A 288,358-nucleotide genomic window follows, 5' to 3' on the forward strand; every position below is an offset into this window, starting at 1 on the left:
TCCAGGAGCGCCAATTTTGACGCTCCAGGACCACTGGCACCCGGCTCTTCCCAGTACCCCTGGTGGCATTGGGTACTTAGCCATTTTATACCGGCTAACACTAGGCCCCAACTTAGTAATGGATTCCGTCTATTAGACGGCTTCCACTACTAAGTCTATAAAGTAAAGAAATAAAGACAAGACACAAGTTAAAAAATTTTTTTATTCAAATAAAAACACCCCCACACCCCTCATTGACCATTTTATTAAAAAATAAATAAAAAAACGCTGGTCATCGACGTAGTCCACGGAATCCGACGTAATCCACAGGATACCGATATCTGAAAAACAAAAAGGGAGAAACACACAAAAAACACACAAACAGGAGCACAACACCCATCATTGTGAGCGGTGTTGTGCTCCTTACAGTATGCAGCATCTTTACAGATCGCAGCTTACAGTCTGGCCCCCAAGAGGTTAAGGGAGGATGTATTGCATCCCCCTTAACCCCTTGGGGGCCAGACTGATGTCAGACTGCACCCATCCCAGCAAGGAAGGGGTTAACTGACCCCCCCTTCCTTGCTGGGAGGGGTGCAGTGCTGGGGAGGGGGTGGGGAGAGCTGTATACTCACCCCGATGTTGTCTCTTCGCTGGTCCGCAGCACAATGAAGTCACTGTGCTGCGGACCCGCTAATTATATGTGCGCTCAGCCGATCAGCCAATCAGCTGAGCGCACATATAATTCTAAATGTTTCTTCTAATAATGCTATTGTGATAACATAATTAGAAGAAACATTTGATGTTTTCATTAAAGTAAAGTGATGATTAGTACAGAATGCTCTATTGCCGGCAATATGAATTAACGGCTTATGGAGCTTCCTGTACTAATTAATATTTAATTAATTAAACACATTTTCGATGAAATAAATTCAGTTTCGTTGTTCAATAATTTAATTCTAACAAATCCATAATTTTGCAATTAAATATACTGTCAAAAAATAAATATATATATAAATATAAATTTATTTATATATCTATTTATTTTAACAGTATATTTAATTGCAAAATGATGGATTAGTTTAAATTTAATTATTGAACAACGAAAGGGACTTTATTACAACGAAAATTATTATTTTAATAGATTAACCATGAGAGACATCGGCATTAGTGCAGAGGATCGCAAACCCCGGTAATAGCAATTCATGTAAACTGTGTTCCCTGCTTTCCCAGATGCATCCAGAGGTGTTTGCATCACTTTCTTAAGATTTTATTTGTTATTTTTAGTTGAACCAGATTTTCAAGTAAATGACCGTATGTTTTCAGCCGCATGTCTATTTTTTCCCACGGCCGTAGTTTCATCCGCACATTTACAGTTGCATAAAAAATACAGCCGCACAGTTACATAGTGTGAACCTAGCCTAAAGGTTAATGAAGTACAGTTGTGGCACTATTGGAAATGACATGGAAATTTTGTACATAAGGGGTTAACATACAAAATGTAAACACAGAGGAAGAGTGAGAAAAGAGTAGTTGATAAGCAGAGTTTAACCCCTTCAGGACCAGGCTAATTTTCGTTTTTGCGTTTTCATTTTTTCCTCCTTGTGCTTAAAAGGCCATGGCACCTGCATTTTTACACCTACAGACCCACATGAGCCCTTATTTTTTGCGTCACTAATTGTACTTTGCAATGACAGGATGGACTTTTGCATATAATATGCTGCGAAACCAGAAAAAAATTATATGCGCAGTGGATTCTCAATTCTTTTTCTTTGGGGGGGTTTGTTTTTACGCCGTGTGTCCTATGGAAAAACTGACATGTTATATATGTTCCTCAAGTCGTTACGATTACAACGATATGTAACATGTATAACTTTTATATTATCTGATGGCCTGTAAAAAATTCAAACCATTGTTATCAAATATTTGTTCCTTAAAACCACTCCATTCCCAGGCTTATACCGCTTATATCCTTTGGTCTATGGGGCTGTGTGAGGTGTAATTTTTTGCGCCATGATGTGTTCTTTCTATCGGTACCTTGATTGCGCATATGCAATCCCCTGGGGGACTTCTAGTATAAGTGCACTGATCACTCATTGATCTATGCTGTATATACTTATACAGCATAAATCGATGAGATAGGCACTCGTTTGCTTTCGGCTGCTGCAGCCGAAAACAAACGAGTGCCGAGCCGGGATCAGCGCCATCTTGGCGGAGACCCCGGCCGGCACCACACACGGAGATAGCTCTCTGGGCAGTTCCTGAGTTTTCCAGGGAGTAAGTACATTACTGGTGTGGCTGACTGCAGCAGAACTGTTAATTGCATACAATTACAAAGTATTGTAACTTTAAATTTACTTTTTAATGGTAATAAATGTTTTTTATCCCAGGTACCCCTTTAAGGATGGAATGGAGAGGAGCAAGGGTGTTAGATAGAAGGCCAGAGAGGAGGATGTTGCAGTAGTCTAAGCAGGAGATGAAGAGGTCGTGTAACAGCAGTTTTGTTAAGTCAGAACTGGGGAAAGACCAGATTCGGAAGACCTCAGAAAAGGTGACCCTAAGACAGTGGATTTCCGGGACAGGGAAGAGAGTGCAGCTATTGACTGTAACTGACAGATTAGGTGGAGGAGGGGAGTGAAGAAAGATGGAGAAAAGATTATGAATTATGTTTTGTTTATGTTGAGTTTTAGAAAGTAGGAGGGAAAAAAGCAAGATATAGCTGATAGATATTCTGGGATCTGGGATGGAGAAGAGTGGTGGCCCTACAACGGAGCCGTGGGGTACTCTAACAGTAAGGGGGCGAGGTAAGGAGGTGGTCCTAAGTGGGGGACACTGAATGTGCAGTTGGAGAGGTATGATAAAATCCAGGAGAGAACCAAGCCTGTGATGCCAATGAAGGAATGAAGACGTTTGTCCGAGTAGGCAATGGTTGACTGTGTCAAAGGCAGAGGATAGGTCAAAGAGAAGGGGTGAGGCCAGGGGCGTAGCTAGGATTCATGGAGCCCCATAGCAAAAAACTGTACGGGGCCCCATAAATCCTGTACGCCCCATTCCCCACCCCCGCCAAACACAGACATTGACGCACATATACACACACACAGAGACACCATTAACATATATACAGATACGCCACTGACATACACACATATATACGCTGTAATGTGATTACACTAGTGTTGATGTATACACCATGAGTAGACTGTACACAGGGAAATCATCTCAGTGTAATAAGAAATACTCAACCAGAAATAACAGAAAATGCTGCAGATATTAATGGTGGGTCCTTTTATTAGAGCCCAGCATTAATAGAAGCTGCTGCAGAACATCTTTGGGAGCAAACACACACATATACACCAGTGCTACAGACATTGCTGACATACACACAGATACACATATACACCAGTGCTACAGACATTGCTGACATACACACATATACACATATACACCAGTGCTACAGACATTGCTGACATACACACACACATATAGCCACAGATACATACACATACTGACATATAAATATATACACAGATACATACACATACTGACATATACATATACCCACAGACACATATATACACTCACTGACACACATACACAGCACTTACAGCTCCCAGGCTTCCCCCTTCTCCTCCTGTAGTCCGGGCTGATCTTCACATAGGTATTGAGGACCTTTGGGTCATGTGACCCAAAGGTCGTTAATCCCTCTCCTGTGCCGTCTGGCAGGTCCTGCTCCTCTGTTCAGCCCACTCACCCGGCACTACAGTGAGGGGGCTGAACAGTGCAGTGGGGGTCCCTCTTCCTCTCTGGACCCCTGGGGGAGCGGGGTACCTACCATGAAGGCAGGGCAGGCTTCCTCGGGTCCCCTTCATGCAGGGGCCCCATAGCAGTCGCCTTCCCTGCCTTCACTGTAGCTACGCCACTGGGTGAGGCTATTGGTGTGAGGCTGTGGCAGTCAACAGATCATTACCCACTTTGGTGAGGGCAGATTCCTTGAATAGTGGGGGTGGAAACCAGATTGGCGGTGGTTACGTTGGATAAAAAATAGGCAGTTGTTTAACCTCTTAAGGACATATGACGTACCCCTACGTCATATGTCCTCACTTGCACTTCAAAGCCGGATCCCGGGTGCCGCGAGTAGCCCGGGACCGCTGCTATTAGCGGGCACGGTCTGATCGCCGTGCCCGCTAATTAGCTAATCGGAGACAGCTGTCAAAGTTGACAGCTGCCTCCGATTACCGGAGGCAACGTTTCCCTGGGGCCTAGTGGGGGAGATCGCTCCTCCGGGACCTTGTCCCGGAGGAGCGATCTCCGTTACTGATGCCGGCCGGGGACGCGTCCAAGATGGCGCCGTCCTCGGCTCGGCACTCGTTCGTTTTCGGCTGCAGCAGCCGAAAGCAAACGAGTGCCGATCTCATGGATCTCTGCAGCATATCTATGCTGCAGAGATCTCAATGAGAGATCACAGTGTATATACTAGAAGTCCCCCATGGGGGCTTCTAGTATATGTGTAAAAAAATAAAATAAAGTGTTGTTAATAGTAAAAAGCCCCCTCCCCTAATAAAAGTCTGAATCACCCCCCTTTTCCCAGGTTTTAGATAAAAGTAAACAAATAAATAAATAAATAAACATGTTTGCTATCGCCGCGTGCCTAATCGCCCAAACTATTAATTAATCACATTCCTGATCTCGTCCGGTAAACGGCGTCAGCGCAAAAAAATCCCAAAGTGCAAAATTGCGCATTTTTGGTCGCATCAAATCCAGAAAAAATTTAATAAAAAGCGATCAAAAAGACGTATATGGGCAATCAAGGTACCGATAGAAAGATCACATCATGGCGCAAAAAATGACACCTCGCACAGCCCCATAGACCAAAGGATAAAAGCGCTATAAGCCTGGGAATGGAGCGATTTTAAGGAACCTATATTGGTTAACAACGGTTTGAATTTTTTACAGGCCATCAGATACAATATAAGTTATACATGTTACATATCGTTTTAATCGTAACAACTTGAGGAACATGCATAACAAGTCAGTTTTACCCCAGGGCGAATGGCGTAAAAACACATTTCCCCAAAATAAAAGAAATGCGTTTTTTTTTTTCAATTTCACCACACTTTGAATTTTTTTCTGGTTTCGCAGTGTACTTTATGCAAAAATTCAGCCTGTCATTGCAAAGTACAATTAGTGACGCAAAAAATAAGGGGTCATGTGGGTTTCTAGGTGGAAAAATGCAAGTGCTATGACCTTTTAAACACAAGGAGGAAAAACCGAAAACGTAAAAACGAAAATGGGCCCCGTCCTTAACCCTTTAAGGACATGGCCCATTTTCGTTTTTACGTTTTCGGTTTTTCCTCCTTGTGTTTAAAAGGTCATAGCACTTGCATTTTTCCACCTAGAAACCCACATGACCCCTTATTTTTTGCGTCACTAATTGTACTTTGCAATTACAGGCTGAATTTTTGCATAAAGTATACTGCGAAACCAGAAAAAAATTCGAAGTGTGGTGAAATTGAAAAAAAAAACGCATTTCTTTTATTTGGGGGAAATGTGTTTTTACGCCATTCGCCCTGGGGTAAAACTGACTTGTTATGCATGTTCCTCAAGTCGTTACGATTAAAACGATATATAACATGTATAACTTATATTGTATCTGATGGCCTGTAAAAAATTCAAACCGTTGTTAACCAATATACGTTCCTTAAAATCGCTCCATTCCCAGGCTTATAGCGCTTTTATCCTTTGGTCTATGGGGCTGTGCGAGGTGTCATTTTTTGCGCCATGATTTGATCTTTCTATCGGTACCTTGATTGCCCATATACGTCTTTTTGATCGCTTTTTATTAAATTTTTTCTGGATTTGATGCGACCAAAAATGCGCAATTTTGCACTTTGGGATTTTTTTGCGCTGACGCCGTTTACCGTACGAGATCAGGAATGTAATTAATTAATAGTTCGGGCGATTACGCACGCGGCGATAGCAAACATGTTTATTTATTTATTTATTTGTTTACTTTTATTTAAAACCTGGGAAAAGGGGGGTGATTCAGACTTTTATTAGGGGAGGGGGCTTTTTACTATTAACAACACTTTTTTTTTTTTTTTTACACATATACTAGAAGCCCCCATGGGGGACTTCTAGTATATACACTGTGATCTCTCATTGAGATCTCTGCAGCATAGATATGCTGCAGAGATCCATGAGATCGGCACTCGTTTGCTTTCGGCTGCTGCAGCCGAAAACGAACGAGTGCCGAGCCGAGGACGGCGCCATCTTGGACGCGTCCCCGGCCGGCATCAGTAACGGAGATCGCTCCTCCGGGACAAGGTCCCGGAGGAGCGATCTCCCCCACTAGACACCAGGGAAACGTTGCCTCCGGTAATCGGAGGCAGCTGTCAACTTTGACAGCTGCCTCCGATTAGCTAATTAGCGGGCACGGCGATCAGACCGTGCCCGCTAATAGCGGCGGTCCCGGGCTACACGCGGCACCAGGGATCGCGGCACTTCAAAGCGGGGCCGCCGCGCGGCCCCGCTTTGAAGTGCAAGTGAGGACATAGGACGTACCGGTACGTCCTATGTCCTTAAGAGGTTAAAGGGTTAAAGAGTCACTGTCGTATTTTTTTTTTTTTTTGCAGAAATCAATAGTCCAGGTGATTTTAAGAAACTTTGTAATTGGGTTTATTAGGCAAATCTGCCATTATCTGCATGTAAAAAGCCTTTTCCCAGGTCCCCCCCCTCCTTCCTCTTTTTCATCCACTCTGAAAAATCTGAAAATTGTGACTTGTTGCAGGAGACGTACCCTGTCTGTTCTAGGGAGAGGGGAGGGGGGAGGAGGAAGGAGGGAGTTAGCCGGCAGCAGAAAGCAGATAACAGAGGATTACAGGCACGGAGCTGGGTGACAGCTGTAATCCGAGCTCAGACAGGTCACTGGTGACTGTCACACGAGATATCCCGTGAGGGATTTGTAGATTAACTCTTTGTTGTCCTGTTTTGGTCTTTTCTTTAGCTTTCTCCATAGGAGAACAATGAAGACAGTGGGGAGAGCTTCAAACTGCTTTTTCATGATAAAAATGCATTTTTCGGATAATAAACCCAATTACAAAGTTTCTTAAAATCGCCTGGACTATTGATTTCTGTAAAAAAAAGTGACAGTGACAGTGACACTTTAAGGAGTTTTGAGGCAAAGGGGAAAAGTGAGGTTGGCATAGAGGTTTGGTCAGGGGATGTTTTTTTTGAGGATGGGTTTGATGGTTGTGTGTTTATACGAAGAAGGAAATATGCCACACAAGCACGATGCACAATAGATCATCCTATTTATATGATATGTAATAGATTTTTTTTAACCTATAGAGCTCTCTGTGTAACACCTGCCATGCATCCCGATACTTACCACTGGCCCTGCCCACGCTGCTCTTCACCTTGGACTTGGACATTTCTGCTCCTCTGCCACACTCCCACTGGTCCTGAGGCTAGGCTGCTAGTGTCCTCTAGCGTCCTCGCTCCTCAAGGTATCTGCTGCTTTCTTCCAGCTGCCGCTGCAATGCTGCCTCTGTTCACTAGGGTGCGTGACTGGCTGCTTGCTGGGAATGAAAGGCCAGCGTGTCTTTATCTCTTCTTCTACCAATCCTGTTCTACCTGCACCTATTTAAGGTTGCTGCGCCTGTTCCTCCTTGCCTGAGCATTGTAGGATCCTTATGTTCTTAAGCAGTGGTGTATAGCTATTCCTTGTATTCTGTATTGTGGCCCAAAGCCAGACTGGTGTAGTAGCACAGCAGGTCCATATCCGCTGCCTATTACACCTGTTCCACTTGGCCGACATCCGTATGTTGGCCCCCTTAAACCAAAGTTTTTTTTTTTTTTTTTTTTTTGGGTGGGGGGATGGGTTGGCTTTTGTCCCCTGGGATGACCCCCTTGAGCCAAAGTTTTCGAAGTTTCCCTGTGATCCTGGATGGGTACATCCCTTTAACATTGTATGACACAACAATCCCCCTAGCTCCTGTTTCAGCTCCTTTCTGAGCCTTCTAGTACCCTCGCTCCTCACTGCTTGTTGCTACTTCCAAGATTAGTCTTCTTAACAGGACCTGCCCACTCACCCAGTCACTGAGTGAGACAGGACACTACTGTAACAGAGCTGGCAGGTCCTGATGTGAAGACCTCAGAAGTAGCAACAAACGGCAGTGATTGTGGGATCGGAAAGCACTGGACTGGGAGCGGCAAAGAAGGTAAGTAAGCATAAAGTTTTTGTTTAAAAGGCCATGAAATGAAAGTACTATCACAAAAATACATAAAAAAGGAAAAATTGGCAGCACCTCTATGCCTCTGTTCACACTGCAGGTTGCACGCTGCATGTGGCTTAAGTACAGACAAAAATGCAAATTCTTACCGTGTATATACTCCCCCCCCGGTGTACACATGACAAAAACCTGCTTTATAGCTATTGTAAAATGAGGATCTTAGCAAACTATTTGATCAGAGTGTACCATGTCACCATGTTAAGGCATCCTCAAGACATGGTACCTATTTTAGCATTTTCACACTAGCATTGGCCTCTCCTGGGCTGAATAAGCCTACAACTTGGCAGAAAGAATCCAAATGATCACTTTTATAGCACCCTTGGGACATGGGTGGAGTGCAGGCCAACAGGAGGTAGCCACCCCCCCCACCACCACCACATTCAGCAGAAAAAAAGAAAAAATTGGCAACATCTCTATGCCTCTGTTCACACTGCAGGTTGCACGCTGCTTGTGGCTTAATTACAGACAAAAATACAGAAAGTGCAGCAACAACCCATCTGCCCAGTTGTAGGCTTGTTCAGCCCAGGAGAAGCCATTGCTAGTGTGAAAGTGTGAAAATGCTAGAGTATGGACTATGTCTCTGAGGACAAAAATACATATGGCCACTCGAGGTCAGCAAACTACATAGAAACAGAGCTTTAAAGCTTAAATAATAGACTGAATTTAAAGGAGCTAGAGATGAAACACTAAATATTGCCAACATCAATAAACCCAGGACTAGCAGCAGCAAACACAACAGCAAATCCGCTGCACGACGGACATGAATGGAGCCTAGTGGTGCGTTTACACAGACAGATTTATCTGACAGATCTTTGAAGCCAAAACCAGGAACAGACTATAAACAGGGATCAGGTCATAAAGGTAAGACTGGGATCTATCCTCTTTACAAATCCATTCCTGGCTTTGGCTTCCAAAATCTGTCAGATAAATCTTTCTGTGTAAACGCACCCTAACATACCCCAATGACACTGACGAGGTCGGTTGGGTTTTCCGCAGTTTTTTCTAAGGCTAGGTTCACATCACGATTTTGCAATCCGTCTCACTGTATCCGTTTTGGAAAGTGTACAGAAAAACTTTTTGTGTATGTTCCAAAATGTTTTTTTTGTTTTTTTTTTAAACTGTAAATTTTTATGTAAATCAGTGGAAAATGGATGGCATACAAAAGCATCCGTTTTTGCACCCTTTTTTTTTTTTTCATTGAACGTATACATTAAAAGGATAGCAAAATTGTCATGTGAACCAGGCCTACAACAGCTATATAATAAAACTAGACAGACCACTGTTGGCGTCCATCACTCGTTTTGCCTCCTACTTTTTCCCTTGCTGAATATTAATACCCTTTAGAGACCCTTTTATATGAAAAGAAACCAAACGGAAACCCAGTACACACCTGAGAAATGATTCCTTTACTATGCAAAGAATACAGTGCCTTACCCATGTCACTCTGTCAGAACTTTCACCCATTCAAAGCATTGAAAAGGTGGGAGGACAGAGGAAGAGGCGCATTCCTTCGTGGTAAATTTAGGAGAACCTGTGCTGGCTGGCCAGTGGACGCAGTAATCTACCATTGTAGTATACCAGAGTGCAATTCCTGTGGCTGGGCTGAGGATGGCACCTGTCCACAAGTGTATTATTGTATTTTCTAGGAGTTAATATGTCTTATATTAAACTGTTATGTGTATTTCTCTCTACCAGTGTAACTAGCAGGCAGAGAATGGGTTACATGCTTTACACTGCACACCACACAAAACAGTGACACCTACTGTCCTTAGTGAGAACTGCTCTAGCTAGTGTTGTAAGCCTAGAAGTTGCTAGAAGGTGGGTGGGGTATGCAAATAGGCTCCCCATAAAAGGTTGGCAGTTGTAGTGTTTAGCAGAGACAAGTGAGTAGCTGTTGAGGGAACAACATCACCTCAGGAGATCACCACAGAGCAAAGCTGCTGAGGGGAACAAGGAAAAAGGTTATTACCAACAGAGCAGCTAAAGAAAACAGCAGGAGGTGAGAAAAATAGAGAGAGACTTTGAGAGACAGTTTGTCAGGTGCACCCTCAGGAAAGGGCCAGCACACATACAGTCAGTGGGAATCCTCAGATCAGGAACCCAAGTGGATGGACTTGGCTGTTAAGGGAGCAGAGTTAACGTAGGCCTCGGCACCCATCTTCCTGAAATTCGGGGGGTAAGATTTATTAGGACCCCTGGATACCCTGGGGACCCGAAAGTTGTGGCCTAAGGGTCCTATTCCACGGGCCGAGGAGGGTCCGATCAACGATGTAAACAAGCGGCGATCTGCTAGATCGCCGCTCGTTTACTGGGCCTATTCCACGGCCCGATGATCGTTGAGCGAGGTCTGCAAGGACATCGTTACCGATGTCCTTGCAGCCCTTGCAGCAGCAGTAATACATTACCTGTCCAGGCTTCTTCTCCGCGCTGTCTTCATCCCAGGGTCCCGCGCGCTTTATCTTCTCAATGGCCGGTCAGCTGACAGGCCACACTCAGCCAATCACAGGCCGCGGCGGTCCCGGCCTGTGATTAGCTAAGCGCTCCGTCAGCTGACCGGCTATTCAGAAGATAGAGCTCGAGGGACCCTGGGATGAAGACAGCGCCGAGAAGCCTGGACAGGTAATGTATGCTGCTGCTGCTGCTGTCAAATCGTCGGTCGCCCGCCGCGCACCGCTATTCAACAGTAGCGATGCGCGGTGGGGGAACGATGATTTTAGGTCTGGCCCTAAATGAACGATCAGCCGATGACACGATCATCGGCTGATCGTTCTCTTTATTTCACCGAACGATTATCGGCCGAATCGGGCCGAATGGGGCCGATCCGGCCGATTTTCGTTACTGTGGAATAGGGCCCTAAGGCCCGGCCCCGTAACTAAAGCAGGAACCTCCCTAGCTGACAGGGAGGGAAAGACAGACTCAAGCACCATTGGGGAAGAGGTCCAAAGGATCACAGTGCCCACCAGCGTCCCACACGTACTGACAGACAAGGATCTGAGGCAGATCATCTCTCCACACACCACCAGACTCTCCACAAGCGCAGTAACCCAGTCAAGGCCGCCAGTGTTAACTGCTGTATGTCACAGGACTGTAAAACACCTGCAAGTCCATCAGTAAAGACGTTATTGTTATACTGCCTCCCTCCTAGTCTCCCTGTTGTCCTGGTTTACCTGCACCACATCACCACCATCAAGGGCCGTACTACGGGACAGCAGTATTTGGGGTTGGCCCCGGGGGAACTACAGGTCCACACCATTGACCACCTTACACACAGGTGCAGCCTCCCTACAGGAACCTCTGCAGTAGTCCACAGAAGAGAGAGAACTCAGGGAAGCGCCAGAGAGTCCCCTTTACCTGCAGAAGCCCTCGAGCCCACCTGTGACCGTAACAAGATCCAGCCATCCTGCAGGTACAGAACACTCTCACCCTGCAGCCCTCACTTAGGAGCTCAGCGCGACACTCAGGAGAAACAGTGAAAGACTACTACCACCATCAGCCTCTCCTCATTCCCCTCACTCTCTTCCATAAGCACCCCGGCTTGCTGCACCATAGTAAATCAGACGCAGGAGGAGGCCACACCTCCTCCTTACCTTGCTGGTCCCACCTGCCCATCAGGTGAGCAGGGGTTACAGCTGGCATATGGCACAGAGAAGGTAATACTGCATTTACACAGAGCGATAATTCGCACCAATCAAATGATTAACGATTTCAAAGTAATGATGTGTTTTTTATAACGATCAGCCTTTAGATGGAACGATCTATCGTTTGGAAAATTCGTTATTGGGATAGTTTAAGATCGCTTAAGCCTATCTCATACATAGGATGAGAAGTGTCCTGCGAATTTTTAGCGAATGACCTACGACGATTTGAGAACATGTTGCTCGTTGCTTGATTGTTCACTGTGTTTACACAAGCCGATTATTGCTTAAATGCGATCATTATCGCTAAAAATCTGCATATTTTCTGTGGCTTACTCCTCTGACACAACACTCATGGTGTTTTCTGTTACATGCAGGACTCCAGGCACTAGTGTCACTTGGTGTCACTTAGCTTAGTTTTTAGTTTTACATGTTATATTCACCTTAAAGAGTCACTGCTGTTAATTTTTTTTTTGCAGAAATCAATAGTCCAGACGATTTTAAGAAACTTTGTAATTGGGTTTATTAGGCAAATATGCCATTATCTGCATTTTAAAAGACTTTCCCCAGGTCTCCCCTCCTCTCGTTTTTGTCATCCACTGCTCAGAATCAGGAAATCTCAACTGTTTTACATCAGTCGGATCCTGTCTGTGCTATGGAGAGGGGAGGAGGGAGATTAGTCGGCAGCAGAGAACCGAGAACAAAGGATTACACAGTGAGAGCTGTGTGAAAGACGGTATTCAGAGGTCAGAGAGGTCAGTGCTGACATCAGAGGAGAGAGCCTGGTGATGTAACGGTAAATTAACTCTTTGTTGTCCTGATTTGGTGCCTCATTTCTCTCCACCCCTCCCCTCTTCATAGAGAACAATGAAGACAGGGGGAGAGCTTCAAACTGCTTTTTCATGATAAAAAATTAATTTTTCGGCTAATAAACCCAATTACAAAGTTTCTTAAAATTTTGTACTATTGATTTCTGCAAAAAAAGTGACATTTTAATGTGTATAGTTTTTTATATGGTATAATATAAGGTAGTGCTTTTTCAATAATATGCAATTTGGATTATGCTCATTTATACTTACCATTTATATATTGGGGTTCACAGCATTCTAGGGGTTACATTCTAACTATTTGTTTTTGCTCCTCTGCTTGCCCACCCCTCTATGAGAATCAGAGCCGGGCAGGCAAGCTGACTGAGTGACATCTTAGTGTGTTTGCACACTCTCTCTCCTCCCTGTGTTTCTATTGGCTGAAAGGTCATTTTAGGATACGCAGTTCTGTCCTTCTAGCATTTCAATAAAGTTTGATTAAAAAAAAAAAATAACTGGAAGGAAAACACAGCAGTGAGGCTGTTCCTGACGTCTCCTATAATCTGAGCTAATATGGCAGCGCTGAGCACAGCAGCTTCGCTGGGGAAGAGGCTGTTGATAAGAAGCAGGGTAACGGAATCTTTACTTTCATGGCTTTACATGTGTGGCTGTGACAGGGGAGGGGCAATGTGCACTTGGCATTGTCACCTGAAGGTGACCTCTTATTCTTCTTAGCCTTTTTATAACTTGCTATGTTTTTAGAATGCAGTAATATATTCTTTCCACAGGTGAAACATATATTGTAAACATATGTTTCCCCTGAAAAAACTGCAGCCAGTAATCACAGTAAAACATTTGCAGTTTTGTCTCATGATGATTGAGGCTGGGTTTACAAGGACTAGCCAATCTTTCAAATGCAGCAGTCCATATTACAACCGCAAAACCTGATCTCTAATTTAAGCACACCTAAATTAAATCAACATAAGGTTCTTTTTGGTTCACTAGTATGAAAGCCATGGTTCTCATTCAGACTGCAGTATTGGATTGTATTTTTCATCAGTATTTGTGGGAGTGGGACATAAACAGAGAAAATGCACCATAACAAGATTGACATTTTTTATCTACTTAATCTTCACTTGATTTAAGAAAAAAAAAAGACTGAAAATACAGAAACTGTACCTGTTATTTTACAGGAGGATCTGTGTGTGTTCATGAGGAGTAGCACTACTTCTGGTCATTGTACAAATTATAAAGTGCATTTTTTCACCAGATTATCCTTAACACCCCCCCCACCAATGCCGGACTCAATAAATGTCCCCCTTAGTCTTTACGATTTGTTACATACACTGCACACACACCCACCCACACACATCCTGCTGCCATATTTCTGTATAGCAAACCCTCAGAGGAAGCATAGAGAATATCTTAGACTTAGAGCAGTGCTGAGTAGTAAGCTGTGAATCCACTACTAGGGTAAAATATATTGTTGTGGTCAACATTATTGGCACCCCTGAAAACTGAGCAGGAGGCATGCATTCTTCTGACCTGTCTTCCAGAAAGGAATTAAGTGGCGTTGCTATGCATGGCCAAAATAAACCAAAAAAGCCATAGCACCCATAAAGGGGGCGAATCCAGGGGGGCAGCAACACCACTGCTGCCAAGCAAAGCTGCAACTTCTGGGTGACATCACAGACACCAAATCACAGCAACAGTGGCTTTTGCACAGCACCTCACCAGTGTGAACAGTCTGATTAGCTCACCTCATGCTCCCTGCCAGCAGACTGAGAGAGCAAGGTACGGACCCTCAGGACTTATTCACACATCCCGCAATACATTGCCATAGAGATTCAAAGAGTTTCCCTGATCCCCGCATAATATTGTTACATGATGGGGGGGGCACATTCCATTACAGGGCTTCCCTGTCCATAGGGCCGGTAATTTACGGGATGTGTGATCAAGCCCTTATACAGACTATTGCTAAAACACCTGGGGGTAGGAGGAGTGCTGAGGACACGTCAACAAAACAGGGCTTAAATGAAGGGACAATATATAAATAATTCTATGAAAAGAAAAATAGACATGGACGCACATTCACACTGATCCACTGCTTCCAGCACAATCAAAACTATTTTTGTGTCCTTATTAAGGCTACAAGTCCCAACCCAGCAGGTGATGACCCAAACTGACCCCACAAAATGCACCTGTATTATGGTTATGTGGAACTGACTTTAGGCAGAGATTTACATGGGTAAATGACACGTTATCCTGGAATTTTTCCCACAAAACAAAACAGCAATATACCCCTTACTGCTGCTCTATGACATGATGCCTGCAGATTGTAATGATTTGTTTTCATGTTGTATGTTTTTTTTTGTGACTCAATAAAAAAAATTCTAAAATGCCCAAGTCACTTGAGTATTAGTCCTTCACTGGTTTTCTCATCCATTTCTACTGTTCAAGATGTGCTACAGTGGATGGTGCTGACAAGCAAGTTACATTTTGCTGTATTTTGTTGTGGCTACTATCTATGCTCTTCTGCAAATATAACTTTTTTTGTAAAAAAAGGATTTAATAGTTTTATTGTATTATCTTCAGCTGCATTGGTAATCACAACAATGCAGAGCCTATTGATCTCAAGCAGTTTAGCCATTGTGTGTCTTATAAACATTGTTCACCTTGGACCACACGGTCTTCATGCTCGGTTGCAGATCAACGAGTGACCACACACTCGATATCCCTGTCTTGCGTTGTTTGGTTATTCCTCTGGACCTGTCTTCTTTTGATTTATATCCAATAAAGTATATTTATTTTATTTTTACATACCACAGTGATATGTTCTTTTTCCACATGTAATGTAATTTTATGAATTGATCAGTCAGTGATACTGGTACAACTATAACCCCTAGACAGCAAGCTCACTACCTTGGGGTATGTTTGACTCTGATATGTCTTTCACTTCCCACATTCAATATCTTTTACATTCTTTCGCCTGCATCTTACAAACGTCTCTAAAATCCACCCCTTCCTTACTGTTGAATCAGCTAAAACTCTTATGGTCTCTGATTCATTCTGAAGTGACAGGCCACTCAGCCAATCACTAGCCACGGAGGTCCCATCCCAGCCACCGATTGGCTGAGTGGCCTGTCACTTCAGAGACCGGCTCTGAAGGTCCACCGGAAGCTGTAGACAGCTGGCAGAAGTGAAAAGAACACTGTGGAGCGTAGAGAGATGAAGTACAGGTTAGTTTTTAAAGCAAGGTCTGCACGGACATCACTAACAATGTCCATGCAGCCCTTGCTGCACAATAATCGTGCAGCATAAGAGGTTCAGTAAATGAGTGTCAAACTAACAGATTAGCAATCATTTGCTATAGTGATTGGGCAATCTAATACAGCCCTAATACCCTAAGCCTCAAACGTGCTTTCAAAATTCATCTTTTTAAGCAGGTCATCCCACCCCCTTATACGCTCCAAGCACTTAGACCTGTACATCACCTGTTGGTGGCTGGTTCACCCACCCTTACCTGCATCAAATAACCACATCAACCACTCCAAGCATCTAGACTTGCACATGACCTGTTGGTGACTGGTTCACCCACATTTACCTGTATTAACCTATTTACTAATATGGAGAGACCATTGTAGCAATGAAGCACTTGAGCCCCTTCTGCCTTCTATTTCCAATCCTTTGCTTATAGATTGTAAGCTTGCGAGCGGGGCCCTCACTCCTCATGTCTCATTTGATATTTACAATTATTATTTTTATTATTATGATTATATTTGCATTTACAGTAGGAGCAAAGAGGATGAAATTGAAAAAATCTTATTCAATCTATTTACATTTTGGATACACTGCGGATTTGCAAAAAATCCTCTGGTCTGTTCTGTTTTTTAGGTTGGAAAATTAACTACAAATTTTTAAATACAATATTTTTGACATTTGTATATTCCACATATGTATGCAGGAATTGAAGATTTAGTGCAGAAATTCTGCACTGTGTTGCCCTACCCTTATGGTACAGCCAAATCCACAATGGAAAATCTGTATCAAATTGTGCTTTCTGCTGTTGATTTTGTGGTACCCACAAGGATGATGAGTGTTGTGCTGCAGGATATTTGGGAGTAGTAATGTTTTATGTCACGTGGCAGGGTGGTGCATCTAACCAAATGGTCCCCTGTTTGAGTGATGCAAAGTGCAGAAACTTCTGGACACTAGAATTCTGTGAAACAACATTAAAAGAAATACCCTGGTCTCAAAATTTTAATTTATAACTTTCTAATATAGTGTAATGACTAGTAGTACTCACTTTAGCGGCTTTTCCATACTTCACCCGTAACAGGAAATGGAAAATAGAAGACCTACAAAATATATCAACCTCAGCTCCTCCCTCTCTAATCACAACGCATCATCCTCCAATTTCACTAGAGATTTTGCAGGATCTTGTCTCCCACCCCTCTTAGTAATTCACCATCTCTGACCAGCCCCTCCAGCCTACAACCGGGCAGACAAGGAGTGAAAGAAGCAGGTGCTGCTACTTCACTGAACCATAGTATGCAGTAAAATTAGATGTTCTACAACAGTTTAAGGAACATAACTGGCAGGAGTGCTGGGAGAGGGGAGTAGGCAGGGTAAGAGGGCTGTGATGGAGGGCTGATGGAAAGCAGTGCATTCTGGAATACAAAACTAAGACCCCAAAAACAAATGGATTTTGGGTAGTTTCAGAACTGGATTAAACAGGTAAGGAATGCTATACGCTTCTGAAGCAGGTTTATTTTTTTTTAACCTTATGTCGGACTATCACTTTAACACTTTATGAAAAGTGTCTATTCGAAAGTGAGGCAATGACTTCTTATATAGTAAAGAATGTAAAGTTACAATTGTTGAAATAGATATATATCATTTATATTTCACATTACAATGGAGCCGCATCATGGAGTGGCAGGGGTTTCCTCCCACTGGGAGTGGGCCGGCCCACATCCAGTGCTTTACCCCCAGCCATGTAACCATGAATAGAACGGCGCCGTACGCGGGAACCTAGCCACGGTTCAAATAAAGGACCGCTGCACTGACTTCCCCTTGCCGGCGCTGTTCGATTCACGTGTCATTTTAAAGAGAGTGTACCTGATGGTACATCTTCTTCAAAGGTGGGCTCACACTGCGTTTTTGCTTTTCGTTTAACAGATGCATTTTTAAATGTTTAGTTTTAACGTTCGAAAAACAAAACAAAAACAGATACATTTCAATCTTTTTTAATTTCCTATAATGTAAGTCTTACCAGCCTTAGGTATTTTCCATTAGAGATTTTTGGCAAACTAAGACTTATATCTTAGGCTAGTTTCACACTGTGTTTTTGCAGTCCGTTTAACTGTAAATGGTTACTTGGTCAACCATGTTTTTGTGTATGCTAAAAAGAAACATAACATGACATAATTGGCAAACCAAAAAGGTACAAAAAAGCCAGGGGAAAAAAAACAATTTTTGCGATGACCAGTACAGTAAAAAAAAAAGAAGCCACACCCTCAGCATGCAGCATTTTGGAACTGGCACATAAAAAAAAACATGTGTAAGGCAAATCATAAACTTCCATTGACTTCCAGCTACCATCTGTCCACTGGCATTTTTTTGGGGGGAAAAATGCCATGGTGTTTTTATTGGCGCTTTTCAGAGATTTGAACGTGTAAAGCCAGCATCATTAGGTTTACTACCTTTAAGATTTTTCTTTCTTATTTTTACACTTCTTGCCTGGAGATTATTGCTCATCTGGTCTACCTCAGGCAGACTCAAAGAGACTCTGTCAGTAGGTTTATTAGTCTTATCTAAGGGTAGCATAAATTAGTGATAGAGAAGCTGCCCAGTAGTCCTCATTATTCACGAGAAGCAGAAAACTCCACCCACCAACTGCTGATTGGCAGTTATTTATCCATGCTGTGTATACAGTCACTTGTCAATCAGCAGCTGGAGGGTGGAATGTGTCAAGAATCCCATTCTCCTGCATATTAGAGGAATCGCTGAACAGAATGATGTAAGTAATACACCCATCTGGTCAGCATTTCTGAAACTAGTCTATGTTGCCCTCATTGAAAACAGCATAAATCTAGTAACAGATTCCCTTTAATCAGCAGTGGCACTATGATTGGTATGGGGGCCTGTAAGGGCCTCTTGCTGTCATAGCGAGTGTGTTGTGCAGCTGTCAAGTGGACCCTAATGTCCTGTCAGTTCAGTAGTTTTTTCTGGTCTCAAAAAAGATCATCCCGGCCAGTACTGCAGTACCGGCTGGATGATCTTTAGCGTCACTGAGTTCTGATGCTGGCACATCAATGCGCACCCGCATCAGAACTCCCCACAGCACACAATGGTGCATGCGACCGGAGGCGCATGCTTCATTGTTCACACTGACATGTCAGTTTTCTACGGCACCAGTAGGGATCCCGGCCAGAGTGTACACTATGTGTATACACTCTGGCTGGGATTCCCCCAGCCTTAAAGGGGTACTCCAGTGGGGGGGCACTTTTGTGCTGGGACCGGTGCCTGGTTCCTGTCCGCTTCCGGGTGTCTGACGCGGGCCCAAGACGTGACTTCTCAGGTTCGCTCAGCCACTCAGTGAAGGAGGCGGGATCTAAGCGGACTTAAAACGGATCCCGCCTCCTTCACTGAGTGGCTAAGCGGACCTGAGACGTCACGTCTGGGGCCCGTGTCAGACACCCGGAAGCGGACGGGAACCAGGTACCGGAGCGCCGCGATGCGGGACCCGCCGCTGGAACCGGGGAGGTGAGTGGACGTCTTTTCCCTCGGTCACCTCCTCGGTCCCAGCACAAAAGTGCCCCCCCCCCCCGGCTGGAGTAACCCTTTAAGTAAGTACCACAGAAATCACAGCTGTTGTGATTCCCCCAGCACTACGTAAGTAGCCGTTGTAACAATGGCCGTGATTTCTGTGGAACTTACATAGTGTGAACATAGCCTTAAGCTGTAACATACAGTTGTTACCCACCACATAGCTGTGCCTTAAAAAGGCACATCAGAAGTCATTGAGGTTAAGCAGTTTTTTGAAGTTTCTTAATAAACTTAATAAAGCACTATATGCACTTTAGTTTTTCTTGTAGTAATGTATGCAGCTTCTGCAGGGGGGGATTAAATTTACCATAGGCCCCGGGCTGTTCACCAGGCCTGGGCCCCCCACCCCACTGTAACTATAGCAGCACTAGCCTGGCGTTCATAGTACAGGACAGATAATGTCATGATGCCCTGATTTGTGCAAAACTGAGGTAAAAAAGCAGCAAACTTTTTTGTAAATCATGGCAGAACTGTAGCCAGGAGACAATACTCCACTAAAAGTATAAGTCTGTTTGGGTGGACTTGGGCCCCCCAGGAGCTCAGGGCCCCGGGCTACCGCCTGAAACTGACCTATTATGATCCGCTACAGAGCTTCAGTATTGCTGGTCGAGATTTATAAACTCAGTCCAGTTAGACTCTTCTGTAGAGGACGCTCACAAACTTGGCAAACTGTGATGTAGTTTACTTGAGATGATTTTACTCATGGTTATGTTGCTGTAGGCAGAGGACCGCGCACACTAAGGGGGACATTTATTAAGTTCGGCCTTTTTTACGCCAGACTTATAAATGCCCCGCATCTCCGGCGCTACAGAGATTTATGTAGAGGCGGACTGCCTCTACATAAATCCTGTGCGCTCCGGTGCGCATAGCCGAAAACCTACGCCAGCTGAGGACTGGAGTAGGTTTTCGGCGTATCCTTTGGCGGAACGGATGGTGAATTGCGCGCCCTCCGTTCTGCCCCCGGCGGAAAGTGCCGATTTGCGAATATTTTATTTTAAAATAATGCGCAAATCGGCACTTTCCGCCGAAAAAAACCCTGTACGCCCGATGATACATGTCCCCCTAAGGGTATAAACACACACACCGTATATGCAGCATATTTACTGCTGCGATACCCAGCAAATATGCAGCAAATACGCAACAAATACGCAGCAGATTAGATCTAAATAACTGAACACAGCACCAAATCTGCACCATCAAATCTGCTGCAGATCTGCTGCGTATTTGCTGCGTATCTGCTGCGTATACGGTGTGTGTGTTTGTACCCTAAAAATATTCTGAAAGGTACGCTGCATTTACTCTGTAAGCTCAGTCTGTAAGTATTTCAAGAGATTCTTGGTTTGGCTTTGCCTCTCTTGTCTTGCCAATTTTTAAATTTCTGGAATGATTACAGCTTTTGGAAAAAGGATTATACTCCAACTTCACATAATGCCTTGATCACTATGTATACAACCCAGATCTGTCTTAGGTGAAAGTAACAACATGAACAAGATGGTGACCTGCATGGAGCAGGTTTAACATAGGTATATTTTCTCACTCCCCATGTCAAGCGAGGACTAAGTAGAAAGTGCAGGTTTGCAATGATCGGCTCTTCCCTGAAAAGGTTCAACCTGTGAGATTCCTCCCTCAGATTAAAGGGGAACTCCAGACAGCCTTGTTTACAAAAACAAAAAAACAACTTCCAAACAATACAAGGTTCTTATCTGTGATCCCCCAACACTCTTCATGTTGTTTTACAGTAGTCCTGCTCCTCAATTTCTGAATGTTACACCCGTCAGTAGGAAGTATACAGGCCTTTGCTTTGCATGACTTCAGCACATCTATGGTCACTGGACATCACTAGGCTCTCACACTGCTCTGCTAGGATTGAGTCTTTCCCCAGATTGTCGCAAAAATAATGTTTCCCATTAGACTCAAATAAATGAAACTTGCTTTCATCACTAAATGGAACTCTGGAGTGCTTCTCCTCTGTCCACTCAACATGCTCCTCAGCAAAGGTGAGTATAGTCTGTAGAGTGGTCCCTGCAGAGTGGACTTTCAGTCCAAATACTAAATGTCGAGACCCTGTATGACCAGAAAGATCCTTACCTTCTTTAGTGCTGAACTAGCAGGCGATTCCAGCTGCAGTGGACTACGCAATGACCTTGACATTTAGGAAATTGTGTGTTCTCTAATTTTGATCGCCTCTGTATAAAGTTTAAGGGGGCAGATCGAGAGACCAGAACCAGAGAGGCTATTGCATTGAAGTACATAGGCAGAATACATTCAAGGCTTAAAGGGAACCTGTCACTAAGGACGCGGGCACAGAGCCCGCCCGACCCCCCGGTGCAGCCCCTGGATACTTACCCTTTCCGAAGAGTCCTGTTCCTGAAGCCTGTCCCGGGACGAACATACCAGCGTCCGAAGCCGTGCGCGTGCGCTGCTGAGATGGGTTCAATGCCCATAGAGAATGACGGCTCCATTCATTCTCTATGGGCGTCGGACTCATCTCAGCGGTGCGTGCGCACAGCTTCGGGCGCTGATATCTTTGTCCCGGGACCGGCTCCAGGAACGGGACTCGTCGGAAAGGGTAAGTATCCGGGGCTGCATCGGGGGGTCGGGCGGGCTCTGTGCCCGCGTCCTTAGTGACAGGTTCCCTTTAATTCCATCAAAGCAAAATACCCATACAAAGGCCTAGACACCCTCACTTCCAGCTGCCCACCATACCAAATGCCTACAAACTATAAAGTACAATCAAATACTGTATATGGATATATAAACATGTGTGCACCTCACCCAAAGCCCATTTTGTGTTTAGCTTTTGAAAAGTGTTAAATATTAATCTAGTAAATAGAAAAGAAAAAACTTCGATACTTGCAAACAGCGCTGTCCCAAAAAATGTCCAAGGCTACACCAATGTAGTAGAAAAAGGATTCATATTTATTGTGAAAGCACAAGGTTTACGCGTTTCAGGAGTTAAATAATCTCCCTTCATCAGAACAGCAAGATGCACTGTTCTGATGAAGGGAGATTATTTAACTCCTGAAACGCGTAAACCTTGTGCTTTCACAATAAATATGAATCCTTTTTCTACTACATTGGTGTAGCCTTGGACATTTTTTGGGACAGCGCTGTTTGCAAGTATCGAAGTTTTTTCTTTTCTATTTACCAAATTATGGGCCCCGGATCTGGGACTACCCCGTTTACGATACACCTGGCTGCAGTCCCTATCTTCCATTGCCACCTTCTCCTCACGGATTTACAGCTACCCCGGTGGGGTGATATGCATACAGCCCAAGAGGCTCATAGGTGAGTGCAATCATTCACTCTCTTTTCACTGGTTCTGCCACAGTAAGACACGAGGCGCCGGTGCCTTTGTTTTTTTCTGTTTCACTTTTAGCTAAATATTAATCTAAGGATGATGGTTAAAGGCTGACATTTTCTTGACATGGGGAAGCTGATCCCTCCATTACCCTTACCCCCTCCCCTCTTCCCACATACCACCCCCCTTCCATCCCTCCCACAAAGAAGACAGAGACCTGGTTCTTTGGAAAGTTTTGGCCACAGCAGCCAAATTTTATTAATAAACGTACAAAACATAAAAACATTATGCAACAATGACCTAGAACGGGAAGGAGGTCCTTGAGGCTAAAACTACAACCGGCCACCCATAACTGTGCCACAAAATATCAGGCTATTACCCCTCATATCCGACCCCCAGCCGGTTCCCCCAGGCTCAGGAGCCCTACCACAAGTCCAAAGGCACTGGCCGATTGTCCACAAACCATTACTCCCCGGGACACCACCCAGTCAGGAGCCCAGCCTCCTCCAAGGCCCCCCCGATAATCCTTAATAAAATGAGGGGGAATGGGGGTGCACCTCACCTCGTGTACCCCCCCTTATACTCCATTTTTCCAACCCCAAGGACCCCCTAACCCGCCAGCCGCTGCTATGACAAAATGACAACCCAACCCCCACCCCGAACTACCCAACGACGACCCGAACAATCCAGCTATCCCCAACTAAGGGAGGGAGGGCGGGACTCTTCACTGCTGCTCCGCATGTGCTGACCAGATCCAGGAAGAGGCAGTAACCTATATACCCTCCCCTGACTCCCATACCCCTCCCCTTAGCAACTCCCGCTCTTCCCAGCCAGATCACAAGTTAACCCTTCCCGTGCCAGCTCCCCTGTCATGCTGGCCTCCCTTAACTCCGTTGCGTCCGGCCTTTTCTTGACATGGGGAAGCTGATCCCTCCATTACCCTTACCCCCTCCCCTCTTCCCACATACCACCCCCCTTCCATCCCTCCCACAAAGAAGACAGAGACCTGGTTCTTTGGAAAGTTTTGGCCACAGCAGCCAAATTTTATTAATAAACGTACAAAACATAAAAACATTATGCAACAATGACCTAGAACGGGAAGGAGGTCCTTGAGGCTAAAACTACAACCGGCCACCCATAACTGTGCCACAAAATATCAGGCTATTACCCCTCATATCCGACCCCCAGCCGGTTCCCCCAGGCTCAGGAGCCCTACCACAAGTCCAAAGGCACTGGCCGATTGTCCACAAACCATTACTCCCCGGGACACCACCCAGTCAGGAGCCCAGCCTCCTCCAAGGCCCCCCCGATAATCCTTAATAAAATGAGGGGGAATGGGGGTGCACCTCACCTCGTGTACCCCCCCTTATACTCCATTTTTCCAACCCCAAGGACCCCCTAACCCGCCACGCGAGCACTTGGGAAAACCTCACACGTGCGAGCTCCCCCACAAACACAGGGCTCTTTCCACACCTTCCTGAATGCCAAGCGCCCACAGATCTGTTCCCACCGCGTTCAGATGAACCCCGTCCCCCAGCCAATAGTTGCAAGAACAATCCTCCAAATCCCTGTGCCGAACCAACACCCCTCCATTACGCGCAACAAACGCGCCTACTGCTCTGTTGACTTTCACCCGAGCCTTATTGAGCTTCACTACCGACCTGGCGACCTTCCAAGTCCTCCTGGGCACAATGTCCGACCAGACCACCCGAACCCCCGGAAAATCCTCCAGAGGCGCAGGAGATCGTACCGGACATCCCTAATCAATTCACGGAATGGGCGGACCCCCAGGTCATTACCTCCAATATGCAACACCAAGATATCCGGGGGCCTGTCCAGCCGTGCAAAACGGTGAAACTCCGGCAGTACTTTGTTCCACACCATACCCCCAACTCCCAGCCACCGCACAATCGCCGCCGCCCTGGACAGACCGAGCTGCCGCCCCTCCGGGCGAATGCCCGCCCGCTGTGCACCCCTCGCGACGTACGAATGCCCCATGATCCAGACCAGAGCCGGGCCGCCACCTGCAACACACAAACAAAGCAGAGAGAAATAAACAGGCCCAAAGCTCGGAACAAACAAAAAACACCAAAGAAAAAACGACCCCTACCACAGATCAACACCCACCCCCGCCACTAAACTTGCACCAGCTGGGGCCGAACATAAGATCTAAACCGACCGGACTCCCATCTCCCTATACGCCGCACCACCTCAGCACTCAAACCCCAACTCGCGGCCTCCGTAGCCGCCCCTATTCGGAAGGAATGAGGGGCAAACAACCTCCCCTCCAACCCCAACTCTTCCAAGCACCTCCTAAAAACGGCCGTAAATTGGTAACGGGATAAGAACGACCCATCCCCATGCCGCAACACCGGCCCGCTCCCCCCACCCCCCAATGCAAACAACTCCTTAACACACTGCACCGGGCACATCCTCGACCCCCCCACCGCCTGCAACACCACGTCGCGCCCCTTACCCCGCTGATCGGTTTTTGACCGCCGTATCCGAAAAACCACCCTGTCCTGTTCCAGCCAAACATCCTCCCTCATCAAACCACCAGCTTTCCTAACTGACGGGGACACAAGCTCCCCCACCCTTAATGCCCCAAAAAATGCCCAAGAGAAAGCCAAACGAAACAGAACCACTTCCGACTCCGAACTACACACCGAACCCAAACACTCACCCAGCCGTTCCAACAGAGCAAAAGACACCGGCCTCCGCCTATCAGGCTGTGACCTCCCCCTCCGAAAACCCCTCAGGGCCTGGCCCACTAGGAAATTCTTTGTGACGTCCCTGAGCCCCCTCACCTTAAGGCCAAAGGCCAGAGCCGCCACAAAACGATTGACCTTAGCCACAGACCAGCCCGCCGCTGCCACAGTACCCAGCCACCCAAGCACAGCCAACACCCGATCCTCATCAGACTGCACACCACCCCATTCATGCTCCCATGCCACCCATTCCTCCCATGCCACCGAATACGCCCTCCAAGTGCTACCAGCCAGCGAACTCCTCACGAGTTCCCCCGCCGTCCTCAGACAAGCAGCCACAGATGCAAGGGGCATGGGATGCCATCTTCTGCCGCCTCCGGCACCAACTCCCGGAACCGCTCCCACTCCTGACGAGACAAAGAGTCAGCCACTGAATTCTCGACACCCGGTACGTGCACTGCCACCACCCACGCATTAAGAGACAAACAACAAAGGACCAGATGACGCAGCAAGCGCACCACCGGGGGCGAAGACGCCGACCCCGAGTTAACCGCCGAGACAACCGCCATATTGTCGCAGTGGAAACGGACCTTCCTGTCCCGGAACTTCTCTCCCCAAATCTCCACCGCAACCACTATGGGGAAAAGTTCCAGGAGGGCAAGGTTCCGCACCAACCCCCCGTCGCTCCATGCGCTGGGCCACCTCTCCGCACACCACTGGCCCTGACAGTATGCCCCAAAGCCGACGCCCCCTGCAGCGTCCGTAAACAGTTCCCAATCAAAACTGTCCACCACCGGAGCTATGAACAGCGACCGACCGTTATACTTGTCCAAGAACGTCGCCCAAACCCCCAAGTCATCCCGCAGCTCCCTAGTCACCCTGATGAAATGATGAGGAGACCGCACCCCCGCCGTCGCCCCCGCCAGCCGTCGACAAAAAACCCTCCCCATGGGCATTATCCGGCAGGCAAAGTTCAACTTGCCAAGCAGGGACTGCAAGTCCCGCAAGGTTACCTTCCGCCAAGCCAGAGCTCGTTGTATGTCTTCCTTCAGAGCCTCCAGCTTGTCGGCGGGCAACCGGCATTCCATCCGCACGGAATCAATGGTGATTCCCAAGAATTCAAGCACTGACGACGGGCCCTCCGTCTTGTCCCGTGCAAGCGGCACCCCAAAACGGCCCGCCACCCACTCCATGGTGCCCAGCAAGTTCCCACAAGTGAGAGACCCGGGGGGACCTATGAACAGGAAGTCATCCAAATAATGAATGACCGACCGCACACCAGCCATATCCCGAATCACCCACTCGAGGAAGGAACTGAACGCCTCAAAATAAGCGCACGAAAGGGAGCAACCCATGGGAAGACACCTATCCACGAAGAAGGCGCCCTCCCAAAAGCAGCCCAGCAGTCGCATGCTTACCGGATGCACGGGGAGAAGACGAAAAGCCGACTCGATGTCGGTCTTCGCCATCAAAGCCCCTGGACCATACTCCCTCACCCACGCCACCGCCGAGTCGAACGAGGTGTAGACCACCGAACACAGTTCGGGATCAATCCCAGCGTTCACCGACCGCCCGCGCGGGTGAGAGAGATGGTGAATTAGCCGAAACTTGTTCGGCTCCTTCTTGGGGACTACACCCAAGGGAGACACTACCAAATCCTCCCACGGGGGAGACTCAAAGGGGCCACCCATCCTCCCCAAGGACACTTCCTTAGCCAATTTCTGGGACACCACGGAGGCGTATTGATAGGCCGACTTCAAGTTTCGCCGTGAAGCGGGGACCGCGTGAGAAGGGGAAGGAATGACAAAGCCGTCAGTAAAACCATCAGTGAGCAGAGCCGCCTTGGCCCTGTCCGGAAATCTGTCGAGGAAGGGGCGCATCACGTCCACCCTCACCGGAGTCACCCCCATGGCCAGCACCCCGCCCTTTACCTTTTCTGTAACACCGGGCGGAGCCATGGGAAGATCCGCCACACGCACCACAGACATGCCTAAACTTACAGGCCGACCCGTATTTGCACTGGCCGTCATTAAACTGCCAGCACAAACCGGCCTTCCCTCCCACGGACTGGGACGACTGCCCCTGCGAACCCCCGGTCCCCCCAAACTGCGAAGATTGGGCGGCAAAGCCGCCCCCCCCAGGAAAGGGCGGCCCCTGACGGGCCGGCCCCATGACCCGCAACCACAGACCAATATCCTTCTGGTCCCATCGTATACTTGGCCGCACCGCTTTCCGCTGACGAAACTGCTCGTCATAACGGAGCCAGGCCTGCCCCCCGTACACCCGATACGCTTCTCCAATTGAATCCAGGTAGCAGAAAAGACCCGAACAATTATCGGGCGCCTTCTCTCCAATCACACTTGCCAGAATGGCAAATGCCTGGAGCCAATTGGAGAACGTCTGAGGGATCAGACGCCACCGGCGTTTTTCCTCCTCCTCTTTCTTCAATTCAAACCGCTTCGTCTTGTCTAAATTAAATTTGTCCAACGGGAGAAGGGAGAAAATCTCCACGTATTCGTCCCGCCAGATTTTTTCCCTAACCTCTAACTTCAAGTGAGCTCCCAGAGGCCCCTCAAAACACACATAGACCTCCCCACGCGCTCTGTCATCCAACCGCACCCAATCCACCTCCTTCTCCTTGTCCGTCTGCACAGATACAGCCACACCCGCAGCGCCAGCCATCACTCCCCCCACACACGCCGGCGCAACCGCAGGGGCCTGAGGCGCACCCACCCACGCTGCAACCGGGACCGCCCCCCCCGCCGGCGCTTGCGCGCAGCTGCTGACACTTAATTCATGCGCAACCCCTGACCCCCCACCGCCCCCGGAGACCAGCCGCCGCAGGCCCGCCAGCAACTCCTGGAACTCTGCCCCCAAATTCACCACAGTACCCCCCACCCCCTGCCCCACTCCCAGCCTGCCAGCCACCCCAGACCCTCCCCCCCCAACAGACATCAGTACTGAACACTCACCAGGCTGCCCGGGTGCTGTGGGCCCGCCAGCCGGGATATCCGGATCCAACTGCCGCTGAGGATCACGCCGGTCCAGACTGGGCAGCAAGGAGTCCTCTCCCGCACCGAAAGGGAAGGCCACCGAGGAGGAGACTGAGGCAGGGGCAGGTGGCCCCCCACCCGCAGGGAGGCCGCTGGGAGGCAGGACCACCAAGGACCGCAAAGGAGCCTGGGGGCGGCCGCCGGCAATGACGTCACACTCACCGCGCCCGGCCGCCGACTGCGACCGGCGCGCTCCGCTACCGGAAGTTCCCCCGCTGGTGGCATTTCTGGCAGGCTCCCTGGCCCGCACCTCACCAGAAGAGCCCGCCGCATCCCCGGGAGACAGCTGCAGACAGGAGGAGGAGAGAGCACCCAGAGGAGGGGGTGGAGACCTCTCCTGCTCCGCAAGGCCCGGCCGCGCTCTCGGATTCCTCGCAGGCCGGGAGGCCCGACCCCGGGAGGTGAGGTGAGTCCCCCGACCTGGAGGGTCCCCGGAGGGGCTCCTGCGTCGGCGCCGGGTCCTGGGGGGAGAATCGGGGCTGAGGCGGGCGGGAGGCCGAGTCCGCCGGGAGCTCCGTTGCCGCGGAGGGGGCGGAGATTCGGCCGGACCGGTCAGGCATAGCGGGGAAGCATCCCAGGGGCTGGAGGAAGGTCCCGCAACAGCGGAGGCCCCCGAGGGGGGACCGGGGGCGGCAAGCGTAGGGGAACTCACCGCCCAGGGAGCCGCAGGAGGGGTCGCCATAATGGCCTGTAGCTGACTGTCCAGCCAGGCCCTGTCGTCCGCTCCGGCCACCGCTTCCTGCAGTTGCCGCAGGATCTCATTCAGGGGGAGAGCCATCAGGTCAGCTCGTCGGAACAGCTCTCCTCACACGCGGTCTGGCCAGCACACAGCACTGCACTCTTCACTGCTGCTCCGCATGTGCTGACCAGATCCAGGAAGAGGCAGTAACCTATATACCCTCCCCTGACTCCCATACCCCTCCCCTTAGCAACTCCCGCTCTTCCCAGCCAGATCACAAGTTAACCCTTCCCGTGCCAGCTCCCCTGTCATGCTGGCCTCCCTTAACTCCGTTGCGTCCGGCCTTTTCTTTATGCCTTACCCATGTATAGCTGTACATGTATGCCATCATATGAGGCACAGAAGCTTTGCCCCCACAAATAGCCACTATAGGACAACTGTGATTCAAAGACACCACATCCTGTTCCTGCCCACAATGCTCACTACCTTGTGCTGGGTTTTGTCTGCCCCACTGCATGCCTCACTGGTCCTGGGGTTCCTGTAGTCCTCCGGCGTCCTCCCTCCTCCTGGTTTCAGCTGCCTGCTTCCAGCTGCCACTAAAATGTCACCTGTGTCCTCTAGGGCAGTGGTCCCAACCTTTTTTCCACCAGGAACCTGTTTCAGGCAAGACCATTTTCCATGGCCTGGCGGTGCAGGCCTTTGGTCATATAGGTGCGGTGTTATGGAGAGGGTTGGAGTTTAGTGCATCATTTACTTATGAGATTTATAATGTAAATGTGGCTCAACCCAGTGTAAATTCAGAATCAGTGGGCACACTAGGCTTCTTTGTCTAAATCAGTGGGAGCACTTGGCTTGTTCCCTTAATCAGTGGGAGCTGATGACAGCCACAGCTGCTACTCATGATAGCTACTGCTGCTATAGATGACAGCTACTATTGCTACTGATGATGGCCACTGCTGCTACTGATGATGGCCACTGCTGCTACTGATGATGATCACTGCTGCTACTGATGATGATCACTGCTGCTACTGATGATGATCACTGCTGCTACTGATGATGATCACTGCTGCTACTGATGATGACCACTGCTGCTACTGATGATGACCACTGCTGCTACTGATGATGACCACTGCTGCTACTGATGATGATCACTGCTGCTACTGATGATGACCACTGCTGCTACTGATGATGATCACTGCTGCTACTGATGATGATCACTGCTGCTACTGATGATGATCACTGCTGCTACTGATGATGACCACTGCTGCTACTGATGATGGCCACTGCTGCTACTGATGATGGCCACTGCTGCTACTGATGATGATCACTGCTGCTACTGATGATGATCACTGCTGCTACTGATGATGATCACTGCTGCTACTGATGATGATCACTGCTGCTACTGATGATGACCACTGCTGCTACTGATGATGATCACTGCTGCTACTGATGATGATCACTGCTGCTACTGATGATGATCACTGCTGCTACTGATGATGACCACTGCTGCTACTGATGATGATCACTGCTGCTACTGATGATGACCACTGCTGCTACTGATGATGGCCACTGCTGCTACTGATGATGACAACTGCTGCTACTGATGATGGCCACTGCTGCTACTGATGATGATCACTGCTGCTACTGATGATGATCACTGCTGCTACTGATGATGACCACTGCTGCTACTGATGATGACCACTGCTGCTACTCAGGGCCAATTGTAGGGTTTCTGCTACCTGAGGTAGAAACCTGAAATGTTTTAAAGTTTCCAATTACATCAGTGTATATGGAATTCCTCAATCTTTATTGCTTCGCCAAGAATAAAAGCACCTGACATATACAAGAGTCAATGCATTATGACTACTCATGTGCTCATACTACCATTACACCTTGTGCTCTATATAAAGGGGTAGTGATGTCTGAAACATATAACAATACCTGCAGAGTGTTTGCAGTCCTGACTTCCTTGCATTCTAGTCTGTGTCCACCTATCATTTGCAGGTCATTGGGCCAATGAAGTCAGTGGTGTGCAGCAGACAGTATAATTTATGGCCACTCCATAAAATCTGCCACCCTTCAGAGATTCGACAATACTGCCGCCCTAAACAATATACTCATTTTATTGCTATTGATGATGATGTGGCTCTGTCATTACAGCGGGGGAACTGCCAGGAGCGGGGAAAATGAATGATTGCGCCACTGTAATGTCAGAGCCACGTGGCTCTATCACTACAGTGCCGCAGAGATTTATACAGTTTCCCCATTCCCAGCTTGATATTAAAGGGGTACTCCCCCCAAAAGCTAAAAAAATGAAATGCTCCCAAACCTAGCTGGCCTTACTCACCATGTCCCCCTGAGTATTTTGAGACGTCTCCCATCTTTCTAGCTGCTGCCGTTCCTGAGTTACAAGTTTTTCTAAAAGCCAATCTATATCCAAGATAGGAAACTACATTTCCCATCATGCAATGCTTCTGCCTGATGATGGTGAAGTAGCAGAGCTGAGACAATGAAGGAGATGATGACGGTGTAGTAGAGATGAGATGGCGGTGTCGGTGTAGCAGAGCTGAGTTGGAAGAGACGTTGTAGCAGAGCTGAGTTGGAAGTAACGTTGTAGCAGAGCTAAGTTGGGGGTGACATTGTAGCAGAGCTGAGTTGGCGGTGACGGCGTAGCAGAGCTGAGTTGGCGGTGACGGCGTAGCAGAGCTGAGTTGGCGGTGACGGCGTAGCAGAGCTGAGTTGGCGGTGACGGCGTAGCAGAGCTGAGTTGGCGGTGACGGCGTAGCAGAGCTGAGTTGGCGGTGACGGCGTAGCAGAGCTGAGTTGGCGGTGACGGCGTAGCAGAGCTGAATTGGGGGGGACGGCGTAGCAGAGCTGAGTTGGGGGGGGGGCGGCGTAGCAGAGCTGAGTTGGGGGGGACGGTGAAGCAGAGCCGCGGACGATTGGGGGGGGGAGCTTGCCGCGGGCGATCGCGGGGGGGGGAGCTTGCCGCGGGCGATCGCGGGAGGCGGAGCTTGCCGTGGGCGATCGCAGGGGGCGGAGCTTGCCGCGGGGGGGGGGGGTGCCGCGGGTGAGTGCTGCGGCTATGCCTCGGGTGAGTGAGGGATGCCACAGGTGATGGGGGGGGGGGGCGGTTGGTTGTGGGGTGGGGGGATGTGTGCGTATTAATGCAAAAATAATTTTGGGGGGAATACCCCTTTAATACATCATGCTGTGAGGGGAACACTCCAGGACGGGGCGAACACGGGACATATGAATGCAGCCTAACTCTTACACTACTCTTCTGCAGCTAATCAAACACAAATATATGGGGAAAAGTAGTGAAAGAATTAAACCTGACTTAATAAATAAAACCTTGCTGTAATAAATAAAAGTCACCAATAAGGAGACAGGAGAAGCCAGGGATGATTATACTATGGGCCCCTAATACAAAAAACATATGTGAGTTTGGCTAGTGCAGTACATAATAGCCATCGTCAATATCCCTCCCCAGAAGACATTTCCCACTCACTTTGATTGCCATAATGTAGTCGGCAAGTGATTGTTCATGCCACTTCCCATTGATATACTCAAATGTAACTGGACCTAATAGTGTGGTATGCTGCGCAATTGTGGCCTGTAAAATTTCAATATACCAGCAGGAAGCAGTCTGAACGTAGTCACCAGCAGAATTAAACTGAATGGGACCTGCTGCTTTAAGCCACAGTATACTTCAGCATATATATATGTTTTTAGTGTTTTTCCCTCTAAACCACACTGCCATGCCAGTTACTTTCGGCGCCGCTAGGGATCCCGTGTATACACTCCAGCTGGGATTCCCTCAGCCCTCAGCACAACGTAAGTTCCGTAGTAATCACGTCCGTTGTTGCGAAACATACGTTGTATGAACATAGCCTTAATCTGTCAGTTGCCTTTTAAGAAGGTTAGAACCAGGTTACTTGTATATGGTCAGTAAAGTCCAGGCCTCAAAGGATTTCATCTGTCGTAAAAGCCTGAGGAGGAGCAACAAAGTAATAATTGGGATATTTTTTCCTTTACTTGATCTATTTGTGCATTTGCTATAAAGTAAAAAGGCACAGAGAACATCCACCAAGCACAGTGATTGCATTTTTTTTTCTTGTTTGACAGTGGGAAGCAGCATAAAAAGGTTTTCTTTCTGGTTCTGTGTCACAGCTTGGAGATAGATGATAACCTGTTGGGGGGTGGGGGGATGAGCTTTTATCACACTCCTTAATGAATGTTGATACCACCCTGCTGCTAAAATATAGAAGCTTTCAATGTCTTATTTTTAATTTCAGGAATGGGCAGCAGTGTCCCCTGCATTAACAAGGACCTTCCACTTTACGGTTCAAGGAAAGAAGTCTGCATCTGCTAAAGTCTCTGATTCGGTAAAATTTCTAGAGACATTCTTTGCATGGGAGAGTAGCCCTGGTCAAAAATCAAAGCTATCGTCCTGAATTCTCATATGCAAAACTTTGCAAAAATCTTTGTCTAGTAAACTTTGTATTTTTTTACCAAGCAGGATTTCTCCAATTCATTACTCCTATACAGCCTGAACACTGCCTTAAGGAGGACCTGTCACCTCCTGTGCCGGGGTGACAGGCTCCCAACCCCCCATTAGATTCCCCTATACTTACCTCATCGCGCCGGGTCCCGCTTCCTGAGCTGATCAGGTGACTGAGATTTCAGCGCCCGAAGCCCGGCGCGCGCTCACAGGAGAGTCAGATGCCCATAGAGAATGAATGAGGAGTCCGATGCGCCGTCATTCTCTATGGGCATCGGACTCTCCTGTGAGCGCGCTCGCCGCGCGATGAGGTAAGTATAGGGGGATATCTAACAGGGGGTCGGGAGCCTGTCACCCCGGCACGGGGGGTGACAGGTTTCCTTTAATTATCTGGCACATATGTAGTGTTTAGCCTGATGATGATTAGAATTTTTTTTTCCTGGGGGCATTCCTAATGGTGAATTGACATGTTATCTAAGTTCCTCACATCAGTACAATTACAACCATATGTAACTTGTATAACTTTTATTTTATTTGATGGATTTAAAAAAAGTAAAACCTTTTATAAAAGCTAAATGTGTTTAAAATAGCTCTAATACCATCCTTATAACACTTTTATTTTTTGGTCTATAGGGCTGTGTGAGATGTCATTTTTTGCACCATGATCTGTACTTTCGATAGATACCTTGGTTGCGTATATGCAACTTTTAGATTACTTTTTATTACAATGTTTCTGGATTTGATGCAACAAAAAAATGCACAATTTTGCACATTGGAATTTTTTGGTGCTTACGCTCTCATAGAGATCAATGCTGTGTATATCCACAGCACAAATCCATTAGATCAGTGATACAATGCTCTGGGCTACGCGGCGCTGAGGCCTGGCCCAGGCAGAAGAACAGATCATGGGGGGGAGATCCAACCCTCTAGACACCAGGGACACCAGGAATTTAAATGCTTATTTAGCCGACACAGCGAGGGGACCGCGCGGCTAATAGATGCGTTCAAAGCGCGACAATGCAACAAAGGCAGATTACATGCCCATCTGGAAAGTGACAAAATGTGGTGGCCAGGGGCACAATAATGACCTTTGCAACCCGTATTCTTATGCCACTGCCTCCACCATTTCCCAGCCATATGCACATGTGCATATTTTTATTAGGGCATTTAGGGAGAGTGAGAAAAGATGAATGATGCTACAGAGCAGATGGAGTGAATGCAGCAGGGCACATTAATGCTACCATAGGACAACTAGGAAAGTATAAATTTGTTTTTGATTTCCTATTCCAGATTTCTACACAATACCCAGTAGTGGACCATGAGTTTGATGCAGTCGTGGTTGGTGCTGGTGGTGCAGGACTGCGAGCAGCATTTGGCTTGTCTGAAGCAGGATTTAATACAGCATGTATCACAAAGCTATTTCCTACAAGATCTCACACAGTAGCAGCACAGGTAATTTATTTTTAAGGAATTCTTCGTCAATATTGTGATTTTCCAAATTTGACTATTTAAAGGGGTTGGCTACCTTATAGTAAAATAGTTCAGTGTACATTATTAGTTAATGTAGTCACAGCACTTACTGACAGCAGCTTCCTGTGTACCCCATAGATCTAATATCAGGCTCCTCTCCTCCAGGTTGTGCTGTCCTGCTCTGTGGTGATTCTGTCCATAAGATGGCCGACATGTGACCATGCCCCACCCTCTGTGTCCTCCATAGGCAAATACAGGGGTATATGATATCAGCGCTGCAAGGCACAAAGGAAGCTGCTGTAAATATATACAGTGCTTACATTTACTAACTGAGCGATTTTACTATAATGTGGTTAAACCCTTTTTATTTGATTAGCGGTGGTGGCTGCTGAAGTTGGATAAAGCCCTAAGGCTATGTGGAAAACATGGATATAGTCATTGGCTGTATCCATGTTTTCCAGACAACCTTAGAGCTTTATCCAAGTTCAGCAGCCCCCGCTAATCAAATACCGAACGTTCGGGTTCGGATCGACTCGAACCCGGTTCGCTCATCTCTAGTTATATGTTACACTTATGCTGGGTTCACACTGCATTTTTATTTATTTTTTTTGTGTTGCCCGCTCACTGTTTTTTTAATCAGAACTTATCTCTCACTTTACCAGAACAATATAGTAACGCTGAGCTGTGGTTGCAAATCAAAGAGTATAGATACATCTGCAACTGTTTTTTCATGTTCAAACACCTAACTATAAAATTGTTCTAGGGTGGTATAAATGCAGCTTTGGGTAACATGGAAGATGATAACTGGAGGTGGCACTTTTATGACACAGTGAAAGGATCTGATTGGTTGGGTGATCAAGATGCCATCCATTACATGACAGAGCATGCACCAGCATCTGTTCTTGAGGTTAGTACTAAAATTACATACTGTTGCTGCATATTATCTAATGATATGAATGTGCTTTTAGCACATTAAACTAATGTATAAACAAAGGACAGTGTGTGGTGGTCTTTTATGCAAACATGCTAAGGCACTTTTCACATGTTTGCGGTGTCCATTTGCCATATGCACTGGGAAAATCGAAATGAGGGGGTTTGTTAAGTGATTTAAAACCAGAACATGTGAACACACCCTAAAGTACAATACAACAAGTTTTTAAAGCGACTCTCTACCCACAATCTGACACCCCCCCCCCCCCAAACCGCTTGTACCTTCAGATAGCTGCTTTTAATCCAAGATCTGTCCTGGGGCCCGTTCAGCAGGTGATGCAGTTATTGTGCTAAAAATGTACTTTTAGGGTAGCTTCACACGTACCGTATCGCTGCGTTTTTGCGTTAAAAACGCTGCGTTATTAACGCAGCGATACGGTATGTGTGAAGCTACCCTAAATCCGGCAGCGCTGTGTCTAACGGCCGGGGCTTACATTTGTATAAGCATTAGGCTGGCACAACCTCTCTGTCCCTCCTCCCCAACCTCCTCATCATTAGGAATGCTTCAGGCAGATTGCTTCCTATTCCCCACCTGTGTGTATAATGAACATGGGCTGGATCGTTAATACACCTGTGCAAAGCTCAAACAGCAGTAAATGTTCCTGGACTATTCCTAATGATGAGGAGGGTGGGGAGGAAGGACGGAGAGGTGGTGCCAGCCTAATGCATATACAAATGTAAGCCCCGGCCGTTAGACACAGCGCTATAGGATTAAAAGTTGTTTTTAGGAGACTAACTGCATCACCTGCCGAAGGGACCCCTGGACTGGTCTTGGATTAAAAGCAGCTATCCGAAGGTACAAGTGGTTTGGGGGGGACAGATTGTGGCTACAGAGTCGCTTTAAATGCCTGGAAAAAAGATGGTTTAAAGTTCTTTAATTCCTTGTTTCTTATACTGTATATTTACATTTACTGGAAAATTTTCTTTTTCTGGTAGCTTGAAAACTACGGAATGCCCTTCAGTAGGACAGAACAAGGGAAAATCTACCAGCGCGCTTTTGGTGGACAAAGCCTGAAGTATGGTAAAGGTGGGCAGGCTCATCGCTGCTGCTGTGTAGCGGATAGGACTGGACATTCATTGCTACACACTTTGTATGGAAGGGTAAGGGGATAAGTAAAAAAAAAAAAACAGTGTCATATATGCAATATTGTAACTACATGACATCCCAACGAAACAAGATGCAGATTGGCAGTAGAACAGACAAAATATCTTAAAAATGGTTTAACTCATAAATGAAACATTTAGGGCCATACATATCATCCTTTTTTGTGCCATTATTTTGGCAAAAAAAGGTGTTTTTGTGCACAGTGTATATTTTTTGCTTGGAGGGTGCATAGTTAGGGTGTGGTTTATTTTAGCTACTTTTTTAGCCAGATTTATTTAAAAAAAAAAGCACAAAAATTGCAGAATATTTATCAAGGCCTATACTACTATTAATTTGTGAGCATGGAGTAATCTCAATCTTTCCTTTATGACCTGTTCTCTTTTTACAGTCTGTTCCTGGCTTTGGCTTAAAAAATCTGTCAGATAAATCTTTCTGTATAAACACACCCTAAGGTTATGTTCACACAATGGACCCACATCTAGAGGACATTTATGTCATGTTCTGTGGATATGCCATAAGTGTCCCGGATGGTTATTCCCTTTTAACCTCTTAAGGACGCATGACGTACCCGTACGTCATGCGCCCGTATCAGGTGTTCAGAGCGGGGCCGCGTGGCGACCCCGCTCTGAACCGCCGCGGTTCCAGGTGCCGCTTGTATTAGCGGGCACGGTCGTATCACCGTGTCCGCTAATACAGTAATCAGAGCGTAGAAACTGAAATTTCTCATCAACTATGAAGATCTTTATTAAAACATAACTTTTATTATAATTATAATGTTAATAATAGAATGTGCGATAAAGTGAAATTAAAAACAAGCGGTGTAACCAAAGCCTTTCTATACTTTTTGTAATAAATATGGATGAAAATTGTGGCTCAGTTTGGCAGCCTGCGATGTCACTGCGATTATCAGATAATATCAGATAGAACAAACCATATGAGTGTCCTGGGAGCAGATCGCTCCTGACTCTTTGCTTTCTGGACACGGTATCGTATGTCTGCTAGTGATGGTTAAACAAATTCAATATGATTCACTGTTATAGCGATAAATGGTAATCTTATCAGTGAGATTTACTTAGTGCCAGATGAAAGACGGGCTAGGTACGACTATACCGGCATTGGGAAACACTTCCCTTGTAAGCCCCAGGTAGCAGCCCAGTCGATTCAAGCACTAACAGTGACAGACAGCCGCATAATTGGTGACCCGTCTATCAGTGTTACAGTATCATCGCTACAAAGTTGCAGTGAACTATTTGATATCGCAGTTTGTACCGCTGTTCAATCTGAAGCTTTCAATAGTAAAAGGCAATCAGAGCGCGGTTCTGCTCTCGCCCGGCAGCGCCGCCGCCACTGCCGAAATACAGGACCAGAACCACCGCTAGTCTATTTGGCTAGGTTACACCATTATTTAAAACCTCTAAACATTAACCCTCCACCACCCTAACGTTTCACCACTATATCGTGGCTTTATCAAGGGGAAACTCAGAACTATAGTGTACATGACAGCTGCATCCGATTACCGGATGCAGCACTTCCCTGGTGTCTAGTGGGGGAGATCGCTCCTCCGGGACAACGTCCCGTTACTGCTGCCGGCCGGGGACCGCTCCAAGATGGCAGCCGAAAGCAAACGAGTGCCGATCTCATTGATCTTTGCTGTATAACTATACAGCAAAGATCTCAATGAGAGATCAAAGTGTATATACTAGAAGTCCCCAAGGGGGGCTTCTAGTATATGTGTAAAAAAAAAAAAAAAGCATTGTTATAAGTAAAAAGCCCCCTCCCCTAATAAAGGTCCGAATCACCCCCCTTTTCCCAGGTTTTAAATAAAAGTAAATAAATAAATAAATAAACATGTTTGCTATCGCCATGTGCGTAATCGCCTGAACTATTAATTAATCACATTCCTGATCTCGCACGGTAAATGGCGTAAGCGCCCAAAAATCCCAAAGTGCAAAATTGCGCATTTTTGGTCGCATCAAATCCAGAAAAAAATTAATAAAAAGCGATAAAATAGTCGTATATGCGCAATCAAGGTACCGATAGAAAGTAAACATCATGGCGCAAAAAATTACACCTCACAGCCCCATAGACCAAAGGATAAAAGCGCTATAAGCATGGGAATAGAGCGATTTTAAGGAACGTATATTTGTTAACAATGGTTTGAATTTTTTACCGGCCATCAGATAAAAGAAAAGTTATACATGTTATATATCATTTTAATCGTAACGACTTGAGGAACATGCATAACAAGTCAGTTTTACCCCAGGGCGAATGGCGTAAAAACACAGTCCCCCCAAATAAAAGAAATGCGTTTTTTTGTTCAATTTCACCACACTTTGAATTTTTTTCTGGTTTCGCAGTATACTTTATGCAAAACTTCAGCCTGTCATTGCAAAGTACAATTAGTGACGCAAAAAATAAGGGCTCATGTGGGTTTCTAGGTGGAAAAATGCAAGTGCTATGGCCTTTTAAGCACAAGGAGGAAAAACCGAAAACGCAAAAACGAAAATTGGCCCCGTCCTTAAAGGGTTAAGGCTTCCTACCACGTATAAAAAACGGCCATTATTTGGCACTAGGGATGAGCGAATTTACAATAGGAACTAAGCGAATTGCATCGTTAGGATTGGCCGTCAGCTTGTCAGGCTGCTGGCTTTGAAGTCTGTGCAGCTCTGTGATGCTTCACTCCAGGTGCTGGGAAAAGCTGGATTCAATCCTGGAAAACTTCTTTCCATTTCCCAGGACTAGATCCAGCTTTTCCCGGCACCCAGGGAGGAGCAACACAGACTTTAAAGCCAGCAGGCTGACAAGCTGACGGCCAATCCTAACGATGCGCTTCGCTTCGTTCCTACTGTAAATTTGCTCATCCCTAGTTTTGAGTATCAAACAACAGCCGTTGTTTTAAATGAAAAATTGCATTGAAGTCTATGGACAGTGGCTGCAAATAAACAACATGAACAATACTTTGATGGCCGTAGCCAAACAACAGCTGTTGTTCAATAAATTATGTGAAACAACGGCCATTGTTTGCATTGACTTCAATTTGGAGTACTCAACAATTTATAGTTGTGTAAAGATGCCAGTACTGTGAGGTAGAAATCTGATGTGTTATTTATTGACAACCCTGTTATTTATTACATCACTGTCAGAAGAAATGCGGACGGGGGTCGACACGAATGTATAATGCACTACACGTCCGGGTCATGTATAAACATGATGACAGTCTCTTAAAACATAGTAGTGGCTGGCGGCCATTATATTACTATTACCTGAGATATAGAAATACTGGAAGGACAAAGATCATGTGACGCCGCTATCACTCCATGACCCATGTGGCAGATATCCTGTTTCTACATATTTTCTTCTTTACAAAGTAATAGAACTTTATTAACCCCTTAACGACATCGGGCGTAAACTTACGCCCTCGCGCCCTGGTACTTGGCGCATCAGGGCGTAAATTTACGCCCGATATTTCCCCGATCGCTGCGTGTTCGCACACAGCGATCGGGGAAGATGGCCTGCTATAAATCATAGCAGGCCATCTTAGCTTCACGGCACGGGGGGTGGTTAACACCCCCCGTGCTTACGATCGCCGCTATAGGCTGATCAATTCAGATCAGCCAACAGCGGCGATCGGAACCTTTCCGGGTCATCGGCGACCCGATGACCCAGAAAAAAATGGCGGTCGGTGCTGTCCGAGGACGGCACCGACCGCCATTACTGTAAAAAGTAATGGTGATCGCCGTGCCACCGGCCCGATCGCCGTGAACGGCCGGCCGGCCGTTCACGGCGATCGGGCCGGTGGCACGGCGATCAGAGTCCCACAAAATAGTAAATACCTGCCCTGGACCCCTCAGCTAGGTAGCCGAGGGGTCCAGAGCAGGTATTTGTACATTACTCACCTGTCCCGGGCTCCTGATCGGCGTCTTCCGGGTTCGCGGCGTCCTTGTCTTCGTTCGGGTCTTCGGCTTCCTCCGTGACGTCACGTTCGGCTTCTCTCGGCTGTTTTCGGCTCCAGCGTCAGCTTTTTCCATGTTTTGCGCTCTGCTGCCCTCTAGCGGCTAATATGTGTAATACACTTATCAGCAGCTACAGGGATGTTCAGAATGTAGAAAGTTTTTTTTTTTTTTTTTTCAATTTTTTTTTTTTTCTATTTTCCGCACCCTATCGCCGCTGAGTGTTGATCAGCATCGCACGAAAGTGCGCTGCTAATCAGCAACTCCTCCTTTTTGGCGTAGGGTGTTTTTTTTCTATATTCTACTGCCACGGTCTGCTGATAAGTGCCGCACATAAGTGCGGCATTTATCAGCAACTCCTTTGTTGGCGTAGGTTTTTTTTTTATACTTACTGTAAAAAAACACGTAAAAAACACTACATTACACCACACTACATTGAATAAAGTTTGACACTACACCACTACATACCCCATATACTAGTCCCCATATAAAGATGGCCCCCAGGGTGTTTTCGGCGTCAGAGGGATACGTTATTATTGCCTCCGACACCGAAACAGCCAGTGAGGATGAATGGGGGGATCCTTCTTTCCTCCATTCATCCTCATCATCCTCATCATCCAGTGACGTGTCTGGGGGTAGCGTAGCGTACGCTGCCCCCAGACACGTCTTTTCCGCCAGTACCGTCCCAATAAGAGATGACGGTATGGTGTGAAATTCTACAAACTCTGTGAGCATACCTCAGGGTACTCTTACAGATTTAGGGTACGTGCACACTGCAGAATGGTGAAGGATAACCCTTTGTGCATTCCGCAGCTGGCACCCACCGGCGGACTGTTGCGGGCGCATGTCTCTACCCGTGTCATAGACTCCATTCTATGCACGGGTGGATTTCGTTGTCCGTCCAAAGAATGAATACGTTGGACAGAGAGCGGAATCCGCCCGTGCATAGAATGGAGTCTATGACACGGATGGAGACGTGCGCCTGCATCAGTCCGCCGGTGGGTGCCAGCTGTGGAATGCACGAAGGGTTATCTGACGCGATTCCGCAGTGTGCACGTACCCTTAGAGTGTATGTAGGAAGGGACACCCGAATCCAGCCCCAGATGCCCCCCCCCCCCCCATCCTCGGAACAAGTGGGAAGATCGTCCGGGAACTGATCTTCCCACTGCTGGATAAAGGTCACCACCTGTACGGGGATAACTTTTATACCAGCGCCCCCTCTTCCAGTCCCTCGCTGCCCTGTAGCTTGCGGCACGATCCGAAAATATCAGAAGTAGTAATAGCGCCCTAATATTTAGCAGCCATGGAGCGGACCCAGCGCTTCTGGATATGAAGGACCCCGGATCGCACCAGGGCAACATTTTCCAGGTGACGTCCCCCACACTGGAAAACAGGAGACCCCAGAAGAAGTGCAGAGTGTGGCGTAACACGGGGATCAGGAAGGACACCATTTACCAGTGTGACACCTGTCCTGATCCCCCCGTCCTCTGCATACTGGATCGCTCCAAGGCGCACCACACGTCATTGGGGTTCTACATTATCTATATTCTGTCCCTTATTCCTATTTCAGGGGTCACGTTGATCCAGGGACTATTCTGATCGCCATTATGGAGTCGGGAAGAATTTTTTCCCAGTGATGAGGCTACTGTCGTCTGCCTCACGAGGGGTTTTTGCCTTCCTCTGAATCAACATAGGTTGAATTTGATGGACACCTGTCATTTTCAACCTTATAAACTAATAATTGGCCCAATACCCCCAAATAAATTAGAATGGTCCCTTTTCCCCAGCTAAGTAGGTATGGCCGCCATTCCCATTAGAGGATGCCATGATGCAATTACAAAGCCTCTGTGCGGCCAGGACAGTAGAAACCCCCCACAAGTGACCCCATTCTGGAAACTACACCCCATAAGGAATCTAACAAGTGGGGCAGCGGGGATATGGCCCCCTGGTGACGGCCACATTTGGGATGTGAAAATGAAAAAAATTGTATTTTTTATTTTCTCGGCACATGTTCTACGTAAGTGCCCGTCACCAGTGGGGTCCATATGCTCACTGCACCCCTTGTTAGATTCCTTATGGGGTGTAGTTTCCAGAATGGGGTCACTTGTCAGGGGTTTCTACTGACCTGGCAGCACAGGAGCTTTGTAATTGCGACATGGCCTCCATCCTCCATTCCAGCCTCTAAATGGCGCTCTGTCCCTTTGGTGGCTTGCCCTGTGCCCATATAGCACATTATGCCCACATGTGGGGTATTTTCGTACTCAGGGGAAACTACCCTACACGTTTTGTGTTCATTTTCTTTTTTAACCCCTTGTGGAAATGGAAAAAAATCAAGGCTAGACCAACATTTAGTGTAATTTTTGTAACATTTTTACTCTAAATCATTAATCTTGTCATGATTTTTTCATTTTCACAAGGGGTTAAAAGATAAAAAAAAAACATTTAATGTGTAGCGCAATTTCCCCTGAGTACGGAAATACCCCACATGTGGACATAAAGCGCCATGCGGGTGCAGGGTAAGCCTCCGAAGGGAAGGAGCGCCATTTGGTTTTTGAAGGCTGGATTTGGATGGAATGGATTTCGAGGGGCCATGTTGCATTCAAAAGGCCCCTGTGTTGCCAAGACAGTTGAAACCCCCCACAAGTGACCCCATTATGGAAACTGCACCCCTCAAGGAATGTAACAAGGGGTGTAGTGAGCATATGGACCCCACTGGTGACGGACACAAATGTGGAACAATGTGGCGTGAAAATGAAATATTAAATTTTTTACACTATAATGTTGGTTTAGCCTTGAATATATCATTTTCACAAGGGGTTAAAAGAGGGAAAAAAACAAAATGTGTAGAGCAATTTCCCCCGAGTCCGTAAATACCCCACATGTGGACATAAAGCGCCATGTGGGCGCAGGGCAAGCCTCCGAAGGGAAGGAGCGCCATTTGGATTTTGGAGGTTGGATTTGGCTAGAATGGATGATGAACGCCATGTCGCATTTACAGAGCCCTCGTGCTGCCAAAACACTGGAAACCCCCCACAAGTGACCCCATTCTGGAAACTGCACCCCTCAGGGAATCTAACAAGGGGTGCAGTGAGGATATGGACCCCTTGATGACGGGCACATTTGTGCCATGAAAGTGAAAAAATGAAATTTTTCCCTTTCACGTCACATTGTTCCACATTTGTGCCCGTCACCAGTGGGGTCCATATGCTCACTGAACCCCTTGTTAGATTCCTTGAGGGGTGTAGTTTCCAGAATGGAGTCACTTGTGGGGGGTTTCCAGTGTCTTGGCAGCACGAGGGTTCTGTAAATGCGACATGGCCCTTGAAATCCTTTTCAGTGAAATTCAGCTTCCAAAAGCCAATTGGCGCTCCTTCCCTTTGGAGGCTCGTCCTGCGCTCCCTTGGCACTTTATCGCCACATGTGGGGTATTTCCGTACTCGGGAGAAACTGCGCTACACATTTTTTGTCTTTTTTTGCCTCTTATCCCTTTAAGAAAATGAAAAATTGAAGGCTAGAACAACATTTTAGTGTAAAAAAAATTTTTTTCTTTTTTCAAGCCATATTGTTCTGAAAATCTGTGAAGCACCTGTGGGGTCCAGATGCTCACCGCACCCCTTGTTACATTCCTTGAGGGGTGTAGTTTTCTAAATGGTGTCCTTTTTAGGGGTGTTTTTTAGGTTTTGGCACCCCAGAGCCTCTGCCAACCTGAAGTGGTACAGTCAGAAATTACCAAATATAACGGAGGCGTTGAAATTCACTAGGCGCTCCCTTATATCTGAGGCTTGTGGTTGCGTCAAATAGCGCAATAGGGTCACATATGGGGTATTTCTATAAACTGCAGAAACGGGACAATAATTATTGGGGTGCATTTCTCTGGTAATAGGTTTATAATTATGAAAAATATTGGATTACAATAAAATCTCTGCACAGAAAATTAAAATTTTCAAATTCCTTACACACTTAGCTTTTATTTCTGTGACTCCCCTAAAGGGTTAAAACACTTTCTGGATATGCTTTTGCAGAGTTTGGGGGGTGCAGTTTCTGAAATGGGGTGCTTTGTGGGGCTTTCTAACATACAGGCCCCTCAAATACACTTTAAACCTGAACAGGTCCCTAAAAATATCTGATTTTGAAATTTTACTGAAAATTTGGAAATTTGCTGCTAATGTTTTAAGCTCCCCATTGTCTAAAAAAAATGAAAGATAGTTTAATAAATGCCGCCAACATAAAGTAGACATGTTGCTAATGCTATTTAATATATAATTTATGTGGTATAACCACTTTCTGTATACGCAAAAAAGTTTCAAAGTTGGAAAAATGCATTTTTTCACATTATTTGGTTTTTTTTCATAAAGATTTGTTATGAGTATCGACTCCAATTTACCAGAAATGTAAAGTACAATATGTCACGAGAAAACAATCTCAGAATCAGCCGGATAGGTAAAAGCATCCCGAAGTTATTAATGAATAAAGTGACACTGGTCATATTCATAAAATTTGTCTCTGTCATTAAGGCCATTTCAGGCTCTGTCCTTAAGGGGTTAAAGCAATGTATTTGAAAAAAATTAGTCCTGGAAGGTAAATAGGGTAAGTAACACATCTAAATTGATAATTTCTTATCTGTATTCAGTCTCTTAGATATGACACCAGCTATTTTGTAGAATACTTTGCTTTGGATCTTTTAATGGAAAATGGAGAATGCCGTGGTGTTATTGCTTTGTGCATGGAAGATGGATCCATACATCGTTTTAAGGCTAAGAACACAGTCATAGCTACAGGGTGAGTTGTTTTAGGGACATATATTTCTACAGTTTAGGAATGTTTCATTGAAGAGTTTTTCTCTGAACTTTGTCCTTTGCATAGGACATCAAAATCAGATCAGTGGGGGTCCGACTGGATGGCATCCCCACTGATCAGCCGATTGAAAGAGTTTTGGCACTCGTGCAAGCACTGTAGCCTCTTTGTTGCAGGGAACAGCTCTGAACATTGAGTAGTGGCTGTACCTGGTACTACCCTTAGTGACAGTCATTTCAGTAATCCCCCGCCTCCATACAGTTATATTGTCCCTCTGCCTCCATTAAGTAATAATGTCCTTCTGTGCCTACATTTAGTAATAATGTCCCACTGTGTATCCATTTAGTGATAATGCCCCCTCTCCCTCCATTTAGTAACAATGTTCCTCTCTGCCTCAATACAGTAATAATGCCCCTGTGCCTCCATTCAGTATTAATGCCCCCTGCACCTTTATATTGTAATAATGCCACCTGTGTCTCCATTTAGAAAAAAACAAAACTAATACTCACCTAGCCCCGGTTCCAAGGAGCACCCCATGTCTTGCAACCTCAGCGAGTGAGGGGATTGCTTCCCAGCAGCTCATAGGCTGCAGGTCTGAAGTGCCTGCAGGCTATGAGTGAATGGTGGAGTGGGTTGTTCACAGCAGCCCCTCCACCTCGCTACTTCACTGCATCTGGAGAGCTTCTGGAGCGTCAGTGCCCCATAAGCCGCAGATGGCAAACTCTGTGTGAATACACCTTTATAGCAAATCCAACAGTTATTGTGTTGGCCTTGCTTCCAGAGACACTTGGTAGTGAGTATAATTCCCGACTTTTTTTTCCCCCTGCATATTCTGCTCAATGTCAGTAAATCCATTTGACTGAGGCAGCTTTAGCAGGGTAGAAATTTAACAGTGACCCGGCAAGTTATAATGTTACGAAGACTTCCCCTGTTACCCCCCCCCCTTTTCCTTTATCAATGGCTGAGTATGTGAAGCAACATATTCAGCTTAAAATTGAATGACAGTGTCCCATGCATTGGCCTTATTCTGCTTGTAACAATTCTCGATGGAACGCTCTGTTAATCTGTACTTTTCTTTACAATGTCTTTAATATAATGCCTGTATTGTTTTACTGAAACCTAAAATAATTAAAATATCTTTAAAAAAATAAAATAAAAATGACACATTCATCCCATTAGCCTGCCCCTCCCATTAGCCTGACCCTCTGCAGTAGGGATGGTCCGAACCCGCCGAGGTTCGGGTTCGGCTGAACCTAAACGCTCGGCATCAGATTACCGATGATTACCTATGGCTATGGCTGTATCCCAGTTTTCCAGGCGTTCCTCCCGCTGGATCCGCCCGCTGCACGGAGCGGGCAGACAGCGGTAATCATTGCGGATGGTTCGGGTTCGTACGAACTCCGTACGAACTCAGTTCAGACCATTCCTACTCTGCAGTGATGTCACTCTGTTGATAATCACTGTAGAGTGCTGGATAAATATTTAAGAGAGAGTGAGTGGGCCAACAGAGTGGATCACTGTACAGAGGGTGGTAGTCCTGCTTCCAGTGCACCAAACCACCTAATTTACATATTATGTAAAGTGAAAATTTACTGAAAATGGCTCTGAGGATGAAGGTAGGAAAACTAACTTCATTATTAGAGTCCCAGGCACTGTGGTTACATAAACATTACATATCTTCTATTAAAAGTTCTGGATTTAAAGCATAACAACATACAGTAATATAATATGTTATAATTGCTAGTGTTTCAATTTACTTATTAGAGGATCATTTTTCTTCCTTTGTCCCAGGGGATATGGTCGAGCCTATTTTAGTTGCACTTCAGCACACACATGCACCGGTGACGGCAATGCCATGGTGACACGAGCTGGGCTACCCTGCCAAGACTTGGAGTTTGTACAGTTTCATCCAACAGGTACAGTAAAAACATCACTGCCTGAAACTAATGGAAGATGCAGTCCTCCTCTCTCAATTCAAGCAGGGTTAACAGGCGCAACTTAATCTTGCTAGAATTGGGAGAGGAGGACTGCATCTTGCTACGGCCCTGGTGTGGGTTTGCAGGAAGGCTGCACACTGGTTCTCTTCTTGAGTATACACATGGAGAGTTGTGCCTCGATCCTGCACAACTTAGCCAAGTGAGAGGGGACCCGGTTTTACTTCGCTACTGGAATTCTATCCATCCTATTGCAAGCGGATTGATACTACTTGGAAACTGGAAAATACGTTCTTTACCTGATTCCCCAGTGGCTAAAATGTAACTTTTATTAGAATTATTAAAAGTATACCAAAGACTATGGTGGAGTGCGAGTTAAAATGTCAATGAGACGGCAATCCCTTTGCCAGACTTATCGTAAAGTAATGCCATCACTTTGAAAAAGTTAGTTTACCTGACGAAACATGTCAGTAGGCATGGCTCTTTTTAATTGTCTCTGAGATCAAGGTAGCGTCGTAGGGAGAGCTATGCAGTAATGGGGAACTAGTGGGATAACGAGCATATACAGTACCAAATCGCTCTGAACCGAGGCTAGTCTAAGCAGCATAGCTTGTAACGTGCTAGGCAAGAAATAGAAAAAATTCCGAGTGCACTCACCGGTGGTGTAGATGAAATATCCTTTTATTCGCGCATATTAGCGCAGTGTAAATTCATGGGGAGAGGGAAAAGGAGGACGCCAACACCTTCCACCAGGGATTACAGCTGTTTCACGCCCACTGATCGGCGCTTCTTCAGATCCCGCCCCTTCGGTCACGTCACTCCATATACTCCCACGGTGTGACGTGTCAGAATGGTAGGCGTTACAATGTGTATTAAAAACAAAATATCTCTGTTATACATACAGAAAGAACTGGATATATACAAGACAAGCGATCATAGAAACATACTAAGGTCAGTACGGTCGTTTAGACCTGTCTGTCCTTGTGCATTGGTAGCGAGTATTAGACGTGACTCACATTGGAGTAACTGCCGGTTGGCGTCTCCATACTTGTTTGGGTATATTCGTTTTAGTCCCAGGAACTTGAGATCTCTCACATCCCCTTTATGTTTCTCATTCATATGGTTTATTAAACGTGGTGCCCCCTGTAGTGTACGTAATGACCTGACATGCTCACTGAACCGTTTGTTCATAGGACGGATGGTTTTTCCTATATAAAAAAACCCACATGTACAAACAAGGGCATATACCACAAATTTTGTTTTGCAGCAAATCATGTCAGGTATATTGCAGGTGTATCCACCTAAATTTAACGTTTTGGATTGCAGCATATTCGGGCACCATTTACAACTACCGCATTTATAATTGCCATATAACATATTACCGAGCCAGTTGTCTTTTTTATTTATTTCTTTACTGGAATATTTACTACGCACTATTATATCTTTAATATTCCTAGTACGTCTAAAGGTAATCATGGGTTTAGTGGCATACAGTTCAGCATAAAGAGGGTCATGCCGGACAATATACCAGTTATCCAGGATAGCCTTTCGTATAGTATCTGCTAATGGGCCATATTTAAAAGAAAAAACAAAACGTGCCTTCTCATCTGTCTTATTTGTGTATTTTTTGTGACGTCTTTTGCGATTGAGTAAGTCTTTTTGTTGTTGCTTAAATGCTCTATCATTAGCTTGTTGTAAGATGTCTAGTGGGTAGCCTCGCCTATTGAGGCGTTCAGTTAATTCATTTGCCTGTAGTTGGTACATCTCATCAGAATTGTTGATCCTCCGTAATCGGAGATACTGTCCGTACGGGACGGCTGTCTTAGTGTGTGGGGGATGGTAGCTGGAGTAGTGGAGGATAGCATTAGAAGCTGTGGGTTTACGGTAGCTAGTGGTATTTATCTGGTTATCTTGTATAGTGACAAGTACATCCAAGAATTCTATTTGTGTGTCATGATGTTTACTGGTGAATGTCATGTTCATATTGTTACTATTTAAGTAGTCAATGAATGAGGAAAATTCTTCAGTAGTTCCCGACCATATAACGAAGACATCGTCCACAAATCTTTTATAACAGTTCAGATGTATTAGATAGGGGTTACTCTTAGAAAATACAATTTCCTTCTCCAGTATGGCGAGGTACAGGTTGGCGAGGGTACAAGCGACGGGCGTACCCATCGCTGTACCCTCGCCCTGTCTGTACCATTCGTCATCAAATTGAAAACAATTATTTTGCAAAATAAAATATAAGGCCTCGCATATAAAGTCCACAAAACCCTTACTTTTTTCAGTTTTTTCTAGTAGTTGGCGCACAGCAGCAACACCCTTGTCGTGGGGTATACGGGTATATAAACTTTCCACATCTATGGTGGCTAGCAATGCCCCCTGTGGCCATTCTATGTCTGCCAAGCTGGTCAAGAACTCATTCGTGTCTTTTACTAGGGATGGCACGCCTATTAATAGCGGTTTCAGTAACCATTCCAAGTACTTAGATAGCGGCTCCGTGGTGGAGCCAATGGCAGCAACTATGGGCCGTCCTGGTGGTGGAATAATCCCTTTGTGTAATTTTGGTACATGGTACCATATGGCATTTTTAGGGTTAACTGGGAGCAATTTTTCAGCTGTTCTTTTGGATATAATGTTTTTTTCCACGTAGGTGCGGAGCAATGTTTGTAATTTATTTAATATTTTGGGGGTGGGGTTTTCTTTTAGTTTGGTATATGTGGTGGTGTCACTTAGTTGTCTTTTACCCTCTGATTCATAGTCTTTTCTCCACATAACTACTAGATTTCCCCCCTTATCAGCTTTTTTGCAGATGATTTCATTATGTTCTTTTAACCATTTAAGTGCGTCTTTTTCTTTAGGTGTAATATTTGCGGGGTCATGTGGATATATGAGTGCCTTTACCTGTTCTAAGACTTTTTGTTGGAACAATTCCAGATTACTATCTGGGCTTATAGGGGGAGAGAATGTACTTTTGAGACCTCCTGTAAAAAAACCAGATTCATCGTTACTACAGTATAATTCATTGCTATCTGACAACTGCAATAAGGTACTTAGTCCCTGTCTGTCCAATTCGTCCTCAGCCCCTGCTAGAAAAAAACCCAGAGAACCCACTTCTACTGGTGTCTCTCCCTCCACTTCTTTTTTGGTACCATGAGAACCCACATTTAAAGAATGTGGATATTTCATCTACACCACCGGTGAGTGCACTCGGAATTTTTTCTATTTCTTGCCTAGCACGTTACAAGTTATTACTGAACTTTGTCCGATTGCTGCACCGCATGATAAGGTGGATGTAAGAGTGAACTTTTGCTATATACGCTGCTGGCGAAGCTATTTGTGTAATAGAAGCCGTAGTAGTGCCGACTTGTTTCTATCTATGAACTGACTTGGATAACTGGACTGTTTTCTGTTTAAGTCTGAGCACACACACAAGGCTCATTTTCAAAACCTCCAACCATGGAACTCAACATGGATACTACTGTGGAGGCTAACCTCCAATTAGCCGTGGACCAGCTGACAGCGTTCACTCTAGATGCGGGGAGACAGGACGCCAACACCTTCTTTATGACATGTGAACATAGAGACATAACACAAACAATGAGTGCCAAAGGACTCGAATATAAAGTATATAATTTAGCTGAGAGAGAATTACGACTTTTTTGGACATTAAGTTCGTTAAGGTCATATCTGGAATGTGAACGAGTCCCAAGAGGACTTAGAGCATATAAAGAACCCTCACAATTCTCAGATGACCAACATTTCGTGCAGGAATGGAAAGAGTTACATCAAATACATTCCATTAACTTAATGAAATTAATAATCAAAAGAAACGAAACAGAATATGAAATGATTACAACAGAACTGCTAAAAACTAAAACCGAGCTACGAACTAGATTACAAGACGATGAATTCTCTGCCTTCCAAAAAAGACTTGATGGGAAGTTAACAAAATTACAAAATGAGATAAAAGAAATCAAAAAGGATAAATTCATCCGAGATAAAGTAGATTATATGACCGGACGTGCTTTTGAAAAAAGGAAATTTCACACTCCATTAAATAAATACAACAAACGTGAACAGAATAATAAAAACAACGGCAACAACAAAAATAAAAAACAACAAAATAGAAAGAAAAAAACAAGCGACTACTGGACTACGGAGTCCGACACCTCTTCTACTGATGAAAAACAGGAGCAAAAAGCACGTAAAAAAGAAGGGAAAAATACAAAAGATAAACCAAAACCAACCACAGCACCAAAAGAGTCTCTCCCTTTAGGAAAAGGAAAATCAGACGAGGAAGAAGAAGAGGAAACAAAGAGGATCGGAACAAAACGAAAACAAGTATCGTGGAAGAACTAAACAATGTGGACAGTGCCCTAAAAAATGAACCGCCTTTAGTTGTCAACCTCACAAATCTGGAATTGAACAAATCAGTACTATCCGTACTCAACAAGGGACTGAATTACTGTCTAACTGAAGAATTCAATATAGTGGACTTTCAGATAGATATGTATAAAAGTATGCGCAAGTTAAATTTAAAAAAGTTTTTTTCTTCTTTAAATGTGGGTTCTCATGGTACCAAAAAAGAAGTGGAGGGAGAGACACCAGTAGAAGTGGGTTCTCTGGGTTTTTTTCTAGCAGGGGCTGAGGACGAATTGGACAGACAGGGACTAAGTACCTTATTGCAGTTGTCAGATAGCAATGAATTATACTGTAGTAACGATGAATCTGGTTTTTTTACAGGAGGTCTCAAAAGTACATTCTCTCCCCCTATAAGCCCAGATAGTAATCTGGAATTGTTCCAACAAAAAGTCTTAGAACAGGTAAAGGCACTCATATATCCACATGACCCCGCAAATATTACACCTAAAGAAAAAGACGCACTTAAATGGTTAAAAGAACATAATGAAATCATCTGCAAAAAAGCTGATAAGGGGGGAAATCTAGTAGTTATGTGGAGAAAAGACTATGAATCAGAGGGTAAAAGACAACTAAGTGACACCACCACATATACCAAACTAAAAGAAAACCCCACCCCCAAAATATTAAATAAATTACAAACATTGCTCCGCACCTACGTGGAAAAAAACATTATATCCAAAAGAACAGCTGAAAAATTGCTCCCAGTTAACCCTAAAAATGCCATATGGTACCATGTACCAAAATTACACAAAGGGATTATTCCACCACCAGGACGGCCCATAGTTGCTGCCATTGGCTCCACCACGGAGCCGCTATCTAAGTACTTGGAATGGTTACTGAAACCGCTATTAATAGGCGTGCCATCCCTAGTAAAAGACACGAATGAGTTCTTGACCAGCTTGGCAGACATAGAATGGCCACAGGGGGCATTGCTAGCCACCATAGATGTGGAAAGTTTATATACCCGTATACCCCACGACAAGGGTGTTGCTGCTGTGCGCCAACTACTAGAAAAAACTGAAAAAAGCAAGGGTTTTGTGGACTTTATATGCGAGGCCTTATATTTTATTTTGCAAAATAATTGTTTTCAATTTGATGACGAATGGTACAGACAGGGCGAGGGTACAGCGATGGGTACGCCCGTCGCTTGTACCCTCGCCAACCTGTACCTCGCCATACTGGAGAAGGAAATTGTATTTTCTAAGAGTAACCCCTATCTAATACATCTGAACTGTTATAAAAGATTTGTGGACGATGTCTTCGTTATATGGTCGGGAACTACTGAAGAATTTTCCTCATTCATTGACTACTTAAATAGTAACAATATGAACATGACATTCACCAGTAAACATCATGACACACAAATAGAATTCTTGGATGTACTTGTCACTATACAAGATAACCAGATAAATACCACTAGCTACCGTAAACCCACAGCTTCTAATGCTATCCTCCACTACTCCAGCTACCATCCCCCACACACTAAGACAGCCGTCCCGTACGGACAGTATCTCCGATTACGGAGGATCAACAATTCTGATGAGATGTACCAACTACAGGCAAATGAATTAACTGAACGCCTCAATAGGCGAGGATACCCACTAGACATCTTACAACAAGCTAATGATAGAGCATTTAAGCAACAACAAAAAGACTTACTCAATCGCAAAAGACGTCACAAAAAATACACAAATAAGACAGATGAGAAGGCACGTTTTGTTTTTTCTTTTAAATATGGCCCATTAGCAGATACTATACGAAAGGCTATCCTGGATAACTGGTATATTGTCCGGCATGACCCTCTTTATGCTGAACTGTATGCCACTAAACCCATGATTACCTTTAGACGTACTAGGAATATTAAAGATATAATAGTGCGTAGTAAATATTCCAGTAAAGAAATAAATAAAAAAGACAACTGGCTCGGTAATATGTTATATGGCAATTATAAATGCGGTAGTTGTAAATGGTGCCCGAATATGCTGCAATCCAAAACGTTAAATTTAGGTGGATACACCTGCAATATACCTGACATGATTTGCTGCAAAACAAAATTTGTGGTATATGCCCTTGTTTGTACATGTGGGTTTTTTTATATAGGAAAAACCATCCGTCCTATGAACAAACGGTTCAGTGAGCATGTCAGGTCATTACGTACACTACAGGGGGCACCACGTTTAATAAACCATATGAATGAGAAACATAAAGGGGATGTGAGAGATCTCAATTTCCTGGGACTAAAACGAATATACCCAAACAAGTATGGAGACGCCAACCGGCAGTTACTCCAATGTGAGTCACGTCTAATACTCGCTACCAATGCACAAGGACAGACAGGTCTAAACGACCGTACTGACCTTAGTATGTTTCTATGATCGCTTGACTTGTATATATCCAGTTCTTTCTGTATGTATAACAGAGATATTTTGTTTTTAATACACATTGTAACGCCTACCATTCTGACACGTCACACCGTGGGAGTATATGGAGTGACGTGACCGAAGGGGCGGGATCTGAAGAAGCGCCGATCAGTGGGCGTGAAACAGCTGTAATCCCTGGTGGAAGGTGTTGGCGTCCTCCTTTTCCCTCTCCCCATGAATTTACACTGCGCTAATATGCGCGAATAAAAGGATATTTCATCTACACCACCGGTGAGTGCACTCGGAATTTTTTCTATTTCTTGCCTAGCACGTTACAAGTTATTACTGAACTTTGTCCGATTGCTGCACCGCATGATAAGGTGGATGTAAGAGTGAACTTTTGCTATATACGCTGCTGGCGAAGCTATTTGTGTAATAGAAGCCGTAGTAGTGCCGACTTGTTTCTATCTATGAACTGACTTGTCTAAGCAGCATAGCTAGACCACAACCCCCATCACTCCGAATGGAACCCTACATCACGCAATATCCTAAAGAGGCACTAATACAGTGAGGCACTCCCAGCTAATTTTATACTGGTTAGTCCAATGACCATCACAATTATATGTTAGCGATCCTCTGCTGTTACCCTCCCCAGGATTTCTGGATGCATCGAACTCTTAATACCCTGCACAAAGTATCAGTGTGACACACAGCATTTACACACGATACGGCTTGCAAAGGGGTTACCCTGCATCCTTGCCGTCTCATTTACATTTTAACTTACACTCCACTATAGTCTTTGGTATACTTTTAATAATTCTAATAAAAGTTACATTCAGCCACTGGTGAATCAGGTATATTATGTAGTTTCTAGAAATTGATCCAAACATATCTATACCTCCCGGCCTGGCAAGGGTTTAATATCATGTATTACACACCTGGTATTATCATTGTTTTATAATTTAAAAAAAAAAATTTCCATACTGTGTTTTACAACAGGTATTTATGGAGCTGGCTGTTTAATAACTGAAGGAAGTCGTGGTGAGGGAGGTATCCTTGTTAACAGTGAAGGTGAAAGATTCATGGAAAGATACGCGCCTGTAGCTAAAGATCTAGCTTCACGGGATGTTGTTTGCCGCTCTATGACCATTGAAATACGTGAAGGAAGGTCTGTTTATTAAAACTGTATCTCTGTTCATAAGGTAATAAAATATAAAAGAGAAGCAGGACTCTATTTCATCATACATTAATCTTTACCTTATTCTTGTCTTCTTTTACAGAGGCTGTGGGCCAGATAAAGACCATGTCTACCTCCAGCTTCACCATCTCCCACCTCAGCAGTTGGCTTCCCGTCTGCCAGGCATCTCAGAGACTGCAATGATTTTTGCAGGGGTTGATGTCACAAAGGAGCCCATTCCTGTCCTGCCCACTGTCCATTATAACATGGGGGGCATACCTACCAATTATAAAGGCCAGGTATTGTTTTAACAAACTCAGTTTTTCTTACACATAATGTATACTCCAACACTCCCATTTTAGAGCCATGCACTTTTTTTGTATTTAAAGTAAATATGTAGATTGTAAAAATGTATTTAATAATCTATCTTGCAATTTAATTGTTTTACCTTACTACACTACAGTACAGAGAATTCAGTTCAATGGACCTTTAGGTTTCCTAAATCAAAGGAATAATCTGGATAGTTTTAGTTTTACATTGTCATGTTAGACTTGTGGTTGGCGCTCAATTCTGCACTGGTTTATTATTGAAATAAGCTCACTGGACAAAAAATTAGCCACCCGAGTGCGCAAGCACAGATGAATCATTAAGCTGGTGCAGATGGGGCAGCGTCACATGCTCAACTGCACGCTCACTGCCGCTACATGATCATAAGGCAGTAGCGATCAATTAGACAGTTTTTTGTTTCAATTGGTAAATGTACGTAAACATGGGTAAATGTAAGGATGTAACATAAGAGGCAATCGTGTTTGGCTGTGCCCATGGCCATACGGTGAGTAAAGTTGCTGGATTTGTTGGTGTTTTGCAGCAAACTGTTCAACGTGTCTACAAACAGTGTTGTAGGCCACGAAAGTCATTGTGGTTGAATAAGGATCGTAACTGAGATGGACCTGAGACGCGTTTCGCAGCTTTTGGATCAAAATTGCTTTCAAACCTGTCAGAAATTGCTGCCGTCAGTGAATGAAGGTCCTTCCCAACCTGTTAGAGAGCGAACATTGCAACCAGTTATCAAGGCCAGAGGCGGAGTTACACAATATTAAATGATGTGACTAATTGTTTGTCCAGTGAGCTTACTCAATGTGTGATTCTTGGCTCATGTGTGCTTAAGTATGGTCCCTTGTTTCTTTATAGACCTTTATTCAGTACAGACATTAAAACTGATTAAAACATATTTATTTTGTTTTAAGGCTATTATCCATGTAAATGGCGAGGACAGAGTGGTCCCTGGCTTATATGCTTGTGGTGAGGCAGCATGTGCTTCTGTGCATGGTGCCAACAGGCTTGGAGCAAACTCCCTCCTAGATTTGGTTGTATTTGGCCGTGCTTGTGCACTTGATATTGCTGAATCCTGCAAACCAGGTAAGTTTTTAAGGGGAAAATGTTTTCTTCTGTATGATTTTTTGATGCCTTGGTTGATTTTGCAACTCGATGAGGATCAGACAATTGAGGATATTAACACACTGACTGAAAGAAATTGGTCACCGTGGTTAAAGTCAAAGCGTTAGCTCTCTCTAAAAAAAGAAAGGAAATCAAGTACATCCATCTTTTTTAGCGTACACAAAAATGCATTTTTGTGTACGCTAAAAACAAACAAAAGTTGTGTTGATCCATTCTTCTATCAGTTTTTTTTTATAATAGAAGTCAATGGAAAAACAAATGAAAATGCATGCAATCAAAGCACCCATTTTTCATCCATTTTTGCATAAAACGGATGTTAAAAAAAAACAAAAAACATTTCAAAACTGCTGTGTGAACCTAGCCTTAGGTATATATTGGTCTCTGGCAAATAAGCTCGGTGGCGGAACCAGTTTGAGCTCAAGCCTGAAGGGACTGGCTGCTAGATAGCCTTCATAGACATTGAATTCATACCAGCCAGTTTGACTCACATGACTCTGCTGGTTAGTTCATACCAAAACTTTTACAATGCTAAAAGCAGAGATGAAGATAAAAGCAGCTCGGAAGCGAAACCATTATTGTTTGATTATTTTGTCATACATTCATATAAATTTGAGTTTACAGCTGTTTATTTGAGTCTGTCTTTTCTAGGTGAGGTATTACCTCCAGTTAAAGATAATGCTGGAGAGGAGTCTGTTGCGAACCTGGACAAACTACGGTTTGCCAATGGAAGTACCAGAACATCAGAGCTGAGGCTTAACTTACAGAAGGTAACTCAATCCAAATATTAGTGACTGTTAGTACATTGGTAAGAAGGACTTATCAGCTGTCCTCTGATATTTCTCTTTGACATCAATGAAGAAAATTCACAACTAGTGGTTACCACTGTCTTTATCAGTAGGGTATGTGCCTACGCAAACTGACACTGTCAGCAGTAACTGGCAAGTTTCATACAGTATATTTGGCATAGCTGGTAATACCAATGTCTAAGGCAGCATTGCCACATTGCGGTCTCATGCAGGAGAAACCACACTCCTATACTGTCACCAATAGCTGTGCAATGTTGTCGGGATTAATCAGCAACATTATGCTGCTATTGTTGACTTATGGGAGTGTGGTTTTGGCTACATGTGGCTGTAATGTGGGAAGACGGCTTTAGGATAAGTTCACCTGGACAAAAATAAGCACCCATGTGAAGTGCTGCGCCATGGCACTAACTGGACTGTGGGCACTGTGGTGAGCCTTGAAACCCTTATTGACTTCAATGGGAGTTTCAGCGCTATAACTCATTGAAAAAAACCAAGAGGAGCAGGGTTTTGAACAGTTAGACTGTGCTTCTTTTGATCATGTCAACATACTCTAAGGGACCTATTACATGGGACGATTATCATGCGAAAAATCTTTTTATCGTTCAAATTTAAATGATAATCGTTCTGTGTAATTGCAAAAAAAATCGTTGGTATGTCGTTGATCATTGATTTAGATCTGAAACTAAAACTATCGTTAATCGTCCACTAATCGTCCGCTGTAATTCCACGTTCGTTCGCTCAAGTTCCGCATTTTTTCACTAATCGTTCAGTGTAATTGCTCATTGATCATTGTTTTGCTGGGATCAGAGGGAATAAATGATAATAGTAACGATCGCAATAACCATCGCAATAACGATTGTAGTAATGATCGTATCTAAAGACCATTGTTCTGTGTAATATGGTGAACGATTTCATGTTAATGATATACAATCTTGTTTGCGATCGTTTATTGTTAGTTGTTAATTGTTAAAAATCGCTCCGTGTAATAGGACCCTAACAAAGCAGCCCAGAGGGGCAAAATAGAGCAGTGTCACTTGGAGAAAATTAGCATTACATATTGGAAACTTTTTTGGGACTAGAACTAAAAAGTTTTTAGGGACTACAGCATTGATATTGATAAAATATTCAAAGAATAGCTTATCACAATTATTGTCCCAAATGTTACCCTGTTCAACCCTATTTTTGTTGCTAAAACATGCTGCCTAAGATGAGTAAATAGAAAAAAAATTCTTTGACTACAGACTATGCAGAATGATGCTGCTGTTTTCAGAACAGGATCTGTACTAAAGGAAGGATGTGAAAAGTTAAGTGCACTGCACTCTGCTATGGACGACCTCCAAACATTTGATAGAGGTATAGTTTTTTTTTTTTTTACAATAATTTAATATGTGTTTATGGTATAGATAATAGATATGTTTTTTAAAGGCTCTTTTACACAGGCTGATTACTGTTGATGAACGTTCCTAGGAACACTAATTCAGCCAATAATCAGCCCGTGTAAAAGAGACAGAGATCAGCCAAGCGAGTAAATGGCCACTTCTCAGCTGATCTGATTTTTTTGTGTGGTGGTAAAATGTATTGTTACTGGCCGCACTTCCATCTTGTTCTGCCAGGTGGTTGATCAATTATGAAAAACATCAAAATTTTTCTTTATATCAAACTTACACTTTTCAGCACAGCACTTTGGCACAGTAGAAACTATCCTTCCAAAAAAAACAAAAAAAAAACCTGTTGGCACATTGCAAAATCCATAGCGTTCTAATATTTCACGTGATGGAGCTGGTTTTAGGCAAATTTTTTGCGGGAACATGTGTACTTTTTATTGATACCAGACTTTTTGATCTTTTTTTCTGATGTTTTGAGACAGATTGACAAAATACAGCAATTCCAGTGCTTTTTTTTTGTTGTTAATTTACAGCATACACCGTGCAATAGAAATAATGGCATAATTTTATAGCTTTGCTTGTTACAGACGTGGCAATACCAAATGTATATTTTTTTGTGTTTTTTTTTCTCCTGTTTCATGTAACAGTTTATTTAGTTTGGGTAGGGGGTAGGAACGGGGCATTTTTCTTTGTTTTATTTTACAGTTTTTTTTTTTTACTTTTACATTAGTGTATACTATTGCACATTAACCAGTGATCTTCTGATCACTGTAATGATACACTGCACTACCACTGTAGTGCATTGGATAGTATATATCAGCATTATGCTGGCAGGCATCCTCCACAGCCATGCCTCTGACATGGATGTGTGGAGGCATATCCAGGGTAGGCCCAGGGATCTTCAGAAGGCCCCAGGGATTGCCATGGATACTGACCAGAAGCCAGACCTCGTTGCTGGACTTCTGATCAGGTGAATATGGCTTGTCAGGGTACCAGAACCCGTTACATGCTGTGGTCATGATTTGACAGCAGAATGCACTGACAACTGATCTCTTGCAATGCCGCTGCAGGAGCACAACATACACTTATTCTGATCCCGTAAAAAGCAGATGGGATCGCAATAAGGCTCATTAGTAACCGCTGTAAAAAGCTGCATTGGTGGTCACTGCAAATGAGCACTGGTCTCGCTGATCAGGCCAAGCGTAGCAGACCATGCTAATAAAAATGTAATGTACACATCAATTTAGAAGAAATAACATGGTTCTGTAAGACAAGAGATGGAAATGTTTTAAGACTTTTACCTTACAGAGGATGTACCACCAGGTACATCCTCTTTAACCTGAAGCCAAGGATTGAACGGCGCTGGCACGGCAAAGCCGGTGCTGCGGTCCGTTTTCCGGACCGAGGACCGGTTCCCGTGCACGGCGCCGTTCTATGCACCGGAACCAGCCGGTACTCAAGCACTGGAGGTAGGGCGGCCTGCCCCCTGTGGTAGGGAATTCCCTCCCCTCCATGACGCGGCTCCCTTAGAATGAATGAAGCCGCGTCAAAGAGGGGAGGGAATTCCCTCCCACTGGAGACGGGCCGGCCTACCTTCAGTGCTTGAGCAACGCCTCAGTCCGGAAAATGGACCTCGGCACCGGCTTCCCCATTCGATCCGTGGCTTCAGGTTAAAGAGGATGTACCTGGTGGTCATCCTCTTTAACATCTGCAGTATGTATGAAAGAACACTTAATAAGAAGTTCCAGAAAATGAGGTCTACGGGTCTGATTGTCAGAAAGCCTGTTGCATAATATGTTATAATATATCTTTGATAATAATACTACCATCCAAGAATTGACACAAAAGGTTTTCTCCACAGCGTGAAACAGTGGTATATAAACTGAGAACTTGTAAACAGAAAGATTAAGATTAATAAACTTCACTGTCCATTATTTTGTAATTTTTAGGAATTGTATGGAACACTGATCTGATAGAGAGTCTTGAATTGCAAAACCTAATGCTGTGTGCTCTGCAGACTGTTTACGCAGCTGAGGCTCGCAAAGAGACTCGAGGTGCTCATGCAAGAGAAGATTATAAGGTATGTTCTACAACTGTCTGCTTCAATCAGTTTACCCACAATCTGAATAGTGTTTTCAGAATTGTCACTATCAGGAAACAAGGTAAGATAGAAGACTCTAACCTGCTGTTATGTTCCCATAAGGTTGGGGAAGCTAAGAATGTAAGGGGTATTCCCATCGCCTAAACTTTTGTTCGGTGATAAGGAACGCAAAAAAAAAAAAAAGTTTTGCATTAGCAAGATATATTTCTTTTGAAGTTTGAGCCCTTTCTCTTCCTATAGTGTTGATTAGAGACAAGCAAACCTCGAGCACACTCAAGTTCGTCTGAGCCTATGGCTGTGTTCATGTTTTCCAGGCAGACTAAGGCTGCATTCCCACGTTCCGTGATCCGTCAGGTGGAATGCATGTACTGGAGCCCCCCCTGCGCCCGGACAGCATCTGTAATTAGATGCTGGGAGCGAGGGAGACTGTATTCATAAGCGCCGCGCTGTAATGAATCAGCCGCGCGGTGCTGTTACTACAGCGCGGCGCTTATGAATACAGTCTCCCCCGCTCCCAGCATCTAATTACAGATGCTGTCCGGGCGCAGGGGGGGCTCCGGTACATGCATTCCACGTCCGTGATCCGTCAGGATCACGGAACGTGGGAATGCAGCCTTAATGCTCAATGTTCACTTATCTCTATTGTTGATAGCTGGTGTTATCTGTCGGATGGTCTGGATCTCAGGAAGCAGAAAGTATAGTTTATTTCCTCTCCCTTGGCTTGTCCCTGGAGACATATGTGACTTAAGTGGGAGACGCAGTGGTCCTGGCACCGCTACCCCTAGCCCCCACCCCCCACCCCATGCTGAACCAGGAAGTGAGTGGGGACACAGTGGTGTCAATCTAAATTTTTGGCAGGTGGGACAACCCCTCTAAGGCAATTTTCTTCCCTTCATCCTTAGCAATGTTTTTGTTTAATCCGGTGTCTTATTAATATGTAAATTAGGGGGTTTGGTGCACTGGGGGTGGAACTCGGTACATTGATCCACGCTGCCTCCTCACAAATATTGGTGAGGGCTGTAGTACCACCCAGAGTGCATCAAACGGCCTAATTTATATATGAAAAATTGAGGTTTTAACAACAACGGTGCTATGGATAAAGGAAAGAAAACTACTCTCATTTTCAGCTTCCCAGGCCCTATAGCAGTGATGGCTAACCTTGACACTCCAGCTGTTACAAAACTACAATTCCCATCATGCCTGAACAACCAAAGATATGGCTTTGGCTGCCCAGGCATGATGGGAGTTGTAGTTTTGCAACAGCTGGAGTGTCAAGGTTAGCCATCACTGCCCTATAGGAACATAACAGCAGGTTAGAGTCTTCTAAACTGCTGTTAGCTTGACTAAAGAATTGCAACCATTTGGCACCCATTCTTTGCATGAGACAGCTTGTGCTTCAACACAGCCTCCTGCAACTGAGGGAAGCAATACAAGCTCAAACACCATCATAAATACAATTCAAGAAATAATAGATTGAAACTCACTATTTAACAATTTTAAAGGGGTTTTTCTAGAATTAGAAAAAGCACAGCTGCTTTGAATTTAAAAAAAACAGACACCCCCGTCCCCAGGTTGGTTGTGTATGGTATTACAATTCAGTTCACTTCGCTTCAATGTAACTAAGCTGCAAAACCACACCCAAACTAAGCAAAATGGACGACTGTTGGCTTACACAATGTATTAAATAGCATCCGCTTTTTTTTAAACGTCCTCTGCACCAAAGTCAATGTACTGCTTATTACAAGACACACCTAAAACGGCCAGCAGTCAGTACTGACTGAAATAATGTTCCTACAGCCGCAGTCAAGACAACGACCATATTGAGTGCCACATATTTGCTGTTGTTAGTACATTGTGTGAACATAGCCTAAGCCTGGATAACACCTTTAACACAATGTTTTGTACTATATTTCCTGTTCACTTTTAATTTACAGATAAATTACTTAACGTAATGTTATGACTTAACATTAATGAACAATTCTTCTTGTGCATAGGTCAGAATTGATGAATATGATTTCTCTAAGCCACTGCAAGGACAGCAGAAGAAACCTTTTGAAGAACACTGGAGAAAACACACACTCTCATTTGTTGATAAGAAGGGCAAGGTACAAAATATTTGTGAACTGACATTATTTATTGCACAAGTGATATAAATATAATAAATGTTAAAAATAGTCCAGTGAAGGTTCTACCTGGAAAGGTAGCTCATAGCTTAATACTGGCAGTGGGGGAGATTTATGACAGATTGGGGAGATTTATGACAGCTGCAGCATGGGCGTACACCAGGGAGAAGGTGCAGATTCTTGCCTTTTCCCTGGTGTATGCCAGCCATAACCTCCGCTCGCCTAATTGGGGGGTGCAGAAAGGTGGGGAGGAGGTGCGGCCTCCTCCTGCGCCTAATCTATCATGATTTACGTCCGCTCGCAGGAGTAAATCCTGTTACAAATCTACACCTGCTCGGGAGCAGGTGTAGATTTGTTGTGCCAGACACAGAAACGGATGGATTTGCTAAGAGGTTTGCGCCTCTAAAGAAATCTGGCTGAGGAAAAGGGGGCGGGGCTTTATTTAAGGCTGGTGTATTAATATACCAGTCTTGATAGATGTCCCCCATTGTGTTCTGTTGTTCTCAAGTCACAATGCACTGTTCTTGCTATTCTGGTACTTCTGACTGTCTGGCAGCTACCAGCTAGACTTAGGATAGCAATGACTAAAATGTTAAATTGTTATATTGGGGTTTAATATCCTTAAAATCTTGTGTCACTGCTTTTAAACCCACTGTTTATATCAAGGAAAAGTTTAAATATTTCTGTTTTCTTGTTAGGTATCCTTGGAATACAGGCCTGTCATTGATACAACTCTGAACGAAGAAGACTGTGCATCAGTTCCTCCTGCAATCCGTTCCTATTAGTTGCATTAGAGTGTATTTCTTTGTGTAACTGTAGTAGTTATCATTCATTAGTTTACTAAAAGTCAAAGGAGGGTTTATAGCACAGGGACCATAAATATCTGAAAATATTCAAGCAGATTCACCACAGATGACTATATATAAAATACAATACAATAAACATTTCATCCCAAAAACATTATGTCAGAAGATAGTTTTATAGGCTGCGTTCACACTATGTATATTTCAGTCAGTATATGTATATTTCAGTCAGTATTGCAACCAAAACCAGGAGTGGATTGAAAACACAGAAAAGCTCTGTTCACACAATGATGAAATTGAGTGGCCGCCATATAACAGTAAATAACTGCCATTATTTCAGTATAACAGCCGTTGTTCTAAAATAACAGCAAATATTTGCCATTAAATGGCAGCCATCCACTCAATTTCAACATTGTGTGAACAGATCCTTTCTGTGTTTTTAATCCACTCCTGGTTGCAATACTGACTGAAATATACTGACTGAAATATACATATACTGACTGAAATATACGTAGTGTGAACGCAGCCTCTAGATGTAATTAAAAAGGAAAAAAATCACAAATTACATTTGACAACCAAAAGATAAATCTGTGCTCATGCTAAACTTTCTAGACAAGGCCTTGATGACTTTTAAAGCAAATGTACCACCAGGTACATGGGCTATGGGCTTTTTACATTAACAGGCTGGGCAGGGATGTCGGTGGGGCGATCCTTGATTTTAATGGAGCTGCGTCACAAAGGGGAGCCAAGATTATCACAACTGGGGGCCGGCAAGCCTGCCCCCATTGCTTCATGCCTGAACGGTGCCCGGGAATAGACCGGCCTGTTAATGTAAAAAGCCTATAGCGATGTACCTGGTGGTACATTCGCTTTAAGTTCGCCACCTTTCATAAGATCTGATTGCTAGTGGTGACTATACTGGATCACCATGCTGTAGCAAACATCTTGGCTGTGTTTTAGATTTTGTAGCAAGTATTGTAGAAAAGCTACCAGCATTTCCACCTTCCACTTATTGCTGTAGAAGATGGCCACCAGTCTCAAGACTTGGTGGGAAAAGTATGAAATAGGTGGCACTTGGCATTTAGGAGAAACAAAGGGTAAACACATTGACAGTTGCTTTTGCTCAAGGATACAGGCATTGTTGGCCAGACTGAATAACAAGATCAATATTCTATAGGTGACTCCCTTGGTACCCTGCAGGTTCTGTAGTTTAGCTCCACTTTACCAATGACATTAACCCTTCCCTTTTTGGGATGTGATTTTTGGCTTGTTTTTTCATAGGCATCATACAGTCTATTGTGTTCATTTATTTAGTTATCATTGCAGTCACAGCCCTGGGCGCACATTACTTTTTGCACAAATCTCTCAAGTAATTGGAACAATTTTACGGATAAAATCAAGTAGTAAAGCCAGCTAACCTGACTACTGCAACTTCCTAGGAAATGCAGACCAGTGTGGAATTGTGCCATAATAATCAAAGTAAAAAGAGATCCATGCAGTGTTGCTGCAGCGCTATTTACTCAAACCATCTTGACAAGACAGTACAAGGCACTATGGATGCATGTCCACGTTGTCTTGCAATTCTTATGACTGTTGCGACTAAAAGTTGCAGGATATCACAAAACATGTTATCAGTGCCTTTGTCCTGTCTTGTAAATAAGGCTTGGTGACATTAAACTATAGCAACCTCTTAAATGCTGGAAAGATCTTGTTTACACTTTAAATTTTATGGATAAGTTCTACTTTCATGGGACACTTTACTCACTAAAACCTTTGGGATACCAAAGATTTAAAATGGTCACTTTATTGCTCCAAATTGTGTATAATACAGAGATGGATAATTTATTGATTTTGCTATTCTTAGGAATAATGTAGAAAAGCTTCTAATAAACAAGGTTTTTGCAGTGGCATTGCTTTTGTCTTCAGTGCTATCAACCATCTATGTTACCATTAAGAATTCAGGACATCTCCTTGAGGAGAGTGTCATAAAGATATGAGGAGACTTGTAGACCTCTTGGTAGACAGAGCTCCAACATTAGACAGAGTGCATGCTGGGAGATGTAAAGTAGTTTCCTGGCAACACACCATGCTTGAGGATCAGTGGTGCAGGAAAATGTTCTAAACAGGTCACCACAGCAGCAACAAGAGTCGCCAATATGCTTTTCAGGACTTTTTTTTTTTACTGAGAATAGTCAGATAGACCCTTATCATTTTTATTTTACACAAAAGAACATGTAATGTGCGTTAGACAAATTGGTGCAAAACAATGCTTTATTTACAATAAGGTTCACAAGAACAACAAAGAATACACCAAAAAGAACACAGAACACAGCTAAAAAAATAAATTCACATTGACGTCATGACAGCATAAAATAAAGTTAATAAGGTTTAGCATATAGAAAATAATTAAAATAGTAACATATTGCCTCTCTGCCTTTTGGCTAAGACCATATATTAAATGGATTTTTAGAACAGGGAGATAGAAAAAGAGCTTGCTCTGTCCTCTCCAGGCAATCAACTAGTAGTTTAGCGCTTCAAAAAAAAAAAAAAAAAAAGAATTGTATGACAGATATTAGCTGTGATGTGACAAGTACAGTGGTCCCTCTAGTTACATGTTCCTGACATGGACAGAGGTGGCAGCAGAGAGAGCTGTGTCAGACTGGAAAAGATACACAACTAGAGATGAGCGAACCGAGTTCGGGTTCGAGACGATCCGAACCCGAACGTTCGGTATTTAATTAGCTGGGGCTGCTGAACTTGGATAAAGCTCTAAGGTTGTCTGGAAAACATGGATACAGCCAATGACTATATCCATGTTTTCCTCACAGCCTTAGGGCTTTATCCAACTTTAGCAGTCACCGCTAATCAAATGCCAAAAGTTCGGGTTCGGATCGACTCGAGCATGCTCCAGGTTCGCTCATCTCTACACACAACTTTTAATTAGAAGTAATTTACAAATCTGTATAACTTTCTGACACCAGTTGATCTGAAATAATTGTTTTTCGCTGGACAACCCCTTTAAAGAGGACCTGTCACCCCCCCCCGCGCCGGGTTGACAGGCTCTAGACCCCCTTATAGTTACCGCATGTCGCCGAGTCCCGCTGCCGGAGCCGGTTCTGGGACGGAGATATCCCGGTGAGAAGCCGGTGCGCGCGCTGTCCATCTCTGCCGCCGGCGCTGGCTTCTCACCGGGATATCTCTGTCCCGGGAGCGGCTCCGGCAGCAGGACTCGGCGACATGCGGTAACTATAAGGGGATCTAGCTGGGGGTCGGGAGCCTGTCACCCCGACGCGGGGGGTGACAGGTCTCCTTTAAGTTTTTTAATACAGGAAAATTAAACATACAGTCAGGCTGGGTTCACACTGCATTTTAGTTAACATATAACAAGAGATGAGCGAACATTCGGTATTTAATTAGCGGTGGCTGCTAAACTTGGATAAAGCTCTAAGGTTGTCTGGAAAACATGGATACAGCCAATGACTATATCCATGATTTCCACATAGCCTTAGGGCTTTATCCAACTTCAGCAGCCCCAGCTAATCAAATACTGAAAGTTCGGGTTCGGATCGACTCGAGCATGCACCTGGTTCGCTCATCTCTACATATAACATATACATTCAAATAGGAAAAAATTATGAGACAATGAAGGCTGGTAAAGTTGGATGCTGCTGTATGCCACACTACACAATCCATTGACCTACATTATTGAATAGTGGAATAAAACTTTTTTTTTTTTACATCTATAACAGTGTGGTTGACAAATGTACTGAAACAGATACAGTAAAACAGAATAATGTAGTGTGGACCCAACCTAACAGAAACCGTATAACGTATATAAAAGCCCAGCATGAACACAGCCAAAAAGCTTTTTTCATTATGCTCCCACAAAAGTTAAATAAACCCTGAAACTGAGCAACTGAAAAGTACAACCCGCAAAAAACAAGCCCTCATATGAACAAGTTGCTGAAAAAAATCCATAAGTGATAGCTCCTAGAAGGCAACAATATGAAAAATGAAGAAAACTTTTGGGGGCAATAAGAGCCATATTGACTTGACCACTAAGGGGTTATACAGTGTAAAAATACATGTCCTGTAAGTTACAGTGGAATAGGAGAACAGCTTGGCCCCATTAGCAGCCATTGGCCAGGGAAGGCCTCGTGAGAAGCTGTTAGAGCCGCTCGTCTCACATGACCCCGTGTAACAGTTTGTTCGTTCGCATAAAGTTTAGTGAAAAGGGGGCGGTGCCTCATACACAGGACGCAAGACTTTCCCTGCTTGACAGGCGCCAGTGTTAGGTGGCAACATGGCAGCACTGAGTGCGGCGGCTTCGCGGCTCCTGGGACGGAGGGTGTTATCAGGTGCAGGCCGTAAGGTGAGTAGCGGCGCTGTGTAATACACCAGGAGCTCAGGACAGTAGGAAACGGCTCCCCTGGGTCCTACGGAGCAGCGGCTGTCTGTTGTGTAACTGAGGCAGCGGAGACTGGGCGGGGCTAAGTCAAGGTCACCTCCTCTCTTACAGCTTGGAGCCGGTGATTGGCTGGCCGGGACACGGTCCTGCTCGCTTCTCTCTTGTGATTGGTGGGACGATGTGATCACCTGGGCCGGCGCTGTGTTGTCACCTTTGTTCTTGCTAAAAAGGGCAAAGGGTGATGCCGGCCGTGTGCTTCCATCTGTGCGACCTATGTGTGGGGTGCCGCAGCCAACCGTATGCCCACAGGCCTCGTCACACTGTAGTCAGTTATGGAGGGAAGATCCACATATATGTGCGACCACTCTAGTCACCAGATCCCCACTACAGCCAATGTGCCCGACCACCCACCGAGTCCTGTTCTCATCATGGCCACCTACCCGCTGGATACAAGGCTGTATCTTGGGAAAACCCATTTTACTAAGCTGCTTATTAATATGTATGTGGTTTGGTGTAATATCATGAGTTTCTTGCCTTGAGGGTCCATTCACATGTACAGGATCTGCTGCAGATATGATGGGACACAGCATTGCCACTGACTACCTGCCTATGCCTGGGACTGGCATTTCCAGACACAATTTATCAGCACTGGCACCAATAATAAAGCTCTGTAACTGCCTGACATAGAATAGCGTTTCAGTTTTTAAACGGATCATAAAAGGGATTTAGGCCCAGAGTTATCAAAGCGGACCTACTCACAGCTCAGCTCTCATTATACCAAAGCCAGTGACAGCTGGTGAGAAATCTTTCCCTTCAGGCCCTATTACCCTGAGCAATAATCAACTGAATTAGCTAATTTGTGGGATTATCGCTCCATGTAATAGAGACAATGATCAGCCAATGATCGTTTTTTTTTAATTCAGACCTAAAATCATCCGCCGACAACTGCATATCACTATGTGTAATAGCGATGTGCGGTGGACAGCTGTTGATTGCCCAAACAGTTAATACTTCACCTGTCCTTGTTTCCGGTCTTCTCCTGTGCTCTGTATGTGTCCTTACAGCTTCAGAGCGGCCTTTCTGAGCTGACAGCCACTCAGACGCTCAGCCAATCACTGGCCAGGACCCCCGAGGCCTGTCAGCTCAGGCAGCTCTGATGCCACACCACGGTGCTGGGACACATACTGAGCACAGGAGAAGACCAGGAACGTGAACAGGTGAAGTATTTACTGTTTGGACAGGGGCTGCACAGACATCGCTAACAATGTCTGTGCAGTTCTTGGTAAACAATTATCGGCCAGTGTAATGCGCCCAGTAAGCGAGCGCTTATCTAGCAGAATCTACAGTATTGATCAGGCCTTCATTGTCGTGTCTAATAGGACACTAAGGGGGGATTTATCAAACATGGTGTAAAGGGAAACTGGCTCAGTTGCCCCTAGCAACCAATCAGATTCCACCTTTCATTTTCCAAAGAATCTGTGAGGACTGAAAAGTGGAATCTGATTGGTTGCTAAGGGCAACTGAGCCAGTCTCACTTCACACCATATTTGATAAATCTCCACCTTAGTCTTTAACCCTTAGGGGACACAGCCAGTTTTCATTTTTGCGTTTTCGTTTTTCCCTCCTCGTGTCTATAAGGCCATAGCGCCTGCATTTTTCCACCTAGAGACCCAAATGAGCCCTTATTTTTTGCGCAACTAATTGTACTTTGCTATGGCAGATGTAATTTTTGCCTAAAATGTGCCGGGAAACCAGAAAAAAATTATATATGTGGTGAAATTGAAAAAAAAAAAAAAGTGTTTTTTTTATTTGGGGGGGGGGGGGGGGGGGTTGTTTTTACTCCGTTCGCCCTGGGGTAAAACTGACTCGTTATATATGTTCCTTAAAGGGGTAGTCCACCAAAAATTTTTTTCTTTCAAATCAACTGCTACCATGAAGTGCCAGAGATTTGTAATTTACTTCTATTAAAAAATCTCAAGCCTTCCAGTACTTATCAACTGCTGTATGCCCAACAGGAAGTTGTATTATTTCCAGTCTGGAGAGCAGGAGAGGTTTTCTATGGGGATTTGCTCCTGCTTTGGACAGTTCCTGACATGGACAGAGGAGGCAACAGAGAGCACTGGGTCAGACAGGAAAGAAAACACCACTTCCTGCTGGACACACAGCAGCTGATAAGTACTGGAAGACTTAAAATTTTTTAATAGAAGTGAATTACAAATCTCTGGCACTTTATGGCACCAGTTGATTTGAAAGAAAAATTTTTTTGGTGGACTACCCCTTTAAGTTGTTACGATTACAACAATATGTAACATGTATAACTTTTATTTGATTTGATGGCCTGTAAAAAATTAAAACCTTTTAAAGAAAATATATGTTCCTTAAAATCGCTCCATTCCCAGGCTTATAGCGCTTTTATCCTTTGGTCTATGGGGCTGTGTGAGGTGTCATTATTTGCGCCATGATGTGATCTTTCTATCGGTACCTTGATTGCGCATATATGACTTTTTGATCGCTTTTTATTACAATTATTCTGGATTTGATGCGACCAAAAATGCGCAATTTTGCACTTTAGGATTTTTTTTTGCGCTGACGCCGTTTACCGTGTGAGATCAGGAATGTGATTAATTAATAGTTCGGGCGATTACGCATGCGGCGATAGCAAACATGTTTGTTTATTTATTTATTTTATTTTTATTTATAAAATGGGGAAAGGGGGGTGATTCAGACTTTTATTAGGGGAGGGGATTTTGTGTTATTAAAAATACATTTTTCTTTTACTTTACACATATACTAGAAGCCCCCCTGGGGGACTTCTAGTATATGCACTCTGATCTCTCATAGAGATCCATGCAGTATAGTTATACTGCATGAATCCATGAGATCGGTGTTCTATTGCTTTTTGGCTGCTGCATTGATCTGACCCATTATGGAGCAATGAGTTTGTGGGACTAGCAGAGACTTCACAGATTGCCGGGGCAATAAAGGGCACCTCTCTGAAGTTCAGAGAAAGTAGAAAGTCTCCCATTAACTAGGGCTGGGCGATGTGGTCAAAACATAAAATCTCAATATTTTAAATTATTTTTTGATAATTCTCGATTTAAATCTCATTTTCTTTTTTTTTTGCTTAGTAAACATTTTTCTCTTTGCAGTGTCAGATACTATTTTAATGATGTCTGAGACAACTGTATTGCTTCCCACTGTACCAGTGTTCCCCCTGTGCCCCCATGTAGTAGACAAGCCCCATATAAGTAGCTTTGCCAAATATGTGCCACTCTGTGCCCCATTTAATATAGGAGATCTTCTTTGTGCCTCCATCTAGGTAGGGTGGTGGTAGTGAAGGTATAGTGGATAAGGGGTGTAGTAGTAGTAGTAGTAGTAGTAGTAGTACAGGAACAGATGAGGGGTGTAGTAGTAGTACAGGTACAGATGAGGGGTGTAGTAGTAGTACAGGTACAGATGAGGGGTGTAGGAGTAGTACTAGTACAGTTACAAATTAGGGGCTTAGTAGTAGTACAGGTATAGATGAGGGGTGTAGCAGTACAAGAACCAGATAAAAGGCAGGGACATAGCTAGGGGCCCCACAAAACCTTGGGGATTGGGGGAGCATGGGGCAGACTGGGGGGGGGGAAGCTTGGGGCAGACCAGAGGGAGCATGGGGCATGGAGCAGACTGGGGGGGGAGCATGGGGCAGGAGGGCACATACCCGGTATACCCTCCTCCCTCTCTGCCCGGTCACACACCACTGGCACATGCGCTCTCCTCCCGGCCGCACATGGAGGTGTATACTGACCCGCCCCTATAGCGGGACAAATAACCCCTCCCGGCAGCACATGGATATCCCGGATCTCTGAAGGAGGCGAAAGGGACTGAAGGTGAGGGTGATAGTGTTGCTGTGGTTACTGGAGCTGTACAGTGGGATCGGGAGTGACAGTGACATTATCACCAGATCTTTCAGTCCCTGCAGCCTCCTCCAGAGACCTGGGATCTCCATGTGCGTCCGGGAGGGGTTATTCGTCCCTCTATAGGTGCGGGTCAGCGGAGTGGACAGAGGATGCTGCTGGGCGCTCTCCCTTCTCAGGCTCTGCTTCAGTAGCTGGAGGCTGCGACCAATGTGCCCCCGCTCACTTGCAATGTTTTTTTTTAATCTATTTTCGATTTAAAAAAAATAATTCGATTAATCACCCAGCCCTATCATCAACACCCACCTTGGCCTTAGGCCTCTGGCAGAGTAACCAAATGAAACATAAGAACTAAGAAATCTTTGGCAGAATTGAGGGGGAAAAAGTGGATCTCACTCTTACCCCCTCCTGCACTATTTGCAAGTTGAGTAATAGGCTACGTAATGTATGCACCATGGATTATTGTCAGACAATAAATTATTATTTATTTGTTCTAGAAATGGGCAGCAGTGTCCCCTGCATTGACCAGGACTTTCCACTTCACTGTGTATGGAAAGAATTCTGCATCTGCTAAAGTCTCTGATTCGGTAAGTTTTGTTTTCTAGAAATATTTTCCTCTAAACTGAGTTAAGTGAAGCTCTAATATACAGAGTGATAATGATTGATTGTGAAATTGCTGTGCCTAATGCTAAGTTTACACGAGGCGATTATTGGCCCGATCGTACGATTAACGATTTCGAAGTAACAATTTTTTTTTTATAACGATCAGCGTTTAGACTGTACGATATATCATCGTACGGAAAAATCGTTTTGCGATCGCGCGCCCGCTCAACCGCAGCCCCCTGCGCCGCCCCAATCTCTCCCCCGCCGCCGCTCCGATCGCAGGTCTTCCGACATCCCCGACTCCCCTCTTCAGCGCATTGATTGGCTGAAGAGATGAGCCGGGAATTTCAAATGGCTCCTCTTCAGCCAATCAGTGCTCCTCTTCAGCACTGATTGGCTGAAGGGGAGCCGTTTGAAATTCCCGGCTCCCCTCTTCAGCCAATCAATGCAAGGCAGCACTGATTGGCTGAAGGGGAGCCGTTTGAAATTCCCGGCTCCCCTCTTCAGCCAATCAATGCAAGGCAGCACTGATTGGCTGAAGGGGAGCCGTTTGAAATTCCCGGCTCATCTCTTCAGCCAATCAATGCGCTGAAGAGGGGAGGCGGGGATGTCGAAAGACCTGCTGCGCGGAGCAGGTAACGTATGCTCTTGGCCGCGGCGGTGGGGGCGATCGGAGCAGCGGCGGCAATCGGAGTGTGTGTGTGGGGGATGATCGGAGCGGCGGCGGGCGGGGGTGGCGATCGGGGTGGCAGGGTTGGCGATCGAGGCGGCGGGGTTGGCGATCGAGCCGGCGCCGGGCGGGGCAGCGAGCGGCCAGACTATCGCGCGACGACTTTACACGGAACGATCAGCGAATTTTTTGCCAACTACGAACGACTATTTATGAACATGTTAAAAAATCAAAATGAACGATTTTTCGATCGTTCGCCGCGTTTACACGTACGATTATCGTTCAAATTCGATTGTTATCGCGAAAAGTCGCCCGATAATCGCTCCGTGTAAACTTAGCATAATGGTGCGTTTACACAGGCAGATTTATCTGACAGATTTTTGAAGCCAAAGCCAGGCACAGACCATAAACAGGGAACGGGTCATAAAGGAAAAACTGAGATTTCTTCTCTTTTCAAATCCATTCCTGGTTTTGGCTGCCAAAATCTGTCAGATAAATCTGTCTGTGTAAACGCACCATTATGGTCAAAAATGAAGGAGGATTTACAACAACCTAATAACCTCTGAGCCTAGCATTTAGGCCCTATTCACACATCCTGTTCCTGTCCGCAATTGCGGATCCGCAGAAAAATAGGACCAATGTATTTCAATGGACCCATACACACATCCGTGTTGTGTACTGGGCTGCAATCCGTTCCGCAAAAAAAAGACAGGCCCTAGTACGGACAGTAACTGACACACCCAATACAGCTCTATGGGGTCCGTATTTTACGGATGCAATACTGATGCAATACGGATGAAAATTTGTGGATTGCTTACCGATCCAAAATTGTGGATTGGAAAATATACTGACATGTGAATAGACCCTTATTAGATTTTTAAGGGCTCATGATTCCCAGGCACTGTACATATGATACACTCTGTAACATACAATGTCATGGTAACATAAAACCAAGCACAAACAACATGAATAGAGTAAATGACAGACTGGTACATATAGGGAGAGAAGACTCTGCCCGCAAGCGCTTACAATCCACTTTCAGACCTCAATAAAGTTTCTGTCTGTCTCACTCTATCTTGTGAAAAGTCATAACAAAGGAAAAACATTGGAATTGTGGCACCCAGAACTATCTAGGTATATACATGTCAGGTTTTTTTTGTCCTCTTTAAGTCGCTGATTTTAAATCAGATTTTTACTGTGTGCTGCATACTGGTGAGTACTGTATCACTCTAAATATTCACATGCGGTACGCTGACAGCTTGCAGGCTTTCAGTGGAGGAATACAAGCAAGTAGAAACATTAGTGTTTTGTAAGCTGCAGTTTGACAAAGCTGAGAAAATGTTTATTCACTGTTGTAATTGTATTTTCCAGTCATGGTGATCGGATACTGTACTCCCTCCCACCCAGGCACACGTGATTGACAGCCTGAATGCAGGAAGAAGCCCTACATTAAGGTTGTCAGTCATGCCTGATTCACAGGAAAGTGCATCCTGTCTGTAACCACTCGCCATGACTGGAAAATATATCATTTAGAGGTGGCATATTGCTAAGAGTATAATATTGCATCTGGTATTAGTCTGACCTCTGGGACCCCCTCCTATCCTGAGAAGGAAGGGATCTCTGCGCTGCTTTCCCTTTCAGAGTTTTACATGCACAGTAGCACTTCTGGCCACCAGCTGTGCAGAGCACTTTGGCATGGCCCTAAATCAGTACTATGTACTCTTCATTCTGTAGTCCTAGTGGCAATATCGCTAATTGTGGCATAGGGGATTAAATGGGGTTATTCCCTATCTACTGGATAGGAGACAGCCAGCTGTAGGGGTCCCAATGCAGGGACCCTAACCAATTACTACAACAGAGGTCAGTTGTCTCCTTGTGAATTGAACGGCAGTGCACATGCTCAGCTGCTGCTCCATTTATTATCTATGGGACCTCCAAACATGGCATAGTTCAGTGGTCAACATTGCTCAGAACTTCCATAGAGAATGAATGGAGGGGTAGTCGAGCTCAGGGGACACTCCACCTACATTCTCAGTGTTAGTGGGTTTCTAACAGTCAGCTAGTTAGCCTCTATCCTGCAGATAACTAATGTTTGATCCTGGAATAACCCATTTAACTAAGACAAAGATACACAAAATTATGGTTTAGGAGAAGAACTAAATGTGATTTTTTTTTTTTTTGGGGGGGGCTGCCGTATGCAAAGTAGATCCTCACACACCGCTCCAGAGATCTCACTAATACACAATGGTATGGAATCTAACATACTTGAATTAAATTTTCTCCCACCTCTTCTTCCTTCTTATAATTTGTGCTTTATATACTTTCAATATGCACTTTTATAAGCCTCTAAAAGAAAAATATCAGTACACATAGATCTGTTCTCTCTGTCGGAAATAAATATTTCTAGGAATATCTGTGCAGTACTAGTGCAGGCTTATAGAAGTGCATTGAAAAAGTATATGATATACATTTGCACACAGAAACAGAATTTTTAATAAGTTGCTGCGGAGTAAATATTTTTATACATATACATGGGACAACCCCTTTAAATAACCACTTTAGTATTTGCTGATATCTTCTGCACAGTTTCTTTACCCATTTTGTTTTCCAGATTTCTACACAATACCCAGTAGTGGACCATGAGTTTGATGCAGTCGTGGTTGGTGCTGGTGGTGCAGGACTGCGAGCAGCATTTGGCTTGTCTGAAGCAGGATTTAATACAGCATGTATCACAAAGCTATTTCCTACAAGATCTCACACAGTGGCAGCACAGGTGGGTATTTTAGAGTGGAATTCCAATACAGCGTCATTATTGTAAACAGATTAACTTTCTTTATTAATGTGAAAGGGCCTTAATGAATCTATCACTTCCTGAGCATCTACTGAGCTGGTGGCACAGCTGAATAGATATCAATATAAATGAGAGAGAGAAAAAGGGAACATTCAGTGCTATTTCTAGAAAGAGTTGGTGTGATAAGATGGTTTTTAATCCCACCATGTGTGAACACAGCCTATTAAAGTGAGAGAAGGGGGTGGGGGGTGTAGCAGAGAGATGGAAAAAGAGCAGGCTATCAGCAGACGGAAGACATGCTCTTTACACAAACTAGCACAAAAAGCTCTATGCTCCTTGTGTTTGCCAAAAGATTGTCCTTGACATACACTGAGCTATTATGTATAGAAGAATATTTACAGCCTATATAGAAAGGGAACACGAGGTCAGCAGGGCCTAAAGGAGTCATAATTAACTACAAAAGATCAGTGCAAAGATATCCATCCATATATGTTTACAACTGTCATTGAAAAACCTTACAGCTCAGATACCAAACATTATAGAAATCCCAGATTTGCCAGTGATTTGCCTTGTGGCTGCCTATTTTGAGCCACAGATGTCAGCCTTTCTGCATAACACTAAAATTATGCAACTACCATGTGCTTGTCTATTCTCGTACAGCCATCCATATATATTTCTATTCATTCATTTCCTCAGGGTGGTATAAATGCAGCTTTGGGTAACATGGAAGATGATGACTGGAGGTGGCACTTCTATGACACAGTGAAAGGATCTGATTGGTTGGGTGATCAAGATGCCATTCATTATATGACAGAGCAAGCCCCAGCTTCTGTTGTTGAGGTAAGTTCTGGTCCTCACAAATCTGGATCAGGAAAGACTCATAGTAAATAGGTGTTCCGGGAAAAAGTCCTACTTAGCCATGTTGCAGGGGACATGACAGTAATGTATACTTGCGTGCCCTGCTTCCCCGCCGCTGCCTACCTTGCGCGCTGTCAGTGGTTTCATAAAATCCAATGATGTACCGCTCCCAAAGGAAATTGCCGATCAGCATGGTGATAGCTAATTATTTTCATTTTCTTCCTGGTAGCTTGAAAACTATGGAATGCCTTTCAGTAGGACAGAACAAGGGAAAATCTACCAGCGCGCTTTTGGTGGACAAAGCCTGAAGTATGGTAAAGGTGGGCAGGCTCATCGCTGCTGCTGTGTAGCGGATAGGACTGGACATTCATTGCTACACACTTTGTATGGAAGGGTAAGGTCCTGATTGTTTTTATACCATCTATCATACCATGTATATCACAGGTGTTAAACAGCAGCCTTCCAACTGTTGCAAAACTACAATCCCCATCATCCCTAAAAATCTAAAGCTTTGCTGTCCAGGCATGATGGGAATTGTAGTTTTGCAACAGCTGGAGGGCGGCTAGTTACCTGGCTAGGCATAGCCTTCTGTCAATAGTTGAATGCATCTGTCTATACTATGAATTTTTTGAACAAAGATGGAGGGTCTGCAGTACAGGAGATTTGTCTGGCACAGATTTCAGAGTGGTGGAAGTCTGCTCACAGTCTAGGTTTCAAGTGTTTCTAATGCTTCTAATAATTTTTTTAGTCAGGTTAGTCAAAGAAAGGCTCATCCACGGTACTGTTATGGGGGTAAAAACTTTAGTTAGTATCTAGCAGCCATAATGACTAGACTATAAGGACTATTTTTTGGTTGTAGAAGTGGTCTAGACAGCAAAAACCTCTACTTTAGAAGGCTGTGGCACATGGTACCAACTCCTACTCGGTGGTTTGGGTGCTGTACCTTATCTGCCTGATATTGCAGTCATACTGTTGGTTTGATGTAGTCCTTAAATTAAAGTGCTGTAGCGGGGCAGCGCACTGATTGGCTGAGCGCTGAGAAACTCTGGAAACCCCCGAAGCTTGCTGGAGTGCGGACCCGGTAATGTATGTACCGGGCCGCAGGGAGGTTAAGGGGGCTGATTTCTTCATACTCGCAGCGCGATATCAATCTGATTGAATCTCATTGAAGTTAAAGGCAAGGCATCTGCAACGGATTTCGCTGCGAACTCGCAGCATGACATTTGCTGCGGATACTGTATGTGTGAGCCCACCCTAAAGGGGTTGTCCAGCGAAAATGTTTTTCTTTCAAATTAACTGGTTTCAGAAGGTTATACAGATTTGTCATTTACTTCTATTTAAAAATCTCAAGTCTTCACATACTAATCAATTGCTGTATGTCCTGCAGGAAAATGGTGTTTTCTTTTTAGTCTATGGAGATTTGCTGCTGCTGTGGACATTTCCAGTCTCAGACAGATGTCAGCAGAGAGCACTGTGTCCGACTGAAAATAAAACTACATTTCCTGCAGGACATGCAGCAGCTGATAAGTATGGGAAGACTTGAGATTTTTAAATAGAAGTAAATTACAAGTCTGTATAATTTTCTGAAACCAGTTGATTTGAAAGAAAAAAATTTTCAGTGGATAACCTCTTTAAAGCATAACGATCCGTAGGTTTGTCCCAATGTACCTGCTGATATCCCCCAGCAGCTGCTTACCTTCCACAATGGTTGTGTTTCTCTGCGTCCCTGTATTGTGGAGATTTTGTATAATAGCAGATATACTAATTGCTGACTTATGAGCATTATGTGCATTGCCCGCCCCGCCCACTATGCATATTCATATATACATAGTAATGCCACCTGTTACCGGGCGTGTGCGGGGAAGGAGACAGGCTGCTTCCGGCGCTGGCGAGGTAACAAGAGGCATTACTATGCACGTATGAATATGGATAGTTGGCGCGGTCGGCCGAGGGAAGGGGCAGTGCCCATTAAATTATTAATTTAAAAAGCACCCTTAATTCCAGAGCGCTGCTAAGATGGCAATTAGTATATCTGCTATTAAACAAAAGCTCCACGATACTGGAACACAGAGAAATAACAAGACCACCACTGTGGACATAAGGTAAGCAGCTGCTGGGGGATATCAGCAGGTACATTGGCCCAAACCTACTGATAGTTCCGCTTTAACAAATATCAAACTTTGGGATGTTAAATCACTGGGCAAAGTAACAAAAAAGTCTCTGGCCACTTAAGAGTCAAGGTGTTAAAATGTGATGTGCTGGAACTGTATAAGGACTGTTTGTGATGTTTGTTCTCATCTTGAATGTACTGTGTGAATCTTTATATTGTAATGTGTTTTTTTTTTTTTTTTTTTCCTTCTTCTTCTTCAGTCTCTCAGATATGACACCAGCTATTTTGTAGAATACTTTGCTTTGGATCTTTTAATGGAAAATGGAGAATGCCGTGGTGTTATTGCTTTGTGCATGGAAGATGGATCCATACATCGTTTTAAAGCTAAGAACACAGTCATAGCTACAGGGTGAGATAATTATTTCTAATGACATTATAGGGTTGTCTTTGGACCACCATAGCCAGAAGCTGGGGGAAGTTCTGGGTGGGCTCTGTCATTAACAATACTCCTAGCTAAATTTTGTGTGTCTTGACATGTCACACAGACATACAATGGTGTATATTAGCTGGTTATCAGCTCCATGCTGGTCTTTCCATGGATCATGTGACCAACACTCATTGTCGCTGAAATTTGCAGTGGGTTATGTGCACACTCTATTCATTTTAACAAGGACATCAATTTAATCTCTATTGGAATGAATAGAAAAAGTGACTTATGTGCATAGTCTGCTGTTATGTTTGCTGGTGGTAGCTATAGGTGTAGCATATCAGATCTTGCCTTCACCATAGATCCTCGAGACATTGCTGAAGTGTTGAGAAAAGAAAGCTTTTAGTTGGAGAACCACATTAATAATGTTTGTCCTTTACTAGAGCTTTCCTCAGCGTTGTATCTTCTGGATTACTTTTCTGCTGTTTTGCTCCCTTTGAAGTCTCATAACTCTATTCTTGATCAAGTCAGGTGATAGTCACTTACAAAGGTTTGCACTTGAGAGGAAACATTATATATTGAAAAAAATGTTATTCAAAATATAAAATTAATCTTTTACCTCCCAGGGGATATGGGCGAACATATTTCAGTTGCACTTCAGCACACACATGCACCGGTGACGGCAATGCCATGGTGACACGAGCTGGGCTACCCTGCCAAGACTTGGAGTTTGTACAGTTTCATCCAACAGGTTAGTTTTTAATGGTTCACGTTAATAGTGTGGGGGTTATACAAAAACATGAATGCTTTTTTTTTTTTTTTTTTTTTCCCCTGTGCAAGGAATTTATGTATTGCTATAAAAATATAGTAAGAAATTAGTAACAATTAATGGTTGTCATATAAGGATGGCTATTCACTGAAAGTATAATAGGCAGGTATAATCTCCAGTATGGTGATTAGTTTAGACATACAGTAGTCCTCAAAAACATAATTTTGAGGTTATGGGTTTGTATAACCCTTAACAGACATTGTATAATGCCCTTTTTTATAGAGCACCACCAGAGTTTGCTGTAACATCATATTTATTATTAAATGTGCTGCCTGGGGCTCTACATTTTCTGCTTCTTACACTGCCTTATGTCCATGCTACGGGGTAGCTTTTCAAAGACAACTGTACGGCATCCAGTGAGTATCATGCACTGATCCATTTTTATTTGAGCACAAAACTCACTGCATCCTGGCCAGTCCACATGGGCTTGTGTCTCTGTGCGGGAGATAACCATATGCAAGCATGTTTTTTTAGGGTCCTCTTACATTATGCAATCTCCGTCTGCAAGCGAGTGCCAGTCCGTGTTTGCAGTGCCTTTGTCAGAAACAAACTGTGCAGCCAGCTTCAGAGCAACCATGCAATATTGCATTAATAGTCTGCTTATGGACCTGTGAAGATATCTTTAAAAGGATTTTCTAGGCTTTAAAAATGAAATTACTGTCTTCAGTGAGTTGTGATAAGACGCTGCAGTAACTTGCACTGTATGGTGATTATGGGTACAAAACACATTTATAAATTGAAGAGGCCATGGCACTCACCCATTAGTATAAAATATTGAGACCTGCAGAGTAGGCTGCAATGTACATTACAACCACTGGGTGGCAACATTTAAAAGCATATACTGTGCGTCTCCCTGATGTAAAAATTATTATTTTTTTTTTTGCAAAGCTGGTTGCCTTGCATTATAAATCTCTATATATGTGTAGCCCACAGGAAAGGTAGTGTTTATAAAATGTGTCTATCTATCGGAAGATTACTGCAGCACACCTTTTGCAAAGAGTTAAAAAGAACAACAACTTTTAATTCAATCTAAACAATGTTTTCAAGATCCAAAATCAATATGCATCTCTATTTTGTGATTTGTAAACATGGTTGTAGGTCTTCATTTTCAATAACTTTAGAAGGGTTATCTTAAGACAAATAATTTCTTTTTCTTTTTTTCTTTTTTAACTTTACCAACTTGTAGGTATTTATGGAGCTGGCTGTTTAATAACTGAAGGATGCCGTGGTGAGGGAGGAATTCTTATCAACAGTGAAGGGGAAAGATTTATGGAAAGATATGCGCCTGTAGCAAAGGATCTCGCTTCTCGTGATGTTGTTTCTCGATCTATGACCATTGAGATTCGCGAGGGAAGGTTAGTTTGAGAAAGAATCTATTGAAAAATACCTCTGAAAGAATACATTTTATAGGCTTACTATATTTATTGCCAAAGCACTGGGTTCCTCCAAAAATAAGACCTACCACAAAAATAAGACCTGGTTCCATTTTGCAGGTTTTTTGGAGTAAGCGTAAAATATAAGCTCTGCTACAAAAATAAGCCCTAGTTACAGTCAGCTGACCAGATCCCTGACACGGGGTGGCTGAGCATAAGCCAATCAGTGCCAGACTTGTTATGCTCCGCCCCCACATGGTCAACACAAGTTGCAGGGGAGGCCCGAGTGGTAATAAGATGTACAGTACATTGTATAAGAGAAGACAGAGGGTAGGTGGGCCATATACAGAGGGGAGAGGGAGGTGTACAGTATGGGGACGGCCTTACTGCAAAGGGGGAAGGTATACTGTATGGGGCAACAACTAAAGGTGGGGGGGGTGCATAGTCTGGAGGCCCAAGTACAGTGGAACTTACAGTATAGGAGCCCATTTTTTTTTTTTTTTTTGTGCAAAAAAATTAAGACTTTTTTTTTTTTTTTTCTGAGAAACGTGGTGCATATGTTATCTGTTTATTGTTTATGGAATTATTGAAAGAAATTGAAACAAAATTAACTAGCATGAAATAGTATTCGAGCTTTAGAGGGAGGCTGATGGCATGTGTTGCCAGCTTCCAGTTACCTACTTAGTGGCCTTCCCTTAGATACCATCATCTTTGCTGTGTGAGGGTATGTGCACACTATGGAATCCGCGGTGGGTGTTCCATCGGGATTCCATAGTGTTCCTTAAAAATTATCTTTAGTTTTTGTTGACAGCGTCACATGGTGTGGGTCTGTGACACTGTCTGAGCCCTGCTCTCTGGCCACTACTACTGCTTCTGCTTCCTTCGGAATGATTGGCTGCTGGCTCACCTTCAGCTGTGCAGGATTTCTACATGAGCTGGCTGTCAATGGACTTTTTATTTTAACTGTTAAGGCCCTATTCCACCAACAGATCTGACGACAGATTATCTGCCAAAGATTTGAAGCCAAACCCAGGAGTGGATTTAAAAAGAGGAGAAATCCAGTCTTTCCTTTATGACCTGTTCTCTTTCTATAGTCTGTTCCTGGGTTTGGCTTCAAATCTTTGGCAGATAATCTGTCGTCAGATCTGTTGGTGGAATAGGGCCTTTAGTTTGTCAGCTCTGTGCGGGCTACTAGCAGGGTTTATCTGTCGGGTATGGAGTGGGCAGTACTCTCAAACCCGCTCAATACACCTGTGGTACGTAATGGTGGCCTAAGGGTCTAAAAAGTAAAATTTTATGTCGGTTTTTTTTTTTAATACATTTTTTTAACCCCCCCCCCCCCCCAACAAAAAATAAAACCACCATTTGTCAGTGGAACAAAGTCTTGAATGTGAGGGATCACTTAACTGTGTATTACTGCAAACAAACATGTTCTTCATTTGCGTTCATTCTGAATGATACATTGAATATTTTTTCCTCTTTAAATATTATCTTTTACAGAGGCTGTGGGCCAGATAAAGACCATGTCTACCTCCAGCTTCACCATCTCCCACCTCAGCAGTTGGCTTCCCGTCTGCCAGGCATCTCAGAGACTGCAATGATTTTTGCAGGGGTTGATGTCACAAAGGAGCCCATTCCTGTCCTGCCCACTGTCCATTATAACATGGGGGGCATACCTACTAACTACAAAGGACAAGTAAGCTTACTATAGGAGGTTTGCATTTCCTTGCATTTCTTTTTAAACTATTATTAAAGGGCAGAATGTCTCCTCCCAGTACTGCTTTTCGAGTTTAAAGGGTATAAAAGAGCACATAATGTAGACTATGCTTATTAGTTTTTATTGCATGGTCAGACATAGCTAAATGTTGCAAAAAGGACTTACGTCTGGAAAATGATTTGTGGTGTTTATTAAATGTATTCTTGTAGGTGATCATCCATGAAAATGGTGAAGACAAAGTGGTTCCCGGTCTGTATGCTTGTGGGGAGGCAGCTTCAGCCTCTGTACATGGTGCTAACCGACTTGGCGCAAACTCCCTCTTAGATTTGGTTGTGTTTGGTCGTGCCTGTGCTCTTAGCATAGCAGAGACCTGCAAGCCAGGTAGGCCTTTGCATATTAAGTAATTTTTTTTATGGTGTATTAAAAAATGTAAGTTATCTGTATATCTAATCTAATTTAATGATCTATGTAAGTGGTAATTTACATTGAAAATAAAATATATTTTTTACTATAGTTATAGGGGGAGATTTATCAAACATGGTGTACAGTAAAACTGGCTCAGTTGCCCCTAGCAACCAATCAGATTCCATCTTTCATTTTCCAAAGAGTCTGAGGAATGAAAGGTGGAATCTGATTGGTTGCCAGGGGCAACTGGGCCAGTTTCACTTTACACCATGTTTGATAAATCTCCCCCATAGTATCTATTTCTTGCACTTTTTGATAATTCATGAATCCCAATTCTCTCTAGGAGAGGCATTGTCTCCTATCAAAGCTAATGCAGGAGAGGAGTCTGTTGCAAATCTGGACAAATTACGGTTTGCTAATGGAAGCACGAGGACTTCAGAGATAAGAATCAACATGCAGAAGGTATTATACTTTTCTAGCACTTTAAGGGTACGTTCACACTTATCGGATCCGCAGCAGATTTCATTTCAATAACTGAACACAGCATCAAATCTGCACCATCAAATCTGCTGCGGATCCTGTAGGTGTGAACGCACTTACTGTATACCATTGTCATGTTATAAACCATCAGTTTGATCAAATATGAAAAAGTCATATCATGAACAAATGGTTTATTCCACATAAGAGTTTTTCCAAAATGTGTCTGACAACTTGGCTTACATCCAGAGAATCCGGTAGAAGCAAGGATTGAAACAACCCATATCTTTTTATGATGTTTTTCCCTCTGTTCCGCTTCTGGTTTTGGCTTATATAAAGCAGTATTTATAACAGCATATCTAAGTGCTTGTCTGTGCATTGGCTAGTTGAAAGTAAAAACTTCAGTAGTACCTTAAAGGGGTTATCCTGTGCTACAAAAACATGGCCACTTTTGCACCTCTCTTGTCTCAAGTTTGGGTGGAGTTTGAAACTCAGTTCTATTGAAGTAAATGGAGCTCAATTGCAAACCACATCTGAACTGGAGACAAGAATGGTGCAAAAGTGGCCATGTTTTTGTAGCGCTGGATAACACCCTTAACTGCAGCTTATGAGATATAAAGTGTTAATGGGATATCAAGTCAGAGACAATCCCTTTTAGGGTATATTCACACGGGCGGGCTCGCAGCGAGATTCTCGCTGCGAGCCCGGCAGGTCCTGTCAGTTCCCATACACTACATACTTGCTGCGGTCTAAACGACCGCAGCGAGTATGTAATTATACCGCGCTTAACCCCTTCTACTCCCGCCGGCTCCCCCGCTGTAAGCAGCATACATTACCTGTCCTTGCTGGACGGGTCCGGCGTCCTGCTCTCCCGTCCGGCCATCAGTGGCTGCGGCTGGGTAACACACTAATTGGCCGGACGGGAGAGCAGGACGCCGGACCCGTGCAGCAAGGACAGGTAATGTATGCTGCTTACAGCCGGCGGGAGTAGAAGGGGTTAAGCGCGGTATAATTACATACTCGCTGCGGTCGTTTAGACCGCAGCAAGTATGTAGTTTATGGGAACTGACAGGAACTGCCGGGATCGCAGCGAGAATCTCGCTGCGAGCCCGCCCGTGTGAATATACCCTTAGTCTGTGGCCAAACTGCCTCTCCTGCCTCACTTGCAGTTCTGTGGCAGTTTGTAGTGAAATGTGGCATGTGTTTTTTGCAAAGCATCAACATCAGCCCAGCCTGTAATGGTTGCATCACCTGAAGTCCAATTACACCAAGCTACATGTTTGATATATCCCAGGGAGAAAAACGTGCTGTCGGCTGACATGTGGCCAAAATGTGTCAGCCAGTTGCCACACCAGTTTGCCGGCAAATTTGCACAGTGATTTGTTGGCACATTTTGCCTACATGCAGCTGCCAGCTTGTGCTTGTGTGTTCACCTTTAATTCTGTTATATTAAATTAGATTAAGTTAAATAAATAACTTAATTAAATTAAATTACATAAATTATTTACATAAGCTTTTCTCCTAAGCAGGTGTAAAATTTGTGCGTAGCAATACAGTCCTGCTCATCATTATTGGTACCCATGAAGGACCAATAATGAAATCTCTTAAAAAAAAAAAAAAAAAAAATTGCGTGAAACAGCTTTTTTTTTGTTTACAAAAATACAAAAGGGCAAATGATAAACGATTTAAAATGGAAAAACAATGGAAACCTAAAGCTAGATGTCATTGGTATTGGCACCCTTTACATTTAAATAGTATGGAAACACATTGTGACTGGCCTTTGTTAAATCACAAATGAGAATCGCTTGTGATTGTTGGTGTCCATGTGACACAAATTAGCCAATGAATGATGACTTAAATATAAAAAAGTTAGGCCCTGTTCCTTATTGGCAAACACAAGACTTCCCAATGGTAAAAGGCCATCTCCAAAGACCTTGGTATCCCAGTCTCAACAGTGTGCAATGTTATTAGAAGTTTGCCAAGCATAGTACTGTCAAGAACCTCCCTGGATGTGGGAGGAAGAGAGAGATTGACAAGAAGTCTTGGAAGGTTGTGAGAATGGTGGAAAAACCATCCAAAGACCTGAAGGCCAACCTGGAACAGTCTGGGGTCATGGGTTTAACAAGTACCATACGCTGCACACTATACCAAGCATAGGATTATGGGTAAAGGCCATGGAAATAAATATTGTTTGTTTGTTTACAGACAGCACAATGAAGCTTATAAGAAAAATATCACCCTACCAACACCTAAGCATGGGGGAGGATCCATAATGTTGTGAGGTTGCTCTGCTGCATCTGGTACTGGATGCCTTCACTAGAATCCTAAAATCAGAGAATTAAGAGATTATAGAGCAGTGCTTCTCAAACTGTGAAGCAGGCCTCACCAGTGAGGCGCCCCCTTGTTGTTGGTAAGGCCCAGCTGGGGAGCCAGTTTTCACAAAAGTAACTATGATCTGCACAGTCCTTTTGCGGTTTGCAAAAATCTCCATTTAAGCAACATTATTAATTTATTTTGTACTTGCTTTATTAGCATATAGTGCTTGGGAGACGGATAAAAGCTAGCCCTAGCATTATTTTCAACTTTTAAATGGACTTTAACCATAGATAGTGAGGCCCAGGCACAATCTGGTCAGTCTGGTGAGGCCCAGGCATTGCCTTGGTCTGTTGGGTGAGGCTCCAGTAGAAAAAGTTTGAGAAGCACTGTTATAGAGCAAAATGTCCTACCATGGGTAAGAAAACTTGGTTTGAGTCGAAGATCATGGGTCCTCCAGCAAGACAATGATCTAAAATTACACAGGAATGGTTGAAAAAGAAAAATTGTGTTTTAAAATGGCCAGCAATCAGGATTAAAGGAGTAGTGCAGCGTTTAACATCTATTCTCTAAATAACACACGTTACAAAGTTATACATCATTGTAAGATGTGTGTTATTAAGTGAATGTCCCCCTTCCCTGTGTTCACCCAATCCCCCCCCCACCCCGAAAGTGTGGTGCAGTATACTTACTCAAGTGCTGTACTGCTGAACTACTCCAGCCGTCCCTCATGCCGTCCCCCCTCTGCCTCGTCATCAGCTGCTCGGCCGTGATTGCCTGAGCATAGTTATGCACCACATTTTCGGGGTGGGGGGAACATGGGGAGGGGGGGGGGCATTCACTTAAATAACACACATTACAAAGTTGTATAACTTTGTAATGTATGTTTAGTGAATAAATGTTAAATGCCGCACTACCCCTTTGAGTCCTGACCTTAATCCCATTGAAAATCTTTGGGTTGAGGTGAAATCTGCCATTGGGAAAAAGAACCCTACAAACATTCAAGTGTTAGAGCAAACTGCAAAGGAAGAACGGGAGAAAATACCATTTAAAAGTGCAAGAATCTAATTGATGGCTACATGAAAAGTTTGGAGGCTGTCATCGATGCCAAAGGGTGTGCAACCAAGTATTCATTAGGGGCGCTTATTTTGCTGCAAATGCTGTTTATCCTGTTTTCTTCTTTGAAATTATAATTAGTGGTTCAATGTAATACAACAAAAAAATACTTACATGTTGTAACATCCCGAGGACATTGGTACATTTACATTTACTTGTACATTCTATGGGAAAAAGAAAGGGGAGCTAATGGTGGCGTGCAGCACTGTAGAAAAGTCTGTGAACAGTCCTAATTATCAGACTGAATGATAAAATAATAAAAGACAGATTTTAAGAAACCTTGTAATTGGGTTTATTAGCCAAAAAATGCTTTTTTTTTTATCATGAAAAAGCATTTTAAAGCCCCCCCCCCTGTCTTTATTGTTCTTTGTGGAGAGGGGAGGGGTGGAGGTAGATGAGGCACCAAAACAGGACAACAAACAGTTAATTTATAGCTACATCACTGACCTCTGAATAGAGGCTTTCACATAGCTCCTGCTGTGTAATCCTTCTCTGCTGCCCACTAATCCCCCTCCTCCCCCCTCCCCTCTCCATAGAACAGACAGGGCCTGACTGATGTAAAAGAGTCAAGATTTCCTGATAATGAGCAGTGAATTAGAGAGAGGAGGGAGGGGGTGGGGTAGATAATGGCATATTTGCCTAATAAACCCAATTACAAAGTTTCTTAAAATCGCCTGGACAGTGACACTTTAAATCTATTATTTGGCTTGGCTTCACAAACTGTATAAAAACCCGAATGTGGAAACCTTCCCTTGCAGTGCTGAGTGTTTCAATGTATTTATTTGGCATAATATGTTGTAGTTGTTCACCTTTTACGTTGCTTTGTGTTGGATACAGACTATGCAGAGTCATGCCGCTGTATTCCGAACTGGCCCTATACTACAGGAGGGTTGTGAAAAGTTAAGTGCAATCAACGCATGCATGGATGACATCAAAACTTTTGATAGAGGTAATGCATTGTGGGGTTGTTTTTCTGGTATTGGGCGTTATTGTTTTAGTTTCTCCTTAGATCATTTCCTTTGAAGATTGCCAGATGTATATAGGATGTCAATCAATGCACATTAGAAGGATCATTTTACACAGTGTAGTTTTGGGAATGGGGGGGAGGCACCGCAATGGCTCCATAAACATTTCTTTTCGCAGCAATTATTGTAAAAATACATCTTTTACATAGACATGTTCCTCCTAAACTATTTTCAGCTGTGCATAAAACGTGATAAGCTTACAAACAAGTGTTTGCTTAGGCTATGTTTACGCATAGCATTTTAATTAGTGTGAATTAGTGCTATTTCTTGAGCCTGTCATTGGGGTTTTGACATTTGTGCCAAATTTGAATTGTGACAAAAATAGATTTTTACTGTGATTTGCACAATTCACTGCAAAATAGTGCTCATTGACACTTATATTATGCATTAAATGCCATGTGTGAACATAGCCTTATTGATCACAGGGCCACTTATAGAATATATTCCTTTGGCAATTGGCTTGGGGGGGGGGGGGGTATCAACGCTGTGGTTTTATCATTTACTTACTGATTACCCACCAGTCAAAGAATATAAGTTATGTGCTTTGAACTGAATTAGTGGGTAATTATACAAACTATTCTAATAATGGATTCAGTATTTCGGCCTGCTCATACTTTAGGCCAGTGGTGGGGATTCTTTTTTCCTGTCAAGGGCCATTTGGGCATTTATAAAATCATTTGAGGTCCATAAACTTCAAGGCCGCTGCACTCGTGTTATACCATGTGCAGCAGTGGCTTGGCAGCCCCTGGGGCAGGGCAAAGTATTGTTGCCCCTGCTAGTGTAGTTAACCCTGTGATGCCCCTGGTAGCTGTACTTAACCCCCGGCGATACCTCTGGTAGCCGTAGTTAACTCCCAGAAAAGTTCCTGGTAGCTGTAGTTAACCCCTCAGTAATGTCCCTCGTAGCTGGTGTTAACCCCCAGTGATGTCCCTGGCAGACTAGTTAACCCCTAGTGATGTTCCAGGTAGCCCTAGTTAACCCCAAGTGATGTCCCTGGTAGCCCTAGTTAAAGGGTATCAGTCAGTACCTGGGCCCTACCTGAGGTGCTGACAGTGTGTTGTAGCTGGCAGTCCCCTTGTGAGCATGGTACCTATTGTTAATTTGTCCGTGCAGTGGATTATTCACAATCTCAGGTCTTCTATTGTAATAAAGAGTCAAAGAGGAGTGAGTTGTGGCTCAGTGTTTGTGCCACACTCTTGCAAGCCTCACCCCTCTCTTCTCCTCCCTCTTCTTTGTGACTAATCAATGCTGCCCGGCCTCCTGCTCACTCACTGTCAGTATCTGCCAACAGAGGCCTTATCTGCAATCGGATATAGTTAAATTTCCTAGCCTGTGTTGGAGCTTTTGTCTAGGGATAAATCGCTTGTCTAGAGACTGATTGTCTAGAGACTCATTTTTAAAAGTGCAAAGAATTCCCAATCAGGTCCAAATTATTATAATTTTTTTTATATACACTGTTAAAATAAAAAATAATTTTATTTACATGTAATGTCTTTGTGTGTTTCCCTTTTAAAAACTAAAATAACCCCATCTAGCGGGTGGCATTTTTCTATGGTTTGTGGACTGCTGTAATGATATCGCTCCATCTAATTTTAGGGATTGTGTGGAATACAGATTTGGTGGAGTCACTTGAATTACAAAACTTAATGCTTAATGCACTTCAGACTATTTATGGAGCTGAGGCTCGTAAAGAAAGTCGTGGTGCTCATGCAAGAGAGGACTATAAGGTGAGAGTATAATGTGTTCTTTTCCATGATGTATATAAGTGTAAGACCTTAACATGACTTCTGGTTTCTTGATAGAGTATGTAACGTTTCTGGTTTAGCAGTGGTTCATGCCATAAATGTCTGGTGGGCTTTAAAGGTTTATTCCCATCTCAACTAACATGGGTAAACTTGTAGTTTTTGTTAGGGTAAATATTTTTGCAAATTCATTCATTTAGCAAACGTGCAGCCCCCTCCTGTTACGCTGTTGTTTACCACCAATTGTTGACAGCTTGTTGTCTAGGTTACAAACCTTGTTTAAAAGGCCATAGTGCATTTCTTTCACCTATAGACCCACATGAGCTTTATTTTTTGTGACACCAATTGTACTTTGCAAAGACAGACTTAATTTTTCCAAAAAAATATGCTGCGAAACTGGGAGAAAATTATTTACACAGTGAAATTTGAAAAACAAAAACAAAAAAAAAACAACCTTTTTTCATTTTGGGGGTTTCGTGGTATGCCATTTACCCTATGGTAAAACTGACATGTTATCTATGTTCCTCAGGTCAGTACGATTACGACGATAGGCAACTTATATAATATTTTATTTGATGGCTTTTAAAAAATGAAAACTTAAAAAAAGAGCTAAATGTTCTTAAAATTGCTCTTTTACCATCCTTATAACGCTTTTATTTTTTGGTCTATGGGGCTATTTGAGGGGTCATTTTTTGTAGCATGATCTGTACCATGCAATCTGTCCACTAGACCACCACACCACAGATGAGGTTTAAAAGGCATTTAAATGCTACTGTCTGTTCTGGCAGCGGCATTAAAACTGTTAATTAGCCGGGTGTGGCGGATGGTGACTGCTGCGGTCTCTACCCGCTGACAGCAGCTGGGAGCTGCGCGGTTCAGGACAGGGTCATGGTGTGACCCCTCTCTGAACCCCCCTATGGGTGCATCATGGGTCCTTAAGAGGTTAATTGTGCAGTGTGTAAATGAGATTTGGAAATTCACATCTGTTTTGCTGGTACTGTAATCTGTTGTGGATTTATCGGTATAAAATTCACAGCAAATTGGTCTAGTGTGCATTTATAATGCCCTAGTATAAAGTCTATACACACCCATTCAGTTTTGATACATATTTTTTCTCCTTTTTGTAGGTTAGAGTTGATGAATATGATTTCTCTAAGCCACTGCAAGGACAGCAGAAGAAACCAATGGAAGAACACTGGAGAAAACACACACTCTCATTTGTTGATAAAAAGGGCAAGGTAATTTGTTTGTACACAAGAGACTTCTGTAAATATTCTGCACTGTCATATATGTTTAAAAAGGACTTCTCGCACCACCTTAGGATGGTGACATTTCCTTTTAAGTCAGGGTTTTACTCAAAGTCAAAAATCTCTCCAAAAAGAAAAAATACCCATCTGCAGACATTTGTTTTGGGGTTCTTGTTTCTCACCAGTACAGAGCGGGATGCTGTCTGGCTATTAAGAGGCCTATTGGCATGGGACTAAAGGGATGATAGTTTTTGCGAAGCGTGTCCTAAATAAACATGGAGACTTATGGCCTTATTATACGGAAAGATTAGTGTATGCAGGCAACGATCATACAACTAATGAAAATTCATTCATATGTCGTTGAACACATTTTTCGAGCTGACCATAAAATCATTGATAACTGTTCGCAATTGTCCACATGCTTCGTTCTGTATTACGATTGTTCCTATGTACTAGAACATATGAACTATCGTAATTATGATTGTAATTGTGATCGTAACTTACAGCTATCATTCTGTGTGTTAATGGTGAACGATTTCAGGTAGTTTGCAAAAGTGCTTGTTTGCAATTGTTTATCGTGAATTGGAGAAAACGAAAAATCACTTTGTCTAATAGCACCCTTAAGGCTAGTCCTGTTCCACAAGGAATTCTGGGGAGAAAGGATATGAAAAATCCCATACCACCTTTAACCCCTAGACGACCCAGGACGTAGAGTTACGTCATGGAAGTCAGTCACCAGACGACCCTGGACGTAACTGTACGTCCTGGGTGGGTCTCCCACTATGAAGCGCGCTCCGGAGCAGAGCGCGCTTCATAGGAGGTGGGGGTCGGCTGCAGTGAGCAGCCGGGACCTCACCGGTAATGACACGCTGCAGTGATCGCGCTGCCGTGTGTCATTAACCCCTTAAACGCCGGCGGCGTTTAAGTGTAAGTGACAGGGGGAGTCCCCTGTCACTTACCGATCGGGACCCCCGCAGTGTGACGGACCGCCGGAGGTCTCTTACCTGCCTCCCTGCGGTCCGATCGGCGATCTGCTACACTGAGCCTGCACAGGCAGGCTCAATGAGCAGAGCGCCGATAACACTGATCAATGCTATGCCTATGGCATAGCAATGATCAGTGTAAAAATCAAAGTAGTGTATGTAAAAGTCCCTCAAAGGGACTTCAAATGTGTAAAAAAAAAAAAAAAAAAAAAAAAAAAAGTTCAAAACACTATTACACTACCCCAAAACCCCTCCCCCAATAAAAGTTTAAATAATCCCCCCTATCACATTATATAAATAAAACATATAAAAATAAATAAATAGATAAACATATAATATACCGTAGCGTGCGTAATTGTCCGATCTATTAAAATATAACAAGCGTTATTGTGATCGGTAAACGGCGTACACGAAAAGAGGGAAAAAAGTGCGCAGATTACCGATTTTATGTTACATTATATATTTAAAAAAATCAATAAAAAGTGATCAAAACGTCCGATCTTCACAAATATGTTATTTATAAAAACTAGAGATCATGGCGGAAAAAATGACACCCCATACAGCCCCATAGGGGAAAAAATAAAACTGTTATAAGTGTCACAATAGGCCCATTTTATTAATATTTAATTGCCAAAAAAAAGGATTTCATAAAAAAATATATATATAACATTAGAGAATCTGTGTAACCTGCATATGGTTGTGTTTGGACTGACCTATAGAGTAATAGTATCATGCCGCTGTTACAATATAGTGTATTACGTAGACACAGGAGCCCCCCAAACGTTACCATATTGCATTCTTTTTTACGACTTCACCTATTTATATCTTCCTAAATAATATATTTGGGATTCCATCATACATGTTATGGTAAAATGAAAGACGCCATTACAAAGTACAACTATCTCCTGTAAAATACAAGCACTTACATGGCTTGTAGATAGAAAACTGAGAGTGCTAGAGCTCTTAGAAGGGGAGGAGGGAAAAACGAAAACACTAAGATCAAAATTTGCGCGGTCCACTGGGTCATTTTGGGACTGGTCCTCAAAGGGTTAAAAGATGGTTTTCCATCAGTGTTTTATTCCAACTACCCTATTTCCCCAAAAATAAGATATCTCCTGAAAAGCCCTAATAGAAGTTTTTCTGAATTGCAAAGATTATTTTTGGAAGCATGCCTGCCGAACAGAATATCAGGGCATGCAGTTGGGATTCTTTTTAGCCCGCCAATGTTGTCTCCTACCTTCATCGTCCGTTGTAGAGCAGCTGCAGATGTAGAGCGGCACAGAGTCTGCCATTATCCCGTCACCTGCCACCATACCATATGCGGTCACTGCTGTGCTGTATGAGTGTGCTGTGATGAGCTCCTCCTGGTGGCTGAAAGCCAACATTCTATATGCTCTGTCCCTGCAGTGCATGTGACATTGTGAATTCTTCATGGAAAAATAAGACATCCCTTGAACATAAGACCTACCATATAGAACACACAGAAAGGGAGTCCTAGCTGCAACGTCTTACTTGTGTTTCTTCAATACCTTTAGATTAATACTTGGCTTGTTGAACCATTTTCTTTTTTTTCCAGGTTACTTTAAAATACAGACCTGTAATTGACTCAACCCTGGATGAACAAGACTGTGCATCAGTCCCTCCTGCCATCCGTTCCTACTGATTTGCACTTCTCTCTTCCTGAGAAGATGAACTGATTTATGTATGATAGAATTCTGACAGTACAGAGCTTATGCACGATACTCAGCTGTTTGACAACTTGCAAAATACATGCTCATCCCTGGCTATTAAAGTTAATTTTATTTCCACCACTTAAATGCCATCATTCCCACACACTGCTCCATTTAGCGTTTCATTCTGTTTATTGGTTTACCATAACAAACTATTTGAACTTGCTGTTAACTTATAAGGCCTTTGACACATATGTTTAAAAATATAATATTTTTTTAAAGCAACATTCGCTACATGTATCTGTCCTTTTTTTTTTTTTTTTTTTTTTCTTTTCTTTTCTTTTAGAAGATGAAAAATGCCACTTGAGGTCTGTGCAATGTTAAAAATATTGGTGTACCTGTATTCTTGAGAGGCTTTCTTTAGTGTTTATTGCTTTTGACAGCCCATATTTTTTTATGGATTCTGCCATTTTGCTAATCCATGTTTTAAATTTTAAAAATTAACACAGGTACTGTACATGCATAAATAGTGAATGTTTTCAGAGTTTTAGTGCCCATCTCTGTGCTAGTGAGTGCAAATTTAAAAAGGCAAATAATAACTTTGCATCTTTTGGTAAAGTTGGATACATTTTCATTGATAAAAAATTTAGAAGGTGTAACCATTGATTCCAGCAAGAATTAAGGTTAAAAATCTGATACTGATAATTTCCACTGAATTGGCAAGTACAAACTGTCTAGACCCAGATCAAGGCTACACTAGGTAAACAGAATAATCAGAACACACAAAGACTTCAAACAAATGCTGGTCTATTCTTCCATGTGAAAATATAGGCAGCGATTCAGGCTGCTGCTTTTTTTAAACAATTTTTATAATTTCAGTGGATATATTTAGATTTCAGAATTCAGTTCTTACCAATAAAGCACATTTACGAAATACAGTGACAGTAATGTAATGTATATTCGCCTGTAGGAGCCAATTGGGGCAGGGCAGAAACAAGCTGCCAAGAAAGGTAAGTCCAGAAACAGAAAACCCTGATCTGTGCCTGTTATCTAATGAACATATATAACAGCATTTATATGTATCCCAGTGGCCCTAGTAGTCACTTCTGTATAGGTGGTCCGACATGCTGATCTTGGGCCAGACACACAGCAAAAGATTGTCCATTCGGTTATGTGTTGATATAGCTTTGCCGTAACTGTATTATCTATAAGTTAAGCATGTATCATGCAACAATAAATAAATCACTTTATGGAATAAACTAGAATGCTGGAACTTTCCCTTTTAAGTAGGGTGAGGAGCATATGGCTTCATAAATGTCAGTACTCGGGTGTAATTTTTACTGGGTGTATCTGTGAATTGACAAATATTTTGTAATGTTAATTTGATGCGTTTTTAACTTTTGTAAGGGTGAGTTCTGTGTTCATAGAGGAATTGGGGTAGTGTATTTCGTTTTTAAGTGGTATTCTACCCACTGCAAATAAATTTAAAGCAAGTTGGAATGCAAAAAAGTTGTGACTGGCAGGGATGGAGGCTGTTCGAACAGTGTTGGGTGGATTACGGCACTTTTTTTTTTTTTTGGGGGGGGGGGGGGGCCTGGAGAAAAGGTGTGTAGCTGCTGTAGCTGCAGTCGGAGCATATGGAGATAAGAAAATCCATATGTATGTTTACTGGGGCCACGACTTGTAACTTACAATAACTTCCAAATTCAGTGGAACAGTCGTAAAGGCGTGCTAGGCCTCAGTGTCACTCTGTTTTCTAATTCCGTGGAAGGCAGCTTGGTTATATATTTGAATAACCTAGGCAGTAAGTAAAGCACTAGCACAATCAAAAAAGAGTTTAGCCAAGTTGCAGCTCATATCACTTTGGGACCCCGCATACCATAGAAGGATTAAGTCAATCTTATAAGCTTTTAATGAGGAGTGTAACTAATGTTAGATACCCAATACTGGGGTCAAGTATATGTCTGGCATAAGTGTATATTGACCGATGCTCATAGGAACGGTGACATCTGATGTTGCCTATAAGAGGGTATGTGGTTAATGACATGCTACCACTAGAAAATTTACTGATCATGTTATGTAAATGATATAAAAGTATATTGATTACCTACCACAAGGTATATAGATCATACTATGCCAACAATTTGCCTCCCTCTGTAACCATAAAGGGAATAACACAAGAGAGTGGAAAAACAGGTGTCTATTACTTGGACTACTACTGTCTGGATGACTCAATCAGCTGTTTTTTGTCGAGGTAATAGTGTTCAATGTATCCAGGATGAAGCACACAGAGAAATATCCAATAACTCCATAGAATAAGGAATCAGTGTTACCTTGTGATGTGCGGAAGTCAGAACCGGCCAGTGGCACCTCACCGCTTTAACAGCCAATCAGCCAGCAATAGTGAAAAGTGTCCATTTTTCTGTGTAACTAATGACGTCACCACCAATGCACGAGATTTATCACTTGCTGAACTTAGAGCAAGTGCAAAAATGCAAGACTCTGCCTTGCTTTTGCTGAAAAGCTTGGGGCATCTGGAACAATGGAGGCAGCATTAGGAAACCATATCAGAGGTGAAAAGGGGATTGAGATGGCAGATAACTCATGCATGCCACATCAACTAAAACAGGAGCCTCTACATTTTCTAGAGCAATGAATATGGTTTGTATCCTGTATATTGTGCCATGAAATAAAGATGATAACTAGATTTGTATTTCCAGGGAAATACATAGTGCTTGAAAAGAGCGCCCCTTCACCAGTGACTTCCTTTTAAGAGAAACTTTAATCCTGGGTGCTGTCCCTTTAAGAGCAACTTGGCTCCAGTCCCTTTAGGAGTGACCTGGGTCGCTTTAAGAGCGTCCTGGGTCCCTTCGCTCTTAAAGGGACATATTTCGCTCTTAAGGGGACCCATTTAGAGCGACTTGGGTACCGTCCCTTTAAGAGCGGCTTGGGTACCGTCCCTGCTACACGCCTGCCTCAGCTCTGCTATTTTACTGACTGAACTCTGCTACTTATAATGGTAAAGATTATTGCTCTGTTACCATGACAATCTTACTCACGTCAGTGAGCCAAAATCGTTAAGGACCTTCCATATATTACATCTTCTATTGGCCAATAGTGGACATGTGACTGTGGATGTTGTGATACATTGCCTGACAAGACCTTAGAGTTCCTATTGGCTGCTATATTTCAGCTATTTGCATATGTGCTGTGATTGGCTGTTAGCGGAGTGTGGCCATTATTTTCTATGGGAAATTAGGAGTCTTTAAACGTAAATTTCTTAAACGAAAAATCCAATCGAAACGAAAAATAGCACACCTCACACCGCCGAGGGCTTCGAAACACAGTTTGAAAGGAGTCTGTGCGCAAAGCGGTTCGGGCTGTATTACGCTCAGAAAAATGGCTGGAAGAAGAAGAAACGGAAGAAGAAGAAGAATGCGGATTACAATATAGTGCTTTTCAAGCACTATAATTAGAACAGGAAGTAAAAGGCCGTGGTAGGACAGTATTCCCAGGTCATAGGAGTTCATGAAGATCAGATCACACATGTAAAGGGTTAAACCATCAGTTTTATGGTTAGGAGTGTTCTTACTGTCACAGATAACAGTGCCTTGGGAAAGTATTTGCCCCCTTGAACTTTTCAACCTTTTGCCACATTTCAGGCTTCAAACATTAAGGTATATATATAAATTTTTATTTTTATTTATTTTTTTATTGTAAAGAATCAACAAGTGGAACGAAATTTATCGGATCTTTTAAACCTTTTTAACAAATAAAGTGGGGTGTGCAATATTATTCTGTTTTGTGTAAACGCACCTTAAATGTCTGATGATGATAAATAGAATCTACCTGTGTGTAATCAAGTCTCTGTATAAATGCATCTGCTCTGTGATAGTCTCAGGGTTCTGTTTAAAGCGCAAAGAGCATCATGAATACCAAAGAACACACCAGGCAGGTCCGAGATGCTGTTGTGGAGGAGTATAAAGCCGAATTTGGATACAAAAAGATTTCCCAAGCTTTAAACATCTCAAGGAGCACTGTACAAGCAATCACATTGAAATGGAAGGAGTATCAGACCACTGCAAATCAACCAAGACCTGGCCATCCCTCTAAACTTTTATGTGGAACAAGACGACTGATCAGAGATGCAGCCAAGAGGCCCCCAATCACTCTGGATGAACTGCAGAGATCTACAGCTGAGGTGGGAGAGTCTGTCCATAAGACAACCATCATTAAGGAAGAGTGGCAAGAAAAAAGCCATTTCTGAAAGATATCCATAAGTCCATTGCCCCCTATTAATTTAAATATGCAAAAGAAGGGTCGTGTTTTGAGACTCATAACTGAGGCTCCACAGACCCTTATTTTGCATATTTAAATTTATAGGGGGCAATGCATCAGTGGAGACTCTTCATTGAGTACTCCATTTGATTTTTTTTTGTCGCTGGTCTCCCTGAGCTTTGTTTTGTTGGTCTATTTTTCATTGCCCCTGTTAGCCAGAATCCTACTCCACACTGACGAGGGGCAACTACCCCGAAACGATTGTGTGTGGATGGAAGCCTGCCTTGGTAAACCCTTGTCATGTTGCAATACTCGCCACAGAGTTAGACTTTGACATTAAAGGGGCCACTCTGGTATTTCCCTATTTATGTTCCAATACTCGCAACCGAGTGGGACTTAAAGGGTGGTTTGGTGCTCTCCCCACTGGGAGTCACCCCCTTGGCAATAGGCTTCCCTCCCCTGGAGAGATATCTGGCTATTCCTGTGTTTTGAGACTCGTAACTGAGGCTCCACGGACCCCTCTTTTGCATCATTTAAAGTTTGCTATAAGCCACCTGGGAGACACGCCAAACGTGGAAGAAGGTGAATCCAAAATCCAACTTTTTGGCCATAATACAAAACAACATGTTTGGGGTAAAAGCAACACAGCTCATCCCCCTGAACACACCATCCCCACTGTCAGACATGGTGGTAGCAGTATCATGGTTTGGGCCTACTTTTCTTCAGCAGGGACACGGAAGATGGTTGAAATTGATGGGAAGATGAATAGAGCCAAATACAGGACCATTCTGGAAGAAAACCTGTTGAAGTCGGCAAAAGACCTGAGACTGGGACTGAGATTTATCTTCCAACAAGACAATGAACATAAAGCAAAATCTACAATGGAATGGTTCACAAATAAACGTATCCAGGTGTTAGAATGGCCAAGTCACAGTCCAGACCTGAATCCAATCGAGGATCCGTCGAAAGAGCTGAAAACTGCTGTTCACAAACACTCCCCATCCAACTTTAGCTGTTTTGCAAGAAAGAATGGGCAAGAATTTCAATCTCTCGATGTGCAAAACTGATAGAGACATACCCCAAGCGACTTGAAGCTGTAATCGCAGCAAAAGGTTGTACTATAAAGTATTAATACAAGGGGGTCGAACATTTTGCACGCTTCACTCTCCAGTTTTTTTATTTGTTAAAGTTAAAAAGACCAAGTAAATTTAGTTCCACTTCACAATTGTGTCACACTTCTTTATTCTTCACAAAAAAATTAACATGTTATATCTTTATACTTTATAAAGCCTGAAATGTGGCAAAAGGTTGAAAAGTTCAAGGGGGGCAAATACTTTCCCAAGACACTGTACATTAAGAGACACAAAGCTTTATTTTAATTTGCTTTATATGAAATGTAAGCAAAACGTGAATAAACAGTGGCCCATGATCACCTTATATATGTGCATAACAACTCATATACAGAAAATAATTCCTTGCACAAAAGGAGATTATTACAGCTGGAAACTTCTAAATAAAATGCCAGGAATCTGCACCCCCTTCTTGACCAATCGCATTCAGGTACATGCTGGTTCATTCTTTTCTTTATCATAGTAGACCCAATGAATCTAGACTAAGGGTAACTTCACACACACCGTATCGCAGTGGATGTTATGCTGTGGATCCACAGCAGATTTGATCTAAATAACTGCTGGGGATCCTGTATGTGTGAACACACCCTCAAAGGAGTTATCCAGTGTTAGAAAAACATGGCCACTTTCTTCCAGAGAACGCAAATCTTGTCTCCAGTTCAGGTGTGGTTTGAAATTAAGCTTTACTTTACTTCAAAGGAACTGAGCTGCAAAATCTGCACCCAAACTGGAGACAAGAGTGGTGCTGTCTCTGGAAGAAAGTGGTCAATGTTTTTCTAACTCTGGATAACACCTTTAAAATCACCTCATCTACTACAACAGCCTGCTTACCCCAGCCATTGCACAATGTTCCTTAGAAATGTTGTGGTGAATAGCTGCTCAAATGTCTGAAGCCTAAACAATGATGCATTGTCTTTTAGAGTCAATTGAGTCAGTCTCTCCATATTTACATCCTTTCCAACAGCAATTGCACTTGTAACAATTCCATTTTCTTTAAGAGAGTTTACGGCCTGGACAAAGTTCTTCTTGCTGTTATTCCCATCAGTTATAAACACAAAGGAGACTTCTGCATTCTTTCTTGCACCTTTATGCCTTCCGGATCGACTTTGGACTATGTTTTTGATTGTATAAAGAATGCCCATGCCAATATGAGAGGACGATTCATAGTATACAGCTTTGGAAGGTAATGTCTGAATGCTAGTTAGGTTAAAACTGAAATCCAAAAGCACGTTTTGTTCATTTTCACCTCCATATTGGATGACTGCAATTCTAGCTCCATGTGAATCATTATCACTTACAGCAAGCTTAAGTTCTTCTGCTATGTCCTTAATAAATCTCAGCACCTGCACAAAATTTTCCTTGCCCATTCGTTCTGAACCATCCACAAAGAAGACAATGTCCACAGGTCGACCTACCAAAGGTCCAAGTATCACTGCTGCAATGCAGAAAAATGTTCTGTTAAAATCTCATTTTAATTTAACAAAAACAATGTTTAACAATCTTTAGAAAATGCAACAAAATATTAACGTCTGAATCCTATGAACAAGATCTTTAATACTTATTACTAAGTACTTGGCCTCATCTTGATATCTCCTGCTAAAAAAGGTTCCTGAATAATAATAAAAAAAAGGAATCAGATTAGAGATGAGCGAAGTGGGTTTGGGTTCGAGTCAAGTGTATTTGGCCCCTGAGTGTTGCACTTAGACCTAGACTGGGGTGGGCAACTTCTATGATGTATATGGCCATAATAATGTAAAGTCTTAGCTAATGTAGCTACTAGGACTATTAGTCTTGATGGCCGCTGTGCATAATGTAAAGTGTCCTATGCTGGGGCATATGATAGTAATATTAGGGCCCTATTACACAGAGTGATAATCTTATCACTTTGTGTAATAAAGACAATAATCATCGGCTGATGGTGTCTTTTTGTTCCTCACCTATAATCATGCCTGCTGACCATGCATTGTTACAGTATGTATAATAGTGATGCGCACCCAATGGCTGATGAGTGTGTAAAGAAAATAACAAAGTATATACAGTAGACACCTGTCTACGCTCCCCCATGCTTCTTCTCTCTCCCCAGTATCTTCCTTGCTTCTGCCCACAAGAACTGCAGAGCCAGCCTCTGAAGTGACAGGCTGCCCAGCCAATCACTGGCCAACAGGTACAGCGCCGCAGCCATTGATTGACTGAGTGCCCTCTCACTTCAGAGACTGGCTGTGAATTTCCCTCGGTGGCTGTGGGGGCCGGGCAGAAGCCAGGAAGTTCTCAGAGAGGTACTGTATGTATAAACTTTATTTTACAATTCAAGCACAGGCTGCACGGAAATCAGTAAAGATGTCCGTGCCGCCCTTGCTGCACAATTGTTGAGCCTTTTGATAGGCTCAATAAACAAGCAACGATCTAGCAGATGGAGGTTCGATTACAGTGGTGATCAGACCATGTAATACGGCCTTAACTCTAAATACTAAATACTCTGAAATACTAAAAGTATTTCAAATGCTATGGAGAAGGCTGAGTTATGTTGCACACGCTCCTCCACGATAACAGGAGGGTGGATCGGGAGAGGTGGAGCTTTGTATTATGGACAGTGGGGACTGAGTCTAATACACCCAGGAGCTGTAAGTGGTTATTATGGCTATATAGGTCATAAAAGTGGCTATTCCCTTTAACTGTAACTGTCCTACCTAATGTGTGTTCATAGTTACGTAAGGCACTCTGATTGACAGAGCAAAGAGTAATTGCCTACTCAGCCTGCCAGTGTGAAGGCTGCTGGCAGCATTATGTTTTTAGGACTTTTCTTTTTATTTTGCACAAAATGTTGTGGACTAATTAGACTAATTGTTCACCTGTTACTTTTAATATACCAGTCTATTACTCATCCTGCAACAATAGACAACACACAATATTATTTCTCCTTTTATGTGTGTGTATATATATATGCATATTAAGTACCACAATGTAGGACACACTGCTAGCTAGTTGCCTGCTATTCTTGACTAGACCCAGAGGGGGCAGTAATCAACTTTATATTTTATTGTAGAAAAATTAGCAAATAGTTGATTTTTGAAAAATGAAGTGAATAAAAGTCATTTACCTGACAGCATACGCTGTGTTTAAATGGATTGCTGTTTCATTTAGTTCCCAGTAGTTATCCTGATATCTTTTCAAAAGCAAACTTTAAAGTAAAGCTGTGAGTTAGGTTAGCCTCACCTGTCCTTATACTCATTTAATACTTTTTATTCCTGACCTTGCTGTCAGATTTGAGTTTGTTTTCACCACATATGCCTCTGAATACTGTTTTACCAGACAGGAAATGTGAACTTTCTGTACAAAGACTAAGGTTTGTTCAAGTTTGAAAACTGATAAGTATTGCACTATTGGAAGTGTTTCTACATTTTACTTTACAGAAGTTTTGTTTTTGTTTTATATAATAAAGCATGAAAACAGAATAGTAATTCTCTCAAAATGTTATATGTAATTGGATTTTACAGACAAGTAGAAAACTAGGAACATATCCAGACCACAGGAAAAGAAAGTTTAAGAAAATATTGAATACCATTTTTTTTTTTGCTTTATAAGACTTACTAAAAAATCCTTGCATCTTATATTCTGCAGACAATGCGGCTCAACACTTTCAGACCACCCTGACTGGCTGGTTCCCTAATGTTCTGATTCAGCACTGTGCCCAACTGCTGAGTATTACTGATAGCTGCACAGTCCTCTCCCTTCTCCTGAATTCTCCTCTAAATTCCTACATGTAGAAGCCCCACCTAATAACTGCAGTGATATCACAGTCCTGTGACTAGTCACATGACTGTGAGGAATGTACAGTCTATGGAGTCACCCAATGATGTTTCAGGGCTCGGGCATACAACTGTTGGTTCACTGTCAAAAGTGGTTTATTAGTAGACAGAAGCAAGATGGGAATAAATCCAATGGGGGTATCTTGTATAATATCCAATGCTCTCATAGTGTTGTCTCTTGCCTTTTAGGCAGTGAGGGGAAGCTTGGACTGTGTGAATCAGGTTTTGTAAATGATGGCTGAGTTTGAAGAAAGTTTTCAGGTCCACATTGAATAAACAGATAAAAGTTGGCATAGTTTGGCACTCACATATTTGGCAAACACTTCTTTGACAATTACAGTGATATGGGCAAATATGGTATTTCTTTGGCATTTTGTAATTGGTCAGGGCATTAAAGGGATGCTAAAAGCCCTAAGAGAGTGTGTAGAACTTGTTTGTACACATGTTTAAAGGAGTTATCCAGATAAAAAATTTTTTTCCAAATCCAACTAGTGTCACAAAGTTATATAGACTTGTAATTTACTTCTATTAAAAAAATCTTAAGTCTTCCCATACTTATTAGCTACTAAATGTCATGCTGGATATGTTTTATTTTCAGTCTGACACTGCTCTCTGCTGACATCTCTGGCCGAGACAGGAACTCTGTCTCAGTTTTCTATGAATCCCCATAGAAAACCTCTCCTGCTCTGGACAGTTCCAGTCTCGACCAGAGATGTCAGCAGAGAGCAGTGTGTCAGACTGAAAATAAAACAATATTTCCTGCAGGACATAAAGCAGCTAAGTAGTACTGGAAGACTTAAGATTTTTTTAATAGACGTAAATTACAAATCTATATAACTTTCTAACACCAGTTGATTTGAAAGAAAAAGATTTTTGCTGGACAGCCCCTTTAATAACTGTCAGCTGAACATTTGTTTAGCCAACAGATATCTCTCCCCACTTCCACATGCATATGAAGGTTAAGCACAGCCAAACATTTATGTATTCCTAGTGGGGAAGGGAGAAATAGGCTGCATTCAGGAAGCTCTGGCGCCGGCTTATACCTCTTACAACAAATGGGTCAGGTGGCAAAAATCCAGCACACTAAACTTCCCTCTACTATTATCCCTCTCACATCATCTGCCATGGGTCTCTATAGGTCACTAGGTTGTTAGGTGCTATCCCTAGCCTCTCCCCTTCTACTCCTTTATCTGCCCTGCCAAGAACTCTCTTCATTTGTCCTTTGAACTTCCCTTCATATTTAGGAGTATTTACAGTTCTACAGTTTGGACATATGTAAGAACCTTGTGCTTTATATTTATTCCTAAAAGCTTTCCTCTATGTATTTTCTGCAGATATTTTTCTATGATTAACCCCGTTATGTGTATGTTAATAACTTGCATGAAAAAACATGAATTACTTACATTGTTTGCAGATCTGATCTGGGCAAAATATTTCTGGTTCTGTAAAACATTAATTAAAAATATTTTTTTAATGCAGTAGATCTGTGAATGCTTGTATCTGGTAAAACAATTCAGCCAAAAATTCGTCATGCCAAGTTGTCATACCTGGACAAAGTACAGCCTCCATTTCTTGCAGGAACTCCTCAGATGCCAGTTCAGCATATATCCTTAGATGTTTTACCCTAGTATTGACATTGCAGGCTATTTTCTCCAATTCTTTTTTTTCTGAACTGCTAGTAAATAAATCCCCTATTCCAATGGCATATACTTCAACTCCTTTACATAGGGACTCCAGCTTGTCTATGTCCTTAGGATCATAACGTCCATCTGTGATTACAAATGCAACAACTTTGCTCACAGCTCTTTGGTTTGGACGTATAAGCTGCTCATAAGTGTACTTCAGAGCTGAAGGAGTCCATGTTCCACCAGCCAACCATTCCATGGATTTTACCTTAGAAATAAAAGAGGCCTTAGAGGTAATACTGGGATCATCCATTCTGATTGCTTGTATTGCTCCTTGATGGCTGTATTGCACCACTCCAAGGCGAGATCCTAAAAAACATGTGATATTATTACTATTTTTATTCTTATTTTATGTATACTTTGTACACTACAAATGTTCAAAGTGATTTCCACAGAGAGCAGTTCTGTCTAGACACGTGACAGCATATCCTCAGATATGGGGGGAGCACTTAGTTGTTGATGTAGCCCCATGGAAAGAAGTTGCAGGGTGTTAGATCTGGCGACCGTTTTTAGGTAAAATTTAGATATGTATGTGTGGTGCACTCCTGTGAGGCTCGACTGGTCACTTCCCAGATGGTACTGTGTAATGCCACTGCTGTGGTGGTTGGTCAAGATATAGCTCAGCCAGATGGTATACTGCCGTGAGGAATAGCTGGTAATAAATCCTCTCTTCTCCCCCACATTTGTAGGATATTCGCTAATTGCCCCTATGCTTATGAGGGGCTTAGGAGCATTTGGGGCCGCACCCTAAGCCCGAAGCACTAGTTAGGCCCGCCCAGACCGCCCCCTTCTGCGGCATATCAGCAGCTTTATTGGGCTGAACCTGCTGATAGTGCCGCTTTAAAACAACATGTATAATATTACTCGTTTGGCATCAAACAATAGTTTTGATTAAACATTTTAACAGCTGTAGAGTAAAAAATAAACTAAACATTTTTAAAAGGAAGTCGAGTTAACCTGAAGATAGCAGAAAATATAAATAATACAAATTAATGCATTATAAAATGGCTGTGGGGTAGTAGAATCTTAGTTTACCTGTAGGGTCTGATCCATTTTTGCCCATTTTATCAATTCTGTTGGCAATGCTAATCACAAAATTTTTGGCAAGGCTGAAATTTGTTTTGCCAACACTTTCAGAACTGTCTATAACAAACACCACGTCAGTTGGCTGGCAGGATTTGTAGCAATCTGTGAAAAGATAAAAGTATGAAAACATGTTTAAGCGTGATCTGTTGTTACTGGGTTACCGTTCTGTAAAGAAAACATAAACCTGGGTCCAAGGTTTTCATACAATATCATCTTGATTTACAAGATAATGTAGTTTGCATCTTTTCTTTATACTAAACAAACTGCAAATAAACTGTTCCTAATATGTAGAAATGAATTATAATTAGAAGCTATGAAATATGTCATTTACATACCACAACATCCACAGATTTCCTCAACATAGCTCATGATTTCACAGTCCTTAAATAGATAAATACAACTGTTAGATGCTAATAATTATATTATGCATTTTCTTTTCTATGTATGGCTATTTTAGCAATTTAGAGTAACTTAGTTGATGTGGTTATAATTCCCTACACAGTACAATTTGTTTATACCAATAATATATTTAGTAATCATTTTATTATATATATACCACACCATATTAACAATCAGATATATTACATAACAATATCACAATATATTACTAATACAATTATTATATTACTAATATAATAATTGTTATACTCTCAAGCCAGCAAAACCCCTTAAGGGTAGCTTCACACGGGCGGGCTCGCAGCGAGATTCTCGCTGCGAGCCCGGCAGGTCCTGTCAGTTTCCATAAACTACATACTTGCTGCGGACCGCAGCGAGTATGTAATTGTACCGCGCTTAACCCCTTCTACTCCCGCCGGCTCCCCCGCTGTAAGCAGCATACATTACCTGTCCTTGCTGCTCGGGTCCGGCGTCCTGCTCTCCCGTCCGGCCAATTAGTGTGTTGCCCAGCCGCAGCCACTGATTGGCCGGGCGGGAGAGCAGGACGCCGGACCCGTGCAGCAAGGACAGGTAATGTATGCTGCTTACAGCGGGGGAGCCGGCGGGAGTAGAAGGGGTTAAGCGCGGTACAATTACATACTCGCTGCGGTCCGCAGCAAGTATGTAGTTTATGGAAACTGACAGGACCTGCCGGGCTCGCAGCGAGAATCTCGCTGCGAGCCCGCCCGTGTGAAGCTACCCTAAGGGTAGCTTAACACACACCGTATCACAGCGGATTCGATGGTGCGGATCCCCAGCAGATCCGCAGGAGATTTAATCTAAATAACTGAACACAGCATCAAATCTGCTGCAGATCTGCTGCCGATTCTATACATTTGAACACACCCTAAGGCTGGGTTCACACACAGTATATTTCAGTCAGTATTTGGTCAGTATTTTGCAACCAAAACCAGGAGTGGATCGAAAACACAGAAAGGCTCTGTTCACACAATGTTGAAATTGAGTGGATGGCCGACATATAATGGTAAACAACAGCCGTTGTTTTTAACTAACAGCAAATATTTGCCGTTAAATGATTGCCATCCATTCAATTTCAACATTGTGTGAACAGAGCCTTTCTGTGTTTTTTTCTAATCCACTCCTGGTTTTGGTTGCAATATGAGGACCAAAATACTGACTGAAATATACTGTGTGTGAACCTAGCCTAAGGGTAAAAACACACACAACGTATCCGCAGCGGATTTCTCGCTGCGAATTGTCATCCCGCTGCAAGGATGTCAAACTCATAGCCATTAACCCACAACAACGCACTGATTGGCTGACTGCCGGGAGATGCCGGGAGGCCCCAAAGCAAGCAGGAGCAGGGACCCAGTACAGTATATTCCCGGGCCGCAGGGGTTAATGGTGCTAGTTTTACATACTTGCAGCGGGATGTCAGCCCATTGAAGTAAATGAGCAAGTGTCCACAACGGGTTTCGCTGTGATTTCTGGCTGTGGATATGTTGTGTGTGTTTGTACCCTAACTCATAATTAAGTAATACCCTAAGTGATAGTACTGTACAATCAGTTTTTAGAGTGCATTTTCTACAGCAATCCAGATACCTGTGTATGTTTTAGGACTTTGGTTAATATAATTAGCTATTGAACCACTAGAGTACTTTGGTGACTTTAGCTTGAACATTCAAATTATATCAATATTACAAGAAATCCTTATTACCGTTATTCCTGGATTTCCACGTTCTCCTGGTGAACCCTAAAAGAACAATATATAATAATTACACATAATTTTTAATCAATGTATGCAGCGTTTCTATCGGCCCCACAACAATTACTCTTGGGTGGGTTAGGGATACCCACTAAATTGCAACATAAATACCAAATACCCACAGGCACTTGGCCTGGGGTATGAAGACCTCTTTATCTGTAACCACACCCAGTTTAAAATATAACTTTTATTAATAGTCCAGTGAAATAAAATAAAATAATGGCAGTGTAATTTAAAATCACAATCCCCAAATGCCTCCAAAGTACATCAATGTCTATGGAGGGATCTCCCTCTCAGTGCATTACCGGTAACATCTGCAGTCTTCTACTAATATTCAGGCATAAGGGATCGCTAATTAAAATATGTATTTGTGCCCCTTCAACATGTTTCATTGTATATCACAACTTCTTTTAATTTTGACTATTAGCAGAATACTGAGTACTATTTGTATTTTATTACCAATATTAGGTTATTAGGATAAAAGAAGTAGAATAGTAAAACTCACAGGAAACCCAGATGTTCCAGTGAGACCACGCTCTCCTGGTTGTCCATTCGGTCCATATTCTCCCTGAACAAATAAAAAGGTGTTTTTGTAATCCAGTGAAGAAGGGTATACAAAGCAGCTCTCTGATGGCAGCTTTTAGAGGTAGTATTCCCTTCAAGACAGTGTGTAATTTCGATAAGAAATATTAGGACATGTTTGGAAATGTAAGCCAAGCCAGAGAAATCTCCAGAAGGGAAGTAATCTGTAGACAGCTAGGGGTTAGTGCTCCTTGTCGGTAAAAAGCAGGGTGCTTGCTGGCTGCAGAGAGGCCTTTTTTGTGGGACCAAAGGGGCAATGTTTCTTCTTGAGGAGAGCATCATAATGACATATAGAGACTTATAGGCATAACCCCGAAACTGATAGGTAAAGCTCTCCCTCCAGACAGTTGTCTAACTTGGCTTGCATTTCCAGTCAAGACTTCTTACTAGGGTTAGACAATAAGCTACCTTCAAAAGGTGTCTTCCCCGAATTCTCAGTAGAGGGTGGGTGGTCTGTAAGTCTCCATGCATCTTTATGACACTCTCCTTAAGGAGAAACATTATCCCTTTGGTACCATTTATAATACAGTATATTTTATAGTATACCATTGGGCATGGCAACAAAGGAAAATAAGATTAGCTCAAAGCGACTCTGTACCCACAATCTGACCCCCCCCCCCCCCCAAACCACTTCGGATAGCTGCTTTTAATCCAAGATCTGTCCTGCGGTCCTAAAAACAACTTTCAAACTGGCAGCCCTGTGCCCAGCGGCCGGGGCTTAGATTGTGTATGCATTAGGCTGGTAAACCCTCTCTGTCCCTTCTCCCCGCCCTCCTTATCATTAGGGCTGGATCGTTATGGCACCTTATTGCACGTTATGTGCAATGTTCAGACAGGAGAAAATGTTCCAGTGGCATTCCTAATGATGAAGAGGGTGGTGAGGAGGGACGGAGGGGTGGTGCAAGGTAAGGGCACAGATACTCCTGTTGGGCACGTTTTTTTTTAGGACAATAACTGCATTACCTGTTGAATGGACACCAGGACAGATCTTGGATTAAAAGCAGCTATCCGAAGGTACAAGCGGTTTGGGGGGGTCAGATTGTGGGTACAATGTCGCTTTAAATGAAACAGGTTATTTTTCTTTCACATGCATTTCAAATAAATGATAGGCTATAAGTATTAACCCCTTAACGACATCGGGCGTACAATTACGGCCCCGTTGCCTGGGCTTTAACGCAAAAGGGCATAAATGTACGTCTGCGGTTTCCCTGACCACCATGGCCACTTTTGCACCACTCTTGTTTCCAGTTCTGGTGTGGTTTGCAGTTAACCCCTTAACGACATCGGGCGTAAACTTACGCCCTTGCGCCCTGGTACTTGGCGCATCAGGGCGTAAATTTACGCCCGATGTTTCCCCGATTGCTGCGTGTTCGCACACAGCGATCGGGGAAGATGGCCTGCTATAAATCATAGCAGGCCATCCTAGCTTCTCGGCACGGGGGGTAGTTAACATCCCCCGTGCTGACGACCGCCGCTATTGGCTGATCAATTCAGATAAGCAGATCAGATAAGTCGGTGACCCGATGACCCGGAAAAAATGGCGGTAAAAAGTAATGGTGGTCACTGTGCCACCGGCCCGATCGCCGTGAACGGCCGGCCGGTAGCGGACGGCCGTTCACTGCGATCGGGCCGGTGGCATGGCGATCAAAGTCCCCAAATGTAATAAATACCTGCTCTGGACCCCTCAGCTAGGTAGCTGAGGGGTCCAGAGAAGGTATACTCACCTGTCCCGGGGTCCTGATCGGCGTCTTCCGGGTTTGCGGAGTCCTCGTCTTCTTGTCGGGTCTTCGGCTTCTTCCATGGGGTCCCGTTTGGCTTTTTTCGGCTCCAGCGTCGTCTTTTTCCGGATTTTGCGCTCTGCTGCCCTCTAGCAGCTAATAAATGGAATACACTTATCAGCAGCTATAGGGATGTTCAGAATGTAGTAAAAGTTGTTTTTTTTTTTTCCAAATTTTTTTTTCCCTGGCGTGTTTTTGGCATCAGACGCATACGCTGTTATTGCCTCCGACACCGAAACAGCCAGTGAGGATGAATGGGGGGATCCTTCTTTCCTGCATTCATCCTCATCCTTATCATCCAGTGACATGTCTGGGGGTAGTGTAGCGTACGCTGCCCCCCAGACACGTCTTTTCCGCCAGTACCGTCCCAATAAGAGATCACGGTATAGTGTGAAATGCTACAAACTCTATGAGAGTACCTCAGGGTACACTTACGGATTTAGGGTACGTGCACACTGCAGAATGGCGAAGGATAACCCTTTGTGCATTCCGCAGCTGGCACCCGCCGGCGGACTGATGCAGGCGTGCGTCTCCACCAGTGTCATAGACTCCATTCTATGCACGGGGATAACTCTAACACCAGCACCCCCCTCTTCCGGTCCCTCACTGCCCGAGCTACTATAGCTTGCGGCACGATCCGAAAATATCAGAAGCAGTAATAGAGCCCTAATATTTAGCAGCCATGGAGCGGACCCAGCGCTTCTGGATATGAAGGACCCCGTATCGTACCAGGACAACATTTTCCAGGTGACGTCCCCCACACTGGAAAACAGGAGACCCCAGAAGAAGTGCAGAGTGTGGCGTAACAGGGGGATCAGGAAGGACACCATTTTCCAGTGTGACACCTGTCCTGATCACCTGATCTGCATACAGGATCGCTTCAAGGCGCACCACACGTCATTGGAGATCTACATTTTCTAAATTCTGTCCCTTATTCCTATTTCAGGGGTCACGTTTATTCGGGGATTATTCTGATTGCCATTATGGAGTCGGGAAGGATTTTTTTCCCTATGATGAGGCTACTGTCGTCTGCCTCACAAGGGTTTTTTGCCTTCCTCTGGATCAACACAGGTTGAATTTGATGGACACCTGTCATTTTCAACCTTATAAACTAATAATTGGCCTAATACCCCCAAATAAATTAGAATTGTCCCTTTTCCCCAGCTAAATAGGTATGGCCGCCATTCCCATTAGAGGATGCCATAATGCAATTACAAAGCCTCTGTGCGGCCAGGACAGTAGAATCCCCCCCCCCAAGTGACCCCATTCTGGAAACTACACCCCATAAGGAATCTAACAAGGGGGGCAGCGAGGATATGGCCCCCTGGTGACGGACACATTTGGACATGAAAATGAAAAAAATGTTATTTTTTATTTTCACACCACATGTTCTACATAAGTGCCCGTCACCAGTGGGGTCCATTTCCTCACTGCACCCCTTGTTAGATTCCTTATGGGGTGTAGTTTCCATAATGGGGTCACTTGTGGGGGGTTTCTAGTGTCCTGGCCGCACAGGAGCTTTGTAATTGCGACATGGCCTCCATCCTCCATTCCAGCCTCTAAATGGCGCTCTGTCCTTTGGTGGCTTGCCCTATGCCCATATGGCACATTATGTCCACATGTGGGGTATTTTCGTACTCAGGGGAAATTACCCTTCACGTTTTGCATTTATTCTCTTTTTTAACCCCTTGTGGAAATGGAAAAAAATCAAGGCTAGACCAACATTTAGTGTAATTTTTTTAAAATTTTTACTCTAAATCATTGATCTTGTCATGATGTTTTCATTTTCACAAGGGGCTAAAAGATAAAAAAAAACACAAAATGTGTAGAGAAATTTCCCCTGAGTACGGAAATACCCCACATGTGGACATAAAGCTCCATGCGGGTGTAGGGTAAGCCTCCAAAGGGAAGGAGCGCCATTTGGCTTTTGGAGGCTGGATTTGGATGGAATGGATTTTGAGGGGCCATGTTGCATTCAAAAGGCCCCTGTGTTAAAACTCCCCACAAGTGACCCCATTATGGAAAGTACACCCCTCAAGAAATGTAACAAGGGGTGTAGTGAGCATATGGACCCCACTGGTGACGGGCAAAAATGTGGAACAATGTGGCGTGAAAATGAAATATTAAATTTTTTACACTATAATGTTGGTCTAGCCTTGAATTTCTCATTTTCACAAGGGGTTAAAAGAGAAAAAAAAAAAAAAATGTGTAGAGCAATTTCCCCCGAGTCCGTAAATACCCCACATGTGGACATAAAGCGCCATGTGGGCGCAGGGCAAGCCTCCGAAGGGAAGGAGCGTCATTTGGATTTTGGAGGTTGGATTTGGCTAGAATGGATGATGAACGCCATGTCGCATTTACAGAGCCCTCATGCTGCCAAAACACTGTAAACCCCCCACAAGTGACCCCATTCTGGAAACTGCACCCCTCAAGGAATCTAACAAGGGGTGCAATGAGGATATGGACCCCTTGATGACGGGCACTTTTGTGCCATGACACTGAAAAAATGAAAATTTTCACTTTCACGTCACATTATTCCACATTTGTGCCCATCACCAGTGGGGTCCATATGCTTACTGCACCCCTTGTTAGATTCGTTGAGGGGTGTAGTTTCCAGAATGGGGTCACTTGTGGGGGGTTTCCAGTGTTTTGGCAGCACAAGGGCTCTGTAAATGCGACATGGCCCTTGAAATCCATTCCAGTGAAATCCAGCTTCCAAAAGCCAGTTGGTGCTCCTTCCCTTTGGAGGCTCGTCCTGCGCCCGCTTGGCACTTTATGTCCACATGTGGGGTATTTCTGTACTCGGGAGAAACTGTGCTACACATTTTGTGTTTTTTTTTCCCTTTTATTCCTTTGTGAAAATGAAAAATTGAAGGCTAGAACAACGTTTTAGTGTAAAAAATAAATTTTTCTTTTTTCACGCCATATTGTTCAGAAAATCTGTGAAGCACCTGTGGGGTCCAGATGCTCACCGCACCCCTTGTTACATTCCTTGAGGGGTTTAGTTTTCTAAATGGTGTCCCTTTAGGGGTGTTTTTTATGTTTTGGCACCCCAGAGCCTCTGCCAACCTGAAGTGGTACAGTCAAAAATGACCAAGTATAACAGAGGCGTTGAAATTCACTAGGCGCTCCTTTGTATCTGAGGCTTGTGGTTGTGTCAAATAGCGCAATAGGGCCACATATGGGGTATTTCTATAAACTGCAGAAATGGGGCAATCAATATTGGGGGTGCATTTCTCTGGTAATAGGTTTATAATTATGAACAATATTGGAATACAATAAAATCTCTGCACAGAAAATTAAAATTTTCAAATTTCTTACACACTTAGCTTTTATTTCTGTGACTCCCCTAAAGGGTTAAAACACTTTCTGGATGTGCTTTTGCAGAGTGTGGGGGGTGCAGTTTCTGAAATGGGGTGCTTTGTGAGGCTTTCTAACATACAGGACCTTCAAATACACTTTAAACCTGAACAGGTCCCTAAAAATATCTGATTTAGAAATTTTACTGAAAATTTGGAAAATTGCTGCTAATGTTTTAAGCTGTCTATTGTCTAAAAAAATGAAAGATAGTTTAATAAATGGCGCCAACATAAAGTAGACATGTTGCTAATGCTATTTAATATATAATTTATGTGGCATAATCATTATCTGTATAAGCAAAAAAGTTTAAAAGTTGGAAAAATGCATTTTTTCACAATTTTTCACGTTATTTTGGGTTTTTTCATAAAGATTTGTTATAAGTATCGACTCCAATTTACCAGAAATGTAAAGTACAATATGTAACGAGAAAACATTCTCAGAATTAGCCAGATAGGTAAAAGCATCCCGAAGTTAATAATAAATAAAGTGACACTGGTCAAATTCATAAAATTTGTCTCTGTCCTTAAGGTCATTTCAGGCTCTATCCTTAAGGGGTTAAAATATTATGTGGAGGGAAATAGGAATTGTTCATATAGAAGCTTACTGGGTCTCCCTTTGCTCCTTTTGGACCTTGTTCTCCTTTCTCCCCAAAGTGTCCTCTTGAACCCTAATGATAAAGAAAGAAATAACATTAAGAAATGTGTTGTTCTTATCTGGTTCCTGGCTTGTGACTTTACAATACATGTTAGGTTGAGATAGCCCAAATGAATGTCTTTCAGTAAAAGTATAGGCAGCTATTTTTTTTATATTCATTGCTGACCTACAATGAGTATTTGAGTTGCACATCCTTTGCTTCGGAAAATCAGGAAAATCATCATGGTTTTGGCGCAGTGTTAATTATTTATTATATATTTACTAACTGGTGTAAACTGCCCACAGCAACGAATCACAGCTCAGCTTTAATTTTACTAGAAGTAAAAGCTAAACTGTGATTGGTTGCTGTGGGCACATTATACCAGTTCCTGTTTTACAGTTTTATAAAGCTAACGCTCTGTCATTTAGGCAAGTGCTTCTCAATTCCAGTCCTCAGGCCTCATCAACAGGTCATGGTTTGAGGATTTCCCATACAAAGATCACCTGTGATAATACCTGATGCACTGAGTATAATTATATCACCTGTGAAATACTAAGAAAATCCTCAAAACATGACCTGTTGGTGAGACCTGAGGACTGGAATTGAGAAGCACTGATTTAGGCCATTGTTCAACATACACATATTTTACTTACAGGGGTTCTACCAGAAACAAATAGCTGGTTTATTTCAGAAACTACACCACACCTGTTTATGGTTACGTCTGGTATTGCAGCTCAGCTACAGAAGTGAATATGACTGAGCTGCAATACCATGTCTTTAGAGAATCTCAAGGGTTTTTTTTTTTAAGTGATAGTGCCCATTAAAGTTTTTTTTTAATAATATATAGTAGTAATAATGACAAAACTAATAATATAAGTTGGATATTGTCACCGGAAAACCTGGAAGCCCAACTTCTCCACGATCACCCTAGAAAAATACAAGTAAAGAAAATATGATTTATAAAAAGATACATGACAACATTTAATAGGTGAACGGCTTTTCCAATATTCTAGTTAAGACTTTTTTTTTTTACATAATGTACAACAAATCAATGGTTTCATTTACATTAATTGTGCATCATGAATTTATACCCCTTGTCATTATTCGTGTCATATATCTTGAGCTACAGCCCCTGCAGTCTCATTCAAGAGTTGTAAAATCTACTTAAAAATGTCTCATATGACAATCTAAAGTAGGATTTCTGCTCATAGTGATCCGTTAAAAAGAGAGTAGTTGCCATCCATTGAGTGAGTAGTTGAAGAACGACAGGTGGGGCGGACAACAGGTCCACTTTAATAGAAAAGTATGCCCAATTTTAAAGCAACATATTTTGTTTGTTTTTTTAAAACCAAAAATAAAACTGATAACTTATATACAGGAGCTTGGCTGTTTTTTTAAGCATATGACCAAGGTGTTTACATGGTTTTGATTCATGTACTGTAGCTTATTGTTTCTCCAGTTCAGTAGCTAACACATAGACCCAGCGACAATGCTCCATAACAATTATATCATTACATTTCAGATATTGTACATGACAACAGTGCTAATACGGTTTTGCCTCAGAAAACATTGTCTATTTTTACAGGGAAAATGTATTGTAATGGGAAGCTTAAAAATAGTTCATTTTAATGAATAGGTCAGGCCCCTGGAGAACGCAGCTTGCCAAAATCAGACTTTGTGTTTGTTCACATGGCTTGTGGAACTTCCACAAGGCAATTACTTGTGTACATGTGATTTAAAGAGGGTCTTTCTCATCCCCCTCCCACAGAACTTATTCCCAAGACAGTAACGTCTCAATAATAATGTCAATGTAAATTAAATATTTTTCTGGGGATGTGTGCTATAAAAATGAAAAGGTAATATAAGAAATCAGTTATCTGCTAAAACAAGAGCTGTCAGGATCAGTTTACCGTGCCTATGCATACAACAAAGTAGTGTAGTGAAAAGTAGGTAAAACACTCTGACCAAAAGGAATGCATCCAGATAGAAATGTTGGATTGCTGCACAACTTGGCATGCACTTACTGTATGTCTAAATGATTACAGATGTGGTTTTATACTCAGAGGGTGTATAAGTGCTATCCCACGTTTCCTTATAAAAAGGCTCACAGAGGTCACTTTTAGGCAGTGTTCCTGTTAGTGAGAAATTGTTGGCTGCTATATATGCCTCAAAGGCACACTTGAGGAAATTTTTCCCAGTTGACTGACAGTTCTGAATTCAGAAGCCTGCAGTTGCTTTCATTAATGCCATTTCAGTTAACCTACAGCAGGGGTCCTCAACTGGCGGACCGCGGTCCGAACCCGGACCGCGGAGGCCAGCTGTCCGGACCCCTGGTCAGACCTCCTAACCGCCCCAGATCCGGTCCGCCCCGCTCCCCACCGCACTGCCTCCCGCCCCATAGGCGTACTGTCCTTAGATGTCAGTACGCCTGTGGGGCTGGGGGCAGTGTCGGTCCGGCCCCCGGCTGATACGCGCTCTGTAGGGATGTCCCGGGGATTCCCCAGCAGAGCACGCACCACAGACCTCAGTGTACGCTGCCGGCCTGTCCTTCCCGGAAGTGCAGGCCGGCGGCGTACGCTGAGGTCACTGATGCGCGCTCTGCTGGGGAATCCCCGGGACATCCCTACAGAGCGCGTATCAGCCGGGGGCCGGACCGACGGGAAGAGACGAAGACAGCCGCAGCGGGGAACGAGGTGCTAGGTGAGTTGTTTTTGTTATTTTTTTTTTCTGTCTGGGGGCATCTACAAGGGGAGAGCGCACAGGTGGACTATATACTACAGGGGGGACCTCACAGGGGGCTATATACTACTGAGGGGGCTATATACTACTGGGGGGAGTGCACAGGGGGCTATATACTACAGGGGGGACCTCACAGGGGGCTATATACTACTGAGGGGGCTATATACTACTGGGGGGAGCGCACAGGGGGTTATATACTACAGGGGGGACCTCACAGGGGCTATATACTACAGGGGGAAAGCACAAGGGGGGCTATATACTACTGGGGGGAGAGCACAGGGGTGCTATATACTACTGGGGGGAGCTCACAGGGGGCTATATACTACAGGGGGACAGCGCATGGGGGGGGCTATATACTACAGGGGGAGCTCACAGGGGGCTATATACTACAGGGGGGAGCTCACATGGGGGCTATATACTACTTGGGGGGAGCTCACGGGGGCTATATACTACTGGGGGGAGCTCACAGGGGGCTATATACTACAGGGGGAGAGCACAGGGGGGCTATATACTACTGGGGGGAGCTCACAGGGGGCTATATACTACTGGGGGACAGCGCACAGGGGGCTATATACTACAGGGGGAGAGCGCACAGGGGGGCTATATACTACTGGGGGGAGCTCACAGGGGGCTATATTCTACAGGGGGAGAGCGCACGGGGAGGCTATATACGACTGGGGGGAGCTCACAGGGGGCTATATACTACAGGGGGAGAGCACAGGGGGGCTATATACTACGGGGGGGAGCTCACAGGGGGCTATATACTACTGGGGGACAGCGCACAGGGGGCTATATACTACAGGGGGAGAGCGCACAGGGGGGCTATATACTACTGGGGGGAGCTCACAGGGGGCTATATTCTACAGGGGGAGAGCGCACGGGGAGGCTATATACTACTGGGGGGAGCTCACAGGGGGCTATATACTACAGGGGGAGAGCGCACAGGGGGGCTATGTACTACTGGGGGAGCAACAGGGGGCTATATACTACTGAAGGAGAGCGCACAGGGGGGGGCTATACACTACTGGGGGAGCAACAGGGGGGCTATATACTACCAGGGCAGTCACCCCCTTTGTACCTAATATCAAAGGCCTGGTGAGAGAGAAAAAAATGCCAATTTTCCCGCTAATAAGCAGCAATTCTGTATATAAATAGTTGAACGTTTGTGACAAAGTAACAAAACACGTTTCCTACTGATGTTCAGCTCGGACCTTCACCTGACAATAGACCCCGGTAAGTGGACCTTCACTAAAAGTTGTTGAGTACCCCTGACCTACAGTATCTTTGTAAGACTAGGTGTTGCTTCCTCATGTGGACAACTCCCATCTAGAAGAGCCCAGACTTTAACAGCAATTCGCTTACAGGACTAAATGCACCCTCATTGATCTTCATTTATGACTTAATGTAGGGTGACAAGTGGGAGGTGGCATGGGTGTGGTGTTAGCCATCTTATTACCTTAACTTACTAGCTAAGGGCTAATGGTTTAAATACTATATACTCTCCTGGAATGTGAGAGGTTTAGGGGAGGCAGATAAACATTATGTAATCTTTATTATAATGTGTCAATATCCGCCTATTATTTGCTGTTTGCAGGAGGCTCACCTTGCTGGAGATACCACACAAGTGCTTCAGAGGTCATGAATAGGTTGGAGCTACCATTCATGCCACATGCAATACTCCAAAGGGGTTAGTGTCCTTATCAACAAAACGATACAGTTTGGATGTTCGAATGTCAATATAGACTCTCAGGGTCAATTTATTTGCCTTTATTGTACTATATATGCAGTAAATATATGTTTTGGGGGTGGTTTATATTCCAACACCATATAATAGTTCTATTCTGAAGATGGTCATAGAGTTTGGTGCCACACATCCGGATGTTCCACTTCTTATACTGCGGGACTTTAACTCAGTTATTGATAATACTCAGGATAAAAGGTCTTCCCTCCGCAGCTCCTTCAACTATCTCTACTGTGCTTAGTGTTCTACTGTCTGAGCTTTCCCTTTTTAATATTTGGAGGGCAAGGCATCAAGGTATGCGTCACTAGTCAGCCACCCATCATAGTTTATCACGCGTTGATATGGCACTGGGTGATGATCTTGTTTTGCCTATGGTGATGGAGATAGAGTTTCTTCCTCGCACTCTTTCTGATCATTCACCGCTTTGGCTGCACATGCATCACCCAGGTGTCTGGAAATCTGGCAAATGTCTGTAGCATCTCAGTCCCCATTGGTTAAAGGGGTTATCCAGCCCTACAAAAACATGGCCACTTTCTTCTAGAGACAGCCCCACTCTTGTCTCCAGCTTGGGCGGGGTTTTGCTGCTCAGTTCTATTGAAGTGAATTGAGTTTAATTGCAAACCGCACCTGAACTGGATACAAGAGTTGTGTTGTCTCTGAAAGAAAGTGGCCATGTTTTTGTAGCACTGGATAATCCTTTTAAATGTGCTAGAAATCCCAGTCATTCAAATGGCAGTAGGGGAATATTACAAGAACAGTGCAAGCTCTGTGTCAGAGGCAGAGGAGAAGCACATCACAGCTAGATCAAAGAGCACGGTTGTTAGATTATGGGAAACCCATAAGTCATTATCAGACTTTGATCTGGAGTCTGCAGCTCACAAGAAAAACTTTGCTAGGCACACTTTCTTTGTGGAGAGGGAGTATGGGAGAGAGTATGGGACGTCCGCTGGGTGTAGAGTCACACAGACACGCCCTGTCCACAAGAGCACAGCAAGGCTGGTAATGCTGCCACCAGCTACTTGTTTAGATATAATATTAATATATCGAGCCAGAAGCCAGCCCTTTAGTGTGTAGCGTTAGGTTGAGAACATGGGCGCGTTGATTTGTGGATTGAGAAAAAATTTCCTAAAAAATTGCCTGAAAGGTGCACTAAACAATACACTTTATACAGGCAGTGGTACAAACAGTGTTAGGAATAGTCCTTTACCATATGATGTGGGTCTTGGCTACTGAGCGAACACATGGGAGGCGTGTGCTTGCTGTGCGGTTTTAGGATCTCTTTCAACATGTGGTCATGATCTCTCTTAGACAAAGAACACTATTTCCTGCCAAGCCCCTCGTACATATACCTTTGCCATACACACATCCCTCCCATGTGTGGGCCGGTCCTAGTTCCTTCCCCTTAGGCTTACAGGCAAAACTCATACAATCCCAAAAGGGGTCATAACTCCATAATGAAGGGTCAAAGGGAGATGGTCCTGGTAACATTGGGTCCGGCTGGGCCCCCAGAACATTTGGAGACCAAACATGGCTTCTCTACCCAGAGAGGAGTGAGAAACAGGAGGACATTTTAGTGGGTCAGGAAATTGTAACCCTTATGGGGCTAGGACGCACAGTAATTCCATAACCTGTTGGAATTGGAATTATGGTGCCTAAACATCTGGACTAATTGTTAGATCCAACTCTGTATAGCTATGTCCCACTAGTGCGGGGTTCTGACAGCAGAGATTGGAGTCTGTAGGGTATGAGAAGTGGGAGATCTAACACCTGGAGGGCTATAGAGAGCTGGCCCTCTGTGGCTTTCATACTGGGCAGATGGCCTGCTCTGTATTAAATACCATAGGGATATCCCATACACTATACATTGATATACCTATTCATATATTAGGAAACCATATTCCATTCTCCTCACAGGTATCAAACTGGACACCTATTGGCTGTTAATAGCAATTCACAAAAGGGGTCCTCCTTTCTCACACATATCCGGCATGCCACAGGGTAGGTGGTCGCTGCTACGCTGGACATTATGGTAATTTTTCAAGCTTATTTTGCAGATTTTTAAAGATCCAGTTAGAGGTTACTGCCAATCAGATGACCCAATATCTCTCCATTATATCCTTTTCTGCCCTTACTAGTGATGGTAGGGAAACCCTTGATTATCTGCTGACATTGGAGGTTAGAGTTGGCAGTGATATGGAGTTGGCATTGGATTCCATGACCAATTGTAGAGCGCCCAGTAGGGATGGCTTACCAGGGGAAACTGTACAGAAAGGTGAGGGAGGTGCAAATTACTTGACATGTGGCAACATTGAGTGGAAACTGAGTGGCGCTGTGTGGTGTTACAGGTAGAGAATAAAGCGTGCTGTGTGGTGTTACAGGTAGAGAATACAGCGTGCTGTGTGGTGTTACACGTAGAGAATACAGCGTGCTGTGTGGTGTTACAGATAGAGAATACAATGTGCTGTGTGGTGTTACAGGTTGAGAATACAGCGCATTGTGTGGTGTTACAGGTAGAGAATACAGCTTGCTGTGTGGTATTACAGATAGAGTATACAGTGTGCTGTGTGGTGTTACAGGTAGAGAATACAGTGCGCTGTGTGGTGTTACAGGTAGAAAATACAGCGTGCCGTGTGGTGTTACAGGTAGAGAATACAGTGTGCTGTGTGGTGTCACAGGTAGAGAATACAGTGTGCTGTGTGGTGTTACAGATAAAGAATACAGTGAGCGGTGTGGTATTACAGGTAGAGAATACAGCGCATTGTGTGGTGTTACAGGTATAGAATACAGTGTGCTGTGTAGTGTTACAGGTAGAGAATACAGTGTGCTGTGTGGTGTTACAGGTAGAGAATACAGCGTGCCGTGTGGTATTACAGGTAGAGAATACAGTGTGCTGTGTGGTGTTACAGGTAGAGAATACAGTGTGCTGTGTGGTGTTACAGGTAGAGAATACAGCGTGCTGTGTGGTGTTACAGGTAGAGAATACAGCGTGCTGTGTGGTGTTACAGGTAGAGAATACAGCGTGCTGTGTGGTGTTACAGGTAGAGAATACAGTGTGCTGTGTGGTGTTACAGGTAGAGAATACAGTGTGCTGTGTGGTGTTACAGGTAGAGAATACAGCGCATTGTGTGGTGTTACAGGTAGAAAATACAGTGTGCTGTGTGGTGTTACAGGTAGATAATACAGCGTGCTGTGTGGTGTTACAGGTAGAGAATACAGCGTGCTGTGTGGTGTTACAGGTAGAGAATACAGCGTGCTGTGTGGTGTTACAGGTAGAGAATACAGTGTGCTGTGTGGTGTTACAGGTAGAGAATACAGTGTGCTGTGTGGTGTTACAGATAGAGAATACAGTGTGCTATATGGTGTTACAGGTAGAGAATACAGTGTACTGTGTGGTTTTACAGGTAGAGAATACAGCGTGCTGTGTGGTGTTACAGGTAGAGAATACAGTGTGCTGTGTGGTGTTACAAGTAGAGAATACAGTGTGCTGTGTGGTGTTACAGGTAGAGAATACAGCGTGCTGTGTGGTGTTACAGGTAGAGAATACAGCGTGTTGTGTGGTGTTACAGGTAGAGAATACAGTGTGCTGTGTGGTGTTACAGGTAGAGAATACAGCATGCTGTGTGGTGTTACAGGTAGAGAATACAGCGTACTGTGTGGGTGGGACAACAATGAAATGATAAAGTAATGCAAATAATTCAGTAACACAATGAAACTGCAATGTATAAACACAGCCTAGATGTTCTGCAAAAGATTTGGGTGGGGAATGTGCAGGGTGGAGGACTGTGATGAACAGCTGAGGGAAAGCATTGCATTCTGAAATCTGTAGTACTGAGTAAATCTGCTCAACAAGGAAGTGCAGAAACACAAAACAGAATAAAACCCCCCAAAAACAAATGGATTTTTGGTAGTTTCAAAGCTGGAATAGATAGGTAAGTAATGCTTTATGCTTCTGCAGAAGTTTCATTTTTTTTTAACCTCTACCTGGAGTTTCCCCTTAATAGTACCTACATGATAGACACAAGACATCCACAAGGTTGCAGTAGAGAGCAGAAATGATGCTGTTGGAGACTAAGGAAGACTTGTATGTAATGTAGATGTGCCAGGATTAGCCTGCAGAGCCGTTTCTGGAGTCTTACTGGCATTTACCACTAGCTGGATCCAGGGGACCATAACATTAAAAAATCTTATCATCATAGTAGTCACTACTGCAGAAGTAAGTGTTGGCTGGTATCATTGTGGAATCTCTGAGTAATTGGGTCTATTAAAACCTCTGTTTAATAGAACTAGAGATGACTGAATTTACAGTAATAATGAAGTGCTTTGGTATCTCTGCAATACACTCATTAGCTTGCTGTCTTCTAACTCACTGCCACACCGTGCCTCTCCTCTCCAGGGGGTGGGAAAAGCTGGATCTAGTCCTGGGAAACTTCTCCCAGTTTCCCAGGACTGGATCCAGCTTTTCCCAGCACCTGGGAAGGAGCTGCAGTCAGTTAAAAGGCAGCAGACTGATAAGCAGATTGCAGAGATACCGAATTGCTGTGCTTCAAAATTACTGTAAATTCTGTCATCTTTATATAGAATCATATATAAGGATTGCAGTCTGATGCTGCCAAGGCTTATTGCTGCTCCCTTGTTCTCTGTTTATACTCTTGTACTGTGCCTAAAGCTGGTTTTACACTATTGCGTTTTGCATCTGTATTAAGACCTAACCTGACGTATACATTCTTATTGTACTTCCTAAGGAGAAAATGAAAAGCCTTCCTTCTTCATGACAATAATAAACCAGTACCGATACATCTTTTTATATGTGTTTTGTTTACTGATACATCTTACCTGTAAGCCTCTTTCACCTGCATAGTTGTTCCCAGGTTTTCCTTGATCACCCTACAAAAAAATTATATTTAAATTAATTTAAACATACTGGGGCAGAATTATTAATGGGTTAATCCAGTGCTACAAAATCATTGCCACTTTCTTCCAGAGACAGCACCACTCTTGCCTCCAGTTCAGGTGTGGTTTACAATTAAGCTCCATCCACTTCAATGTAACCCCACCCAATATGGAGACTAGAGTGGTGCTGTCTCTGGAAGAAAGTGGCCATGTTTTTGTAGCGCTGGATAACACTGCTTTAATGGAGTAAAGGGAGTGGTGTGGATCTGACTGCTGGGGTAATCTTTACTCGGCTGCTTTACATAGTCAATTAAAGAGGACCTGTCACCCCCGGTGACGGGGTGACAGGCTCCTGACCCCCCGTTAGAGCCCCCTATACTCACGTGATTCCGCTGGGTCCCGCTTCTGGAGATGGTCGGGTCACGGAGATATCGGTGCCCGAAGCCCGGCACGCGCGCTCCTCAGATGAGTCCAACACTCATAGAGAATGACAGGAGAGTCCAGCGCTCCGTCATTCTCTATGAGCGTTGGACTCATCTGAGGAACGCGCGCGCCGGGCTGCAGCGGCTGATATCTCCGTGACCCGACCATCTCCAGAAGCGGGACCCGGCGGGATTACGTGAGTATAGGGGGCTCTAACGGGGGGTCGGGAGCCTGTCACCCCGGCACGGGGGGTGACAGGTTCCCTTTAAAGGAGGAGCAGAACACATGCACAACTGCTGCTTTACTTTAGTGGGTGACTTGAGGCCCCATTCTTGAGATTGTGGAAGGTCTTAATGTTCAGAACTCTCCCTGCACCAATTATAAGAAACATATCCCTTATCCTTAGGATGTGGGATGAATGTTATAAGTTGGAATATCCCTATAAATGTAGACATCTTAGAAGAATGGATATGCCAAATTTATTACAGTTGCCATAGAGACCATAGGTACAGCTTCTGGGCATGCTCAGTGACCTTTATAGAGGTTATTTTACAGGAAGGAGGATGCTGAGTTGTGAGCAGCAGCTATTGTGAGTACTGTACTACTGTCTGTGTCAATATGAAAGTCACTGCTAGAAAATGAAGTGTGCAGAACAGGAAATCTCAGCTGAGCCTAGTGGTTAGAATGAAAACTGCAAAATTTCAGGATTATTATAGATAAAATATAGATAGTGTAATTAAAAATTTTAAATAAACATAATTAAAAATTCTTTAAAAAATAGTTTGGCATAAAAACGTGAGTCATTTTCTATTTAGATATTTCCTTTAAGAAAAACTTAAACTGAAAATTATTTACTGGAATTATTGGGATCCAGTACAATATTAATACCCAGCAACAGCATAACATGCTAATAATAATAATAATAATAATAATAATAATAATAATTTAGAATTGTGTACATACAATAGATCCTGGTAGTCCGGTGTCACCTCTTGCACCAACATCACCGGAATCACCAGGACTGCCCTTTAAAGAAAAAGAAACACTCAGCAAGGTAACACAATTGTACAAAAACTATTCCAACCAAAAGTGACAGTGTTCATCTCTTTAATTTTAAAGTAAGCTCTAAGTATATGAAAGTTGGCATCTGGTGGCCGTTATTACTTACTTAACGCAGGTCTCTGCTGGTGTCTTTTGTGGATGCCTTTAATTGTTGTCAATGGGCTAGCTATGTGACAAATGTACATGTGACTGTATGTCAAAAGGGCTTATCTGACACATGTTCATTCTGTAATGAGTACCCTTCTCCCTTTGATAGACAAGCCACTTCTGCCACTTTGATAGACGAGCAGTCTAAATACAGAAATCTATCCTAATCAGCACATTTAACAATGTCAAAGGAAAGTTTGGACATAATCGATACATGTTATTGGATGGACATAGTCTGCCATATCATTTATGTGAGATAGTAAACCCCTTCTACTTAACTGTAGCAATATTTACAACTAAACATTTAATACATTTCTATTGCATTGAAAATTAACTTTCCTCTTCTTTTCACAACTGCTTTACTTTAGATTAGAAGTTTATAAAGTATATAAAGTATAAAGGTCCTTTTACTCTTACCAATTTCTGGGCCATGGCCACCTCAAAACAAGCACCAGTCAGTGACATCAGCATTTGTTTGCAGCACCTTTACATGGCACAAGGAATCAAGCAGCTGGGCCCGAAGAAGAGGATGACGGATCACAGCAGCAGCACACTGGGTAAGTATGTACTGCTGTGTGATCTGCAAACTGACAGCATGGATATACTGTATATAGTGCATATCTGTGCTGTCAGTTTGCCTTTATCATTATCGGGCTCACATACCCTGTTTACACACTGTGGTATATACACTGTGCTGGGCATATTTACCAGAACTATGCGGTAGCAAAGAGGAATATGTGCTGTGCTATGATTGGCCAGAGAAGTAACGGAAAAGAATTCCTGTGGGCGTGGCTTGGCTATGGCGGCGTGAGGCAGCACAAGTGAGGAGCTCCGTCCACAGCGGCATAGAACCACCGCACAGCAGACCCCACCACACTCCCTGGGATGTCCGGACCCTGTAAGAGGCCTCTCCACAGGACCCCTGGACAGTCGGCATGCATAATTTCTCTCCGGAGCGGGCTGGACAGATACTTACGCCCTCCCGGTCCAAGTACAGGCCGCACTCCCCCGCATGTAAAGGCGCCGACACGCCAGGAAGAAGGCGCGCACACTGCCTCTCCTCCTCCTTCACCGCTGCCAATGCAGGGAGAGACACTGTCCTCCGATACCCGGTCCCCAGGTCCTTCTTCCTTACCCTCACCCTCACATGACGGGGACACTTCCCCCCTGCCGGCGGACTCAGAAGGCGCAGCCGCCATGACACGTGGCGGCCTCCGGGACCTCTCACATATCACCCCCTCACAGTCCCTGCAGGGAGAGCTGCACAGTTTAAGGGATCTTATACAAACCCTGCCAACCAAAGATGACATTATTCACATTGTGCAGCGTATTGAATCTGCACAAAAACAGGCTATAGACTCTCTTAAAGGGGACATTACACACTTGGAAACCAGAACAACAGCCACTGAATCTGCTACCACTGCTCTAGAGACTAGAGTGGCTGCACTAGAGCAAGAAACGATTACAGCTCGCCGTCATGTACAGGTGCTGGCCCTACACCTGGATGACCAGGAAAATAGAGGCAGAAGAAATAATGTCCGCATTGAGGGGTTATCTGAGAGGGCCCCATCTGACGACCTCATCACCAGGGTGACTGTCCTCTTCAATATGATCACTAACAGACCGCCAGAGGCCACATTCCAGATTGACAGGGTGCATAGAGTCTCTAGAATGTTCCAGAATGCTAATGCAGCACCAAGGGACGTTCTGTGCCGTCTCCATTACTACACTGACAGAGAAGCGATTCTGCAAGCTGTAAGAGACAGAGCACAAATCAACTTTGAAGGGGGGGACGTACATCTGTACCCCGATGTCTCTGCACGCACCCTATACATGCGCAGACTATTCCAACCATTACTTGCTAAAATCCGCGAAGTCGGAGCCTCTTACCGATGGGGCCACCCTTTCCACGTGATCATCAAGAAGGACTCTTCCACCTTCCTCCTCCGTCAGCCGGATGACCTCCCAGAGTTGTTCCTCTTTTTGAACATACCTGCTATTCCTCTCCTGGATTGGCTTGCTTTGGGCCGTCAGGATCAACCCTCTGCTGTTCCCAGAAGAAGGAGATCTACCTCACGAGCTCGACCAGCGGACATTGACCGTGATGTCCATCCCTTGCCTATTATGGACCTTTCGCAACCTTTCCCAGGGGAAGCCTAGATGTCATAACCGTTTGACACCAGAGTGCTGGGTCCCCTCTCTGGAGCCTTAGAAGTTACTCCAGGACCATTTGCCTCTCTCAAATACCTGACCCGGACCTGTTGCACTATGCTGCCAGTTCTCTTTCTTTTGGTCCGTACGGGCCTACATCACAGGCGCCCTATGTCATACCTCAGTCGCTGACGAGTTGGGGCGTTTGCTTTGATACTGAATATAACTCTCTCAGATATAGGCTCACACATAGGGTAGTTGATATCACCACTTTTCTAGTATATCTAAGGGCGGACTTGTGCATACGCACCCTGTTATATCCCGCACATTGTTTTGACATATTCATATGTTTGCTGGTCGTTCTGTTCCAGGTGCCTAGTGGTTAATGTTACCATCCCCTCCCCCCCTTTTACCCCTGCTCCCCACTCCTAACCCTCCCTGACCGATCTCCGGGCCCCCCCTTTCCCTCCCTGACCTGCTTGGAATGGGGTTTGTTACCAGTTGTTATTATCAATTGTAGTTTCAATGGTTCATGCTGCTGTGGCGGGGATCCTCTCCTCCATGGCCTTCTACCTCTCTCTCTTTTCCTGAGTGGGCGGTTCTGTCCCACACGCACTCAGGTACTCTCTCCTCTTTTCTTCCCTGCCCTCTCTGGGCTGTTTTCTCTTTGACTCTTCCCTGTTTCTTACCTGTATCCCGGTCTGCTCCAGGCCGTACTCCCCCCCCCCCCCTCTATCCTACGCTCTTTCTGTTGCCTTTCTGACTCTCTTTCTGCCTATTTCTCCTCTCATTGTCCAGATCTACCCCCCCCCATCCCACTCTTCTAGTGTGACCCCGTCCCCTTCCCCCCCCCCGGGTTTTTTTTTGTTTGTTTGTTGTTTTTTGGGTCCACCTCGACCCAAAAAGACTTTCTCTTGGGCACTTTAAATGTGAAGGGACTCGGGGATCCCGGTAAGAGGTCTATACTGCTCAATTGTTTGAAAGCTCAACATGTCCAGGTCGCATTTCTCCAGGAGACACACATGAAAGCTAATGCTTTGTATGCTCTCTCCAATAGATGGTTTCCCTTCGCCTACCATAGCTTTACAGATGATTCCAAAGCGAGAGGTGTTAGCATCCTGCTGTCCCGCTCTCTCCCGTGAGAATTCGTGGATTCTCGATGTGATGAAGAAGGTAGGCTCTTAATGGTGAAAGGCAGGATCGCCTCCTCTACTTACACACTGGTGGTAGCGTACTTGCCCAACACAGGACAAGCCGTAACTCTGAGATGCTTTTTGGAGCTGGTAGAGGACTTTGCAGAGGGGGTGGTGGTGCTGGGGGGTGACCTTAATGTAGCCCTAGACCCAAAGGTAGACACTTTCTCAGGCCACTCGCACTTGCCTCCCACATTAGTACGCAGAATTAACACTCTCCTACATGAACACCAATGTATAGATACATGGCGCACGTTACACCCACGTGACAAAGACTTCTCTTTTTACTCCCCTGCTAGGGACATGTACTCTAGACTTGATTATTTCCTCCTCAAACACAGAGATCTCCACCTCCTCACGGCAGCCTGAATAGGCTCCATTACCTTCTCTGACCATGCCATGGTCACTATAACACTCTCTTTGCCCGTCCCTATGCCCCGCCAATGGCAGTGGAGGTTAAATTCCTCATTTCTGAATGACGTGGTGGTACAAGCAGACCTGAAAAGGTCGCTCAATGAAAACTTCGCCATAAACTCCTCAGAAGAGGCGTCTCCGGGGACTCTGTGGGAGGCCCACAAATGTGTGGCTAGAGGTGTGTTAATAAAGCACGGCTCGAGGCTTAAAAAGGAGCATGCTTCTAAGACCTTAAAGCTACTTCACACAGTGGAGCAGTTGGAGGTCCTCCACAAACAGAGTCCCTCAGAAGACAACCGAGTATCGTTGCTACAAGCTCGAGATTTTCTTAGGACGCACCTCGTTAAATCCTCCAAAGCCAAGCTAGCCAAATGTAGACGTCATTTGTATGAGTATGGTAATAAGTGTGGCCGGGCACTAGCTAGGGCCCTCCGTGCACAGCACCAACAATCTTACATTCCCCACATTCAGACAGGCCCCACCAAACGAGGCTACACCTCGCCCGCTATTGCAGACGCGGTCATGAGATTTTACTTGAAGTTGTACTCGGTAGACACAGACAACCCGACCACACTTGACGTCACATTTCGGGACAAAATGTGCTCCTATATATCACACTCGGGAATGCCGTCTTTGTCTGCTAAGGATGCGGAGACTTTAGAGGCACCCATATCGGAGGGGGAGCTCCAGTCTGCGATTAAACACACACAGTCAGGGAAGGCACCTGGGCCTGATGGATTTGGTCTGGCGCATTACAAGATGTTCCAGGAAATTCTCACCCCACACTTTCTGTCTGCTTTCAACTCAATCTCTCAGGGGGCCTCCCTGCCGCCGGATGCCACGCGAGCCTACATAGCGGTGGTGCCCAAGCCGGGTAAAGACAGCGCATATTGTGCAAATTATAGGCCGATCTCCTTATTGAACGTCAACCTCAAACTATTTGCCAAGATCTTAGCTACACGCCTGTTCTCCCTTTTACAATCCATAGTACACCCCGACCAAGCGGGCTTTATGCCTGGTAGGGAGGCGCGGGATAACACAATGAAGGCCATTAACCTGATCCATAAGTTGAACCTGTTGGAATCTCCTCTCATGCTACTTTCCACAGACGCTGAGAAGGCGTTAGATCGGGTTAATTGGACCTTCATGGTGGAAACCCTGACGTTTCTTGGCATCAGCCCGTCCTTCCTGGCTTGGGTTTCTTCGCTCTACTCTTCCCCGAGTGCACAAGTCAGAACTAACGGCATCCTCTCTGAGAGATTCCGAATTCATAATGGCACGCGGCAGGGATGCCCTCTATCCCCCCTCATCTTCATTCTCACCCTGGAGACTTTCTTGTGCTATGTCAGAGCAAACCAGAAGATCTCGTGGGTGCGGGTGCACGGTTCGCACTACATGATAGCGGCTTATGCCGACGACTTGTTGTTTTTCATTTCAAATCCCTTCGTAGTCCTTCCTAACTTAATGGCAGAATTCTGGAAATTTGCCAAACTCTCTAATTTTAAAATTAATTTTTCTAAGTCGGAGGCCTTGAACATTACCTTACCGGATGTGGTGACAACGCAGTTACGCTCTTCCTTTAGCTTCTCGTGGGCTCCCAATACTATTAAATACCTAGGAATTCATCTCGCGGCAGACCTTAATACCCTGTACCAACAAAATTATCTCCCTCTTTTGAACGCCATTAAATCTGATTGCGCTAGATGGACGAAGGGCCTGCACACATGGTTTGGCCGTTGCGCCACACTCAAAATGAATGTACTGCCCAGAATTCTGTTCCTCTTTCAATGCCTTCCCATCCGCATACCAGTTGCGTTTTTTCGGTCTTGGTCGTGTATACAAACTCGTTTCATATGGGGAGACAAACCGGCACGAATACGAAAATCTTTCCTTACACGCACTAAAGAATGGGGGGGGTAGGCCTCCCGGACATCAGAAAATATTACCTAGCCACGCACCTCTCGCACATTGTTGACTGGTGCAGGAACAGCGGCAGGAAACCCTGGGTTACAATAGAACAGTCGTACATAGGCACCCCGCTGAATGGGATTGCATGGCTATCAGGAGATAAACTCAGTGAGGTCAAGTACCACCCTACTATAGGACCAACTTTGGCGGCTTGTTCGGATAAGGTACTAAGACAATACTGTGTCCCGGGCACCTCGAGGATGACACCTATCCTAGGACACCCTGACTTCAGCCCCAGTTTCACCGATAGAGTGTTTAGGGAATGGATAGCGACAGGTACATTTAGAGCACAGCACTTTCTCAGGGATAAAATGTGGTGCTCTACAGACCAACTTCAGACCATGACAGACCCGTGCCCGAGGAATCACCACCCACATTCATGTTAAAATGGGAATCGGACTTGGGGATCACCCTCACGGATGCTCAAAGGAGCAAGATCTTCTCTCTGATGCATAGGTCCTCTATCAGCTCCAAATTCCAAGAAGCCGGCTACAAGATCCTTTCCCGCTGGTATAGAGTCCCTGCTAAATTACATGAACTCATACCCCAGGTAGACCCTGTCTGCTGGAGGTGTGAACAGGAGGAGGGGACATTTCTACATGTGTTCTGGGAGTGTTCGCTACTTCACCACTTCTGGTCAGAGGTAACAAGAGTGATCAAACAGGTTACAGGCCTCACCATTCAGATGGGCCCAGCCCTTTTCCTTCTTCGTCACAGCGAGATTACCCTGGAGGCGTACAGACAATCTCTACTCAGTTTCCTGGTGATAGCGGCAAGGTCATGCATTCCCCTTTGTTGGGAACAACGTCTGCCCTCTACAATCCCGCTGTGGATCACTAAAGTAAATGATCTAATGCATATGGAGGACCTCACTTCTGAACTACATTCCTCTAACAAGAGATTTCACACCACCTGGTATCCCTGGATGACCTTCCAAGAATCAGACATCTACAAAGATCTGCTGAGAGCCGACAATGTCCCTCTCTGAATTCTTTGTCCTTGGTCGATACATAGCCACAGATTGGTGGCGATACAGGTACATGCACCACTCCCCCCCCCTCTTGCCCATCTCCCAACCCCCCCCCCCCTCTGTCCCTATTGTCAGTCCCCTTCCCTTCTCCCCCTCCCTACCTTTTCTTAAATACTCTACACTATTCTGATTCCCTACCTTCTCTACTTCTCTCGGTAAGGTGAAAATGTCGGATGGGTCTTGCACCCCCTCTAGATGGTAAACTCCACAAAATATGACATGCAATGTTTGTTATTGATTCTATGTTTATAGACTTTGTCCACGCATTGTGATGGGTTTCGATTTTATTTCACGCTTGTTTGTATCTCTGACGGGGTATCGCAATGATCTGTCTGACGAATGTTGGAGAAATAAAGAATTAAAAAAAAGAAAAAGAAAAGAATGACTGTATGTGTACTACTGGCAAATAGGTAATCTCTCTTCCTGACCCTTGAAATAGAAAAAATGAGAAATAGTTGTGTACCATGAAAGGGGCTCGTAGGGGCTCAATAACAATAATAGGAGAACTAAAATCAACTTGTCACCATTCTGAAGGGTTATTCTAACAAAACCATGTAGGTTATTACATTTTTTGAAAGTACAGGTACGCTTGAACAGTTCTGAAGGCGGTGTAGTCAGAGGTTGATCTTATTTATTGATATTATGGCCCAGGTTTACTATTGCAAATGCGCTGGAAGAAGAGTTGCACCACATTTATTATGGATTTTAGACAAATTCCCCCCAGGTGATTCCCCCCAGTGATCCTAGTGTTTTAAGTTCGCTGTTGCTCTAAAGTTTTCTTAGGACATTTTCAAACATGATATATTTAAATCATGATAAATTGCTGTATTTGCTGAAATATTTAACTTAATAAACCCTACAAGTTTAGCTGTTAGCTGAGATAGGAGTACCCCTTTAAAGGGAATCTGTCAGCACCTGGGCCCTACCCAAGGTGCTGACAGTGTGCTGTAGCTGGCAGTCCTCTTGTGAGCATGGTACCTTTTGGTAATTTGTCCGTGGAGTGGATTATGCAGGTCTCCTACTGTAATGAAGAGGAGTTGTAGCTCAGCTTTGTGCCTCACTCTAGCTCACCACACCACTGCTTCCTCCTCCCACTTCTCCATGAATAATCATTGCTGCCCAGCCTTCTGCTTTGGCTGTTGAATTTCTGAGCCTAAATGTGTTGGAGCTGTGGCTTAGGGGTAAATCACCTGTCTGGAGACCACCAGCAGGCCTTTCTTTGGTTCGAATCCCCTGATGGAAATGAAATATGTGTCTTTCTGTTTTCTTTTTTTTCTTATTATTGTATCATTTTTAAAAGTGCAATTAATTCCAAATTAGTTTTAAAATTAAAATTTTTTTTAACACAATGAATTGTTTCCCCCCACATCATTGTATAAAAAAACTAAACTAATTTGGACCTGATTGGAAATTCTTTGCACAATGATACAATAATGAAAAAATTTAGGTATATTTTATTTCCATCAGGGGATTCGAACCAAAGAAATACAGGTCTCTAGACAGGTGATTTACCCTAGACCACAGCTTCAATATGGGCTAAGAGATTTATCTATATCTGATTGCAGATCAGTCCTGTGACTGACAGCTGAGGAAGCAGGGCCCAGACAGCATTGATTATTCATGAAGAAGAGGGAGGATTGGAGAGGCATGCCAGAGTGGGGCATAAACAACTCCTGTTTGACTCTTTATTACAGTAGGAGACCTGAGAGCAGAGAGGCAGAGCCCAGGACTGAGAGAAGCCTTGCAGTCAGTTCTGACATTACTTTGCTATTCTCTGCTGCCCATACTACAGCTGTTAATCCTATTCAATTACTCCCCTGACAGAGGGATAGCTACATGATAATGTGTTGGGCGTTTCTCTTTTAGATTAACTATTTTTCTGTATAGATTAGTATATTCAAAAAACATACCTTCTCACCCATTACTCCAGGTTCTCCAGGTGGGCCTCTTGAGCCAGGAAAGCCTGGTGCCCCCTAAAAACACAAAAAAGAAAAACAAAATTGTGTTCCCAGCAATTACACATGTGTAAGGGGGCATGGCATAATCTGTGTACCAGTTTGAACATTTATTGTTATTGCACAGTGGATAGAAAAAGACTACACACCAGTTAAAATGACAGGATTCTGTCATGTGATAAAATCAGAGCAATAAGAATTATTTTAGAACCTTTCCCACCTTTTCCTGTCACCTATAAACTGTTCAATTAAGTTGCAAATAAAGCAAAATCTTTTAGGGTGGAAAAAAATAAAGAACTAAAATATTGAGGATGCATAAATATGCATACCCTTTTTTGCAGAAATCAATAGTATAGGCGATTTTAAGAAACTTTGTAATTGGGATTATTAGCTGATAAATGCATTTTTATCATGAGAAAGCAGTTTGAAGCTCTCCCCCCTGTCTTCATGATTTTCTATGGAGAGGGGAGGGTGGAGGGAGATGAGGCACCGACACAGGACAACAAAGAGTTAATTTACAGCTACATCACTGGCTCTCTCTTCTCTGACAGTCAGCGCTGACCTCTCTGACCTCTGAATAGGGCTTTCATGCAGCTCCCGCTGTGTAATCCTTTGTTCTCTGTTCTCTGCTGCCGACTAATCTCCCTCCTCCCCTCTCCATAGAACAGACAGGGCCCGACTGATGTAAAAGAGTTGAGATTTCCTGATAATGAGCAGTGAATGAGAGAGAAAGGAGAGGGGGGACCTGGGGAAAGTCTTTTTGAATGCAGGTAATGCCATATTTGACTAATAAACCCAATTAAAAAGTTTCTTAAAATCGCCTGTATTATTGATTTCTGCAAAAAAAAAAAAAAAACAAAACAAAAAAAACCACAGTGACACTTTAAACTAATACTTTGTTGAAGTTACCTTTTCATATATGACAGAATTACATTTTTTTTGGTAGATGTATCAGCATAGTACATTTTGACTTTGCACTCTCCAAGGATAGCGATGGCATCTCTAGTGTACAGCACACCTACTAGAGCAGACGAACCTTATATAGGGTTAATCAGAATCACTTTAAAGTGTACCTTTCATTTCATCAAACTTCTGACATGTCATAGCCACATATCAGAAGTTTCTCTGCCCAGCGCATGCTCTGCCCCTAGGTGAACGAAATTATAATGGCATATGCTGCTAAGCGCTTCTGCCCCTTCGTTCTAGCGATCGGTGGTGGCCTCAACACCTGTGGCTATAACATGTCAGAAGTTTGTTAAATGACAGCTACACTTTAAATCATTGCTTCTCAAACTTTTTTTACTGGAGCCTCACCCAACAGACCAAGGCAATGCCTGGGCCTCACCAGACTGACCAAGAGGATGCCTGGGCCTCACCATCTGTGGTAAAAGTCCATTTAAAAGCTTAAAATAATGCTAGGGCTACCTTTCACCCATCTCCCAAGCTCTATATGCTAATAAAGTACAAAAAAAATTAATAATGTTGCTTAAATAGAGATTTTTGCAAACAGCAAAAGGACTGTGTAGATTATAGTTACTGTTGTGAAAACTGGCTCCCCAGCTGGGCCTCACCAACAACTAGGGGGTGCCTCACTGGTGAGGCCCGCCTCACAGTTTGAGAAGCACTGCTTTAAATGATGGCAGCCTTGTACTGACTCCTATTAGTGATTGGCTAATTCTAACTACAATTATATCCCCATTTATAAACGGGTGTTCACACTTTTGCAACCACATTATTTTGGTTCTTTATACAGATAATGGGTAAACTTAAGGCTATGTTCATACGCTATCAAAATGAAAGCTGTTTTTATTGGACAGCTGTCATTTAATGGCAAACAACTGACATTATTTTAAAACAACGGCCATTATTATACTAGTACCGGGCGTTAAATGATGGCTGTCCAATAAAAACGGCTGTAATTTTAGCAGTATGTAGGCTTTTTATATTCACTGTATGCTCCAATGTGTGCAGTGCATCTAATAGAAATACTGGTAATAAAAGGGACAAGCCTATACCATAACACTATGGAAAATATTATATTAATCTGCAAAAGAGACAATATACTTACTGTTCCACCTTTGTGTCCTCTTTCACCTGGTAGTCCTCTCTGACCTTCTTGTCCAGGATCTCCCTTTTAATACATCATATGTATAAGGTTTCTTTGCGTAGTTTTTTAAACAGAACTTACTTTGCTCTTGTAAAACAATGCTTATTGACAATAGACTGAAACTGACTTGTATAACAATGACCGTGAAGCAGTGATCACTAATGGTGACCTGTTTTCAAGTTAAGCCACAAATGTTGAATTGTATTGAGGTCTGAATTCCTTGGACACCTGTGGCTGCTACATTCTTGTTCTTTCTATGACACTATTGCCTAGTCTGTTTGGGGCAGTGTTAGTTGTATAAAAAAGATACCAGGGCAGCCCTGAGAATCACTGTATTTCTAAATAGCTGCCTGTTGATCTTACTCCATATGGCCATTGTGTCCTACTGTTAGATCATAGTAATGTTGGTTTTACATGGCTGTAGTGCTGTTATTCAGGATTCATATCCCACTAAAACAACATCTGCAAGGAGTTTGTACGCTAAGGGGTTGAATAGTTGTGTAATGAATTGTTAGCATTTTAGATAGAAGTCTGATATATAACAAAGGGGTTTAATATACAACCTGCTGTCCTTTAGCACCCAAAGGCCCACGGGGTCCAGGGAGGCCATTATCACCTCGAATTCCCTAGAAAGAAAAAAATAAGACTAGTCAGTATTAGGTAGCTATAATACTCTACACCTGAATATATTGTATGTTCATACATGTGATTGAGACAAGGTTTAGCACCTTAACTATGGCTTTATTAGGATTTCATTAGGGCGTGTGATGGTGCGTTTACACAGATTTATCTGACAGATTTTATAAGCCAAAGCCAGGAATGGATTTGCAAAGAGGAGGAATCTCAGCCTTTCTTTTATGACCCGTTCCCTGTTCATAATCAATTCCTGGCTTTGGCTTCAAAGATCTGTCAGATAAATCTCTCTGTGTAAACACACCATAAGGGTCCATTTACACAGAAAGATTATCTGACAGATTAGCTTCCAAAGATTTGAAGCCAAAGCCAGAAACATACTATAAACAGGGATCAGGTCATAAAGGAAAGCCTGAGATTTCTCCTCTTTTCAAATCCATTTCTGGCTTTGGCTTCAAATCTTTGGCAGATAATCTGTCAGATAAACTTTGGTGTAAATGGACTGTAAAATTGTTAAATAATAATAATTCTGAGTGAATGTAAAACAAAATAGAAATAATAATAACATTAAGATAACTTACTTTAAAGCTAGGTTCCCACACAGTACATTAAAAGAAAAATAGGTTGTAGTTTGAGGTGAAAAATATGGCCTTATTTTTTAAGGGCTTGTCCCACGAGAGCAAAGCATTTTTAAATAGGTGTGGTTGTATAGAAAACAGTAAAAATGCTTACCTCTCCATGCTTCCCCTGGTGTCTTGCTGCCATTTCTTTGGTGTCCCCTGCTCAGCCAATCACTGGCCACGGCGCTTAGTTATTGATTGGCTGAGCAGAAATCTATACCTCCTGAGTTCAGTCAGGTATAGATTTCTGCACCTGCCGTACGGCAGGCACAGGTTAGGCCCTGCGCCTCTATTAACATGCTGCACACCACGCCAGAACACCTTTTTGCTGGGGATCCAATGTATAAGGATATATAAACCATACACCATTTTCCTGATGTGACAGCCAAAGAAGACCTCCAGCATTAAAAGATTTTTTTTAATAAATATTAACTACAGATTTTAATCAATACTTTTTATCATTTATATCTGCTCATTTTGCCTAGGCTGCTTGAAACCTACATTTGTCCCAATAATACATCTTGAACGTCTAAAATATCTCCTCTGTTGTGCATTATTACTCTCTTCAGTTCACTCAGTTCCTGCACAGATTAGGAGGTACAGGCAGAACTGAAAATGACGGATAAGGGTAGTTTATAATTCTCTGTATGTCTGTGCCTTCAAGGCTATGTGGGAACTGAGCTCTGCATAGAGACAGACAGGTACTGCTGGCATTCAGCTGTGTCTGAGTGGGGTCGTCTTTTGCATGATGTTGGAGGCACATATGCACAGTGGAGGGGATTATTTGGGCATGTAATACATCTCTTTCACATTACATAGGTAATTGTGTAGGTATTATCCAGCAGCCTACATTTACACCAATGTACCATCCCAATTAATGACAGGCAGGGCAGGGAGGAGGGCTGATGGCAGTCCCATGCTCTTTCATGACTCAGCCTGCTGTGTCTTAAGATGGGTTGTATCTGTAAAAAAGTAAAAGTGGATTTTTTGAAGAAAGTGTGCATTACCCCTTAGACAAAGCAGGCAGATATGCATGATGAAAAATATTTTGTAAAGTCTTTATTTTTCGCCTAAACTAATGTATTCTGTTTTTTTCCCTCCATCTCCCAGAAAACCCCTTTAGACTTTGTACATAATTGTTATTATTGTGGAGTAATAAAAAGTAGTTTTATAAACATTCTTTTTCAACTCTGGCAGTAAGGAATTTATTGGTTGCCAAAAAGTATTAGTAAGCATAGTTAACACCTGTTCCACGGCTGCCCTCCCATCTTCCCTACACTGTTGCTTGCTGTCAAAGTTTTTATCTAACCACAGCTGCATGTGAGACGTTCAGCCACAATATCCTGGGAAAATACTGTGTCCATTCCCCAAAGTAATCTTTATTATGAGAAAGAGACTGCATGCAACAGCTGACAGTAAGGATGGGCACAACAATTTTCCACCGGATAGGACAAATTATGTTACACTGTAAAAAAAATAAATAGAAAAAGCAATCTGCTCATCAGACAAGGGATGGCAAAGAGCTAATTAGAGATCAAGTTACCGAAATAAATCTTTGTCTATAAATACCAAAGATTTTATGTACAGGATTCTTGTGTAAAGAGACTTTAGAAAGATAAGTGGAAATGAGCTAATGTGGGAAGACAGTGCTAACAGTGCTAAAATAAAATAAGCACATCCACAAGCAAATTCACACAAGTCAGTCTGACATAAATATCAGTTTTATGACAATGTTAGGACTCGGGCTGGGCGTTCGCCTCGGCTTCCATAGCAGCCATATGTTTTTCACTAACTCTGCTCTGCTGTTCTGTGTTGTAGCAGAGGCCAGGGTTTCACTCCCCTGGCTGATCAGCTTAGGTGTTGTGTGTGTTCACTAATTATTGACTGACAGCTGACTCACCAGTTAGATGTCTGTATCTGGGCAGGACCTGGAGCCTAAGCCCCAATCGAGTCTGGGGCTGGGACTCCAGGCTCCATAAGTATCAGCCCTGAGCTCTCATTCCTCGCCTGCGATAGTACCTGGTTCACCCTAGAGTTACTTGACCTAGCCTTTAGTCTGTATTTGATTCCTGGTTACCTGACTTCTGCTATTAACCCTTTGACTACCCCTTTGGACACGATTTTGTACTGTGCTGCCCGTTTGGTATTTGACTTGGACTTCTGACTTCTCCTTATTGTGTTTTGTCTGTCTTGTATTGTTCTGTGTTTCACTCAGCCAGCCTAGGGACTGCCGTCTAGTTGTCCGTTTGCTATTTTAGAGCATCTGAGGCAAGAAGGTAGGGACAGCGGGTGGGTGCCAGCTTCAGGGCTCACCTGTCCTTGTGTCTCCCTGTCCCAATCCTAACAGACAGACTCTCCTTAAGGAGAACTAATATCCCTTTGTCACACATTGATAGGCCTTTCACTAGCCAGCCAACACCCTGCTCTGCACTGAAGAGGGGCAACAACCCTGAAACAGCTGCCTGCAGTTGGGAAATCTTTCCTTTTGAGAGATTGTTTGGTTTGATTTGTTCTAAGACGCCTAAATGGGGTGAACACTGACTTGAAAGGACACCACTTTGTGATGTGCATATCCTTCTTTCCCAGAATCAAATCCAATGGAGCAGTAATGTCATACATCTTTATGGCGGACCTTAACCCCTAGACAACCCTGGGCATACCCGTATGTCCATCGGTCGCTAGGGGAGTTTAGAACCGCTGCGATCCCCGCTGCTGCTTGTAGCCCGGGACTGTGGCCATTAGTGGGCAGGGTCCGATTGCCGTGCCCGCTAATTAAAGGGGTAAAGCGGCGCTAATCATTTATTTACAAAATAACACACATTGCAAAGTTATACAACTTTGTAATGTGTGTTATGTATGTAAATGGCCCCCTTCCCCGTGTTACCCCCCACCCACGCTAGACCCGGAAGTGTTGGTGCATTATACTTACCGCATTCGTGGGACAATGACGTCATCTTCGGGAGGCTGGCCGAACCGCTCCATCCGTCCCTCATGCCGGCCCCCCTATGCCGCGTCACCAGCTGCTCAGCTGAAATTGGCTGAGCACAGTTATGCTCAGTTATACTCCATCCGTCCCTCATGCTGGCCCCCCCTATGCCTCGTCACCAGCTGCTCAGCCGCGATTGGCTGAGCACAGTTATGTTCAGCCAATTGTGTCTGAGCAGCTGATGACGCGGCATAGGGGGGTTGGCATGAGGGACGAATGGATCGGTTTGGGCAGCCTCCCGAAGACGACGTCATTGTCCCAAGATGGCGGACGGGGGTCGACACAAATGCGGTAAGTATAATGCACCAACACTTCCGGGTCTAGCGTGGGTGGTAACACGTGGAAGGGAGCCATTCACATACATAACACACATTACAAAGTTGTATAACTTTGTAATGTGTGTTATTTTGTGAATAAATGATTAGTGCTGCACTACCCCTTTAAGTATCCAGATGCAGCTGTCAAAGTTGACAGCTGCATCTGAATACTAGATTTCCTCAATCCCTGGTGTCTACTGGGGGGCATCTCCCCCCCCGCAGCGACGCTATCGGGGAGGAGCAATCCCCGTGTCCGGCACTTGCCGGGGTCTGCGCCGTAATGGAGCTGATTCCGGCTCGGCACTCTATTGCTTTCGGCTGCAGCAGCCAAAAGCAATAGAGTGCCTATCCAATGATCTATGCAGTATTACTATACTGCATAGATCTCAATGAGAGATCAGTGTACTTACACTAGAAGTCCCCCAGGGGGACTCCTAGTATGAGTGTAAAAAAAGTGTTATTAATAAAAAAAAAACCTCCCGTAATAAAAGTTTGAATCACCCCCCCCTTCTCCCATGTTATAAATAAATAAGCATCTATTATATCGCCGCGTGCGTAATCACCCAAACTGATAATTTATTTCATTCCTGATCTCGCACGGTAATCCCAAAGTCCAAAATTGCGCATTTTTGGTCGCATCAAATCCAGAAAAATTGTAATAAAAAGCGATCAAAAAGTTGCATATGCGCAATCAAGGTACCGATAGAAAGTACACTTCATGGTGCAAAAAATTACATCTCACACAGCCCCATAGACCAAAGGATAAAAGCGCTATAAGCATGGTAATAGAGCGAATTTAAGGAACATATATTTGTTAACAATGGTTTAAATTTTTTAAAAGCCATCAAATAAAGTAAAAGTTATTCATGTTACATATCGTTGTAATCGTAACGACTTGAGGAACATATATAACAAGACAGTTTTACCCCAGGATGATTGGCATGAAAAAAAAAAATAAAAAATAAAACAAATGTTTTTTTTTTTAATTTCACCACACATTGAATTATTTTCTGCTTTTGCAGTGTACTTTATGAAAAAATTCAGCCTGTCATTGCAAAGTACAATTAATGGCGCAAAAAATAAGGGTTATGTGGGTTTCTAGGTGAAAAAATGCAACTGCTATGGCTTTTTAAGCACAAGGAGGAAAAAATGAAAATGCAATAATTTAAATTGGCCCGGTCCTCTGAGGCCCCCTTCACACGTCCGGAAAATCTGTCCGGATTTCCTATCAGGAAATCCGGACGGATTTCCGGACTCATAGGCTAACATTGGACACGGACACCCTTCCGGATTTTTCCGGAAGGGTGTCCGTTCCGGAAAATAGGACCGGATTTTTTAGATCCTGTCCTATTTTCGTCCGGAAATCCGGCACGGACGCCCCCATAGAAGTCTATGGGAGCGCCGGAATCACGGGCATTTTCCTGATGTATATCAGGAAAGTGCCCGTGATTCCGGAATGGTAGAGAGCCAGGACCTCACCACGGGGCCGACCACCCGCCCGCTCCGATCGCCCACCCGCCCGCTCCGATCGCCCACCCGCCCGCCCGCTCCGATCGCCAGCCTGCCCGCCCGCTCCCATCGCCCGCTCCGATCACCCACCCGCCCGCTCCGCTCGCCAGCCCGTCCGCCCGCTCCGATTGCCCGCCCGCTCCGATCGCCCGCACCCCCCCTCCCGGAAACTCACCACCGGCCCGCCGCATGCTCCGGACCTCCGACCGCTGCCGCCGCCCGGATCTCTGCACTGCACTCTGCCCGGACCTCAACCTCGCTGCCCGGACAGAGCAGGATCCAGGACAGGTGAGATTACCCCTTTAGGACTACTACTCCCACCATGCTCTGATGGAGTTGCCAGGCCATGATGGGAGTTGTAGTTCTGCAGCCTGTGGCCATCCAGGTTGCAGAAGTACAACTCCCATCATGGCTCTGCTGACAGGCCATGATGGGAGTTGTAGTTCTGCAGCCTGTGGCCATCCAGGTTGCAGAAGTACAACTCCCATCATGGCTCTGCTGACAGGCCATGATGGGAGTTGTAGTTCTGCAGCCTGTGGCCATCCAGGTTGCAGAAGTACAACTCCCATCATGGCTCTGCTGGCAGGCCATGATGGGAGTTGTAGTTCTGCAGCCTGTGGCCATCCAGGTTGCAGAAGTACAACTCCCATCATGGCTCTGCTGGCAGGCCATAATGGGAGTTGTAGTTCTGCAGACTGTGGCCATCCAGGTTGCAGAAGTACAACTCCCATCATGGCTCTGCTGGCAGGCCATGATGGGAGTTGTAGTTCTGCAGCCTGTGGCCATCCAGGTACACTAGGGCTGTGTGGGTACCTGTAATTTATGTTGGCATACTAGACCATCTCATCAGGAAATCCTGAAGGTTTTTCCTGATGGTTTCCTGATGGTAAAAACGGATTACTGTCAGGAAATCCTGATACTATCCTGATGACATTTGAGGTCTCCTGATCAGGATTTCCTGACAGTAAAAACTGACACGGACGTGTGAATGGGGCCTAAGGGTTAAAGTGTACCTGTTATTTCATGTTAAAAAAAAAAGCTCATATACAGTTATGGCTACCTCTCTTGCTGCTGTCTGGCAAATTTCCCCACATTCCGCAGAATTGGTGCCCAGATATTTCCCCCTTATTACCTATTTGACATTCAGGAATGTACTCATCATATGATGCAGCCTGTCAGCGGAAACTGAACAGGCTACATCTCTCACTCGCCCCTACACATGCTTTTTTAGTGCAGAGAGGACAACAATACAGCTTGGGATTCGATAATAATGGTAACCCACCCTGCGGCCAGTAAGCCCTGCCCCCACCAGTACACCCTGTCCCCACCAGTAAGCCACACCCCCATAGTACATCTTGCCACTTACTGGTAAGCCTCACCCCTGTCGCTACACCTCACCACCTGCCGGTATGCCCTGCTTGCCAGTACAAGTGTCCCCCCCCCCCCCACACACACATACTGACCTGTTTATTCTGGTCTGTGAAAGTGCTTCTGCTCTGGCACCTACAGTTCAAACATGTACTGTAGGTGCATTCTTTCAGCGATTTCACCATGCTGTGAGAGGCTTAAACGATGGCATAGCGAATTTTTACGTACGATGTATCGTTCCGTCTAAACGCTGATCGTTATAAAAAAAACATCGTTCATTCAAAATCGTTAATTGTGCGATCAGGCGAATTATCGCTCCGTGTAAAAGTACCATTAGGGAATAATAGGCTCCACCTCTTTGACACCATTTACAGCCCAAATAAAGTTTTTCCAATGAAAATAAAAGCACACACTTAGGCTACAAAGGTATGTTCTGAATGTTTTCCTTGATAGCTATGCAGCAGTGCCACCAGCTTGGTAAGTGTATCCTGCCGTTCAAAATTGCAGATTTTGGTCATATTACATATAGAAAAAAAAGACCAAAAAGTTGCAAGTGAGGTACTGATAAAAAGTATAAATATAGTCTGAAAACATGAACCCTCAAATACTTTAGAAGTTCAATAAATACCAGTTATACAAATTTCCTATCATTGTGATCATACCGACTTGAGTAACATAGATAACATGTCCGTTCACCACACAGCGAACGGCATTAAAATATTTTTAAAAAAGTAGCTTTTTTCAATTTTGTTGCATAAATAATTTTTTTTTTTTGGGGGGGGCAGGGGTTTGAAGCATAATTAATCAAAAAATTAAGTGTGTCGCTGTAAAGTACAACTGGTGTCTCAAAAAATAAAACTCGGTTGGGTCGGTTGGTGATAGAAATGTAGGTTAAAGCGGCACTATCAGCAGGTTCTGCCCAGAGAACCTGCTGATATGCCCTAGAAGCTGCTTACCTTAGTAGTAGAGATAAGCGCACTGTTCGGACTTTTGGTCCGACAGCATCGGCGCTCTCTCATTATGCCTGAGATCCCGGCCGCATAGTTGCGCTCCCGGGAATATGCGGCCAGGATATTACAGGGAATCCATGGTGAATTCCCTGGAATATCCTGGCTGCATATTTGCGGGATCGCAACTATGGGGCTGGGATCTCGGGCCTAATGAGAGAGCGCCGATGCTGTCGGACCAAAAGTCTGGCGGTCAGCTCATCTCTACTTAGCAGCAGATTGCCGTTCATAACATCATCCTCCTCCCCCGCATTCCTCTGAAATACACTAATTGCCCCTATGCAAATAAGGTGCTTAGGAGGATTTGGGGCGTCTCCCCCCTGCTCCGAGCACCACTGTGTGCCGCCCAGCCCGACCCCTAATGTGCTGCCCAGCCCGCCCCCCCGTACCGCCCACTATGCATATTCATATATGCATAGTGGACTCGTGAGAGTGCAAGTGCCGGGAAGATGTCCCGTCGGAGACATCTTCCTGCGCATGCGCGAATCGGCCAGCTGTCTGACGCTAGAAGAATCCTCCTCCTCTGCCACCAAGCTCTTTTCATCGCTGAAGTCACTGACATCAGTAAGTCTACATTTATGTTTGTCTTGTCGGTGTGTCCCTGTTGAGAGATTGTTTATGCTGTGGATGATGAGAGTGTGCATACATGCAGTGGATGATGGGATTGTGGATGATCGGAGTGGATGAGGGCAGTGTGGATGATGGGAGTGTGAATAAATTAAGTGGATGACACTCCCATCATCCTCACTCCCATCATCCACACCATAAACAATCTCTCAACAGGGACCCACTCACAAGACGAACATAAACGTAGACTTACTGATGTCAGTGACCTCGGCGATGAAAAGAGCTTGGCCGCAGAGGAGGATTCTTCTAGCGTCAGATTGACGGCATATTCGCGCATGAGCAGGAAGATGCCCGTCTCCGACAAGACATCTTCCCGGCACTTGCGCTCTCACGAGTCTACTATGCATATATGAATATGCACAGTGGGCGGTACGGGGTGGGCTGGGCGGCACATTAGGGGTTGGTCTGGGCGGCACACAGTGGTGCTCAGGGCAGGAGGGAGAAGCCCCAAATGCTCTTAAGCACCTTATTTGCATAGGGGCGATTAGTGTATTTTGGAGGAATGCGGGGGAGGAGGACGACGTTATGAACGGCAACCTGCTGCTAAGGTAAGCAGCTTCTAGGGCAAATCAGCAGGTTCTCTGGGCTGATAGTGCCGCCTTAAATATGAGGAGAAAATAACACAACCCCTGGTCATCAAGGGGCTAAAGGGTTTATCCAGAAATTCAAAAAACACAGCTATTTTCTTGCAGAAACAGTACCCCCACCTGCCTCTGTGTTGTGTATGGTACTACAATTCAGCTCCATTCACCTTAATGGAATTGAACTGAAAAATCACACCCAAGAGTTGTGTTGTTTCTGAAAGAATGCGGCATGTTTTTCTAAGCCTGGATAACCCCTTTAATTAATCAAGGTCATTTTAATAGCAGCACTTTTCTTCTACTTACTCTTTTACCTCCTATGGAAGCAGTGAAGTAGTATTTAGTTTTTCACACATTGGTCCTGCGCTCTGCTTTATCTTTTGCTAAAATGTATTTTTTGTTTATCTGAGGTTGTATAAACCTAATTTTAAGGCATTATAAGGATCAGATTTCTATTATATGCTAAAACACAAAACAAAACAATTCAAAGATGGTGCACTATCTTTTCTTTTCTTCCCATGACTGTAATCTCAGTGGTGTACAGTATTACACTATGGGTCCATTTACACAGAAAGATTATCTGACAGGTAATCTGCCAAAGATTTGAAGCCAAAGCCAGAAACAGACTATAAACAGGGAACAGGTCATAAAGGAAAGCCTTAGATTTCTCCTCTTTTCAAATCCATTCCTGGCTTTGGCTTCAAATCTTTGGCAGATAATCTGTCAGATAATCTTTCTGTGTAAATCGACCCTATATCACAAAAGTGTTGGATGAAAGTGGTTCCACAGATATTGTGTAAGTTCTTCAGCCTCTTTAATATTTGCTGCTGCTTATCCTGCAATATCCATACTTCTAGTAGCAGCAGTGAGAGGAACTTCAGTGCTGCCCCATTTAAGTGTAAATTAGAATGACTGCAGGATAAACAGCGGTAAACATTGAAGAGGCTGTGGTGCTTCCACAAATGTTGTATCCCCTTCAAAGAGCTGACCATCAGAGGGTGCCATGCCAATCTGATATTGGTGGCCTGTAAAAGTAGTAAATCCTATACATGTTTGGTATTACCATAATCTGGTGATTTTGAATGCAAAAATTTAACTATAATAACTATAATTTACCAATTCCCACCAGAAAGCCTTACAGAAACTTGGCTATTTTGAAAATCTTGGCGACCTCGAGATGCCTTTCATTAAGCCCATAAATGACATAATCAGTGTAAACTTCTTGTTGCATATACTAGACAGGATATACTATTCAGTTCATACCTGGTCACCAGTAACTCCAGCACGCCCAACTTTTCCCTTAAGAAAACAAAATGCATTATTAGTATAGTAATGGCAACATTTTAATAACTCAGATTTCAGAGAAAATTACAATAATTCAGCAGGAAAGATTAAACATTGAAACAACTGATAAATGTTAATGCGGTTTATCAATATGAAACACACTCTGTGGGCGAGTTCACACATTCAGGGTTTTTTTTTATTAGTGGAACCACCAAGACATTTTCAGTGGAAAAACGTCTGAAACGTCTTAATTAAAAACAGATGTGTTTTTTTTTTACCTATTTTACAGCCATTTTTTGTTTTCAATATGCTACAGAAGAAATCAATAGTTCAGGCGATTTTAAGAAACTTTGTAATTGGGTTTATTAGACAAATATGCCATAACCTGCATGTAAAAAGCCTTTTCCCAGGTCCCCCCCTCCTCTCCTTTCTGTCATCCACTGCTCAGAATCAGGAAATCTCGACTTTTTTTTTTTTATCAGTCGGATCTGTCTGTTCTATGAAGAGGGGAGGGGGAGGGGGAAGGAGGGAGATTAGTAGGCAGCTGAGAGCTGAGAACAAAGGATTGCTCAGCAGAGGAGCTATTCAGAGCCCTATTCAGAGGTCAGAGAGGTCAGTAGTGACTGCAGAGGAGAGAGCCCATGATGTGAATGTAAATTAACTCTTTGTTGTCCTGTTTTGCTGCTTCTACTTTCTCTCCATAGGAAAACCATGAAGACAGGGGGAGAGCTTCAAACTGCTTTTTCATGATAAAAATTCATTTTAATAAATAAACCCAATTACAAAGTTTCCTAAAATTGCCTGTACTATTGATTTCTGCAATAAAAATTTTAATGACAGTGACACTTTAAAGGCAAATGTGCCTCCCCATGGCACCTTCTCCTTGTCTGAGCCCTGCTGCCTCTTATTGCTTTGTTGTAGTACTGAAACAGAATCAGGCTAGGTTCAAACTATATTTTGTGAACGTTTCTACTTCAACGTGTTTTTTTTTTGGTCAAGGTTTTGCCTGGCACATTTATAGCTTTTTAGATGTAGAAATCAAAATCTATATTTTTAATACACCTAGGTCAGAAAAAAAGATTTGATTTTCAGAGCCATCACATGCAACTGGAAACTGGAGTTAATTACAGGATCAGAATTCTGTAAAAAGTATTAAGAGCTATCTCACACCCTTTTATTATTCAACTTCTATGTAACGGATGGACCAGACACAAGGAGCAGAACCCCTGGATCACTGAGGAGTGCTGATGTATTTTCTCTAAGGAGCAGAACCCCTGGTTTTCACCAGAGCCTACCGTAAAGCAGGATGGGCTTCGCTGTGGGAAACTCCCAGATCACTGCCCTTAGAGAAGGGCCCTGGTTGACCACCAACTTAAGAAATGAAGGAGTACTGGAGCCTGGCACCAGATGCTCTTCTTCTGTGGTCAAACTCCAAAATGCAATATGAAGACGTTATTTAGACTGGAGCTGAGCAGGGAACTAAGAATGGAAAGAGATCCAAATGGCTAGAAGGTCACTAGGAAGCCAGGAAGTGGCAGACAGCCAGGGAGCACAGACACAGTTTGCTGACTGAAGTACACCAACAAATAAGCACAGAGGTCCGAAGGTGATGGCTATAAATACCTTCAGGTGATCGACCTAGAGGGAGCCAAATCCCCCAGGAAGCCTGCCCAGCACAGGTGAGAAGATGCTAGAAGACAAGCACACTAAGAAGGAGCTGGAGAGTGAACAGACGGAAGTGCGCCCTGCAGGAGGTTGGGGATAACGGACATGACTGTGTGCCATTAAGATTATTTTTCACCTTCACCAATTGTTTTTCTCCAAATATTACATAAAGGCTATGTTCCCACTTCAGGAAAGGAAAGGCGGCCATCTCGTAATATTGACAGCTGCAAATAATGATCATGATCATTATTTGTGGGTGTCAATTTTACAAAACAGCTGCCTTACTCTGCCATGTTCCTGGAGTGGGAGCATAGCTAGAGATGAGCAAACCGAACCTGCCGAACCAAGATTCATTTCGAACTTTGCAAAAAATGTGGTTTATTACCAAACTTTCTGAAAAGTTTGGAGGGGTTTGGCAAGATGGCAAGGCTCATTCTCACCTGTCTGCAGTCCCCTGGTGATGGGGCAGCATCTTTACTCAGGAGTGGCAGCCTGTTCAGCCAATCACAGGCTGATGAGGACGGTAGAGCACTATGGCCTGTGATTGATTGACTGAGCGGGCTGTCACTCTTGTCTCAGGAGTGACACCCCTCACAGCCCGCAGTGCTCTCCCACTTTAATCAGCCTGTGCTTGCCTGAGCGTTGGGATGGGACTGGGGAAGAAGGAACCTGAGGGAGCACGGACATGTAAGTATCAGGAGCGGCCTTTAGAAACTGCATTAAAGAGGCTAAAAACCTGCAGTAGTTTAGCTGTTTTAATTTGGTACGTTAAAGTTCGGTTTGGCACAAACCCAAACTTTACATTAAAGTTCGGCAAACCTGCTAAATCGAACTTTTGAAAAGTTCGCTCATCTTTGAACATAGCCATAGAGACCTACTTTCAATTCATCCAGTTACTGATGATCATCTTTTCAGTATAGACTGTAATGAAAAAAAAATTGTGTTCACTCACTTTTATTCCTTTAATTCCAGGAAGACCTGTATTTCCTCTGTAGCCAGGAGGACCCTAAGATAACGGTAAATTGATACGTAAGTTAAAGTAATGCTGGCTTATCAAATGAATAATTAAAATATATTACCTTAAAGGGGTAGTCCACCCAAAAATTTTTTCTTTCAAATCAACTGGTGCCATAAAGTGCCAGAGATTTGTAATTCACTTCTATTAAAAAATCTTAAGTCTTCCAGTACTTATTAGCTGCTGTATGTCCAGCAGGAAGTGGTGTTTTCTTTCCTGTCTGACCCAGTGCTCTCTGTTGCCTCCTCTGTCCATGTCAGGAACTGTCCAAAGCAGGAGCAAATCCCCATAGAAAACCCCTCCTGCTCTCCAGACTGGAAATAATACAACTTCCTGTTGGGCATACAGCAGCTAATAAGTACTGGAAGGCTTGAGATTTTTTAATAGAAGTAAATTACAAATCTCTGTCACTTCATGGCAGCAGTTGATTTGAAAGAAAAATTTTTTGGGTGGACTACCCCTTTAAGGACCCATTTAGGTGGGGTTTACATTATCAGGCTATGTTCCCACTCAGTGTTTTAGTTTGTATTTTTATTTTGGATGAGGTTATGTTCTCACACTGCTATTTCATCCATTTTTGTTATTGGTCTGTGTTTTTTTTTTTTCCAAGCAGTTTACAGCTAAAAAGCTGTTCAAAATACTGTGTGTGAACAAAGCCATGGGCTAGATTTACACAGTATTTTTAGCATCATTTTGGTCAGGAATTGAACCAACACAGAGGGAAACTATAATGAAGATTTGCATCTCTTTTTTTTGTGTAGTACCCACTCCTAGTTTTTATGGACCATGCATGGAACATGGGAATAAGGCCTAAACTAACGCCAAAAATACTGACCCAGATATAGGGTGCATTCACACTAAATGAAAAGAGGCGGAAATTTCAAAGAGAATCAACGCTGTGGACTCTCCTCAGAATTCTGCCTGTCTAGGGCGCCTCCACTCTCCACTGAAAGAATTGACATGTCAATTCTTTGAATGTAAAAGCCGCAGAGAGCGGAGATGCCCTATACCTAACATTGAGACAGAATGGCAGACGCATTTCTGAGCAGAGTCCGCTCAGAATTTCTGCCTCTTTTCCACACTGTGAACACACTCTTATTGATCTGTGTGAGAGAAAAATCTGACAGATTGTTGTTTCAGACAAATGGCAACCAATTAAAGCCCATTAAAAGAAACAAAAGCTGAACTGTGATTGGTTGTCAAAAGATGTATTGATTTTGCAACAATAGCTGTTACTTGCCATTATTTTTACATAGTGGGAACATAGCCTAAGGCTAGATTCACACATACAATATCCGCAGTGGATTTTACACTGCAAGATTGTCATCCCGCTGCGAGTATGTAAATGCCAGCCCCCTTAACCCCCTGCCGCCAGGAACATACTTTACCTGATCCACGCTCCAGCTGCATGTGAGGCTTCCGTGGGTCCTGCTCAGCCAGTCAGTGCATGGCCCTGTCGCAGTCACTAATTGGCTAGGCGGGACCTACAGGAGCTGGGAGCCTTAGATGCAGCCGGAGCATGGACCAGGTAAAGTATGTTCCTGGCAGCAGGGGGTTAAGGGGGCCGGCATTGACATACTGGCAGTGGGATAACAATGCATCCGTGTGCGCTTGCATCCCAATTCACCATAGCCAACAATGGAGAGTGCGGCCGGAGCTGCACTCTCCATTGTGTGACCTGTCAGGCTTGTTCAGCTGCTATTCAATGAATAGCGGCTGCACAAAAGTGACATGTTAGTTTTCCGTGCGACAGCTAGGGATCCCGGTCAGAGTGTATACTATGTGTATACACTCCAGCCAGGATTCCCTCTGAATGCAGTGCATGCAAGTTTTATATTAATCACGGCCGTTGTTACAAATCAGCAACAAAGACTGTGATTAATACAAAACTTACGTTGTGTGAACATGACCTTAGAGTGCATTATATTGTAAACACATCCGATTAAATAGTTAACCTTTTCACCGGCTTCTCCTTTAGCACCAGATGGACCTGACTGACCATGTTTTCCAGAAAAGCCCTGTAATAAAACACACAAACATGAGTAATATACAATTTTGCTAATCATTTGATTAGTTTGATACATTTATTTTTTTTGCATGGGCGGTGCCATTCACTGACATGGGACTGACAGAATCATGCTCGACTACCATTTTCAGTCCCATAGCAGTAAATATAGTAATGCCCATGCAAGTATACTTCTGCTCCATTTACAGAAGACAATTGGGGCCCATCTTGCAATGGTAAAGGTTCTGTCAGTCAGACCCCAGCAATCAAAAATTTATCACCTACATTGTGGTATTAAACAGTGGGAAAAACCTTTTAGATGTTGTGCTCACAGAATAATTCAAGTAGGTGTCAAGGAGAGAACAGATGACCTATTTTTGAAGTAGAAAAGGGTAAGTGTGCACAAAGCTCTGTGTTTTCTCAGATATGAGAGATTTTGGGGTGGAATTCTGAGTTAATTCAGGCACACTGGTAGATGTATGATTGTCTCTTTTCTGTCATTCACATTGTACTGTAGATTTTCTTTTTATTGAATGGATGCTTATATTGCTGAAAATCCAGCTATGCATTAGGTATATAAATAAATGACTCCTTAAAGAAACTTGTCAGTAATTTATACTGACAGGGAAATAGTGACAGAGAAGCTAAACAGAATGGTCAATCACTTACGTTGGTCTGTGCAGCTGATTTGGAGATATCCTCCTAAATAACAGCGACTCCGAGCACTGCACGCTAGTCATCTCCATTATGTGCATGAGCTCAGCAGTCCTCGAGTTTCATGAGCATTAGCTTCCTCTGTCCACTGTCTCCCTATACTGCGTATATATATTGTGTAAAGGCAGAAAAGTGTTGATCAGCAGCTGGGGGGTGGAGAGAGTGTTGTGGCACAAAGACCATTCTCTTGCATATCAGGAGAACAGTTGAACAGAATGATGTAAGTAAAACACCTTTCTGTTCAGCACTTCTGTCACTAGATTCTCATTAAGACTCATTAACATTTTAAAAATATGGATTTCAATAATAAACATTTGTACAATAACAACCCTCAAACATCATACTACCACTACTGGGCTTAGCTGTTGGTACACCATCATTTCCTGTCCTTACTCTGAAACTCTATTTTTTTGACTTAAGACCTTATAAATCCACTGTTGTCTATGTCAGTTCCATATGAATCTAAAGGATATCCTATAAAACGAAACATTTTTCCAACTCAAAGAATTTTCTTTATGCATTGCATAGAGTTCCTTGTGGTGACTTTCATCCTCATGATAAAATTCAGTATGTATTAAGTAAATAATTATCTACTGCATGTGGTCATTTGGTTGAGTGTGTCAGAACTCTGTTACCTAGTGAGCTTCCAGCCTACATGGAGCATTGCTCTGCAGTTCTGAATTCTACAGGGGGAGGTTCTGCTAGAGGTTTCTGGAGTGACAGGTGTTCACCCATTCTGGGCAGGGGGTGTGTCACTCAAGGACCAGGAGGGCTGCGTTCGGGCACTCCATTTAAACCTCCTGAGATCTGTTAGTTCTGGCCATGATAGTTCTTGGCTTGCCATACTTCACCATCGCTTTCTCTGTATTGCTTATTGTGTACCTAAACTTTGGCTTTGTTTCCCTTACCTCGCCTTGTCTCTTAATTTGTACTTTGCTACAGACTGTGTTTCTGACATCGGCTTGTTTACTGTATACCCCTTGTTTCTGATATGGTACTGCACTGTCTTGGCTTTGACCCCTGGTTATTTTACTGACTTTGTCTCTGGATTCTGATTTGTTGCATATATGTATCTGTTTGTTTCTGACCCAGACTGTCTGACCATTCACACCTTCTGACGTGCCCTGCGCGTAATAGTGTAGGGAGCAGTGCTAGGTTGTCGATTGTGGCCTAGCGCGATATCAGCAAGCAAGCAGGGACAGAGGTTGTAGGCGAGATTAAGGCTCATGCTTTTCCCTGACATGACAGTGTCTGAGGAGGTGGTTACTATTACAAAATGTCTTGCCTAGGTTCTGTGTTTTTTTTAATGTCTTATGTTCCTGAATGTTTAATTACATATTTGTGAACTTGTGTGAGTCAGAAACAATCACTTAAAAGGCTTATTCTTTGGCAGCTTAGATTGTATTATAAGCTTGGATTGACCTTTTCACCTGGGTATCCGGGTATCCCTCTACGTCCAACACTACCACGAAGACCATCATCACCCTAAAAATATATGAACAATCATTTTCATAATCATATCATCACAGAATATCACAATCACATCACAGAAACTGTAAAATATATTTTCAGATGTCCTTCATAAATAACATGGATTTAAGTTAGGATTGGTATATTAGCTATAGACTATATACAATGGTGCCTTGGATTACGAGCATAATGCGTTCCGGGACCGTGCTTGTAATCCAAATCCACTCTTAAACCAAAGCAAATTTCATGTAAAAGCAAAGAAATCATGTAAATGCAGACAATTGGTTCCACACCCCAAAAATAATGATTTTATATTCTGAATAACATGAAGAACAGATGAAACAAACAATTATAAATAGCTGAATATGTGATATTATAAGTTACTGTACAGTATAGCAATCAACATGTGGAGTATAATGCATAGTAACTGCATAACCCTGATAACACAGCAGAAGTTTGTAGATACAAGATGGAACTGCAGATCCCCATAATGCAGTAGCGTAGTACAACAGGCTAGAATAGAGAAGCAGTGCTGCTGTCAGAGGTCTGTGTGGTCACATGACAGCAATGGGGAAGGGGGTGGGTTCAGCATGGACCAATCAGGACTGACAAACTGCAGGGAGCATGAAGAAATGAGCAAGACATATGTGGGCACATACATGCAGCGCTCTCTGTTCGGGGAGAGAGGGGTTACAGCTATGGGGAGATTACCCCCACAGTCCTGTCCCCTGATGCAAGCCCCAGCCTGAAGTGGATCTGTCATGATTTGGAAGGTAAGGGAGACTTCCTGGGTCAGAGTACAGTGCTGTAGACCCAGCTATACAGACTATGCCCCTCCCCAACTCACCCTCCCACCCAGTACAGGGAGCTCTTAAACCAAAGCAATGTTCTTAAACCAAGTCACAATTTTGAAAAACTGTGAGCTCTTAAACCAAAATGCTCTTAAACCAAGTTACTCTTAAACCAAGGCACCACTGTATTTCATTTAAGAATATTGAATTGCAAGTTCCCCAGCAGTAGAGGCCAGTGTCAGTAAAAATATTTTGCTATCTCACTGTGGAACATATTGGAACCTCTGTATATGGCTATTATTTCTATTAATTTTATTTTATGCTTTAACCCTTTCCCTGGCATACATTCCATGTTGCTTCCCTAGTGGTATACCCTTTGTATTTTTCCATCGACATAACTCAAGTATATGTTTTGCTGGACAAGTTGTACTTTTTATTGGCACCTTTTTGGAATACATTTTTTTTCACCGTTTTTGGGAGGCTAATTGACAAAAATACAGCAATCCTAGCAATTTTTTTACTGTGTTCAATGTGCAGGATAAATAATAAAATACTTTTATTGTTCAGGTCATAACGAAAGAGGCTATACCTAATATGTGTATTTTTTTTTTCACTGTTTCACTGTTGTATTTTTTTTCCTTTTTCTGAAATCAATAGTACAGGCGATTTAAAAAAAATTGGGTAATTGTAATTAGGTTTATTAGGCAAATATGCCATAATCTGCATTCGAAAAGACTTTCCCCAGGTCCTCCCCTCCTCCCTCCTTTCTCTCATTCATTGCTCATTATCAGGAAATCTCTACCGTTTTACATCAGTCAAGCCCTGTGAGAGGGGAGGGGGGAGAAGGGAGATTAATCGCCAGCAGAGAACAAAGGATTACACACCTTTGGGATCTGTGTAAGGCTGGGTTCACACTGCGTTTTTAGCATACGTTTAACGGATCCGTTTTTTAATGGACAAAAAAAAGCAATGTGTCAGCAACATTTTTGTGTCCGTCAAAAAAAACTGATCCGTTTTTTTTTATAATGGAAATAAATGGAAAAACGGATCAAAACGGATGCACACAAATGCATCCGTTTTTGCAATCCGTTTTTCATCTTTTTTTTTTTTTTTTTTTTTTTTTTTAAACGGATGAAAAAAACGGATTGCAAAAACGCAGTGTGAACCCAGCCTAACAGCTGGTTTTCAGAGATCAGAAAGGTCAGTGCTGACTTCAGAGGAGATAGCCCGGTGATGTAGCTGTAAATTAACTCTTTGTTGTCCTGTTTTGGTGCCTCATCTCCCTCCCCCCCTCCCCTCTTTGTAAGAGAACCATGAAGACAGGGAGGGGAGCTTCAAACTGCTTTTTTATGATAAAAATGAATTTTTCGGCTAATAAACCCAAATACAAAGTTTCTTAAAATCGCCTGTACTATTGATTTCTGCAAAACAAATTAAACGACAGTGACACTTTAAAGTTTATGAAGAAGAAAAGAAGAGAAAGTGTATTGTTCATTTTAAGGGGGGGGAGGTTACTTTTATTACATTTTATTTTATATAATTCAGTGTATTTCAGCCTGTCAGTGTTATGCTGACAGGCAATATGCTCAGCCTTGCAGCAGACATGGCCTGGTACTCAGGCATCCATGGCAGCCCTGGGGGCCTTCACAAGGCCCTCTGGTTGCCATGGAAATGCAAGAACACAGGATCCTCACACCCAGAGTATCCAGTACTATATATTCATTACATGTCATGGTCACGTTCTGACCATGCCATGTAAAGGGTTAATCTACCAGGAACTGAGGTTTTTCCATTCCTCGTAGGTACAGTAGGGGCTCAGCCGTCATACTGTAAAAAGGCGACAACCTAGGATAAGGACCCTTAACTGCCGCTGTAAAAAGGCGCACTGACATTCATTAAGATGTTAAAGGGGTAGTCCACCAAAAAATTTTTTCTTTCAAATCAACTGCTACCATGAAGTGCCAGAGATTTGTAATTTACTTCTATTAAAAAATCTCAAGCCTTCCAGTACTTATCAGCTGCTGTATGCCCAACAGGAAGTTGTATTATTTCCAGTCTGGAGAGCAGGAGAGGTTTTCTATGGGGATTTGCTCCTGCTTCGGACAGTTCCTGACATAGACAGAGGAGGCAACAGAGAGCACTGGGTCAGACAGGAAAGAAAACACCACTTCCTGCTGGACACACAGCAGCTGATAAGTACTGGAAGACTTAAAATTTTTTAATAGAAGTGAATTACAAATCTCTGGCACTTTATGGCACCAGTTGATTTTAAAGAAAATTTTTTTTGGTGGACTACCCCTTTAATGTAACAATGTAACATTGTTAATATGTGTTACTACATTAATTTGACTACAATATTTATAATGTATACATATATATATATATATATATATATATATATATATATATATATATAGACAGTCAATAGCAAGATTTCAAAACACAATAATGTTTGTACCTGAAGTCCAGCTCTTCCTTTACATCCTGTTGATCCCATTCTACCAGGTTTCCCCTATAGATAAAAATGGCAATATATTACCTAGAGGTGTAATAATCTATACTATTAGCCATCCATCTATACACCAGATCAAAGTAGCAATGTTATAAGAACATAAAGAAACACTCAGACATATACCTTTGAGAATTAGGGTCATAGTAGACAACAAGTGTAATAATCGCAAACAAGTGCTTTTACAAAGGACGTGAAATCGTTCACGATAATACACAGAATAATAATAATAATAATAATAATAATAATATTTATTTGTATAGCGCCAATAGATTCCGCAGCGCTTATATAAATATATAAATACATTACAGGTTATATATTAAGTTATACAATGAATAAATTAAAATACCAAATTAGAGACCTGCTCTCAAGAGCGTACAGACTAAGATGACTGGGAGTAACACGAGAGGCAACAAGTGCTTTATTTGTCAATGTTCCAGTCATTGTACATGGAATCTCTAAGTGCCTATAGGTGACTGGGCAAGCCAGTCACAAGCCATTTTCTAAGCTCAGATAACAAGGACAGTGTAACTAGCACCGAAGAAGTTATAGAGAGGATGGAGAGGGGATAGCAAAGGGAGACGAGATTACGAAATGTTATAAGCACGCCTGAAGAGATGGGTCTTCACGGCACGCTTAAAACTGGGGATGTTGGAAATAAGTCTGAGGTCTTTGGGTAGGGAGTTCCAGAGAACTGGTGCAGCACGAGAGAAGTCTTGGAGGCGGGAATAGAAGAGGTTAGTGTAAGGTCATTAGCAGAACGCAGAGCACGGGAAGGATGGTAGGTGGAGATGAGGGAGGAGATATATGGAGGGGCAGAGTTGTGGAGAGCTTTATGGGTGAGGGTGAGGAGTTTGAACTGTGTTCTATATTTAATGGGTAACCAGTGCAGTGACTGGCACAGAAGGGAGACATTGGTATAGCAGCTGGAGAGGAAGATTAGCCTGGCTGCTGCGTTCAGGATAGACTGGAGAGGGGAGAGCTTAGAGAGAGGAAGACCGATTAGTAGGGAGTTACAGTAGTCAAGACGGGAGTGGATCAGGGCGACAGTCAGAGTCTGAGCGGTGTCAGTGGTGAGAAATGGACAGATTCTGGAGATGTTTTTGAGATAAAGATGACAGGAGCGTGTAAGAGCTTGGATATAGGGAGTGAAGGATAGTTCAGAGTCTAGCATAACCCCCAGACATTGAGCTTGATGCTAGTACCACAGACTGAGAGTGAGATGTTGGGTTTAGGTTTGTTAGAGGGAGGAAATACAAGAAGTTCAGTTTTAGAAAGGTTGAGTTTGAGGAATAGAGAGGTCTGAGTGTTAGAGAGCAGATAATAGTAGTTATTAATATTTCAAAGAAAAAGAGGGAGGTCTGCTACACCTGTTCCATAGAGATGGGATCCACCCTTATCGTGTGCACTACTGTCCCGGCGCTGACGGGATAAAAATAGAAATCAAATGTATAACAGTGTAGTAGGCTCTCAAGAAGTGGGTGAAATAATACTATAGGTGTAGCTATAATGATTATATGTCAACAAAATTGAATGAAAATATTTAATGCTACAATTCATAAACGGCAATAATCTAAATGCATAGAGAAATAATTAAAAATACCATAAAAAAAAAAAAAAAAAATGGATAAATACACGTATATATATATCTGATAAAACGTCCACATGGACAATAAAATATCCAATGAATGGTGGAATATATATATATAAAAATAAGAAGAGAGCCAAGTGATGAGCACCGCGCCGGGCCCAGCGCGGTCACCCCACTTAAATAATGGTAGTCCCGAATCACGGTTTTTAACCTAGGCTCGTATTGTTGTTGAGCCGGTGTACTTGTACTTTAGATAAATAATACTCCTTTTAGAATGAGATCATGCAAGGGAGAATTAAAAGACAAGTAAATGGTGGTGGGATATCCACCTCTCACCCTGCTGGTGATATCATCTGCAGTCAAATGCGGTATTGTGATGGTAATCCGTGAACCAGTCTCTGCGGTCAGCTTGGGAGCCGTGCAATCGCGGTCTAGTGCAACATATGCGTTGACTTGAGTTGTTGTGGCGTCCGCGTGGATGGGAGCGCGCGCTCCTTCCGGCTGCTGTTGTATAGGGTGCCAGAGGAATATGGCTCCGGTTCGGGATCTACGTTTGTAAACCTAGGTATAGTTTCTGAAAGGCTCTGTTATCCTGAGTTCCCGGGACGCGTTTCAGGAGATCTGCTCGCTCCTTTCCTCAGCAAAAGGAATCTGGATAACTCTAATGTCCCTTGTATCCTGTCAGCTTTTATATCCATTCTGGACTAATCCACAAAACCTGTGATGGATCCTTCCAGGTAATTCTCCACACCTGTAGATCATTTGCTGCTACATAGTTGTCACTACCTCATATGGAGTTACATAGATCGGCAACTTAGCAACATTTATTGGTCTACATCATTACATCTCTATTCTGTTTTGCATTACTCCCACCGTACAGTTTGAGTGGAAGAATGAAATTAGTTTAAACACAATAATAAGAATAATGAACAATAATGGAAAATGGTAAAAAATGTAACACTACATGGAGAAATATGTAATAGAATGTATATGTGTCTGCAACATATAAGGACAGAGTAAAATACAATACAATAAATGTGTGAAATTATAGTTGAATTCTCTCTGTATTGCCATCTGATCTTACTTAGTATATCTGAACATATGAGTGTTCTACGTATTTCACACTGGGTGTGGCTTCTTTCCTGTGTGAGTTCTTTGTGATCTGATCTTACTTAGTATATCTGAACATATAGGTGTTCTGAACATATGGGTGTTCTACGTGTTTCACACTGGGTGTGGCTTCTTCCCTGTGTGAGTTCTTTGTGATCTGATCTTACTTAGTATATCTGAACATATAGGTGTTCTACGTATTCCACATTGGATGTGGCTTCTTCCCTGTGTGGGTTCTTTGTGAGAGGTTTGCCGATGTGGCTTCTTTCTTATGTTGATTATATTTCAGGTGAGACAAAGTGCTGATGTTTCAGGCGATATGGTCTAGGTACTATGTTCACTAGGGCACCAAGGACTAACCAGTTGTGTTGTTTGGTAGTATCATAGATTTACATATACGTAAAAATATGCCCATGTCCAAAAGACAAATGTATATATACACCAACAGATATGAGGAAATAAACTGGGAAAGAATAAATGGGTCAGGTAACAGATGAATAGAATAAAATGAAATGAATATGAAATATATGAATATAAAAATATATAGAATGTAGAGAAATATAGAGAAATATAGAAGGATGCCGGGAGTCACCAAGGGGCGGTCCAGGCACTGATGAAACAGTCTGGCACTGTACCGTCCATCGGTCACACCCCCACCATCCCTAGCCTGGCAGGTTTAACAGAATCCAACCAAATAATATCCCTTTCACATTTACCACTCACAGGAACCCAAAGATTTCTAGTTCAGCATTGAGGCCATAGGGTGTGATTGTCTGTAGTTCAAAAATGAATCTGGACTCCTGTCTTGACATTTTAGATATAAAATCACCTCCTCTCCACTCGTTCTCCACTTTTTGAATGGCTGCAAAAGTGGTGCCTCTCAGTCTACTCTGATGGACTTCTTTATAGTGGGCTGAGAGTGTATGTTTTTCATATCCCCTTTTTATATTGTATAGATGCTCTGTTATTCTTTTTTTCAGTGTTCTAGAGGTCCTCCCTATATATTGCTTATGGCATGGACATTCAATAACATATATAATATTTTCTGAATTGCATGAGAGTGTGTCTCTGATCTTATGCTCATGTCCATTTGCTGTTGATATTATTGTTTCCGTGCGTCTTGGAAATTGTGTGGCTTTACAGTTATTACACATGCCACACCTAAAAAAACCATTTATTTCAGGACAGATAGTCGGTTGGGAACTACCAGTTCTTTTTCTTACAGTCGGAGCTATCTGTAGACCAAGGTTGGGTGCCTTAGAGTATACTATGGGGGGTCTCAGGGGTAATATGGGGCCAATCAATCTGTCGTCTTGTAAATGGTGCCAGTGTTTGGTAATGATTTTGCCTATGTGTTTATGGTTAGAGTTGAATGGGAGAACCAGTTTCACCTCCTGATGTGTATCTTCCTTATTTTCTGTATTTGATGGTTCCAGAAAAAAGGAACTCCTGTCTAACTCCCTCGCTTTATTAAGAGCCTTCTCCAGAACTGCTTCTGGATATTTCTTTTCCTTAAATTTTCCTTTTAGTACAGATGCCTCCTGTTCGAATCGGGCATCTGAGGTACAATTCCTCTTGAGCCTCCGGAATTGACCAAAGGGGACATTGAGTAGCCATTGGGGTAAATGACAACTATCAAATAGTATAAATCCATTTCTGGAGGAAGGTTTATGGAAGGTACTACATTGTAGTCTGGATTCATGAGTTGTGATTTGTAAGTCTAAATATTCTATGGAAACCTGGCTGAAATGTGATGTGAAGGTAAGGTTATATAGATTCTGATTGAGTTGGTTAACAAATAGTGAAAGATTATCTACTGTCCCTTTCCAAAAAATTAGTATATCATCGATATACCTTTTCCAGAGCACCAGGTCAGCTCCCAGCTGGGGCAAGATGTGATGTTCCTCCCAGTATGCCATAAACAAATTGGCATAACTGGGAGCGAACCTGGTGCCCATAGCAGTACCAGATATCTGTAGAAAAAACTTGCCATCAAAGTAAAAGAAATTATGTGTGAGGATGTATTCTATGGCTATGAGTATAAATTCTATCTGTTCCTTCTTAGTCGAGTTGTCTTTTTCTAAAAAATGTCTGACCGCTGCGATCCCTTGGTCATGTCGTATACAAGTGTATAGGGAACTGACATCCAAGGTGGCTAGGGTCCACTCGGACTCCCATTCATGGTTTTCTATTAGTTTGATGACATCTGTGGTATCTTTGAGGTATGAATTTGTTTTTTTAACATATGGCTGTAGAAATCTGTCAATGTATTGTGACATGTTGGATGTGATAGAACCTATCCCAGATATTATAGGTCTGCCCGGGGGGTTCGTCGTATGTTTATGTATTTTGGGTAAACAATAGAATACAGGTATCCTCTTTTCTGTGCCTAAAATAAAATTATATTCGGTTTCTGTTAAAATGTCCTGATCTAGAGCTGATTTGCAGATGGTTTCTAATTGTTTGGTATATTGTTCAGTGGGGTTATATGTTAATGGTCTGTAGGTGTTGGTGTCTGTAAGTTGACGTATGCATTCCGCCTTGTATGTTTCTGTGTCCATTATAACTGTCCCTCCCCCTTTGTCTGCGGGTCTTATGGTAATATTTAAATCTGATTGGAGATCTTTTAATGCCTGAATTTCTTTATGTGTTAAATTTTTATTGCATTGTTTGAATTGTGATTGACGTAATTCTTTTTCTACGTTGCATTGGAATGTGCTCATTTCTCTACTAATCTCTTGTCTAGGAAAAAATTTAGACCGTAATCTTAATGTCGTATGTTGGTATTGGGTGTCGTTTGTATCGGTTTTGGTTATAGGGTTTTTCATATGATATTTCTTAAGGCATAGTTTCCTTATATATTTTTCTATGCCTATGTATACATTAAATTTATCTAATTTTTGAGTAGGGGCAAATTTGAGACCCCTGTTCAGTAGTGATGTATGTTGTGTGGTGAGTTGTTTTGAACTCAGATTGATGATAGAGGATTCTACTTCAGTTTGCCCAGTTTGTTTTTCTGAGTCTGGTCTGATTCTGGGCAAACTGAAGTAGAATCCTCTATCATCAATCTGAGTTCAAAACAACTCACCACACAACATACATCACTACTGAACAGGGGTCTCAAATTTGCCCCTACTCAAAAATTAGATAAATTTAATGTATACATAGGCATAGAAAAATATATAAGGAAACTATGCCTTAAGAAATATCATATGAAAAACCCTATAACCAAAACCGATACAAACGACACCCAATACCAACATACGACATTAAGATTACGGTCTAAATTTTTTCCTAGACAAGAGATTAGTAGAGAAATGAGCACATTCCAATGCAACGTAGAAAAAGAATTACGTCAATCACAATTCAAACAATGCAATAAAAATTTAACACATAAAGAAATTCAGGCATTAAAAGATCTCCAATCAGATTTAAATATTACCATAAGACCCGCAGACAAAGGGGGAGGGACAGTTATAATGGACACAGAAACATACAAGGCGGAATGCATACGTCAACTTACAGACACCAACACCTACAGACCATTAACATATAACCCCACTGAACAATATACCAAACAATTAGAAACCATCTGCAAATCAGCTCTAGATCAGGACATTTTAACAGAAACCGAATATAATTTTATTTTAGGCACAGAAAAGAGGATACCTGTATTCTATTGTTTACCCAAAATACATAAACATACGACGAACCCCCCGGGCAGACCTATAATATCTGGGATAGGTTCTATCACATCCAACATGTCACAATACATTGACAGATTTCTACAGCCATATGTTAAAAAAACAAATTCATACCTCAAAGATACCACAGATGTCATCAAACTAATAGAAAACCATGAATGGGAGTCCGAGTGGACCCTAGCCACCTTGGATGTCAGTTCCCTATACACTTGTATACGACATGACCAAGGGATCGCAGCGGTCAGACATTTTTTAGAAAAAGACAACTCGACTAAGAAGGAACAGATAGAATTTATACTCATAGCCATAGAATACATCCTCACACATAATTTCTTTTACTTTGATGGCAAGTTTTTTCTACAGATATCTGGTACTGCTATGGGCACCAGGTTCGCTCCCAGTTATGCCAATTTGTTTATGCCAATTTGTTTATGGCATACTGGGAGGAACATCACATCTTGCCCCAGCTGGGAGCTGACCTGGTGCTCTGGAAAAGGTATATCGATGATATACTAATTTTTTGGAAAGGGACAGTAGATAATCTTTCACTATTTGTTAACCAACTCAATCAGAATCTATATAACCTTACCTTCACATCACATTTCAGCCAGGTTTCCATAGAATATTTAGACTTACAAATCACAACTCATGAATCCAGACTACAATGTAGTACCTTCCATAAACCTTCCTCCAGAAATGGATTTATACTATTTGATAGTTGTCATTTACCCCAATGGCTACTCAATGTCCCCTTTGGTCAATTCCGGAGGCTCAAGAGGAATTGTACCTCAGATGCCCGATTCGAACAGGAGGCATCTGTACTAAAAGGAAAATTTAAGGAAAAGAAATATCCAGAAGCAGTTCTGGAGAAGGCTCTTAATAAAGCGAGGGAGTTAGACAGGAGTTCCTTTTTTCTGGAACCATCAAATACAGAAAATAAGGAAGATACACATCAGGAGGTGAAACTGGTTCTCCCATTCAACTCTAACCATAAACACATAGGCAAAATCATTACCAAACACTGGCACCATTTACAAGACGACAGATTGATTGGCCCCATATTACCCCTGAGACCCCCCATAGTATACTCTAAGGCACCCAACCTTGGTCTACAGATAGCTCCGACTGTAAGAAAAAGAACTGGTAGTTCCCAACCGACTATCTGTCCTGAAATAAATGGTTTTTTTTAGGTGTGGCATGTGTAATAACTGTAAAGCCACACAATTTCCAAGACGCACGGAAACAATAATATCAACAGCAAATGGACATGAGCATAAGATCAGAGACACACTCTCATGCAATTCAGAAAATATTATATATGTTATTGAATGTCCATGCCATAAGCAATATATAGGGAGGACCTCTAGAACACTGAAAAAAAGAATAACAGAGCATCTATACAATATAAAAAGGGGATATGAAAAACATACACTCTCAGCCCACTATAAAGAAGTCCATCAGAGTAGACTGAGAGGCACCACTTTTGCAGCCATTCAAAAAGTGGAGAACGAGTGGAGAGGAGGTGATTTTATATCTAAAATGTCAAGACAGGAGTCCAGATTCATTTTTGAACTACAGACAATCACACCCTATGGCCTCAATGCTGAACTAGAAATCTTTGGGTTCCTGTGAGTGGTAAATGTGAAAGGGATATTATTTGGTTGGATTCTGTTAAACCTGCCAGGCTAGGGATGGTGGGGGTGTGACCGATGGACGGTACAGTGCCAGACTGTTTCATCAGTGCCTGGACCGCCCCTTGGTGACTCCCGGCATCCTTCTATATTTCTCTATATTTCTCTACATTCTATATATTTTTATATTCATATATTTCATATTCATTTCATTTTATTCTATTCATCTGTTACCTGACCCATTTATTCTTTCCCAGTTTATTTCCTCATATCTGTTGGTGTATATATACATTTGTCTTTTGGACATGGGCATATTTTTACGTATATGTAAATCTATGATACTACCAAACAACACAACTGGTTAGTCCTTGGTGCCCTAGTGAACATAGTACCTAGACCATATCGCCTGAAACATCAGCACTTTGTCTCACCTGAAATATAATCAACATAAGAAAGAAGCCACATCGGCAAACCTCTCACAAAGAACCCACACAGGGAAGAAGCCACATCCAATGTGGAATACGTAGAACACCTATATGTTCAGATATACTAAGTAAGATCAGATCACAAAGAACTCACACAGGGAAGAAGCCACACCCAGTGTGAAACACGTAGAACACCCATATGTTCAGAACACCTATATGTTCAGATATACTAAGTAAGATCAGATCACAAAGAACTCACACAGGAAAGAAGCCACACCCAGTGTGAAATACGTAGAACACTCATATGTTCAGATATACTAAGTAAGATCAGATGGCAATACAGAGAGAATTCAACTATAATTTCACACATTTATTGTATTGTATTTTACTCTGTCCTTATATGTTGCAGACACATATACATTCTATTACATATTTCTCCATGTAGTGTTACATTTTTTACCATTTTCCATTATTGTTCATTATTCTTATTATTGTGTTTAAACTAATTTCATTCTTCCACTCAAACTGTACGGTGGGAGTAATGCAAAACAGAATAGAGATGTAATGATGTAGACCAATAAATGTTGCTAAGTTGCCGATCTATGTAACTCCATATGAGGTAGTGACAACTATGTAGCAGCAAATGATCTACAGGTGTGGAGAATTACCTGGAAGGATCCATCACAGGTTTTGTGGATTAGTCCAGAATGGATATAAAAGCTGACAGGATACAAGGGACATTAGAGTTATCCAGATTCCTTTTGCTGAGGAAAGGAGCGAGCAGATCTCCTGAAACGCGTCCCGGGAACTCAGGATAACAGAGCCTTTCAGAAACTATACCTAGGTTTACAAACGTAGATCCCGAACCGGAGCCATATTCCTCTGGCACCCTATACAACAGCAGCCGGAAGGAGCGCGCGCTCCCATCCACGCGGACGCCACAACAACTCAAGTCAACGCATATGTTGCACTAGACCGCGATTGCACGGCTCCCAAGCTGACCGCAGAGACTGGTTCACGGATTACCATCACAATACCGCATTTGACTGCAGATGATATCACCAGCAGGGTGAGAGGTGGATATCCCACCACCATTTACTTGTCTTTTAATTCTCCCTTGCATGATCTCATTCTAAAAGGAGTATTATTTATCTAAAGTACAAGTACACCGGCTCAACAACAATACGAGCCTAGGTTAAAAACCGTGATTCGGGACTACCATTATTTAAGTGGGGTGACCGCGCTGGGCCCGGCGCGGTGCTCATCACTTGGCTCTCTTCTTATTTTTATATATATATATTCCACCATTCATTGGATATTTTATTGTCCATGTGGACGTTTTATCAGATATATATATACGTGTATTTATCCATTTTTTTTTTTTTTTTTTTATGGTATTTTTAATTATTTCTCTATGCATTTAGATTATTGCCGTTTATGAATTGTAGCATTAAATATTTTCATTCAATTTTGTTGACATATAATCATTATAGCTACACCTATAGTATTATTTCACCCACTTCTTGAGAGCCTACTACACTGTTATACAGTTATTAATATTTGCTCCTTGGCTATATTTTTCTTTTTAAAATGATGTCCGTTATTGACGCATTTTAATTGACATCAATGGAATGCATTAAAGTTAATGAAATGACGACCTCCCAATGCACACGTTGTATTGAATGGACGTTGTTTGCACGGATGTCAAAATAATGAGCATGACAATTATTTGTGGACGTCCTTTGCAAACAACAGATGTTATTTTTTAGTAGTTCCTATACAGTTCTTTTTTTTACACAGTCTTTAATATTAAATTATATGGACTTTTCAATTAAAGACACCAAACGTACCAACAGCCACCATTGTAATGACAGGTGTCAAAACGCAAAATGACTAACATTATTTTGTACTCATTTTAAAAAATAATAAAAAGAAAGGAAAAATATCCCGTGAACATAGCACTTTAGTGATTACAGCTACAGATCATTGTACAAGTAGGTGGAGGGAAGGGACCAGCAAAGGACCAGATAACCTGTACATACACTAAAACATTTGGGAACAATTAACGATTGATGAACAATTATATGATCAGCTCAAAAGATGCAATCAATGACACATGAACGACTTCTCGTTAGTTAGATCGTTGTGGCTTTTATACATAAAGATTCTGACTTAAATTCGAACTATATAACAATTTTTTGCATGATAATCTTCTCGTGTAAAGGAGCCCTTACACTCTACTGACCCTGCTTACAATCTACGTTACTGTATACATGCATTGTAGATAGTATCTCTTCTCATAGTCCTGCCCTGAGTTCATTCTATGGACTGTCATTGTCTATTATATTAATATAAATAGGGGATCAGAGATATAAAAGGTCCTTGACATGTTAGAGCTACAAGATGTTTGCATCAAGGAATATTTTTGAGTTCTCTAGAGCAGTTTATCTCAATGCCAGTCCTCAAGTACCCCCAACAAGTCATGATTTAAGTATTTCTTTAGTCTTTCACAGGTTATATAATTATACTTAGGAAATCAGGTATCACTGCAGTTGTTCTTTGTATATTCTCAACTCATGACCTGTTGAGGGTACTTGAGGACTGGAGTTGAGAAACATTGCTCTAGAGCAGGGGTGGGGAACCTCCGGCCCGCGGGCCGCATCCGGCCCCTGACACCTCCGGATGTGGCCCGCGGCTCCCCTGTGACATGCGCCGCTCTGGAGGAGAAGGAGCCGACACACACGGCATCCTCCTGTGTCTGTGACAGCTGCCAGGAGGATGCTGTGAGTGCCGGCTCCTTCCCCTCAGAGCGGTGTACATCTTCTGACTCCTGCCCTCCTGTGACGTGCGCCGCGCTGGTGAGGCAGGAGCTGGCACAGACACAGGAAGATGTGTTGTATGCCGGCTCCTGCCTCACCAGCGCGGCGCACGTCTTCTGACTCCTGCGGGCCGCGCGCAATGACGTCATTTCATCGCGCGCCGCCTGCAGGAGAAGACCGGCACAGAAGAGAGGAGGGAGAAGAGGACCTGGACAGTGTGGGAGCAGAGGAAAGGTGAGTGGGATGTTTATTTTTTTCATTTGGGGCAGACACTGGGGGTTAACTAGGCTACCAGGGACATGACTGGGGGGGTTAACTAGGCCACCAGGGACATGACTGAGGAGTTAACTAGGCCACCAGGGACATGACTGAGGAGTTAACTAGGCCACCAGGGACATGACTGAGGAGTTAACTAGGCCACCAGGGACATGACTGAGGAGTTAACTAGGCTACCAGGGACATGACTGGGGGGGTTAACTAGGCCACCAGGGACATGACTGGGGGGGTTAACTAGGCCACCAGGGACATGACTGAGGAGTTAACTAGGCTACCAGGGACATGACTGAGGGGTTAACTAGGCCACCAGGGACATGACTGAGGAGTTAACTAGGCCACCAGGGACATGACTGAGGAGTTAACTAGGCTACCAGGGACATGACTGGGGGGGTTAACTAGGCCACCAGGGACATGACTGAGGAGTTAACTAGGCTACCAGGGACATGACTGAGGGGTTAACTAGGCCACCAGGGACATGACTGAGGAGTTAACTAGGCTACCAGGGACATGACTGGGGGGTTAACTGGGCCACCAGGGACATGACTGAGGAGTTAACTAGGCCACCAGGGACATGACTGAGGAGTTAACTAGGCTACCAGGGACATGACTGAGGAGTTAACTAGGCTACCAGGGACATGACTGAGGAGTTAACTAGGCTACCAGGGACATGACTGAGGAGTTAACTAGGCCACCAGGGATATGACTGAGGAGTTAACTAGGCCACCAGGGACATGACTGAGGAGTTAACTAGGCCACCAGGGACATGACTGAGGAGTTAACTAGGCTACCAGGGACATGACTGAGGAGTTAACTAGGCCACCAGGGACATGACTGGGGGGGTTAACTAGGCCACCAGGGACATGACTGAGGAGTTAACTAGGCTACCAGGGACATGACTGAGGAGTTAACTAGGCCACCAGGGACATGACTGAGGAGTTAACTAGGCCACCAGGGACATGACTGAGGAGTTAACTAGGCCACCAGGGACATGACTGGGGGGGTTAACTAGGCCACCAGGGACATGGCTGGGGGGTTAACTAGGCTACCAGGGACATCACTAAGGATTCAAATCAGGTACAAGGGGCATCACAGAGGGTTAACTACAATAGCAGGGGCATTAGGGGAACAATACTTTGCCTTGTTCGGGTGCTGCAAACCCCCGCTACTAACTGCCGCGCACGGTATAACATTAAGTGCGGCCCTCGAATGATTTTATTAAGGCCCGACCGGCCCTCGACATGGAAAAGGTTCCCCACCCCTGCTCTAGAGTAATACACTGTATTAGTTTTTATGTATGTGGCCACATTGATTGCTAAAAGATAGGAGGGAATTCATTATTTGCAGTGTATATAATACTCTTATGCCAGCAAGTACATGTACTCCTATTCATCAGAAGTTGCATGCAGCTTGATGAATTTGTGTATTTTTACAGTTCTGCTTGTACGTTTTTATGGAAAACTTTAAGGATGCTCTGAGCTTGTGTAGATATGCACAAAAAAAACTTAGCAAAAATGTAAAAGTTGCACATAACAAGTAGTACTTGCCAGTAAGACCAGCTATAAAGATATAGCTTGAAAGACAGACCAGGTTGATTGCACAAAAATATACAACTTTTTGGCACAGAAATACATGGCAAGACGTATATTGATTCCCCCTATAATTTTTACTTGATATATAAAAAAATGTAACCTGTTCATAATTATAAGAGCATTACAAACACATACAAGAGAAGAGCACTAGTATAAATATGGTCCTACATTCTACATACAGTTTACCACAAAAATCAAGTAATCACCTTGAACAGGGTGGCCTAGCATAGAAAGACTGTTGCTGGTATCGTCAGCTACCTCCTGTAAGCAAAATTTTACGTACCATTTGCACCATTCAGATATATTTTGCTTGTTTATTTTTGTAACTAAAGCATGCATTTAACACCGCAGTTGTATAATTGTACTACCCTAGTTGTTTACAATATATAGCCAAAAACTTAATTTCGTCAGGTTCTATAATTTGTAGTTGCATAAATTCCAGGTTTTAGTGTATTTCTGTAGACTAGTTCACCCTACCTTTTCCCCTGCTGCGCCATTGTATGCAGGCTTTCCAGAATCCCCCTGTTTGGAAGAGAAGGAAACAAAATGATTCATGTCATTTAAATTAATACTTTTTGTTTTGAAAATTATGTAATTAAAAAATAGCATACCTTCAACCCTGGCTCTCCATAGTCTCCCTATAAGGTACATCAATTATTAGTAAGGTATTTAAAGCAAAGTAAGTATTAAAATAATTTTCATAAATAAGAACTTACCTGTTCTCCTTTCTGTCCAGAATAGCCCTTTATACATATAAAAAAAACAAAACAAATAAAACGACTGTATCAATAGGAGCAATATACATTCTCAGAGCTGGCATCAAGAATTTCAGAGCCCTGTACAGATAAAGGATTGACCCCCCCCCCACCAATATATAATGTTACATAAAATGCCAAAGATGTGTGCCAAAATGGCCCCAAAACTTCAAGTGTACCTGGCTGTCATTATAAAAAATTTCTGATCAGTCCAGGTCTGAGGGTTCAGACCTGTGCCAATTGTGAGAACAAGTGGGCAGAGGACTGTGCTGCAGCTCTGTGTCAGTGAAGAGTCAGGCTCCATAGACTTACATTAGGAGCCCAACTCATCGCGTGACACAGAGCTAAGTGCAGTCCTCTCCGTTGTTAGTAGGGATGGTCCGAACCGAGTTCGGGTTTGTACGAACCCGAACTTTTGGCAATGATTCCCGCTGTCTGCCTGCTCTGTGGAGAGGGTGGATACAGCGGGAGGACCGCCTGGAAAACTGGGATACAGCCATAGCCATAGGCTGTATCCCAGTTTTCCAGGCGGCCCTCCTGCTGTATCTACCCTCTGCACGGAGCGGGCAGACAGCGAGCGGGAATCTGATGCCGAGCGTTCGGATTCATACGAACCTGAACCTCGGCAGTTTCGGACCATCCCTAGTTGTTAGGGATTAAAACAATGGCCATTCTTGCCTTAAAATAATGCACTTCATTGTACTCTATGAGAACAATGGCTGTTGTTCACACACTGTATTGAACAATGGCAGTTGTTCCCTTATGGCCACACAAAACGGCCGTTGGAGCGAAGGCATGCCCAAATGTGCCCGCATTCTAATTAAAATAAAATGATGTTCCCGCAGCAGATATGGTAATAAGTGGGACTGTTGTTTATACATTGTGTTAACATAGCTTAAAACTATCAAGTTATTATGCATGAGCCCTGCTCCTCCTCACTTTCTGTGTGAACAATTCAGACGGTCCCATAGACATACATTGGGAGCCTGTCTTGGTCATGTGACATAGAGGCAGGAGACCTATGCACTGAGCGCACACTTCTTCCTGATTACTCTGGCGATCAGTCAGGGTCTGAGTGTATTTAGTGACTGATCAAAACTTTTGACACGTCCCATTTGACACGTCCCATTTAGGCTATGTTCACACTACGTAAAAGTATGGCTGTTGTTGCCATCGGCAGCAACAGCCGTACTTTATGCAGTGTGGAACATTGCCTATTCATTTATGGGATCCCGTCCAGAGCGTATACACATCGTATACGCTCCGGCCTGGATCCCATGCCGGGCCGCAAAGAACTGACATGTCAGTTTTCTGCGGCCGCAATTCAGTGAATTGCGGCTGTAGGAAACCCTGTCAGTTCACACAATGAAGCTCCAGCCGCTTGCTTCATTGTGTCCTATGGGGAGTTTTGATGCGGGCGCACGATGATGCGCCCGCATCAGAACAATACGGCCATAAAGATCATCCGCCTTAAAATGTAAGCTTTATTTTAGATCCATAATGCAAGACACTACTGCTATTTTTGAATGGAAAACTGTACCACTAACATGTTAGAATTCTGGCATGTCAGGCTAAATAAATGTATTTTCTTTATTCTTCTGTCTCTGTAGAAAACATCTTAAGGGTGCGTTCACACCTACAGGATCTGCAGCAGATCTGCAGCAGATTTGATGCTGTGTTCAGTTATTTAAATGAAATCTGCTGCAGAAAATCAGCTGCAGATCCTGTAGGTGTGAACACACCATAAAGGGGTATTTTGGCCAGCCATTAAAAATTTTTTTACAAAGTGCCAGATACTCACCTCCATTCCTCCCTTATGCTCTTAATGTGCTTTTCAACGTACTCCCCCCTCTAGTCACATTCTCTTGTTTCTGGCCGTTCCTCTCTATGTGGGCTGCTGTCAGACTACATTTCCTTGTAGTCTTTGCAGCACGCCCTACACAAGAAGATGGAGACAGAGACAAAGAGGACTGTTCTCGAGGTGATCTTCTAGGGGTAAGTGCATTAGCAGTGTGGCGGAACATGCATAATGCATAATGGATAATGACATACAGTTACAAAGTAATGGATATTGTAATTTACTCTGTAATTGTAGTAAAGCTCTCTAGAATAGCCCTTTATTGCCTTTTATCTGGGCCAATTATTGGTAAAGAGTGTTCCTATCAGCTCTCTTTCACCTGATAATTGGCCCATGTAAACAGATTTTATCTTTTGTGCAGCTGGTAAAATCTTCATTATCGGCTGCTGACAAATCTCTCTGTGTAAACAGATGTGTGCGCAATCGTATAAACCAAAAATCCTTGACTGGATGTTTTGTGGCTGTTGCGTCAGTCGCCCCTTTCACTAAGATTAAAAGGCTGTCAACATGCTCTTGGCCATATAGTGTAGATATAGAGAGCAGTAAAGTACATGTAGCACAGGTAGAGAACACTTGGGTACATGTAGAGAGTATGACAGCACATGCAATACTGTATTGCAGAGAGGCGCCAATAGACAGTCAATCAAGGTCTGCACTTACCTGGTGTTTTACCAGTGTAATGCAAATGTTTATTCACTGTGGCTTCCAGTCAGGCCTTTACTGCATGTACTGCCTGTTGCATTGTAATTAAAGTGTGATTCCCAGTTACAATGGCCCACTAAATACCATTGTAAATAAAAAATATATATATTGTAAAGAGAGGCCATTGAAACATGAGGGACCACAGTTATGCTTTAAGAAAGACTGGTCAGCATCAAAATAATCTAAGAAAGAGAATATTCAATCAATTTATAATTATATAAAACTGAAGATGCAAATGTACCTTTGGACCCGGAAATCCTATTGGACCTTCAATACCCAGATCACCCTGCAAAATATATTTTTATGGGATTTCAAGCACGAAAGAAACATGCCATATTATATCAAAACAAGAATTATTTACAGATATGTTTAAGGTTTTACCAATTTATATGAAATCTGACTTTGACAGTTAATGTCCCGTCTTGTGTTTTAATGTTGCAGGACATTCTGTCTGGCTGCAGCACTCCTTCCTCTCCCCTATCTGGTGTAGAACACAAATATTATTAGACCCCACCCCACTCCTAAACCCCACCCCATATCTGTTTTCAGCCAAAAAATGGCACAGACCAGGACACAATGTATTTTCTTTGTAGGACTCTTGCAGTTTATGATGCAAACAACCTCCAACTCCAGACTACACGGATTATGGGGCGCAGGTCCAACTTGAGATCGAGGCACAGTGAGTAATAAAAATATATTTTATTGTGGAGACTCAACGCGTTTCGGAACCGCACCGGTTCCTTTCTCAAGAGTCAGGACTCTTGAGAAAGGAACCGGTGCGGTTCCGAAACGCGTTGAGTCTCCACAATAAAATATATTTTTATTACTCACTGTGCCTCGATCTCAAGTTGGACCTGCGCCCCATAATCCGTGTAGTCTGGAGTTGGAGGTTGTTTGCATCATTGTTTCCTGTTGGATATCGGGAGTGGCTGCGGTCCTTGATATATACGCTGCAGAGTGTTGTGCCTCCCTTTGCACAACCACATCAGGTGAGGGTTGCCGTGCACCCCTATCCCTTTTTCACCTTGCCCTTCTGATCCTCGCCATGGAGCGCTGTCGCCCTTTGTTTTTTCTTGCAGTTTATGAAACTTCTGTGTACTGACAATGAAAATGGATCCTTAGATTATTTTTATTGTCAATTTTTAGAAGTAATGTTCCCTTAGATAAGTCCTCATTTATACTATTATATACTAGCTGGTAACTCAGTCAAGAACATACTTGATTTATCTAATTTAATATAGCTAGATACAGTGTGGCTGCTAAAATCTTCTGTAAATAGTAACAATATGATTCATTCTTATCTCATTTTTGGTTTTGATGATACAATTTATTAAATTAAAGTCTGGCAAATAAAAATAAAAAAATTGACAGGCGACAGTAATACTTACCTTCCCCCGTGCCCCCAATGTGCCACACCACAGGCTCCAGGTTTCAAGCCAGAACTTATTTTCCCTCAAGTTCTGATGTCATCACTACTCGGGGGGGGGGGGGGGGGGGCTATTTATTCCCCCGGCTTGTGACAGACACGGGCGGGGTAGTAGTCATCTGGGCGGCTCCCCACTCGTGTCTAGTCACCACTCTCTGCCTGTCAGTGTGCTCTGCGGTAATGATTGACAGGCAGAGAGGTCCGTTACTGGCCTCTCTGCCTGTCAATTATCCAGCGGAGTGTGCTGACAGGCAGAGCGCTGTGACTCGTCACGGGCGGGGAGCTGTCCAGATGACTACTACCCCGCCCGTGTCTGTCACAAACCTGGGGAATACAAGTCATATTTTCCTGGTATAAAGCTCCTGCTGCAGCCGCGACCGGTATGTGCCATGGCTGCTGCAGGAGCTTTATACAGTGCTCCAGGGAACCATATCAGCCCAAATTGGGCTGATTGGTTCCCTTTAAGCTTTTCTCTGCCACATCTGCAAGACATTTTTAAATATCGCTGGACTTTTCCTTTAAAACCAGATAGTAAAGTAGGGGCAACCAAGATCTTGGAAATATAAATTGCATACAGCAGCTGACAAATTAACATACTGTAAGGAATAGGAATGAGGGCTAAACTGATCTAATTTAAAGCGTAACTATAAAATATTTTGACCATTCAGTTTTAGTTAGCTTAGGTCATGATAAGAATTTTTGCAATATACGTTAATAACCTAAAATAAACAATTTTTTAAATACATGAAGCATAAAGTCCCCATTAAGCTGTGTTAGCCTCTGACTTATTTCTGCATTCCTGCTGGACACGCCCCCTCCCTGCAGACCCGTACCTAGAGTACGGACTGTGACAGGAGGATCAGATAACAGCCCTGACACAGAGAAAAACATAAACAAAACCTCCTCCCCCCCCTCCTAGCAGCACGCTCTCCCCCCTCTCCTCACAGAGGTGACTTAGCAGAGCTGAGGGTGTTGTGTGTGAGGAGCAGCGCAGGGGAGGAGATGGATGGAGGGACAAGTACTTAGTGCTTCAACAAGGAGGGACATGCCACCATGACTCTAATGTACTACATGAGGGAGAGTGGGTGAGTCACTGAGGGAAGGACTACAAGACCCAGCACAACACAGCTGTAGTCCTTCCATAATACATATAACATTCACTATCAGATGTCTGCAGCAGGTGCCCCCACCTCCATGGCTGACATTATCCTACAGTGTAATGAGAGCAGATGACTGTATCTAATCCCACTCTGCTGGGGCTCTGTATCTAATCTTACATTGTGATGTGTGATACATCTGCTAAGATGCTGGTCAGTGAATGGAGGGACGCAGCCAGGGAGAAGAGGGATAGGCCACGCCCACTTTCTCTCAGCCAGAAGAAAATTCATTTATTCTTCTGAGCCAAACAACTGGGGATATCTCAGCCAGTGTACAAGCTATCAACACAGTTTAGGGCTATTTTTAAAGGGTAACACGTGGGCTTTTTATTTAAGGAATTTCATTTTTTGGCTACTGAAATTATAGTTACGCTTTAAAGATCATTTGTACTTAGCATTTGCATGGGGAGGATTTTAACTTCTTTTTTTATACACTAAATGACAACACTCAATGACAATGAGTCATTTATGTAGCAGTCTATATAAACGTTAAAATGGAAAAATGCAATGAGGACAATATGGAAAGCCAACCCTTGCCACACACGGAATTATAAACCAATTGTAAAGCTGTAGTGTAATCTGTACCTGTAATCCTGGTGGTCCCGGGTCACCAGGTAATCCAACGCCTCCCTTTGCTCCCTGAATGAAAAAAGATGTTTATAGAATAATTGACATTTCAATTCTTGAATACTAAGGGGGGTGGGGAGGGCAATTGGATATCACTAGGGGGGTTCTCTTAAGCAACCCCTAAAACAACTACATTGTCTATAAGATAAAAAGTTGTGTTTTTGGAAATCAGTCATGAAACAAGTTTGCTATGTCCCAAAGACCAAAAATTGGCCCTCATTTTAAGGAGTTGAATTGCTGAACATACCTTTAAGCCTTTCAATCCTTTTGAGCCAGGATCTCCATTTGTTGCTAAACATAAAGATCCCCCACACTGTAATAACAGATATAATATTTAGGAGCAGTTCAGCCTATTAAGAGTAATATCAGAACTTCATATGACATGGCATTGTCCACATATAAACAGATCAATAGAGTATTAAGTGACAAAATGCTTAAAAGACACTTGCATCATGAAATTGTCATTTTGTACAACCTAAACAACTTTTTTTGTTTAGTTTTTCTTAATGTCCCAATTATATGACACAACTTTGAATTCACAATGTTTACCTCAGATTCAGCTTCTTTTACCTGCAGGGATAAAAAGATACTTGTCAATGCTTTTCTCTTAACATGATAAAGCTTAATTTAAAAATAACTTGTAACCTTGCACCACTGACAATGTATATGTTAGGATTTGCTAACAGATAACATGTCCTTGAGATAGGAAAGTCAGAGGAGGAGATTTAGGAAAGATAGGCCCGAGGCATACGCCAGGGAGAACGCCTCCTGTATGCCCCACTTGCATCATGGGCGGGCTGCGGGAGCTTGGGGGTGGCGTGACGAGGCAGGGAGGAGGTGTGGCCTCCTCCCGAGCCTCATTTATCATCATCATCCTCATTGCTCACAAGCATAAATCATCATCCAAATCTACACCTGCTTGGAAGCAGGTGAAGATTTCATACGCCAGGCGCCTCTTAGTGAATCCTGCTGGGGAAAAGTAGGCAGGGCCTAATATAAAACCCCTCAGAGGGTCAGGTGTGTGAAGTGCTCAGCAGAGAACTTTAACCGATCTGATCTTCAACCAACTTTTGACTTTTCTCTAGGACATGTCAAAAGAATAAAGAGTATCTATCACGACTCTTGGTCTGTCTGTTTTAGCAATACTTGTACTGCCCATAAAATAAAAATCTGGATCACCTATACATGCACTCCAGACACACACATTCTGCATACACTGTAGCCACACACTACACACTTACAGTACATGCACTCCAGACACACATATTCTGCATACACTGTAGTCTCACACTACACACTTACAGTACATGCACTCCAGACACACACATTCTGCATACACTGTAGCCACACACTACACACTTACAGTACATGCACTCCAGACACACACATTCTGCATACACTGTAGCCACACACTACACACTTACAGTACATGCACTCGAGACACACATATTCTGCATACACTGTAGTCTCACACTACACACTTACAGTACATGCACTCCAGACACACATATTCTGCATACACTGTAGTCTCACACTACACACTTACAGTACATGCACTCCAGACATACAAATTCTGCATACACTGTAGTCACACACTAAATGCACTCCAGACACACACATTCTGCATACACTGTAGTCTCACACTACACACTTACAGTACATGCACTCCAGACACACAAATTCTGCATACACTGTAGTCACACACTATACACTTACAGTACATGCACTCCAGACACACACATTCAGCATACACTGTAGCCACACACTACACACTTACAGTACATGTACTCCAGATACACATTCTGCATACACTGTAGCCACACACTACACACTTACAGTACATGCACTCCAGACACACACATTCTGCATACACTGTAGTCACACACTACACACTTACAGTACATGCACTCCAGACACACACATTCTGCATACACTGTAGCCACACACTACACACTTACAATACATGCACTACAGACACACACATTCTGCATACACTGTAGTCACACACTACACACTTACAGTACATGCACTCCAGACACACACATTCTGCATACACTGTAGCCACACACTATACACTTACAGTACATGCACTCCAGACACAAACATTCTGCATACACTGTAGTCACACACTACACACTTACAGTACATGCACTCCAGACACACACATTCTGCATACACTGTAGTCACACACTACACACTTACAGTACATGCACTCCAGACACACACATTCTGCATACACTGTAGTCACACACTACACACTTACAGTACATGCACTCCAGACACACACATTCTGCATACACTGTAGTCACACACTACACACTTACAGTACACGCACTCCAGACACACACATTCTGCATACACTGTAGCCACACACTACACACTTACAGTACATGTACTCCAGATACACATTCTGCATACACTGTAGTCACACACTACACACTTACAGTACATGCACTCCAGACACACACATTCTGCATACACTGTAGCCACACACTACACACTTACAGTACATGCACTCCAGACACACACATTCTGCATACACTGTAGCCACACACTACACACATACAGTACATGCACTCCAGACACACACATTCTGCATACACTGTAGTCACACACTACACACTTACAGTACATGCACTCCAGACACACACATTCTGCATACACTGTAGCCACACACTACACACTTACAATACATGCACTACAGACACACACATTCTGCATACACTGTAGTCACACACTACACACTTACAGTACATGCACTCCAGACACACACATTCTGCATACACTGTAGCCACACACTACACACTTACAATACATGCACTCCAGACACACACATTCTGCATACACTGTAGTCACACACTACACACTTACAGTACGTGCACTCCAGACACACACATTCTGCATACACTGTAGCCACACACTACACACGTACAGTACATGCACTCCAGACACACACATTCTGCATACACTGTAGTCACACACTAGAATTAACGTTTTGCAATTACATTAAACGGTTAGTGAACAAATGTGGAATTACAGCGAATGATTAGTGAACGATTAACGATGATTTTAGGGCCAGATCTAAATCAACGATCAACAACACACAAGCGAGTTTTCGATCGTTGCCTGCAATTACACAGGACAATTATGATTTAAATTTGAACAATATATAACGATTTTTTGCACAATAATCGTCCCTTACAGTACATGCCCTCCAGACACACATTCTGCACACATGCAGCACACTGTACAACAGACCCAGGCAAAGTATGGCCTGTTTCTGCCCGGCCTGCGTTCCTCTACAGCATTCCTTCAGCATTTCAGCAGCCGCACAGCTTCTAGTGATGCCCTGCCACTGTTATGCAGGGTGAGCATAAGGGACAGAGGACCTATCAGTATCCTGCTGCTCTATTCATTGTCATAGGCCATGGGCACCTAGTGCCTGCAGCCCAAAGCAGCCGGGACAGGATCTCTCCAGCAGGCGCAATGGTATCATACTATTAAACTAGCTGAAGACATTGGAGCCAGAATAGGGAGGGTCCTGCTCCATTCTCGCAATAAGTAAGTGTCTTGTGTTTTTTATTTATGTTGGAGCATTACATATATGGCAGGTAACCACTGCAGCCAGTGATTGGTTGAGCAGGCATATGTTTTAGCTTTAAATAAAATTGGACTGAAGTATTACTATATTACCATCCTTACCATTATATCTATCATTCTACTAATAGTTCTGTTTCTGTCTCGGCTTATATTAACTAGATAACTGTTCCGGTATATTTCTGCAGGGTAGCTGGCAATTGTGAGAAGATCACTCTCTACTGTGTTCTGGTTTGTGGCTACCACAAATATTTTTATCCCAACAGTCTTCATTGCTTCAGAGGCCTCAAATACTCCACCACATGAAATTCCAAGGCTTTGGCCATCTGATAGTACAATGGCAAATTTATTACCCCTGCTGGCTTCAGGATCTTTTAATATAGCTTCCGTTGTCGCCTTTAAAGCACAATCCACAAATGAATCTCCACCAATATACTTGAGTTGGTTAGTTTCCATGTTGAAAGTGGATACTTCATCTGTAAAGTTGATGATTGGTTTCACAATATTGGAGAATTGAAGGGCTCCATATCGCCACTGTATATGGCTGCCAGTCTTTTTTACTGCTTGGGAATTTGCAGTGAAGATCCTGATAAAATCCTTTATTTCATTTACAATATTTCTGGATGGATATTTCAGAGCCACACTTTTAGATGTATCAATGGTAAAATACACATTAATGCCACAGTTACCTGGAAGAAATGAATAATTGTGTGTTAAAATGATATATGCATCATAAAAACCTGGTATGTAATGTAAGCACTGCGTGGTTCTATGTTAGCGTCTCTCTCCAGAAAAGCCACAATTGGTTTGATGCTGGCTATACAGGGGTGTGGAGTCTAAGGGCTCTATTAAGACAACACTATGATAACAATGATAGCATATTGCTTAAGGGCCTTTTACACGGGCCAATTAACGGCCAAGAGAGTTTCTAAAAACGCTCCTGCGGCCAATAGTCAGCCACGTAAATATGACACCGATTAGTCGAGGCCGGGAAAAACAGCCTCATCCTTTGCTGATCGGGTCTTTACAGCAAGTTTTCAAATTTATCATTCCTGGGCACACATCTTACTGTGTAAACAGGGTTATGTGTGCCTGATAACAATAAAAGAAAACGGGCATAACAGATATGTATATATATATATAATATGTATATATATGTGCTGTTAGTTTAAAGATCAAAGCACCAGTGTATACTTACTTCCCTGCTGCTTCTGAACTGGCATGTCTCCTCCAGTCCTCTAGTTTGGACACCGCCTGTATCTTCAGGCCCCACCTCCGTCAGCATTATTGACAGCCGGAGGAGGCGGGGCCTGAAGATACAACTGACGGCCGGTGTGGAGGAGATGTGCCAGATCACAAGCAGCACAAATGTAAGTATAATCTGCTGCTTGTGATCTTCAAAACTGACAGCACAGATATATAAACATCTGTGATGTCAGTTTCCTAGGCTGCACAAATGATACAGCTGGAGATTGATCATCAAATTCTTTGCTTTGTGTAGATAAAAAAAAAGAATACAATGGTAACTCACCTGTGTGTTTAAAAAATGAAGTTAATGTTTGCTGAGGTTTCATTTGACCGTAAGACAAGGTCAGGCAGCAAAATAAAAGCACAATTCTTACATGATCCCTGAACATTGTGAAATCTGAAAAATGAGAGGTTAATGCATTAGGTTGGTAACTTTTTTTTTGTACTGTATATGGTAGAACTACAAACAGGTGGATATTTTGCAGTCAATCAAGGACAATTCTCTGGTGTAAATCAGGGTACTCCAGAAACTCAAGTGTTTACTTCTTTTTTTTTTTTTTGTTAATACATGAATTTATTAAAGTTATACAATAAAGTTATATTAACTTCATTAAATGAAATGTATACTTCTTTACTTTTTATACATGCACCTTCTCTGCTGCTACCAATGTCTGTGTTGACCTCAGAGCAGCTTGACCTCAGAATAACCCTCCCAGCATTACAAAGAAGCTATAATGATGTAGATACAGCCTGCCAGGGACTTGTTTACATCAGCTGTCTCAGAAGGGAGAGGGGAGGACGGGAAGACAGAGAGAAAAGCTTACACACAGATTTTTGTGTATTTAGCAGAAAGCAGCAGCTGAGAACTGGGGGAAGGAGACTGAATAGATAAAAACAAGTATGGAAGGAATTGTTAGTCTCAACATGGACAGCAACATATCAAAAATTATGTTTGAGTGGAATACCCCTTTAAGTCTTTCCTGAAAAGTTCTGCTTCAGACCATACACCATTTTTGTAGCCTGCCTTTGGACCTGTTATATTTTATTAATATCCTTTTTTTAGGTGAGGTCTCTGGAACTGGACACAGTATTCCAGATGTGGTCTCACTAGAGCTCTATACAGCGGGATCACAATCTTCCTCTTCCTACTGGTTATACCTCCAGCTATACAGCTCAGCATTTGATTTACTTTCCCTCTCGCCCGTTTGAACTGGTGACTCATTTTATGAAATCACTACCCCTAAATCCTTCTCTTCTGAAGTCTTTGCTAACACAGAACTACCAATACTTGGATAGAGGATTCCTTCTATGTCTCTTACAAACAATTAAAATTAATAGTACCCAGAACAGACCCTTGTGGCACACCACATGTAACCAGTTTCTGCACAGAATATACACCATTAATAACAACTGTCTGATTTCTAACCTTAAGTAAACCACAAATCCACAGCCGATAATCGTTTAGAGTCATAGGTTCATTCTTTGGACGGACAGCGGAATCCGCCCGTGCATAGAATGCAGTGTATGGCCGGGGCGGAAATGTGCGCGGCTGCCAGAGTCCACGCACAGGTGCGAGTTGCGGAATCCGCAACGTGTTTTCCGTCGGGATTTTGTAGTGTCCACGTATGCTAAGGATTTGCTATTACTCTAGACAGTTCCTTTTAGAAACAGAGGTCGCAGCGGATAGGACTGTGTCAGACTGGAAAGAATATACCACTTCTTGCAGGGCATACAGCAGCTTATAAGTACTGGAAGATTTTTTAAATAGAAGTAAATGACAAATCTATGTAACTTTCTGTCACCAGTTCATTTAAAAAAAATGAATATTTTTGCCGGAGTACCTCTTTAAGTTTTATTTTTTCAAACAGCACTCCAACCCTGTGCCGAGTAAGGGGGGACAATGATCAGAGGCAGGAGGGGACCAGCATCTATATTGACTATGGCATCTGGGGTCAATGACGGCGATTATTTCTAATCCCAGCTGTTAAGAGGGGGGCCAGCTACATTCAGTATTTACTCTGAGCTCAGTTCTATACTCTTTTCCTGATTAAAACATTTGAGATACAGGTACCTCAAATTTCAGAAATAGTTATACTACTACTAATAGTGCTATGAGATTATGTGTATTCCCATCCATATTCCTCTATTACTGGTAGATTGTTGTTGGTGTCCACTAAAATATATCATAAAACATGAAAGCACGAAACCCTTTCTCTATGTAAATTCCCTTGTTCACTCTCCACTGACTTTTTCATTGGTGTTAATTCATTATAATTAGAACTGATATTACTTACAGATTATAACACTATGCATGTCCTAGACACTTTACAATAAAGTGATGGTAAATTTTGTGTGGTGAATCAAATTTAAACTTGCAAATTTTAAAGATCATGATGTGTTATTTCCATTCCTTGAAATACTTTTCGTGTTAAACTTGCTAAGTCACAAACATAAGTCATCATTAGAGATGAGCGAGCATGCTCGTCCGAGCTTGGTACTTGATCGAGTATTAGGGTACTCGATGGTACTTGTTAGTCGGACGAGCATCTCGCGATACTCGAGGAAATCTCATCATCCGTTTCCTGTAAGTTTGGGCGCTATTTCGCAGCTAATAAACATGTAGGAGACTCTTTGGTACATCCTGCGATCACGTGGGACCCATACATGACGATAGCAGTGATTGGTTGGCCAGATCAGATGACCTGGCCATATAAAACGCGCAGCCGGCAGTGCTCGCTTCAGACGCATGCTGTGAGAGATCAGGGACAGAGCTGCTGCTGGTCAGGGAGAGTGTCAGTGTAGGATTTAGCGTTCCAGTAGGCAGGGTATATACTAGCAATACAAACAAACAGTCCTTTTCAGGGCTTAAAAGCTTTTATTAATACTATTACTACAGACTTCTGGCTGGGACTTGCAGTGCTGCTACAGCGATTTAAGCAGCACACTGTGGTGACCGGCTGCTGGCAGAAAGGGGACATTAGGTGTTGCATAAACACCCCTAAGAAGTGCTCAGTGTACTTCTTTTTGATTTGGGGGCTGGTGGTCCTGGTGTACTGCACTGTATAGCTGGGAGTTGTAGTGCATCTCACATAGAACTTACTTCACTGCTCATATTGTATTGGGGTGACAAAGTGTGTGTACAGTTGTTGCCCATACCAGATAGCACTACCTAAACTAGTGTGTACTGCACTGTATAGCTGGGAGTTGTAGTGCATCCTGCATAGAACTTACTTCACTGTTCATTGTATTGGGGTGACAAAGTGTGTACAGTTGTTGCCCATACCAGATAGCATCACATAAACTAGTGTGTATTGCACTGTATAGCTGGGAGTTGTAGTGCATCCCGCATAGAACTTACTTCACTGTTCATTGTATTGGGGTGACAAAGTGTGTACAGTTGTTGCCCATACCAGATAGCACCACCTAAACTAGTGTGTATTGCACTGTTAAGCTGGGAGTTGTAGTGTATAGAACTTACTTCACTGCTCATTGTATTGGGGTGACAAAAAGTGTGTACAGTTGTTGCCCATACCAGATAGCACCATCAAGCCACCCCCTTAACTAGTGTGTACTGCACTGTATAGCTGGGAGTTGTAGTGCATCCTGCATAGAACTTACTTCACTGCTCATTGTATTGGGGTGACAAAGTGTGTACAGTTGTTGCTCATACCAGATAGCACCACCTAAACTAGTGTGTACTACAATGTATTGCTGGGATTTGTAGTACATCATGCATAGAACTTTACTGCTGATTGGAAGGGGGTGTCAGAGTGTGTATAGTTCACGCCAATACTAGAATAAACCGTCCAGCCCCCCCCTAAACTAGTGGGCACTACACTGTATTGCTTCTGTATCACTTCTAATGGTTCTCTGTATCCTCACTGCCATGCTCTGACATCACACTACGTCTGCGGAGGAGCGGGACTGGTTGCCGGGGGCCCGCAGATCGTGCCCCCGCCAACCGGCCAGCTGTTTTATCTTATTTTTTCTTGTCTAGCTGTGGCCGGGGCCTCACCACCCTCAGTCGAGAGGCATCAAGTGTACTCTTGATGGTGAGTGGTGAGTAAGAGCAGGCCTAGCCAGTTAGTTGTCAGCACCCGGGTTTATGTCCACTACATATCCCAGCCCCTGGACTCACTCTAATTTTTGGGTGGGCTCAAGATCAAGATCCTCAAGGATCAAAGTCAATTTCAAAAAGCGGTCGGAGGAGAGGTGGTGAGTCACATTATGCAGGGAATGTTACCCCAACTGCTACATTCAAATTGAAAATCGAAAGGGTGGTGGGGGTAGGAGTGGGGAGTCACGTGATGCAGGGAATGTTACCCCAACTGCTACAGGAGCGGGTCTGGTTGCCGGGGGCCCGCCGATCGCGCCCCTGCCAAACAGCCAGCTGTTTTATTTTTTCTTGTCTAGCCATGGACGACGTGCCCACGAGGTGGAATTTAAAGGACAACTCCGGCGGGACCCCCCAAAAAAAAAAAAACACAGACACACACAGACACCATACTCACCATCCCTCCGGTGACGATCGCCACTCCATTCGCCCGCCGTCCGCCTCACCGTCACCTGCGTCCGCCGTCCAGCGATGTCTCCTTCTTCCGGGTCCATGAGAGAGAAAAGGCTGCCAGCGCGCTTGCGCACCGGCAGCCTTTTCATTGGCTGGAGCACATCACATGGCTTCCAGCAAGCTCAGCCAATCAGGGCTGAGCAAGCTGGAAGCCATGTGATGCGCTCCAGCCAATGAAAAGGCTGCTGGTGCGCATGTGCACCAGCAGCCTTTTCTCTCCCATTCACTCTCAATGAAGACGCCGAGAAGGAAGAAGACCCGGACCGCCCCCAGCTCTGACATCACCCGACACCAGAGAAGAGGACCGTGACGACCGTAATAGGTAATGTATATATTCTTTAACTTCCGGGGTGGGGGGTCGGGGGTCGGAAAGTGGGGGAAGGGGGCCAGACCGGGTATTTAACCACATTACAAAGTTATATAACTTTGTAATGTGTGTTAAATAAGCCAAAAAAAATTTTCGCCGGAGTTGTCCTTTAACCTTCCAGATGGTAGCCAGGGTTTACCAGCAACGCAGAGCCATTGTGGAATGCCAGATGTCAACCTTGGTTTTGTCCATTTCAAACCAAATGATTTGTGGTCCATATACCTACCTCTGCCATCCATGTTGACTTCTGGTGTGCCCGCCCTTGCCTCCTTGTTGCTGGGCCTTAACTGGCATCCATGTCGACTACTGGTGTGCCTGCCCTTGCCTCCTTTTGGCTGGCCCTTAACTGGCATTCATGTTGACTACTGCTGGGCCTTTAGTTTACTGGCGTCCCTAATTTTGCCTCATTGTTTTGTCCATTTCGTAACAAATGATTTGTGGTCCTAGTCCGTATTGATGTTGTAGCCTTCTCAAAGGCAGGATTGACCAGGTCTTTTTTAATAGACACTTGCCCTCTCTTAGAGACTCTTTAAAGGATTGAAAGTTTATTCATTCGTTCAAATCAAATTACGGGGCCTCTTAAGAAGACTGTGTTGTTATTCTTCGTCCCTACCTCCAAAGAGATGCCTCTCAAGCAAAACTGCATGAGGGTGTGAGTCAAAATCTAGCCCTAATCCGGCTATTTTACTTTTAGGCGCAGCAGCAGCACTGCCGTGGGTAAGCGTCAGTAGGTGGTGCTCAAAGTGATGAACAGCACCTTCTACCTTCCTTGGATGTTTTAGCCGCTTTTAAGGCAGGATTGGCCAGGCCTTTCACCAGTAGCTTCTTTCCTTTCTTGGCTGTTGTAATAGCCTTTTTGAAGGCAGGATTGGCCAGGCCTTTCACCAGTAGCTTCTTTCCTTTCTTGGCTGTTGTAGTAGCCTTTTTGAAGGCAGGATTGGCCAGGCCTTTCACCAGTAGCTTCTTTCCTTTCTTGGCTGTTGTAGGCTTTTGGAAAGCAGGATTGACCACCAGGTCTTTTTATTACACAGGCTACCACACTTGGCATCTCTTAGAGACTCTTAAAGGATCGAAAGTGTATTCGTTCAAATTCCGGGGTCTTTTAAGAAGACTGTATTGTTCTGTGTCCTCACTGCCATGCTCTGACGTCACACTACGTCTGCGGAGGAGCGGGACTGGTTGCCCGGGGCCCGCTGATCGCGCCTTCGCCAACCAGCCAGCTGTTTTATTTTATTTTTTCTTGTCTAGCCGTGGCCGACATGCCCACGAGGTGGAACCTTCCAGATGGTAGCCAGGGTTTACCAGCAACGCAGAGCCATTGTGGAATGCCAGATGTCAACCTTGGCTTTGTCCATTTCAAACCAAATGATTTGTGTTCCATATGCCTACCTCTGCCATCCATGTTGACTACTGGTGTGCCTGCCCTTGCCTCCTTTTGGCTGGGCCTTAACTGGCATCCATGTCGACTACTGGTGTGCCTGCCCTTGCCTCCTTTTGGCTGGGCCTTAACTGGCATCCATGTCGACTACTGCTATGCCTGCCCTTGCCTCCTTTTGGCTGGGCCTTAACTGGCATCCATGTCGACTACTGCTGGGCCTTTAGTTTACTGGCGTCCCTAATTTAGCATCATTGTTTTGTCCATTTCGTACCAAATGATTTGTGGTGGTTCTGGTCCATATGCCTTTAACTGGCATCCATGTCAACTACTGTTATGCCTGCCCTTGCCTTCTTTTGGCTGGGCCTTAACTGGCATCCATGTCGACTACTGCTATGCCTGCCCTTGCCTCCTTGTTGCTGGGTCTTAACTGGCATCCATGTCGACTACTGCTATGCCTGCTCTTGCCTCCTTTTGGCTGGGCCTTAACTGGCATCCATGTCGACTACTGCTATGCCTGCCCTTGCCTCCTTTTGGCTGGGCCTTAACTGGCATCCATGTCGACTACCGTTATGCCTGCCCTTGCCTCCTTTTGGCTGGGCCTTAACTGGCATCCATGTGGCAGTATGAGAGTGAATCAATATCAACAGGCCCTGGTACAGAAGCTTAAAATGTGCTTCCCATCTGACACCACTAGCGCCAGAGGATGTAGTTCTGTGGGCCAAAGAGCGGGGGATTGCTGAATGCCATGCTGTGTCTGGCTCAACTTTTGGGAGGCTCACTAGCTTCCTCAATCACTTGTAATGGATCTCAGTGTGCTGAATGCCATGCTGTGTCTGGCCTAATTTTTGGGAGGCTCACTTTCTTCCTCACTCACTTTTAATGGTTCTCTGTGTGCTCACTGCTATGCTAGGTCTGGTATAATTTTGGGGAGGCTGACTGGCTACCGCTTCTACCTTGTTCACTCTGTCCTCACTGCCATGCTGTGTCAGGCTGAATTTTTGGCTGGTTCATGATATGCTACCTCTGTTTTAATGGTTCCCTGTGTTCTCACTGCCATGCTGTGTCAGGCTGAGTTTTTGGGTAGTCCATATGCCTACCTCTGTTTTAACCAGGCTGTTGCACAGAATTAGGCATAATGGTGGCTTTAGGCAGCCTCAGAGGCATGCATACATGCTGCCCCTGCTGTTTCCTGTCCATTTCCGTTGTGTTTCCATCAATTTCTGAGGTTGACAGGTTTCCCTCTACCGAACCTGAGTCCCCTCAAAAAATGCTCGAGTCTCCCATTGACTTCAATAGGGTTTGTTACTCGAAACGAGCACTCGAGTATCGGGAGATATTCGTTTTGAGTAACGAGCACCTGAGCATTTTAGTACTCGCTCATCACTAGTCATCATGAAAAGATGAAATATCGTGAAGCTGCTTTTAGAACAGCAGGTATTAATCTTCACTCAGTGTCAATTGACAAGATAAGACTGTTTTAATAAATGTCTAGTGGAACACCGGCCTACACTGATACAGGGGTGGGGCATGACAGACACAGACATTCTCTCTTTCATGTTCTTAGAATCCCTAATAAATACCCAACTCTCTCTAATATATATATTTAAAGTAGCACTACCATATTTGGGAATTAAACTCACATATCCAACATTCAAATTCTTTTAAGGCAATTCTCTACATCTAGTAATAAAAAGAACAATGGCCCACATTTATTATGACTGTACATCAGAATTGTGGTGCTCAGTAACTTTATATTTATTATGCATAGTGAATAAAAGTAAGTATTTTAGGTAGGATAATCATTGGCAGGAAACTTTGTTCTCACTGGCCTAGAAATGGGGGGCTGTGAAGCTTCAAACACACACAGGGAGGACTTGTACTTCCTTTTAATTTTGGATGCTCTTCTGGTTTTGGCACAAAAACTGCAGTGGTAGTTTTCACAAAATAACCTGTGTGTGTTTGCAGCCATAGGCTATGTTCACACAACTTTAACAGCCGGCCGTCGGGCTGCACTCAGCCCATTCCTGCAGCCGATACCTCAGTATCGGCTGTAGGAACGTGCTTCTTTTCACAATTGATTTGCGGGCACCGTTGGGTGTGCCCGCAAATCAATTAGCCATTTACTCCAATGCAATGTGCGGCCATGCTGCAAATTGCGTTGTGTGAACAGCTTGTGTTTCCGGACGCTGTTCACTGAAATCATTGACAGGCACATTATCCTAATGCCTGTTCTAAAGATCGGGCGTTAGAATAACGATGTGAGAACACAGCGGGCGGCATTGCATTGACTTCAATGCAATGCCGCCTCTGCAGTAAAGAACGAAGGCTGTGGCCATTGCAATCAGAGTCCGTTCTTTACTTAAAAAGAACGTTGTGTGAACATAGCCTTATAGTGACCAATGATCTAAAATCTTCAAGTAGAGAATATAGCTAGTTTTCTATAGATGTGCTGATTTACAGACAGAAAATATGACATGTGGATGAGGCCCTGAGGCCTTTTAAGCTTTCACTGGAAGATGCTGCCGCCAACAGAAGTTCATGTAGCTGTGATAATGCCCTAAGGACTTATGCACATGTTCAGTATTTTTTTCAAGTCCGTAGATTCCTCCCGCTATCCACCCGTACAATCCGCTAAAAATTACGGATTGGGCATATGTAGTGCATCAGTATTGCTGTAAATCCTTTTTTTTTTCAACATGTCAACTAAAATTCCATTTATTTATTTATTTATTACAGAAATACAGAAACCAAACAGGTTACAATCCGTAAAAAATTGCGGATCCCATTGATTTCTATGAGAGGATCTGGGTCCACACGAGGACATGTCCTTTTTTTCAATATTGGTTTGCATCCTTGTAATCTACTGATGTGTGAATAGTGTGAATAGCCCAATAGACATCAATGTCCGAATACAGAAATACGCATCCAAAGATTACGGAACATGTGAATAAGGCCTAAGTGTCAGTGAGTTTCATGCACAAGCCCTATTCTTCTTTACAGGGCTTATGTGTGGAAGTCGAGCATAGGACATTTTCACAGCAACTTGAACTTTTTTAATAGCTGCATCTTACTGTGAAAGCCTAAAAAGCCTCACTGTGGCAAGTATGTTTAAGGTAACAAATAAACATTTGTCTCTGACAGGATTCTGGTTAGACAGATCCTTTAAAAGTCCTTACATAGATTAAATGACTTTAAAGTGAATGTGTCAGAAAATGAATGACATATTGTTAAAAGTTCTTAAGTTAAATTTTTAAAAGTTTTGTTTTTTAATTTTCTATTTTACTATTTACATTAGAAAATAATTCTGAAATCTTGCACTTTTCATTCTTGTCGCTAGGTCTAAAACTGAGCTGACACTTTCTGTACTGTCTGTGCTGATAAGAGGAGGCTGCTGTAAAGTGATCTGTACAGAATTACAGTGAAAGGTTACACTGTTAAACAGATAGCACCAGTATATATAAGACAATAGCAGCTTCCTGTGGAATGACCTCTTCAGAGGTCACACAGCGTGCTTAGTAATGTTTTACACTCATCTCAAGAAGATAAATCCTATTTATTGTCATCCATGTCCAGGGGGCTTGCTGTAATGGCCCTTTACATGGCCAATTATTGTTCATTATCTAGAAACGCTCATTAACCTCATAATCAGCCAATGTAAAAAGGACTTGCTTGCTAGCTGATTTGATCTTGCAGATGTGCAGCTAATACCTATGCATTTTAATGGGCAAGGGAACTATACAGCGATAGTGGGCTTGTTTGCGGCTGTACTCAGCAGCACATCAGGTTGTTTAAAGGGACTCTAAAGTATATCACTAAATGCTGTTAAAACAGCTCAGGAAAGATGGCAGCCCCCATAACAATGGACAAAAAAATTACAATCAATTTAGAAACATTAGAAAAAAGAACTTATTTCTGTATCTGGCTCTAATCAGTACAGAAAAATCTAGGCGATGCATGTTCTCTAAGAATGTTATAAGAGAATCTCTCTGAAGATGCTTAGATAATTGTTTTGTGGCCAATAGAATCTTAATAGACACAATATAGACATGACAAAATACTATTTATGGGGTGAAATTGGGAAAAACACACAATTCTGCAAATTGTGTGTGTTTGGAGCGGGCGGGGTGTTTCCGGGTTTACGTAATGCACTTTACAGTAAAACTGACATTTTATCTTTATTCTGTAGGTCAGTCTAAATAGAATGATATGCATTTTATATAGCTTTTCTAACATTTTACTATTTTTATCAACAGTAAAACTTTTTCTTTGCAAATATGTATGATTACAATGGCCCTTTTTTTTACTTCTATAGCGTTTCTATTTTTTCACTTATGGGGATCTATAGGGTGTCATTGTTTGCGCCATGATCTCTAGTTTTTATAAACACCATATTTGTGTAGCTGAGACATAATTAATCAATTTTCACTCATTTTCATTTAAATAAATTGTAATAAAAATAATCAATCCTGGCGTTTTTTAACTGCTTACTGTTCACTCCGTTCACTGTACAGGAACAATATACGCATGCTATGGTATATTACATGTTTATTTATTTATTTATGTGTTTTATTTACAAAAATGGGAAAGGGGGGTAATTTAAACTTTTATTGGGGAAGGGGCTATTCCATGTTTTTTAAAACTTTTTTTTAAAAAAATGTCTACACTTTTTATGTCCCCTTTGGAGACTTTAACATTTTTACATTACTTTTCAAACAGTGATCATTGCTATGCCATAGCATAGCATTGATCAGTGTAATCTGTGATCATTGCATAGAGCCTGCCTGTGCAGACTCTATACACTGATTGCCAATCTGACTGCCAGGAGGAAGAATAAAGACCTCTGGTAGTCAGAACGATCAGAACCCCCCCAGTCACACTGCAGGGGTCCTGATCAGTCAGTGAGAGGAGCACAGCTCCTGTCACTGATGTAAGTGCTACAGCACTGATGTAAGATCGCGGCACTGCAAGGGTTAATGGCGGGCCGCAGCGCAATCATGACAACCTGTCATACTAATATACACTAACTTGATGGTCTATTGGAATGACCTTGTAGATGCTGGATCTCTATCCATCTATCAAATAGAAGAGGGGTGGGGGACCTTCAGCCCTCCAGCTGTTACAAAACGACAATTCCCATCATGCCTGGACAGCCAATGCTAAAGGTTCCCCATTAGAGATGAGCGAACCGGGTTCGGGTTCGAGTCCATCTGAACCCGAACTTCCGGCATTTGATTAGTGGTGGCTGCTGAACTTGGATAAAGCTGTAAGGTTGTCTGGAAAACATGGATACAGCCAATGACTATATCCATGTTTTCTACATAGCCTTATGGCTTTATCCAACTTCAGCAGCCACTGCTAATCAAATGCCGGTTCGGATGGACTCGAGCATGCTTGAGGTTCGCTCATCTCTATTCCCCATCCCTGTTCTAGCTCATAGATGGGTGGAGATCCAACATCTACAAGGTCATTCCAATAGCCCAGAATATGCAGTAGCAGAATATCCTGTAAATCATTACTGTATGCTTTCTTTGCCCTAATAGCTGGGGTCTGCAGGTCAGTGCATTGTATGAAGCTGACGGATTCCCTTTATTGTTGTATTTATCATATGAAGACCATAATAAGTCTGACATACTCATCAGTTATCACCTTTTAAATCGCTAAGTGGACCTGATGTACAGTAGGATTGTTGCTGACTAAACTTGGTTATGAAATGTATCGGATTCTATATTAAAAAGAAATAGTCTTTCCCTTATACTTTGTGTGAAGCAGAACAATTTGGAAATCTGTAGTTAATCTGTAGTAAATCCACATGTATTAACATGCACATGGGAAGAAATCTGGACTGCCTCATTGACTTGAGGCCATGTTCCCGGCTGAAGTTAAAACTATGATTTTTTTGAAACAGCATAGCCATTCAGAGTGAATCATACAGTATATCTCTGTGATCATAGTTTGGGCAGCATGAAACTAGTAACAGGTTCATTTAAAAACGAAATTATCTAATACCTGTTTCATTACATACTCACTCTACCCTAGAAAAGTGAAATGAATTTCAAAATAAGGTTGCTGATGCTGATTTTGCAAGGTGCACAGAAATAAAGAAAACAGCCTAGCAAAGAAGGAATAGAACTACTGCTGCTGCGGGATTTACCTTGTAGGGACAGTGTGGATCCCCTGGAAAAGGGCAGAGGGTTGCTTTCCCCCTCTCCTGTGCATAGCAATAACTAAACTGTACCCTACTTCTGTGTTCCATTGTGGTCTCAGTTACTAAAGAATAAGCCTAAAAGCAGGCATTGATCAGAAGATTACTGAAAAGCAAGACACCTACTGGCGAAGACTTAAGTGGTTAAGTGGTCATATTTATTATTTACATATATGTTACTAATTACATAGGCTATCAAATGAAGGGACAATATCTTAAAAATGACTAAATAAATAAATCATCGGCTAATGCAGCAAAATTGAAGAAAAATACCATAAATGAAGAAGCATTGTTTGTAGTGCATTTTGTGTTTTTCTTATTGTATTTCAGAAAACATCTGGTTGCAACATTTGCAATGCTAAAGTCGCATTTTAGTGCAAGCCTTGTTTTCCTAAAAACTTTAGGCATTTTTTTTAGTTAATTTTGTGCATCCTCCTCCAAGGGGTCATGACATCAGTATATAAAAGGTGTGGTTTAGGTTTAGTAAATTTTTAGCCTCTTATTTTGTATGACTTTTTAAAGTGTCACTAAATTAGTTGGGCAATGCTACTCTACTCAAACACATCAACAAATGCATTGATAAAACTGCACAAGTTCCTTATATATAGTAAGGCAAATTGATAATTTTTTTGCAATTGAAAGTGGCAAGGTGAAAGTGCAAACTTGTGAAAAAGATGTAAATTCCCCTTATGATGTGTTGTTGTCAGCAGCAGCAGCAGCAGAGAGTTGGCCATAGAAGTCTTTTGAAGATTAGGGAATGGTGAAACATTTGTCACACATACTTCTTCATGTTATATTCTATAGCCCTGAGAGGATGTTTCCCTAATAAACATGTGTGCTTCAATGAAATACAGAAGTATGACATTCAGTAACACAATACATGTGATTATGTATTGACTAGAAAGTTATTACAGGATATCACAGTTATTACATCAGTTGGTTTTTGTTATAAGGTAAATAATCATGTCTATATAGACTTTCCATTCTTCCTATGTTGGATATGTTGGCATTTTCCTGTATTAAGAGATGAATGTAAAATACATGTTGATTCAAAGAAGTAATGTTGAGACAGCACATCCAAGGAACTCCAAGTTCCTTGAATGTTCTGTCTTGACATTGCTTCTTTGGATTGATATACATACTGTACATGGGTCCAGTCTGGTGAGATTAGCACTCACCCATAACTTATTTCTGGTGCTGCTGGGACTTGTAGTTCTTTAAAATAAATGTTGCTTCTACCTACCTTGCTTGAGGATACCACTCTTACTTGGAATATATCAGACAGATATACAAGGTTCAGCAAGTGAAAATCTCATGTGTAGATCATTTTGTTTTTCTGAAGAGTGAGCTGGCTATAACTTCTTGGTATGTGTTCACGTGTCATTGAACAACCTGCCCAGACTTGACTTGACCAATGCATACCTATAATTGTTCCTTTCTATAATCAGGTATACATTGACCAGTGCAAATGTTGACATTTGTTTTTAATATATTTCACAATGATAGACCTTGCATAAAAGACTATGATAAAGATATACCTTATTACATTAAGTCAGTCACTAGGACATACCAATTTACCATTAGGCATTTGTTATTGTGTGCATGGTGCTTTACAAACTACAGTGCAGCCTATGCAAACAAATGCTTGCACTAGGCCAACCAGGGCACACCTATTATAGCTGCACCCAAATGGGAAATGGTGAGCTCCATGTAGCAGGTGCAGTGGTTCCTGTGGAATTAATTGTTTTGGAAATTATTCTGTAAGAATACAGCACAGTGAGTTGCAACTATTTTGGTAACCATTTCCTTTTCATGGGGTCAAAATAGACACTTTGAGGGAGGTTTATCAAACATGGTGTAAAATGAAACTGGCTCAGTTGCCCCTAGCAACCAATCAGATTCCACTTTTCATTGGAGTGAAGTGTGAGGAGTGAAAGGTGGCATCTGATTGGTTGCTAGGGGCAACTGAGCCAGTTTCCCTTTACACCACGTTTGATATTTACCCCTTTGATTTTAGTGCATGGAAGTCCACTGATAAAACTCTTGCTCACTAAAATCAGCAGACTTCCATTGTTCTTGTTAAATGTTCTGAAAAATTTAGTATTTACTTTGATGATTAAATGAGAGCTTTAGCACAGATTTTCTTGCACCCCTCTTCTGTATGGAATTGGTTAGTTTAAAGTGGTTATCCAGCATTGGAGATACATGACCAGAGACAGCATAACTCTTGTCTCCAGTTTGGGTGCAGGTTTTGCAACTCATTTCCATTGAAGTGAATAACACTTAAAGGGGAACTCCAGGTAGAGGTTAAAAAAATGAAACTTCTGCAGAAGCATATAGCATTACTTACCTATCTATCCCAGTTTTGAAAATACCAAAAATCCATTTGTTTGGGGGGTGGGGGGTGGGGGTTGTTCTGTATTGTGTTTCTGTACTTCCTGGTTGAACAGTTCCCAGAATGCAGTACTAGTTCCAGAATGCATTGCTTTCCCTCAGCTGTTCATCACAGTGCCAGAGGAGTTGCTGCACCTGCTTCTGGCTAGTGAGAGATGGTGAATCACTCAGGGGATTGGGGGATCCAGCCAAGCCTCCTGTGACATCACTCCCTGCCCCCTGTCTGCACCATCAGCCTGTCCTCAGCAAACACACACAATGTGAGACAGAGGCATGGAAGATTTGTCTCCTAAGGTGGGAGAGCAGTGGGAGCAGGAGACAATGTGGATCCGCACAGGGGCCATTTTTTTTTCACTTCCTGGATTTTTATCAGCTACCAGTGTAGCAGAACTGCACAGATACAGTAATACATTGTGTAGACATATCTATATAACTTTTAATGTACTTTTAATAGAAAACAATTTTTCCTTGTGTGGAGTTCCCCTTTAATTGCAAATCACACCTGAACTGGAGACAAGAGTGGTGCTGTCTCTGGAGAAAAGTGTCCATGTTGTTAGGCTATGTTCACACTATGTATTAACAATGGACAATGTTTGACATGGTATATCGGCTGCAGGAACATCATTTTATTTTATTTGGATTGCCGGCACATTAGGGTGTGTCTGCAATCCAATTAACTATAGCGTTCAATGCAATGTATGGCCATCAGAACAGCCTCACATTGTGTTGTTCACACTCTCGTGGCCAGAAATAATTGACATGTCCCCATGGGCTTCAATGCAGTATATAATTTTAAAGGGGTTATCCATCGAAAATCTTTTTCTTTCAAATCATTTGGTTTCAGAAAATATTTAGATTGGTATTTCACTTCTATAAAACAAAATCTCAAGTTTTTCCAGACTTATCAGCTGCTGTTATTTTCTTTTCAGTATAACACAGTGCTCTCTGCTGGAATTCTACAGAGCAGGAGAAGTTTTCTATGAAAATTCGCTGCTGCTCTGGACAGTTTCTGTCTCGAACAGAGATGTCAGCAGAGATAGAACTGTATCAGACTGGTAAGAATCCACCACTTCCTGCAGGACATACAGTGGCTGATAAGTATGGGGAAACTTGAGATTTTTAATAGAAGTTAATTATAAATCTAAATAAAAATATTTTTCACTACATTGAAGCCCATGGGGACATGCCCATTACTTTTGGCCGCGAGAGTGTGAACAACAGCCGTTGTTCATCCTCTGTTCACACAATGTATGGCTGCTGCCCCATTAATAATAACACTTTCTTTTTCTTATTAAGGGGGTACTCCAGCGAAAAGCTTTTTCCCAGTAATTGAAACACATTATAAAGTTATAAAACTTTGTAATACCCTTCAATCACCTATCTGCCCCCCTTCCCTATATTCCCCCCCCCTCAACCCCCCACAAGGAAGTGAAGTGAGCTCTGTGGCAGCCATTTTGTGACAATGACATTGTCAAGAGGGAGGCGGGTCTATGCCCTGTTAAGCCAGCCTTTCTTTGTCAGATGACTCAGGTTGCTAAGCTTTGATTGGCTGAGCAAGATGTAAGCCATCTAACAGACATCACATGAGTCAGTTAGACATCACATGAGGCAAAGCGCATAATGGGAATGCCCAAACCAGGAAGTAAAGAAAAAAAATTAAGATACCAACTGGAGCTTCAGGGACCTGTAAACTGCGGGAATTTCAAATGGATACATACTCAGGAGGGATGGCAAATGGAAAAACTATGTTTATGATTGGCTTTTTTTATCAGCATTGGAGTACCCCTTTAAGTAAATGGGGTGGTTCTGGGGGCAGTACTATAGCCCTCATTGCAACGATTCGCCTGCCTCTCCCTATATGAATATTTATATTGGCCCTCTGAATAAACTGCAAATATCATACAGATAGGTACATATGAGGTGTCATTATAAGGATCCCCAGCATCACTACATTATTCCCCATACCTTTCCAGGCATCATATTCTCTATACTATAGCCTCTGTGGAAGTTCTATTTACACAATGCTGCCAATTCCTGGTATCAGATTTGCAGGTAGCATGTTATGGATTTACCTACTATTCACATGCCTAAAGCTGTACAATATTGTGGCCAACACAAAAACAGCATGAAGGCCCATTCACTATTCAGGTTCTGCAGGACATTCGAAGTTGCTGATTTGATGATGTGTTCAGTCATTCGGTTACATTGATATCAGCAGCATTAAAGGGGTTTTCCAGGGAAAAATGATCTTTTGTATTAGGAAAGGGTTAACTAAGGTTAACCCTTTTCTAATATACTTATCTATCATTAGATGTCAGCTCTGGGAGATCACTGGGCTGGTCATGTGACTTGCCTGCTCCTGATCTCCTGGCTTCCTGTCATCTCCGGACCATCTCCTGTCATGCTTCCGGTTCGGTGACGGTGAGTTCTCCTGTGTCAGGCTCTCCCTTGGCTGCAGAGCACTGATTGGCTACACACTAGGCTGTCAGCTCCAGGGGAGGGGGACATGTGAAGACGGAGGGGCAGGTCACAGCAGTGTCTCACTCTCAGCAGCAGCACAGACAGTGTCTCTTCACCCACAGAGTGAACATCAAAGAGTCATTCTGGGAGGGGGATGCTGTGTGGGTCTGTGCTGCTGCCGTCCTGATAGCTTGTGCATTCATCCTGTCCCAACATAGAAATCATCTCCTCCCGTCCTAACCCACCCCTTCCCCTCCACACACACACACACACACACACACACACACACACACACACACACACACACACACACACACACACACACACACACACACACACACACACGACTCCTGCTAGCTGCTTCTGCTATATCAAAGGGCACTCTGCTGCTGGTGTCCTCAGTGTGTGTGGAGGAGGAGGTCGGGACAGGGGTGGAGATGAGCTCTGTGTGGCAGAACACTGTTATGGACTATTTTCTGCCAGCTTCTCCAGCCTCTGCCTGTGGTACAATGGTAAGTGTCAGGATTACTATGCTCTCTGGCCAGAGTTCACATCCTGTCACAGTTTGATTTTTTTTTTTTCCATCTTATTTTCAAATGATGGCTTGTGCTAAACATTATGGCCATTGTAGAAGAAACACTGAGGTTATTACACAAACAAGATGAATTTTCAAAGAAAATAATGCTCTATAGACAATACCTATTGACTCTATACCTTCTAAAACTGCTATGGATATCTGTATACATGTATTACCTAACCAAAATACCATCATATCTATTTGCCACAATATAATAAAAAAAAGAAGGTATCGGGTCAATAGAGCATTATTTTCTTTGAAAATTCATATTGTTTGTGTAATACCCTCAGTGTTTCTTCTACAATGACCATACTACTTAGCACAAGCCATCATTGGAAAATAAGATGAGGGGGGGAAAAAAGGAAACGCTGATGGGGTCTGAACCCTGGTCAATGAGCATGGTAATCCTGATAGCTACCATTGTGCCACAGACAGGGGCTGGTGAAGCAGGAGGAAAATAGTCCACAAAATAGATCTAATTCTTAATAAATAAAAAAATTTTAAATAGAAAAGATATATATATATTTTAGTCAAATCATTATAATGTTAGAATTCAATATGATTTTATTTTGGTTAGGTAAAAAAAAAATAATTTTTATTAAAAAAAATAGGCAATAATGTTGAATGATTTTTGAAAAAACATAAAAATCTTGGAACACCTCTTTAAATCTGCTGCAGATCCTGTATGTGTGAATGGACCATTAACCCCTTAACGACATCGGGCGTAAACTTACGCCCTCGCGCCCTGGTACTTGGCGCATCAGGGCGTAAATTTACGCCCGATGTTTCCCCGATCGCTGCGTGTTCACACACAGCGGTCGGGGAAGATGGCCTGCTATAAATCATAGCAGGCCATCATAGCTCCACGGCACGGGGGGTGGTTAACACCCCCGTGCTTACGATCGCCGCTATAGGCTGATCAATTCAGATCAGCCAATAGCGGCGATCGGAACCTTTCCGGGTCATCGGCGACCCGATGACCCGGAAAAAAATGGCGGTCGGTGCTGTCCGAGGACGGCACCGACCGCCATTACTGTAAAAAGTAATGGTGATCGCCGTGCCACCGGCCCGATCGCCGTGAATGGCCGGCCGGCCGTTCACGGCGATCGGGCCGGTGGCACGGCGATCAGAGTCCCACAAAATAGTAAATACCTGCCCTGGACCCCTCAGCTAGGTAGCCGAGGGGTCCAGAGCAGGTATTTGTACATTACTCACCTGTCCCGGGCTCCTGATCGCCGTCTTCCGGGTTCGCGGCGTCCTCGTCTTCGTTCGGGTCTTCGGCTTCTTCCGTGACGTCACGTTCGGCTTCTCTCGGCTATTTTCGGCTCCAGCGTTGGCTTTTTCCGTATTTTGCGCTCTGCTGCCCTCTAGCGGCTGATACACTTATCAGCAGCTACAGGGATGTTCAGAATGTAGAAAAAAATATATATTTTTTTTTTTTCAAATTTTTTTTTTCTATTTTCCGCACCCTATCGCCGCTGAGTGTTGATCAGCATTGCACGAAAGTGCGCTGCTAATCAGCAACTCCTCCTTTTTGGCGTAGGGTGTTTTTTTTCTATATTCTACTGCCACAGTCTGCTAATAAGTGCCGCTCATAAGTGCGGCATTTATCAGCAACTCCTTTGTTGGCGTAGGTTTTTTTTTTATACTTACTGTAAAAAAACACGTAAAAAACACTACATTACACCACACTACATTGAATAAAGTTTGACACTACACCACTACATACCCCATATACCAATCCCTGTATAAAGATGGCCCCCAGGGTGTTTTCGGCGTCAGAGGGATACGTTATTATTGCCTCCGACACCGAAACAGCCAGTGAGGATGAATGGGGGGGATCCTTCTTTCCTCCATTCATCCTCATCATCCTCATCATCCAGTGACGTGTCTGGGGGGGTAGCGTAGTGTACGCTGCCCCCCAGACACGTCTTTTCCGCCAGTACCGTCCCAATAAGAGATGAAGGTATGGAGTGAAATTCGACAAACTCTGTGAGAGTACCTCAGGGTACTTTTACAGATTTAGGGTACGTGCACACTGCGGAATGGCGAAGGATAACCCTTTGTGCATTCCGCAGCTGGAACCCGCCGGCGGACTGATGGTGGCGCATGTCTCCACCCGTGTCATAGACTCCATGTTATGCATGGGCGGATTCCATCGTCCGTCCAAAGAATGAACACGTTGGACAGAGAGCGGAATCCTGCATAGAATAGAGTCTATGACACGGATGGAGACGTGCGCCTGCATCAGTCCGCCGGTGGGTGCCAGCTGCGGAATGCACGAAGGGTTATCCGTCGCGATTCCGCAGTGTGCATGTACCCTTAGAATGTATGTAGGAAGGGACACCCGAATCCAGCCCCAGATGCCCCCTCCCCCCCCCCCCCCCATCCTCGGAGTTAGTGGGAAGATCGTCCGGGAACTGATCTTCCCACTGCTGGATAAAGGTTACCACCTGTACGGGGATAACTTTTATACCAGCGCCCCCTTCTTCCGGTCCGTCACTGCCCGAGCTACTGTAGCTTGCGGCACGATCCGAACATATCAGAAGTAGTAACAGAGCCCTAATATTTAGCAGCCATGGAGCGGACCCAGCGCTTCTGGATATGAAGGACCACGTATCGCACCAGGGCAACATTTTCCAGGTGACGTCCCCCACACTGGAGAAAGGGAGACCCCAGAAGAAGTGCAGAGTGTGGCGTAACAGGGGGATCAGGAAGGACACCATTTACCAGTGTGACACCTGTCCTGATCCCCCCGGTTTCTGCATACTGGATCGCTCCAAGGCGCACCACACGTCATTGGGGTTCTACATTATCTAAATTCTGTCCCTTATTCCTATTTCAGGGGTCACGTTGATCCAGGGATTATTCTGATCGCCAATATGGAGTCGGGAAGGAATTTTTCCCCAGTGATGAGGCTACTGTCGTCTGCCTTACGAGGTTTTTTTTTTGCCTTCCTCTGGATCAACACAGGTTGAATTTGATGGACACCTGTCATTTCCAACCTTATAAACTAATAATTGCCCTAATACCCCCAAATAAATTAGAATTGTCCCTTTTTCCCCAGCTAAATAGGTATGGCCGCCATTCCCATTAGAGGATGCCATGATGCAATTACAAAGCCTCTGTGCGGCCAGGACAGTAGAAACCCCCCACAAGTGACCCCATTCTGGAAACTACACCCCATAAGGAATCTAACAAGGGGGGCAGCGGGGATATGGCCCCCTGGTGACGGCCACGTTTGGGACGTGAAAATGAAAAAAATTGTATTTTTTATTTTCTCGGCACATGTTCTACGTAAGTGCCCGTCACCAGTGGGGTCCATATGCTCACTGCACCCCTTGTTAGATTCCTTATGGGGTGTAGTTTCCAGAATGGGGTCACTTGTCGGGGGTTTCTACTGTCCTGGCAGCACAGGAGCTTTGTAATTGCGACGTGGCCTCCATCCTCCATTCCAGCCTCTAAATGGCGCTCTGTCCTTTTGGTGACTTGCCCTGTGCCCATATGGCACATTATGCCCACATGTGGGGTATTTTCGTACTCAGGGGAAACTACCCTACACGTTTTGTGTTCATTTTCTTTTTTAACCCCTTGTGGAAATGGAAAAAAATCAAGGCTAGACCAACATTTAGTGTAATTTTTGTAAAATTTTTACTCTAAATCATTAATCTTGTCATGATTTTTTCATTTTCACAAGGGGTTAAAAGATAAAAAAAAACATTTAATGTGTAGCGCAATTTCCCCTGAGTACAGAAATACCCCACATGTGCACATAAAGCGCCATTCGGGTGCAGGGTAAGCCTCCGAAGGGACGGAGCGCCATTTGTTTTTTGAAGGCTGGATTTGGATGGAATGGATTTCGAGGGGCCATGTTGCATTCAAAAGGCCCCTGTGTTGCCAAGACAGTTGAAACCCCCCACAAGTGACCCCATTATGGAAACTGCACCCCTCAAGGAATGTAACAAGGGGTGTAGTGAGCATATGGACCCCACTGGTGACGGACACAAATGTGGAACAATGTGGCGTGAAAATGAAATATTACATTTTTTACACTATAATGTTGGTTTAGCCTTGAATTTATCATTTTCACAAGGGGTTAAAAGAGGAAAAAAAAAACAAAATGTGTAGAGCAATTTCCCCTGAGTCCGTAAATACCCCACATGTGGACATAAAGCACCATGCGGGTGCATGGTAAGCCTCCGAAGGGAAGGAGCGCCATTTCGTTTTTGAAGGCTGGATTTGGATGGAATGGATTTTGAGGGGCCATGTTGCATTCAAAAGGCCTCTGTGTTGCCAAGACAGTTGAAACCCCCCCCGTGACCCCATTATGGAAACTACACCCCTCAAGGAATGTAACAAGGGGTGTAGTGAGCATATGGACCCCACTGGTGACGGGCACAAATGTGGAACAATGTGGCGTGAAAATGAAATATTACATTTTTTACACTATAATTTAGCCTTGAATTTATCATTTTCACAAGGGGTTAAAAGAGAAAAAAACACACAATATGTGTAGAGCAATTTCCCCCGAGTCCGTAAATACCCCACATGTGGACATAAAGCGCCATGTGGATGCAGGGCAAGCCTCCGAAGGGAAGGAGCGCCATTTGGATTTTGGAGGTTGGATTTGGCTAGAATGGATGATGAACGCCATGTCGCATTTACAGAGCCCTCGTGCTGCCGAAACACTGGAAACCCCCCACAAGTGACCCCATTCTGGAAACTGCACCCCTCAAGGAATCTAACAAGGGGTGCAGTGAGGATATGGACCCCTTGATGACGGGCACATTTGTGCCATGAAAGTGAAAAAATGAAATTTTTCCCTTTCACGTCACATTGTTCCACATTTGTGTCCATCACCAGTGGGGTTCATATGCTCACTGCCCCCCTTGTTAGATTCCTTGAGGGGTGTAGTTTCCATAATGGGGTCACTTGTGGGGGGTTTCCAGTGTCTTGGCAGCACGAGGGCTCTGTAAATGCGACATGGCCCTTGAAATCCTTTTCAGTGAAATTCAGCTTCCAAAAGCCAATTGGCACTCCTTCCCTTTGGAGGTTCGTCCTGCGCCCCCTTGGCACTCTATCGCCACATGTGGGGTATTTCCATACTCGGGAGAAACTGCGCTACACATTTTTTGTCTTTTTTTGCCTCTTATCCCTTTAAGAAAATGAAAAATTGAAGGCTAGAACAACGTTTTAGTGTAAAAAATAATTTTTTCTTTTTTCACGCCATATTGTTCGGAAAATCTGTGAAGCACCTGTGGGGTCCAGATGCTCACCGCACCCCTTGTTACATTCCTTGAGGGGTGTAGTTTTCTAAATGGTGTCCCTTTAGGGGTGTTTTTTAGGTTTTGGCACCCCAGAGCCTCTGCCAACCTGAAGTGGTACAGTCAGAAATGACCAAATATAACGGAGGCGTTGAAATTCACTAGGCGCTCCTTTATATCTGAGGCTTGTGGTTGCGTCAAATAGCGCAATAGGGTCACATATGGGGTATTTCTATAAACTGCAGAAACGGGACAATAATTATTGGGGTGCATTTCTCTGGTAATAGGTTTATAATTATGAAAAATATTGGATTACAATAAAATCTCTGCACAGAAAATTAAAATTTTCAAATTCCTTACACACTTAGCTTTTATTTCTGTGACTCCCCTAAAGGGTTAAAACACTTTCTGGATATGCTTTTTCAGAGTTTGGGGGGTGCAGTTTCTGAAATGGGGTGCTTTGTGGGGCTTTCTAACATACAGGCCCCTCAAATACACTTTAATTAACAGGTCCCTAAAAATATCTGATTTTGAAATTTTACTGAAAATTTGGAAATTTGCTGCTAATGTTTTAAGCTTCCTATTGTCTAAAAAAAATGAAATATAGTTTAATAAATGCCGCCAACATAAAGTAGACATGTTGCTAATGCTATTTAATATATAATTTATGTGGTATAACCACTTTCTGTATACGCAAAAAAGTTTCAAAGTTGGAAAAATGCATTTTTTCACATTTTTTCACATTATTTGTTTTTTTTTCATAAAGATTTGTTATGAGTATCGACTCCAATTTACCAGAAATGTCAAGTACAATATGTCACGAAAAAACAATCTCAGAATCAGCCGGATAGGTAAAAGCATCCCGAAGTTATTAATGAATAAAGTGACACTGGTCATATTCATAAAATTTGTCTCTGTCATTAAGGCCATTTCAGGCTCTGTCCTTAAGGGGTTAATCTAATGTTACCCTATACAATATGTAATTCATCTTTTGTTTGTCACATTTGCAGTTAATCTATTCATGAATACTTACACATGAATGTACTTCTATCCTCTTGTGTCATAGAATTCTTTATAAGGCAGGGATTCATGTATGTATTACTTATGTAATGTCTTAGGAAAGCAATGGAATCCTTGTGCACATTTCTTACAATCCATAACAAAGCTTAGACTTTTCTGATGAGCAGATGTCTCCATATGCTACTATGTCATACATGATGTATTATCAGTCACAGTATTTTTCTGTGTGCAGATTCCTCCTGCTCTAGAGTTTTCTCATGTGGGAAAGGCTGTCTACCATTTCAGCATATGTGTGCTGCATTCTACTTAGTTTGTTTTGTTTTTGTATGATAACTAAAATATATGTACCAATGGCCACTATATATATATATATATATATATATATATATATATATAAAGAAAATTACTCTGGGAGAGAGTTTTGCACCTTACTGATGGAATAAATCACCGTTCACCTGATACCTGTGTACTGCAGATTTTTGCTGCTTTTCTCTCTCCCTCTCTCTCTCTCTCTCTCTCTCTCTCTCTCTCTCTCTCTCTCTCTCTATATATATATATATATATATATATACACAGTGGTACCTCGGTTCTCGAACTTAATTGGTTCCGGAAGGCAGTTTGAGAACCAAGCAGTTTGAAAAACGGGCAGTGTCTTCCCATAGGAAATAATGTAAATGTGATTACTTGGTTCCAGCAGCCACCGATAATTACCTACAATACTCATTTATTACGTAAGAAGTGGAAGTCCACAGCTCCAAGTAAAATGTAAAGTCTTTATTGAAAAATCCTCTTAAAATCCAAACATAAAAGATAAAAAACACGCCGACGTGTTTCAGGACACTGGCCGCTTAATCATGGCAAATTCATACTGAATATTAGACTCATTTATTACACTGATAAGTGCTCAGTATAATCGCTATAGTACAGTACAGAACAGCACTATACTGTACAGGACATTAAACATAAGAAATGTTCATCAGAACCAGCAATTATAGTACAGTAGTCACCAACTCCTCACCCATCCTTTACTGTATAGCGTCCCCCCCATCCAAGCACTATAATGTATGGGAGATGGTGGTGCACTGCCTGTACTATTGCACTGTATATGCACTCCAGCAGTCTTATACAGCACTGTACTGTATGTGAAGCCTCACCACTGCTTAATTCGCCAGGTACAACCCACCATCCACGCTCGCAAAAACATTCGAAAAACGTTCAAAAACCGAGCAAAGTTCAAATTTCAAACACTACTTCTGGGTAAATTTTCGTTCGAATACCAAGCAGTTCGAGTTCTAAAGCGTTCGAAAACCGAGGTATTACTGTATATATATATATATATCTCAATCAATGTCAATGTATACTGATCAGTCATAATACTAAAACCACCTTTCCGGAAATATAGAGGAGCCGCAGTAGGGGGGTAATTGCACTGGATTCTCAATAGTAAGAACCCCATAGTTGCTTTAAAAAAGCATATATAGTTGTATGCACATTACACAAACACACATATAAATTACCGAACACTGCATACACATACATGCAAGATACATAGCATTTATAAATAGAACGCTGCACACGCATACATTTATAAATAAAACACTGCACACACAGACCCTGAAGCTGTGATAACATACAAGGGGGGGGATTGGCTTTCTACATGAATTATTATAATGGATGTGCACTAAGGACCTCTTATCCCTATAACTCAATTTGATGAGACTAACAAGACCAACATAGCCAAATGCCCCAATGTGTTGATAGCACAATGGATAGCATGCCATTTCTTGGCTCACTCAGAAGCCTGCTTGCTGTGTCAGATTCTGTTAAGCTGTTGAATCAGGTACACTGCTACCATCATCTGTATGGGTGCTGTGCTGGGGCTGCTAGTCGCTCTGTGTCAAGTCACTAGCAGAACATGAAGGTCCTCTGCTCACAACTCATAGCCTGCAAATAGACTAATTCAAGAACTCGCAGCACTTCCATGTAGTGAAGAAAAACTTGTGGTGTTTAGTTAAAAAAATCATTAGCCAGTGCAATGTTTCTGTCTCTTCACGAGACCTTTCTCAACTGTAAATAGACTAGTTATAGGAGAGAGATTATTCCTGGTTACTGCTGTTAGTGAGGTTGATCTCACATGGGTCCAGGGTTGGAGACGATAAACAGACTAAATGTTTTTATTTCTTTTCCATTAGGCTGGGTGGAGGTCATGAAGGAAGAACAGCCATTGAGTCTGGTGGAGGGGTCAATGAGTTTGGGGGAGTGGGAGTTTTGACTGCTTGCATTCTGTTCTCAGAGCTCTGACAGCGGGAAGCTATTTGCAGCCTTCTCTGATGGGTTACAACTGTATTTCCCAGGAACTATTTTCCAGTGCTGTGAGCTGTATACTACTCATGTTTGCCAACTTTTGAGGAGGAATTATTATAGTGCATTACATGCAGATCACATCCCTTGTTACAGACCACAACCATTTACAATACATGCTATGCTGCATTTCAGGCTGACGTACTGTTGAACATTACTATACCCTACAGAGTCCTACCAGAAATCAAATCACACCTTTACTTTTCTGCTACACTTTTCCCTATGTTGTGGTTATTACTCACAGCACTCAGTATGTGGTGTAACACATGTTTGCATTAAATTATTCTTATTTTACTATATGGTTACTGAATTTTCTTCAGAATACAGTTAGTGAAGTAATATCTTGTTTTCCATTATAAGAAGTGTTTGTAAGACTAATAAAGAAGCCATCAAGTGCACCTGTCGCTACTCTGTGGGGTGTGTAATTACCTTAAAAATCTTTGGTTGGCTTGTAGACCAGTGTTTACTTTTACAGTAGCTTGGTACATTGCAGATTGGACACACCAGGGAATGTACTGTACAATTCCTTCTCATGAACGCAGTTCCCAGTTAATCACATTGTCTGTTCCATCACCGTTTAACAAGAAGCATATGTTTTCATTGGGGTGGCTAAATAAATGCAAAGGTTCCAGTTTATTCATTCATAACAGTATATTGACAAAGATGTAAAATGACAGACATTCTCAATATTGCACATAAATATTACAATTACTTATGTTTACACATAAGCTAATATTAGACAAATAGGACCTTCACACATGACAGGTCTTAAAGGGGAGTGTAAAAGAGGTAAGTTCTAATAATTGAATAATACAGTAATGTTATAGAAATATATACAGTGGTGCCCCTATATACAAAAGAAGAGGATGGAGCTGAGGTGGGCAGGGTCAGTGCTGCTAACACATGTAATGTACTGAACTGGCTTACTATTGATAAGGTCCAAGATAAATTAAATGAACTCAATGCAACCAAAGCTCTAGCGCGGGATTACACCCCAGAGTTCTTAGGGAACTCAGTTCTGTAATTTATTTACCCTTGTATGAGATATTCAGTGATTCTTTGCTGACTGGTATTGTGCCGAGGGACTGGCGTAAGGCAAATGTAGTGCCGATCTTTAAAAAGGGCTCTAGGACTTCCCCTTGTGGGAAAACTATTTGAGGGCTTATAAGGGACTACATTCAGGAATATGTAGTAGGTAATAGTATAATAAGTGATAACCAGCATGGTTTTACTAAGGATAGAAGCTGTCAAACCAGCCTAATATGTTTCTATGAAGAGGTGAGTAGAAGCCTGGATGGGGGCGCAGCTGTGGATATCGTGTACCTGGATTTTGCAAAAGCGTTTGACACAGTTTCTCATGGGCGTCTGATGGGAATGTAACTGGATTGAAAACTGGCTTAATAATCGTACCCAGAGAGTGGTGGTCAATGATTCCTACTCCGAATGGTCCCCGGTAATAAGTGGCGTACCCCAAGGGTCAGTACTGGGCCCTCTTCTGTTTAACTTGTTTATTAATGATATTGAGAATGGAATTAACAGCAATGTTTCTATCTTTGCAGATGACACCAAGCTTTTGTAGTACAGTACAGTCTATGGAGGATGTGCAGATGTTACAGGATGACTTAGACACACTGAGTGTTTAGGCATCCACTTGGCAAATGAGGTTCAATGTAGATAAATGTAAAGTTATGCACCTGGGTACTAATAACCCACATGCATCATATGTCCTGGGGGGAGTTACACTGGGAAAGTCGCTGATGGAGAAGGATCTTGGTGTACTTGTAGATAATAGACTACAGAACAGCACACAATGTCAGTCAGCTGCTTCTAAGGCCAGCAGGATATTGTCATGCATTAAAAAAGGCATGGACTCTCGGGACAGGGATATAATATTACCGCTTTATAAGGCTTTGGTGCGGCCTCATCTGGAGTATGCTGTCCAGTTTTGGAATCCAATTCATAGAAAGGATGTTCTAGAGCTGGAGAGGGTACAAAGACTAAATTAATAAGGGGAATGGAGCATCTTAGTTATGAGGAAAGACTAAAAGAATTAAATTTGTTTAGTCTGGAGAAGAGATGTTTAAGGGGAGATATGATTAATTTATTTAAATATATAAATGGCCCCTACAAGAAATATGGGGAAAAGATGTTCCGGGTAAAACCCCCTCAAAGGACAAGGGGGCATTGCCTCCGCCTGGAGAAAAAAAGGTTCAGTCTCCGGAGGTGGCAAGCCTTCTTTACCATGAGAACTGTGAATCTGTGGAACAGTCTACCCCAGGTTTTGGTCACAGCAACAACAGTAGAGGGCTTCAAAACCGGTCTAGACAAGTTCTTAGACCAAAATAATATAAATGCATATGTATAGAACCTATCACCCCTCCCCCTTCCCTTTATCCATCCCCTCCTTGGTTGACCTTGATGGACATGTGTCTTTCTTCAACCGTATTAACTATGTAAGTATAGCAATCAGCATGTGATGTATAATGTATAGTAAGTGCATCAATCTTAAAAAAAACAGCCACAGTTTGTAGATACAGGATGGAACTGCAGATCCCCACAATGAAGTAGCGTAGTACAACAGGCTAGAATACAGAAGTAGGGCTGCTGTCAATGGGGAAGGAGCTTGTTTTCAGCATGGACCAATCAAGAAGTGAGAATCACAGAGCTGTGCGGGAGGACAGTGACAGAAACTCTATACAGCAGTGTGAATGGCTGTATATGGTGAGTGTAAGTGCAGGCACATTATAGCAGCAGTGTGTATAGCTGAGGGTAAGTTCAGGCACAGTATAGTAGCAGTGTGTATAGCTGAGTGTAAGTGCAGGCACAATATAGCCGGAATGGAGAGGATAGGGAACACAAGGGATGACAGGGACTGCAGGAAGAAATAGGAACAGGGTATAGGGTGAGCACAGTATAGCAACACTCTCTGTCCAGGGAGAGAGGGGTTACAGCTAGGAAGAGATTACCTTCACAGTCCTGTTCCCTGATGTAAGAGCCTGAAGTGGATCTGCCATGATTTGGAAGGTGAGGGAGACTTCCTGGGTCAGAGTACAGTGTATGTAGACCATGCCCCTCCCCCACTCCCACCCAGTACAGGGAGCTCTTAAACCAAAGCAATGCTCTTAAACCAAGTTACAATTTTGCTCTCAATCCAAGTTACTCTTAAACCAAGGTACCACTGTATAAGAGATGAGCAAAGTCAATCTGGTAAAGCCATGTTCACTGCAGATTCTGCTATCAGTTGGCTTTGTTCTAGGTTGCAGTAAGAGCAGAGCATGGTGAGAAATACAGAGACATATGGACAGTGAGGATAGGAGGGTGAGTTATGGGTAGATTCTGGGTGGTTTCTGTAGCAGCTGGGAAACCATTGTCTAGTATACCAAGTCACTAGGAGCTGGTTTGCCATTATACCAAGTCACTGGGTGCTGGTTGGACATTATACCAAGTCACTGGGTGCTGGTTGGGCAATATACCAAGTCACTGGGTGCTGGCTGGACATTAACCCCTTAAGGACAGAGCCAATTTCGATTTTTGCATTTTCGTTTTTTCCTCCTTGTGCTTAAAAGGCCATAGCACTTGCATTTTTCCACCTAGAAACCCACAAGAGCCCTTTTGTGCCACTAATTGTACTTTGCATTGACAAGCTGAATTTTTTTTATTAAGGACACTGCGAAACCAGAAAAAAATAAATGTGTGGTGAAATTGAAAAAAAAAAACGCATTTTGTTTATTTGGGGAGTTATTGTTTTTACGCCATTCGCCCTGGGGTAAAACTGACTTGTTATATATGTTCCTCAAGTCGTTACGATTAAAATGAAGACCTGCACATGGTACATAAGGCAATATGGTTTGGCCAAATTATATACTAACTTCTGATGTTGGTTTTAAATGTAGCTGAATAAGCTTTCGTGTCAGCCATGGGTGCGATGTGCAGCCATTTCTGTCTTTTTGGCTTGTGCATATTTTATGTATTCTGTCCCTTTTTTCATTGTGGCTAGCACTCGTGCTTTGTAAGACCCATGTGATCCAAATTAGCAGGAAGCACCTGCGTACATAAGGGGAGGATCTCCTAGTATTCTCCCATTCTACCTGCAGAGGAATGGAGAGAGGTAAGAGCTTGTTCACACTTGTGTTGCTTGACGTCAACTTTTTCCGCCGGTGGCGCCTGCGGGGTTCGGGGGGGGCCCTTTAGGGTCTGGTCCTGTGACAATGGGGTTGCAGGGCCATTCCATGGCCCCCCTTCTCTGCTTGCGCACGTCTTGCGGGGATTGTGGTCGCTGACCGCCACAGTGATGTTTTTTAATTAGGGGCTCATGTGTATCAGAAGACCTGCACGTGGTACATGAGGCAATATGGTTTGGCCAAATTATATACTAACTTCTGATATTGGTTTTAAATGTAGCTGGATAAACTTTCGTGTCAGCCATGGGTGCGATGTGCAGCCATTTCTGTCTTTTTGGCTTGTACGATTAAAATGATATATAACATGTATAACTTTTCTTTTATCTGATGGCCTGTAAAAAATTCAAACCATTGTTAACACATATATGTTCCTTAAAATCGCTCTATTCCCAGGCTAATAGCGCTTTCATCCTTTAGTCTATGGGGCTGTGTCAGGTGTCATTTTTTGCGCCATGATCTGTTCTTTCTATCGGTACCTTGATTGCGCATATATGACTTTTTGATCGCTTTTTATTACAATTTGTCTGGATTTGATGCGACCAAAAATGCGAAATTTTGCACTTTTTTTGCGCTTACGTACCGTGTGAGATCAGGAATGTGATTAATTAATAGTATGGGCGATTACGCACGCGGTGATAGCAAACATGTATTTATTTTTATTTATAACCTGGGAAAAGGGGGGTGATTCAGACTTTTATTAGGGGAGGGGGCTTTTTATGGATAACAACACTTTATTTATTTTTCTTACACTCATACTAGAAACCCCCTGGGGGACTTCTAGTATATACACTTTGATCTCTCATTGAGATCTTTGCTGTATAGTTATACAGCAAAGATCAATGAGATCGGCACTCGTTTGCTTTCGGCTGCTGCAGCCGAAAACAAACGAGTGCCGGGTCGGGGTCGGTGCCATCTTGGAGCGGAGCCCCGGCCGGCTTCAATCACGGAGATCGCTCCTCCGGGACAACGTCCCGGAGGAGCGATCTCCCCCACTAGACACCAGGGAACGGCTGCCTCCGGTAATTGGAGGCAGCTGTCAACTTTGACAGCTGCCTCCGATTACATTATTAGCGGGCACGGCGATCGGACCGCGCCCGCTAATAGCCACGGTCCCGGGCTACATGCGGCACCCGGGACCGCGGCGGTTCAGAGCGGTGTCGCCGCGCGGCCCCGTTCTGAACGCTTTTAATGACAACAGGGCGTAAATATACACCCTTTGTCGTTAAGGGGTTAAAGCAATTATCTGGGTGCTGGCGTGACATTATAGCAGTTCTCTGGGTGTGCATTATACCAAGTCACTGGGTGCTGGCTGGGCATTACACTAATTCTCTGGGTGTTAAAATTTAACTTATAATTAAATTTAAATTAAATTAAAAAAAATTAAATTAAAATTATAATTGAAATTCATATTGAAATGCTTTTCATTAGATTGAATTGATTGAAATTAAAATAAAATTGACACCTAAATTGACTGGGGAGACAAAGGTTGCCACACAAGGGGAGGTGAAAGGATGATTGGAAAGTGTGAAATGTTTTGTCAGCGAGTTTTCCAATTTAATGCCGCTGATAGAACAATGCCCACTCCTGTCCTGGGAGGAAATTGATATTACGGTGCTGATCCACTAACGTCCACTACTGTGCATGGTGAAAATTGAAGTATTGACTGTCTAACTTTTTTTTTTTTTATTGTTATTTTCCAGTTTTCGACAGTGTAACAACAACATCTTGTAGCTACTATAGTTGGGCTATTTTAATGAGATTTGTTTGTATTGGATTCGCAAAGTGAATTTTTAGCTGTTTTGTTCATCTCAAGGATCTTCAGCCTGCTCCTAGATTTGGTATTGTCAGGGCTGCGGCGGCGTCCCCTGTTCCAAGCCGTCGCCGCACCCGCTCTTCCTCTCCTCACTCTAATGCAGCCACCAGAGCCCAAGTGCAGGAGCTCGCCGCTGCTTTAACTTCGGCCCCTGGAGGCGCCTTACCGTCCCTTGTGCCTGCTCCTGCTGTCCCGGCCGGCGTGCGCTTCCCCACCTCCTAGGACGCGTTTGCGCTGGCTGTCACAGATTTAAATGGACAGGTCGCCCTTAATTGGTAGTTGCACCAAAACACACTGACAATATAAATTGTTGGAACCTCTGCATGCTTCCCATTAGCGTGTGGCCCAGTTCTCCGTTGTTCCTGCCTGTTGTTCCAGCCCATTGTTCCAGCTCGTAGTCTCTGCCACCTGCGGTTCCACTTGTGACTGCTATCTATGTGACCACCTGCCTTCCTGCCCGCCTGCTTGCCTACTGTACCTGCTACACCTCATCCGCCGTCACTAGCAAGCCAAGCCAGGGGTATCGACTTGGGGGTCACCTGCCGCAGCAAGTCCATCCTGCCTTGCGGTGGGCCTTGGTGAAGACCAGTGACTCCTTAGAGTCTGCTCCCTGGTGAGGCTTACACCATCGCTGGTAACGGTCCAGTCGATCCACGACTCCAGTCATTACAGGTATTAAGTTGCAAAGAATAGGTAAAAGAAGATTTTAAAATCTAATAGTCAAGTTATAGTTGTTCAATTGATATTTTATTTGTTGCATAGTCTTACCAATGGAAAGAAGTCCACAAGGGCATTTTATTAAATAGATCAAATAAAATGTAGAACACGTAAAATGTTGCAAACAATTATAGCTGACTTGGAGAAATGTTTTGTGTACCCAGATACCCTATTCCAGGAGTATGCCAGAGGCTGGCACAGGTTTAATGATGATATGTTTTTTTCATATGGGTGGGGTCCCTCCTGCAGCTTCAGGAACAGATTACTAATGTATAGGAGGAGCTATATAGGAGAGTAAACTTTTTGAATATCACAGTAATGAAGGACAGCTAGGGCGGATGTGGGTGGATGTGGGCAGTGTAAATTACCAAAACAAAAGTTCATGGCAAGATATAGGGATGGCCATTTCTATATCCTATACTATGGCCATTGCTTTAATACTATCCTTGGGGTTCCTTTTCTTCACCCATATACTGGTGTGAAGTTCAGAATTAGGGGACATTTTATGTGTGATTTATTTAAAAACCTTCCCTTTGGACTTCTCCACACCGGTGAAACTATGCAACAGATGAAAGATTGATTGAGCAAGCATAAATCTATTAGATGTTAAGCACCAAGTCTCATGGTACGTTTACACTGAGAGATTTATCTGACAGATTTTTGAAGCCAAAGCCAGGAATGGATTTGAGAAATCTCAGTCTTTCCTTTATGACCTGTTCTCTGTTCATAGTTTGTTCCTGGCTTTGGCTTCAAAGATATGTCAGATAAATCTGTGTAAACACACCATTAGAGCAAGTTGAATATAATATTAAACAGCTGGAGCCTAATGTCTCAAACAGGGATTATGAAAGAAGTCATTTATTGTAATTTATATGTGACTAATTTGCCCTTTTTCTTTTACAGACTTAAATAGATATCATCTTGCCTTGATTGTCCGCTGTGATGTGAGACTGATGTTCCGTGTAAATACTCACACTTAGTGATGCTGTATACAGTCACTTGTTTTGATTTATGTCAGCAAGCTAGTGACATTGATTGCTATATGTAAGATAGCTATTTAGTTCACTGCAATGTATACACACAGCGTGGTTTGTTTAGCTTCATCACCATAATAAAGATTACGTCACTGATATATAACTTGTATGCCATTTATTTGCAACCCATGTGCTCTATTTGTTCATAAACCTTTTGTTTTTTTTAGTTTCACAATTGTGATACTCAAAGACACAGAATTATTTATTGTCAGTAATACAGATGTTATAACCAGCTCTAACAGTGCCTCAAAAAAGATGAAAAAAAAAAAAATATACAGAAAATATAGTAACTCTCCTTTGCTGTGCATCAGCACTGAAGTATGATATTGAAAATAATATACAGACTGTAAAGTATCACCAACAAAATGAACTAAAGCCAGCTGCAATATTCCCCCCTATCCCTTCCAAGCAGTCACAGATTTGTTGGATACATAGTTATCTGAAGCATCCCCTCAAGACTCCAGTATTGGAACAGTATGTAGAGTGCAATGCAGCCATTACATTGTTTATTTTCCCCTGATACAAAATAAAAGCGAAAAGGAAAAAAAAAAGTTCTTTGTTTCCTTCTTATTATGGCATTCAATGCCCTAAGATACATTTCTTGGTTACTGGAAACACTGTATGTGACATTTTGGTGCCAGTATAACTTAGGAGCAAATCAGAATCTGGGCAAGCTAAAGTACATTTGCGGACCCTCTTGACATACAGTATTGGTTGGCTGCTTGCCATAAGGATTAAATGACAGAGAAATGCCACATACCATGTAGTAGATTGTTCCTCTGGAAATGGGATTTATAACATTCTCTCAGATAACGTGACTATGCATCCCTATACAGAAGATCAAAATCATATGTTATGATCATTTCCCACCATTGCTCATTAACCCCTTAAGGACTTTGAAACTGAAAATGTTAGCATTTAGTGCACTAAATGTGTGAGAATACGTGAAAACAGGTTCTAGGGCAAATCAGTAAGTCGGAATCTTTTCTACTTTTCCAACATCACAGGCTAAGGATCTACAAATATCAATTGGACATAATAAAGATAATGATTGGTCCTGAGTGTATACATAGAAACCGAGTTCAGAACATCCCCAACATATCAAATGTTCTTTTGTTTCTAATAGTGAAATATTGCATGATCTGTTCTCAAAATCTTCTGTGTGTCTTGAAGGGCTATGATGATTGTAGTCCTTTTCGGAAGTTGTGGGTGTGGATCACCTCCTTAGCTCCTTCTCAACCTGAAGCATTCTTGCTTGCACCGAGTGACTGTTTGAAACCTTCTTACTGTGGCTACAAAAGTAGTCTCAAGGGGTGCAATGTCCAAAATTAGTATTTTGGCTACATCAATAGCTAGCTATTTACATGGAACATATACACCACATTTAATGTAATTTTAAAAATGAGGATTTTTAGACTCGTAATAACCCGCACAATCACCCTCGGCATCATATAAAAATGAACAGACATCATTTTTTCTACACCAGAGTGTCCTAGTCTTACTGAATTCCTGAATTTATGGACACTTGGCAGTCCCTGGTGCACACATTCCCATATGACTAGAGTATGCCACATTCGTAAACACTACCTACTTCATAAATTGCCAATTACTTTTATTCGAAAAGCCTTTTGGCTTTACTATGACCTAAAATCCCATTTGATAATTAAGTTAGCATTTTACATGTGTTTCTAATTGTTTATTTTCACCATACACAGCAAAATGGACATATTTTTTCCAGCCTTCTATTCATGACAGTAATTTTCCTCTGGCTCATACAATCGCAGCATATTGAATGGCTTAACTGGTTACAGTTTGAATATGATTTAAAGGAGTAGTGGACTTTGTACAATGTACTTACAATATTCTGCTGTTCCATATAATATTTATCCCTCTATAATATCTATGTTTTATTTTAATTATATGATGTTTCATTTTGCTATGTAGCTGTTACCAGAGCATATTGCATTGTGGGAGTTCCGATGACAGCCGCACATGTTGGTCTTTTTCCAGAGCAACTTTCCAATTTTCATTAAGCTACAGCTGCAGTATAGATGAATACTTTGAGTTGAATCCATTGACAGTTTTGCACTGCTGCTATCAATGGTTAGCTGAAATTAGAATGCTGAGCTACAAAAAGTCACCTTAACCATAGCGATGCTATATCAACAAAGCTCATATAGAAGAACCCATGTATACTGTCAACTGAAAAAAAAATATGATTTTTTTTATTGATAAATGTAAGGTTATACACTTCGGAGGGGAAATGCATGTCACTATTAAGATTCCCTTAGACAAAACTGACAGTTTTCCTTCTTAACCCCTTCAAGACTAAGCTTATTTGGGCCTTAATGACCAGGCTCATTTTTCAAAATCTGACCTGTCTCACTTTATGCGCTCATAGCTCAGTGATGCTTTAACATATGCTAGCGATTCTGAGATTGTTTTTTCGTCACATATGGCACTTTATATTAGTGGCAAAATTTGGTCACTACTTTGTGTGTTTTTTGTGAAAAACATCAAAATATCATGAAAAATTTAAAAAATTAGCATTTTATGAACTTTGAAATTCTCTGCTTTTAAAAAAATAAAGTCGTAGCACATAAATTAGTTACTAAGTCACATTACCAATATGTCCTCTTTATTCTGGCTTCATTTCATAAACATATTTTACTTTTTTAGGGTGTTACGGGGCTTAGAAATTTATCAGCAAATTACCACATTTTCGTGAAAGTTTCCAAAACTGATTTTTTTTAGGGACCAGTTCTTTTTTTAAGTTGATTTAGGAGGCTTGTATACTGGAAACCCCCATAAGTGACCCCATTTTGGAAACTAGACACCTTAAAGAATTAATCTAGGGGTATAATGAGCATTTTAACCCTACAGGGGCTGGAGCAAAGTATTCACCATTAGGCCGTAAAAAATGGAAAATTACAATTTTCCAATAATATATACATTTAGATTAAAGTTTCTCATTTTAAAAAGGAACATGATAGAAAAAGCACCCCAAAATTTGTAACGCAGGTTCTCATGAGTACAACGGTACCCCATATGTGGGCATAAACCACTGCATGGGCACACAGCGGGGCTCAGAAGGAAGGGAGCGCCAATTAGCTTTTTCAATGCAGATTTTGCTGTAGAAGTTTCTGAGCGCCAGGTGCGTTTGCAGAGCCCCTGTAGTGCCAGCGGAGTAAAATCTCTCCATAAGTCACCCCATTTTGGAAAGTACACCCCTCAGAGAATTCATCTTGGGGTAAGATGAGCATTTTGACCCCACAGGTATTAGAGGAAAGTATTCAAAATTAGACAGTAAAAATTAAAAACTCGAATTTTTCCAATAATATGTTCGTTTAGTTTGACATTTCTCAATTTCACAAGGAACAAGAAAAAAAAAGTACCCCAAAATCTGTAACGCAGGTTCTCCTGAGTAGAACGGTACCCCATATGTGGGCATAAACCACTGTATGGGCACACAGCCGGGCTCAGAAGGAAGGGAGCGCCAATTAGCCTTTTCAATGCAGATTTTGCTAAAGAAGTTTCTGAGCGCCAGGTGCGTTTGCAGAGCCCCTGTAGTGCCAGCGGAGTAAAATCTCCCCATAAGTCACCCCATTTTGGAAAGTGCACCCCTCAGAGAATTTATCTTGGGGTGTAATGACCATTTTGACCCCATAGGTATTAGAGGAAAGTATTCAAAAGTAGACAGTAAAAATGAAAAACTCGAATTTTTCCAATAATATGTTCGTTTAGTTTGAAATTTCTCAATTTCACGAGAAACAAGAGAAAAAAATTACACCAAAATTTATAACGCAGGTTCTCCTGAGTAGAACGGTACATCATATGTAGGTATAAACCACTGTATGGGCACACAGCGGGGCTCAGAAGGGAAGGAGCGCCAATTAGCTTTTTCAATGCAGATTTTGCTGTAGAAGTTTCTGAGCGCCAGGTGCGTTTGCAGAGCCCCTGTAGTGCCAGCGGAGTAAAATCTCCCCATAAGTCACCCCATTTTGGAAAGTGCACCCCTCAGAGAATTTATCTTGGGGTGTAATGACCATTTTGACCCCATAGGTATTAGAGGAAAGTATTCAAAAGTAGACAGTAAAAATGAAAAACTCGAATTTTTCCAATAATATGTTCGTTTAGTTTGAAATTTCTCAATTTCACGAGAAACAAGAGAAAAAAATTACACCAAAATTTATAACGCAGGTTCTCCTGAGTAGAATGGTACATCATATGTAGGTATAAACCACTGTATGGGCACACAGCAGGGCTCAGAAGGGAAGGAGCGCCAATTAGCTTTTTCAATGCAGATTTTGCTGTAGAAGTTTCTGAGCGCCAGGTGCGTTTGCAGAGCCCCTGTAGTGCCAGCGGAGTAAAATCTCCCCATAAGTCATCCCATTTTGGAAAGTGCACCCCTCAGAGAATTCATTTTGGGGTGTGGTGACCATTTTGACCCCACAGCTATTAGAGGAAAGTATTCAAAAGTAGACAGTAAAAATAAAAAACACAAATTTTTCCAATAATATATTCCTTTAGTTTGAAATTTCTCAATTTATTGAGGCGCAGGAGAGAAAGTTCACCCCAAAATCTGTAACGCAGGTTCTCTTGAGTACAACGGTACCCCATATGTGGGCATAAACCCCTGTATGGGTCTGGTTATTTCTAACAACGCTGAGCTGGTTGGGGATGTCACTGTCCATAAACACCTGGGTAATAGTGACCACAATATAGTGACTTTTAGCTTAAAGTGTAGAAAGGAAAAACATGTTGGGAGGGCAAAAACTCTTAATTTTAAAAGGGCCAATTTTCCTGGGTTAAGGGCTGAACTTCAGGGCATAGACTGGGAGCGGCTGCTGACACATACTGATGCAGCTATTAATTGGGAAATCTTTAAATCCACATTAAATAACTGTACTACCAAATATATTCCTATGGGTAACAAATATAAATGGTTAAAATCAAATCCCACATGGCTTACAACCGAGGTTAGAGGGGCTATAAATGAGAAAAAAGGGGCATTCAAAAAATTTTAATCAGAGGGGTCAGCTGTAGCCTTTAAACATTACAAAGAAGTCAACAAAACCTGTAAAAATGTAATAAAAGCAGCAAAAATTCACAATGAAAGGCAGGTAGCCATAGATAGCAAAAGAAACCCCAAAAAATTCTTCAAATATATTAATGCTAAAAAAACAAGGTCAGAGCATGTAGGACCCCTAAATAATGGTGACGGGGAGTTAATAACTGGGGATCAGGAGAAAGCTGAGTTACTTCAGTTCTTCAGTTCTGTATATGCAAAAGAAGAGGATGTAGCTGTTGTGGGTGGGGCCAGTACTGAGGTGGGTGGGGCCAGTGCTGCTAACACATGTAATGTACTGAACTGGTTTACTATAGATATGGTCCAAGATAAATTAAACAAACTCAATAAAACCAAAGCTCCAGGGCCTGATGGATTACACCCCAGAGTTCTTAGGGAACTCAGTTCTGTAATTTCTCTACACTTGTATGAAATATTCCGTGATTCTTTGCTTACTGGTATTGTGCCGAGGGACTGGCGTAAGGCAAATGTAGTGCTGATCTTCAAAAAGGGCTCTCGAACTTCCCCAGGTAACTATAGACCCGTAAGCTTAACGTCCATTGTGGGGAAACTATTTGAGGGGCTTATAAGGGACTACATCCAGGAATATGTAGTGGCTAATAGTATTATAAGTGATAACCAGCATGGTTTTACTAAGGACAGAAGCTGTCAAACCAACCTAATATGTTTCTATGAAGAGGTAAGTAGAAGCCTGGATGGGGGCGCAGCTGTGGATATCGTGTACCTGGATTTTGCAAAAGCGTTTGACACAGTTCCTCATGGACGTCTGATGGGTAAGTTAAAGTCTATCGGTTTGTAAAATTTAATGTGTAACTGGATTGAAAACTGGCTTAATAATCGTACCCAGAGAGTGGTGGTCAATGATTCCTACTCTGAATGGTCCCCGGTAATAAGTAGTGTACCCCAAGGGTCAGTACTGGGCCCTCTTCTGTTTAACTTGTTTATTAATGATATTGAGAATGGAATTAACAGCAATGTTTCTATCTTTGCAGATGACACCAAGCTTTGTAGTACAGTACAGTCTATGGAGGATGTGCAGATGTTACAGGATGACTTAGACACACTGAGTGTTTGGGCGTCCACTTGGCAAATGAGGTTCAATGTAGATAAATGTAAAGTTATGCACCTGGGTACTAATAACCCACATGCATCATATGTCCTGGGGGGAGTTACTCTGGGAGAGTCGCTGATGGAGAAGGATCTGGGTGTACTTGTAAATAATAGACTACAGAACAGCTACACAATGTCAGTCAGCTGCTTCTAAGGCCAAGAGGATATTGTCATACATTAAAACAGGCATGGACTCTCGGGACAGGGATATAATATTACCGCTTTATAAAGGTTTGGTGCAGCCTCATCTGGAGTATGCTGTCCAGTTTTGGAACCTGATTCATAAAAAGGATGTTCTAGAGCTGGAGAGGGTACAAAGACGGGCAACTAACCTAATAAGGGGATTAGAGCATTGTCAGGACTGGCAGGCGTAGACAAGACAAAAGACAGTGGGCCCTAGATCTGAACCCACTCACTGTCACCTGCCTACTTGCCTCAGTCGACTCTAAACGGTCGCAGACAACCACGGAGTCGGTCCCTACACTGCGTAGGTGGATACACAAAACGTAGACAGACAAACAAAACACAATGGAGGATAGTCAACCAGCAGGGTCAAAACCAAACAGACAACGCAGTACAAAATCAGAAGGAGAGCGGATAGTCAAATGTCAAGCAAGAGGTCAGAACACGGGCAGAGCAATAGCAAGGGGATTAGGACAGGGAACGCTGGGAAAGGAGCAGGGGAGCTGGGACTAGTAACAACTAATAACCAGCAGGGAACAGAGGATCTGACTGCTTTTTATCCAGGAAAAAAGACCAGGTCCAGCAGCTGATTGGAGCAGCCCAGATCCCAGCATCAAGCTCAGCTGAACAGACCTAGCAGTGCAGTAACCCCTACACTGCCAGAAGTCTGACAGGTCAGGCAGGTGTGGTTGAGAAGTGAAACACAATTCAGACACAAAACCAGTGCAACAGCAGACATAAACTCAGCGCTTCCTTGGCCGCCCGACATGGACTGAGGAGCGCAAAGTCACATTCCTAACAGTACCCCCCCTCTTATGAGGGGCCTCAGGACCCTCACCCAAAGGACCCGGCCTGGAAGGGTTACGCATGTGGTATTGTCTAACCAGATGAGGTGCATGCATGTCTTTGCTCGCCACCCAAGTCCGTTCTTCCGGACCAAATCCCTTCCAGTGTACAAGATATTGTAGAGAACTCTGGACCCAACGAGAATCAAGAATTCTCTCCACCTCGTATTCCAGTTCACCCTGGACGACCAAGGGAGCAGGGGAAGTAGACGGCAACACAGGGTTAACATATTTCTTTAACAGCGATTTATGAAAGACATCATGTATTTTCCAACTCTTAGGTAATTGTAACTGATAAGACACAGGGTTAATGATTTTCATAATTACATAAGGACCAATGTATTTAGGAGAAAGTTTACCAGACGGGGCTTTTAACCTTAAGTTTCTAGTAGAGAGCCATACCTTATCCCCCACCATATATTCTGGGCCAGATATACGTTTTTTATCAGATTGTTTTTTAAAACTTTCTTGGGCTTTAACCAGGTTCTGAAGAGCCTGGGCCCAAACTGTGCACAGTTTATTGTAGATTTTTTCAGCAGAAGGGTTAACAGATTCGGCAGCATGTACTGAAGAACATCTAGGATTAAACCCAAAATTACAAAAGAATGGCGACATCTTGAGGGATTGACTTTCTCGGTTATTAAGTGCAAACTCAGCTAGAGGCAAGTACTCTTTCCACTTGTCTTGTGGCCCTGCAACAAAACATCTTAAAAATTGTTCCAGTGATTGGTTGACCCTCTCGGTTTGACCATTGGATTGCGGATGAAAGGCGGAGGAAAAAGACAAAGTTATACCTAAGCGACCACAGAATTCCTTCCAGAATTTCGATACGAATTGTACGCCTCTATCGGATACAATATTTTCAGGGACCCCATGCAGACGCAAGATATGGTTAATAAACAGGGAAGCTAGGGTACGAGCGTTAGGGAGTTTACTAAGAGGAATGAGGTGACACATCTTGGAAAATCTGTCAATGACGACCCAAATCACCATTTTCCCCCTGGAAGGGGGCAAATCGGTGATGAAATCCATAGAGACATGAGTCCAAGGTCTCGCAGGCAGTGGTAAGGGTTGAAGCAGACCCTCGGGGAGTCTGCGAGGTACCTTGGACCTGGCACAGGTCTCACAGGCTTCTACAAACAACTTAGTATCCCGAGCCCACGAGGGCCACCAATAATGTCGTGATAACAGATACTGAGTGCCAGCTATGCCCAGATGACCTGCCAACACTGAGCAATGTGTCTCCTCCAGTACTCTTAAACGAAGGTTAGGAGGAACAAAGAGCTTATTCTCAGGGGTGTTTTTAGGGGCCAGGGACTGAGACTCTACCACTTGGGCAGCAAGATCGGGCTGTAGAATGGCTACCACAACCCCGGGCGCTAAAATAGTCTCTGATTCCCCACTAGGGACATTGCTGGTCTCAAAGCTACGGGACAAGGCGTCAGATCTTACGTTTTTGGAACCAGGTCTGAAAGTTATTTCAAAATCAAAACGTGTGAAGAAGAGAGTCCATCTAGCCTGGCGAGGAGTAAGACGCTTAGCCTTGTCTAGATACACCAGATTTTTGTGATCAGTTAGGACCTTGATTTTGTGCTTAGCCCCCTCTAGAAAATGTCTCCATTCATCAAATGCCCATTTTATGGCAAGGAGCTCCCGGTTGCCTATGTCGTAGTTGCATTCAGTTTTGGAGAATTTCCTAGAGAAGTAAGCAATAGGTCTGAGATTGGTGAGTGTCTCTGGACCCTGTGAAAGAACAGCTCCCACCCCCACCTCCGAGGCATCCACTTCAATCACAAAAGGTTTTTCGAAGTCAGGTTGAGTCAAGACCGGAGCCACCGAAAAACATCTTTTAAGCTTGTCAAATGCCTGAACGGCTTCAGGAGTCCAGTGTACCAAATCAGCCCCTTTCCTAGTAAGATCAGTTAGTGGTTTAGCAATTACAGAAAAACCCTTGATAAATTTTCTATAATAGTTAGCGAACCCCAAGAATCTCAGTAATGCTTTAAGACAATTAGGGCGCTCCCATTTTTCAATAGCTGACACTTTTAGAGGGTCCATACAAAAAGAATTGGGTGTGATTCTGTACCCCAAAAATGAAACCTCCTGAACGCCGAACAGGCACTTTGACAATTTTGCAAATAAATGATTTAGTCTTAAAAGTTCCATAACCTTACGGACATGACAAATGTGTGAGGACCAGTCAGGAGAGAAAATCAATATGTCATCCAAATACACCACTACAAATCGTCCTAGGTATTCACGAAATACATCATTTACCAGGTGTTGAAAGACCGCAGGCGCATTGCATAATCCGAAGGGCATAACAAGGTACTCGAAGTGCCCCTCGGGAGTATTAAAAGCGGTCTTCCACTCATCACCCTCTCTTATCCTGATCAGATTGTAGGCCCCTCGCAGGTCAATTTTGGAGAACCACTTAGCCCCAACAATCTGATTAAACAAATCAGGAATAAGAGGAAGAGGGTGCTGGTTTTTCACTGTAATTTTATTTAGCTCACGATAGTCAATACAGGGGCGCAGGCCCCCATCTTTTTTCCCCACAAAGAAAAATCCCGCACCCATAGGAGAAGAAGAAGGGCGAATGTGGCCTTTACGTAAACTATCTTTGATGTATTCACGCATTGCCTCTCTCTCAGGCCTAGACAAATTAAAAATTCTTCCCCTCGGATACCTGGACCCTGGAACCAAATCAACAGCACAATCATATGGGCGATGTGGCGGTAAGACATCTACTGCTTTTTCATCAAACACATCTGCAAAATCTGACAAAAACTCAGGGATCTCTCCTTCAACCAGAGAACAATCTGCAACATTCAGCGCAACACAATGCGAAGCACAGTTAGATCCCCATTTGACCAATTCCCTGGTGGACCAATTAAATGTTGGGTTGTGTTGTGCCAACCAAGGTAACCCCAGAATAATGTCTGAAGACAAATTATCCATAACTAAAAATTCCAATGACTCGAAGTGAATAGAACCCACCCTTACATCAAGAGAGGGAGTTATATATTTCACCTTACCCTGAGCCAATGGGGTAAAATCCGCTCCAGTAATCTGGCACTTAAGCTGAAGCGGACATACCCCCAGAGAGGACCAGAACCCAGAATTAATAAAATTAGCAGATGCCCCAGAATCCACATGGGCAAACCCAGAAATACATTTTTCACCTAAAAATAGTGAAATGGGCACCATTAATTTATTTTTCATATCGAGCGGTACCTGTGCGCCTGAATGACCCCCTCGACAATCATTCAGGCGCTGGAGTTTTCCGGCGGTGATCCAGGTCTGGATGTACATTCCTGTACACGATGTCCGGCCTTGCCACAGTATAGGCACAGATTGTGCTGTAGTCGATAGGCCCGTCGGGTCTTAGCATCTGTCGCTCCAATTTGCATAGGTTCTTCTTGAGATAGTGACAGGGGAGAAGAAGACTTAGAGAAGGAAGCAACAGATGATGGGACTTTGAACGAGTCAGAGGTTCCCTTTTCCCTGCGTCTGTCCCGCATACGTCTATCAACCCTTATAGCTAAGGTCATGGTTTCCTCCAAGGTCTCTGGAGGGGGGTAGGCCACTAGCAAATCCTTCAACTGGTCCGTAAGACCCAGCCGAAACTGATACCGCAAGGCAGAATCATTCCAGGTGGACGGGATACACCACTGCCGGAACTCTGCGCAGTAGTCTTCTACTGGTCTCTTACCCTGACGTAAGGAGGTCAGTTGGCGTTCGGCCACCGCAGTCCGGTCAGGGTCATCATACAACAGCCCTAGGGCTGAAAAAAAATAATCAACTGAAGTCAACTCAATTGCATTGGGAGGTAAGGAGAATGCCCATTCCTGCGGTGGGCCTTGCAGAAGGGACATGATAATTCCCACTTTTTGGCTCTCATCCCCAGAAGAGCAAGGACGGAGCCGAAAAAATAGTCTACACCCCTCTCTGAAGGATAGGAAATCCTTCCTATCTCCCTTGAATTTTTCAGGAAGCTGAACAGGTGGTTCTGGAGGTGTGGGGGTTGTCATGGTCACCTGACGGGGTGTAGCCTCTTGTTCTTGGACCCGCTCAGCAAGTCCCTGAACCAAAGTGTTCAGGTTTTGCATCTGTTTCATCAGCACTTTCATTGGATCCATGGGAAGAAAAAAAAAAAATCCCAAATGGTATGGCTGGTTATTCTGTCAGGACTGGCAGGCATAGACAAGACAAAAGACAGTGGGCCCTAGATCTGAACCCACCCACTGTCACCTGCCTACTTGCCTCAGTCGACCCTAAACGGTCGCGGACAACCACGGAGTCGGTCCCTACACTGCGTAGGTGGATACACAAAACGTAGACAGACAAACAAAACACAATGGAGGATAGTCAACCAGCAGGGTCAAAACCAAACAGACAACGCAGTACAAAATCAGAAGGAGAGCGGATAGTCAAATGTCAAGCAAGAGGTCAGAACACAGGCAGAGAAATAGCAAGGGGATTAGGACAGGGAACGCTGGGAAAGGAGCAGGGGAGCTGGGACTAGTAACAACTAATAACCAGCAGGGAACAGAGGATCTGACTGCTTTTTATCCAGGAAAAAAGACCAGGTCCAGCAGCTGATTGGAGCAGCCCAGATCCCAGCATCAAGCTCAGCTGAACAGACCTAGCAGTGCAGTAACCCCTACACTGCCAGAAGTCTAACAGGTCAGGCAGGTGTGGTTGAGAAGTGAAACACAATTCAGACACAAAACCAGTGCAACAGCAGACATAAACTCAGTGCTTCCTTGGCCGCCCGACATGGACTGAGGAGCGCAAAGTCACATTCCTAACAAGCATCTTAGTTATGATGAGAGATTAAAAGAATTACATTTGTTTAGTCTGGAGAAGAGACGTTTAAGGGGAGATATGATTAACTTATTTAAATATATAAATGGCCCCTACAAGATATATGGGGAAAAGATGTTCCAGGTAAATCCCCCTCAAAGGACAAGGGGGCATTGCCTCCGCCTGGAGAAAAAAAGGTTCAATCTCTGGAGGCGACAAGTCTTCTTTACCATGAGAACTGTGAATCTGTGGAACAGTCTACCACAGGATGTGGTCACAGCAACAACAGTAGAGAGCTTCAAAACCGGCCTAGACAAGTTCTTAGAGCAAAATAATATAAATACATATGTATAGAACCTATCACCCCTCCCCCTTCCCTGTATCCATCCCCTCCTTGGTTGAACTTGGTGGACATGTGTCTTTTTTCAACCGTATTAACTATGTAACAGGTTTCAGTATCTGACTGTAATTAGTAAAAGAAAACCTAAGTGATAGATTACCTTTAACAACACATGAAATTGAATTTGGTCATGGGGCCCGTAAAAGGTTATGGATAGGATTCAGGATTCAAGCCAGCCCTATATGTGGCAACTGCCAGCTGGGGGTCCCTGCTCATAGCTTGCATGAAACAATTATTTAGCTGGCTATTTCACCATTTAGATGCCGCTGTCAAAATTGAAAGCAGTAATAAATGGTCCTCTTTAGTGGTGCTGTGGTACACATTGGTTTCCCACAATGCAATCACAGGTGATTCCTTGTCAGGGCAGCCTGAGGCCTCTGCTAGGCTTCATGTGGCTGTCTGCCTACAGCAACAGGCTGTATCAATACAGTGCAAATCCAATAAATCAATGTTGAACATGTGTACTTCACTGATCTCTATGTGCAATCAAGCAATGGGTGTGGACTGGTGAACTGTTTATGGGATGTAAATTCCCGATCCAGAGCATGATTGGACTAACTACACAGAACACAGACTGACAAGGGAAAGGATGAGTGGGGAAAGCAACTATCTATCACCACTCAGACCAACTACCTGCAGCCCAGGACAAGGCTAGCAGAAACTCAGACAAGTGTGGTGGAACCTGCCAATTATCACACAGCAAGTACTAAATTTCAGACTGGAGTAAATAAAACATGGAATTCAAGCACTGAATCACGGCTAAAAGAGCAGTCTCATACATATTTTACTAGTCGAGGGCTGCACCGGATCTGAACAGGCACAGGCATAACAAAAACATTATGGAAACTATACAAATTGTGTATAATAATTTTACCAAACTGAAGAATACAGATAACATATCAAATTGTCAACTTTATTGCACAATAAATAGGGTACAAATGACACCCCCCCCCCCTTAATTTTGCTTTGGTGATTCTGTGACAGGCAGGACTCCCTGACAGTCATTGGGTTCAGTTATCAGGTGTCTGTGGTTTGAGATCAGTGGACTGGGCCAATCAAGTCCTGTAACAGACCCCTGACCTACTATAAAGCATCTCCAGGGTCTTAACCCTTTGATGGCAATTAAAGATGATCTGTGACCTGGCTGCCGGGGTAAAGCCCGCCCGACCCCCCACGGTGGAGCTCCTTATGCTTATCCCCCTCTCGAAGTCCCATTCCCGGACCTCGTCCCGTCGTCGGGAAATCCCAGTCGGAAGCCGTACGCGTGCTAACTAGAGATGAGTCCGACGCCCATAGAGAATGACTAGAGCAATCATTCTCTATGGGCATTGGACTCATCTCTGGTGAGCAGGCGCATGGCTTCTGACGATGGGATTTCATGGTGACGGGACAGGGTCCGGGACTTTGAGGAAGGGGTAAGTATAAGGGGCTCCACCGGGGAGTCAGGTGGGCTTTATGTGCACTGGAGGTGGGCCCTGCACCCTCAGTGTACAATTAAAAGGGGGGGGGGGGTAGTACACTGGGGGCATAGGGCCCATCTCCAGTACATAAAGCAAGCTGAAGTGCACATAAAGTAACCAATGCAGATTTCAGGAAACGGGCAGCGTTTTCAAAAATGGACAACACTACAACACCATGATGTATGCACCAGCTCATATGTAGTATAAGAATTTTTTTAGAGTAAGCAATGTGGTACATTTGCTTTAACAATTTAATGGAAAACACTGGCTAAAACTAATATAGAAAGGGACAGTATAACAATCAATGTTAAGCACCTTCTTCCAAAGAATATCACTGGGTGCATTAAAAGGGGCATAGATGCACGTGATTAGGAGGATTACAGTACCCCAAAAGTAGGCTTATTTAGTTGGAAAGTAGACAGCTGACAACGTTAAATTTGAGGCCCCCTTCAGACATCAGGAAAATCTAATTGACCCATAGAGTTCTATTGAGCACAGACAACCTTCAGAATTTTTTCTGAAGGGTTTCCGTTCCTGAAATAAGGTCAGGAAATTACAGAATCTGTCCTATTTTCGTCCATAATTCCATCACAGATTTCCCCATAGAAGTGTATTCCCTGACAGTAAAAAATGAGACATGGATGTGTAAAGAGGCCATATGGTTACTAAATTTCTGCAGGTAGGTTGTTGACCCAGAGATTTATCCAATTTTTTTTCTCTTCAATGATAAAAATATAGTTTTCAGCCTCATATTCTTTCCTTCCTCGGGATTAACATTGCAGGATGATAGATGGAACTGAATGGAATTCTTTTCTAAAGCTATATTCACATGTCCATAAGCAGCCCATGATACAGTATATAGTCTGTATGCTAGTTGTATATCACCAACTACTTTACCTCTAACAGGACTCCCTGCATCACAATTTATTGTGATGTAGTGAGCTTCTGAATGGATAGCGCTGTACACAACTTAACTGACATGGCCATATGTATATGGGAGCATGCTGTAAGAGCTGAGGGCATTAAGAGCTACGAGACCAACCCCAGTGCACAAACTGCCTAATTTACATATTAGGAACAAAAAGATTTATCATTAAAGTTTTGTTATAAAATGATATAGTTTCATTTCTTACTATTTAGATATCCGTCTGTTTGAAGGCTATCCCTCATGTATTAGCCTTTTCACGTTTAGTGTATTTTATTCTTCTTGTTGCTACAATATTACCAGATGTTAATAAATACAGATGTGATCTTGATTAGATGCTTTTGAATTTGTTTGTGAAATCTATTGGAAAGTTTCATTTAGAACTGAATTACAGAGTGCCTGTGGATTCATAGATTCACTCATGGTTTCTATCAACATAAATGCAGAGCAGAGATGGTGCAATTCTTAAGCCTTCAGATTCTTTCCTTGTCAGATTATCTCTCCTTTTAGTAACTTTAAAAAAAAAAAATTTCAGTTCGACAAGCAAAAAAAGAGCACCAGTCATAAAGAAATATGTGAGTGTCTCTAACTTGTGCCAAGTTAGGCTGGGTTCACACTACTATGTTTTTGCAATCTGTTTTTTTTTTCTCCGTGTTTGCAACAACTTCGATTATAAAAAAAAAATAAAAAAATTCTGTACGTTAAAAAAACTGATTCGTTTTGATCCTTTTTTTTTATTTTTTATAATGGAAGTCGATGGACAAATGAATGATAAACGGATGCACATAAATTTCATGGATGAAAAAAACAGATTGCAAAAAGTAGTGTAAACCCAGACTTAAATAAATAAAATGACAGCACAGAAGCTACTCTGTTCTGTAGCCTGACATTTTTGTAAAAAAATTACTTTATTACACTGTCTGCACCTGCTCTCAGGCCACTGTTCTGTCTTCAGGAAGCAAACAACTTCTCTGAAAACAACTGACAGCCAGCTCACATTGAAACCAAAGAGGAGTCAGCTGTCAATCATTCTCTGAGGAGATGTGGGCAGCCTGAAGACAGACATGTCCGTGTAAAACTGTGCTGTGAAATAGTTAATTCTTTACAAAGACGGCAGATTACAGAGATAAAGGTAACCATGCAATGCTTGTGTAATAGGCAACTTTTGGGGGGCCTTCCGTTCTTAAAGGATGCAGCGAGTACAGAAATATATCCAGAAAGATATAGTTGAATAAGATACTCATTTAAGGATTTCTCACCCTTCTCAAGGTATCTGCCATATTGGTTGTTAGATACCAAGTCATATATTTAGGGAATTATAATTTTTTCATGCAAACAAAAAAAATACATACTGTATCACTACCACAAAGGGCAAAGGATGTCTTTTTGTACTAGGTTTCTACAACAATTAAAATGTATGGCATATCCATAGAAGATTAAGTGATTGGTGTGGGTCCGACCACTTTGACCAACATAAATGGGGGTTCTGAGTGACCCTTTGAGAATTAGACTGCCACTTCATTCACACACTATGGGACTGCCCTGTGTTGCTTGCTGCTGTATTCCATTATCTTTGTCAAACTTAGAGGGGGGGAGATTTATCAAAAATATATGCCTTTTTTTGGAGTGGGAAAGTTGCAAAATTTTGAGCAACCGCATGGTGCGCAAAATTTTGTGACTTCTCCCCGACATACACCGATCATGCCTATTTCAGCTTAGGGCTGAAAGTAGGCATGATTTATTATGTGCAACTATCTAAAACAGTCGCACATGGGTCGCAGTCTGACTCTACACTAGAGGTGGTGTATTTCACCACCTAATGTGGAGCCGGTATGCTTCGTGGGTCGGTTGCAGTGCACCTGGTCCACTGAGTGTAAGGGGCTAAGTAGTGATGCAGCAGCATCACTGCTAACCCTCTGGGGCTTTACAGTAAGGAGAGGTGCATAGGTAAACCCTTACAGGATCCTGGGAAAGCTGTGTGACCTTCAGCATGGGCATGGGAGTTACAGTCTGGCTCCCAAGGACCTAACCCCCTGGGAGTCAGACTGTTGTGGCACTGCATTTGCACCATAAAGGAAGGGGGTTAAATGTCACCTTCCTTGCTGGGGCAGATGCTGTGAGCTCTAGGGGGGGTTGGTAGGGCATAGGGGTTACCTGCTGCTGCTTGATCCAGAGTTGCTAGAAGTCCGGGATGTCCTGGTAAGCCCTGCCCCGCAACATTAAGTCCCACCCCCTATACTGGCAACAGCCAGAACAAGGGAAGGGGCTTACCTCGACATCCCGGGACTGCTAGCAACTCTAGAGGAAGCAGTAGGTAACCCCAGCAATAAATAAAATGATCAATGAGGGGTGTGGGGGTGTTTTCATTTGAATAAAAAAAATTTCTAGGTGTGTTGTGTTTTCTTTCATTACTTTACAGATTTAAGGATGGTTCACACTGAGCTGCTGAGCAGTGTGCTGCTTTGAGCGAATGGGAGAGCGCGCGCCTGTCTGCTCCCTCTCCTCTCCGCTCAAAGAATGAACATGTTCATTCCTCGAGCGGAGAGCGGTGGCAGCGGACAGGCGCGCCCTCTCCCATTCACTCAAAGCAGCACACTGAGCATGGCGGGATTCCATGTTTGCTGAGTTTGAACCGGCCCTTAGTAGTGAAAGCCGCCTGATAGAAGGAATCCATTACTAAGTCGGGATTTAGTGTTAGCCGGTATAAAATGGCTAGCACTAACCCCCCCTCCCATTATTACCTCAGTGCCCAATGCCACCAGGGGTACTGAGAAGAGCCGGGTGCCAGTAGTCCCGGAGCGTCAAAAATTGGCATTTCTGGACTGGGCAGTAGCAGGCTGGTATTATTAGGCTTGGGAGGTCCAAAATAAATGGCCCTTCCCACCCTGATATTACTAGGCTGCTGCTGTTTGGTTTTAAACCTGGCTGGTTATGGAAAGGGGGGATCCAATGCGTTTTTTTTTTAAATAGATAAATTATTAAAAAAAAAACGCATAGGATCCCCCCCCTTTCCATTACCAGGCAGCTTAACCCCTTAAGGACGGAGCCAGTTTTCATTTTTGTGCTTTCGTTCTTTCCTCATGTTTAAAAGGCCACTGCGCTTGCATATTTCCCCCACCAATTATACTTAGCAAATACAGACTTAATTTTTCTATAAAATATGCTGCAAAAGCAGGAAAAAATTATATGTGCAGTGAAACTTGAAAAAAAGGTGCAATTCCTTTTGTTTTGAGGGGTTTCGTATGTACGCCGTTCGCCCTATGGTAAAACTGACTTGTTATCTATGTTCCTCAAGTCGTTATGATTACAATGATATGTAACGTATAACTTTTATATTATTTGATGGCTTTTAAAATATTTAAACCTTTTAAAGAAAACTAAGGCCTTATTCACACGTCCCGTAAATTACGGATCCGTAATTACGGATCCGAGTTAGTGCACATTGATGTCCATTGTCCTATTCACACTATCAGTAGCAGAAATGGATGAAAATCAATCCTGAAAAAAAAAAGGACATGTCCTAGTACGGACCCGGTGCGGACCCTGATTTATTTACAGATGCTCTCATTGACATCAATTGTCTACGGATTGTTTGCGGATTGTAACATGTTTGGCATCCGTATTTCCGTAAAAAAATATGGATAACTCATGCTCCTATTTGCACAGCAGTTTATAGAAGTGCTGGGATCTGTAGTTCTCCGGATCTCTGTTGCTGCACATCGTGTGCCGATTGTAGCAGAATCCTAGGCAGTGTTGGTGATTATATAATCAGAGAGCTGGGATCTGTAGTACTCCACAAGGGTGCCTGCTCTAAGATCTGGGGAGAGATAGTTGGAAAAAACACTGCCGGTGGCACCTCTCACCCTTTCAATGATGACACAGTTCCAGGAACGATCTTCTTGATAGTGAGCTGCACCTCCCTAACTTTTGTAACTTCTGCCATAAACTACTCCACTGTATTGCCACATTGTGTAGGAAAAGATGCAGAGATTTGCTACTTACACAGCCCTATGGCTCTGTGATGCGATCTCCTTCTTGTCCTGTGCCGATCTCTCTCTCTCTGCCATTCATTCACTGCTCAGTAACTCTTAATTGATTCATTCATACTTTTCCTAACCACATTGTAAACACCAATTTATTATGCTAATTGGTAATGATGAGTGACAGCTGGGCTACAAACGTACAATAGCTGTCCTGTCAGTGTAGACAACTATGGCAGGGCAGCATTAACATTACAGACTGAACCCCATAGAAAACCATTAGGACAGATAGAGTAGCCCAGCTGTCACTCATCATTACCAATTAGCATAATAAATTGGTGTTTACAATGTGGTTAGGAAAAGTATGAATGAATCAATTAAGAGTTACTGAGCAGTGAATGAATGGAAGAAAGAGAGAGATCGGCACAGGACAAGAAGGAGATCGCAGCAGAGAGCCATAGGGCTGTGTAAGTAGCAAATCTCTGCATCTTTTCCTACACAATGTTAGGACAAGGCTCTGTGGTAAGATAAGACAATAGTTTGGGAGAAAAATTAACATTACTCATCAGGTGATCGTCAGAAGTAGCAAATAGCAATGATGACCTGAATATGTCTAGATCTGTTCCCACACACACCTTAATTTTTCTCCCAAACTATTGTCTTATCTTACCACAGAGCCTTGTCCTAACATTGTGTAGGAAAAGATGCAGAGATTTGCTACTTACACAGCCCTATGGCTCTCTGATGCGATCTCCTTCTTGTCCTGTGCCGATCTCTCTCTTTCTTCCATTCATTCACTGCTCAGTAATCTTAATTGATTCATTCATACTTTTCCTAACCACATTGTAAACACCAATTCATTATGCTAATTGGTAATGATGAGTGACAGCTGGGCTACTCTATCTGTCCTAATGGTTTTCTATGGGGTTCAGTCTTTAATGTTAATGCTGCCCTGCCATAGTTGTCTACACTGACAGGACAGCTATTGTACGTTTGTAGCCCAGCTGTCACTCATCATTACCAATTAGCATAGTAAATTGGTGTTTACAATGTGATAAGGAAAAGTATGAATGAATCAATTAAGAGTTACTGAGCAGTGAATGAATGGAAGAAAGAGAGAGATCGGCACAGGACAAGAAGGAGATCGCAGCAGAGAGCCATAGAAATCTCTGCATCTTTTCCTACACACGCTGTAGCTCTCTGTGCTGTGATATCGGCGATTTCCACAGGGATTCACTAAGCAGCATGCATATTAGACACCTCTCACCCTTCTGAAGTCTGGTCCAGCAACGGATGGAATACGGATGGAATACGGATGGAATACGGATGTCCAATCCGCAATTTCTCACGGGTTGTTTCAGGACCAGAAAAAAATACTGAACGTGTGCATAGGGCCTAAATGTGTTTAAAATCGCTCTATTCCCATCCTTTTAGCGCTTTTATTGTTTGGTCTACGGGGCTCTGTAAGGTGTCATTTTTTGCGCAATCTGTTCTTTCTTTTGGTACCTTGTTTGCGCATATGCGACTTTTTGATTACTTTTCATTACATTTTTCTGGATTGAATGTAAACAAAAATGCGCAATTTTGCACTTAGGCACGGTTTTGCGCTTACGCCATTTACCGTGCGAGATCAGAAATGTAATCATTTAATAGTTTGGGCGATTACGCACGTGGCGATACCATATATGTTTATTTATTTATTTTTTTTATTTAAAAAATGGGAAAAGGGGGGTGATTCAAACTTTTATTAGGGAAGGGGGTTATTTATTAATAAAAACACTTTATTTTATTTTCACATACAGTAATTAGAAGCCCCCTGGGGGACTTCTATATACACAGCACTGATCTCCCATTGAGATCAATGCTGTGTATATAACAGAGCACCGATCCATCAGATCGGTTCTCTATTATAATGGTCTGCTGCAGACCATCTAAATGGATTGCCGACCCGGGATCAGCGTCATTACGACGCTGAGCCCCGGCTGGCTCATTACAACGGAGAGACACCAGGGAGAGGGGGCACCAGGGAGAGGGGGCACATACACTATTCAAATGCAGCGGTCAGCTTTGACAGCTGCACTTGAATAGTTAATTAGCCAGCCGCGGCGGCCAATACCCACGGTCCCTGGCTACACATAGCAACCGGGGACCGCGGGCTGCAGGGAGGGCTTACACCGAGAGCCTTCTCTGATTCCCCTTAACGGCTGCATGATGGGTATACCTCTTGCGTCGTTAAGGGGTTAAAAACCAAGCAGCAGCAGCCTAGTAGTACCATGGTGGGAAGGGCCATTTATTTTGGCCCTCCCCAGCCTAATAATATTAGCCTGCAGCCTCTCAGTCCAGGAGCGCCATATTTGAAGCTCTTGGTCTACTGGCACCCGGCTCTTCCCAGTACCCCTGGTGGCATTGGGTACTGGGGTAATAAGGGGGGGGGGGGGGGTTGTGTTAGCCAGCTTATACCGGCTAACCCTTAGTCCCGACTTAGTAATAGATTCTGTCTATCAGACAGCTTCTGAGGAATTTCAAGTAGAGGTCACGCCATGGACTCCTCTTGAAATTCTGCCTGTTCCAATTATTAAATAGGATTTCTCAAGCTCAATCCATCATCCACCTAAATAAATGACATGTGCGGTTTTTACTCTGGCACACCTCAACACTCCTTCCTCCTCCCTCTTCCTTATGTATAATTAATACTGCACGGCCTTCTGCTCATTCAGCTGTTATGGTACTTTTACACGGAGCGATAAGTCGCCCAATTAATGATTTTGAATGAACGATGTTTTTTTTTATAACGATCAGCGTTTAGATGGAACAATACATCGTACGGGAAAATCGTTATGCGATCATTTTGCGATCGCTTAGGCCTATCTCACACATTGGTGAAATCGTTGAAAGAATGTTTACACGGAACAATCAGCGAATTTTTTGGGAACGATCAACAACGATTTGAGAACATGTTGAAAGATCAAAATGAACGATTTCTCGCTCGTCGCTTGATCGTCCGCTGCGTTTACACGTACGATTATCGTTCAAATTCGATCGTTATCATGCAAAAACGAACGATAAATCGTCCCGTGTAAAAGGACCATTAGTGCTGTTAGCTAACTCCCTCCTTCCTCCTCCCCCCTCCCCTCTCTATAGACCAGACTGGGAACGTCTGATGCAACAAGTCACAATTTCCTGATTTTTTGCAGTGGATGGAAAAGAGGAGGAAGGGGGGGGGGGGACCTGGGAAAAGGCTTTTTAAATGCAGATAATGGCATATTTGGCTAATAAACCCAATTACAAAGTTTCTTTAAGTTGCCTGGACTATTGATTTCTGCAAAAAAAAATACGACAGTGACTCTTTAAGGGACCTGTAGTTCTTCTGTTATTCACACAGAGCGTTCACCATACCTGCTGGACTTTTAAATAACCACCTTTGGTACAACACAGCACCCCTGAGTGCTCACTTACCTAAGCAGTAATTGTAATTGTAAATAAAAATCAGCTTGTTTAAGCATCAAAGTTTTCATGTGCCACCAGTTTTTTCAACATTATGAACTACTGTATATGAAAACCAACTGATTACCTACTTGCAATATACATATACATAGACATAGACATATCATAGGCCATTTTAATAAATTAGTCTGAAACTACATAATTTTTTTCAGTCAGTTGAAAGCCTGGCAAGGATTACAAAACCACATACTTTTCCTCCTTTGGGCATAGGGATCATGAATCTGCAGTGACAGATATTTTCAATGGGCTCCTTGAATACAATATGAAAAGTAGCATTTTATAAATGATCTTCCAAAGTCTTCATGATGTATACTAAATTCAGTAAACGCAGTGGAAAGAAGACAAAAATATTTGTTTACTTTTTAAATTGTCTTCCTTACAATTCCTGTAATAAGGTGACACCATGCTTCAATGGTTGGGTTCAAAGCTCAAAGCAATCCTGTCCATTAACTAATTTGATCAATACTTATAGTGTCATCTAAATGGTTAGACAAACAGGAGCTGTCACCCCATCAGTCACCCCTAATGAAGGCCTCAGGTCTAATTTTCATAAATCTAGGCTGCCTAATAGGTTGCATCCCTGCAGGCATAGTAGGCGGCAATACAGAAATACACTTATACTTTAAAAAACAAAAAAACATCCAGATAGAAAGTCCAGAACTTATGTCTCAAGTTATAATCTGGGCAATTATCTGTAACGCCTGGAGTAGTGGATCCACTGGACCGGCACCAGCGATGGCACAAACCTCACCAGGGAGCGGAGTCTAAGGGGCCGCTGGTTTTCACCAGAGCCCGCCGCAAGGCGGGATGGACTTGCTGCGGCAGGCGACCCCCAGGTCGCTACCCCTGGCTTGGTTGCTGGTGTCGGCAGGCGAGGCGTGGCAGGAGATGGCACAGGCAATGGTCTGCAGGTGAGAGCGCACGTGACAGGCTGGACACGGGAACAGGTAGAGTGACAGGGAAACAGGAACCAGGAACAGGGACTTGGGACCAGGTAACGGACAGGACTCAGGAACAGGGACTTGGGACCAGGTAACGGACAGGACTCAGGAACAGGGACTTGGGACCAGGTAACGGACAGGACACAGGAACAACAGGGAGCTGGGCCAAACGCTATGGGAAGCATGTAGAGGCTCCAACACAGGGGACAGGGCATGCTGGGATTTATAGGGGAGTGATTAGGTGCAACTACCAATTAGGAGCGCACTGCCCCTTTAAATCTGAGACAGCCGGCGCGCGCGCGCCCTAGGAGGCGGGGACGCGCGCGCCGGCCGGCACAGCGGGAGACAGGAGCGTGGAGAGGTGAGGCGCCCCCCGGGGCCGAGGTGATAGCAGCGCCGGGTCCCCGACTATGGACACCGGCTGCTGCATGGGGCAGGAAGCGGTCGCGGCGGCGGCCCGGAACGCGGGACGCCGCCGCGGCCGTGACAGTACCCCCCCCCTTTGGCCTCCCCCTCTTTCTTGCCTGCAGATGGCACAGGAAGCCACAAAGTCTTTGACATCTTGAAACAGACTAGGCCACCAGTAGTGGCGAGAGATCCGTTGGCCGGTCTTACGGACTCCAGGGTGCCCGACCTCCAACGAGGAATGACCCCACTTCAAAATACCTCTTCGAAGCGCAGGGTGAACATGAGTCTTTCCGGGGGGTACTCTCTGAAGCGAGGAGGTGACGACTGGTGCTAGGCGATCAGGCGGTAAAACATGGCAAGGGACTGTGGGTCTGTGGACGAGGACCTTCTGTAAGTTCTTCCGGTGGTGAGAGGACACGACCTTAGTCTTGGGTACGGGGAGAGGGTACACCTCGGCAGAGAAGGCATCCGCCGAGTCTTGGTCTTCTGCCGGTAGGCCGGATAGAGGCTTGGCCGGGACAGGAAATGACATAATACACTTGGTCTGAGGTGACTTGAGACACTGGTGGGAACAGTCCTGACCCCAAGTGAGAATCTCCCCGGTTCTCCAGTCCAGCTGAGGGGCATGTTCTTGTAGCCACGGGAGTCCCAGGAGGACCGCGGGGGAAGAATGGGGCAGGACGTAGAAGGATATCTCTTCTTGATGTGAAGGACCCACCTGGAGGACTAAAGATGCGGTCTGGTAGTACACACGGTCGGTAAGAATTTCGCCCGTGACCGAGGAGATAGTCAGGGGCCTGGCTAGTCGGGTCACGGGTAGCCGCCATCTTTGGACCAATGTTGCCGCAATAAAACTGCCTGCTGACCCAGAATCGAGGAAGGCAGTAGTCTGATGATTTCGTCCTGAGAGAGTCCGGATGGAAACTGGCATAGACAGACTTGGAATGGTGGCATTCACACCTAGGGACACCTGTCCCACCGGACCTAGGTGCGAGCATTTTCCGGATGTTTGGGGACGTAGGGGACATCCCAGCCGGAAGTGATCGGAACCACCGCAATAGAGACAGAGATTCTGCTCCAGGCGCCGGATTCTTTCATCAGGCGTCAGGTGAGCCCGTTCCACCTGCATAGGAATCTCAGGAGAGGGTTGGGACATCGAAAGGTCAGGATTCTGGAAAACCGGCGCCAGCTGGGGATGGCGACGGGAACGGGTTAGTAAATGTTCATGCCGAACCTCCTCCTCCCTCTCCGAAAAACGAGTATCAACTCGGGTGGCCAGTAGAATGAGTTCGTTCAGGGAGGTAGGCAGGTCTCGGGCAGCGAGCACGTCTCTCACACGACTAGACAGGCCCTTCTTGAAGGTGGCCAATAGGGCGGCCTCGTTCCAGTCCAATTCGGCTGCCAGGGTGCGGAACTGGATGGCGTAGTCACCAACAGAGGAGCTGCCTTGAGAGAGGTTGAGGAGAGCAGTCTCGGCTGAAGAAGCACGGGCAGGTTCCTCAAAGACGGAGCGAAACTCGAATAGGAAGGCCCGGAGATTGGCAGCAACTGGATCATCACGGTCCCACAGTGGCGTGGCCCAGGCCAGGGCTCTACCTTCTAATAGGCTGATGATGAAAGCCACTTTAGAGCGCTCGGTGGAAAACTGACTACTCAAAAGTTCAATGTGCATGGTGCACTGAGTCAAGAATCCTCTGCACAACTTAGAGTCCCCAGAGTACTTGCTTGGGAGGGCCAGTCGGAGTGAAGAAGAAGCGTCAGGAGGTGGTGTGCGCTGGGCAGTAGTCTGCTGCTGTAAGGCGGCAGTGAGTTGCTGGATCTGCTGTGACTGCTTCTGGATTTGTTGCGCCTGCTGAGTGACCACTCTGGCGACATCACGGAGATCAGGCACCTCGCCGGGATCCATGGTTGGAGCCTACTGTAACGCCTGGAGTAGTGGATCCACTGGACCGGCACCAGCGATGGCACAAACCTCACCAGGGAGCGGAGTCTAAGGGGCCGCTGGTTTTCACCAGAGCCCGCCGCAAGGCGGGATGGACTTGCTGCGGCAGGCGACCCCCAGGTCGCTACCCCTGGCTTGGTTGCTGGTGTCGGCAGGCGAGGCGTGGCAGGAGATGGCACAGGCAATGGTCTGCAGGTGAGAGCGCACGTGACAGGCTGGACACGGGAACAGGTAGAGTGACAGGGAAACAGGAACCAGGAACAGGGACTTGGGACCAGGTAACGGACAGGACTCAGGAACAGGGACTTGGGACCAGGTAACGGACAGGACTCAGGAACAGGGACTTGGGACCAGGTAACGGACAGGACACAGGAACAACAGGGAGCTGGGCCAAACGCTATGGGAAGCATGTAGAGGCTCCAACACAGGGGACAGGGCATGCTGGGATTTATAGGGGAGTGATTAGGTGCAACTACCAATTAGGAGCGCACTGCCCCTTTAAATCTGAGACAGCCGGCGCGCGCGCGCCCTAGGAGGCGGGGACGCGCGCGCCGGCCGGCACAGCGGGAGACAGGAGCGTGGAGAGGTGAGGCGCCCCCCGGGGCCGAGGTGATAGCAGCGCCGGGTCCCCGACTATGGACACCGGCTGCTGCATGGGGCAGGAAGCGGCCGCCGCGGCCGTGACATTATCGCATAAGAACAGTCATAAGGAACGGTAAAGGCCTCCATACACCTTCAATAATTGATGGCTAAATGATTGTCCAGCCATTAGTTATGTTTCCAGTAAATATCTGTGCTGTGAGTTTAATGATCACAAGCAGTTTATACTTACATTCGGGCTGCTTGTGATCCAGCACATTTCCTCCAGTGCTCCAGTCCAGCCACAGACTGAATCTTCAGCCCCGCCTCCTCCAGATTGATTTACAGTCACAAGAGGCGGGGCCTGAAGATACAGCCAGCGGCCAGACTGAATGACTGGAGGAGACATGCTGGATCACAAGCAGCGTGGATGTAAGTATAATCTGCTGCTTGTGATTTTTAAATTGACAGTACAGATATATACACATACCACGCAGCCCAGGCCTGTTAATTTGTCTCAATGATCATCACTCATTCGTAGCCCCCATGACCGATAAATTGCTATATGTAAAAGGACCCTTAGGCTAGATTCACACAATAAAATGTGTCTGTAAATGTGTCAGCTATTTTTCCATAGACTTTAAAGGGGTACTCAGGAGACTAAAAAAATGTCTCCATAGTACCCCTCTAATGTAGCACATTATTATGTAAGCAAAATGGCTGTATTTTTTCTTTATGTTGTGTTTAATTTTGTTTTTCTCTAATAAAAGAAGAAGGGGAGCAAAAATAATTTTTGGCTGGGAGTGGGGGAACACAATAAGGCAAGTTTATTTAGTTGTCCGCTTGCCCGAACAGCACCATTTCCTCCGAATCCTGTACCCAGCCAGAAACCTTCATTGCTCCCCTACAGCAATTGGTCAGAATTCTCCTAGAAGTCCCCAAATTAGATGGTTTCAAATGTTGCCACACATCAGGAATTGTCTTTTTTGTGGGTTTTGCTAGAATCTCCAAAGTATAGTTTCTGTTGCGAGGTAGAGTTGTATAAAAGGTAGAGTTGTATAACATTATTTGTTTTGTCATATACCAAATGTCTATAACCACAAAGGAGTACTGGGCAAAGGCAATTGCCATTAGTATACTGTAAATGGACCATTGCACCCAGAAGATAATGGGGTGCAACCTATTTTGCTAGTGTCTGTGTAGTTTCCCAGAACCCAATGTACTACTACTGAGTCCACTTGGGTAAACTCAAGGGATTAGCTCTGCCTGGTTGTGCAGCCCCAGGGCCCATTCTACTGAGTATCTCCCTCACCTCACTTCACTGCAAGTACAAGCCTATCCTTAAAGTTATTAGCATTAGTAAGTTCAAGTATTCTTTATTCAGTCCCAACTGCTAAAGCAGGATCTACATAAAACTCACTTAAAGGAAAAAGGTGGCAATCTATGAAACGCACTGTGTAACTTGGTCCTTGAAAAACACACTATCTGTACCATTAAGAACCGCCAAGTAAATGTTTTCATCAGGTTAAAGCGAACCAGGGGCGTTGCTAGGGTCCTTAAATATCCGGGGCATGGGCCCCCTGAGTTGATTTCTGCACTGACGTTATACACACACTATATACATAATTTTTTTTTTATATATAAATAATTTTTAAACAGATGGTCATTAGAGTGGAGCAAACCGGCCGAGGTTTAGGTTCATATGAACCTGAACTCTCGGCTTCTGATTCCCGCTGTCTACCCGATCTGTGGAGAGGGTGGATACAGCCTGAGGACCGCCTGGAAAACTGGGATACAGCCTATGGCTATGGCTGTATGCCAGTTTTCCAGGCGGTCCTCTGGCTGTATCCACCCTCTCCACGGAGCGGGCAGACATTGGAAATCAGAAGTCAAGAGTTCAGGTTCATACGAACCTGAACCTCGGCCGGTTTGCTCATCTCCAATGGTCATATAGGCTAGTATTTGAAATAGTGACTTGTAACAGTTGATGTCTTCTCTGGTCAGAGTTGCTCACGTTACTCTTTCCTTTCCATTAGGACCAAGCCATAACCCTTCTCTTCAGAATCTGCCAGGAAAAACATTTTAGGCTCCTTGCTCCATCACACACAGTAATTAGGTCTCCTCTGTGGCCTATATACCCTATCTGTGCTTCCATATAGTATAAGCCTTCTCTCTACCCCCAAATAGTAGTAGCCCCCCCTTCCTTCTGTGTCTGCATAAATTATAGGCCTCAACTGTGCCTCCAAATAGTATAGGTCCCTTGTAGCAGTTTTCATGTAGTATATGGCCCCCTGTGCAACACACTTTATAAAGTATATCCCCCCCGTGCATCAGACCCCTTATCGTATATGCCCCCCTCTGCTGTGCAGCATCCCAATTTGAAATATCCCCCCTGCTGTACAGCATTACCATATAGAATATGCATCCTGTTGTGCAGCATGCCCATACAGAATACCCTCTGCTGTGCAGCACCCCATATAGAATGCCCCCCTGTTGTGCAGCATCCCTATGTGCCCCCATATGGTAATAATGTCCCTGCTGTGCCCTTATATAGTTATAATGCCCCTGCTGTGCACCCAAATATAGTTATAGTGCCCCCTGCTATGTTCCCCATAGAAAAAATGCCCCCACTGCTGTACCCCCATAATAATAATAATATAAAAAAGCTTTTATTTGTATAGCGCACACAGATTCCGCAGCACTTTACATAGTTTTTTGCCAATTATTACTCCCTGCCCCATTAGGGCTCACAATCTAAATTCACCTATCTGTATGTTTTTGGGTGTAGGAGGAAACCCACGCAAACACGGAGAGAACATACAAACTCTTTGCAGATGTTGCCCTTGGTGGGATATGAACCCAGGACCCCAGCGCTGCAAGGCTACAGTGCTAACCACTGAGCTAACCACTAACCACTGAGCCACCATGCTGCCACCATATAGTAATATAGCGCCTACTGTAGCATCATAGCAATAATGTTCCCCCCTCTGTCTGCAATAAACCTGCCCAACACACATATTACCCCACCTAACCCCCCCTACACACACTAACCCACCTGACCCCCCTACACACAAACACTATCCCACGTGACCCCCTCCAAACACACTATCCCACCTGACCCCCACACACTATCCCACCTGACCCCCCCCTACACACACGACCCCCACCTGACCCTCTCTGCTGACACTATCCCACCTGAACCCACACACACACTACCCCACCTGACCCCCTACACACACTATCCCACCTGACCCCCTACACACACACACTATCCCACCTGACCCCACACAAACACACTATCCCACCTGACCCCCCTACACACAAACACTATGCCACGTGACCCCCCTTTTCACACTACCCCACCTGACCCCCCTACACACACACTATCCCACCTGACCCCCCTACACACACTACCCCACCTGACCCCCCCCTAAACACACACACTATCCCACCTGACCCCCTCCAAACACACTATCCCACCTGACCCCCACCCCACACACACTATCCCACCTGACCCCCTTACACACACTACCCCGACACACACTACCCCCACCTGACCCTCTCTGCTGACACTATCTTACCTGACCCCACACACACACTACCCCACCTGACCCCCTACACACACTATCCCACCTGACCCCCCTTCACACAAACATTATCCATCGTGACCCCCCTTACACACACACACTATCCCACCTGACCCCCCTACACACACTATCCCACCTGACCCCCCTACACACACTACCCCACCTGACCCCCCCTACACACACACACTATCCCACCTGACCCCTCCAAACACTATCCCACCTGACCCCACCCCCCACACACTATCCCACCTGTCCCCCTACACACACTATCCCACCTGACCCCCCTACACACACTACCCCACCTGACCCCCCCTAAACACACACACTATCCCACCTGACCCCCTCCAAACACTATCCCACCTGACCTCCACACACTATCCCACCTATCCCCCCTACACACACTACCCCCACCTGACCCTCTCTGCTGACACTATCCCACCTGACCCCACACACACAGTACCCCACCTGACCCCCTACACACACTATCCCACCTGACCCCCCTACACACACTATCCCACCTGACCCCCTACACACACTATCCCACCTGACCCCCCACCCCACACACACTATCCCACCTGACCCCCTTACACACACTACCCCGACACACACTACCCCCACCTGACCCTCTCTGCTGACACTATCTTACCTGACCCCACACACACACTACCCCACCTGACCCCCTACACACACTATCCCACCTGACCCCCCTACACACAAACATTATCCCTCGTGACCCCCCTTACACACACACTATCCCACCTGACCCCCCTACACACACTAACCCACCTGACCCCCCTACACACACTACCCCACCTGACCCCCCCCTACACACACACTATCCCACCTGACCCCCTCCAAACACTATCCCACCTGACCCCACCCCCCACACACTATCCCACCTGTCCCCCCTACACACACTATCCCACCTGACCCCCCTACACACACTACCCCACCTGACCCCCCTACACACACACACTATCCCACTTGACCCCCCTTACACACACACTATCCCATCTGACCCCCCTACACACACTATCCCACCTGACCCCCCCTACACACACTACCCCACCTGACCCCCCCTACACACACACACACACTATCCCACCTGACCCCCTCCAAACACAATCCCACCTGACCCCACCCCCACACACTATCCCACCTGTCCCCCCTACACACACTATCCCACCTGACCCCCCTACACACACTACCCCACCTGACCCCCCCTACACACACACACACACTATCCCACCTGACCCCCTCCAAACACTATCCCACCTGACCCCCACCCCCACACACTATCCCACCTGTCCCCCCTACACACACGACCCCCACCTGACCCCCCTACACACACTACCCCGACACACACTACCCCCACCTGACCCTCTCTGCTGACACTATCCCACCTGACCCCACACACACACTACCCCACCTGACCCCCTACACACACTATCCCACCTGACCCCCCTACACACACTATCCCACCTGACCCCCTACACACACTATCCCACCTGACCCCCCTACACACACTATCCCACCTGACCCACCTACACACACACTACCCCACCTGACCCCACACAAACACACTACCCCACCTGACCCCCCTACACACACACTATCCCACCTGACCCCCCCTACACACACTACCCCAACTGACCCCCCCTACACACAAACTATCCCACCTGACCCCCTCCAAACACACTATCCCACCTGACCCCCACCCCACACACACTATCCCTCCTGACCCCCCTACACACACTACCCCCACCTGACCCCCCTACACACACTACCCCGACAAACACTACCCCCACCTGACCCTCTCTGCTGACACTATCCCACTTGACCCCACACACACACTACCCCACCTGACCCCCTACACACACCATCCCACATGACCCCCCTACACACACACTATCTCACCTGACCCCCCTACACACACTGTCCCACCTGACCCCCCCTACACACACACTACCCCATCTGACCCCACACAAACACACTATCCCACCTGATCCCCCCTACACACACTACACAACCTGACTCCCCCTACACACACTACCCCACCTGAACCCCCTACACACACTATCCCACCTGACCCCCTACACATACTTTCCCACCTGACCTTTCTTACACACACTATCCCACCTGACCCCCCCTACACACACTATCCAACCTGACCCCCCCTACACACACTATCCAACCTGACCCCCTACACACACACTATCCCACCTTACCCTCCTACACACACTATCTCACCTGACCCCCCCACACACTATCCGACGTGAACCCCCTACACACACTACCCCCACCTGACCCCCCTACACGAACTACCCCGACACACACTACCCCCACATGACCCTCTCTGCTCACAATATCCCACCTGACCCCCCCCCACACACTACCCCACCTGACCCCCTACACACACTATCCTACCTGACCCCCCCTACGCACACTATCCCACCTGACCCCCCCTAAACACACTATCCTTCCTGACCCTCCCTACACAAACTACCCCACCTGAACCCCCCCACACAGACACTATCCCACCTAACCCCCCCTACACACACTATCCCACCTGACCCCCCTACACACACTACCCCTCCTGACCCCCCCACACACTACCCCACCTGACCCCCCCTACACACACTATGCCACCTGACCCCCCTACACACACTATGCCACCTAACCCCCCTACACACACACTACCCCACCTGACCCCCCTACACACACTATCCAACCTGACCCCCTACACACACTATCCCACCAAACCCCTCCTACACACACACTACCCCACCTGACCCCACACAAACACACTACCCCACCTGACCCCCCTACACACACTATTCCACCTGACCCCCAACACACTATCCCACCTGACCCCCCCTACACACACTATCCCACTTGACCCCCCCACACACACACTATCCCACCTGACCCCCCCTACAGACACTATCCCCCCTGATCCCCCCTACACACACTACCCCTACCTTCCCCCTGCACACACCATCCCACTTGACCCCCCCTATACACACACTACCACACCTCCCGGCCGCCAATACTTACCAGCTGGGTGCCGCTATCACTGGCTGTGAAGCACTTGAACAACTGCCGGGTGACGTCATCCGAACCCGTGAGAAAGCAGAAGAGAGGTGGCTCCACGCTCCTGCGGCCGTTCTTCCAATGAATGAAGGGCCGGATGATGTCACTGGAGCAGCCACAGCGTGCTGTACGTCGGTCCGGCCTCAGGGGAGAAAGGGGAGAAATAAGAGGGGAGAGAGGGTGCTGTAGATGCGGTGAGTGCGGGGGCTGCCCCCTTTAGCGTCAGTAGGCAAAAGATTAGGGGCAGTGACCCTCCTGTCCGGGGCCCTGGCCCCGAATCTTAATGCCTAGCGATTAGAGATGAGTGAACCGAGTTTGGGTTCGAGTCCATCTGAACCCGAACGTTCAGCATTTGATTAGCAGGTGGCTGCTGAACTTGGATAAAGCTCTAAGGTTGTCTGGAAAACATGGATACAGCCAATGACTATGACCATGTTTTCTAGATAGTCTTAGGGCTTTATCCAACTTCAGCAGCTAAACCTTCTCTAGAAGACACAGGACGTATGGTGAGGCAGCGTTTTAGCAGACATTCCCAGCATTGCTAGTAGCATTACACCAGAAATCTGGGTGATTGGTTTGCTTTAAATCATTCTGGACTCTTGGGGGGAGATTTATCAAACATGGTATAAAGGGAAACTGTCCCATTTGCCCTTAGCAACCAATCAGATTCCACTTTTCATTTTCCAAAGAATCTGTGAGGAATGAAAGGTGGAATCTGATTGGTTACTAGGGGCAACTGAGCCAGTTTCACTTTACACCATGTTTGATAAATCTTCCCTTTAGTGTCTTACTGCCCTGCACCTTAACACTACATGGGACACAGGTATTACTTTAAACGGGCGTATGTTGGAACCTGACAGGGAGCGCTGCCAGTGGGAAAATCAAACGGCGATCGACTCAGTAGGAGTGTTGAGTATGAAATGCAGTGCCAGAGATCCATTAATCTTAATCTTTCAAAAAAACAAAAAAATGGCATAAAATGTAAAGTTTACTTCTATATTTACAATACTAATATTTGAATAATAAAAAAATGAAACTCAGCTAGCTAGCAAATTTGATTGACAGAAGATGCATCCTAAAGTACTCCATGCTCCATTTACAGCTAAGCTAAGAATTCAGCAAAGAGTTTTATGAAAAATGGAAGGCTGAACAGAGCTCAACCTGCAATTTAGTATAAAATCTATTTCTAGCTAGATATATGAACACAGAAATATACAGATCCGAGATGCACGACAGATAGACAGACAGATGGATACCTGTAAATAGATCAGACAAATAGATAACTCATAGAAATGATTGATTTTTTGATGATGCGATTTGTTGACAGACAGGCGATGTTAGACTTAGAGCACTGTTTACATTCAGTAAGTGATTTGCCTCCACACTTTTCTCTTAACATCTTAAAAAGGTAAATAGAAGCTAATGTCACAGTTTGGTGTGTATCATTGTTCACATTCCTATTTGTTCTGTCTGCTTGTGCCTGCTCTTTTCTTTTCTCTCTTGTAAGGTACAATATGTTGTTTTTAGCATGCAGGGATATTTTCTGACATTTCAGAAACCAAGGAAAGTAATTGTTAATTAATTGACTCTCAAAGACCAGTAATATTCTTAACCTAGTAAAGTGAACATGGGTTGGTATTGTGTTTTCAGCAAAGTGTAACATTTTGGGATGAACTGTAAGATTTGCTATTGAGTTTCTATTACTATAGTAAAAAAGCATGAAAGCACATGAAGGTTTCATCACATAAAAGACAACTTCTGCCCATCCCTATCAAGCCAACTAGATATCATAGTGGTACTCAGCTTTGGTACTCCCTCTATAAGACAGAAGAGTTATCATCTCCTGTTCTGGCAGGCTTTAGCCAATAATATACTGTATTTTATGAGATTCATTTGAATGGCTGCCATGCAATTCTATACTTCCCCTGTCATGGTTTCCCACACCAAAATCAAGCCAAGGATGCCAGGGGCAGGCATGAGAATAATGCTGCTGCTGCAGCAGCTCCATTCTAATAAGGGGGTGGCTCTGATAAAACAGAGGTGGTGTCAGCAGCACCATTGAATTGCAGATGTTTTAAAACTATTTGACCATCCTTACAGTAAGGTTTTTGACCATAGAGTTTTATGGCTTTATAGAGAACTTGTAAATCATAGAGGACCATGGGTGTCGGAAGAATTTATCATTTTTAACCCATTAAGTAAAGAGAATCTGATCTTTATTGTAGTACAGTAGTCCCTGCCTCATATTTCCTAGCCAAACTGTAACCATAGCACCTAGAGGATAATGATGTTGGTACTTCAAGGGTTTGGCCACTTTTTATAGTAAAGTTGTTCAGAGTATAATGTAGTAAGTGATCTCACTGCACTTACTGACAGCAGCTCCCTGTGTACCACAAAGCGCTAAAATCAGACTCCCCTCCTCCAGGCTGTGCTGCCCTGCTCTGTGGGGATTCTATCCATAAGATGGCCGACATGGAGGAACATGTGACCATGCCCCACTCCCTAGTGTCCTCCATAGGCATATACAGGCTCAGTGGTGGAAACTGAGGCTCAGGGCATGGTCACAATGTCGGCCATCTCATGGACAGACTCACCACAGAGCAGGGTAGCACAGTCTGAAGGAAGGGGAGTCTGATTTTAGCTCTATGAGGTACACAAGGAGCTGCTGTCAGTATATAAAGAGATTTCTTTTTTGTTCTTTTATTTTGCATCGTGTTAATTAATAAAAATAAATTAGCAACTCTGCAGCATTTTTAACACCAGCCTAAAAGATTTGCACAGTACTGTAGGCAGGGGCCTTGCTAAGCTATTCCGGGCACAGGTGCTCTGAGTTGACTTAAGTAGATCATTGGAGAGATCTCTGTGCTAACGTAAAGGACTTCTGCAATGTTTGTATCCCCCTGTAGGTTGTCCCTGTGGAAGTTGGCTACTCTAAATAATATCCCAAATGTAGATAGACGCCAAGTATGCATCCTCCCTGTAGGTAATCCTCCTGGCAGTTGCCCCCTCCCCTTCTCCACATGAATGTAATTCCCCTGTAGGCACCCCATCCTGTACGCATCTCCCTGTAGGTGACTCCCCAGTAGGAAGCCCTCCTTAATGTAGAGATCCCCCTGTAGGCAGCCCCCTTCCCATGTAGACATCTCCTCTGTAAGCAGCCCCCCTACCCATGTAAACATCCCCCCATGTAGGCAGCCTTCTCCCCATGCAAACATCCTCCCATTTAGGCAGTCCCCTCCCCATGTAGACACTTGCCCTGTAGGCAGCCCACTCCCCATGTAGACACTTGCCCTGTAGGCAGCCCACTCCCCATGTAGACTTCTCCCTCTTTAGGAGGTCCCCTCCCCATGTAGGCAGCCCCTCCTAATGTAAACATGCCCCATGTAGGGAGAGCCCTTCCCCATGAAAACATCACCCCATGTAGGCAGCCCTTCCCGATGTAGCTATACTTCTGGCAGTTCTGGCCTCCTCCCCAAGTAAAAAAAAAAAAAAAAAAGAACAAAAAACAAAACCATATGCACCTGCAGTGACTCCCTCCAGCGAGTGCCTCACCCTGCTCTGACGTCACTCATGTGCCGCAGAGCTGGGGGAGGGAGTGGCCTCTTGTGGCTTCTGGCAGAATGCTGCCTGCAGCGTTGGGTAGGGAGCCAGTGGCTCCTTGATCTGCCACTAGTGCTGCATTATGTAACTGTGCACTCACAGTTAGGAGCGCTCACAGTTAATGTGCCACACACATGACCCAGTTGCCAAGCAGACCCCGGTTCACAGGATGCTGCCCCTGTTCCTGATGATCTCATCCAACAGTAGGGGCTCAGGGTGTCAGTAGGCAAAATATTTGGGGCAGAGGCCATTTTATCTTGGGGGTGGGGGTGGGGGGGGCTATACTGCTATACTAGTATACAAGTATTCACATAATGCAGTTAAGCAGTATCCCACTAATAAATGTTGGATTCCTGTACAGAAAGTACATACGATAAAATATCTTAATATTGTACCAACTTGTGTGCCCTATTGTCCTAAAAAAATTGCTAAAAAAACAATCTTCTGTTGAAGGGGTAGTGCTTCCAGGTTGTGCGCCTGTTGTGTCTGTGTGCGCCACTGAACATTCCTGCAGCTACTTCTGAGATGGACTCGTCGCTGGAAGAGGATAGCCTGCTCAGCCAATCACTGGCCGCAGCACTGTCCCGCTTCAGTCAGTGATTGGCTGACAATGCTTGTGGGAGCATTTGGCATCTGTCCATTATGCTGCACAGTAGGGGCACACGGGCACTGTAGTACAGCAAGCAGCCTTTTTAAGAATACAGATTATAGAAAAAGTATGTTTAATATCAATATTGTGTCATGTAATATGGCCATAAGTCTCAACATTTTACTGAACTGAGGTTCAGTAAGAATTGTGTTCTTAAATGGTTTGCTTGCTGTATAATCCCTACTGTGCAGTGTAACAGACAGATGCCAAATGCTCCAACAAACATTGTCAGCATGCCTCTAAATGTCTCTCCACCTGAAAGTAACAGGTGTGTGGCTTCTTCTGCAATCTCAATTTCTACAGTGATAACCTCAGATGCTTTCATACTGTGTGAGAGAGCATTAGATGCAAATATGCAATTAAACCCATAGCTCCCAAATATAAAGTGTCAGACTAGCATTTAAAGAGTACCTGTCATCAGCCACTGCCAGATCAGCAGTGAACTTTTTGCTTGGAAGTTTGGGTATTTATGGCTATGGACTACCGAGACCATAATGTGTGTGACCCCCATTGATAAGAATGGGGATCGCTTGCATTACGTTGAGCTCGTAGCCATGGATACTTAAATGTCAGGGCAAACAGTGGAATTCAAGGCTCATCCAGCAGCAGCCTTTCTGACAGGTACTCTTTTAACTGTTTACCACATCGGCATTTCAACCATGTAACCAGTGCAAGGGCCCTATTAACCAACCAACAGATTATGGGACAGATTTTTTTTAAGCCAAAGCCAGGAATGGACTATAAACAGGAAAGACTGAGATTTCTCCTCTTTTCAAATCCATTCCTGTCAGATAATCTGTTGGCATAATAAGGCCCTAAGCATTAAGACTTGGCTTACAGTGCCATCCACAAACTACTTCTTTCCTCTTCTGCTGTAAACACTAAAAATGTTGGATGATCTATATCTCATTAGGAATATAGCATCCTGAATAATGAATAGCAATAAAAAATAAAATAAAGTAACAACTTTTAAACTACCATGCAAATTCACCACACTTTTTTTCAAATAGAAAACCTGTAGGTATTAAGGGTAGGAATTGCTGAGATTACAGATAGATAGACAGATAGATAGATAGACAGACAGACAGATAGGAGATAGATAGATAGATAGATAGATAGATAGATAGATAGATAGATAGATAGATAGGAGATAGATAGATAGATAGATAGATAGATAGGAGATAGATAGATAGATAGATAGATAGATAGATAGATAGGAGATAGATATATAGGAGATAGATAGATAGATAGATAGATAGATAGGAGATAGATAGATAGATAGATAGATAGGAGATAGATAGATAGATAGATAGGAGACAGATAGATAAATAATCAGATTGATCGCTAGATGGATGGATAGATAGACCACAGTATTTAAACACAACAGCACAGATCTTCCAGGTAAATAATATATAAATGGGTGCCCGTCTCATCAAACCTGGCCCATGGATGGTAGCATAATCCAAAAAAACAAACGAAGAGACAGCACGTCCAAAGAATAGGTGGTTTAATATCTCACAGTGCGCGACGTTTCGGCATATGTCAGCCTTTTTCAAGCATTAAAAAAGGCTGACATATGCCGAAACGTCGCACACTGGTGTAATATTAAACCACCTATTCTTTGGACATGCCGTCTCTTTGTTTGTTTGATAGATAGATAGATAGATACGAGATAGATGGATGGATAGATAGATAGGAGATAGATAGATAGATAGATAGATAGGAGATAGATAGATAGATAGATAGATAGATAGATAGATAAAAAAGCAAAATTCCACAGCACACCAGCGTCAGGTGAAAGGTGTGCTGCAGAATTTTGCTTTTTATCTATTGGGATCCCAAGTCAAGGGAGCGGCTTTTCCTATCTCTAGATAGATAGGTAGATAGATAGATAGATAGATAGATAGATGATTGATAGATAGCTAGATAAGCTTCAACAAAAGATATTCCTCAATATGGATCAGAAAAATTGATCTGCCATCTTGACAATATTTATGTTGCCAATATTACACAGCATTGGTAGTACTCTGCAGTAGACAGTATTGCCTGTGTTTATACTGCTCCATGATTATTTAGGTATTTCAGAGCTCTATGGAACTATAAATAGAGTGGCTATAATTTATATATTCCATTCCCCATATACACAAGTTGATGTATGCAAGCCAGTATAAAGTCATATCCTTGTGTGGCTGCGAACAAGACAGGACACAGTGAAAGAAGTGCCTGGCTTTTGTATGTTTAGGAATATTGTAGTTTGGCGTTAAGAGTGGGGTTATACATCTGGAAGGAAGGTGGGAAGAAAGGTTGATGGCTGCTAATAAGATGGGGAGTAAGGTTTGTAACTTAAGGAGGTGGTCTAGGGAGAAAATCTAAAAGGAGTCAGATTTCAGTGTTGGAGTCCTGATTGCAGTGAGTCACTGGAGTGGCTGAGAGCTGCCTTTGTTTCACTCTGCTCTGTGAAGCAGGGGGGAAAGGCAGCAAACTTCAGAACTAACTTTTCGATTCTGTGTATTTGTGCTGCATTGCTCTGCTTCCATGTGTGATCTGTGAGCCACTTTTATCGAAAGAATGACTTCAAGGTAAGAACCATAACTTATCATGCAAGTCGTTATATTTGTTGCAATTTGATTTCTTTCTAATTTAGTATTTTCTGGCTTATATGTTATAGGCAGTCTTACCAGCCCTTGAGGTTAATGCGGCTTCTCTTTTCTTGTTTGCTTCCTCTCATCTTGGATGCTCAGATCTGGGAAGGTAAGAGCAACCAATGAATGATCTTATCAGTACTCTCTGCATACAGGTGGCTTAAAGTAAGATGTTAATCCATCAGTCTCTAGAGAGAAAGACAGGCAAGGAAGCATTGCAGTGTACATTTAACTTGTGTCCATCCTTTGTTATTGATGTGTTTAGATTTTTTACCATAAAACTTTTCTTGATATTTAACAGAAGGCTAAAAGAAATTCAGAATGGTTCTGAGGAGCCTGTGAACTACAGAACAGACTGAACCAATAACTTGTATGCTAAACCCAATCCTGAGAGGGCTAAGTGATGAAAAGTGACAGGGTCTCATGCTCAATGTGACAATGTACAGCTCTAGTTCCTGTGAAAGCATCCCTAGCACAATGTTCTGTGAATTGGGAATAGTCAGTACTTCAGCCTAAATTTTTCATTTAGCAAATGGTGTACTATGTTGAAAATAGAAACTGGTTTTCTTATGGTACTCTGAATATTAACACATTAATTTCTTGGCTTTAGAAAACATACCTGAAATGTTTTAATTATCAGTCTTTCCTATTATATCAGATTCTTTGGAATTTGGTTTCTCAATGTATTGGAGTAAGTAAGTAGTTTCTGGAGGTGTGGTCTGGAAATAGTGCTACATGGCTGGTTGGCTTACGTCAGAGAGGATACCCTATTCTTATCATTAGTCAGCATATTCTCTGTGTACACTGGTGTTTTATCGGATAGCTTACAACGCCTTAGGATGACCTTCTATAGGACATACTATCATATAGAAAATGACATATAGAACATCACAATTAATTGAGTTCCTAAGCGTTAACCAACACAGCTATGATATATCTGAATAGAATTTTATACATACACAGGATTTTTATAGAGCTGAGCTTTAGAGGCAGCATGTTTTACTAATACATTTCAATTATATAAGGTATACTGGAGGGTAGATTACTGTGCCAAATCCCAGTCATGGATTTACATACCATACCTGTGTGATGTAAACCATATACCGCTGGTTATAAACACTACTGTAAAAGCGCCTTTAAATGCTGAAACCTGACTGTACAAGAAGTGGTTACAGCAGTCTGGAATGAACATGTAACAGCTCTCCAAGTCCTCTGCCAAGAGGCAGGAATAGCCAACTCTGTATGGATTATACTTTTCACATTGCACATTTTTTCCATATGACACGTTTCCTATAGTATTCTTGGAGATATATATATATATATATATATATATATATATATATATATATAGTAAAAAGGTTATTGCTGCTTTTGTCTCTGCTCTTGGTTTATCTATAAGTGGTTTATGATAGTTATGAATGCACAGACAGTGACACTCTACTTACCTGTCATACTAGGTTTGTCTTGCTGCTTGAACTATACTTTATCATCTAGATGACAGGCCTGACTATGTATTTAAACTGTTAAGCTTTCCTCTGAAGCTAAATAAAAGTTGATAGTATTCCGGAATGTTCATGGTTTAGGACTATGCTAATACCACGCTATTCCCTGGAAATTAGTGTCTAAACATTTTGAGAGAGAGTGTTTCCAAACTGTGAAGCTGATTCTCTCAGTAAGTGACGTTAACATAGAACCATTGCAGACCACTCCACATGCCAAAGCATAAAAAGACCTTGTTCATGCCTTCCCTTGTGGCTTAGACGTGCGGGAGCAGAGCCTTTATCGCAGTTCATTTCATTTCTGGCAGAGACATTCAGGAAAAGGTGTAGGATGTACATAAAATAATTTCAGTTTGCAGAAGAATGTTCAGTTCATTAGAGCATTTTACAAGCAGGCATTTCTCTACTTACATTCCCTTACATGTATATGGCTTTCTGCTCATAGTAGACTCTTTATAAGCAGTAATGCCTTTTATAGGAACTGTAGGTATTAACTCTGCAATCAAGGTATTAACAGTATTAACTATAATACGCAATGTATGATTGAGCTGTGTGGGGCGACCCAAGGACTAGTATGCTGTAAGGCTGGTAAAATGGCTGCATTACCAGAAAAATCTTGCAGCCATTGGCCAGAGCCTGAGGTCATGGTTTTGACCACATATACAGCTGCTGTGTGGGAGCCCAGCCTTAACATTGGTTGTAAATAAATACAGCTACAAAAAACATCCTATCTAAAACCCCAATGGAGGGGATACATAAAACTGTCTAGATCTTTAGAACTGTTAAGTCTAGGTTTTAGAACACTTAAAGGTTGACTTACTTAGAGGTCAAAATGTTGACCAAAAAGTGGCACAGTTAGGGTACAAACCCACACACCGTATACGCAGCAAATACGCAACAAATACGCAACAAATACGCAGCAAATACGCAGCAGTTTGATGGTGAAGATTTAATGCTGAGTTCAGTTATTTAGATCTAATCTGCTGCGTTTTTGTTGCGTATTTGTTGCGTTTTTGCTGCGTATTCGCTGCGTATCGCAGCAGTAAATACGCTGTGTATACGGTGTGTGGGTTTATACCCGGGGGCTGGGTTCACACTATGTATATTTGAGGCTGTATTTGGTCCTCATGTCAGGTCCTCATAGCAACCAAAACCAGGAGTGGATTGAAAACACAGAAAGGATCTGTTCACACAATGTTGAAATTGAGTGGATGGCCGCCATATAACAGTAAATAACGGCCATTATTTCAATACCACAGCCGTTGTTTTAAAATAACAGCAAATATTTGCCATTAAATGATGGCCATCCACTCAATTACAACATTATGTGAACAGAGCCTTTCTGTGTTTTCAATCCACTCCTGGTTTTGGTTGCTATACAGCCTCACAAATACAGCCTCAAATATACATAGTGTGAACCCAGCCTTAGTTAAGGTGCATATAAGCCATATCCTTTTTCTAAAGTCACACTCACATTTCAATACACCACATCTCCTTGTTGATTGTGACACAACAATTCTTTTTGTTGAATTTGCTTTAAAACTCTCATAACCTGTTGTTTGCCAAATTTCTAAATAAATTAGACAAAAACAATTGGGATTTGAATTCTGCCTGATGGGGGAGCTCTGTGAGCTCTGAAACTGTTTTAGGGTGGGTTCACACGTTAGAGATCCGCAGCAGATTTCACGCTGTGAGTCTGCAGCAAAATCCGCTGCTGATCCTTTCTCGTCAATTTCAATGAGATTACATACTTGCAGCTGGATTGTCATCCCGAGTATGTAAAAGTTAGCCCCCTTAACCCCCCTGCAACCTGGTGAATACATTACCAGTCCGCGCTCTGACTTGCTTCAGGGGTTCCCGATGTCTGGACATCCCATTCACCGGGCGGCGGGGGGTAAAGGGATCTAACTTTTACATACTCGCAGCGGGATGATAATCCCACTGCTAGTATGGATTCTCATTAAAAGTCACTGGGAAGGATCCAATGTGAAATCCGCTGCAGATCCATTACGTGTGAACCACCCCTACCCCACCCTTACAGTGAATCTCTTACAGTTTTTGTGGCTCCTTAGTCTGTTACCATGACAATACATCACCCCACAGTGGCTGTCGTAGATGACATAGCTGAGCTCATCTGAGCTTGTGAGGTGTATATATGTTGTGAACCAGGGGTGGTGGAAATACTCTGGTCACACAATGCAGCCTTATCAAAAGCTATCTTTATGTTCAAAAGACTAACCCTTACTTTTTGTGAGTACGTCTTAGAATAAATTTTTTTGTATTTTGTAGTGAGAGGTTTACTTCATTGGATATTTTGGCCTCATATCAATAGCAAAGTTTTTAACCACACATATAAAGTCTGTAACAAATGGTTCCAAACTCAATAATACATTTCCTGATAGTTGAGAACTTTTGTAAAATGCTCCTAAAGGCATTAGTTATGCCCTATCCAGACTATGCACTGGGTAAGGCATAACTAAGAGATCTTTCCCAGGCAATGCGTAATGCTTATATATTATAATTTCCTGTGGCAGCACTGCAAGGAAATCGAACACTTACTGCCAGGTTTCCACACAGAAAGTTCTAACATGTAAGGGTTGACTAATGTAGAGAAACCAATTACTAAGGCCAACTAATTTGGTGTATAACTTAAACACTGTAAAATTGCTATTTAGAAAACTGTAGTATTTATTTTTTGGCATTGTATAAAAAAATAAAAAACTGGAGTGTATACTCACACTGTTCACACTAGTTCACACTGAGCAAAAGTGGTGGAATTCCGCGGCGGAGCTCTCCGCCACGGAATCCCACCGTGCTCAGTGTCCTGCAGTGAATGAATGAGAGGGCGCGTGTGCGTCCGCTTCCTCCCCTCTCTGTTCAAAGAAGTGACATGTCAATTCTTTGAGCGGAGAGCGGTGGCAGCGGACGCACATGCCCTCTCATTCCGCCACTTTTGCTCAGTGTGATCAAGGCCTAATAGGAGAAAAAAGAAGGAAAAGCTTCCCTCCCTGGCTACTATGAGCCCAACCATAGTGCCAGCCAGGGCCGGCCTTAGGGTTGATTGCACCCTGTGTGGATTTTCCTTTTGGATTCTATGTGAAAAACAGAAGCATACTTACCTCTCATATTGCTACCCAGGAGTGTCTCACCCCTCCTTGAGCTCTGATCTTTGGCAGCTATTCAGAGTGTTTCTGGTGCTGACAGCCTGATACACAGCTGCCTACCCCGGAAGTTCCCTGCTTAGGCCCAGCAATGCCTGTACTCTTCTGCTTGGCTCTAGACATGTGACATCAGCCACATATTGTAGCAGACAGTCTGCAGACAGACTGCCTGCAGGTGGCGCATCTGATACCAATAGTGAGGCTATTAAAGGGGAAGAGCTGCCTTAAAGGCATCTAGCAGCCCTAAAGTTTAGTGGGCAAATCAGCCTGGGGAGCATATGCCCCCATCCCATCCCTGACCGGTGCCTGCTTTTGATTGATAGGGTGATGCGCCCTGTTTGGTCCCACTGGTCGCACTCCTAAGGCCAGCCCTGGTGCCACCCTACCAAATTCTCCCTTAGGCTGCCATGGACATGTTATATCCACACACTCCAGTGGATAATATACCCCAATCAATGTCATGCCATGGACATGTGTATACACAGGTGGAATCCTCTCTAGTTCCTAAAAAAACATTAACATCTTCTCAACTAAAAAACATTCATGTTTGAATAGCCTTGAACAGCAGTGATGTATCATCTGTAGTGATCAGATTGGATACATTATGATAAGCAGAATGAGGGGGCCATGATATCTGTTGGTGCACCAGAGCCTGTTCACCACATAAGTGAACATTCTACAACAGATTGCTGGATTAATGGAATTCATGCACATATGTATATAGTATTAGGATAGTATATACCGGTAGTATTTTTTAATCTTACAATGTGAAATAAATACTGTAGCATGCATAGGTAATGTTTAGGTAAGCTTTTACAACAGAACAACATTCTTCTTGTGGTTACAGTGAATTCATTATTGACAATATAATGGGTACAAAAGGGGTTAAGCTGCTTTTTAGGATCTTATGTAAGTCTCTATGCTAAAAGATGTGTGAAGAAAGAAATAGGATATGTAGCATTTCCAGCCTTGAGAAATGTCAGAAAGAGGAGGAAGAATGCACCCTATTCTCCCATCTCATAACCTATGCCAGTGCTTCAGACTCACAACAGCTAATTGAACAAAAGGGGATTGTGTGATATGGAATAGCCATTTTTTCCATTATTGAAATATTTCCCTAGTGTAGGACAGGGTACTTTTGGAATCATTGTCCCTTAGGGAAAGTGCATCCAATAGAAACAGCTGTATTTTTCGCAATGGCAGCCATCCATGATCAGGTCAGTTTAGGTCAATGAACATTCCCTAGTGTATGCAGAAAAGCAGCATTTCAAGCATTTTACACAGCAAATTATAGAGCGTGACTTAAAAATATTTAAGTAATATTGCTGCCAATGCCTACATTACTTCAAAGAATTATTAGCATTACCCAACACTGGCTGATACATTTTTAAAGAAACAGTGCAATTAAAGCTAGATATATATTTCTTATCACATTATAGATAGAGATGAGCAAATTTTTGAAAAATTTGGTTTGGCAGGTTCAAACCTTAAATGAATCAAATTAAAACAGATAAACCATTGCAGCTACAATAGTGAGACTATAGGGGTTCCATTGCAGTGAAATCCTCTGCAAAATCTGCCTTGAGGCCATGTTCAGACCTCGTATGAGACCATCCAGAATGGCTGGACTCTAAAAAGATCATCCCAGCCAGTACTGCATGATCTTTAGCACCGCTTAGTTCTGATGCGGGCGCATCCGTGCGAGCCTGCATCAGAACTCCCCACTGCACACTATGGAGCGTGTGGCCGAGCCACTCGCTCCATAGTGTGCACTGACAGGGTTTTCTGCGGCTGCTATTCACTGAATAGCGGCTGCAGAACACTGACATGTCGCTAGGGATCCCAGCCGGAGTGTATACCATGTGTATACACTCTGGTCGGGATCCCTTCACCCGGGATCCCTTGAAACAACGGCCGTGATTGCCACAGAACTTATGTAGTGTGAACATAGCCTAAAATTGCATTCGCTGCAAAAAAACAAGTTTTAGGGCCCTATTCCTCAGTAATGGTAATCGGCCGGATCGGCCCCATTTTGCCTGATTCGGCCAATTATCGTTTGGTGAGATAGAGAGAACGATCAGCCGATGATCGTGTCAGCGGCTGATCGTTCATTTAGGGCCAGACCTAAGGGTCCTATTCCACGGGCCGAGGAGGGCCCGATCAACGATGTAAACGAGCGGCGATCTGCTAGATCGCCGCTCATTTACTGGACCTATTTTACGGCCCGATGATCGTTGAGCGAGGGCTGCAAGGACATCGTTACCGATGTCCTTGAAGCCCTTGCAGCATCATACATTACCTGTCAGGTCTTCTTCTCCGCGCTGTCTTCCTCCCCGGGTCCCGCGCGCTCTATCTTCAGAACGGCCATTCTGAAAATAGAGCGCGCAGGACCCGGGGATGAATCGTCGGTCGCCCGACGATAATTGTCCGAATCGGGCCAAATGGGGCCGATCCGGCCGATTATCGTTACTGTGGAATAGGGCCCTAAAATCATCGTTCCCCCACCGCGCATCTCTACGGTTGAATAGCGGTGCGCGGCGGGTGACCGACGATTTGACAGGCTGCAGCATCATACATTACCTGTCAGGTGTTCTCCGCACTGTCTTCATCCCCTGGTCCTGCGCGCTCTATCTTCAGAATGGCCGGTCAGCTGACGGAGCGCTCAGCCAATCACAGGCCGTGACCGCCGCGGCCTGTGATTGGCTGAGTTTGGCCGGTCAGCTGACCGGCCATTCTGAAGATAGAGCGCGCGGGACCCGGGGAGGAAGACAGCGCGGAGAAGAAGACCTGACAGGTAATGTATGATGCTGCAAGGGCTGCAAGGACATTGGTAACGATCATCGGGCCATGGAATAGGCCCAGTAAACGAGCGTCGATCTAGCAGATCGCCGCTCGTTTACATTGTTGATCGGGCCCTCCTCGGCCCGTGGAATAGGACCCTTAATGTCCCCTTGATTTCAATGGAAGAACAGTCCAAATGCAAGTTTGAAAGCTGCGTTTAAAATGAAGTGTTATGTTCCAGGTATTAAAAAAAACATGCTTGCTGTACAACCACACCAAAAAACACATCAAAAACTGCACCAAGTAGCATATTTTTTTATAATGGTGTGAACAAACCCTTAGAGAGTATAACTGCAGGAATCAGTAGTGGTAACAACGGTCTCAGTGATGACACAGGACCATAGACAGGCAAAAAATTTATTTAGACCCTATTTGCCCCCTAAAAGATCTTGCCTCATTACCCACAGTGTAGGTTACCCCAAAGGGCCTAGGACAGAAATTTGAAGGTGGCGACACTAGCAGTACTCTCTTGGACCCATTAGGGCCAAGAACAGCCAGTTGATGGTGGAAGCATTAGCAGAAGCAGCACTCTCTTCGACCAAGTAGGAACTGGATCAGCCAGTTGATGGATCTCGCAGATTAATGGCAAAAGTTTGCCTACTGGCTAGTGTGCAACTCGATCTCTGTCTTAACCAATCCAATACTGATGGCTGGCTTGTCAAACATGATCTTACAGCTGCACCCTGCTACCATGCCTGCTGCTAACATCACCACCACTGATGCCTCTTTCTCTCCCATATTCCTAACTAGTTCTGCTGCTGCCACTGGTCATACCATGAGAAGGGCCAGACATTATATGTTTATTGAATTGAATTTTCCATTTTTCAATTGCAAAATTAACCTAAAAGTTGCTTCACAGGGTTAAATTGAACGGGGACGGTTGGATGACTGTTGTATAATTGAAGATGTCGCCTGACAGGTGATTCTAAGAGTCCATTTACACTGAAAGATTATCTGACAGATTATCTGCCAAAGATTTGAAGCCAAAGCCAGGAATGGATTTGAAAAGAGGAGAAATTTCAGGCTTTCCTTTATGACCTGATCTCTGTTTATAGTCTATTTCTGGCTTTGGCTTCAAATCTTTGTCAGATAATCTGTCAGATAATGTTTCTGTCTAAATGGACCCCTAAGGGTTTAATTGAACTGGGAGAGTTAGATGAATTATATAATCATGTTTTTTTTTAAATCCCAAAAGACAACTTTTAAAAAGCACTGAAGATGTCAATTGACAAGTGATTATACGGGTTAAATTGTACCTGCAGCAGTGGATGACTGAAGTGTAATAAAGTTTTTTATCCTCCCAGAAATGGTTTTAAAAGAGCAATGTAGATGTCACCTGACAGGTGATTCAAATGGATAAAATCACCCAGGAGAGCTGTGGACACCGTGTAGTGACACACAAAGTGACAAAAGCTATTTCAATTACACAGATTACACAACTGCTTTCCTCATACTTCCTTCTATCTCTACCTAATCAACCTTCTCTCTCCCTGCCTCTTTTTTTTTCTACAATGTGCATGTGTTCAGTTCATGGATCAGGGGCTGAATGGCAGGTTGATGACACGCTCCTGCATATATACTGAAGGAATCTCGGTTCAGGAAGTAATGAATCTTGGTTCAGGAAGTAATGAATCTTGATTCAGGAAGTTCGGTGTGCTCATTTGTAATTATAGGTTATTTAAATATTTATTTACGGTTTTTAACTAGCAGTCAGTTACAGTATGTTAATTTATCCTGAACATAATTTTCCAATTATTTAGTGGTTTATCAGTGGGACAATAGACAATTTTGTATGACTTTTTAAATGTATTTTAAACAATAAGGGCTACATTGTTTGTTTTTGTAGTGTTGAGATCAATGTTGTTCCATCATATTTCCGGAAACACTGTATGTAAATATAGCTAGCGTATACCAAAAGGGAAGAAGTGACTCTGCTTTTTATTTATTTATTTTTAACTAAAGGTAGGTTGCAGCTTCTAAATGTTCCAGCATAACTTCCTTGGCATAAGTAGATTAGGAATTCTTCACTGAATATTACTTTCATCCAATCATCCACACTGTGTGATCACTTCTTTTTAAGCAACTGTAACCTTGATTTCTTCTCCCTAGGTGTTACTGTAATGCTACAGTTACACGGAGCGATAATTCGCCCAATCGATCGTTTAACGATTTTGAAGCAACGATTTGGTTTTTATAACGATCAGCGTTTAGACGAATAAATAGTTAGAAAAATCGTTTGAAAATTCGTAAGAAAAATCGTTATTGTGATCGTTTTTAAGATTGCTTAAGCCCATCTTTTACATAGGGTAAATTGGTAAAAGACTCTTTACATGAAGCGATCTGCGAATTTTCGAAGAACGACGATTTAAGAACATGTTGAAAGATCCAAATGAACGATTTCTCGTTTGTCGTTTGATCGTTTGCTGTGTTTACACGATACAGTTATCGCTCAAATGCGATTGTTTATGCAAAAATTCGAACAATAATCGTTTTGTGTAATCGCAGCATTAGTCTTTGACATTATATATGCAAATCCCACTTCATTCAGCCAGCTTCTTACACAGGGTCATAAAATCTCTACTCTTTTGTTTTTCGTTTGTTGTACATTTTTTTTATTTTCATACACACAACACATATTGCTTTGAACTTTCTATCCTAATGCTTTTGTGTTCTCCTCAGTCTTCCCTTTTGTAACATTTCCATTTGTGTACTCTTGCATCAACGCTTACACACAACTGACTGGGGACAACCAACATCTTTTGCAATACTCCATGTTATATTTCCATTTTGAAGGTGATTTTCTATTTTATCCTTTCCAGATTCTGTTTCAATAGACAGCTCACTTAAATGGTTTTCTTAAAAAAATAAAAATATTTGTCAATAAATAGATATATGTGTGGATGTGAACATATACTCTCATATTACATACATTAAATGTATTCCTTTGAGAATACAAAACATGTCAGGTAGACATCTGGGATGTCAGATATCTCAAACATAACAAATTTTACAGGGTTGGATTTTTTGGGATAATTACATAAAACCAATGGAATGTGTTCCCCTGCTTACTACTGTCAAAGATACAAATCACATGAAATAATTCACTTCTGCATATATTGTTTTGTGGGAGATGGGGTACAATCTGCATTTTTCTGGGGTAAGCTATGGCTTTCACGTTTATTTTAAATGTGTCAGTGGGTACTGGGGTATTAGTGTGGGGGTTAGTGTTAGTTAATTGGGAGAACAGGCACTCGGAAACAAATTCCAGCATCAAATTCAAAAACGATATATATTAGAAAAATCATGCTGTGACTCCTATCACTGCAGGTATACTTTAAAGGATTTTTTTCTTTCATTTGAAAAATCAGTTTTATTGTTTCCTGTACAGGAAATATTAAGCACAATCCTACATGCCTGGTTGTGTTAAACCATTGCAAATTTGGATTTATGATTCATGCAGCATATCACGGCATGTAACATATCTCTCACTTATTCCCTATAGATTTATGTTGGATTCCAAATGGTTTATTTTGCTAACAGAATTTATAAGGAGGGTGGTCTGAATGAACTCTTTATTGGAAAAAAAAAACATGGACAGGATATTTGAGCATTTGCAAATATTAGCATTTATACATGTTTGGACTGAGCTGAATTTCAGACACATTTGCTGTGTGCGGTGATTTTTATGCTATCCAGACCTAAGGAGTTTATATACACCTTATTTGTCATTTACTGTAATTACTGTAATTTACTTTTTGCTTGTGACCTCTTTGATGTGTCCTGCATCTTTATTTGTTCTATACACCATATGAAACATACATGTAAACTTAAAGTTGCACTGCTTTAATATACAGAGGTTTCCACTTGGTAATCTCCCAGTGACAGTCTCCAGAATAGTCACAGATTGGCAGTGCTAACGCTCTGAGCTATGGTGTGGTGAGAAATGGAACCTGGATTTATCACCAGGGAAGCAGACAGGAAACAACAAGCCACGGGATGAGAGAAGAGATATGTGATAATCAGGACCAGGAGTTCTGTGCACTGTGATCAGCAACAAAGGAAATGGATTGACTAGAAGCAATGGTGGAGCACAAGATAACAATTTTTAAATGATTTTCTAATAAATTTGGGAAAAAAAATATTTCCTGGATCATAAAGCTCTCCTATTGTTGATGCAACAGCATTCCTAAGGTTGTAATGGGATCCATGCCAAATCATTTAAAGGGACTAATGAACTGGCTCTTTCCAATCTGTGTTTGTCGTACTACATGTGCCATCTTGGCTAGGAGTAGAATTAAAAGTCAAAAACACTAACAATCTAAATGTACAAGAACAGAGCGAGGAAGGAACTACCTTAAAGTGTACCTCCAATGAATATTCAAAAGTGCAGCACTGTGCTCTAGAGTGCCTTCACACCTACCGGATTCGCAGCTGATTTCATGCTGCGGATCTGCAGCGAGATCCGCTGCAGATTCAGTGCTATTCATGCCTATAGAGCACATACTTGCAGCGGGATTAACATCCCGCTGTGAATATGTGAGTTAACCCCCCGCCGCCCGCAGCCCCACAGCCGAGGGCATACATTGCCTGCTCGGAGCCTCACATGCAGCCGCGTTGCTGAGCAGGTAATGTATGCTCTTGGCAGCAGGCTGCGGGTGGCAGAGGGTTAACTCACATACTCACAGCGGGATGTCAATCCCACTCCGAGTATGTGCTCTCATAGGCATGAATGGCACTGGATCCGCACTGGATCTCGCTTCGAATCTGCAACGTGAATTCCGCTTCGGATTCGGTAGGTGTGAAGGCACCCTTATAGTCATTTTTGTAATATACATTAATTTTGGATTTAGCACCTGAACAGGTGTTCGAGGGATCATTCTCCCTACTCCTTGCCTTATATAATTATACATTAGGAGGCGGAGCAGTAAGCTCCCATCTCCAGTGTGGAACCCAATAGCCATTGGCTGGAAGTCGGGAGAAACACCTTTCAGCACCAAATTAAAAATTAATGCACATTAGAAAAATGACATGTGCTCATGCACAGTGTTGCACACTACACATTTTTCAATAATCACTAGGAGTACACTTTAATTACTAAGGCATCCCAATCCTGAACAACTCCACTTTTAATAGGATGGGTATTGTCATCACTGGGCACTGGTTGCTCTGGTATCCCATTTTTGCTGTACAGCCAGGGTAGAAGGCCACAGCCCATGTGAGCCCACAAAAACAGGTAAAGTAGAAGTGCATGGTTGCCCAACAACTGGAAGCAGTGGTCAGCAGGGGCTGAGGCATTTTCCCAGACCAACATCTAGACAAGATATTGTAACACAATACATTAGTATAATTAGTATTATATATATATATATATATATATATATATATATATATATATATATATATATACAGCCAGGGTAGAAGGCCACAGGCCATGTGAGCCCACAAAGACAGGTAAAGTAAAAGTGCTTGGTTGCCAAACAACTGGAAGCAGGGGCTGAGGCATTTGCCCAGACCAACATCTAGACAAGATATGTAGCACAATACATTAGTATAATTAATCTATCTATCTATCTATCTATCTATCTATCTATCTATCTATCTATCTATCTATATACATATACACACACACACACACAAACAGAAACTTAAAAGCTCTGCTTACCCAATAATCCATACTGTTTGAACCACTGACCATTATCTCTCTATACTATACTCTCTATACCAGTAACCACTATGCTTTCTATGCTATAGTTAGTACCACCAATTACATCCCTGACTATATCTGATATAAAAATGACTCATTATTAGGGATGAGCGAACGAGCCAAGGTTCGGGTTCGTATGAACCTGAACTCTCGGCTTCTGATTCCCGCTGTCTGCCCGCTCCGTGGAGAGGGTGGATACAACCTTGAGGACCGCCTGGAAAACTGGGATACAGCCATAGCCATAGGCTGTATCCCAGTTTTCTAGGTGGTCCTCACGCTGTATCCACCCTCTCCACGGAATGGCCAGACAGCAGGAATCAGAAGCCGAGAGTTCAGGTTCATACGAACCCGAACCTTGGCTGGTTCGCTCATCCCTACTCATTATAAACATTCTTAAACAATCTAATCTGACAGAAGATTAGATGGATTCTAATAGGGCAGGATATAGGGAGTGTAACTATAGAAGGTCCACTACACCATTAATGGTAAATGTTACTTTTTCTGAATAAACAAATATGGCTGTTTAGTGCACTGGGGGAGGTTCTGTAGCCCCCAATGAACCACTGTGTCTGCTCACCACCTCCTGCAACATGTATTCATATGAATATTTATAACAGCCTTGTCACTCCCTGACACTGCTTACTGCAGAGCACAGTTATGAAAATTCATTTGGATACATGCTCTAGGAGCTGGTGGGTAGGTGGGGCGGTGCACTGAGGGATACAGGATTTTACATATTCAGAAAAAGTCATAATCCCCCGTCCCCTTACCTTTTAGAATCAGCGGGCTAGATCCGTCTGACCTGTTCCTATATTCCCTGTGAAGCATACGCATACAAAGAGATAACATTCACACAGTTGACATGTGATACTTTGCAGCTGGAATTTATACACACAGAATGAAAACAGAAGTTCTGTTCTGACATTGAGTTTGGCAGCAGCATTCATCAGAGTAAATAAAATATATTTACAAAGTTTGCAGAGATGCTTTGAAGTATTAACCATAATGCTTTATTGCAAACCTCATCAATTCTAAACAGTTTCCTGCACTGAATGAAAGCTCGTCCTGAAAACAGAATTTTACGATGGGCATATTTTTTAGGCCTATTGTAAGGTAATAAATGTAGTTCATGTTTATATTGCAAAGGCACAATGGGATTATTTGGTGAAAAAGTGGGGGGAAAAAACTCAAACTCAAATCTTCTTACTTGCATTAATAGACACAGCTGTTTGTTTCCAGCGTTGTTCCAAGGTTGGGACCACACAGTGTCTTATACAGCCTAAATAAATAAAGCACAGATGTAGCAATGGTTGTTATCTTGAGAACATTAACCCAACACGACAATGTCAATGTGTCTTATCAGGACATTCTAATATACTGCGATTAAAGCCCCTTTTACATGGGAAATGCTTTGGCCCAAGTAAAGATGTCCACGATCGTATCTACTGTGTGGGCAGTAAATGGGGCTTTGCGGCCGTAACAATATATTTAAATGGCCACACAAACAACACACTATTTATTTGTGCGGCCTGGCCACTCAATCATGCCTTCTAATGATAATGATAATGAGTGCTGATCGTTGCTCGCTTGCTTCCTTGCATGGTCCCATTTCCAGGCGTGTAAGAGGACTTTAAAGGGGTTATCCAGTGCTACAAAAACATGGCCACTCCCCCCCCCCCTCTTGTCTCCAGATTGGGTGGGGTTTCAAACTCAGTTCCATTGAAGTAAATGTTGTCAGGAATGTGTAGTAACTGGTGTGAACTGGGCCTGGTGTTTGTTTTTGTGTGCCACACCCGACTGCTTCTTAGCTTCCGGCAATAAAGGAGTTAAGCTGAGAAGCTGCTGAACTTGATAATGCAACTGTGTTGTCTGTGTGATTGACGGGTTTTTCTGCCTGTCTGCTACCTGGAAGATCAGAGCGGTGGTCCAATGGGGATCCGGACCGGGCTCTTGGTCAGCATAAAACTAAGCTAAGGCAAAGTTCCAGCGCTGGCTATTAGGTTAACTTCTGGTCCCAGCTTCCCCTGTCTACCCCTGCGATCCCCGCTCCTAATCCCTCTGTCTTGCTCGACTTGTAACCTGACCTCCTGCCTGACTGACTATCCGTTTGCTTGCTGATTTTGTACTGCGCTGTCTTTTTGGATTTTGACCCTGCCTGTTTAACTTTTCTTTTGGGTTTGTTTGTCTGTCTTGTTCCGCGTGCACGTATTTAGCGCAGGGAACGTCAATGGGGTTGTCCATGGCCGCCTATGGCCGACTGAGGCAAGTAGGCAGGGACAGTGGGTGGGTTCAGACCTAGGGCCCACTGTCTTGTCGTGTCTGTACCTCCCTGTCCTGACAAATGGAGCTTAATTGCAAACAAAACCTGAACTGGAGACAAGAGAGGGGGAAAAGTGGCAATGTCTTTGTAGCGCTGGATAACTCCTTTAAGATACGGCCAAGGGAGTAATGTTAAAAATAGCTTTGTGTAACACGTTATGATATTGTACTGTAGTTCAAGTCAGGATAAGATGAGTCTTGCCATATCTCTACTGTATGTTAGGTCATTCACAGGTTTGTCCAATACAGCATGTATTAATGCAAATACAGTTTTGTTGTGCCATTTCATTGAAAGGAATGATGTTCATCTGTCTGTCTTCAACAGTGTTTTATTATTTTAGAAGGAATAATGGTTGTGAATCATTGATCAGCTGACATCGTGCATGTTGGCTAATCGTTATTTTGAAACATGACCCATTACATGAAATGATTATCATCCTGAACGGCCGGTAATAAGCCAAGTATGTTGGAAAATCTCTATGACATGTCAGAAGTTTTCCCAAATGACAGCGGCACTTTAATATTTTGCACATAGCGATTTTCACTTAAATATTTTTCAATAAAGAAGTATTTTTTATATTTTTATAGTGCAGATTTTTTTTTAGACTCCATATTGTTGGTATAATTTGTATTTTTAGAGTTTTCATGTATTTGTATAGAATATTGCACACAAAAATATATGTAAAATGAAAAGTATATTGTAAGTAGGTATGTGTCTGGTGGGACTGTTTATAACAGGATGAAATATGTCCCACTCTGTGTTATGTCCAGACCTTTTCAGACCCCAGTGTAGTCTTCTGCCCAGTTCAGTGTGCATCTTTTCTACCAGTCTGAACTCTTATTCCAGCAGCTGCTGTTGCCTTCTCTGCTTATCTCCCTTCCCTGTCAGTCTGTGTTCTGTGTGCTCTGGATGTGAGAGGGCTGGCCCAATCAAAGCCTGGACTGGACCTCTGGCATCCCATATGTCCACTTATCTGGGACATTGCATGTAGATAGAACTGGTGTTTTGGATTGGATTGCTTGGTATTCTGACCTCTCTGCCTGTCCTTCTAACCTCCGTTTTTTGCTTGCTGTTTTTGTACTGTTCTGCTTTCTCCGGTATTACTTATATCTGCCTGAGTATTCTTTATTGTGTTTTTCTGCCTTGTTCTATTCTATGTTTCACTTACCCAGTGTAGGGGCCATCGCCCAGTTGTCGCCAACTGCCTAGGGTAGTGCTGGCAAGTAGACAGGGACAGTTTGGGGGCCTTACGCTAGGGCTTACACTGTCTGTCCCTGTATTCCATCCAGGTCCTAAGTTCCCTTACACTCGTAAAAGCAAAGGTCTGTTAACACTAGCATGAAAATGTTTGTCTATATATTGTAAGTAGAAGCATAGCTTTCTGATAAAATAAAAGTTGAGATATAATTGGTTTCTATGGGAAAATTGCACCATTTTTTGTTTTACAGATTGATAACTCTGGGCTATTGTTTACAGAATGAATGAATAATACATTCTATTGTTTTTATCCGTTTCACTGTATGAATTGTTATGTCTGTCTGAAATAATACCTACCTACAGTATATAACTCCTACATGGTGTTTTTAAGGGGTTGATTGTCTGTCTGTTCTCTATGTTAGTATTTCAATTCCTTCCTGCATTAACATTTCATGCGTGTGCCATCCTGGCATTTCTTCTTTTTCTAATATTCACCAAGGGTGAAGATAAATGAGAAGAAGGGGAATGGATTCCTGGGTACTTGCTGTGCTAGAGCACTTAAGCTTAATCTGTACATTCTGAAATGCTAATTTTTACAGTGCCATAGTATGCCAAGAGCCACTCTGTTTTAGCAACTACCCACTAATACCAGTCACAGATAAGTATCCTGGACAGAAGAATCCCTCTATCATGTCCATACACGCCATAAGGAAATGTGGCCAGGGCTAAACATAATAGTTTTACAAATCCCACAAAATCTATATTTTAACATTTTATCTAATCTCATACTGTAAAGAAGATGCACAATGAAAATATATTCAAGAATTTGCTTAAAGTCCCAAAACAATGGCTTTTTAATATCATAGAATGTGATACAATAATGATACCCTATAGGGGAAGAATGCCATTCACTTGACATTTCCTTGATGAAATGGTGGTGGCATTCAGCTGGAAAAATTCTACAGGTTTACTTTCCTATCACATATTAGTGCTAATTCCTGGCAGTTTATTCCCATAGAGCCACCCACATTGGAAAGTCCCTTCAGTAACATTAGATTTTCTTCAACGTTTCTTTATTTTTTTCACGAAGTTAAAAAGGACTTTGAATTACTACTGGAAATTCTAATATTGATATCTGAGAGAATATAACGAATCTCACAGAACAAAGTAACACTCCCTTTTCCTTGGTGATGGAGATATATTGTTAAATTATAAATAATGGCTTAAAAGGAATCGGCTGCAATTAACAATCAAAAATGCTGACACTGTTATATAGTTGTTAGGTCAAGAAGGCACATGGTATCTTTCATATACCGTATTTTTCGCTTTATAGGACGCGCCTTTTGATAAGACGCACCCCTGATTTTAGGGGAGAAAAATAGAAAAAAAAATTTTGCTCCTTGTCACAGTTTGGAGATAGCAGCAGTGTGATCGGTGCCAATCCCCCCATATAGTGCCCCACATAGTAGCCAATGCCCCCATATAGTGCCCCACATAGTAGCCAATGCCCCCATATAGTGCCCCACATATTATCCAATCCCCCATATAGTGCCCACATAGTAGCCAATGCCCCCATATAGTGCCCCACATAGTAACCAATGCCCCCATATAGTGCCCACATAGTAGCCAATGCCCCCATATAGTGCCCACATAGTAGCCAATACCCCCATATAGTGCCCCCATAGTAGCCAATGCCCCCATATAGTAGCTTATGCCCCCATACAGTACCCCCATATAGTAGCCAATGCCCCATACAGTAGCCAATGCCCCCATACAATGCCCTCATATAGTAGCCAATGCCCCCATAATGCTACTCACCTGTCCGCCGGCCCCAGCAGCTCTTCTCCCGACACTCCGGTCTCCCGTCATCCTCCGGCACAGGCAACGGGGGACAGAGAGACTGCCGCTGCAGAACACTTCGGGGACACAGGCAGCGTCTCTGTACCCCGCTGCCTGTGCCAGAGGATGACGGGAGACCGGAGTGTCGGGAGAAGAGCTGCTGGGTCCGGCGGACAGGTGAGTAGGACAGTGATCCCCTCCGCCCGCCCAGCCCGCCCCCTCCATCGCCGCTTAGCCGATCAGGAGCCCAGGAAAGTGCTGCTCATTGCACTTTCCCGGACTTCTGATCGGCTCAGCTGAGCGGCAATACAGGGGGCGGGCAGGACGGCTTCCATGCGGTGCTTGGCACTGCTTGGGAGCTGTCTTCGCTTTATAGGACGCACTTGGTTTTTCCTCCCACTTTGGGAGGAAAAAAGGTGCGTCTTATAAAGCGAAAAATACGGTATCTGTCTATAATTCTAGAAAATCTAGAGAAAGGAAGTTTTCCAGCTTGCAGCAGATCAGGAGCTTGGAAAAGCCTCTGACCAGAGAATAAGGCTGCAAACACACAGGGCGGATCTGGATGGATCCGGACATCACACTGATTCGCTAAGCTGGACGTCCAGCCGGGAGCCCCCGAAGCAAGCCGGATCATGGAGCAGGTAATGTATATGCTCCAGCTGGCAAAAGTTAACGGGGCGGTCTCCTTACATACTCGCAGCGGGATGTCAATCCCACTGAGAGTATATCTTCCCATAGACATTACCGCCCAGGGATCCGGAGCGTATTTCTCGCTGCTTATCTGCCCTGTGCCCTTTGCCCTGTGCCCTTTGCAGCCTAAAAGCATTTGTCTACATCCTGAAAGCACAGCTGGGTATATGAAAGGTACCATGTGTCTCCTTGACCTAACAGCTATCTAACAGTGTCAGCAGGATGGAACATGAATTACAGCTGACAGATTCACTTTAACTGACGTAAGTATTTTTTAGAATCTAAATATAAGTTGTACCTTACGCTTGCATAAAACGTCCCATAAGTGGCAAAAAGCTACATATAAAATCTAGGACAGGATTGTATTACTCATTCAGTAAAGAGAACATCTCAGGATTTGTTACCAATTCTAAATTGTATCATATTACTTTAGATTTTCAAAATTGTAAATATTCTGTCAGATTTAGCTCTGTATGTATGCCATCTTTTGGAACAAATACATGGAAACAGAAGGTGTTCGGGCTTTCTATAATTCAGAAACTTTTCCAGCATATTCATATGCGACTGGTGGAGCTTCAGAATTGTTTCCATGCAACTCATTCATGCAAGATATTGGAACCATTAGCGATAGAAAAATGGCATAGCAGTTATATATATATATATATATATATATATATATATATATATATATATATATATAAAAAGAATGTAAAAAGTCCCATTCGGGGGGGGGGGGGGGGGAGGTGGTTTACAAAAACAGGAAATAAAATCTGACTACTGTGTTTCAGTATGTAGATTTCATGATTTAATTAACAAAGATTATATATTTTTTTAGATCAATTATCCCATCTATATTAATAAAGAATACTGTATCAGTAAAGAAGGGGTTAATCAGTTAACTCTTCCTCCACATCCAATTGCCCAGGTGGCTGCAAACCTGCTGGGGCTAGTAACTGCTGGTACTAGTGCCACCTGCCTGGAGCAGCTATCAGTGAAGGGGCATCACGTGTAGGCAAGATGGCGGGGACACGTGTGTTAGAGATGGGAGATGTCAAGATGAGGTCCTAGGGAGTTGAAGCACTCACCATTTGGGTTACCTTTGTGCATGCAAGATCTAGGCTGCCTGAACACCAGAGTAGGAGGACTCCGTAGCCTCACTTACACTCAGTACTCTGGCAGCAGGGAGAGGAGATAAAGTCCACAGTTCTACAGGGTCCCTGATGCAGACAAGCACCAGAGGAGAGACGGAAGGCATCCGATCCCAGGCAGAGTTATCTTGTCTTTCATATATATATTTATTTGTGTGTGTGTGTGTGTGTTTGTGTTATTCGAATAGAATTGGTGGACACAAGCTTCTGACAGACACTTTTGGCAATATTTCTTATTAGATTCAGCCTATCTGACCTTTCATTCCAGAGGAGCAGACTGACAGCTCAAACTTATACTATATTATTAGCGCAAACTTTAAATCAAATCTCTTTTGCCAACATTACATCATCGTATTACTCTTAATATAGTTTTACATAGAAAAATGTAATATTGCTTTCATTAGCTCTTTTTCAATCAGAACTGATTGTGATATTAAGCCCAGTGCTGTCATTGTTTTTTTCCCCCCATGAAGCAGCTGTGCAAACATTGTTAAGCATGTGTGAAGATGTCTGCATGGTATATACAGTAACTGTAGTGTTTGCTAATCAGCTATACGCCAATTACAAAAAAACAACACCCTTCTGTGGTTTGTCCCACTTACACACATGGCAGAGCTGTCCCATACATCTGATTGGGGCTTGCAAAAATCCAGGTACTTAATGGACAAACAACCTGACTAAAAATAAATTAATATTCTGGAATAAATCTGCTGAGAGAGAATATATCAACCATATTGATGACTACAGAATCTGTAACAATCTATACATACTAAAACTAAACTACTAAACTGCTAAAACTACTAAAACTATTTTTGTGTCTGATTTTACAGTAGCAAACCACTGATTCATCAATGTTATCTACTTCTGTGACATAGCTGTTCTGTAGCCACAACTTGACATTAAGTAGTATGAATGAGGAAGGCTCAGGGGCTGTACCGAGCTATCCGCAGTGGGAGTCGGCTGTAAAATAAAGGGTAGGTTCCCATTAAACCCCCTTAGGTGCTGTGATCAATATCAACCACAGCATCCAGGTGAAAGATGAAGCGGTATCTCTCTGTCGTTAAATCAGTAAAGACAATCAATGGGTGGGAAAGGACTGTCATGGCAGGTGTGGCCTAAGAAAGTGCCTAGTAGACCTTGCTGCTATTTAAAAACACGAAACAAGTAGGTAGTTGAGCTCACTGCTTGTGGGTGATAATGGTCACTAGCCGAAGTTACTTGAAAAGGAGCTGTAGGGAGCTTAAGCATTAAATGGCAATGTAATAACATATTTAAGAGCCCTTCTTGGCTCCTACTTCATTGCTGCCATTACATTGAACTGCAAAGTTTCTTATGTCACCTAATTGTCCCAAGGAATGGGCATTCTAAACACATCAATTCGCAGACATGCAGGCAGGGCCGTTTCTGCCATGAGGCAAAATTGGTTTATTGCTCAGGGCAACAGATTTGTAGGGACAGCAAATTATACTGTCTGCTACACACCACTGACTTCATTGACCCCATCATCTCCAGGACTGCTAACACTTTGTTGTTATATGCTTCATGTATCACTACCCCTTTAAATGGAGCACAAGATGGTAGTATGACCATGAATAAGATCACCATGAGTAGTAACAATGCATTGACTCTTTTATGGTGGGGCTGGATTGTGTATGCGCTTATTATTATAAAATGCTGATTTTCTGCACACACACCTTACTTATTTATGATTTTCAAAAGGCTTGGAGGTGGGGGTAATGTGGGCAGTGTGTGTGTGTGGGGGTGTCAATGTAAGGTTTCACCTTCTTTTGATTGTAGGTGTTAGGCAGCAGAAAACCTAGAATTGGCTCTGCGTAAACATATAACTCCTTAACAGATTGTGCTGAAGCCATTCCTTAACAGATTGTGCTGAAGCCACTCCGTTGACATCTATCAGGGGCAAGTGGGACACTCTGACATTGTGCACCAATATACTGAGTACTGTATTCCAAATCAAGGGAACATTGCAAGAGCAATGAGAAAAACAACTTTGTAATTAGTTCATATTGTTGTTAGAGAACATTTTATTCCAGTGCTTCTCAAACTGCAAGGTGGGTCTCACCAGGCCCTGCATGGCCCTTTCCCAGTCTGCAACAATCTCTGGTTTAGGAACATTTTTGACTCATTTAGTGCTTATAATAATGTTATATAGAGTTTAGCATACAAATTAAGGGTAGTCTGAGCAATAGTTTTCATTTTAGGTGCCGGCATCCTATTGGCCTGTCTGGTGAGGCCCAGGCATCACTTTGATCTGTAACATGAGGCTCCAGTATAAAAAATTATTCTATCAATCCTTTGAGTAGACTGTACAAAGGTAGTTGTGTCACTATTTATTTTACTATTGCTACATGGACAGAGCCTAACAATTTATATGCATTTTCCAATTTTCATACTTCTTTTTATACTTTTATTTTTATTTCTATCTTTAAAGTTTACTGTTACATTTATGTTTTATAACTACCTGTCTATAATTGTTTCTGCATTGATGTGATATTAGAATCCAGATTTGTATATTAAAATAACCAGGGATATTCATATAAGAAGGGATCTGCGGTGGGTAAACATTGTTTGTTGATCTCTCATATCTTGGCACACTTTTTTATCATTTATTTTTTTATTAATAAAGTAACGATAAGAATAGAAGTTATTAGCCTAGAGGACTGATTTTTTTGTAAGCATTTAAAAACAATCTTTAAAGGGTGAATATATACCTATATATGTACAATGCCAATGTTTTTTTTGTCAGCTTACAACTTATGATAAACCAAGGGTAGTTATCGTTTGGGGCCACATGCCTGGCAAAGTGCCCCCATAACTGAAAACAATATTCTCACATTGCTAACATTTTAAACCTTTGCTGTTTTACTACATTATTCATTTACTTTTCATGCAGATCTGAGCTAATGTGTCTAAACTTACACTTACTGTATATACAATCTGTTACTCTTTGAGACAAAAATAACCTCTTAGAAAAGATAAACTGGCAAAGTGACAGGAATTTCCAAAGACTCATTGCATGGTTTCACTAAATCTAGTTCCATCTTGTAAGGCAAGCGGCATTAGTGAAGACATACTCCTTGTAAAGCAGACTAACAACCCAGAACATCTCTAGTAGGGAACTCCTGGCATGAATTCTAGGCGATTAAATCAAATAAACAGAACTATGACTCACAGACAAGACAGTGTTCAGAACTCCTGGAAAGTGCTGTGGCCAGAGTTCACAATGTTGTGAACTAGTGGTGGTAAACTAGTTTCACCTATTACACTCAGTCAGGACGATAGTTCTGCATAGAAACAACATATACATAAATATTGGTTTCCATACAAAGAATATTGTCAAATAAAAATGGTGTGTTGAATGTTAAAACACTTAGGTTTCATTTTTCCTTAGGTGCTGTAATGGCCCAGTCTGGTATATATTGTCAGGCATCTGGAGGTATATTGTTGCCATTGGCAACCCCGGACTGTCTGTATTTGGGCCTATGTGTCTGTGTCTTTTCATGGCCTCTCTTTCTGTCATGTATTTGTTTAATATGCTGTTATGTATTGACCTCTTTTGGTACAAGTGTTATCACAGTTTCCATAGCAACCCACAAGGAGAATATTGATTGGTTAATTTATATGTTTGTATACAAGTATTGAGCTTGATTAGTGCTCCTCCCCTGCAACCTATCAGACTCTAGTGATTGGCCAGGGGAAACCTGGATTCGCCTACCTTCTACCCAGAGGGCTGTGCAGGTCTTAACAGTTGACAGTTGGTAGACTGGCTTGGCCAGAGTCACATCTAACCTCCCTGCATCACCTCAGTAATCCTGTCAGGCTTGAAGTTCAGTCTCCTAACCTGTTTGCAGGCAGCTATAAGGACTAATACGTGTCCTTAAAGTCTCAGTAGGACATTCTCTGTATTTATTGTTTGAGGGTCACCCGTTCACCGTCCATATCTTCCTGGCTCTCAAGTCAGTGTGTCCATGCGTCTTCCTCCTGCTTGCTAGTGAGCATTGACAGCGTCATTTCTTTTAAGTCAGTAACTTCAAGTATCTATTCACACGTACCTTATAAAGGCTGGAAATCGCAAAGTCCCTGGAACAGGTCTGTCTACACTATTCTTGTAATCCTATCTATCTACCAAGTCCAAGTTATACTAACCAAAGACCCCCGCCCCTGAAGCTATGGACTCTGATCAAGCCAACGTATCTTCATCATCAGATGCCCCTGTATTGGATTGTACATAGTTATTCTTCAAGTAAAGTTTCCATATACTTGCACCGCTACTGTGTAAAGACTTTTATTAAAGATATTCCCCTGTGTATATGCCGAGAGGAGAAGGGCCCCTGCACCCTCGGACCCCACTGTGACAGGAAGGTTACAAAAGGTGAGCCATAAGGTTGCACTAAACCACCCAGCAACAACCCCTCAGTATATTACAGTACACCGCAGGTACCATTTCCCTTAGAAAATGGTAAAGTGTTTACTGTGAACCACACTAATAAACACATGAATACTACTTCATTGGATTGTATTATATTACATCGTTCTACCCATGTCTAACCAATTCCAGACTGTGGCACAGTTGTGTGGCTCTAGTAAATTGTCACTCAGGGCCTAATTATTATGCTATCCTGCCTGATTCTTGAATTCCACCTCTGCCTGACCCCTTCTGTACTGTTATGACTCTCTTGTTGCCTACCATGATTGCTATCCTGTATCTGTGCCACCTGCTTTGACCATCTGCCTGTACTGAAGTAAATCTTCCTCACTCCAGGATACCATTCTGATTCTTTAGTGTATAACCTGGCCTGCCTACAACACTTACCTACTAACTCCCTGGTTCCATGCATTGGTACCATCTGGTCCATAGGACCAGCACTTATCCATACTGAGACCACGCTTGTAGAACAACCTAATATCATCTAGCGTCCAACCTGTTTGTTAGCACAACAGGTCCAAACCTGTTCCTCATAGCACAGACAAAGGGGAAGATTTATCAAACCGATGTAAAGTAGAATTGTCTCAGTTGCCCCTAGCAATCAATCAGATTCCACTTTTCATTTCTCACAGATTCTTTAAAAAATGAAAGGTGGAATCTGATTGGTTGCTAGGGACAACTAAGGCAATTCTGCTTTACACCAGTTTGATAAATCTCCCCCAAAATGTGTTAAAGGACAACTCAGCTTGCGCACCGGCAGCCTTTTCATTGGCTGGAGCGCATCACATGGCTTCCAGCAACCTCAGCCAATCAGGGCTGAGCAAGCTGGAAGCCATGTGATGCGCTCCAGCCAATGAAAAGGCTGCTGGTGCGCATGTGCACCAGCAGCCTTTTCCGTCCCATTCACTCTCTATGAAGATGCCGAGGAGGAAGAAGACCCGGACCGCCCCCGGCTCTGACGTCGTCGTCACCAGATGCCGCCCGGGAGAAGAGGACCGTGATGATCGTAATAGGTAATGTATACATTCTTTAACTTCCGGGGGGGTGGGGTCGGGGGTCCGAAAGTGGGGGAAGGGGGCCAGAGCGGGTATTTAACTACATTACAAAGTTATATAACTTTGTAATGTGTGTTAAATAAGCTAAAAAAAATTTCCGTGGGAGTTGTCCTAATTTCTAATAAAACACATAACGTCCCCATTCACAAACTATAGCATTAGCCAGTGAGGACTGGTCCGTTAGTGTTAAAGTCAACTATTTCAAACAGACGTTTTAAATCTCTACAGCTAAACACTGTAGGGGCTCACCTACTTTATCACTGCACTACTAGTCTTTTATATTGGGCAGAAATGAAATCTTCAGCAGTGGTCAATGCATTGGCACATATACAGAAGAACAATAGCACACTCAGGGGCGCTACTAGAAACGGAAGGGCCCCATAGCAAACTTTTGATTGTCGTCCCCTGCGACTGACCACAAAACCATCATTTAAACGCAAGTATATCTACGGCCACGTCATCAGCTGCTCAGCTGCGATTGGCTGAGCACAGTTATGCTCAGCCAATCGTGGCTGAGCTTCGGATGACGCTGCAGAGGGCGGCCAGCACTCAGGAAGATCCGCCGGCCGCCCGAAGAAGACGTCACTGCTGAGGATCGGAGACCGTGGTCGGCACGTGACAGGTGAGTATAGCGCACCACACTTCCGGGTACACGGGGTGGGGGTGGTGGTACACGGGGAAGGGGGCCATTCACAGACATAACATACATTACAAAGTTGTATAACTTTGTAATGTGTGTTATTCTGTGAATAATGTTTTAGCGCCGGACAACCCCTTTAAGGACAGAGCCAATTTTCATTTTTGCGCTTTCTTTTTTTCCTCACTGCGCTTGCATATTTCCCCCTACAGACCCACATGAGCCCTAATTTTTTGCGACACCAATTATATTTTTAAAATTCAGACTCAATTTTCCTATAAAATATGCTGCAAAAGCAGGAAAAAATTAAATGTGCAGTGAAATTTGAAAAAAAGATGCAATTCCTTTTATTTTGAGCGGTTTCGTATTTGGGCCGTTCGCCCTATGGTAAAACTGACTTGTTATCTATGTTCCACAAGTCAGTACAATTACAACGATATGTAACTTGTATAACTTTCATATTATTTGATAACTTTTAAAAAATCTAAACCTTTTAAAAAAAAAAAACCCAAAATGTGTTTAAAATCGCTCTATCCCCATCCTTATAACGCTTTTATTGTTTATGGGGCTGTGTGAGGTGTAGTTTTTTGTGCTGCGATCTGTTCTTTCTTTTGGTACCTTGTTTGTGTATATGCGACTTTTTATTACATTTTTCTGGATTTAATGTAAACAAAATGCGCAATTTTGCACTTTGGCAGGTTTTTGCGCTTACGCCGTTTACCGAGCAAGATCAGGAATGTAATCATTTAATAGTTCGGGCGATTACGCACACGGCGATACCAAATATGTTTATTTATTTTTTTATTTTTTTATTTTTATTTATAAAGTTGGAAAAGGGGGTTGATTCAAACTTTTATTAGGGAAGGGGGTTATTTATTGATAAAAATACTTTATTTTATTTTCACTTACAGTAATTACAAGCCCCCTGGGGGACTTCTATATACACAGCACTGATCTCTCATTGAGATCAATGCTGTGTATATAACAGAGCACCATCAGATCGGTGCCCTATTATAATGGTCTGCTGCAGACCATCTAAATGGATTGCCAAGCCAGGATCAGCTCCCACTCAGTACAAGTGATCTCCTCTCCGCGATCGCATTGTGGGGGCTGGACATCCCCCACAAGACACCAGGGTGTGGGGGCACATACACTATTCAAATGCAGCTGTCAGCTTTGACAGCTGCATTTGAATAGTTAATTAGCCAGCCACGGCGATTGGAGGCTAATACCCGTGGTCCCTGGCTACACAATGCAACTGAAGGCTGCGGGCTGCAGAGAGAGCTCACGCCGGGAGCGCGCCAGGGCGTACATTTACACCCTCCTGCCTTAAGGCCCAGGCAGCGGGGGCGTAAATGTTCGCCCGTTGTCCTTAAGGGGTTAAGGAGAGCCAGATCTTGTTCTGTGTATTTCAGAAATTCATAGCAGCTTGGTCAGCTGAATGGAATGCACTGAATTCTGATATGGTGGAGGACATTTATGAGCTGATAAGTATAGCAAAATATACAAGATTACACATCATGTAATAATTGTATTGCCAGAGTCATTACTCACGTGACAATACTAAATATGTGTACTATTTTACTTTATTATAAATTTTTTGTGTGTATTTTTTTACACTTTAACCCCTTAGGGACCAAGTCTATTTGGGCCTTAATGACCAGGCTCATTTTTCAAAATCTGACCTGTCTCACTTTATGCGCTTATAGCTAAGTAATGCTTTAACATATGCTAGCGATTCTGAGATTGTTTTTTCGTAACATATGGTACTTTATATTAGTGGCAAAATTTGGTCACTGTCTTGTGTGTTTTTTTGTGAAAAACATCAAAATATCATGAAAAATTAGCACTTTACGAACTTTGAAATTCTTTGCTTCTAAAAAAAAAGAAAGCCACATGACAAAAATTAGTAAGTCACATTATCAATATGTCCTCTTTATTCTGATTTAATTTCATAAAGATATTTCACTTTTTAGGGTGTTACAGGGCTTAGAAATGTATCAGCAAATTATAAAATTTTCATGAAATTTCCAAAACTGATTGTTTTTTTAGGGACCAGTTCTTTTTTTAAGTTGATTTAGGAGGCTTGTGTACTGGAAACCCCCATAAGTGACCCCATTTTGGAAACTAGACACCTTAAAGAATTAATATAGGGGTATAATGTGCATTTTGACCCTACAGGGGCTGGAGGAAAGTATTCACAATTAGGCTGCATTCACACTAAGTATATTTCAGTCAGTAAATGTATATTTCAGTCAGTATTGCAACCAAAACCAGGAGTGGATTAAAAACACAGAAAGGATCTGTTCACACAATGTTGAAATTGAGTGGATGGCCGCCATTTAATGGCAAATATTTGCTGTTGTTTTAGAACAACGGCTGTTATATTGAAATAATGGCAGTTATTTACTGTTATATGGCTGCCATCCACTCAATTTCAACATTGTGTGAACAGATCCTTTCTGTGTTTTTAATTCACTCCTGGTTTTGGTTGCAATGCTGACTGAAATATACTGACTGAAATATACGTAGTGTGAACCCAGCCTCAGGCCATAAAAAAATGGAAAATAGAAATTTTCCAAGAATATATTTGTTAAGATTAAAGTATCTCATTTTCATAATAAACATAAGAGAAAATGCACCCCAAATTTTGTAACGCAGGTTCTCCTGAGTACAACGGTACCCCATATGTGGGCATAAACCACTGTATGGGCACACAGCGGGGCTCAGAAGGGTAGGAGTGCCTATTAGCATTTCCAGTTCAGATTTTGCTGAAGAAGTTTCTGAGCACCAGGTGCGTTTGCAGTGCCCCTGTAGTGTCAGCAGAATAGAACCCCCCCAAAAGTCAGCCCATTTTAAAAAGTACAACCCTCAAAGAATTCATCTTGGGGTGTGGTGAGCATTTTGACCCCACAGGTATTGGAGGAAAGTATTCAAAACTAGACCGTAAAAATGAAAAAAATTGAATTTTTCCAATAACATGTTTGTTTAGTTTGAAATTTCTCAATTTCACAGGGAACAGGGGAGAAAAAGCACCTCAACATTTGTAAAACAGGTTCTTCTGAGTGCAATGGTACCCCATATGTGGGCATAAACCACTGTATGGGCACACAGCTGGGCTCAGAAGAGGAGTGTCATTTTAGTTACAGGCAATATGTGGGTGTTTACTGGCTATCTGGGTGGTAATGGACAATCTCGGGGTGTTTACTGGCTATCTGAGGTGGCAACAGGCAATCTTGTGTGGTTATGGGCAATCTGAGGTGGTTACGAGCAGTCTGTGCCAATCTGGGGTGGTTATGGGCAATCTGGGGTGGATACGGGCAATCTGGGGGTGTTTACTGGCTATCTGGAGTGGTGATGGGCAATCTGGGGGTGTTCACTGGCTATCTGGGGTGGTGACGGGCAATCTGGTGGTGTTCACTGGCTATCTGGGGTTGCAACGGGCAATCTGGGGTGGTGACGGGCAATCTGGGGTGGTGACGGGCAATCTGGGGTAGTGATGGGCAATCTGGGGTGGTGATGGGTAAACTGGGGTGGTTACAGGTAATCTGGGGTGGTTATGAGTAATCTGGGGTTGTTACAGGTAATCCGGGGTGGTTACGGGTAACCTGGGGCACTTGACTTTGTTGACAGGGGTAAAAAAGTGCCAGCACCATTTGGAACAAGTGATCAGCGGTATATAGTATATACTGCTGATTGCTTGTAGTGGGACCACACCAGGTGGTCCCAGAACATTGCCCCATGCTCTCTGCCACCTCCGGTGGTGAAGAGAATGGCGCCTTGATCATTTTTTTAAATCCATCACTGTGAACAGAGTCTGTTCACAGTGATAGCAGTGGCCATCTTGGATCAGATGGCCGCCCAGGGAGGGGAGGGTCAGTGACCAAGTCACTAGGGTTAATTCTGGGGACAGGGGGGGGACACGTTTTCATCTCCTCTCACCGTGGATTCATGGTGATAAGAGATGAAAGCGTTCAGCTGCGCTGGCAATGCCCGTTACCGGTGGCTGCCGTTATACTGGTAAAAACGGCGATCACCAGTGAGGGGACTGGCCGGGACTGAGCCCACACTCTTCCCCAACCCCTCAGCTACCTCTGATAGCTGAGAGAAGGGGGCTGCGGGGCATTACCGGCGCCGCTGCACTATTCTGTGCCATCGCCATAAAGAGCTGATGGCAGCAGAATAGAGCCCATTAGTAATAGCCGTAAAAATCTGTATCGGCGGTCACTAATAACATAATACATGTATTCTCTGGGTCACTACGGTTAGGGCGATACCACATTTGTATAGGTTTTTTTAACTATTACCACTTTGGCGCAATAGAAACAAAAACTGTTACCACATTGCAAGAACCATAGCGTTCTTATCTTGTGTGCGACAGAGCTGTTTTGGGCTTATTTTTTGCGGGAAGATCTGTAGTTTCTACTGATACCAAGTTTTATATGTATATGACTTTTTGATCTCTTTTATGACAT

General features: G+C 43.3%; 4 protein-coding genes and 1 pseudogene across 9 annotated transcripts in view; 4 read left to right on the forward strand and 1 right to left on the reverse strand.

The window, feature by feature from the left end:
- Positions 1-13,229: 13,229 nt before the first annotated feature.
- SDHA (succinate dehydrogenase complex flavoprotein subunit A) lies at positions 13,230-66,578 on the forward strand. The gene is made up of 15 exons (XM_069958270.1): positions 13,230-13,338; positions 33,579-33,668; positions 35,075-35,236; positions 36,018-36,161; positions 37,181-37,345; positions 45,930-46,078; positions 47,885-48,009; positions 55,815-55,983; positions 56,096-56,291; positions 57,240-57,411; positions 58,099-58,217; positions 59,498-59,609; positions 61,591-61,721; positions 63,737-63,847; positions 64,564-66,578. The coding sequence occupies exons 1-15, from the start codon at positions 13,282-13,284 to the stop codon at positions 64,648-64,650; spliced, it is 1,989 nt and encodes a 662-aa protein (XP_069814371.1). The 5' UTR covers positions 13,230-13,281; the 3' UTR covers positions 64,651-66,578.
- Positions 66,579-67,089: 511 nt separating this feature from the next.
- Positions 67,090-67,206, forward strand: LOC138785013 (U2 spliceosomal RNA; annotated as a pseudogene).
- A 1,672-nt stretch (positions 67,207-68,878) lies between these two features.
- Positions 68,879-96,267, forward strand: LOC138783497 (succinate dehydrogenase [ubiquinone] flavoprotein subunit A, mitochondrial). The gene is made up of 15 exons (XM_069958269.1): positions 68,879-69,040; positions 73,473-73,562; positions 76,860-77,021; positions 77,736-77,879; positions 78,127-78,291; positions 80,268-80,416; positions 81,061-81,185; positions 82,450-82,618; positions 84,137-84,332; positions 84,563-84,734; positions 85,102-85,220; positions 89,502-89,613; positions 91,286-91,416; positions 92,559-92,669; positions 95,238-96,267. The coding sequence occupies exons 1-15, from the start codon at positions 68,972-68,974 to the stop codon at positions 95,322-95,324; spliced, it is 2,001 nt and encodes a 666-aa protein (XP_069814370.1). The 5' UTR covers positions 68,879-68,971; the 3' UTR covers positions 95,325-96,267.
- A 5,278-nt stretch (positions 96,268-101,545) lies between these two features.
- Positions 101,546-210,318, reverse strand: LOC138783500 (collagen alpha-2(VI) chain-like). 5 transcript variants are annotated; one of them, XM_069958275.1, is made up of 29 exons: positions 210,287-210,318; positions 183,551-183,664; positions 182,125-182,708; positions 178,972-178,992; positions 178,670-178,735; positions 178,381-178,434; positions 175,454-175,498; positions 172,614-172,640; positions 172,509-172,535; positions 172,375-172,419; positions 158,702-158,755; positions 155,405-155,467; positions 153,219-153,281; positions 151,201-151,254; positions 148,563-148,598; positions 138,215-138,277; positions 137,613-137,675; positions 135,500-135,562; positions 126,588-126,650; positions 125,145-125,195; positions 116,723-116,758; positions 115,802-115,864; positions 109,983-110,045; positions 109,430-109,465; positions 107,652-107,697; positions 107,266-107,418; positions 106,093-106,539; positions 105,949-105,987; positions 101,546-102,174 (listed from the first exon to the last, which is right to left on the reverse strand). In XM_069958275.1, exons 2-29 carry the CDS (start codon positions 183,654-183,656, stop codon positions 101,567-101,569), a joined length of 3,039 nt encoding a protein of 1,012 aa, XP_069814376.1. In that variant the 5' UTR covers positions 183,657-183,664; positions 210,287-210,318; the 3' UTR covers positions 101,546-101,566. The 5 variants fall into 5 exon arrangements, with proteins under 5 accessions (XP_069814376.1, XP_069814374.1, XP_069814375.1 ...); XM_069958273.1 differs by lacking the exon at positions 210,287-210,318 and adding an exon at positions 197,452-197,618; XM_069958274.1 differs by lacking the exon at positions 210,287-210,318 and adding an exon at positions 197,320-197,618.
- A 46,853-nt stretch (positions 210,319-257,171) lies between these two features.
- The window catches only part of COL15A1 (collagen type XV alpha 1 chain), a 226,451-nt gene continuing 195,264 nt past the window's right edge, over positions 257,172-288,358 (forward strand). Inside the window, exons 1-2 of one of the 2 annotated variants that reach the window (XM_069958271.1) lie at positions 257,172-257,285; positions 257,375-257,457. In XM_069958271.1, the coding sequence (XP_069814372.1) occupies positions 257,275-257,285; positions 257,375-257,457 (94 nt within the window). In that variant the 5' untranslated portion in view covers positions 257,172-257,274. Of the gene's footprint in view, positions 257,286-257,374; positions 257,458-281,884; positions 282,138-288,358 lie in introns of those variants that run through there. The other variant, XM_069958272.1, reaches the window with a different exon arrangement.

The sequence above is a fragment of the Dendropsophus ebraccatus genome, chromosome 2, assembly GCF_027789765.1.
Source record: "Dendropsophus ebraccatus isolate aDenEbr1 chromosome 2, aDenEbr1.pat, whole genome shotgun sequence".
In the NCBI taxonomy this organism is placed as follows: Eukaryota; Metazoa; Chordata; class Amphibia; order Anura; family Hylidae; genus Dendropsophus; species Dendropsophus ebraccatus.

What these genes read in the sequence shown, in the direction of transcription:
- SDHA (XM_069958270.1), top strand. Translation starts at nt 13,282, where the DNA reads ATGGCAGCGCTGAGCACAGCAGCTTCGCTGGGGAAGAGGCTGTTGATA. An exon ending in CACCAGCATCTGTTCTTGAG is followed by an intron (nt 36,162 to 37,180) that starts GTTAGTACTAAA and finishes TTTTTCTGGTAG; the next exon opens with CTTGAAAACTACGGAATGCC. An exon ending in TGAGGCTTAACTTACAGAAG is followed by an intron (nt 58,218 to 59,497) that starts GTAACTCAATCC and finishes CTTTGACTACAG; the next exon opens with ACTATGCAGAATGATGCTGC.
- LOC138783497 (XM_069958269.1), top strand. Translation starts at nt 68,972, where the DNA reads ATGGCAGCACTGAGTGCGGCGGCTTCGCGGCTCCTGGGACGGAGGGTG. An exon ending in TGTACAGTTTCATCCAACAG is followed by an intron (nt 81,186 to 82,449) that starts GTTAGTTTTTAA and finishes ACCAACTTGTAG; the next exon opens with GTATTTATGGAGCTGGCTGT. An exon ending in ATGCAAGAGAGGACTATAAG is followed by an intron (nt 91,417 to 92,558) that starts GTGAGAGTATAA and finishes TCCTTTTTGTAG; the next exon opens with GTTAGAGTTGATGAATATGA.
- LOC138783500 (XM_069958273.1), bottom strand. Translation starts at nt 197,491, where the DNA reads ATGGAGCTCACCATTTCCCATTTGGGTGCAGCTATAATAG. An exon ending in CTGGAATTAAAGGAATAAAA is followed by an intron (nt 148,599 to 151,200) that starts GTGAGTGAACAC and finishes TGTTTTCTTAAG; the next exon opens with GGAAAAGTTGGGCGTGCTGG. An exon ending in AGATCAGATCTGCAAACAAT is followed by an intron (nt 102,175 to 105,948) that starts GTAAGTAATTCA and finishes TCTGCATTGCAG; the next exon opens with CAGTGATACTTGGACCTTTG.